The 259,231-nt window shown below is 45.0% G+C and overlaps 4 protein-coding genes across 5 annotated transcripts; 2 read left to right on the top strand and 2 right to left on the bottom strand.

Annotated features, from left to right (window-relative positions):
- Positions 1-35,297: 35,297 nt before the first annotated feature.
- Cphxl (cytoplasmic polyadenylated homeobox like) lies at positions 35,298-43,733 on the bottom strand. The gene is given in 7 exon segments (XM_032888142.1): positions 35,298-35,434; positions 35,437-35,527; positions 35,624-35,719; positions 35,721-35,765; positions 35,767-35,904; positions 35,906-35,956; positions 43,719-43,733. Coding segments are annotated over 7 exon segments (573 nt in total).
- A 30,573-nt stretch (positions 43,734-74,306) lies between these two features.
- LOC116886529 (60S ribosomal protein L35-like) lies at positions 74,307-74,690 on the bottom strand. The gene has a single exon (XM_032888048.1). The coding sequence runs from the start codon at positions 74,688-74,690 to the stop codon at positions 74,319-74,321; it is 372 nt and encodes a 123-aa protein (XP_032743939.1). The 3' UTR covers positions 74,307-74,318.
- Positions 74,691-82,905: 8,215 nt separating this feature from the next.
- Gab1 (GRB2 associated binding protein 1) lies at positions 82,906-191,761 on the top strand. Of its 2 annotated transcripts, XM_032887426.1 has the most exons (11): positions 82,906-83,942; positions 159,402-159,696; positions 167,936-168,161; positions 170,530-171,131; positions 173,495-173,580; positions 173,749-174,052; positions 181,724-181,813; positions 183,061-183,154; positions 183,399-183,522; positions 186,429-186,551; positions 189,849-191,761. In XM_032887426.1, the coding sequence occupies exons 1-11, from the start codon at positions 83,871-83,873 to the stop codon at positions 190,005-190,007; spliced, it is 2,175 nt and encodes a 724-aa protein (XP_032743317.1). In that variant the 5' UTR covers positions 82,906-83,870; the 3' UTR covers positions 190,008-191,761. The 2 variants fall into 2 exon arrangements, with proteins under 2 accessions (XP_032743317.1, XP_032743318.1); XM_032887427.1 differs by lacking the exon at positions 181,724-181,813 and having other exon boundaries at positions 82,910-83,942.
- Positions 191,762-223,137: 31,376 nt separating this feature from the next.
- On the top strand, positions 223,138-256,379 carry Smarca5 (SWI/SNF related, matrix associated, actin dependent regulator of chromatin, subfamily a, member 5). Its single transcript, XM_032887431.1, has 24 exons — positions 223,138-223,979; positions 226,325-226,399; positions 228,951-229,117; positions 229,930-230,030; positions 231,391-231,491; positions 232,149-232,328; positions 233,453-233,608; positions 233,689-233,820; positions 235,551-235,619; positions 238,256-238,365; positions 239,089-239,315; positions 241,565-241,686; positions 242,584-242,736; positions 244,695-244,827; positions 246,322-246,470; positions 247,434-247,553; positions 248,443-248,553; positions 248,806-248,919; positions 249,233-249,355; positions 250,914-251,046; positions 251,160-251,278; positions 251,678-251,890; positions 254,069-254,176; positions 255,192-256,379. The coding sequence occupies exons 1-24, from the start codon at positions 223,806-223,808 to the stop codon at positions 255,255-255,257; spliced, it is 3,156 nt and encodes a 1,051-aa protein (XP_032743322.1). The 5' UTR covers positions 223,138-223,805; the 3' UTR covers positions 255,258-256,379.
- The last annotated feature ends 2,852 nt before the right edge of the window (positions 256,380-259,231 follow it).

The raw sequence follows: 259,231 nt of genomic DNA on the forward strand, positions 1-259,231 counted from the left end.
TGAGCAGAGACCATGAAAGAGAGCAGGATGGGAAAGAGCGAGGAGACACCATGGGGTGGGAGCCATCGGTTAGGTGACTCGTGAGAACACGGCCATGAGGGCTGGTCAGCTGGAGAAAGAGCAGCCCAGGCGGAACATGGCGAGTTATAACTTGGTGTTATTGACAGGGAAGTAGGGTTGATACCTGCCCAGATCTAGTGCTATTAAGGCTTATTATAAATATAAGTGTTTTGTGTCTTTTGTCTGGGAACTAAATGATCCAAGATGGGGTAGAAACCCCTGATTAATTTTGACTACAACATTTCATTACATAAAATATTTTTTAAATGGAAACAGCTGACATATTCATCGGTCAAGAAAGAATAAGGAAAATGTGGTTCACGTATATATACAATGGAATACTATTCATCTGTAAAAAATATTAATAACAAACATAACTAGAAATAATAAAACCCTGTCATTTAAGACAACATAGAATTGGAGCTCACTATTTAAATGTGATAAGTCCGTACCGAAAGCTACGTACTGCTGATTTCAAGTACAGGTAGAATTTTAAAAGCTGATTTGGTCCCAACTCCTATATTTGCAACACAATCCCTGCATGTAAGGCTCAGGGCCCATTCAGGACAAGGATGCAGAAACACTGGAGGAGCCGGAGGACCGGAAGTCTGCGATGAGATTGTGTTTCCTGGATGTGCTAGATGCTCTTCCCATGAAATCGCACGCAAACATGGCTGCCTAAATGTGACCTGACCAAGGACAACACCCACAGATATGCTAATGTGGGATCGAGAACACTAAGGAGGCGTCACCCCTAGACAAAGACACACACACAGCTAAGGCGTGTAGAGTGGGAAAACAGTCTTCCCCAGGAGACGGCACACTCATAGGCTATCCAGTGCCAAATGGCCAGCCCTGATAACGTGTACACGGGAGTAGCATGACACAGGCTGAGCAGGTTTTATTTATGTGTTTAGGAATGCACACACACACACACACACACACACACACACACACACACACACACACCAGTATTGCTGCTGCCACCGCCACCACCACCACCAAAAACAATAAAGAAAAAGAGGCTGAACCAGTGATGTACGTCTTACTCCTAGCACCCAAGAGACAGGGGCTGACAGAGCTCTGTGAACACTGAGTACAAAGCCAGCCTGGCCTACAGAGCAAGTTTCAGAAAGGGGGGAGGAAGGAAGGAAGGAAGGAAGGAAGGAAGGAAGGAAGGAAGGAAGGAGAGAGAGAGAGAGAGAGAAGAGAGAGAAGAAAGGAAGGAAGGAAGGAAGGAAGGAAGGAAGGAAGGAAGGAAGGAAGGAAGGAAGAAGCAATGAATTTGAAAGGGCAAATTGGGGCATATGGAAGGGACTGGAGGGACGGAAGGGAAGGAAATGACGTGATTATAATCTCAGAAATTCACTATATAAAGAGGATTTAATCCATATAGAAATAGGATGCACACAGTATGTATTACTGGAGGCGGGGGAGAACAGGAATGAGATCCCGGGAGAGGTGCTCAGCATAGAGGATGTGACCTTAGACACTCTAGATGAGGCTGTGCTGTAGAGCGAGCACAGATAGAAAGCCAGGCGAGAGGCACTAAACGTTTACACCACAAAGAAAAGACTTCCGATGACTGAAAGACCTACCACAAGCCTTACACAAAATGCAAATGGGTAAAAATATTACATGGTGCCTTAATTAATATGTATAATTCTCACATCTTTATTTTCACTAAGAACTCACTTTCTTTTAAAAAGTTGTATAGAATTACACATCCACATGGTCTTAAAGTTGAAACCTGAAAAGCAGAGTGTCCTCTCTCCTCATGCTGTCCCCTCCCTGTTCACGTCCATTCTTTACCTCTGAAGTTTCACGTGTGCAAGCTTTGGGGAGGACACAGTGCATGTGTGGCCAGCATCAGGAGGAGCGCTGAAGTCTGAGGCTTGCTTTGCTAGGTAAAGACTTTGTGCAGATCTATTAAACGCTGCACTGAGGGGGCTGAGTATGTAGCTCTGGGTGCAGACTGTCTGCCTGGCATGACTGAAGCCCAAGATTCCATCCCAATGCCTGCTTAAACTGAGCACAGTGGTGTGCACGGAAACTAAAGGGAGAGGGATCTGGTGTTCAGGGCTATCCTCAGCTACAAAGTGGATCTGAGTCTTTGTCTTGATGAAATTTAAAAAAAAAAAAAGGTGTTGATGGGCACATTGTCTTGGTCTTCCATCTACATTTTGAATAAGTGCTCGATGATTTTGATAAGCTAAAGGGCTTTTATGCAGTGTCTTGAGTTTGGTTTCGTAGAAGCAGAGCCTGAGATAAAGGGTTCTTTCCACTTGAAAATTATTTGGGAAGTCATTCCCAGAAGAGGGGAAGAGAGGGAGAAGACTAGGATGGGAAGAAAAGGGAAGAGAGAAGAGGGGAGGGAAGGAGAGAAGAAGGAAAGGGAGGAGAGGGGAGGAGAGGGGTGGGAAGGAGAGGGGAGGGGAGAGGGGAGGGGGGGGGGAGGGGAGGGGAAGGAGGGGGGGGGGGGGGAGGGGGAGGAGGGAGGGAGTAGGAGGCAAGGGAGACAGTGTTGGGGAAGCTAAACAGGGAAATGACCCTGAGACCACCAGTCTCTAGAGCTCGACATCCCTAGGAACTGACTGTACCAGAGTGAAGCTCGTTTGAGGCGAAGGGTCCGGCCAGTGTCCCTCGCTGCAGTCGCTGCAGAAAGTCTGTGCAGGTGGGAACAGAAAGCATGGCCAGCATCTGGATTTGTAGAAGTGCCAGAGCAGAGCCCAGCAAACTGTCGGGGCCTGTCACAATGACCCAGGAAGGCAGTGAGAGCACCCACTAAATTAGATGAGCACTGACAGTAAAAAGGTGACTGAGGGTGGCTCTCCCCTGAGGAAGAGCCTATGCCTAGATTTGGATCCATTTCACTTTCTGTGATGCCCCTGAGAAGCCTCAACATTCTCTCTGAGCTGGGACACAGAAATCTGTGGACTTAAAGAAGTGGAAAATAGCCAGAACCAAGCCAAAGCACGCCTCTGCCCTTCGGAGAGATGTTTTAAAACGTGTTAAAGCTAATTTAACTCTGCAATGTATTTCAAAAGGCTGCATGTTGACTGTGGAAGGGAACTAGGACACAAGTCCTGTGAAATTGCAATAACTGCTCATTAACTTAAAACATATTTCCTTGCCCCGCCCCTCACCTGCCCTTGCTTTCCCAATAGAACCGGAATCTACAGACGGGGGCTGTTCTCTGCCCTCCTGCCTATTACCCTCCTGTAGCCAGAAACGTCTATAACTAAGGTATGCACAGTCTTCCTCTGTAAATACAGCATTGGTAGATCGTCTGGGTGGGGGTGGACACTGACTAGAGAATGATGGTGGTTCTTAAGCTTCCCAGGGCTGCAACCCTTTAACATGGTTCCTCAGGTCGTGGTGACCAACCCCCGACCATAAAACCAATTCACTGTTACATCGTAGCTGCCATTTTGCTACTGTTATGAATCGTAATGTAAAGATCTGATATGCAGGATACCTGGTGTGTGACCCCCGTGCAGGTCACGTCCCCTATGTAGGGTATCCCACAGGGATAGGGGTTGGGGGTGCCAACAATTGAACATTATTTTTCCGTGATTCTCAGCTTGCATAAGGATAGGGAATGAATGGTGGTCTCCACTACCCTTCCCGAGTTTCTGGCTGAGCCACAAATTAAATTCACGTAAAACTAAATTTACAAGAGAAAAGTAAACAAAGCAAATGGCTCCATAAGAGTCTGATTAAAGCTTTCACGGTGCCCTGCACTGAAGGACTGAATCCTGAGACTGCTGGGAAGGCACAGTAGGGACCATTTCTCTGAGGCTGGGCTTGCGATGTAGAAAAGGCCTTCGAGCAGGGAAGTTGTCTACAGCAGCCCCCAGAAGAGGAGGTGACGGTCCATCTGAGCATGGGTCTGCTTCCAGTTTCCCCTCCCAGTACCCCAGCTGATGAGGGTCTGGAGGGGGCTCAAGATGGCGCTTAGAGGGTCAGTCTTGAGGCAGATGGGAAGCACTCAGACCTGGCCAATGTTCTCAGTTCAAAGGAATCCATTGCCTCAACTCCTCCAACACTCAATTAATTACGATTATGATTGTTATCGTTCTTATTAGGGTGGTGGTTTGAATAAGAATGGCCCCTACAGGCTCATGTATTTGAATGTTTTGTCACTGGGGAACAGTGCTGCTTACAAGAGAGACTAGGAGGTGTGGCCTTGCAGGAGGAGGTGCGTCCCTGCCTAGGCATCCCCTGCTAAGCTTTCAGGCTTCAAAAGCTCAAGGCAGGCCCAGTGGCTCTCTCTTCCTGCTGCCTGTGAATCTGGATGTAACGTTCTCAACTTCTCCAGCACTATGTTGGCCTGCGTGCCACTGCGCTCCCTGCCGCGAAGATAACAGATTAAACCTCTGAAACCATAAGCAAGCCGCGATTAAAGGCTTCTCTGTGTAAGAGTTTCTGTGGTCATGGCACCTTTGCACAACAATAGAACACTAAGACTAAGAGAGCAGCAGATCCCATTACAGATGGTTGTGAGCCACCATGTGGTTGCTGGGATTTGAACTCAAGAACTCTCTGGAAGAGCAGTCAGCGCTCTTAATAATGAGCCTTAAAACAACTCATTATCATCATCATCATCATCATCATCATCATCATCATCATCATCATCATATTTAGTTTTCAAGATAGCATTGCATTATATATGACTGTTCTGGAACTCTCTATGTAGATGAGGTTGGTCTGGAACTCACAGAGATCCACCTGCCTCTGCCTCCCAAGTGCTGGGATCAAAGGCATGAGCCACTACACACAATGTCCTCCCACTCTTTAAATTGCGTGACATAGCTCTTGACATCCTCCTTTTCCTGTTGCTTTAAGATAACTCATTATTGGGCTGGAGAGATGGCTCAGTGGTTAAAAGCACTAACTGCTCTTCCAGAGGTCCTAAGTTCAAATCCCAGCAACCACATGATGGCTCACAACCATCTGTAATGGGATCTGATGCCCTCTTCTAGTGTGTCTGAAGACAGCTACAGTGTACTTATATATAATAAGTAAATAAATCTTTAAAAAATTGAAAAAGACAACTCATTATTTTAGTAAACTACTGGTAACTTGTTTTCTTGTATTTTTAAAAACATGTTCTCCCTTTACGACAGAGTTTCTGGTAGCCCAGGCTGACTTCAAACTAGCTATGTAGCTGAGGATGACCTTGGACTCCTGACCCTCCCAACTCTACCTCCACAGTGCCAGGACTGCAGATCTCTGCCACAACTGGCCTTTACAAACTTTATCTATCTATCTATCTATCTATCTATCTATCTATCTATCTATCTATCTATCTTCTATCTATCATCTATTTATCTATCATCTATGTATCTACCTACCTATCATCTATCATCTATCTATCTACCATCTATCATCTATCTATCATCTATCATCTATGTATCTATCTATCTATCATCTATCTATTATCTATCATCTATCATCTATGTATCTATTACTATTACCTGTGTGTGATATGCATAGTGTGCACATGCCATGATACCTGTATAGGATTCGAAGAACAGTGTCCTGCAGTTTCTCCTTCTACTTTCATGGGATCTGGGGATCAAACTCAGATCATGAGGCTTTCGCAGCAAGCTCCCTTACTACTGAGCCATCTTACCAGTTCTGCATCCGGGTTCTTTTATAACTAATTTAGAAGTTTTTCCCACGACAGTATGGTGACCCCTTAAGAAACTAGAAACAGCTGTAACTATATGCTTCCGCTGACCGAGTTTGTGGGAGTCTAGCCAAAGGGAGTAAATCATCTTATCACAGAGATGCTTAGTGCCCAGGTCTAGCGTCCTCCTACTCATAATAACGAAAGCATGCAGTCAGTCTAGGCGTCCTCAGGTGCATGCAGAAAACATGCCTCACACACAGTGGGATGTCGTTCCGCAACACAAAGCGTCCCATGTGTTGACAGAGCACACTATACTCCAGAAAATGCACAACTATTACATGCTACATTTTTGAACTACAAGTATCCAGGAGTAGCAACATGAGCTTTTAATCCTAGCACTTGGGAGGGGAAGGCAAGACCTTGGGAGGAGGAGTTCAAGGCCAACCTTGGCTATATAGCTAGTCTGAGGTCATCTCGGGCTATGTGAGACTTCACCTCAAAAAAAAGTTTAAGGTAATAGTAACATTAGCCAACCTGACTGACTGGGTCTTCAGACATATGCATGGAGGTATCAGACAGTGCTCTATAAAGTTAGATGCTTTAAATACTGGAAAGGCAGCAAGATAGCTCTTTGAGCAAAAGCACTGGCCACCAAGTCTGATGAAATGACTTTGATCCCCAGAGCCCACATGACAGAGAGACCCAACTCCCACAAATTGTTCTCTGATCTCCATATGGGTATTCCCTCTCTCCTCTTCTCTCTCTCTCTCTCTCTCTCTCTCTCTCTCTCTCTCTCTCTCTCACACACACACACACACACACACACACACACACACACACATGTACACACATGTAAAAGAAAGACCAAAAATTTTTTAAAAAATATATATTTTATGAGCTAGAGAGTTCCAAGGATACTCCCTGTATAAGCAGGAAGTTATGAGTTCAAATCCCCAGCACCAAAGTAAGAAGCCTATTACTACCTCACACATGCCTATACCTACCACACTTAAAAGAATGACTCTTTTGTCCTATGAGCATCTATGGATGCATGCATCCAAACATGCATGTGCACATACATCATATGTTATATATAAATCTCGGCCCGTGCCCAGATAGAACACACCAAGCCTACATGATTCCATTTTGAGAGGTTTAATGAGAGAAGAAGAGGAGAGGAGAGGAAAGGAGGCCGGCCATGAGCATGTGGAAGGAAGGGGGTCGGGGGATGGAGAGAGAAGGGACAGGGCCAGAGGGAAAGAGAGCATAGAAGAACAAAGAGAACAAGAGGAAGAGGATGGGGCAAGCCGCCCCCTTTATAGTCAGGCACAGCTGGCTGTTGCCAGGCAACTGTGGGGGTGGAGCTTAGACAGAATACCAACATTCCCCCATTTTTGTTTAAATAAAAAGAAAAATTAGAGGCAATGATGGAACAGGAATAGGGTTGTCATGATCTCTGACTACTTCCTCCTTGCTTTGGGGCGATGTTTCTCTAGTGAATCTAGAAAAATGGGTAGGAGGATGTTTGTCCAGTCTTAGAGTTGTCTGTTTCCTTGTTGTCCAAGGTCTGTGGAACCATCTGAGGATAGGTCAGAAGGAATAGGTCCAATAGAAGCATCTGTGTCTGCGAGAGGAGATTGGAACATCTGAAGGTCACTTTTGTTTTTGAAGGTCACTTTTCTGGACCTGCCCTGGGTGTAGTAAGTGCCTGGACCTGACAAGATTCTGGAACACACACACACACACACACACACACACACACACACACACATATGTATGTGGGGGGGTGGTTCACACTGCCCATAATTCTAGTTCAAAGGATCCAATATCTCCTTCTGGATTCTACAATATATATATTATAGGTAGAGAATAAGATTAAGCATGTTTGGGAGAAAAGAATTTTTTTTTCTTAGATGTACATTTGGAAAGGAACTTTAGGCAGATGTACTTATCTAGGTGGAGTCTATTTAATCCATGAGAGGTAGATCTGAGTGGGTTTCCTGTAGCTTATAAGTGAACATCCTTTAAGATCTGCAGAGCAAGGGAAAGGCATGAGCGCTTGCGCACCTGGCGAGCACAGCTGAGGCACTGTGTGTGGGTGGTGGTTCTAGCACACAGGAGCAAAGTCCCGAAGAAAAAGAGAGAACTCACTTGTACAAGAGTCTTCGGGGCCACGTGCGCGTAAAAGCAGGCCTCACAGACCGGGTTCCTGAGGCCATACCTGCTTTTCTTTTTTTTTTTTTTTTTTTTTTTTTTAAGATTTATTTATTTATTATATATAAGTACACTGTAGCTGTCTTCAGATACACCAGAAGAGGGCATCAGATCTCTTTACAGATGGTTGTGAGCCACCATGTGGTTGCTGGGAATTGAACTCATGACCTCTGGAAGAGCAGTCGGGTGCTCTTAACCGCTGAGCCATCTCTCCAGCCCCATACCTGCTTTTCATAGGCACGAACCAGGAGCTACAGCAATGAGGAAGGGAGGAGGGGGAGGCCTGGGGATGGGGCCAGACAGAGATATCGTTTTTCTGGTTAGTGTAAATTAGACCAAAACATCCCAGGAAATGGGGACAGGCGGCGAAGACCAATAGACCCGTGGGTGAGAATAGGGGTTAATTGCCTCAACCAGTACTGGGGCTAGATTTAGAGCGGGTGCTCCTGAGCCAGTGAGCAGTTTAATCCAGGCCTAGCCTGGCATTTTAAAATGTCTCAAAAAGAGAGGGAGGAAAAGTCTCACCCAAGGGAAAAGGTCCTAGAATGAGGGTCAGTGAAAGGATCCATCCCCAGGGGCAGAACAAGCAGCTCCAAGTTCAAGAACGCTCCTGAGACCATAGTACATCATGGGAAGTCAAGCTCTGAGGTAAAGAAAGCGCACAGAGGTTGAGTAGGTACCGCTCACCAGCATGTGCATGAAGAGGGTGCTCTCCTTGGTGGGCAGCTGTAAGCAGGGCATCATGGCGATGGGAGGCCTGCTGGAGCAGTGAGTCCCACAGCAGCCAGTAGGTGGTGATGGCGGTGGGCCAATGGCGTAGATGGTGTGGAGGACGCAGCAGCTGCGAATTCGTGTGATGCTCGCAGAAGCACTGGCGGCGGGTATGACGGCAGGGCCCAACAGCCGGACGCACAGCAGCGATCTTGGATCGCGTGTGCAGAAGCAGCGTGCATCTCCAGTCCTCCTTGCCACAGCCAATGCGAGCGCGCAGCCCATGGCGAGCGACCGCGACGGTGCCCCGGGCCCAGGGTGGGCTGGAGGCCCGCAGCGAGTGGCAGAGGCACACTGTGGGAAGGGCTTATCCTCCACCCCACAGGCACCAGGCCATGTGGGTACAGGGACATCAAAATCCTCACACGGGGCACCAATGTAAGGGTATAAGTGTCGGTCTGCGCCTGGATAGAACACACCAAGCCAACATGATTCCACGTGGAGAGGTTTAATGAGAGAAGAAGAGGAGAGGAAAGGAAAGGAGGCGGGCCATGGGCATGTGGAGGGAAGGGGGTCGGGGGATGGAGAGAGAAGGGACAGGGACAGAGGGAAAGAGAGCAGGGAAGAAGAACAAAGAGAACAAGAGGGAGAGGATGGGGCAAGCAGCCCCCTTTATAGACAGGCACAGCTGGCTGTTGCCAGGCAACTGTAGGGGGTGGGACTTAGACAGAATACTAGCACCATGCACATAAAAGTATTCTTAAAGAAATGTTTCTAATGGTGTATCAGGAATATAGATGTATATCTTTTATGTTAAAACTAAGAGGCTGGAGAGAGAGCTCAACAGTTAAGAAATACTAACTGGGGGTTGGATATTTAGCTCAGGGGTAGAGCACTTGCCTAGCAAGCACAAGGCCCTGGGTTCGGTCCCCAGCTCCGATAAAAAGAAAAAGAAAAGAAAAAAAAAAGAAATACTAACCGCTTTTCTAGAGGCCCAGTGTTCAGTTCCCAGCAGTCATGTGGGGTGGCTCGCTCCCATGATTCTAGTTCAACGGATCCACTATCTCCTTCTGGATTCCACAAGCACCTACAGATGCAGACACACACACACACACACACACACACACACACACACACACACACACACACACACACCAAAAACTAAAATAGACCATGTTTTTAAAACAATTTAACTTAAAACAAAAATGTAATAAGTTCTTCACTTTACCTGATAAAAATTATTTCAAAGGCCTCCCACAACTGCTTACTGTGTCTCTATGTTCACACAGAGTGAGACTCCAAGGCATACATTTCCCATCTTTGCGGGGAAGAGCTCTGCTGTGTTAATGAAGCCAGGTACCCTTTGATACTTTTTAACAGTAGCTTCTTTTGAATAGAGCCAAATGCCAGCTGTCTCCATGTCCCTCGGGTTGGGCCTGTCCAGTGCTGTCCCTGACATTCTCGTTCCCCTTCTCACTGGATCAGCAGCCGTCCCCACCATGACCCCTGCTCCCAGCCCTGCCAAGCTCAGCACTGCTCAACCAGGAAATAGAGACCAAGGGGCTATCTCAGGAGCCTCAGACCCTCCTCAGCCAGGGACAGCCATGGTTCCTGTTTTTTTTCTGGTCATTCTTGGGGCCAAGTAGGTATACAGTGACTGGTTCAACCTCCTTCATTCATGACTAAAGAGATATTTTTTATGCAGCTTCTAAGTGAACATTTCCCCCTGTCAATTACAAAGACATTCAAAAGGCATACTTGGCACGAAGTTTCTGTCAGTTACTCATAACTCTGTTGCTCATTATTGTGGAATATTTGTCTTTGTTTCGAGTAACTATAACATTACTCCTTGGGAAGGAAATGTACCAAAATTAGTCACAAGCGATGAGTCAGCCGAGTCCAGAAATCACCCGGAGGTGCCGCACAGGCAAAGACAAGGAGGAATGCACCTGAGTGATGTAGGGTAAGAAACCACATCACTCCTTTATGTCCCAAGGCGTAAGGGCAGTAGTATAAACAACAGGCAAGAAGGAACTTGACAAATGCCCTTAGAGGCAGCCCTGCAGAGCCTAGGAGAGAGGCTGTGCTAAACTGTCACTAACAGAGAAAGTTGGGCTTTCCAGACAGGAAGAAGCTGTCCACATCCTTCTGTGACATCCGATAGTGAAGAAAACAAAGAGGTCAACACTATATTAACCATCCCAGGAAGGTAAGGTTCAAAGACCTGGCCCTGTATTCTCTGCTTCTTCCTGATGTGGAAAAACAACTTCCTTTTTCCACTTCCCGTTCCATTCTTTCTCCCTTTCCTTCCCTCCCACCCCCTCTCTTCATTTCTTTCTCTCTCCCCCTCTCCATGCCTCTGACACCTCTTTAATCTCTAATTTCATCCTAAACACGTCTATAGCGCCCAGGCTGGCCTCAAACTTGAGACCTGGGATTCTCACTCTGCACCACCACACTCAGTTTAGAAAGTCAGCGCCATTTCTTCTGGAAGTGAAATCAAACCCTTACTTTAAGAGTAATGGCCTTCAGGTTAGTTGACTCTGTTGGTCTTCCTGTGGAGTTCCTATCCCCTCAGGGGCCTGCAATCCTTCCTCCTATTCTTCCATAAGAGCCTCCAAGCTCCATCCATTGTTGGATGTGGGTGTCTGCAGCTGCCTGAGTCAGTCGTGGGGGGTGACTGGGAGGGAGGCAGTGAGGGGGATGTAAAGTGAATAAGTAAAAAAAAATAATAATACTTAAAAAAAAGAGTAACTGCCTCCGTGAAGGAGGAACACCACGCAGAGACGGACTATTTGATTGATGAGGTGGGGGTGACTCAGCAGAAATTCTGAGGAACCTCTCTACAGATTTCCACAGTGGCCGGAATAGCCCACAGTCCCATCAGCAGTGTATGAAGGTTTTGTTTTTCTTTTGTTTCTTTTAATTCAACAAGTAAGCAGTTTAGACCTACTGTGCGCAGGCCCGTGTAACAGCTAAGACTCAGAGAGCTCTGGTATGAAAAGCAGGTCATGGGTGGGAGGAAGTCTGCGGAAGGAGTCAAATAAGACGTAGATGTGAATGGTTTTAGGCACTGAGGGGCCCGGCCACAACCCTTTTGAAGACTGTTGCTCTCTTCCTGAAATTCTGTTCGAGAGTCTCTCAGAAACACAGGCCCTGCAGGGCGCTGGTCACTTGTCTCATTGCTGTGGTTAAACATCTGACAAAGCAGCAGAAGGAAGAAGGGCACGTTGGCCTTACGCTTAACGATACAGACGTCTGTCTCCAAGGAGAAGGCACAGGAGTAGGGGAGGAGGCAGCTGGTCACCCTGGGTCTGCTGTCAGGGGACACTGGGAGGCCATGTTGGTGCCCAGCTTTCTCCCTCCTTTGTATTTAAACTGGGACCCCATCCCATAGGATGGTACCCCCTATGCTCGTGGTGTACTTCACAATTAAGTACTTCTTAGGGGGACACAGCCAGAGATGTATACCCAGGGTGATTTAAGGCTTGTCAAGGTGACCATGAGTTTTAACCATGGCAAGTTGGATACACTGTCCCCATTGTCACATTGTTGCCTCAGAATGGACAGAATAGGTGAGCAGTTTGCCCGTGGACTTCTTAGTTAAATAATTTTTTATACGTTTTGTCTTTGTGTGTGTGTTGGGATGTATGTGTTCATGTGTGCAGATGTGGGTGTGTGCATATCACAGTATGCATGTTAAGGTAGGACAACCTCAGGTGTCCATCTCACCTGGCACCTTGTCTGGTATAGAATCCTGTTTGCTGGCTGGCTGTGTACACTAAGCTAGCTGGCCCACCAGCTCCCACAGCTCTACCGTCTTCCCATCCATCTCACTGGAGGAGCGCTGGGATTAATCATGAGCCCTCCGTGTCCAGCTCTACATGGGCTCTGGGATCCAAACAGGACTTACGCTCCTTTGTTTTACACTGAGCCATCTCCCCGGCTCATCAACCAGTTTTAATAAAGGCTCTGTTCCTCAAAGAGTGGCTTGCCTGACGAGCAGGTAAAACGTGGCAGTCTGGGTGGGGTGACTGTTGTCAGGGACAGCTTTGCAGAGAAGGAATGGACATTGAATAGGTCCTAAGAGCGACAAGACGGTTGTGAGCACTGGAGTTGGAAGCAGATGTGATAAACCTTTCTTAGATTTGGCAGAACAGGACAATGTGTCACTCACTGCCAGGACATTGCGGTGGAGTTGCCAGGGTTTCCTGGGTCCACTCCACACTTCTCAATACTGCTATCTGCTGGGAAGGACTGGCGAGATCTTCCTACAGAGAACAGAACAATGTTGCGCCCACTTAAAATAACAGAAAACAAGAAAATGGCTTCCGTCAGGCCTCCCACCTTGAGGCCCCAGCTCTCTAGCTCACCTGGTCCCGACCTCACATCTTCCAGGGAGGGCGTCTCTGACCACCCAGGCTGCGAGCTCTGTTCTGCTTGGGAGGGAATGCCTCTGGGGACCAATCTGTGGCCGCCTACGTGGAGAAAAGCGCCTGCCCTCTCTCCTCTAACCGGTTGCCTTGGGTTCAGGGACTGCTACGACACCACAGGGAGAACAGAGCTCTTGTTTTGATTTTTAATCTAAGAAAACTATTCTTTTATCTTCTCCTGCACTCTTACAGGGCTTCTCCTCGCTAAGGGTGATGGAAATCCAGGCTCCAGAAACAACCAGGCCCCAAAGTCCAGAGCCCTGTCTCTCCTGGCATAACTGTATCAAGGGACGGAGCCAAAGGCAACACGGCAAAGGCTGTCAAGAAGGGAAGTAGACACGAGACAGTTCCTTAGCATGTGGTAGACATGAGACGGTTCCTTAGCATGTGGTAGACATGAGACAGTTCCTTAGCATGTGATAGACATGAGACAGTTCCTTAGCATGTGGTAGATATGAGACGCTTCCTTAGCATGCAATAGGTAGTTCCTCACTGGGTCCCCACTGCAGGCGAAAGTGGGGATCTAGAAGACAAAAATACATTGAGAACTAAACAGAGCCCAGGGTCCTTTCAAAGTGACAGGAAGGAAAGGAGGGAGATTACTGAATTATTTTAAACAAACCTAAAGTATTTGATATGAGGACGCCTGTGTTTAGAATTGCTGACAAGTCCAAATACATTTTCAATGTAGAGACGAGATAGGAGGTAAATGGATAATATTTCTCTTCCCAACACATTCACTTTCCCTCAGTCCAAGGAATGATGTGCTTGCATTTAGGTTCCTCCTCCTTGTATAGATGACGATTAAGGATGGATGGACTCGCTCTTCTTTGTTAGTCCTCTGAACTCACGTGATAAATGACCCACAGGTGACGGAGGGTCGAAAGCAAAAGGCTGAGGCCTGCAGGCTGCACAGGGTCCTGTGACCGGAAGAACGCTTTGCACAAAACTGATGATTCCCAAGAACTAAGAATGTCTCTCTGCCCGTCCGTCCATCTCTCGACGCTTTTAATTAAAAGTCTGTCGTGCCATGTGTATAAACACATCAGCACAAACCAACTCTCACCAACATGTAAAGGAACGCGTACATGAGACTTGAAGATGGCCAGACTGTGTTAAAGTAAGAACTGGAATAAAAACGAGCTCCCTCCTCCAGCTGAGCAAGATGCCCAAGGGGAAGAAGGTGGCCCCGGCCCTGCTGTCACCAAGAAACAGGAGGCCACCAAAGATGGTCAATCCTTTGTTTGAGAAAAGGCCCAAGAGAGATCTCACATGTTTCGTCAAAATGGCCCAGCTACATCAGGCTGCAGCAGCAAAGAGCCATCCTCTATAAGGGGCTCAAAGTACCTCCTGCCATCAACCAGTTCACCCGGCCCTGGACAGGCAAACAGCGACTCAGCTGCTTAAGCTCGCCCACAAGTACAGGCCAGAGACAAAGCAGGAGAAGCAAAGGCTGCTGGCCCGTGCTAAGAAGAAAGCTGTGGACAAAGGGGACGTCCCAACTAAGAGACCGCCTGTCCTCCGAGCAGGGGTCAATACAGGCACCACCTTGGAGAACAAGAAGGCTCAGCTGGTGGTGATTGCCCATGATGTAGACCCCATTGAGCTGGTGGTTTTCCTGCCTGCCCTGTGTCCAAAGATGGGGGTGCCCTGCTGCATCATCAAGGGAAAGGCCAGGCTGGGGCGCCTGGTCCACAGGAGGACATGCACCACTGTTGCCTTCACACAGGTTAACTCGGAAGACAAGGGTGCTCTGGCTAAGCTGGTGGACGCTATTAGGACCAATTATAATGACAGATATGACGAGATCTACCGCCACTGGGGCCTAAGTGTGTGGTTCACATTGCCAAGCTGGAAAAGGCGAAGGCTAAAGAACTCACCACTAAACTGGGTTAAATGTACTCTTAAGTTTTCTGTACATAAATATAATTACAAAATTTAAAAGAAACGAAATATGGGAATGAAAAGTTTCTCTCTCTCTCTCATACACACACACACACACACACACACACACACACACACACACACACCATTAATTGTACATCCCAGAAACCTGGAAATTATGGCACCTAAAGAAAGTCACAAAATCCAATTTCTGCAGAGAGAATATTTTTGAAACCAGATTTTTTTTTTCTTGTTTTCTTGCTTTTTTTTAACTCTCACTATAGCCCAGGCTGACCCTAACCTCATGACCCCAGTCTCAAGTTCTGGGTGAAGCGTTCCGAGCGTGAGCCTTCACAGCCTCAAAGTCTGGTTTTCTCACAGTGGCACCGTTTTCAGACTGGGCAGCCTGCTAATCGCCCAGGTTCGCAGAACTGTAAGGGTCTCCTACAGTCTCTCCTCATACGCCAGAGCCTTTCTGGAGCTGAAGAGACAGCCCAGAGGCTAGCGGCTATCGCTGCCGTTGTAGAGGACCTGAGTTCAATTCCCAGCATCCATGTCGAGTGCTTTGCCCCCCATCCAGTTCCAGGGATTGAATATTCTCTTCTGGCCTCTGTGAGCAACGACACAAATGTGCACATAGTCGGACACAGACCACAATTTAAAATAAAATAAAATAAAAATGTTTAAAAAGCGTTATTTGTTTTATGTAAGTACACTGTACACTGTCATTGTCTTAAGACAACCAGAAGAGGGCACCAGATCTCACTACAGATGGTTGTGAGCCACCATGTGGTTTCTAGGAATTGAACTCAGGACCTCTGGAAGATCAGTCAGTGCTCTTAACCACTGAGCCATTTCTCCAGCCCAATAAAATAAAACTTGAAGTATTTCTACCTGAGAACCTGAGTTGAAACTTCAGATCCCACATCAAAGGTACGTTAGGCCTAGCAGTAATTCACACAGGCTTGTAATCCCTACACCGTGGATGTGATTACCTAGCCAGCAGCCAAACCTACTTCACCAGCTTCCAGACAGCAAGTAACCCTGGATCAACATATACTGGGAGCTGGGACGGTGGTTCTGTAGGTAAAAGGGCTTCTCTGAGCCTGAGCTCAAATTTCAAGAACCCACCTACAAAGCAGCCATGCTAGTGTGTGGTAGCCGCAGCACTGGGGGGGTCACAGGGATGGGGGCAGCGCTAAAGACAGATGGATCCTGGGAGCCTGAGGGCTAGCCAGCCAATCTAATGACTTTCCTGTTCAGTGAACACTCTGACCCAAGCCAATAAGACAAAAAGAGAATGGTACAGGATGACCGCTGACACCCTCTAGCATCATAGTGTGGACATGCATATCCAAACTCAAGTGTTCATAACACACACATACACACATGTGACACATCACACCATACACACACACACATGTCACACACATACACACATGTGACACATCACACCACACACACACACACATGTCACACACATACATACATGTGACACACCACACCACACACATGTGACACATCACACCACACACATACATACATGTCATACACACATGTCACACACATACACACATGTCACACACACAGCTCAAATAAAAAAGGAAGAAACTGCCCTCAATTCTACTTAATTGCACAAAATCTTTCTGTATTGTTTCCACAGATCTTCCAGATCTCATCTACAAATCATGATACATTGTATATATTTTACTTTAAAAAACCTTTGATATTTCTATCTTATTTACATAACTAGAATTAATGGATGTATATTGTTAACCCTCTTTTTGATACTCTAGAATTTACTAAATTCTCTTATTTTTTCCTGTTTTAGCTTCCTTTAACACTATAGATAGAAACATTTACTCTGTATTCGTCAATCTGTCATCTTTATTCACCAATCAGAATTAACTTGGGGGCAGAGTCCCAGAGGCTATGGGCGGAATCCAGATCTTGGAGGCCAGCACTAAGCATTACAATAAACAGTAAAAGGCAAAACCTCAACAGTAAAATATTCCAAATGTCTAAAAGAATCAATCTTTTCGGCCTTGTGCTAAGGACCAGCCTCTGCTTGGAGAAGGGGGTTCCTGAGAGAAGGGGTGTTTGAGAACACTGAAACAAATGACTTAAAGTCAAATCATGGGTTACAAACTGATGGCCTATGTTCTGCTCGAGATGGCTTTCCAGATTGCTCTCTGTGTTCTGCTCTCGGGGCAGCTTTCTCCTGCTATTCTCAAACTCTCTAGATAGCCCATCTCTCGCAGATCAGAACCCAATATTTTATCTTACATATCAATTCAGTATCCCGGGTTCCCTTTTGATTATCCCATGAATACACATCCCATGAACCCCCCCCCTTGATTCACTGGAAAGAGACAACAAGCACAGACAATAAGATAGCTGGGTGGGACCCCACCCTGAAATTACCATTCTGACCATGCCTAGGCTGACCTTGAACTCAGGAATCTACCTACCTTTGTGAGCATAAACAAAAAAACTTAGTTGGATAGGATCACAATTCATGTTGCATCCTTATATCTTGCATAGTTGAGAAGTTAATATATTTTGAACTCACGTTTCCAGCGTTCTTTCCCAAGACCTTAAGGGCTGTCCTGAAGGCCATAGCATTCTACCATTTTTGTTGAGACATAAACATCCCAGACTCATGCTGTCCCTGATCATCATGGAGTCACTAACCTCGGCAGAGAGGATGTTCCTCGAAGGGGGAATGTAAAGATATATACACTGTTATACTAACAAGCCCTACACCCGTGGAGACCCAAGCTTTGCTGCCTCTGTTCCAGGGGCAGGAACCATGTTGTGCCATCCCTTACACATGGCCAAGCAGGACTTGGCAGTCTTGCTCCTGAGGGGAATTTGCAAATAGAGTCCTAGCTTCAGCGGGCTTGTAGTGATCCCCCAAAGCAGACAGGAGCTGATCCGACGCAATCGCAGTAGGGCCTTTTCTATTGAGCTAGCTCAGGCCCCCTCAGTGCATCGCCTTCACGCAGGACAGTTCTGGTGATGAGGAGCACCAAACACCTATGAGCAAGGCTTTATCTTAAGTGGTAAGTGGGAGAGGGGGTGGTGAGTGTGTGAGCATCTAATCGGGAAGTTATTACGGCCTTTAACATGATTGGTTAGTGCTGGGAGTCATATCATACACTTAATTCGTGCTTGCTTCTGCACTAGGGTGTGCGGAACTGTTGGGGTAAGAACCTGGAGATGCAGGTCTTGCTGGGGTTGAGCCTAGACACTGGAGATGGGTTCAGGTTTTGTTGGGGGGTAACCTGGAAGCTAATGTTAGATACCGGCCTGTTAGTTGACCTGAGTTCTAACTTAGATCAGGTTCTCTAAAATGGAGTCGGAACTTAATAAATATGGTCTCTTGGGCCGTCTCTGCTTATCCATAGGTCATCCCAGTTGGGAAAAGGGATGTTGAGGTAAAAAATAAAAAAGGTCAGAACAGTTCCTGTGCATACAGTGGCGGTCGCTCTCAGTGGCTCCAAGCTGCCCCCAAGTATTCTCTGACTCAGGCGGTCCTCAAGCTATTCCATCACCATACCCTGCCAAGCCTCCCCGTCCTCACTCGTAGCTCTCTTGGGGGGTCGTTGCCTCGCTAGTTTCACACAGAGACCATCTATCTTGCCGCTCTCTTATTGTGGACTCAGTTAAGTCGCCCAATGAAAGAACACACCACAGGATAACCTCTGATCCAATTGATAAGATATAATTTGCCCTAGACAGCACAAAATCCTGTGCACACCCATCCCTTAAAAATACTCATAACAAACTGTAGCTACTCGAAGAGAAGAATCTTAACATCTGCCGCCATGTTCTTCCAGCTCCTTCCTCTCCTTCCGGCTCCTTCTCTCCTTTCTAAAACTTTAATCCCGCCCATCCTTCCTTCTCATCCAATGTCAGGCCTCGTTCTATCCTGCACCTGCCTTCCTGCAAAATGACATCAACCTGCAAAGGGACTATCGATTCTCAGTGGGGACTGAGGGAGTAAGAGAGCACAGCCGCTAAAGACAGACCCTTGTCACAGAAACCTGGTGACCAGAATTTTACAGAATCCATGTAAAGGTGAATGGAAAGACTTGAATCCACAAAGTCTTCCTCTGATCTCCACAGGTACACCCTGACATGTATGTTCCAACCCTCGTGAATATGTACATGCACACATCCATGTAATCACACCCCGATAATAATAAATAAAGCTTTGAAAGCATTATTGGGGTTGTCCTGAGGCAGAGGTTAGCTATCGCATGTGTAAGCTAACGGGGAACAGGGAAGGAAGGATCGGCGCGTGCTGTCCACACATCTCCTTGAGATAAACTCATGGGCTCCGCCCTTCTCATAAACAGACACGGAGTTAGGGGCGCTGAGGTACAAGCTGGCCTCTAACAAGCTTTCGAGATGATAATTCAGATGGAACAAAGGGTCTGGAAAAGGTCAATTCACTCAGCCAACAGCCATCTAGTCAGTTACACCAGACCTCTCCCTTGCACCCCAAATGCCAGGGCCACAGCCTCTTCTGACACAGGACAACTTGGTGGCGTGGACCACGGCATCAGCCAAGAGGCTGCCTGGAAAAAGTCTGCTTCTGTCCTCCCTCCTCTTGGTTTCCTTTGTCTCTTTCTTTCTGCCTCCTTCTCTTCTTTTTTCTTTCTTCTCTTTCTTTCTGAAAACATGTGTTTTCCTTACTTTTATCCTTAGCGTTTATAGTTTTACTATTGTAGTTTGCTGTCTATTCGTGTGAGATAGGGTCTACTACCTTGCTCTGGCTACTCCAGAACTCATTCTGTAGACCAGGCTAGCCTCGAACTCACAAAGATCCATCTGCCTTGGCAACTGAAATGTATGCCACCACCACACCCTGCTATAATTTTACATTTTAGATTCTGTGTGTGTGTGTGTGTGTGTGTGTGTGTGTGTGTGTGTGTGTGTGTAGGTCAGAGGACAAGATGTAAGGGTTATTCTCTCCTTCACTTCAAGTACAAAGGGAAGCTCAAACACAGGCTGACAGGGCTGGTAGCAAATACCTCTACTCACCCAACCATCCTGTCTTCTCTGCCTTTTTTGTGGGATTTAATTTTACTTCATTGCTTTCACCAAGGTGCCTTTATTTTCAGTGGTTAGTGAAAAATTCCATTTTTCAATTCTTTGTGTTTCTGTGTATCTACACACGTGTGTCTGTGTGTGCATGTGTGTGCATGCATGCATGCCTGTGTGTGTGTGTTTATGTCTGTGTGCATGCGTGCGTGCCTGTGTGTGTGTGTGTCTGTGTGTCTGTGTGTGCATGCGTGCATGCCTGTGTGTGTGTGTCTGTGTGTCTGTGTGCATGCATGAGCACGTGTGTGTGTGTGTGTGTGTGTGTGTGTGTGTGTGTGTGTAAGTCACAGTAGACATCAGGTATCTTCACCCATCATTTTCCACCTTCTATTTTGAGACAGGGTCTCTCACTGAACCCGGAGCTCATGAATTCAGCTAGAGTGGCTGGTTAGTGAACACCAGGAATGTCCTGTCTCTGCCTTCTCACTCTGGGACTACAAACACACCTATCTACATCTGGCTTTTTACACTGACGCTGGGGATTCAAACAGTTTACTAAACAAACCACATCCTCACCACCCTCCTTCACTGCCCCTCAACAAGCAGACCATACACATCACTAATGAGACGACCACTGGTCTGCTATTGGCAAATAGCAAATGACATAAACTTTTGTGTGGAAGAAATTACCTGAAGAAAAAAAATAACAAAACGGGGTTGGGGATTTAGCTCAGGGGTAGAGCGCTTGCCTAGGAAGCGCAAGGCCCTGGGTTCGGTCCCCAGCTACAAAAAAAAAAAAAAAAAAAAAAAAAAAAGAAAAAATAACAAAACTAATGTTTCTATGTTCTGCAGTCAGGTTTACATTGAACATTACTGAGAAATTCCCCAGAAGGACCTGGTTGGATTTTGATGAAATATTTTATAGAAACATGATAAGACAGTAACAGAGTCCGAACAGATTTGTTGTATAATTCTCTCTCCTCAAGAGTTAATAGCTCCCTTGGTGGAAAATGCAATCACTGTAGTCTGCATCATTTTTCTTGGTCATCAGAGAATTCAGTAACAGCAAATATCATTAAGGGAGGGGGTGTTCACACCCTTAAATGAATTACAGTGGCTGTGCTCTGATCCAATTAGCAAAGCCGTTACCATCTGAGGTTGCTCAGAAGCCAAAACAAATTGCTAAAACCAAAAACAGGGATTCCCAAAGGCCCCCGGATGGTCTCTGAGTTGAAAATGCAGTTTTGGTTTTTTTTTCCTTCCTGACTTAAGCACCGGGATCCTAACCCCTGATTATTACACACGGCTTTTTTGTTTTCCAATCACCAAACGCTATTCAGGACTTTCCGCAGGAAGCAGCCCCTTAGTAACAGGAAGATTTTGTTAAATAAATAAATAAATAAATACTAAAAAGAAGAAGAACCTCTCCTTTCAGGAAAAAGGAAGATGGTGTAGGGCAGGAAGCTCTCTCACACTGCACTGCCTGTCTGCAGGCCACGAAAGCAATTTCCCCTAAATCAGCTCCCTTGTTCCCATAAATTAGCAATTAACCCCTTTGGGTGACCACCAGCCCGGCCATTTTCATCTCCTCCTAGTCTTTATCTTCATGACCTATACTGCTGCTAGTTATTTGGTCGTTAATCTTTCACACCACAGCACTGCATGTTCTTGTGGGAATCAGCAGCTCTTCCAGGGCTCACCCTCAGCCCCTGCCACAGCTGGGGTACATCCGAGTCTTGCTTTGTGTTTTGGGTTGGTACTGAGGATCCCACCCAGGGCCTTGATTCTGCTAGGCAAGCTCTCCTTGGCTGAGCTACCTCCCCAGCACTAGAATTCATCGTTGAATAGTATCTTCTCTAGCCTGTCAGGTTTTGTGTTAGGGGCAGGGGAGACTGGGATGGGGGAGGGGCGGTGTTCTTCTCCTGTCCTAGAGTTGCCTAGGCTGGGTAGGCAGTGTCACTGCATAAGCACCACTCCTGGGGTCTCTGCTCCCCTGCTGTGAGGGCGTCAGATGTACTACAGCTAAGTGAACATGTGATGTCTTTGTTAGGGGCATCGTGTCCGAGGTTGAACCTGAGTAGTGTCCATTAACCTGTCTTCACAAGACCAGCACTCTACATACGTACTGAACTAAAAGGGACCTCCCTGAAGGTCTCCACGATGTGCAGCCTGAACCGGAGGGACCTCCTTCCTCCGACTTCCAAAAGTCAATGACCTGGACTTAGGAACCTGTCTTTCTGGCATGTTCCTAGGGCTAAATGTTTGTTTATTCTAACATCTTCGCCATCCAGGACAGGTTCAGTGTACTGGACTAGAAAATTAAAATACACAGCCAGTGCATGGGGGGCCTTGTTCTAGCACGCACGCCACTGAGTAGCAAATTTAAAGATCACCTAAATGTGGAGAGGAAATGGGGTTTAGGTATGCTACCAAAGTAAAACCCCAAATATCAGCGGATGACCCACAAGCCAGTGACAGCCGTGAACTTAGCGTTGCTTCCAAGAGGCTCGGCCTACAGTCCAGGTAACTTACAGGCGATGACAGTCAGACAAGGGGGGAAAGATCGGGCTGACTTTTCTTTGTGGTTGTTTTGGGACTACTGTTAAGCCAAAGAACACTGTTTCAGTTGTGCAAAGCTGTTCAAAGGCAAAAAGACTTGTTGGAAGTGCTTGGAGCACTCCTCGGGCAGGAGGTCGGACTTAGTTGGTAGAAAGTCTGGCTGTCTGGCCGTCTGAATGAAGCAGTCAGCATGGACAAAGCCCTAGGTTCAGTTCCCCACACCACATCTACTGGGCCTCAGTACACACACAGCAAGCTCCACAAGGCACTAGGCCAGGTATTAACCATGGTTCTCTGGAGAAAGAGAACCCATAGGGTGAAAATATGCTAAATCAGCATATATTCTGAGAGTAACAACAGGTGTCTCACCCAAGAGGCTAAGTGCCCCATAGCTGTTTTGTCCCTAGCAGCTAGAAGTAGTCCCACAGTGGCTTCCTCGTCCCGGAGAGGCCAATGACCCAGTAGCCTCTCAGTTTACAAGGCCGGAGCCTTGACAGTTCCAATCTGATGCCCTCTGATGCCAAAACTCTGGAAGTTTCCGAGAGCCGTTGGTCTGAGTTCACAGTGGAAGCCTGGACGTGCTGCTGCTGATTACCAGGAAGAATCAGGAAGGAACCAGCCAAAGAAACAACAGGGTAAATTAACTCGCTGGAAAGAGGGACACCCAAGCACACAAAAGGTGATTAATTTTCCTTCTGCCGAGCCTTCCTTTAATCTGCTCCACACAGGCCTGGAGTGAGTCTTCCACATCAGTGAAGGCGATCAGGGCAACTCCTCAGGTAATGCTCCCTTCTTGATGATTGTAATGTGTGGCCAAGTTAGTATTAAACCAACCATCACACTGGACTACATTAAAAACGAAAGGGGGAGGGGGAGGGAGGGAGGGAGGGAGGGAGGGAGGGAGGGAAGGAGACCCTGACTTTATTGGGCATGGTGCCTTCTTGGGATCCTAGAATTTGGAAGGACAAGCCAGAAGGATACGCAGTGAAACTATGTCTTAAAAGAAGAGAAGAGAGGGAAGAAGGCAGTTAATTGGCTAAAGCCAAGAAAAATCAGAGGTGGAGAATGAATAATTGTTTGAGAAGGATTTTAAAGCAGGTATCATAAGAATATCTCTGCTATCAAGAATAAATTATCCTGAAACAAAAAGTTGAAAATCTCAGTCAAGAAACAGAAGACATTAGGAAACGGAAAATACCGTGACAGAAAGGGAGTCAAAAGTGAAACTCAGCAGGGTTGGGGTGGACAGAGACGAGAGGAGAAAGCATAGAAGCTTGAGCCTCTGGCCTTCCTTAGCACTCAGTTCGTGTCACTGCACTGGAAGGGTTCGCTGCAGAAGTATTTGAAGAGATAATATGTGAAAATCCTGTAAGCTAGGTAAATGACTCGAGAGACAAGAGGAGGAGACAAACTCAGGATGCAGTTAGCCCTAAAAGTCCTGACAAACAGCACCAACAGCATCATCCATCGAAAGCTGGCAAAGGGAGATACAGACAGTACAAAAAATAACGTCATCACTAAAAGACACCTGAGGAGTGTAAAAGGCAGGCAGGGAGCTGCCGAGATGGCTGGGCCTGGGGCGTAAGAGAACTTGTTCTTATAGAGAGAAGTCTTGGATAAGAGTGGCCCCCGTAGGCTCACTTGTTTGAATGCTTGATTCCCAGTTCGTAGGTCTGTTTAGGCCCTAGCTTTACTCGTTAGTATAACCCCAGCCCCAAAATAAAAATTAAAAATAAAAAGTGTCAACACCAAATTCTAGCAAGAACGAAGAGAAACTAGATCATTTACATATTTTGTAAACTTCGAAAATACCATCAACTGCTGTCTTGATTAAAAACTCCAGCTAGCTGCAACAGGAAACCACAATTAGTTTTCTGCTGATCCTGTCAGCCAGACCAGGAGAAATTAAATGAAGGCACCCACCCCCACCCCTTTCCTCAGCCAAGCTGCCGGCAAGTAGACAAGGCTGCTGAAGTATCCAGGAAATACCTCAAAAGAGGAAGACACCCGCTTTTAAAATGTGCAGAGTTCATCTAGGTCATAGGTCATGGGGGAGTGGCCAGCAAAAAAATGGCCACTTCTCCAATTTGATTTGGACAAGTCTCTGGGGGTGGGGTTGAGGGTCGGTGAGGACAGCCTTGGGGAACTGCAGCAAATCATCCAAAGGCAGATCCAAGGGAGGATGACCTAAAAGTCCAGCAGGTGGTAGATGCACTGAAAATCAGTCTCCATCAGTCAATTTCCATGAACCAACTGCTACTCTGTAATTTCCCAGGTCTTACAGTAAAAATGTGTGCACACTCTTTGACTCACGACTGTCCTGTGTACGTCAGCTCAGCACGTGCACTCCTTCCTGTTTGCAGCAAACAAGAAAATTAACTGTGATCCTCAACCTTTTTACCAGTGGCAGCCAGAACGTGCTGGGCTTTGCCTCAGAACACCCCCGTCCCTGCCCCCATAGGTCCATCTTCTGCTCCTTCCTTGCCCCGATGACGTCTATGACCCACAGGATCCCAGCAAAACTGGAAGAAACAGAAAGGCAGAGGGGAGGGCTAGGGGTGTAGGTCAGTGAAAGAATTGCTTGCCCAGCATCCAAGAAGCTGTGGGCTGTGAGTTCCACCCCCAGCACTTACTTCAGGCATGATGGCTCAGAGCCTCAAAATCAGTCAGGACTCACGAGTTAGATATAGGAGGACCCTGAGCTACACAGTAAGTTAGAGACCAGACTGGGAAAGACCTATGAGATCTTGACAAAAAAAAAAAAATGAAAGAAAGAAAGAAAGAAAGAAAGAAAGAGAGCGAGAGAGAGAGAGAGAGAGAGAGAGAGAGAGAGAGAGAGAGAGAGGCGCAGGGCAGTGCTGGCGCATGCCTTTAATCCCAGCACTTTGGAGGCAGAGCCAGGTGGATCTCTGGATCTGAGACAAGCCTGGTCTACAGAGAGAGTTCCGGGATAGCCAGGGCTACACAGAGAAACAAAGTCTCAAAAAACCAAAACAACATAACAAAAAGAAGAAGAAAGGAAAAGTGGAGGGTGGGGAAGAGGCAAGAAAGCTGTGCTTCTTTTTACTGCTGTGCTCAGAATAGAAGTAGGGTGTGGATATGGTTTGGTCAAATTCATCCTGAACTGTGATTATATATAGTGACTTCTCGGTGCCGTCTTCCTAAGGCAGAGCCCTGAGGTTCATCACTCTATCCACTGATGCTTCTGACACCATCCCACCACCAAAGAGAGCTTTTTGTTTATAAAGAAGAAACTCACCCCATGCGATGATTAGCCAAGGCAAGTGCAAGTAAAATGTCAGCCTAATGTACAGAAATACCGTAAGGACGCAGACGCAGCTGAGCTCTTGCCTCGGTTTCTCTGCCCTACCAATAGTACCTGCAGGTTGGCCATCTTGTAAGCTTATCGGGTTCACTTTCTTCTCCCAAACTCACCTGAGTCCATGATGTCAAGCCCTGCTGGGCTTTGCCCTCCAGGTTGTGCTTTGCTCCCTTCACACCTGCTTCCCGTGACCCTCCAAGCTGAGATGTCTCTCCAGATATCCCCTTTCAAGTAACTTCTCTGTCCCTGTCTCAGGGGGGCCTGGGGCTAGACAGACAGAGAAGGAGCCTCTTGGTCCACAGTAATAAACGTTCCAGGCATTTTCTCCTGCTTTTGCCTGCTGGCCCTATCCTGTGCCAGCGCCTACCGCCCAGAACCTTTCCTGTTTTGCTCTTTTCTGGTTGAGGGATGATCCTCTGGGGTCCCTTCCCTGATTTCTGACTTTTGAAAACCGAAGCAAAGATGTTCTTACCGCACAGTGGGTAACAAGCACGCTCCACCTTTTTTTATTTTTCAAAAACTAACTATTGACTTAATTTACTTTTGGGATAATTCCTAGGCTGGGGACAGAACTGAGTCCATACAGTGTCTGCCTCATATGTGAGAAACAGTGTGTCATCCTCAGCACTGCCCAAAAGCAGGAGAGGCGACATGTCTATAATCCCAGGCCAGATGCGGGAGGGGAAGCAGGAAGATCAGGAGTTCAAGACCAGCCTCACCTACCTATCACCTCACCTAGTATCAAGGCCAGCCTGAATGAACTACAGGGATGAATTTTTAGATGCATTTGACTTACCAAAATTAAACGAAGATGCATAATTTAAATATTTAAGTAGATCTTTAGCAATCAATGAGATTGAAGTAGTAGTAGTTATAGTAGTAGTAGTAATAAAAATATAGTAATAGTAATAATAATAATAATAATAATAATAATAATAAATCCTCCCAACTAAAACCAGTCCTGGCCCAGAGAACGTCACAGGAATCACTCCTGAATTCCACCAGACTGTAAAAGAAAACTAATATTATTCCTTCTCAAACCATTCCAAAAAATGGAGTAGAAAGGCAAGGTGTCAGGCACTACTGAATATTACCAAACTATTAAACACAAATGCAAAAATTCTCCGTGAGAGGCTGGAGGTGATTCAGCCGCTAAGAGCACTGGCTGCTCTTCTAGAGGACCAGGGTTGCATTCTCAGCACCCAGATGGCCGAGGTCCATAACCACCGTAACTCCAATTCCCAAGGGCATCTTAGACTGCATGCACTGCAAAGACGTGTGTGCAGCCACAACACCCACATATGAGAAATAAAACATGATTTTTTAAATCCTCAAAATATACTTGCAAACAGAATTCAAGGAAACAGTATAAAGATCACCACCATCAAGCTGTCTTTTTACCAGAGATGCAGGCTTGATTCAACATACGTAAGTCAATAAATGCATTTTATCACATAGATGGGTTAAGGAACAGAAATCACATGGTCATCTCAATAGATGAAGGAAGGCTTTGGACAAAAATCTTCTCCATGAGAAAATACCTGAAGAGATTCGGGATACGGAACCCATATATATCCACATAATGAAGGTTATGCAGAAACCCACAGGCAACATTGTACTAAATGTGGAAAAACTCAAACCATTTTCGCTAAAATTGGGAACAAAAGAAGGGAGTCTACTCTCATCCCTTGCGTTCAACAAAATGCTTGAAATCTTAGCAAGATCAGTAAGTCCAGAGAAGGAAATAAAAATTATACAAACAGAAAGAAATATGCTATTTGTACATGCTATGCTTCTGTTCATAAAAGACTCCCAGAACCCTGTCTGGAGCATGAAAAGGTACAAAGGAACCAACAGGAGAGGAGAGAAAGGGGGAGCTGAGGAGTAAGAGGTTATACTCCACATTTAATAAGTAGTTGTATAAAAATGTTTTTAGGTAACTCAAAGTCGTGCACAATAAATACACAAAACCAAATCATTTAAAATTCAAAGAAGAATTAACAATTACACTTTCAAACAAGCCAACTGACATGGCACACACCTTTAGTCCCAGCGCTTGGCAGGCAGCAGCAGACAGATGTCTGCTAGTTTAAGGCAAACCCTATCTATTACTTTGGCCAGCAGGGAAACATAATGAGACTTTGTTTCAAAGTAAGAGAAACAAAAACAAAATCTGATTTTTACTTCTAGACATCTTGTAGTAACAGCGCAACAGAGATAAAATTTATTCAAGTAACTGTGGGAATGAAGTTGCCCGATCCCAAGGGTCAGTCAGTCAAGGTGAATGATTCCCAAGAAGAATAAATCAACAGAAGCTCTAGGGGCTTGGGGGTGGGGAGACTGTTGATCCAACATGCACAGGGCCCTGGGTTGGATCCCTAATGTTATCAGAAAGAAAAACAGAAACTATCAGGTCCAGGTTATCAAGGTAACCTGAGTTCATAGGAGAGAGAGAGAGAGAGAGAGAGAGAGAGAGAGAGAGAGAGAGCACTGCACAGCCTCCTCCAACGTCATCAGAGTTCTGATGAGCTGATGTAAGTGGAAACCAGTCACATCCACAGAAGAACCCCTACAGAGATCTTACGTACTGAGCCACAAGATGGAACTCACTGAGTGGCTCCTTCACCAGGCAAGTCAGAGCATACACGGCGTCTCCATAGTTACCTGTGACAAAGATAATATCTTCACCTTTCAGAAAAGAAACTGGGGCTCTCAATGGGAGCATGTTTTTCTGTAGACATCAGTGTCAGGATTGAAGATTCACTCTCCTGACCCAGAAAACACATGTCTTTTGCACTGTTCTCTGTCCTTATAATTGGCAAATTAAAGACCAAAAGAAATAAAATAAATAAATGAATTAAAAAAAAACAGCCATAGACACGAGTTGGAAGATTTAGTGTGCAGATATCTATGTTGGAGTTGGTCTGGTGCTGCTAGGTATTCAAATGCTAAATTCTGTACTCCAAGATCTGGTTGCCCAAGACAAGCAAATTCTCATGTATACCAGCTTTCGTTGGACAAACCTTACTCCCCACGCTAATTGGTCAATAAAAGTTTAAAGCCTGTAACTGGGCAGCAGAGAGAAGAAGGCAAGACTCCCTGGAAGGGAGAAAGGAACTCTGGGAAGAAGAAAGAGAAAGGCCCTTTCGCCAAGAGACAGGAGGGGAGATGAAGGTTACTGAGGGCCATGTGGCTGGATGGGACTAGGTGGTCGAGTTAACTTAGATGAGTCTGCCCAGATAACAACTAAGATTTGAAATATTAAAAGGTCTCTGTGTGATTATTTGGGGGAACTAATTGGTCAAGGAATAACTGTTGTAGTATTAATTTCCAGCATTAGTTAATATTTACAGAATATCAATATTAGTCATTTTTTACATATCTATATGACTCAAAGCAATACCCACAGTCAGCGGAGCCCCTATGAAACTCTATGGGCATACAGTACCATACTCAAGGTATCAGACACCTTTCTGCTGCTATGATAAAACATGGCGACCAAAACAACTTTAAAAAGAAAGGGTTGATTCGGCAGATGATTTCTGTGCTAGTTTGAATATGCTTGGCCCAGGGGATGGCACTATTAGGAGGTGCGGCCTTGTTGGAGGAAGTGTGTCACTGTGAGGGTGGGCTTTGAGAGTTTCCTCCTAGCTGCCTGAGAATGCCAGTCTTTTCCTGTCTTCGGAATAAGATGTAGAACTCTCGGCTTTCTCCTGCACCATGCCTGCCTGGATGTCACCAGGCTCCAGTCTTGATGATAGTGAACTGAACCTCTGAACCTATAAGCCAGCCCTAATGAACTATTATCCTTTGTAAGAGCTGCCCTGGTCATGGTGTCTGTTCACAGCAGTAAAACCCTAAGACAGTTCCAGAGAGATAAGAGTTCACCACAGAGGGAGAACAAGCAACAGGCATGGCGGCTAGAGCAGAAGCTGTAGGCTCGCATCTTGACCTGCAAACAGAAAGCAGAGAGAGCACGCTGGAAATAGCATGTGGCTTTGAAACCTCAAAGCCAGTTTCCAGTGGCATCTTCCTCCAGCCAGGCCACACCTCCTAAACCTCCCCAGACACTGCCACCAGCTGGGGTCCAAGCACTCAAACTTCTGAGCCTCTGAGGACATTCCCATCCAACTGCCACACCCAACAATACCTGGTTCATGATTCTGTTTTTCCTGGGACACTAGGGATGGAACCCACAGCCTTCTACCAAGGAGCTGCAGCTTAGCCCATCTCAAAACCATCCTGACAGAGAATGAACCTGGAGACCTGATGTTCTCTGCTTTTAAAAGCCATTACATACAAAGCTACAGTAATTAAAACAGTGTGGAATGGACATGGAGACAGGCACACTGAGAGCGCATTGGAACACAGAAGTCACACATATGCAATCAACTGATCTTTGTCCAACAGCTCTGAGTGAAGAAAAAGATAGTTTCTAACAAATGGTGTTAGAAATGTTGAATAACCACATGCAAAGGAATAAAACTGGACCTTCTTCTCATACAATATTGAAAAACCACTTCAAAATGGGTAAAACCCTCAGAAGAAAACAGGGAGAAATTTGACACCCCAGGCCTGGGCAATGGTCTCTTGGATGTTCCCCCCAAAATACCAGAAACAAAAGCAAAACAAAACAAAAAAGCCAAACAAATTTACATTGTGTTAAAATTTTTCTGTAGAAGGAACAATATGTGGAGATGTTTCAAATTATACTTCTGATAGGAACTTAATATGCAGAATAAATACATATGGAAATCCTACAACTCCATGGCAAGTTTTTTAATTACCTTATTTTACATGGGCAAGGACTAGGACAAGTGTTTGTTTAACGCAGACGTATCAATAGTAAGCAGGCACGTAAAAAGACAGCGCTTCACCAGGAAAGTGCGTTTTAAAGCCATCAGGAAATATTACCTCAACCTCATAAACTGGCAACTAACAAAGCCAAGAGAAAAGAGTTGGGGAGAAGATGGGAGATCTGAAACCCCTGGGCACTGTTAGTGGAAGTCGCTCCCTTATCAAGGTGCCTGGGTTGGGGATACAGCCTAGCATCTGAAGCATTTTCAAGGTTGTGTGTTCAATGCGCAAGGCTGTGGGGAAGGAAACTATGTAAGCCCCACTTTGACTAAGGAGTAGGGACAGATCTGTTTTTTGTTGCTGGAGGTAGTAGTTTGGTTTCATTTGCATGCATGTGTGCAGGGGTGTGTGTGTGTGTGTGTGTGTGTGTGTGTGTGTGTGTGTGTGTGTGTGTGTTTGCCACAGTGCTCCCATAGAGCTCTGAGGACAACCTGCAGGAGGCAGTTCTCTTCCGCCATGCGAATCCTGAAGATAAACTCAGGTTAGCAAGACTGGCAGTGCCTTTATCCTCTGTGTCACGGCATTGTCCCTCTTGCATTCTGAGATAGGGTCTCGTAAGCCCCAGTCTGGTCTTGGACTTCTGATTCTTCTGCTTCTAGCTCCCATGTGCTGGCATGGCAAATGAAAACAACCATTTTGAATTTATATAGCACTGGGTCTCAGGCTCAGGGCTCGATGCGTGCCAAGCATACAGTCTACCAGCTGAGCCACTTCTCAGCTTGCCGTGTGTTTCCCTGAGCCCTAGAGATGATTCCAACAGCCCCTCTATCCTGTCTTTAACTGTGGTTTGTCCCAGAACATGAGCAGTCTTTATCTGTCTGAAAGGGAAAGCAAAAAGCCTTCCTGTATTTCCTTAGAGAAACGTCTTTTTGTGCCTTGTTGAAATTCATCTCTACTCCCTGCAGGAAGTTTTCCAAGCCTGGGAGAACTGGCCTTGGTCTCTCCCATCATCTGAAAAGATCCACGACTCCCAACTCTCACCCTATTATCTCAGTCCAGGATAGTCACATTGTTAAAGGAAAAATAAACAAGCCCAGAAAACCCCAAACTTCAAACCAACCACAGAAACACTTGGTGTGTGTTTGGACAGCATGCGGGTAAACATCTGACATGTTTGCTTTACTGTCGTAGAGCTCAGATTCTGCGCTCGAGGAGCTGGGATCATATGCAGTTTGCCAACAAATCCACGAAATGTAGCTTTAAGCACTGGGAAACAGTAGACATTCTCACCCGCTGTAGAATTACAGGGTTGGGTTTAATCAGGGTGAGTGTCACTGCTTTTTAAAAGTTGACATTAGACTTCATGTCCCCACTGGTTCTTTAGACTCGGGATGGAATGGTTGAAAGCTGTGACCCACATTCCCATGGCCACTTCCCAGTGGTGTTCTACGCTTCTGGGTTAGCTTTTTCTGGGAAGAAAAACGGCAAACTTTCTTGGTCCTGAGCCATACTAGCATCTGGGATAAAGATTAAGAAAGAGGAAGGGAGCTTTTGTTCTGATTATAAATGCCAGATGCCGCCACAGGCAGGACAGGCCTCTGGAAGCCCGGTGCTTACTTCAAACGTCTGCTTTTAAAACATCCTCTGTGAAGAATGCTCTGGCATCCATCAGGAGTCCAAGGAGTGGCCCACTGCACTTGCCAGCACTTATTAAAAGATTGCCACCAATAGATTAGAGGGAATCCCTTGGCCTTGGGGTGCTCTATCAACTTTCACAGACAGCAGTTTCCCACATTGAAGACTTCCACTGACAAGATAGCCATGGGAATTACGAAAGGTCATCGTGTGGTCTTCAGGCCAGCAGAGGATAAACCACCACCAACGGAAGACATCTCAGAGCTGGTATTGATTTCCAGAAAGCCACTATGCTGTAAGGCAAATAACTCTTTGATCATTTTTATTACAGGTCTAAAATAGAGCGAGCAGCTCAAAGCTAGAAAAATGAGCGAGAGGCAAGGGATGTAGTGCAGCTGGTGAGATACCCCAAGTCCTGGGTTTAGTCCTTGGCGCCTCACATTGGGTGTGCTGGTACACGCCTATAATCCTAACCCTGGCGCTGTACAGGTAGGAGAAGCATAAGCTACTCAGTAAGTCTGAAGTCAGCCTGGGCTATGTGAGATCCTATCTCAGGTCAGGCATGGAGGTGAATACCAACAGAGGAAAGGGGAGAACAGAGAAGCAGGGGTGAAGAGGGAGGGAGATGAGGAGGAGGAGGAGGAGGAAGAGGGTGGAAGGAGGAGGAGGGAGGAGAAGAGGGGGAGGAAGAGAAGGAAGAGGAGAGGAGGAGGGAAGGAGGAGGGGAGGAAGGAAGAGGAGGAGGAAGGGAGAGAAGGAGGAGGAAGGAGGAAGAGGGAGGAGGGGGAGGAGGGAGGAGGGGGGGGGGAGGAGGAGGGGAGGGGGGGGGGAGAGGAAAAGGAAAAGGTGAGAGAAAGAAAAAAAAGGAGGAAAAGAGGAGGAGGGAAGGAGGAAGAAGAGAAAGAAGAGGAAGAAGAGGAGGGGAGGAGGAAAAGAGGAAGAAGGAGAAGACCAGAGGAAGAGGAAGAGGGGAAGAAGAAGAGGAGAAGAGAGGAGGGGAGGAAGAAGAGAGGAAGATGAGGAGGGGAGGGGGGAGGAGGAAAGAAGGGTAAGGAAGAACATGGCCAGGGGCCAGCTCAGCTCCCCAGCCTCACTCCAATTGCTCTGGTAATGACTGGCAAGCCCCCGAGGGAGAAATACCAAGGAAGAGTCTGAGTCTGCTTAGGATCCACTGGGTCAGCACTGCTGATTCTTTCTCTGGCCTTAGGATGATGTAGAGCGAACCAGCCCTGATCCTGTATCCTTAGGATGATGTAGAGCGAAGCAGCCCTGATCCTGTGTCCTTAGGATGATGTAGAGCGAAGCAGCCCTGATCCTGTATCCTTAGGATGATGTAGAGCGAAGCAGCCCTGATCCTGCGTCCTTAGGATGATGTAGAGCGAACCAGCCCTGATCCTGTGTCCTTAGGATGACGCACAGTGAACCAGCACTGATCCTGTATCCTTAGGATGATGTAGAGCGAAGCAGCCCTGATCCTGCGTCCTTAGGATGATGTAGAGCGAACCAGCCCTGATCCTGCGTCCTTAGGATGATGTAGAGCGAACCAGCCCTGATCCTGCATCCTTAGGATGATGTAGAGCGAACCAGCCCTGATCCTGCGTCCTTAGGATGATGTAGAGCGAACAAGCCCTGATCCTGCGTCCTTAGGATGATGCACAGCGGACCAGCCCTGATCCTGTATCTATTACAACTTTGACAGTTTGTTCTTTTAAAATATTTTTTTAGAATATATTTTATCCATTCTTTGACAATTTAACACTCGTGTATAATGTGTATTCACAGCCTCTCATACTCTGAGTACATCCGCTCCACCTTTTCACGTCTTATAAAGTGTTACAGCATGACTATATTCTCTAGCAGCCAAACCTCTAATAATGTAAGCAGCATCCTAAGGTAAAAGAAAAACAACAAACAAACAAACAAAACCCTCAAGTGATTAAAGAGGAAAAACATAAGCAATAAGTTGTGTGACTTAAAAAATTACCAAAAAAATTAATAAAGTCCAGGTTAACTGGGCCAAACATCCCCTCCTTCTAAACCTCTTAGTTGCTTAAGTTTAGCCAACTGGGCATCGGCTCTCTGGATGACTCTCGCTCCCCTACATCTAAGATGTGATCAGGCCAAGAGTGACCATCGACACTTGTAGCTAGGCTCTGTCAGGCTGTTGTAGATTTAAGGGACCCAGCAGCTCAATGCTCTAGGGAATGTGTCAGTTCTCCCTCAGGTTCCTATTGTGGAGCCACTGAGAAGACCAAAGCCAAAAGTCCTAATTATAAGGTCACCTGGGCTGGTGCTGGCGCTGGCACTGGCCACCGAGGCCCTGGCACTCTGGCTGGGTTTGACAAGCTGGTCTGTGCTTTCTTTTTTCTACCTCGGGCAGCAGCATGCCTCCTGCCAGGGGTCCTAGAAGACTGACCAGTCTGGTTTCATGGAAGGTAGAAGCATTGAGATGCCTGCCAGATTTGGGGGAGAGAAAAAAGGCTTACAGCTAGGACAGGGTCACAGCTCACGCTTTAAAACCTTCCTCCGCTGGAACGGTTCATGGGACACCTGCACCTTTGCTTTTCAGAAGCTTTTAAACATCACACTCCTGGACTCCACCTTAGTCCCCGTGCTGCTTTCTAAATTCCTGCAGCTTGTGAGTTGTAGGCTGGTCCCAGCGCACTGGGTGTGTTCTGACAGGACTGCTCTCCTGAACAGTACCGCCGTCGGCAGTCCCTTGCTGCCCACGTAGCCGAAGCGGCATTCAGTGAAATTGCTAACTGCCACTTGCAGAAGACCATCTGAGTGCCTGCTGCAGCTCCATCACTCGGATACACCTGATCCTGATGCTTTGAGAGGAAGGAAGACACCTGCTGCCCTGAGTCTCTATGACTGGTGCACAACAAGCCAGTCTGCCAAGGAGACGCTCTCTTGGTAGCTCTGAGCATACTGCAGTTGTTACTGATATTCCCGGTTATTCTGCTGCTGTCCTGGGAACATTGGGGAACAGTTACCGTCCATCTGCCTTTGCCCCTGCACACGAGGAACATAGCCAGTTGGCAGGAGAAAATGTGGAATATTGGCTCTCCCGTGTCTCAGGTTGGTCACCCGTATAATACTGCTCAGATACAGGGGGAAGAATAAAGACCTTGGTCTGAAGTTCAAAGAAGATCCACTCCCAGTGGCCCCTTGATACTCCACAGTGCCACTGGGTCTTCTTCCAATGCTTTGGACCAGAGTCACGTGAGCTATCCTGTTCATGGTCTCCTAGGCCTCCACAAAATAGAGAGCAAGGCCACCTGGTACCACTTGGGTGTGAGAGAGTTGCCCAGGGTTGTCGCAATTGGAAACTTGTACCGGGGTATCCTGGTGATCTGTAAACATGTAGTCCTGGCACCTGTGCGTTCTTCTGACGGCAGAAAAATGTGTCTTTCACTTCTGGCGGTGGTCTAGCTCTTTCATTCTGAAACCAGCTATGCAATCACAGACATTTGGCATCAACAGTGTTGTACCAGCTCATCTCTCCTGGTCGTGAGATCTGGATGAGGAGTTCGTTCAAACACTCGTTTACGTCTCATTAGTTCATCTTCGATAAATTTATGTCTCGGTTTTGATTTTTCTTTTTCTATATCCCATTCTTGCTTTGCTGCAGTTGTCTTCTTCTCCTTTCTTTTTGAAGACATGTCGGAATCCTCCAGTCTCAGACCTTGCTCACTGCAGGTGAGAGAAATGACGTTTTGTTCCTTATGGATTTCCCAGCATTGCTTTGGGGGTTTTGTAATATGTAATACTACCTTATTAGATATACCTGTCTCAAAATTCATTCCTTCACAATTCCATACGTATAGTTGTCATGAGCATGCGATCCCAGAAACAGAGACGAATACAAAATTGTCAAAATGTATTGAATAAAGATAAATTTACAAGGTTCACCAGTTTCAATGACAGCATGTGTCATATAATCTGCATATCATGGTGGTCTAGCTGAGGTAAATGCTGAGTCTGTTATGCCAATCTTAATTACTAACATTCGTTTTGTCTTGTATGTAAGACAGGATCTGTCCATATAGCCCTCGGTGTTCTGGAACTTACTATGTAGACCAGACTGGTCTCCCCTGATTACTAATCTTAACCCTCACATCCCATCGCACACAGCAAATCTGTCTATTTATCCAGGTGCATATATGTGAATTACTGAATGAATGTAAGTTTAAAAGGCTACATAGAGTTCAAAAGGTTTCAGAGGTGGGCAGAAAGTCTAAATTGATAAGATAATAGAGCAGGCCAACCCCAGGAGGGAAGTGCTTTGGAAGCTGCTAGAGTCAGGGTTAGCAAGCGAAGCTGTGAGGCAAAAGGCCTAACCAAGACTGGAGAGCAGGAAATGGGCCCAGGGCAGGAAACAGTGGGTCAAGTCCAGACTGGCAAACAAGTGGATGGACAAGCGGTCAAGTAGGCCACATCGGGTTGGGGATTTAGCTCAGTGGTAGAGCGCTTGCCTAGGAAGCGCAAGGCCCTGGGTTCAATCCCCAGCTCTGAAAAAAAGAAAAAAAAAAAAGTAGGCCACATCAACAGCAGAGGACCGAACTAATCCAAGGACAGTCAGGGAGTCCATGCTTGTCAGTCAAGTGAAGAGAGGTTGTGTGATGCTCTACCATCCTGGTGTCAAGTGTCTGTCACTTGTGGGGATCCGGGGGAGGGAGTTACGAGCTAAGCTTAGCCTGGCATGTCTGATAAGTTCTTGGGCCTGCTTGATTGAATGAGTTCCAACTCACCAATGGCTCCCTTTCTGTTCCCAGGATTAATCCATTTATCAGTCTGTACTGGGAGGGAATGGGCGGTGCCATTTCTGGGGTCCCCAGGGGCTGATGTCATTTTTCTCCCTCAAAATAAAGTCAAAATCTGACTGTAAAACAGAGTCTTCTGTGCTAAGGCTCAGCCTGGAAAACCACTTAGCGTGGGGCCTAGCCTCATCACAGTGTAATGGACTGATAATGGCGTTCTCCCCCGTTTTCCTCCCTCGTGCCTGGTGTTACTTTGGGTTTCCTAAAAAGCACTCCACTCTACGGTATTTACCTTCAGTGTGAGGATGTATGGACATGAGTGCCTGCGTGTAGAGGTCAGATGTCAAACCTTGAGTACTTTTCCTCCGGTGATGGCAGGGTTTTTACTGAGATCTGGGGTTCCAGACCAAGTGGTGTTGAAACGGGGCTACTTCGTAAAGCAATGGGTCTCGCTTTCAACACTTCCTGTGGACTTTCCCACATTCTTGCTGTTATCCCCACAGCTCCAAGTGTCCCCAGATTTCTTTTTTTCTCTAATACTCCCCCTTCTGTCTTTATGCATCTCCTCCTACCACAGCCCATCTATGAGAGACAACATGTCCTCTTTATCATTTTGGACCAAGCTTAGTTTACTTGAGAAGATCCCTGGCCCCATCCATTTTCCTGTGAAAACATGATTTTGTTCTTCGTAATGACTGGATGATACATCATCACATTTAGACATCACACTTCCTTCCTCTCCAGACTGTTGATGGGCACGTAAGCTGAGACCCTTCTGCGGCTGCTGTGATCTCTACCTCGGTGAGCACGCGTGTGCGAGCATCTCGATTGCATGCTGACCTGGGTTCCTCTGGGCACGTCGTCCCACGGGAAGTCCGAGGTCTGGATGAACATAGGTTTTGAGGCTGAATCTCTCTACAGAAGCCATTGTCATTCTCAGAAATTTAGGGGCTGGAGAAAAGTTTGTGCCTAGAGGCTCTGAGGTGGGGGCTTACTCTGGAGTGTTCTCTGAGTGTTCACGTACACGATCTGATCAAAACCACTCGGTAACACACACCTTGCTCTGCCCCAGAACAAAACTTCCCTGTCCTATCAGCTCCAACCAGGAGGGCCACACAACACTCGGGTGTAAACTGCAACTTTAACCCGACACGCTTCTCCCTGGAGCAATGTAAGGGGGTTCGGGAAATACACGTTGAGTGTTAACTGATCTGTTCATGTGGGAAGGGGACGGAGACCTGAGCCCTGCAGGCAATTACAAAGACACGGTCAGATGAAAATGTTCAGGTAGAAAAACAGCTAGTGACCGAGCTGAAGAAAACCTGGCCTATGTCACCTTCAAAGTATCGGACAAAAGTGTGTCACCACTGCAAACGTGAGTGACACTGAAACAGGTCACGGACATAGTAATTTTATGTATGTGTGTGTATGCATAGAGGTATGCATACATGTGTGTGCATATATGTGTATATATGTATATATCACATACCTATGCACATACACCTTGCCATCACTTGTTAAAGGAGAGCAGAGTGCAAGCATTCACTCATGCTCTCTTCTCTGTGTATGTGAGGAACACAACCGTGCATGTGGAGGCCAGAGGCTGACTCCCTTACAGCTCTCCACCTCATCTTCTAAGACCAGGTCTCTACCTGAATCCAGAGACCACCCACTGGCTAGACTGCCTGGCCAGAGCTTTCTCTGATTCCGTGTGTCTGGACGTACAGTTACAGACAGATGCCCCTGTGAATGACTGGGATCTGAACTCAGGCCCTTAGGCTTGTGCCGCTGAACCATCTTCCCGTCTTCCCAGGCCCATGTCATCTTCCTAAACTCCGTAAGAACCCGTCAGGGTTATACAGTGCCATCCTCTGTTTCCATGTGAGGGACCCGAAGCTTCATGAACAAATCCGATTCCTCTTGAATAGAGCAACCTGCCGAGAGTAAATAAGACCAGATTTCTAGCCCTGGTTTGTCTGATTCGGTAGTCACTGTAGTTTTCTTGGTACCAGGGTCAGCAACCAACAGCCCATGGACAAACCTACTGTGCCACTTCCGGGAGTGGCTTTTGCAGTTTTAAGTTGTTGAAAAGTAAAAAAAGAAAAAAAAAATGAAGAATGCCATTTTGTGCCTTGAAATCACATGAAATCCAAATTTCAGTGACCATCATTGTGAGGTTTTTTAATTTGTTTTTTGTTTTGTGTGAGTCAGGGTCTGTGTAGTCTTAAACTCTCTATACAGATAAGGATGACTCTGAAGTCCTGATTTACCTGCACCCCTCGCCCTAAATGCTGGAATTAAAGGCATGTACCACCACACCTAGCTCCTGTCGTACGGGGATTGAATCCAGGACATCAGGCTGCTAGGCAAGCACCATACCAGCTGAGCTACACCCCTAGCCCCACAAATAAGGCTTGATTGGCACACGGCCCATTTGTACCGTCTACAGCTGCTTTCCCAATATGTGAGAGTTTAGCAGTTGCTATAGAGACCAAGTGGCCAGTAAGCCTAATGTACTTTCTACTTTGCCTTTTAGAACAAAGTCTGTCAAGCTCTGTCACACACTATTTGGCCTCGTAACCAGTTGGTGGCAATTTTTTTTAAAAAAAAAATTAACAGATATTTACCCCTCCTGACTGCGGCTCTGAGTAGCGCTCTTGAGCATCTCTTCAGTCTTCCCCGTAGAGGTTCGACTTGGAGATGACTCAGTGGGTAAAGGGTCTGCCCAGCAAGGTTCAGATGCCAAGCACCCACAGCACAAGACGTGGTGGTACCGTGGCATGGCGGACACTGTCAGATCACTGAAGCTCACTGGGCAGACAGCCTAGGCACATCAACGAGCTGCAGGTTCAGCAAGAGATTATGTCTCCAGAATAAAGTGCTCCACTGAGAAAAGACACCAGCCAGACGTGGTGGTGCACACCTTTGATCCCAGCACTCAGAAAGCAGAGGCCAGCAGATCTCTGTGAGTTTGAGGCCAGCCTGGTCTACAGAGCTCCAGGACAGTCAGAGCTACACAGAGAGAAACCCTATCTCAAAAAATAAAATAAAAAAAAAATAACATTGACCTCTGACCTCCACGTGCACACACGCATGTGTGCAAACACAGACACTAGCAAGTACACTCACAACATATAACATGAATTCCCAAGTTTGTACCTCAAGAGCTCATTCATACGTTATCATGTTAGCAACTAAGTCATGATGTATTTGTTTTTTTTTACTTCTGTCCTTTTTTTTATTATTATTAATTCTGTTTGAATAGCTCATTTCTGGTGTCTCCTTCCAGTGCTTTCTGCTGCCTGCTTTCGCTTGACAGTCACTCTGCTGACCTGGCAACCCAACATCATTATGTAAAGCGTTCTGGGAATCTAACAGCCAGTTCCCAGCATCCTGAGTCTAGCCCCCAAGCACTATTCATAATGTCAATGTCATCACTCTGAGCCAATTGCGTTCCCACAATGCCCTTCAAGCAGTGAAGGAAAAAAAGCCTAGAGGAACAGCTACCCCACAGAACTCAAAGCTACAGTGGCCAGGTGCTTCTTGACTCCTAGAGTGACTTCCTGGTTGGCCCCCTTTGAGGTTTCCAGTGGTACCCCCCAGCTCGTGATGCTGTTGGGACACTACAGAGATTCATTAAACTAACGTAGCATAAGCTAGCACGCAGGCAGCCCTGGATTCAATCCCAGCATGGTATGAACTGGGTGTGGCAGTGCACACCTATAATTCCAGCACGCAGGGGTGGATGCAGGTGAATCAGGAATTCAGAGTCATCCTAGGTTATGATCACAGTATGTATGCTGGCCTTGTTCACAGAGGCCTGGGCTCAATCCCCAGCATCAAAATCCAGGCATGGCGGCACATACCTGTAATCCCAGAACTCAAGCGAGAAAGGGAGGGAGGAGAATTGGGAATACACAGGGTCATCTTAGACTACATAGCACCTACAAGGCCAGCCTGGAAAAGGAAGGAAGGAAGAAAGGAAAAGAGGAATGGGGGAGCGGGAGGGGACAGGGGGAGGGAGGGGAGGGATGGAGGGGGAGGGAGGGGGAGAGAGGGGAGGACGGATACTATTAACACTGCGGGCAGAATGTTCTTCTATGGACGATGAAGGAGAGCTTTCTTAGCCTGAATCAGCTTTTGTAGTTCGAAATTCTGTCTTCACGAGGTCTTCAGTGGTTGGTTTTCTTTTCCAATCACCAGCCTTAATCAAATCACCTTTCCATCAGGAAACTATTCCCTACCCTAAATACATGACCCACCCCTGAAAATGAATTATATTTCCCCATTGTCCCAGTCTCCCAGGTTCCCAGCCCACGGAGTGTTTTCTAGTATCCGACAAAGTCAAAGGAACTGTTCAAGTGCGCCATGAGTGGACCTGCTTTTCGGCCGGAGGGGGGTGTGCTTACGTTTTGACAAGCTTAGCTGGAAGGAAATGAGTTAGATCAGAAGCGGGCTTGGATTGAAACCATCTTGTCTGTGTGGCTGGGAGTTTTAGTTTTTAGATGCTTCCAGAAACAATACATAGGATCCTTGAGAGTGTCTTCCGTGGACGTTGTTTTTCAGCTTTCTCTGTGTGATCCCAAAATGAGAACACTGACGGCTCAGGTATATCATTCTAACCCCACATCTGGCCGAGCTGTCAGAGCAGCTGGTCCTGGGGTCGCAGGATCAGTCTGGAACATTCTCTATGAGACGCTTTTTGTTTTGTTTTGCTGTTTGGTGTTTGGTGGGTTGGTTTTGTTTTTATTTTTCAGACAGGGTTTCTCTGTGTATCCCTGGATGGAACTGGCTTTTTAGAGCAGGCTGGCCTTGAACTCATAGAGATCTCCCTGCCTCTGCCTCCTGAGCGCTGGGATTAAAGCTGTGTGACACCACCACAGAATAACATGATATAGATGATCTGTAATGAGACGGGGCAGCGTCCAAGTTCAAAATTCAAACAACTTGGACTTGTATTGTTCTAAGTTCCCATCTGGGCTTCATGAGACAAACACACAAACAAACAAGCAAAACAACAACAACAACAACAACAACAACAACAGCAACAACAAGCATGAAGTCTTGAGCTCAGAGCCTCAGGACGCACATAGAGGCCGACGTGGTGGTGACTACACAGACAGTCAGTTTGGCTGGCCAGCCAGTCTTGCTAATCATGATGTCCCAAGTTCAGTGGAGAGACCCTGTGTCAAAAAAAATAAGTGGAGAGCAATCGAGGAAGACGCCTGAACTTGACCTGTTGCCTTCACAAGCAGCCACGCGTGTCTGTACTCACACGTGTGTTAACATATATGTGGGGGGCAGGGCATCCCCAAGGAAAAGAAAGGGAAAACATCTGTCTAGTTCGGGAAGGAGCTGAGTCAGTGCTTGCCAGCAAGCTTCACTGAAGCCTGAGAGCGTGTAGCAACCTGATTTTTTTCTTTTAAAAACGCACACAGCAAGTTTTATCCAAAGATCTCAACGTATTCTGCAAAAGAAAAATTGCCTAACATTCCCTTGGGCGGGGGGAGGGGGTGTCAAGCATCTGGATATTGCCCGTGCCTTCAAGCCAGGGCTCTAAGCTCTGTACTACTGACACCAGGCTCTGGGGAATTATTTCGTCATGCCGGTCATGGGGACTGTCCTGTGCCATGAGGGCTGTCTGGTAGCATTCCAGACGTCTCTCCACTAACTGCACATTTTGGTTTGTGATAAACAAAAGTGTCTCCAAACATGGCCAAAGATCCTCAGAGATCTGGCAGGGACAAAAGGAGCCAAGTTTGAGAGTTGGCGTTCTCTGTGAACACCGGGACACGCAAAGCCATTAATAATTCTATTTCACAGGCCCAGTTAAATATCAGTCTCGAGACTGCAAAAACAAAATTATGGCTCCCATGTCTGTGTATAACCACTGCTCCTCCCTGCCGCAGTGGGAGCTCCTCTCTGTGACCATGCCTAAGCTCTCATTCGCTCCCGAGGCTGGGTGATTCTGAGAAGACAGCCAGAAGTACTTGCCAGCACCCTCGTGCTGCTGGGGACTCAGGTGAGATGTATCTGTCTGATCATCCCTAGTCCCTCAGGAATGACTATGTGGACTCTGAGCCTCCATTCTCTCTGACACATGAGGTGAATAAAGAGTCACACTGTCTGATTCATGGTCCACCCTCTTCAGCTCAGAGCTTCTTCTTAAGTTGTACATTAGATTTGCAGGACAGGATGCCGCAGGATGAGAGAACCAGGGGTGGGGGAGACTTCACAGAGCCGAGAGATGCTTTTCGATTCTTCAGTCTGTCAACCATTATATTCGCTTGTCTGTTTATTTGCGGAACATTTTTGAAAATGCTTGCAGCCTGCTCACGTGCTAACTGATTAACCTAAAGATGAACTGATTAACAGAAGATTCCATTTGCAAAGAGTTCTTTTCTATTGGAAATGTCCATGCTTGTCTCTCGATGGCTGTCAGGCGCCTGTCCCTCCCTCTCCGTGATTCTCATCAGCTTGTGAACCTGATGAACCCTCCATGAGTCACTGAAAGCCGGCAGAGATTAGCTTGAGCAATAAACCACCTCTGGCATTTTGGGAATAGAGACAGGTGCAGACACACTCTCTCTGTCTCTCTGTTTCTCCCTCTCTGTCTCCCGCTTCCTCTCCCCCTCCCCCTCCCCACTCACCCTCTCTCCCGCCATCCCTCCGTCCCTCTCCACTGGCAGAAAAACTAATGTATATGCATTCTGAGGCACAAGGCAATCAGGGATTTAAAGGGAAGCAGGTGGTTTTGACATTCACATTTTTTGGTCCCATGATATTTCAAAGAATTAGGTTTTCATCTATACTGTCCCCAAGGTGTGTACGCCTGGGTTGGGGAAATGATATGTAGCAGAAGGTGCTCTAAATTTAGGACCAAAACATATGGCTGAAGGGTCTGGGAGATGGCTCCGTACCGACTAAGCATGAGGACCCCTGAGCTGGGGTCCCCTAGCGAAACAAAAAGCCTATCACGTGTCTGCTATCCCAGCACTAAGCAGATGGGGACAGGAGCATCTCTGACACACGCAAGCCAGCTAGGCTTACCAGATGAGTTCCAAATTCAATGATCTGTCAACAAAACGGTGTCTCAAAAACAAATGATGGACAAAGACATATGATCTCAACCTCTAGCCTTCAACATCCATGTGCATACACATGCACACACAGGCACACATACACTCATGCACACACATACACACATGCACACATGCACACAAACATATTCATAGGCACACATATAGTACATACACATGTACATACACACAGAGAAACACACATGCACACACATGCATACTCACAAGCACATCGACATGCATTTCTCTCTCTTTCACACACACACACACACACACACACACACACACACACACACACACACACACACACACTGGGGTTAAAACCTGGTTATTCCATTTTCTAGCCTTCTATCTTTGAGTGTGAAACAGAAAGGGTAGCACAAGGTGGTATGGTTGACCTGGAGCTGCACGTCCAACATCTGGCAGATTATTCACCTCGATTTGAGCTACTGAACTCAAAACCACAAACAATTTGCATATGACTGTACTATCATTGCACCAGGACAGCCTCTGTTTTACGCAAACGCAGAAGGGTAGGCTGAGTAAATAAGTCACACGGTTCCTTCTGAAATACAGCAGTAAGTAAGAATAGCCAAAGAAAATGCTGTCAACTTGCCTTTTTGTTTTAAAAAAGAGCACACGCCTCATATTAACAACAGGATTCTTTTTTTTTTTTTTTTTTTTTTTTTGGTTTTTTTTTTTAGATCTGGGGACCGAACCCAGGGCCTTGTGCTTCCTAGGCAAGCGCCGCTACCACTGAGCTAAATCCCAACCCCAACAACAGGATTCTTAACAAAGTTAGAGTTGATTTGGAATTTGAGACAAGGAGTAGGTGTTTGTGGGACCCTATTCTTTCTTTTTGACTGGTTAAGTTCCCACAGTCAAAGAGATTGAGGACTGGGCAATCAGAGGATCTGGTGGAAGCTCATGGTATGATAAAAGGAAAAGGAAAAGCCCAGATGATGGTTGTGCATGTAATCAACTCAATGTGGAAAGCAGAGGCAGGCAGGTGTCTGTGAGTTCGAAGCCAGGCTGGTTTCCACAGAGAGACCCTGTCTCAAAGAAATAAAAGAAATGGAGGTGTATTCTTTTGCGCAAGCAATAGCCCAGTGTATCAGGTGAAAATAATCCATTTTTCTATCTTATGGATTGAAAATGTTACTTTCCAAAAGAGAGCGTTGGCTACTCAGAGAGAAGTAGCTGAGGTCAGCTAAGACTTGCTTGACTGCATGTAAACCCCTTATAAAGCCCTGAGCTGGTCTGCCAGCACAGAACTGCTCTCTGATTGGTGGGATGATGACAGTCTACGATGCCACCCAGCTACTTTTAAGATAAGAACACTAAAGTACAGTGTTTAAAAAGGTTAAAGCCGGGGTTGGGGATTTAGCTCAGTGGTAGAGCGCTTGCCTAGCAAGCGCAAGGCCCTAGGTTCAGTCCCCAGCTCTGAAAAAAAAGAAAAAAAAAAGGTTAAAGCCTCTGCTGTTCCCAAGGACTGGGCATCTCTAGATGGGGAGGTTCCCTTCGGGTCCTCTACAGGTCATCCCACTAAGCATGTTCTACGTGTCTTTGCATGTGTGCCTCTTGTTGCCAGCTGCTCCCTAAACTAGTACTGATGTTTGAAATGACCTCTGTGTCACCATTTCTCAATGGCCTGAAAGGCTTACACTCTCTCTGACAAAAATGATGCCACCTACCAGTGTTCCCCCAACACATAGGCACCCTCCCAGGACGTAAGGGACTTTCAGTCCCAGCCTAAGAAATAGAATCAAGAAGAAAAGTTGGTAAGGCAAAAGGAATCATTATGGACTCCACACTGAAGAGAAGGTGCGTTGTGTTTTTTCTTTCCTTCTGGATTATCTCTTGCTCGCTTCCATGAAGCCAGATAATTGAGGTTAACCTGGATCTGCCAGCCTCACGGCATCTCTGAGAGCTAGGGATTAGTGTATTTTCATAGATGATGAAGATTTTAAGTCTCAGAGGTTAAGCAACGTGCCTCAGGACATACAGGTAGCTGCTGCCAGGGCTTGGCTCCTCGACCTCACTTACCCTGAGTAAGACACTCCCCTCCCAGGAAAGCAAACAGCAGCTGGAGGTGACGGGAAACCCTTCCTTTTCAAAGCACTAAGTAACCAGTGAGGTGTTTGGGCTCAGCTCTGCGGCCTGTGCTTGACCAGCTACCTTATAAAGACTGTACTTTATTCTTACCCGATGTCTAGCAGCTTCCGGGTCCCTGTAGATGTAAGGGCTCATTGCCCAAAGAATAATATTGACATCTGTTTCAACCTCTTGGCATTGCAAAAGCAGAATTAAAACAAGAAAACAAGATATGGGATGCATTCCACAGCCAACACAAAAGGTTTGCCATTTAAGATCCACATTTTAACCTTATCCATTACCAATACTAAAAGTTCCAGGGCTAGGTAGAGAGCTCAGTCTGTTTAAAGCATTTTCCGTGTAAGCACAGGGATCTGGGTCCCATCTGTAGAAACTATGTGCAATAAAATGGAGGGCAGTTGGTGAGAGAGGAGCCAGTAAGGGCTCTGCTGCAATGCCTGATGACCCGAGTTCAACCTCTAGGATCCACACAGTGGAAGGAGAGACCCAACTCCCACAAAAAGTCTTCTCACCTTTGCAGGGGTGCCATTGTGTGCACACTTGTGTGCATGTATTGTGTCCACTTGAAGCATGCACGTGCACACACACACACACACACACACACACACACACCAATGACAACAACAACAACTACTACTAAGCCCTGATTTCATTACTTTTGATTCAGAAAATAGAAACTTTTATTTCTATTCGTCCCCCATCACGTTGAGAGCTCCACGTAGGCAGATTGTTCAAGGTTACTGACCCGGGAAACTATAGCACCTGGATTCCACCCAGGCGTTCTCTCTAGCCTTCAGTCCTCCTTGTGTGTGAATATCGATAGTGGTTGTCATACATATGTTTCTTTACAAGTATTAGATGTCGACTGGAAAGACTTAGCTGGAGAAAGTTGCATGGATGCGATGATAGAAACTTTACCGCTATACCTTGTGCTCAAACTGTCCCACTTCATGCATTAGTCGACCACATGTGTTAGTCCCACCACTGGGACACAATACTTGAGGTACGCACCTTAAGGGAGGAGAGGTTCACTTGTCTCACAGTTTCCGAGGGTTCCATTCATGCTCAGCTCCATCTACTGCCTCAGAAGAAGGGAACAAGTTCCCAGACAGGACACACTTCTACCCAAGGCAAGAACAGCTGACAGAGCCCCTTTCCCAGAGCCCTGGTTGCATCCTCCTGTGGATTCTAAAACTCCAGGGTCTCTTTCAGTAGACAGACAACTTCAGGCTCTTCTCTCAGTCACACAGAAACAAAAACAAGTTTCATTTCTTTCCTGCAGATGTTCCAAGAAAAAGGGGGAGATATCATCCAGAACCCCCCCCCACACACACACACACACTAGTTTCTTTACTGGCAATATTTATTTTGTCTGTTTGTTTTGAAATAGGGCCTTATGTATCCCAGGCTGACTTTGAACTTAACCTTATGACTAGGGATGACCTTGAACTTCTGACCCTCCCTTCTCCACCTCCTAAGGCTTGGGTGCCAGGTATATACCATCCCATGCAGCGGATGTCATTCAGGGCATCAAAATCAGAGCTTTGTGCAAGCTTGGCCCATGCTTTACCGAAGCGACATCTCACCCTGTGCTCTCCGTTTCTATGACCTAATAACTGGCCTTTCAGTGGAGAAGTGCGGACAGTCCCACTGAGATGTGCCCCTCACAAAGTTTGCTATCTACATGGCAAAACTGTTTAGCAGAAAAATAAAAGAATTCACCCTAAAACAGTGTGGAGACTCTTCACCTCCCCAGAGATCCACGCACAGAAGTGATCAATGCATGGACAAGAGCCATTCTCATTCATCTTTTCCCGGAGACTCATGGGTTTTGAAAGGGCTTTCAGCCATGCAAGTAAAAGTTAATTCTATAGTATGTTTGGTGTTTGAACTTTTTTTTCTCTTTAGTGACGTCTAACTAAGGAATATACACATGACTGCTGCATGGCAAATACATAAAGTTTTAGAGGTTGGGACACAGAACATTTTCAGCTTGGAACCTTTGGGGGAAATATTGCCAGTGTGATGAATTCTTGCTGCAAGAGGTCCTGATTGATGAACAGAAACTGCCTGAGGAAAACAGGAGCCACATCACGTCTGGCAGGACCCGGGCAGGGTTCTTTGGAAAGACCAAAGAAATTTGCCAAGACCGAAGAAGCCAGACCTCATCCACTGATAGCTGGTCCAGTTCCCGGGAAATGCCTTGGGCTTGGGACAGCTCTGGAAAGGCTGCGCTCTAGTTGGCAGCAGACCAAAGACTATTTCTTCTCATGCAGCTCTAAGGTCCCCTGAGAGATGCAGTCAGCTCCAGAGCTGAGGGGTGGGGGAAGGTCCAGGGTGGAGAGGTTGGGGGAGGGGCTGAGGCTCAGTAGAGGATCCTATCATGAACGCCCCTCCCCCATTCTCCCCCTTCAATGTGAGCCTGTTATTCCAGAATTCAAAGATGGGGCCAAGAATTATATGAAAGAAGTAGAACGTTTGGTGAAAGTATTCTCAGCTTGTTGAAACAACAGTATAGCAAACACCAGGACAACAGTGGCTTGATATTGTCATCTGGGCAGGACAAGACTGTCACACCCGTGAACTCTAAACAATATGGCTGCCTTAGCAAGACCACTCTCGTCAAATGGATGAGGAGAAAGTTCACAAGGCCCCTCCCCTAGATGAATAGCTACAGATAGTTATTGGCTGTTAAAGGAGAGGGGATCTGTTTTCCCAGGGGCCCTTCCTTAGTGGTCACCCCGAAACACAAGCACATAAGGTAACACTAATTGGACTCAATTAGTTGGAAGGGGAAGGGGAGGATGGAAATGCAAATACAATATACTCCTGTGTAAAATTCTTAAATAAATTTCAAAACAAAACACAGAAACTACATTATTGGGTATATTGGGTGGGGCTTGTTTTGGGAACCGGATCTTATGTAGCCCAGTGTTCAGAGGGCAACACTGAACGTCTGATCCTCTGTAATCACTGGTTTTAGTGTTCCCATCGCGATCAGTCTCTGCAGTGCTGTGAGATCAGACCCCAGGCTGTAGTGCCTGTCAGCAAGCGCTCTACCTACCAACTGTGACACATCCCTGGTCCCCTACTGCTATATTTTGTTCTCACATTCTTCCTCTATAATGGGGGAGGGGGGTTGTTGCCTTAGGGAAGCTAAGCCATTTACCCAGCATCACAGAACACAGCACTGGGCCAGAGTCTGTCCCAAATAAGCAACCTCTCCAGATACACCACGTACAGAAAGGCAGGAAATTCAAATCAGCTCTGCCCTCTCCAGCTTATGGAAGCCCTCCAGATTCAGAGCAAGCAAGAAGCAGTCACGGGGTTTGTGTAAGACCAAAGAGACGCCCAGCATCAGGTGAGCAGCTTTGAAGAGCCAATGGTATTGGCTTTGCAACCTCTCCCCTCCCAACCTCATCGTCCAGCCAAGGTCTACACTTCTGTTAGAGCAGTTTGCCTGCACTTGAGTTTGCAAGGATGCTGGTGTTCCTTCCAAACAGTATGGTAAAGACCACATGGTCATAGCAATATCTTCTTTTCTGTACAAAAGGAAGCAAAGCCAGGTGTGGTAGCGCATACTTATAAATCCCAGCACTTAGGGGGCAGAGGCAGGAGAATCACTATGTTCAAGGGCAGCCAAATCGACATAATAAGTTCAGGGATGGCAGGTGCTAGTAACCGGACCCTGTCTCAAATGACAACAAAACAAACAAAAAAAGCCAGAGGGGGGAAAAACTCACGACTTTCAAAGACCCCTTCCCCCTGGACTCAACGTGTTGTGTGAGCAAATTTACCCTTACTTCTTAAGTGAAGGGGTCAGCCTGGTGTGGTGACCGTAACCCCAGCCCTTGGGAGGCAGAAGCAGGAGAAGAGAGAATTCAGTGCCAACCTCAACTCCATTGTGAGTTTAAGAGCATCTTGAAATACATGAGAATCCATCTCTCAGAAAGACAGGCAGACATGTAGCCAGACAGAAAGGGAGAGAGGGATAGAAGGAGGGAGAGAAGAATGAGGGAAAGAGAAAAAGAAAGGGGAAGCAAAAGAGAGAGAACTGGAAAGAGAGAGAATGAAGGAAAACCCCTTCAATGACATTCGCTGTTTTCGAAGAGATTATCTCTATTTTAAAGCATGAGTCTATAATGAATTCTGAGTCAGGGAGACTCTTCTAGATTTATTCCTCCAACTTTATCAATTTTTACTCTCATTTCCCAACCAGGCAAGGGGGAGCTGGTTAACACGAATAGGTCAAATGGAAATAATTTAATCTTTCCATTAGCAACTTTCCACATTGGAATAAATACTGTGAAGAAAACCAGGAGAGTCAAAGGCTTGCATGGCTCGCCCATATTCTATGTCTAAGGTATTTTTCTTATAAAAAATTTATTTAATAAGCTGGATACTAAGCACACATCTATGATTCCCAGGGATCAGCTATAGGAGGACTGTGAGATTGAAGCTAGCTATAAGTATGAATTGTTATATCTATATATATGTAAATATATATTACATATAATATATGTATATGTGTATATAATGTATACATAATATGTATGTCTAGTATATATTATATACATATAATATTACATTTTTATATATATTAGGAGGAAGAGAACAATTTTGTATAATTATACATGATGCATTATATATAACATATTGACCATATATATGGATATATCTGTGTATATTATATATTCATATATAATACATATATGAAAGAAGATAACAATTATATATAATTGTACAGAATGCATTGTATACATATATTATTAATATACATTATATATAATGCATATGTGCATGTACATATATCATTAATAGTATACGTCAGAAATCCATTTTAACTTTTTAAAATAGTCAGTTGTGTCCTTTGTCCAAACATAGTACTTACAGAGGACTGTTAAATAGCTTTTCAATTCTGTGGGGGGTTTTTTAAGCACTGAAATATACTGAGTTATTTTAGCTATGCTAATGAGAAACTGAAAGAAAAGTGTTAGGTGCTTTTCTGAATCTGGAAGGCTTTTAAGACAGGGCTTTACCCTATGGTACAGGCTGGAACTTCCTATGTGCCCCAGGCTGGCCTCAGACTCCCAAGTCTGATCTAGGATCACAGCCACGAGCCCTCGTGCTCACCTTCAGACACTTCGAAGCAGATGTCACATAAAGTACTCAGTACTTAGTACTAAGGGGAAATTGTTCATCTGTGTTTAAAATTACTATGCTTTTCAAAGCAGAACAGCCAGGCTCCCTTACCAGTAGAGAAAGCCAAGCTTGCTTCCCACAGCAATTGGAAGTAGAAGGAGGCAGAAATCCAAATAATGGGAGAAGGGAAATGGTCCGTGAGGAACTCAGCCGATCAACCACTCAAGCTGTTTCTCAGGCATGGCCCTGGACCTTCTGTCCCTGGGCCTCCGAGCTGTTTGGTCTTCCAGGCGTGGCATTCCCACCCCTCAGTCTTCTCCCCACTAATTGGGTGCCATTTGTTTCCCAATGCAAATTCCAAGTATGACTTTCTTCAGGCGTCCTTCTGGTCCTGTTGGACAAATCACATTCTCTTCCCCTGAAGCACCACCTTCTTCCTGACTCAGTGGGCTCTGGGTTACAGAACACGTGCTCTGCGCCTTCCTCCTCTCCCCGTTAGAACCCCCACCCCAAGGGAACCCCTGCCTTTCTGCATTCGTACTTTTCACAGTGTTGGGGCGTAGATGTTCAATAAACATGCCTCCCAAAGGAAGGGTGAAGAAAACTGCAGGCTAGAGGAGAGAAACGATCTCACTGCAAGAGTTCTAGTCTGCTCTCTCCCCGCTGGGAAATGGGGAAAGGGTAGTTTTTAAGCTTTCACCAGTTCTAAGAATCATCCCTACCTTGCATAGAATATGCAATTAAGTGTCTTGTTCTCAAGATTTCCCATCCACATACCATGGTCCTAGCCTGATAGAACAATACACACCAGGGGGCTCAGAGTGGGTCTGGCCATGTGGAGCCTTGAATGCAGCCCAGCAGTATTAGTATCTGGGTTTCTGGTGTTGTGAAGACCACCAAGGCAACTCTTATAGAGGACAACATTTAATTGGGGCTGGCTTACAGATTCAGAGGTTCAGTCCATTATCATCATAGCAGGAAGCATGGCAGCCTCCAGACAGACTTGGTTCTGGAGAAGAAGTTGAGAGCTCTACATCTGGATCTGCAGGTGGCAGCGAGGTAAGAGTGAACCACGGGGCCTAGGTTGAACTTCTGAAACTTCAAACCCCACGCCTGGTGACACACTTCCTCCAACAAGGTCACACATCCCAGTGGTGCCACTCCCCGCGAGCTTATGGGGGCCACCACAACTGTAAACTTTTTAAAAAACGTTTTGGTGGGAGTTGTTGGTCTATAACTGAGTTGTACAGTAAAGTTTTGAGAGTGGACTTTGCAGATGGCAGCGTTGTCTTGCAATGTTACACAGCTGCTCTCTGTGCAGAGAGCAGAGGCAGCAGGACACCCCAACTGGTGTTCAACAGAAACACAGACTGTGTCCTCCCATGCTTCGTGGACTTGAAGGATTCACCTCTGCATTAAGGCCTCTGTCTAATGTTAGCTTTTTTTTAAAATCTCTTACCAAATACCTGATATGGAGGAGATTCAATCCATCATGGTGGGCAAGGCATGGGAGCAGGAGACCACTGTTCACACAGCATCCACAGCCAGGAAGCAGGGAGGGAGGGGGAAAAGAGGGAGGGAGGGAGGGAGGGAAAAAAGGGGGGAGGGAGGGGAGGAGGGGAGGGAAAGGGGAGGGAGGGGGGAGGGAGGGGAGAGGGAGGGAGGGAGGAGGGAGGGGAGAGAGAGAGAGAGAGAGAGAGAGAGAGAGAGAGAGAGAGAGAGAGAGAGAGAGACTTTAGCCACAGTGTGGTTGCTTGGGGACTTCATAGTCCCTTCTGGGAAATAATGCACAATAACCGGTAACCTATGTTTTTAATCTTGCCCGAAATGTGTGTTTAAGTAGTAATCAGGAAAGATTCTTCATGCTCTTTTAAATGTTACCCAATCATCCTTGGGGCATTTTAATGTTATGAAGTGATTTAATGGTTTGCACTATAGTTGGGGAATTTTCATCCCTGTCCAGCCTCATCCAAGTACAGCAGCTGAGGGTCAGTGTCCGTCAGAGCTCGGAGCCCAGTTTCCTGTGCTTTCAAATAGTGGGAACTGTTGAGAAGTCTGTCTGGGCAGAGGCAGTGCAGTTTCCAGGAGATGCTGGCTCCTTCCAGGGGTGATGTGAGGTTGAGGAAAGCCTTTGCCCTTGGCTCCATGATTCTGTCTTGAACATTCCCAGACACTGTGTTCCAAGGCCACTGGCTCCTTCTTTTCCCCAGTGTCCTGTGTACCCAGCACACCAAGGCTCAGCCAGGTACCTACCTCTCTTTGTCAGGGCATAAAGTCCAGGGTCACACAGCCATCCTACAGTTCGTTTAGGTGCTGTGGTTTGAATGTAAATTGTCCTCCATAAGCTCGTTTGTTTATCACTCTCTCCCCAGCTGGTGACACTGCTTTGAAAGGTTGTGGAAACTTTAGAAGGTGTGGTCTCTCTAGCGGAAGTGGATCACAGAGAGTGGGCTCACTTCCTGTCTGCTCTCTGCTTCCTGTCTACAGATTCAGTGAGACCAAACAGGTCCTAGACCAGCTGATACAGTTTGCCTGCCATGTTGGACATATTCCCTCAAAGTGAAAGCCAAAGTTTTGGTTTTGTTTTGTTTTGTTTTGTTTTGTTTTTCTATACCGTTGTTTCTTGTCAGGTATCTGGTCACATCAACAAGAAAATCAACCAGACACACTAAGAATAAAGTTCGTGCTATAATGTATTTCTTCCTCAGCTTCTTTGCTGAACAGTCTGGATTTTCATTTTCCACAACTTCTTGATCTGTCCGAGAATGAACTGTGGGCAGCTCAAGGAGGGGGGTAGGGTTTGAACTGTGGCAGAGCACGCGCCTTACATGTGTGAGGTCCTGGGTTCAACCGCTAGTACTGAAAAGAACCAAATAAGGGTGATAGTTGGAGGACCTTGCTGACGCTTACTGCTTCCGGCCTAAGAGAGCTGACATTTCTCCAACCAGGAGGTTCCAGTCTGAGAAAACAGAAAGGAGGTTCCTGTATCTCACTGTGTAGCCCCGGTTGACCTCAAATTTGTAATCCTCCTGCCTCAGTCTTCTTTCTGAATGTCGAGATTACAGGCATGAACCACCATACCATCTTGGAACCTGCTTCCTAGCTGTCACTCCCCAGTGCACACAGACTCCACCCGGAGTCCAATGTCCATACACGCATGCGCCTGCAGCACGTCCCACACTTCCGAGCCTCCGTGCCTTTCCTTGGGTTTACCGCCTTAGTAACTTGGCACCGAAAGCCAGTACAGCAGGGGCTGCCGCTTTCTTACCGAAGAGTGAGAAAATGTCCAAAGTGCCCACCTCCGTGTTCTGTCACCATCGACAGAGTACTCATTGAGAAAGATGAAGGAGACTCTGGGAGGTGGACGTGGGAGCCGGTAGACATCCGTCTCCGATTCCCTTCCGCAGTACAAGCTGTGCCAGGAGGGAGGTGCTGTGCCCTGCACCTCAGAGGGAACAGCAGTTAATATTTGTGACGGTGTCAATTCCCAGAAGCCTTTCACTCAGGCTTCCCGATAGAGGAAAAAATAATTGACAAATGGATCTCTCTCCTGTTCTCCCCTCCTCTTTCTCCTCTATATTTCTCCTCCCTTTCCCTCCCCTCCCCTCCCCCCCCCTCCTCCTCCTCCTCCTCCTCCTCCTCCCCCCCCTCCTCCTCTCCCCATTTCTCCCCCACCCCCCCCCTTCTTTTCTGGTTTTTCTACACAGATTTTCTCTGTGCAACTCTGGTTACCCTGGAACCAGCGCTGTAGACCAAGCTGGCCTTGAACTCAGAACCCTCTGCCCCCACCTCCTGAGTGCCTCCTGGGATTAAAGTGTGTACTACTAAACCCAGTGCCCCAACCTCATTTATTGTTGTTGTTTTTGCTTTGTTTTGTTTTTTTGTTGTTGTTGGTTTTGGTTTGGTTTAGTTTGGTTGTTTGGTTGGTTTTTTTGTTTTTGGTTTTTTGGGGTTTTTTGTTTTTTGTTTTTTGTTTTTTGTTTTTTTTTTTTTTTTGAAACATAGGCTTTACCCTGCCCACCTTTCCCGTTTAATTCTCCAATGTTATTTTATTTGATGAAAAATCAATTCATCAAATTGTAATCCATATTTAAAATGGTAAATGTTACAGCTAAATGCAGGATTAAACCTGAAGAAAAGTCTCGGTCTCCGGGCGTAATTCAGTTGGTAGAGAGTCTACCTACTATGCACAGCCCTGGGTTTAATCCCCAGAATCGAGTACATTGGATACAGGTGTACAATGGTCATCCCAGCACTGAAAGTCAGAGTCATCCTCTGCTTCATGGCAAGTTCAAGGACAGCTAGGTACGTGACTGTGGCTAAGGAAAAGTTGTAGTATGATAATAAGACAACATTGTATTGGAGAAGTTGGGGTTCACACGATGAGCCACCGCTTACTGAGTATATGGCTGTGCCCATTCTGCTTTCTTGGCCTCCATGTCATCAGGTAAATATTGTAGACAGCATGTGGGTGAGGACTCAGATCTGCATGCATCTGTGTGTGATTGGTGCTCCCTGGAACTATTAAGTGCAACGCCTGCGTGGACCCTTGGTTCTATAGCACTGGTTAGCCTTAAGTAAATGTCCATGGAAGCAGAAATTAGCTGGTGTTCGGTGTTGTGGTTTGCCCTGGAGTTATCTGTATTTTGATGCTAATTCCACTGCCCCAAGGACAGCTGCCTAGTCAAGTACTCAGAACTCAGGGGACTTCACCAGAACCACCTCCCCATTGAATTTGTAAAGTACAGGTGCGGGGCAGGTACAGGATAGAAGGAGGCCTGTCATTGGAGGAGAAGGAAGGATGGGCGGGAGAAAGTTTGAAGGAGGAGGAGGAGACTGGAACAGAGAGGAGGAGACAGGAGGGAGAGGGAAAAGCCGTGGCGGGTGATGTTAAGATTCTGCTCTGTGTATTTACAGGTTGTTATTAATGTTCCTAAGGGATGGATGGTACCGGGCTATGTATGTTTAGGTGGGCAATTATATCTTATCAACTGGGCCAAAGGTTACTGTGTTGTGTGTTCTTTTATGTGACAGTTTGAGTGTAGGAAAATGTGTGGCAGCAGGAGACACTGGGCCACCGAGGAGTTGGGATGTGATTCCGCCAAGATATCCAGCAGATATCTTGGGGCACTGCGGTGCCGGACCTAGCGAGGTAAAAGACAACCATCCGTTTTTTATTTTTTACATTTTTACAACAACAGTTCGGTGCTCCCCAACTGGACATTTGGTGTGGGATGATTCTGAGCTACAGGGGAGCAACTTATTTTTCTTCCATCAAGGATGTATAAAGGCACGTGGCAGAGCCTACCTAAAACAAACACTGGCATTTGTGATCTTGGACTTTTAAAAGGAACTCGATGACGTAGTAAAGTGCTTCACACTGTATGTTCATGCCATCAACTAAAATGTCTGTGTGTGTGCACATGTGCATGTGTGTGTCTGTCTGTCTTTATGAGAAAGGAGTGAGTGAGAAAACATATCTGTCTGTCTGGAAAAGGGGTGAGTGGGAAAGTATTTGTGGGGTGTGTGTGTGTGGAGAGAGAGAGAGAGAGAGAGAGAGAGAGAGAGAGAGAGAGAAGAGAGTCTTTGAGCTCTAGCTTTAGTGACAGACCACCACCATGTCTCAAAAAACAAAGTGGAGAACAATTTAAAAAGATGCCTGAGGTCCTCTCTCTCTCTCTCTCTCTCTCTCTCTCTCTCTCTCTCTCTCTCTCTTTCTTTCTCTCTCTCTCTCTCTCTCCATGTCCCAGCACTGGGGCCACAGGAGCACACTCCCAGCACTTAGGAGTTATAGGCAGAAGCATGAGGACTCAAGAATGTAAGACCAGCCCCAGCTTTAAGAAGTAAGGCCAGCCTGAGCTACATGGGACCATGTTTGCAACAATTCTCTACAAAAGTAGATTATTCACAGCCAGCAAATTCTGGCTTCCTCACACTGGTTTGATAAAGGACAAGCTCACCTCGCTGAGTTTAAAGATAGGCTCTGTCTTTCATTCCTCAGTAAACATTTGAGTTTCTCACAAATTATTCACAAGACTCAAGCCAAGATTTGTGTTTCCCTGGGTATTATCCTTTGGCTGCTGAGCTGTAATTTACAACCATCGACTGCAGTGACCCCTCCTCCCTGTGTGACTAACAGGAAGGGAAGCTTGGCAGCAACTCTGCTCTAATGAATGAAAAATGCAAACCTTGCAAATCCCTCTGCATCTCAATCCCGAGAGACCTGATGTAGACACGTTTCCAAAAAGCCACATTTCCAAGATGCAGTTTCTGCCTTTAGGAGTTCCTTGTAGACCACCCAAAATATATGGGCCTCATGGAAACGGTTCTATCAACCAAGCCAACATACTGATTTTTTTTTTTATTACAGAATGGAAGCGACGAGATGCTGTAAGAAGCTTTGATGGGAAATGGCTGGTGCTATATTGTCAGTCCACAGGGCAGCCGTAGAGAAGGTCAGAGAACTGAACCTTCTGCCCCAACATTGCTCCTCCACAGGCACTGCAAGCTCTTGAAGAACTGAGACTTCATCCTTGCTGCTCCCTGACATAGTGAATTCCTGAGGAGAAAACTCAGATATTCCCCTAGGAAACACTACCTGTGAATTCTCTTCAGTGGTAACTGGCTGTGTGGTTTTTGTTATTGTGTTTCTGGTACACATAAATTCAATAAAGCAGAGGGTGTGGGAAGGTGCTGGATAGAGAAGGCGCTCTCTCTCTCTCTCTCTCTCTCTCTCTCTGTCTCTCTCTCTCTCTGTCTCTCTCTCTGTCTCTCTCTCTCTCTCTCTCTCTCTCTGTGTCTCTCTGTCTCTCTGTCTCTCTCTCTCTGTCTCTCTCTCTCTCTCTCTGTCTCTCTCTCTCTCTCTCTGTCCCTCTCTGTCCCTCTCTCTGTCTCTGTAAACATCCTTTCCTCTCTCTCGATAAATGATAAATATCCTTTCCTAGAGCCTAGGGGAACTATTTACCCAAGAATTGGTGTTATAAAATGGAAGCGTATTATCCAATGCAGGACACAAATTACAATACAAGTCCAGCATCCATAATTCAAAACCCTGTAGCGTATGTGCTTCAGAATGTGCAATCTTTCATGGTTTTTTGATGAGATTTGGTTCAGTTTTTTAGTTTGTGTGTGTGAGTGTGTGGGCTTTGGTTTTTGTAGTTGTTGTGGGGGTTTTGTTCTTTTGTTGTTGTTGTTGTTGTTATCTTGTTTTGTTTGTTTTCGTCTGCTTTGCCCCTTTCACAATGTAGCCCTGGCTGGCCTAGAACTCACTACACAGGCATGCTGGTCTTAAACTTGAAGGAATCCTCCTGCCTTTGTCCTTTAAATGCTAAGGTGACAGGTGTGCACTACCATGCTGAGCTTCATTCATATTTTTATTTTTGAGATAGGTTCTTGGTAAGTAGCCCAGGCTGGCCCTGAAACATTGCATGTAGCCTCAGCTGTCCTTGGACTCACTGTCCTTAGGACATCCTTCTGCGGTCTGGGACTGGGGCCTGCAGCATGATCTATGGCTTCTTTCGGGTTTTTAGACGGTTCCTACGGAGCATCTGTCCTTCATAACTAAGGGGACGTGGGTCAGCACCCTGAAATCAAATAGACTTCCGCTAATTATCTCTCTGCTACAATGAGCAGAAATGCCTGAGAAAATCAACCTAAAAGAGGAAAGATTTATTTGGGTTCTGAGTTTTGGAGGTTTTAGTGCCCAAACTCTGCTGGATCTCCTACCTACGAAGGGACAAAACATCATGGCGGGTTCATCTTGTGACATCCGGAATAAACAAAGAAAAGAAAGATGAAGAAGCCAGGCTTGAGAAGACCCACCCTCCTCCACTAAGCTTTACAGCCCTAATATTCCCAAACCTCCCAACAATGCCACAGGCTGAGGACCAAGCCTCGGACACCTAGAACATTAGCAATACAGCGGAAATCCAGTCTCCTTCACAGTCTCGAGGTGGGTGAGGCAGCGAACCCAAGAGCATTACCCTCCTACAATAATGCTCAGGTGCTGGGATTGCTCCTCCCTGTGCTCTTTCTTGGCACAGGTTATGATTCTTTTCTAGTAGCTCTAGGGAGGTTTCCTCCAGATTACATTGTCCAGAACCAGATGCCACACGTAGTCTAATCTGAGTCAAGATTAATTTCCCTCCTTTCACCAGGGAGTGGGAAGATAGATCTCTGTGTCTTCCAGCCAGGACTAACCAAAGACAGAGTTCTGCAGCCAGAACCGAGGTAGACGTTACACTGGATACAACAAGTGATTTTGAGAAACACACAGACTACATCAGAGAGCCATAGCGGGTCTCATACCTAGAAAAGAAATGGTGGACGCTACCTCAGAGGCCTGTGAGGAAGTAGTAACTCTCTAGGATTTTATCTGTCTAATCGTCTAAGAAGCTCTCGTGAACACTTCAGCTCGGCCTCATTACTCAGCACACAGATCGATTTTTATTACTTCATCCAGTACTTATCAGAACCCTTGGGAAATGAAGAGACGGCTCAGTGGGAAAGAACTTGTTCTGCAAACACAAGGACCCCGAGTTCAAAACCCATGCGAAAAGCTAAGCCTGCTCTTGAGCCTGGAGCCCTAGAGCTGTGGAAGGTCAAGGTAGGAAGATCCCTGGAGCTTGCTGGCCCCCAGCCTAGCTCCAGGTTCAATAAGAGGTCCTAGCTCAGGGAAATGAGATGAAAACACACACACACACACACACACACACACACACGCACGCACACATGCGTGTGCACACACACATGGACACACATACACACACAGAGATACATGCAAATGCACACACATGTGCACGCACACATGCATGTGCACACACACCTGCACATATACATACATACACACACATGCACACACACATTCACACACACACACATGCACACACACACACATGCATGCATGCACATGCACACACCTGCACACATACATACACACACACACGCACACATGCACACACACACTCACATAAACACACATGCACACACACATGCACATTCACATGCACACACACATGCACATACACGAGCATTTAAAGTCCTGTCTTGGGGGTTTATATTAAGGCGTGGTGATTTAGCCTCAGCCACGCACAGGAAACGGATGAACTGGAGGAAGTATAAGTCAGAAGTTCGCAAAGGAGGGCAGTGCAGGAGCTGGTTCCAGATTAGACCAGTGGGCACAGCAAATTATAGCCCTGGAGCCAAGCCTAGCCTGCTGTCTATTTCCACAAGTGGATGTGTATTCATCTCCAATGACACCCATTATTTTGCACCCTGCCTGCGGTTGCTTAGGCTACCGTGTTGAGCTGAGTAACTGCAATAGCACCTCAGGGCTGCAAAGCCTAAGTGCTTGTGCTGCAACTCTCGGAACAAAAGCCTTGCAGATACGAAGGTGACCCACACAACCAAGCTGATATCCAAATGGGCTGTAAGGCAGCAGTCGCCATCCCCAGATCTCAGTTGTTTGGGTGCCATGAAGAGTAAAGACTAGAGCGATTTCAGGCAGGAAGGACCCATCCTGGCTCAAAATTTGAAGGTCCATCCCAGCACTCCGAGGTGATGGTAGGTCTTGTCAAGTCGGTAGTATTCACCATCATACAAGTTAAAGAAAGGCCCTAGACGGATCAACACTGTATGTGTAAATGTGTGCATGGCATATGTATGTGTATGCACATGTGTATACACAAGTGTTTGTATATGTATATGTCCATACACAGATATGGTGTATGTGCGTGCAATATTTTTGGATATGTATGTACATGACTGTGTGTGTTTATGTGTTTATTTGTGTATACATGTATATATGTGTGTAGGTAGGCATTTATGTGTATGTGTGTATGCATAAATGTGTATGCATCATCTGAAGAGAGTAAAGGCACCATAGATGAGCAAACCACACGCCAGGAAATGTGTTCCTCACAGATCTGCAGCACAAAGACAGAGCTTGGAAGTTATATCTGGAATACACCTGTAAGGGTAACACCTTGCTGGTTTGCAGGGAGCCCAGAGCAATTGAAGTGACTTCGTCCTCCAGTCAGAACTGTGTTAGCAAGTAGCCAAAACGAAGTCATATCGGGGGAGGTCAGCACCTCACCTGCGGTCCTCAGTAGAAACAGTGCTGTGCCCCTACCTAGACAAGGCTGAACTGCTTCATCTGAGATTAGCACCCAGTGTCACCGCCCCCACAGAGGGAAGCTGGCGATGTTCCAGCTCGTCTCGTCCAGATTCTCTTCCATTTGTGCGAGGACGATCAACTACCCGCTCCTTCTCCACCCCATACTTTAATGATGCTGCAGCATGAAGTAAGGTTATATTTTAGGTTTATGTTTCCTGGTTCTGGCTGGAAGACCTCTTAATATCCATCTTTAAAGGACTTGGAAATAGCTTTGTGAGACAGGCTTCCTGTGGACCCAAATCCACCCCGCCGGGGTAGGATTCTTACAGTTCCATCAAAGAGGGTGTTCCCTTCCTGGAGGCAGTGTCCTTGCCTCTTCCTGTGCTTCTGTATCCCAGATCTCACAGAAATGTTTGCTTCTCCGTCCCTTGGAGACTTAGGTAAACTTGGTTTGAACTCCCAGAGAGTGTGTGTAACAAGGCTCCTTCACATGCTTCCAAGAATTCTTGGTCTTTTAACTCTGTGGTTCTTTCTAACTATTCTCTCGCATCTGTTTCTGCAATCTGATTTGTGTCCCATCAAGGGTTGAATTGTGTCCCCTCAAGGATATGTTGGTGTTCTAGTCCCCCGTGCCTCTAAACATGACCTTATTTGGAGGTAAAATTATAACGTGGTTAAATTAAGATGATGTAACTAAGATGAGCCTTAATCTAACTTGACGGAGGTCCTCATAAAAAGGGAACTTTGGGCACAGAGACAGACACACAGCGAGGAGATAAGCTGAAGAAGCACAGGGTTAAAGATGACCACGTATGAAGACAGAATGCCCGAGGCTGCCAAGGAGAAATTCTTCCCTGGAGTCTTCACTCAGAGAATGACCCCACTGCTACCTGGACACCTCAGACTTCTATCCTCCAGACAGTCCATTTCCATTGTTCTAAGCCATCTAGGTGCTGACAATTTGTGCCAGCCTAGGCTTAAAGCTATGCTCTTTCCTATGCACAATCATCAAATCTGTGCTTGCTGGGTCTGTTATCTTCCTATTACTGGTATAAAACCCCAGAGATAATTAACCTGAAAGAAGAAAGTTTTATGGGCCCATGGTTTCAGGTCTTTCATGGTGGCCTGGTCTTGTGAGTTTGGCCCTGTGTTGATGAGAAACATCAGGGCAGGGAGGACACAGTAAAACAAAGCTGCTCACCTCATGGCAGACAGGAGGCAAATAGGGAGACAGGTGGAGACGAGGGTCCCAGCATTCCTTTTAGGGGTCTATCTCCAATGGCCTGGCTTCTTTCTCAGCCTTCAATGGCTAATGTGAAGTGCTAACTTGACAGAGTCTAGAATCGCCTGAGAGATAGACCTCTAGACATACCAGGGTGGGCTAAGAGACCCAGCAAGAAGAGAATGTCTTGATAGGTTCCTAGACAGGAGAAGATCCGATAGGACTGTGGGTGGAGTCACTTCCTAGGTAGGCAGTTCGGGACTGCACAGAGGAAGAAAGGGAACTGAACACTGGCCCACATGCATCGCACTCTTCTGACTGCTGACACAATGTGACCAGATCTTTCAGGCTCCTGATACATGTGTGATGACCCACGAGAGACAGTTATTGACAACCCTGCTGATAAAGCCACTTAAAAATTTTAAGACCTAGTGATGGATGGCCAGACCCAAAGCAGGCCTGTGCCTCTAAAATGTTTCTTGGTGCCACAGTTCAGGGAGACGGAGTTTCTAAAGACAAAAACCACAGGATACATCAAAGTTAGATGAGGGTTGGAGTAGCCTTGAAACTGTTCACTCCTGGCAGAGCAAAGTGATTATTTTAGACAAAGCATGCCAATTGTTTTGGTTAATACATCTGGGTCATGGTCAAGGCTGTCAAAATCTCAAATGTCTTGCTAAGGCAGATATGACCATGTGTGGAAGAGGTGGAGGGCAGAGAACTGTCTAAGCAAAAACAAAATGGAGTCAGAATACGATAGCATTACCTAGTCATTTCCCTTGCCTTCCTCCCCATGACAGAACTGGGAAATAAAATAGACCTTTTCTCCCTTAAGTTGCCTTTGCCAGAGCATTTTATCACAGCCACAGGGAAAGAAACTAAGACAAAGCTCCACCTGCTAAAAATTCTACCACAGCCCAAAGTGCCACAGGTTTGGGGGCTGGAGTCAGTTCCCAGCACCCACATCAGGCAGCATGCAACCAGCTGTGGGGGAGCACACCACGTGCACACACATGCGCACACACACACACACACACACACACACACACACGCGCACGCTGAATCAATTAATATGATAATATTTTTAAATTCTATTGTCACTGAAGCTGCTCATGAGACAGACAGACACAACTAAAATAAATTTGTAAGTGGTACAGGCTTGTGCCCAAATCTTTAGCACCAGCATCTTTGGGGGGACATTTTAGATCTGAACCAAGTGCTATCTCCATGTTTACTACTTAGGGCCACCAGGAATAACAAGTGCACAGGCCCCGTGGTGCAGCCCTGCCCTCTCCACCATCGGGTTTGAGTTGCTGCTTATATTCGTGCAGACTGAAAGCACAGAGGTGCAGCACGAGGACTTAAGGATTCCAATAGAAACGGAGAGAAGAGGACAGCAGGGTTTTCTGTATCCTAGGCTGGCTTCAGAGGCCCTGTGCAGCCGAGGATAATTTTGAATTCCTTATCCTCCTGCCTCCTTCTTTGGATGAAGGATGATGTTGGGATTACAGACATAGACCTGATGATCAATTCGATGGAGTGCTTGGCACTGAACCCAGAGTCAAGCACGTACAAACTCCGGCCAGGAAAGTGAGTTTGGAGAAGCTGCTCTAAATCCTGGAATAAACCTTCGTCCTTCCCCAACACACCCCTGCAGCTATAAAGGATCTGGGGTCTCCCAGACCCAGGGAAAACAAGGGGCACTGAAAAAAGACCAAGACAACGGATCCTGGAAAGCAAGCTGAGTTCAGGGAACCATGGGAAGGTGGACGGAGAGAACTGAGTCCACCCTCCATGTGTATGCCATGGTTCCCATACATCACACATACACACAGTGACAGTAAATAAAATGAAATGAATTTCTGGAGCCATTACTATGGTTTATAGGGCCCATTGTCTACTGAAGTGAAAGAGGATGACAGAGGTGCAGCAGATAAAAGATCTAATCTTTTATATCTAATGTCATGCAATCTTTGCCCCACTGTGTTAACCAATAGCTGGGCTTCTGATGGGATGTGGTTGTGGTGTTTCCTGGTGAAGCCATAGGCACTGTTGACAATAGGTCAGAGGTCCCAGGGCACATCTTCCCAGCTCCTCTCACACTTTTGGGGTGACAGCTCCTCGTTTTCACACCTGTAAGGACTGCAGTCCTGGGGGCATGGCCGTCTCTATCACCCCATAAACGAGCATGGGACTCACTTGTAATCTCAGGATTCGGGAGGTAGGGGCAGGAGCACTGAAGGTTCGAGATCATTACTTAGTGAGTTTGAGGCCATCCTGAGCTACTGGGGATCCTGTCTGAATACAAATAATTACTGCTCCTGCTGCTCCTGCTGCTCCTGCTGCTCCTGCTGCTCCTGCTGCTGCTAATAAAAAGACCCAGAATTGGAGTCCTTTCCTTTTTTCTTTTTTCTTTTTCTTTTTTTTTTTTTTTTTGATTGATACCTGTAATCCCAGCTGCCTCCAGAGGATTGTCCTCCTTTTTTCTTTCTTAAAAAAATGCACATTTATTTAGTATGTGTATGTGTACTTACAGGAGCTGGTCTGCCTATTGTGTGACTGCTAAGCTTCAAACTTAGGTCGTCAATCATGATGGTAAATATTTTTCTCATGAAGTCACCACTGACCCTCTAATCCTTTTCTGCTTTCTTGGATGTATTTGTGTATTTATTTATTTCATTTCATTTATTTATTTCATTGTGTATTTTATTTCATATGTGTGAGGGTGTGCACATTTTATGGCATTTGTGTGGCAGTCAGAAGACGAGTCTTCTCCCACTGTTTTGGTTCTGGAGATGGAGTTGAGGTTGTCAGGAGGAGCACAAAATCCCCTTACCCACTGAACCATCTGGCCAGGCCTTACAAGTGATTGCTTTATTTTAAAATTTGAGGTTTTTGAGAAAAGTTTTCTCTGTAAATCTGAGAAATTGGCTGTTCTGGAACCCTCTCTCTGTAGATTAGACTGCCTTCAAACTCATAGAGATCCAGTGCCTCTGCCTCCTGAGTGCCAAGATTACTGTTACTGTGTGTATGTGTGATGTGTGGGGTAGGGGCTGAGGGCATGGGAAGGCACACGCATGGAGGGCAGAGGCCAGAGCGGTGGACTTGGTTCTCTCTGTCCACCTTCCCGTGGTTCCCTGAACTCAGGTTGCCAGGGTTACACAAATACCTTCACCTCCTGAGCTGTCTCAGTGACAATAGAATTAAAAATATATTTTCACATTAATTGGTTAATTTATTCAGTGTGTGTGTGTGTGTGTGTATGTGTGCACGTGTGCTCATGAGTGTGCCCCGACTTATGAGAGTCCGATCTCTCCTTCCACCATGTGGCCCCAGGCATGGAACTCAGGGGACAAACACTTTCACACACTGAGCTATATCATCAGCTTGAAATTTTACAAAGTATTCTTTAATGGAGGGGGGCATTCTCCTGACCTGGGTGTAGGGAACAGGAAGAAAGGTGAGGGGCTGAGAGAGCTCATTGCCTCCTCTAAGGCTCTGTCCGCCATTTCCAGGAAAGAGCTGTTGGGAAGGCCCAACCTTCTGAGACGGGGAGATGGAAGGCAATGGTGTCTGCTCACTTGAGAGATCTCCACGGAGACACTCAGATCCAGGAGAAACGAGAAGATGTGTCTGAGCGGGTAGGGACATGAATAACACTAACATTCTCCATCTCGGTAAGAAGCTGAGAGGCCCATGTAGTGGCTCAAAGCTGTAATCCAGACCTGAGCTCCAGGCCAGCCTAGACTACAGAGTAAGACCCCACCTCAAAGGAACAGGCAGGGTTATGGGGAGGGGGTGGCTCTGAGGGTAAAGGGCTGGCTGCACACTCGTGAGGAGCTGCGTTTGACTCCTCGGAATCAGTGTAAAGCCAGACATAGTAGAACAGACATGCATAATCCCAGTGTTCCTATGGTAGCAGATTTCCAGAAGCTGTGGTCCAGCAAGCCTGGTTACCAATCAGAAAAACCACCAAGAGACTCAAACAAGGGAGATGGTAAGGACTCGCACTCAAGGCCTCTGACCTCCACATAATATTGTAGCATACACGTGCCTACATTTACATACAAATTCACACACACACACACACACACACACACACACACACACACACACACACTAAAATAAATAAAGACACATGCCAAAAGTAGCAGTATACATCTTTAATCCCAGAGCTCAGGAGGAAGACACAGGCAAATCCCCATGAGTTCAAGGCCAGCCTCAGATACACATGGTAAGATCTCGTCTGAAACAAATAAACAAATGAATGAGTGAATGAATGAGTGAGTGAGTGAGTGAGTGAGTGAGTGAGTGAGTGAATGTAAAAATAGTGGCAAGAGGGCCACTCCACAGGAAAGCGGTCCATGAAGCCAATGGAATAGCTGAGTTCACCTCTCAAGCAGGCAAGAGCAGTTCTGGGCTGTCTTCTGAAACTACATTGCCGTTACTACTTCCTGGTTCCTAAAGGGACCCAGAATCCCCTCTCACAATGGGCTTTTCACTTGCCCTGCAGGCAAACCGTGCTCCTATCTTCAGGATCACTTCGCCTCCTAAGACCCATCCCCAGGCCTCTCAGAAGAACACCGCCAGCAGCTCAGCCGCCTGACTGGAATCCAGATGCTGGCCAAGATCTGATATCCACCAGGGCTCCCGGTCTAAGTCATTAAGTGTGAGTCCAGACGTTCAAACAAGCCTCAGAGCGGGTGACAGAGCAAAATATCCAACTCCAGCACAACGCGGTGGAGATTTTTAAAGCTCTCAAGAGCAAAAGCTAATGCCAAAAAGCAGGATGAATCCTCACAAGTAGACGAGGAGAGTTGATTTGGACTCCATCCTGCTAATTGAGGCATACCATAAAAGAATCACTCTTAAAGTAAGGAAGTCACATTACTCTGAGCTGTGTGTGTGTGTGTGTGTGTGTGTGTGTGTTTTCCAGGCTCGTCTTTTTATATAAAACAGCTAAGCCATTCTAAGGCACTCAACTTCATCCGGAAGAGCAACAGCCAACCACTCAGAGTTTCCCTACCCCTGTCACCCACTTCTTCCAGTGGCCAGGAAGCAAGTGTCCAACACACGAGGATGAGGGAGATACTTGAGATTCAACCGTAACATTCACGTCCTGGTTACGTTTCAGTTACTCTGATACAATCCTGACAGAAGCAAGCACAGGTTCACCCTGACTCCGGATCAAGGGTACGCACAGCCCATTCTGGTGGGGAAGTCAAGGCAGCAAGCGCCGGAGGCAGCCAAACACATCACATCTCTAACCAGGAGGCAAAGGGCGGCGGATGCCACGGCAGCGTCTCAGCTCCTTTCCTCACAGAGTCCACCAGGGAAGGCCGCCACCTACAATGGGCAGGTCTTGCCACTTGAATTAACACACAATAAGCTTCTCACAGGCACTTGCAGAGGTCCAGCTTCCAGAAGATTCTAGATTCTGTGAACTTGATCGTTAATGTTAACCATCACAGCGAATAATGCAATCATTGATAGTCACAGGAACCACACAACTGCCCAGTCAGAGCAGTGGCTGCCGATTAACCCTCTCCTGTCTGTAAAGATAGTAAGGATGGCTTAGGCAAGGGTGGGCGAGCGGCACTTCAGTGAGGTGAGAGGCACAGGTTACGGTAAGTGAGCTGTCGATTTTTGGCACCTACTTTGACCCTTTGGTTCCCACAGAGTGCTGACTTTAATATTCTGACTATCGGCCCTGGAAACAGGAGTGCCGCTTAGGATCCAAGTTAGAAATTCCATGGAGTGAGCTTCGTCAGGGCTAGCGCCGGGAGTTTGGACCAGCAGCAGGAAAACCAGCAGTGATGTTCCTTCATCCGTGTGACACTGCTTCCTCCAGACCCAGACCGTAGTCTGCTTTCCAGAAGTGGGCGGTCCTTCAGCTCCGGCTTTATACGCCAACAAACTGGATTCTGCCTCATGCAGGTGGGAGCCAAGTGCCCGGAGTATCCCAGAGGAGCGCGGCAGCGTGAAATCTTCCTCTGCAGTTGGGCGAGGAGGTCAATGAGACCACAGCACGGCAAGTACAGTCCCCAGACCGCAACCGTTTGGCCATCAAGGCCCTTTTGAAAAGTTAGAGAAACACACACACACTAATGATAATAATAACAACAATAATAAATCCTCTGCTTTGATGGAGGAATTGTTTTTTATTGGATTTTTTTATTTACATTTCAAATGTTATCCCCTTTTCCGGTTTCCCATCCACAACCCCCCCATCCCATCCTCCCTCCCCCTTCCTCTATGAGGGTGCTCCCCCTCCCCAACCACTCACCCCTTCCTGTCTCCCCGCCCAGACATTCCCTTACACTGGGGGGGGGGGTCTAGCCTTGGCAGGACCAAGGGCTTCTCCGATGGAGGAATTTTTATTTTCCAATAAGAGGGCTCATAATAAGCAAGGATATTAGAGAATAGGAAAGCTCCCCTCGGTAGAGCTGGCTTTCACCTTCCACATTTACATTCCAGGAAGGAGGTCCCCTGGCTTGTGCTGTTGAGTCGCAAGCCCCTTTATCTGAGGAGTCACCTCACTGGTCCAATTTGCGTTTCATTCTTAGGAACTGAAAAGTGAGTCCAGTTAATAAAATGCTTGCCTAGCATGCGTTAAGTCCCAGGTTCAATCCCCGGCACTGCAGAAACTGGGCAAGATGTGATGCCGTCACTTGCGAAACACCGGTCCTTATAGAGTAAGGACTCAGAGGCAGGAGTATCAGAAGTTTGACGTCATCCTCAGGTAAGAATGAGTTCAAGGACAGCATGGGCTACATGAGGCCCTGTGTCAAAAAATAATTCACAAATAAATATATATTTTTCTCTGATTTGCTTTATGCCAAACCCTGAGAATAATGCCTGGCTCATAGAAAACACTCAATGGGTGTTTATTGGAGGCCAGATGGGAGGAAGAGCAAGAATTCGAAGCTGAAGAAAGGAAAGGGGTGGAGAAGGGGGGGGGAACAATAACAAAGGAATTTCTAAAATGAAGGCGGAGCTCGGTTTTGAAAGCCTGACGTTTTACAGCAAATCTCAGAGCGATACCTTTTACCAAAAGCCAGATTTTGGCTTATTTTGAACTATTTTATTCATTTATCATTTCTGAGGCGGGGCCTAACTATATTGCCCAAACTGACCTTGAACCCCTGAGCTAAGGCTCTTCTGCCTCATCCTGCTGGGTAGCTGGGGCTGGACGTGTGTACCACTGTGGGCTTCACGTCGATCGCACCCACCAAGGATCTTAGGAAGCTTCTGGGCACATGGAAGAAAGACCACCCCGTATTCATTACCCCAAAAAGTGCGGTTCAGCATGCCCCCTCTCAGGGACTACAAAGCCTCTACTGGGGTCCCTGAGGAGGCTGAAAGCACGAGTTCAGTCTTCATGACACCTTAGTCCCTCACCAAACACCTCATTGCTCCTTTCTGGAGAGTTACAGGATCTTCCAGCTCTGAGGCCATCAGCATCTAACTGGGGCCTAAGATTTCCCAGCTCCGAGACCCATCGGGACCTAATTAAAACCTCTGCTCCAATTCCAAACTCTTCCAGAACAAATCTGATTTTCCCAGCCCAGATTATCAATTGTCCCCCGCAGCGCACAGCAGCGTGAGGGAGGAAAGTCATGACCAAAGAGTCCACCCCGTGGGCTTGGGAAGGGAGACAGTTCCCAGGGAAAGAGGACCAAGGAGGTCTGAGCTGGCGAGCGCCAAAGCACCGCCCACTGGAATCTAACTGCATTAGCGTCCTGAACAATCTAATTGCATCTCCCGAGCAATTTCCTGTCTGGAAGAGGTTGCTGATTTCTTTGAAGCTAAAATAGGCACAGCCCTCACTTATAAAAAATAATAAACAGCTTTCTGAGAAACTTCTGAGGAAAAGATTTCTACCACCTGGAAAAGCACGGGGAGAGGCTTCATCTCCCAGAACAGGCGAGACCTACCCTGAAACCGAGCTAAGGCCACCCTTGCAAAATTCCACACCAGGAGGGCAGATGTAAGAGCGTCGATTTCTGTTGAAATAAGCTTTTCGGTAGAAAACGCAGCACAAAACCAGAGAGGTGCACAAATAAGAAGCTGCCTGTGTTTCCCAAAGGAAACAAACCTCAGAATCAGCCTTGAGCTTCAGAGTCCTGCTCCCTCGCTCCCTCCCCAAGCTCAGAGCTTTGGGGGTCTTTTGTTTTGATTTTATATTTGTTTGTTTAAAGAATTTTGTTGAGGTGCACTTGATATGGAAAAAGATACATAATTTGACATATTTTGGCACATGTATACACAACATGAAACCATTACTACAGTCAAGATAGGGAACATAGCAGGTGTGATAACACATGAGTAACCCCAGCAACGGAAAAATGGAGACAGGAGAATGGAGTGTTCAAGGCTACCCTGGCTCACATTGTGAGCCCCTGTCTCAGACAAAGGTAGATACGTATCTATCACCCCCAACCCAAGCAGCCACTGATGTCCCTCCAGCAGAAGTGAGTTAAGATTTTTTAGAATCACATAATGGGACTGTGTGGCCTTTATTTGTCTGGCTTCTTCGTTAAGTGTAAAGGATGGCAGAGTCGCTAATGCCATTCTGTATATCAACTGGTTATTCTGTTCCATTATTGAGCAGGTTCTGTTCTGTAAATGCACTAAAGAAACAACGTACCTACCCTCTCTCTTTCCTCTTACTTTCCATCCTCCTCATTCTTCCTGAGACAGGGTCTTGTGCAGCCCAGTCTGGCTTCATGCTTTATACCTGAGGAGGATCTTGAACTTTGGCTTTTCCTTTCTGAGTGGGTTCCTACCACATGCCCACTTCTGTGTGTATTCTGTATGTATGTAAGCTAGGACTTAATATGTGTGAGACAAACACTCTATTAATTGAGATAATTCCCCGAAACCCTCAAACCTTCTTTTTTTTTTTTTTTTTTGGAGCTGGGGACCGAACCCAGGGCCTTGTGCTTGCTAGGCAAGCGCTCTACCACTGAGCTAAATCCCCAATCCCCCAAACCTTACTTCTTAACCTGTTGGCAGATAGATGCTTTCTTCTTGAAGCTTCTTAGGGTCAAAGCCACAAGGCTGGTAAGATTTCTCAGCACTTGCCACCAAGCCTGATGACTTGAGTTTGATTCCTGTGACCCACAAGAAGACAGAGATAATCAACACCTGCAAGTTATCCTTCAACCTGTACATGACACAGCACGTGTGCACATGCTCACACACACACACACACACACACACACATTCATGGCATAGCATGTGTGTACATGCTTGTGTACATACACTAAATGAATTAACACATATATGTAATATATTACATATATAAACATTATGTTACATTTTTTATATAGCAGTATATATTATACATGCAATGTATTTTAGATTTTAAAAAACTTTTATAGATTTTTAAAGATGAAGACAACAGAGTTCTATGCACAAGTCTTTTTGTAAGCTTAGTTTGGGTAGATTGTTGGGAGTGGAATGACCAGGGCATATGTTTGTAACTTTAAAGGACACTGACAAAGCACCTCCCGCTTCACATTTCCACAAGTAGTGCACAAAAGTTTTCATCCTTCAGTTTTCTCATGAACACTTACCGTGGTCAGTCTTTCTAGACATTCTCATATGTGCACAACAGTGTCTCATTATGACTTTAGTTCGAATCTCCCTGGTGACTAGAGGTTTTGGTTATATCTTTTAATGCGCTTGTAGTCTAGATTTGGTAGTCTATACAAATCTTACCCATTTGGGATTGGTTTGTGTTTCTGTTATTGAGTTCTTATAGATCTTTATATATTCTGGGCATTATCTTTTTATTAGAGAATTTGTAGATTTAATTTTAGCTGTGGTCTAAGTTTTCCATTCTCTCAACAGTTTGATGAAAGACAAAGATTCTTAATCTCTCTCTCTCTCTCTCTCTCTCTCTCTCTCTCTCGTGTGTGTGTGTGTGTGTGTGTAACTTATTATCCCTCTAATATGGGATATCTTTGCCTCATTCCACATGGTGGAGATTTAAATTTGCATCTTCCTCTCAAAGGTTGGTTTCTGAACTGAGTTTTATACTTAGATCTGTGATTGACTGGGAGCCCACTCGTACGTGTGCTTCGAGGCATGGATCGAAGTTTGCACTTTATGGCTAATTGTGTCAGGATCAATCCATGAAAACATCCTTCATTCTTCCCTTCCAATTGACTATACACTTTTGCCAAAATCAATGGATCCTATTTGTGTGCTTCTGTCCCTTAGCTCTATTCTGTTTCAGCAGTCTGTCTGTCTGTCTGTCCTCGTGTCAGCAGGGCATGCCCTCAGTGCTATGGCATTCTACTCATCAATGTCAGGGGAGGCATGGCACACACAGTTTCCTGCAACAGCCTTGAGATTTCTTTCTAGAGACTCAGGTAAAGCTGAACTAGACCGGAGGTGAGGAATGAGCCAGTCGAAACAGGACCGTGCTCTCATCAAAGGGGATTTTGAACAGAGGAGATGAAAGAAAGGGAGGCCTTCAGGGAGGGAATAAGATACTTAACAGAGTGAGTGTGGACTGCTCATGGAGAGTCACACACGCTTTGTCTTTTCATTACCATGGATAGGATTTTAAAGTTATTAGCTAGTTTTTAAATGTGTTATTTAGTTAGTTCTGTGTATGTGTGTATGATGTGTGTATCGTGTGTGTGTGTGTGTGTGTGTGTGTGTGTGTGTATCGTGTGTGTGTGCACCACAATGGTTAAAGAACAACCTCAGGCATCAGTTCTTGCCTTCCACATAATTTGAGGCAAGCTCTCTTGTGTCTGTTACAGGTACTACAGGGTAGGTAGTATGCAGGCTCCAAACTTCCAGAGCATTCCCTTGCCAGTACCTGCCATCTTGTAGAAATTTCTAACGCATGCCAGCTAATTTTTTCCTCTTCTGGCTTTTAGGAGAGTTCTAGGGTTCTGAATTCAAGGCATTAGGCTTGAGTAGTGAGCCCCTTCACCCACTTAGCCCTTTCCCAGCCCTGAAATTATTATCTTAACAGATTGTTAAGAAATTTAAATAAGACCACCCCGTGGCTCCTGAGGAGCACCAGACAGGATTGCAAACTTGGTTCCTGGGATGCACCAGATAGAATTACAGCTGATAAGGTCACACCCCAGATCCTAGGAGCTCCAGGGAAGAGATATTTTCACTGTAAACAAAACCTGATAGTCTTGTTCTTGAGGTTTCAGAAAGTATCTGGGAAGGAGTAAGGCCACACTCAGGGTTTTCCGGACTCCAGTCTCCAGAACCATTTCGTTCATTGCTGTTGTTACATTTTTATTTGAAAATACCTCTGCTAAAAGGCATACTATTTGCCTATAGGCAATTTCATGGTAAACAATGTTAACTGTGCTGGTGAATTCTTGATTGCATGCTGGAAGCTTCCTTTGGACTCTGAGGTAAGTGTCTCCTTTTCTTTTTCACACCACAATTTCCCTGTATTCTCCCTCTTGTCTCAGTTAACATGGCTGGCATAAAGAGTGGGGATGTCTTAAACTTATGGATTGATCTGGCAAGAAATTAGTAATTTGGAATGCATCTTTTTTTTCCAGTTTTGGACTTTGTCATTGTCGTCGTCTCAGGCCTTGACTGCGCACTTGCGCAGTGGGTACAGCCGCTCCTTCCGCTGCTGTTTCTTGGTCTTCGGCTTCTCTTCATGCTTGGTGAGCCGGCGGCGCATGGCTCTCGTCTTCTTGGGTCGCAGGTCCAGGGGCTTGTACTTCTTTCCCTTGTAGAATTTCCCGAGGTTTTCCTTTTGAGTCTGATTAATGACAGTGAGGACACGGGCGATGGATTTGCGTCCGACTCGTATCTTGGAGAGCTTGGATGCGGCACCGCCTGTCACGTTGGCCACGCGACACTGGGACAGTTCCACTTTCAGATCATCCAGTTGCTTCAGCAGCTCCTCCTCCTTCTTGCCGCGCAGGTCCTGAGCCTTAATCTCGGCCATTGCTGTGTTGTTCATGGATGAGGGGCCCGGTTCGAGAGCGGGAATGCATTTTGATTCAGAAACTCTATATTCTTACTAGATTCTTCTTTAAATGTCTCTAAGCAATGACTCTCTTGAATATGTGAATTTATAGCTGTGTACTGGCTATTTGTGTGTGTGTGTGTGTGTGTGTGTGTGTGTGTGTGTGTGTGTGTGTGTGTCAACTTGACACAAGCTAGAGTCATCAGAGAGGAAAGACCCTCGGTTGAGGAAATGCTTCCATGAGATCCAGACATAGGGCATTTTCTCAGTTTGCGATCAATGGGGGAGGGCCCAGCCCACGATGGTGGTGCCGTCCCTGGGCTGGTCATTCTGCGTCCTATAAGGAAGCAGGCTGAGCAAGCCACTGAGAGCAAGTCAGTAAGCAGCATCCCTCCATGACCTCTTTATCAGCTCCTGCCTCCAGGTGGCAGGCCTGCTTGAGTTCCTGTTCTGACTTCCTCCAGTGATGGACTGTGATCTGGAAGTGTAAGCTGAATAAACCTTTTCCTTGCCTTTTTGCCATGGTGTTCCTTTGCAGTAATGGAAACCCTAACTGAGACAGCCTGTCAGTGAATTGGGAGAGATCTTGCGCATTATCTTCTCAAATATATATTTGATGTATACCTCCCTTGCCTTAGGAGCCCCCAGTTACACATGTACTAGCTGCTGGGGTGGTCTCGTTTCCATTAACACAGTCCATGGCGTCAGGAAAGGCACTTCAGCAGGAGCAGACAACAGCTGGCCACACTGTGTGCACAATCAGGAAGGGGAGAGACAACAGCTGGCCACACTGTGTGCAGTCAGGAAGGGGAGAGACACTTGCTCAGGCAGTGTTCCCTTCAGGCACTCCAGGACCTCAGTACAACGACATGCTTCCACCTACATTTGGGGGGTCCTTTCAACCTCAATAATTGACCTATTTTAGATAATCTCTCACAGCAGTATAAGAGATCTGTCTTTTCCATGACTCTGTATTTGGTCAACTCAACATTATCAAGCTTCACCGTATCAGACACTATCCATTTTATATTGTCGGATCTTTCAGGGTTGTCTCCTGTAAACGTGTAGACTTTTGCATTCACACATCTCCACTTAGAAATAAGTTAAACCCTTGGGCTGCCATCACTAAATCCTCTCAGGTAAGACCCCCGCTTACAGACATCACTTCAGAGAACCTGGAATGCTCTGTAAATTCTGAAGAACTATTCACATTTGCAACATGCACGGTCTCTTGTAATCTCGAGTCCTCTCTTCTTGTCTGGTGTTCTGCCCCTAGCACAGTGAGTCTCTCTCAGCCCCCTACAGCCCATGTCTTCTGCTGACCACTATTCAGTTGATGAAGAGAGAGGCCACTGAAGGGAACTCCAGAGCCCCCTCTCTGGCTATTTTCTGTCAGGCAATCTTTCCTGCAGCCTTGAAGGGCATTAACCTCCCTGTCCATTTCCTCAGTCCTCTAAGCTTCTTGTGTTGTGGCCTAGAATGTCACCGGAAGCAGGAAGCTGAGGTCTTCACTGGGTTATCCCTGGTTAATGGGACTGACCTTGGTGGCCTCATATCCATTGCCATCAAAAGTATTTGTTCATGTATGTGGGCCTTCAAAAGCTGTTTCAGTCAGGCATTTAGTTCTTTTCCCCTCCATCTTTGTTGGAACCAGAAGTTTTGGGTGGTCTACGTTTCTTTATTTATTCCAGAAGAACTTTGCATAATCCAGATGCAGTGGACCAAGTGTGGTGGCACACACCTGTGACCTCGCCACTTGGGAAGCGGGGACAGAAGGATCATGAGTTCAAGGTCATTTTGATTGCGTTTAAGTCTACATAAGACCTGCACCACATAAGACTCAGTCTTCAAAGAAAGAAGAGCGAGAGGGGGTGGGGGGAGAGAGAGGGAAGAAAAAGAAAAACAAAAGACCTAAACAAATAGGTCTGAAGATGTAGTTCGGTGGTTGGAAGCACACATTGATCTTCCTGAGAAGCTGGACTCAGTTCCAGAACCTGCATCCAGAGATTCACAGCTGACTCTACATCCATGGGAGCTCACGTCCTCTTTTGGCCTCCTCCAGCACCTGTGTATGAGCATGTGTGCACACTCATGTACCCACACACATACATATGATTAAAAATAAAATAAATCTTTAAAAAATTGCAAGCCTTTGACAAATACATTTATTAAAATATCTAATATTCTGTGATGTTTGCACTGTCTCTTAAAAAATTGGTGTGTATGTGTGTATATACGGGTATGTGAATATGTGTGTGCATGTGTGTATGTACATGTATGTGTATGTGTATATGTTTGTGTATGTATTTATGTGTGTATGTATGTATACATGTGGTGTGTGTGTATATGTGTTATATGTATGTACGTGTTCATGTGTCTGTGTGTGTGTATGTGTGTGCATGTGTGTGTGAATATGTCCATTTGTATGTGTATATGTGAATGTAAGTGTATATGTGTATATGTCAATATGTGTGTATGTCGATATGTGTGTATGTATAAATATGCATGTGTTGTTTGCGTGTGGGGGTGTGTGTATGTGCATGCGAGCACACATGCACATCATAGTGTGCTCATATATGTACCATGGTAGGAGTGCCGGGAGCACAGATCTGCCCAGGGTCTGGCTTTTCACTTCAGTTCAGGAGGATGAGCTCCAGTCGTCAGGCTTACATACCAATTGCTTTCACATGCATCTACGTTTCCAACCTAGTTTTTCACTCTCCTGTTTTCTCCTCTCTCTTTAAATTACATTATTATCTGTGTTTATAGTGTGTATAGTGTGTAGTGTGCAGAGTGTGTAGAGTGTGTAGAGTGTGTACAGCATGTATAGCATGTATAGTGTATATAGTGTGTATAGTGTGTACAGCATGTACAGTGTGTAGAGTGTGCACAGCATGTATAGCATGTACAGTTTGTATAGTATGTATAGTGTGTACAGCATGGACAGAGTATAGAGTGTGTAGAATGTGTATAGTGTGTACAGCATGTACAGTGTGTATAGTGTATAGTGTGTGTATAGTATGCAGAGTGTGTATAGTGCATGCATGCTCATGGCAGCAAGCATCCTTAACCCCTGAGCCCTCTCCCCAGCCCTGATTCTGCACCCTCTTAAGGATGGATGAACACTATCATTGAGCTCCACGGCCCTGAACTCAATGTTAGTTCTCAAACCTACAATCTACCATTGTGGTTTTGTATTTTGGCACTGATGTTTGTCTGTATCATAAGGTGAGGTCATGAACCGCGTCTTTCCCGTATGAGTGTTCCGTTGGTCCAACATCATTTGCTGGAAAGCTATTGCCTGGTGCCCCCTCACTGTCCCTGGTGATGTGCTTTGTTACAGTGTTTACTGTGTTGACGAATCCCACTGATCTGAAAAGGTCATTTCATAACACTGAGGTGAAATAAAATTAGGGCCCAATAAACAGTTTTGTCTGTATAGAGTACTATTTGCCTATCTAAAACAGGAGAAAGGTAGTGTGGCTCAATGTGCAGTTATCATCATGGTGAGTGGCTATAGTCTAGTCACATCTGATTTCTTTCATGTCACAGCCACAAAAAATTTTATTTATGTTTCCAAAGAAGACCCCATTTGTCCCAGTGAGGGACCTAAAGTCTGAAATATTCGGTTAGAAATTAAAGTAGACAAGTAGGTAATGGTGCAGTATATGTTTACGTCTATCATACTTCATAATGCTTGCACTTGAAATATTCCAAGAGTAAGTAATGTTTTATTTCCTTCTTCAAAAGATCACCTTCTTACCAGGTACAAACTTTATTTCAAGAATGCATTTTTTTTTTTTTTTTTTTTTGGGCTGGGTATAGTGGTATACTTTAGCTCCAGCGTTAAGGAGGCAGAGGCAGGCAGATCTCTGAGAGTCTGTGGCTAGCCTGGTTTACATAATGTTTCCTGTTGCCCTAACCAAGACAACCTATAGAAGGAAGGGTTTGTTCTGATTTATGATTTCTGAGAGATTACATTCATGATAGTAGAGCAGAGGGACAGGCAAGAGGCAAGCAAGACAGCAGGAACCAGAGCTGAGAGAGCAAACCAGAGATGGCCAGAGGAGTTCATCTCCAAGTCTGCCTCCAGTGACCGACTTCCTGAAGCACGGCCGTAACTCCTAACTCCTCAAACACTGACACTGACTGCAGACCAAGTCATCAACATAGTCTCCAAGACTATGGGGACATTTCTCATTCAAACCAACACACACACACACACACACACACACACACACACACACACACACACACACACACACACACACTTTTATATAAAGAAACAAAAGAGAAAATTTGGAACCTGGAATTAGCTCAGTGATCACTTGCCTACCCCACACTAAACTCTGGAGTCAACCTTAGCAGTGCAGAGAGGGGACAATGGCAGAGAACAGGTGACATGGAGCAAGAGGAAGGGGCTTTCAGGGAGCTGAGGTTACCTGTGTCTCCTTAAAATCCGCAGGCTGAATGCACTGTCCCTCGGGATAATGGGCTCAGACTTCTGGAGGCCACCAATTAGTGCTTTATAAAAGGGACCTAAGGAGCTTAGCCACCTTTGGTGCCTCATGAAGTCACTGAACGCACATTCTATGAAGAATCGGCCCTCACTAGGACCCAAACCTGCTGGATCCATGCTTTTGGATTTCCTGGTGTCTGAAGTGTGAAGTTCTAGGGCTTGCAAGTTGTCCGGTTTGATGTATTTCTTTCTGGCAGCCTCAGTGGACTGGTAATTATATTCCGATACCTTTCTTCCTTTATTTTTGAGGCAGGTTTCATGTATTCCAGGCCGGCATTGAATCCCCCATCCCATGACCTTGAACTTCTGATCTTTCTGCATCTGCCTCTCAACGTCAGATATCAGGTGTGTACTACTACTATGCCTGGTTTTATGCGATGCTGGGAACCATGCCCGAGGTCTCATGCATGCCAGCCAGTCTGCCAACCGAGCTGTGTCCCTAGCTACACCTTTTCTTTCAAAGGATGCTCTGTGCTGTCTAAACTTTAGATCCCATCATGGAAAGATCTAAGAGCTAGGGGAGGATTTAAAATCACTCACAGAACATTCTAGAGTGCTGTCTGTCACTCATCTGGCTAGGACCTGCTTGCTTGGGTGCAGAAAACGGTACTGCGAGGTTCTGCTAGAATTGAATTCTTGTGAGGCAGGAGCATGCTATCAAAGCCGTGGACCACAGCTTAGAGAAGTGAGTATAATGAATAAAGAGGGTGTCTGATGTTTTACAAAAAACGTCAGACATGTCCACTGACCAGAGAAAACATCTAGAAACAAGAATGGGGTCATAGGGTGAAGGAGAAAGTCAGGCGGGAGATGTGCAGCTAAAGTTGGGGGCTGGAGTTAACACTACCTCCACAGAGTTCATTGAGGTGGGGCGAGGGTCATATGCTTTAACGTGCAAGGGCCATGTGCTTTAGGGAAGAGGCATAAACTCAGAAAGATTCTCAAATTGGGCTTGGTGGTGCTAGTAATCCCAGCTGGGATGAGGTGGAAGCAGGGGGATCAAGAGTGCAAGGCCATCCATCCATGATGAGGCTAGCAGAGGATTCAAGAGAACACGGCTCAAGACAAGACAAGACAAAACACCCTCCAAGCAAGCGCCTGTGTTCCCTCCCTGGCTGTCTCTGTAAGCTCAGCGTTAAGGCTGCACTCCCTCACTCTGCTGTTGAATGTATCCACTTCTTTCAAAGCTCCCGGCAGGCCCAGCTCCTGAGGATCTACAGTGTCCATGTCTCCTCAGGCTGCAGGCTGCTCCTGCAGGTCCTGAGAGTTCTGGGTTAGCTCAAAGGAGTCATTCTCAGCCTACCTACCCTCCCCTCCTGAAGAATGAATTCTCCAGTATGTGCCCGAATATTTATATATTTTTCTTCTATAACATTTATCAACTAAATTATAGGCATTTGGAGGTTAACTACCTGTAATTTTTTTCTTTGCAAAGTAGACAAGGAGAGACCATGTCTGCCCTTCTGCTCTGTGGTTCCAGTGTCACACAGTGTGTAAACATTTGCTATGTGAATAAAACCCGGCCTATTCATATGCAATACCATTGCCAATTGTTTACTTATTTATTCATTCATTTTTTTTTGAGACAGATTCTCACACTACCTCAGCCTCCTCAATGCTGATTAGAAGCATGAGCTTCTAATTACACTACATTACATTACACTAGTGGATTTTATAATGCACATACACAAAATATGATTCAATGATGTGAAAGTGGGATATAGGTAAGAATATAGGTTTTTTTTCTATAACAATGTGTGGTAGTTTGAATATGCACGGCCCCCATAGACTCATGTGTTTGAATGCTTAGCCCACAGGGAGTGGCACTATTAGGAGGTGTGGCCTTGTTGGAGGAGGTGTGGCCTTGTTGGAGGAAGTATTCGTGTGTTTGGAGGCGGAGCTTTGAGGTTTCTTGTGTTCAAACTATGCCTTATGATCTCTCTCTGCCTGTGTACTATGTGTAGGCATATCTCATGGGCTCAAACATAAATCTAAGGCAATACTTTTAAAAATATTTATTTTATGTGTGTATGTGTTTTGCTTACATGTATGTCTGTGAACCATGTGCATGTTGGTAACTATGGTGACTGGAAAAGGATGTCTGATCCTCTGGGACTGTATAGGTATTAAGAGTCAAATCCAGAACCTCTGGAAGAGCAGCCCGTGTTTTTAATCCCAGAGCCATTTTCCAGGGCTCAGTGAAACATTTTAAATTTATCTTCTTTTTTTTGAGATTAGTTTTTATACTCTATCTAGCCTAGGCTGACCTAGAACTCACAGTAATCCTCCTGTCTCAGTTTCCCAAGTACTGGGACTACCGGAGTAAGCTGCCAAACGCAGGTATAGATTTCTGTGTATAAAAATGGAAGATCTGAAACCCATTTGGATTAAAGCTCTATTTGAAATTCCAAACGCTGAGTAAGACCAGAGAGATTATACCTTTCCATCTGAAAAGCACCTGTGGCAAAGATAAAGGGCATTGTCTCTTCTCATATGCCAAGGCTTTTGTCTTATTACCTAATTTTCTTTTCTTTCTTTCATTTCTTCACTCCGGTCTTCATTTTTCCCTCTGTTCTTTCTCTCTCTCTCTCTTTCTCTCTCTCTCTCTCTCTCTCTCTCTCTCTCTCTCTCTTTCTTTCTTTCTTTCGCCCTGCTCTGTCTCCTCAGGTCTGGGATTGCAGGGGCTCCACCAGGCCAGGCTTCCAGCACTTTCCCCTCTCTACAACCTACAACGTTTCCGACTCAGAACACGCATTTAATAGGAAAGCCCCAAACTCTTACTTCTCAGAAATGCATGTTTATCTATTTGTATGTTCACACAAGCCCTCCTTTTGAGACAGGGTCTCTCTACGTAGTCATGGCCGTCCTAAAACTCACTTTGTAGACAAAACTGGCCTTAAACTCAGAGATCTGCCTGCCTCTGCCTCCCAACGCTAGAATTAAATGTACACATCACCACGCCCAACTCTTCAGAGTATTTATCTGATTATGTCGCCTTCTAAAGTTTGTTCCAAAGCTTTGTTTCAAGCACACCAGGAGGAAGAGCTCGATTACAAGACTTTCTTAAACTCGGCCCAGGTGTAATAACTGTAAACCATACACGAAGGCAAATAGAATTAGGTATCCAGTACGATTTTGTTTCCTGTCCAACATCCCAGGGCAGGTTTTAAGCAAACACAAAGCCTACTGGAAGAAACAGCCCATGAGTGGAGGTAGTGTGAGACTTTTTCCTGCCTCAGAGAAACATGCAACTGATTGCTTTGAGGAGGCTAAGAGACCACACCACTCCTGGGTCAGGCCCTAGTATCCAGGAGGTCCCCCTTGGTCTCTGGGTGCACAGTGAAGGTTCTGGCGCGTTCCTGGTCCGGGGGTCGCAGGCCTTCAGTCTCGAGCAACTAGGACCCGCTCAAGTGGGTTCTTCTTCCTGGCTGGGCTCTCTTTTCAGGCTGTCTAGTAAGGAAAACCCTCCGAAACTCTAGATCGCTAGGGAACAGCCGAGTACAAACTTCTGACACGGGGGTTGTCAAGATGGCAAACTCAGACGGAGCTGGCGAGTGTGCCCGGCACTCCCGCGCTCACACTGGGGTGGCGCTGCGTTCCCGGAGACCGCCGTCTTCCCCAGCGCTCGGGCCCGGGGCGGCAGGGACCCCAGCGCGCCGGCTGACTACAGATCCCAGGGTGCCTCTGCCATCTCGCTCCCTCCCAGCGCCGGCCCCGCCTCCCCAGCCCTTGTTGTTTTGGCTGGAAGCGCTCCGGAGGAGTTTCAGAGAAAGTCTGGGCAGAAGCTAGAGGCGACCGATCGTGGGAAGGGGAGGCAGAAAGGCCAGAAGGAGGAGGGCTGGAGCCCGGGCCGCGCCTCCCCGAACCCGCCGCGCGCCCCCGGGGTGGGGGAGGAGCGCAGGGGACGGGACAGAGGGGTCCCTCCCCAGAGCAGAGCCGCCCTGAGCTTCGTCCCTGCGCTGATCCCCGCCCTCATCCGAGGCTGGTGCGCAGACCCACCCTCCTGCCGCGGACCCGCGACCTCCCCGACGCCCGGCGACGCCCCGGTCCTCGCCGCTGGTCCCCGAACTCTGTAGGCGGCTCGGGACCTGCCCCTGAGCCGGCTGCCACCCGGACGCCGCACGCCTTTCCAGGCGCCCTTTTCCGAGCAGAGGGAAGAAGATCGAGCCCCTCTCAGTGTGAAAGCGCCAGCGGGCGGAGCGGAGCGGAGCGGACACCGCGCGCGGGCATTGTGTGTGCGCGTGCAGCGTGGGGTCCGCAGCGGGGAGAGACCGCGGGAGGTCCGGTCCTCAAGGGGCGGAGCGCAGGGTTTCCAGCTCCCGGCTCCCTGTCCGGGCAGAGTCCCAGCCGAGCCCGACCGCTGCCTAGGCGGCGGGACGGTGCGCCTGGCGGCCAGGAGGGTGCACTGAAAGAAGGCCGGAGAGACCTGGTCCCCGCGGTTCCCGATCGGGTTCCTCTTCGGTCCGCGGATCTGCGGGAGAGAGGTTCGATCGCCAGCACAGGGCGCGGGGAGCCGGGCCGCCCCGTCGGGGGAATCTGCGACGTCCTCTGGGCTGCGTGTGCTCGCTGTGCCCGGAGCGCGTCCGCTGTGTCCACCAACCCCTCCGGTGCCTGGTCCTCCAGCCCTCACGGCGTGCACCATGAGCGGCGGCGAAGTGGTTTGCTCGGGATGGCTCCGCAAGTCCCCCCCGGAGAAGAAGTTGAAGCGTTATGTAAGTACAGGTCAGGGCACCGTCGGCCGCGGTGCAGCAGCCTGCGCGCCGGGCTGGCGCTTCCACGAATCCCGCCCTCCTCTTCCTCGATCCCTCTCTCGGCCGGCGGGCTCCGGACCCGGTGCAGTTCAGTCCCACCCTGACGTCCACTCGGCGGCCAAACTTTCTCTCTCCATATTGCAGCCCGCCTTCCTTGCAGGCCTCGTCTGTTAGAGGAGCCCAGTTTTCCAGCTCAAAGCTGGCTGCATAGTTTGGTTGTTGTTGATTCCATTTAGCAAGGGCGGGGTGAAGCGGGGAGAAAGAACCTTCTTTTATTATGTATATTAGATTCTCACGATGCTGTTAAATCTCCCTTCACTGAGAAACGGCCCGGCTCTCCGTGAGTAGTAGTACTCACAGGTTCTCGATTGGGTCCGCGTCCGCTCTCCTTTGCGTCTCCAGGAGGTGGAGGGAAGTGAACCGTGGACACAAGAAGTGGATAATAAAGGCAAACTTCTCAAAATATTCGCTCAAGGGAAAGGAAAAAAAAAGTTCTTACGAGCCCTACCGTCTGCTTAGCAGGGTTCACATTTTCGTGGTTTTGCTTTGAGGGACACTGGATTTTGGCCTGAGAACCCTGGCGGTTTGTTGCGACAGGAGGGCGCTGGGGGGAGCCTGGTGGCTGGTGTTTGGGCGTCTTAGACGCGCTGTCAAGCCCCGCAGGAGGGGACAGCTGAAGCCAACAGGGATTTCTTGGTGTTGGGGATTCTTTTCCCGGGCTCCAGAATGGCTTAACTGGTATTTGCGTAATTGATTCAAGTTGCTGATTGTGAGTTGACTGTGTTCACTGGTAGGAAAACTGTATCTTGAAGGAACCTATAATAGTTGAGTGAAAATCTGTATCCTCATCAGGAGTCAGGGATCTTAAGCCCTGCTTCAGATCAGCTAATTTTACCATGTCCCCTGCCAGGAAAGAAATGACACTTTGTCCTGGTATTTGCAGCAAATATTTTTAGGGTAAAAATGTGTTTTTCAAAAGCAAACCGTGTACCCGCTTAGATAGAGCTTACTACCTGTTTTGATGAAACCTGTTTCTGGTGGGAGGGGAGCCTACACTGAGTACCATCTGATTACTCGCTTGCATGAGACAGGACAATATTTATTTTCACGAAGCTCACCAGCGAGTTTCTGGCTTACCTTCTCGTAGAATTTATTACAGTCAAGTAATTTCATTGAAAGATGTGATTTGACAAATTGTCAGAGGTTCCCCAAAGATGTCTCTCCATCTGTTACGCTTTGCCTGGATTTCTCGGCAAAGATGGCCACTTGATTCCAAAAATTGGAGAGTGGCAGTGGTGTCTTCGGGATTAGCTCTGAAGAGACGATTGTGTGTGAAGAGAGAGGGGTGAGGAAATAAAGATACGGCACTATTTAGGAAAGACGTTTTTAGGAATCTTGAGGAAACTAAAGTACAATATATTTGCTGGAGTGCAGTTCAGGGCACTCTTTCACCTTAATTTATGGCACAGCAGACGTGCTGAGTTCTGTACGAGTCACCAGCCACGAGGTAAGGAGAAAAGCCTTGCAGGAAGAAAAATCGACAGCTAATAAAGGACAAATAAAATAAAAACTGGGCAGGCGGTATATGCCCATACCACCCAGCACTCCAGAGACAGAAATAGGAGGCTCCATGGCCAGACTCGTCTCTGTAGCAAATTCCAGACTACCTATGTCTCAAAAACAAAGCACACAAACACAAAAACAAAGTACAGTTGATTATAAAAATATTAATAATAAATACACATGAAGAAATCAACTGTGTGGGAATATATGATTCTATGTATTTACATGTCTCATTGTATGACCACAGCAATTTTCTCCCATTCAAGTCCCAATCATTCCAAACCCTGGTAGCTTCTGAATCAGGGAAGAGTGGGTGAATTCAGGGGTGGGGGTGGGGTCTGCGAAATGTGAAGCTCAGTTGAGTCATCAAGTCTTTCCAGTCTATACTTTCTGTGAATTAGGCGAGAACTCAAGGAAGAAGAACCAATCAGATACACAGTGCCCCAGCCTTTGCTCCTAAGTAGCTTTTAAAGTTTTGGGGAACAACAGAGTCTTAAAGCAAGTGCAGAGAGAGTCAGCCAGAATGCACAGTGGTTTCTATCTGGTGTCTGAGTTGAGTGGTGTTGATTTTTATAGATGCCTTCAGGAGAAAACCCAGTCCCTAAATTGTGTTTCAGTAAGCAGGGTGTGGGGGAAGCCAAGGAATTTCTTGCTTGGTGGAGAACTAGTGGTTTCTTTGCGCGCGCGCGTGTGTGTGTGTGTGTGTGTGTGTGTGTGTGTGTGTGTGTGTGTGTGTGTGTGTGTGTGTGTGTGTAGGCATACATGCAAATGTGCGTTTGTGTTGGCCAGAGGTCAACCTCAGGTGCGCCATTCCAGTGGAGCTCGCTGTTCCACCTCGATTCTCTCAAAGGGTCTCACTGGGATCTGAGGCTTAGGGTCAGGGGGCTGGTTAGTGAGATCAGGCATCCTCCTGCCGCCACCTCACCAGCGTTGGGATTATAGAGTGCAGCAGCTTGGTTTGTTTCATGGAGCTGGGGTGGGGCTGAGTTTCTTGTGCTTCTGTGGGAAGCATTTTGTCATGTGAGCCGTGTCTCCAGCTGACTAGTGCTTCTTCACACCTTAGTGGGGTAGGTGAGTATGGCCCTGATGGTAGTAGACAGGCGGCTGCCAAGAAGATGACGGCGGCCTGTAACTGATGTTTGTCGGTCAGGTTTAGTCCCTAGATTTGACATCCTCAGAGTATTGAATCTTTGACCTGGGTATCCATCTGGTTTTGTTTTTTTAAAGGCATGAATACATGCATTTTTTTTTCTATTCTATTTTTCCTTTTTGGTGAAAATCCTGCAAAGTAGGCCAAAGAATGATTGATAATGGTTTTTATTTTTCAATTTTTTATATTTTTATCTATGAGGGTAGAGCCCAAGGCCTTGAGCCCAAGGCCTCAAACATAGTTCCCAATGTTCTACAACTGAGCTCTTTCTTTCCCACTCTTAACAGCTTTCCCCTCTGATAGGATCTCACTGTGTAGTCATGGCTGGCCTGGAACTCAGAGATCTGTCTGTTTCTGCCTGCCAAGTGCTGAGATAAAGGACATGTGCCACCATGCCTGGCAATATTTTCAATGTTTTCCTTCCTTCCTTCCTTCCTTCCTTCCTTCCTTCCTTCCTTCCTTCCTTCCGTCTGTGTGTGTGTTTTATGCATGTGCACACGAGAGAGAGAGAGAGAGAGAGAGAGAGAGAGAGAGATGGGAGGGAGGGCGAGCTCACGTGGGGCGTGCGCCCCTGTGCATGCTCACTTCCATGCCATGGAGGTCAGTGGACAACTTGTACTCTGGAGTGTGTTCTTCCCTTCCCCCATGTGAGTCCTGAGTGAGTATCAGACTGTGGTTGCCAGGCATAGGGGCAAGAGCCTTAACCCTCTGGGCCATCTTTCTGGCCTGATAATGGTTTTTAATGAGCATATTCAGCGTGAAAAGCTTATCTTGGATGCTTGCACTGTAATTATTAAATGAGACTTAAGGGAGTTTGAGTGTCATGGTTCTGCTGGGAAATGTTGCCCGTGGGACTTTTGTCTCGCTAATTGCTTGCAGTATTTATAGAGGGGTCCAAATGATTGTTAAGGCTTGTAAGTGACAAAAACAAACAAACAAACAACAAAACAAAACAAAACCAGGTTTTCGGGTCAGGGAGATGGCTTAATGGATAAACCATTTTGGCTTATGTATGAGAATGTGAGAACTGGAGATCTGACCCCCAGAACTCGTGTGAAAACCAGGGCAGGCGTGGTGGCAGCCTGTAATGCCAGCTATAGGGAGCTATGCATACTTGGGGCCAGCTGGACAGTGAGGTTAGCTGGGATTAGCAAACTCCTACATTGAAGAGTTCCTCCAATACAAGAAATAGCCATTGAGAAATACATCTGATGTCATCAGTGTGCCTGTGCACATAATGCACATATGTGCTCCTGCACATGTGTGTCCAAGCACACACAAACATGCACACCACATGCACGTGCAAAAAAAAGGATCGATTTCATCTTTAAAACCATCTCAAATTGTGGCCCCTGATGAGCTCTGTACAGCTCCAACTTCGTGTCCACAATGTCGCTCTGTCCCGTCACTGTCACAGCGTTGGTTTCTTGTCCTCGTGAAGAACTTTCTCGCAGAGAGGGGACAGGAGGAGACTCCCAAGTCTTGAGTCTTTCCCATGCTGAAGGCTAAGAACTTTGTTCCACGCACCCTGCTCTGGCAGCTTGCTGAGGTTTCTCCACAGCGGGGATGAACATCTCCATGTTTTCTTTCAGTTTTGCTGAGTGACCTCCCCGGCTTAGTCACCGTGGTCTCAGTCGAGGGAACTCCTGCTATTCTGGGCTCAGCTCAGTTCTGATTTCTTATTAAAATTAAAATTTGCAGGGCTGGGGATGTAGCTCAGCCTTGCCCAGTGTACAGGAAGTCCTGTGTTTGCGATCCAGCACTTCTGAACCAATCACACTGTCTCACCGAGCCTGTCATCCCGGCACTTGGGAGGTGGAGGGGGGAAGATCCAAAGTTCAGGCTCAGTCCTGGCTGAGGGAGATGGGCGCCGATGGGCGCCGCAGTAAGGGCACACCTGATGGCCTCAGTTTGACCCCTGTGAGGAGAGGACTGCCTCTTGAAAGGTGTCCTCTGACCTTAGCCCAAGATCCATAGCACACGCACACAACACACACACACACACACACACACACACACACACAGAGAGAGAGAGAGAGAGAGAGAGAGAGAGAGAGAGAGAGAGAGAGAGAGAGAGAAACAAGATCATTCTTACTAGTAGACTTGAGGCTTGCCAAGGCAACACCCAAAAGAATGTCTTCATTGCTGTCTAAGCATTTGGGGCTACGGTGGTGATTCGGTATGTGTGTGCGAAGTGTAATGGTCAGGTCAGGGTAGTTAGACTTCTCATCTCCTTAAATAGCTTATCTTTGGGTTGGCAGCCATTGAACAGCTCTCCTGATAGTTTATAAAATACACATTTTGGCATATTTTCCTAAGGTCTTGTTTTAAAAAGTAACGGCGGGGGTTATAATATCCAGAATGCACACGGCACATACATGCAAACAGCAAAGAACAAATCCAATGAAAAGGTTGTTTTGTTTGTTTTTTTAAAGCAATGGTGCACTTTCCCATCAGGACTTGAAATTTTCACAGAAGTAGATGTAAGTGGATTAATAAAGGCTTGCTTCAACCCAGCTGCCCTCGCTATTGCTCTGCAGGGGGAGCGTTCCTGTGGCTTGCCTATAGCCTGACACGCAGTGAGGCTCTGACACCGCGCAGGCTGTCAGCTCTGGGCAGGTGTCAGTGAGGAGCAGGTGCTCCATCTCAGCAGGAGAACCTGCCTGGGAAGCCAGAGCAAGGTGGCCTGATAGCAGACAGCCCTGGAGCAAGGCCTCCCTCAGCCAGTTCCTCGCCTGATAATCTGTCACCCAGCTTGAGCTCTGTCTGCTGCAGCTGTCAATTACAGGGCAGTTTTCGCCTGGACTTTGGGAGCAGGCCTCTAGTTCAGGAGAGGAGTCTTTCTCACTGGGTGGGCACCTGACATCTGACATGGTAGAGGGGAGCCTGGGCGGCATCCCTTTGGCTCAAGGATAACCGAGGGTGTGTGCTAATCCTGAAGCCTATGATCTAGCTCTCCTGGCCTTTCTCACATTGAAATCCTCCAGCTGTCCCGTTGAAGAACATTTTCCCTTGTCCCTGTGGAAGGACATTTTCCCTTGTGGTCTTCACATTAGTGAACATTCACTTCAGGTTCCTGCCAACTCCATTCCACCTTTTGAAGTGCGGCAGGACCATTGTCTGTTGACACAGGTCTTTAACTAGCAATTACATTAAGTCTTCCTACTTAGTTAATGAGAGTTAATTCTTTTGTTGTGCCTGGGCGAATGGTAAGTTGTATAATGCTCTCCCGTTAAGCTTGCTGAATCCCTAAATACAATCGTTACCTTTCGGGGATTCGGAATTCCTATTTGGGAGTTATTTCATTTTGGATGGTACTTTTGTTATCACGTTTTTAAGCCCCCAAACTTCATCCTTCTTTTCTTTCTAAACTTGTAAAACCCAAAACAGGTACTCACTCAGCTTTGCCAAAGAAGGAAGTGGTGTTTTATATATATATATATATATATATATATATATATATATATATATATATATATATATATATATATATTTTTTTTTTTTTAAGTGAGAGGAGGGATTGGCCAGTGAAGAGAAGGGACGTTCATGCCTTCTCTGGGAGCACGAGATTGCTTGGAGAATTCAGGTGCCGCTTCTCTTTGTTCGTTTTATGAGTCTTTCCAGTGTCAACGTGGCAACTATAAATGGCACTGACATGGGGAGGCTGTGTCATTTGTGCATAGATGGCATCATAGGAAATAAAGCTGGAGGCCATCTGGTGGTCTCTCTCAGCCAACTTTCATCCAACCAGTTTCCAGCTTGGCCAGCCCACCTGGAGAGGAGCTGCTGGCAGTTAGATGCCCTGCTCTTGAGGGTGAACAACGTTAGAGGGAGAAGTTCTGTTCGCCTGCCTCAGCCTCCATCAGGACTGCGGGGTAGAGTGCTGCTGGGTTTAAAGCAATGACCACTGGGGATGAGGGTTAGCTGAGTGAGTGCCTACCGTGACAGATGAAGTTCAAGGGTCAGTCCTTAGCACTGTGTACAGCTGGGCATGGTGGAGTGCACCATAACCCCTGCCTTTGGGAGATAGAGGCAGGAGGTCAGAAGTTCAAGGTCACCATGACTACATACTTTGAGGCTAGCATCTTAAGAAATATGTATATATATTACTTATGAGCAGGGATTGTGGCTCTGACTTGCAGTCTTAGCAGTTGGGAGGTAGAGGCAGGAGGACTAGGTTTGAGACTACATAGCAAGCAAGACCCTGTCTCAGACTACTGAAGGGTTTCAGCGTGCATTTTGCCAGCTGTGGGAGGAAACTTAGGCTGAGAGTCGGGCTGTGCCTCTGGCCATGCCTCTGGCCTCCCACCTGATCCTTGACCAGTCTGATCCTGTTTCTTTTTCTGGAGGGGAGGGGACGGGAGGGCTGTAGAGCTGTCGGGGCAGGGGGGTGGTGTTGGTGGTGGGGTGGAGGTGAGAGGTGGAGGTTTGAGGGGAGCATCGGAAGGCAGATGGAGAGCTGCTTACTTGCTAGGCCTTACTGCTCATCTCTGGTAGTCTCAGGAATGTGGCAGGAATTCTGTGGGCTCCCCAGTATTTCTCTCAGTGCAGGCGAGCAGAGTTGGTGCCGGGTGCACCCACAAGCAGTACCTGGCTCAGGATGGCAGTTCTACAGCTTATCTGCTGGCTGAGTAAATAAACAGGTATTTCGGGAGCTTTGGTTCCGGGCCTGTGTGGAATGCAGTGGAGGCACCTGTCCACTCCCTGCCTGTGAGGAGTTTCTGCTCCGTGAAAACCAGCTATAGCTGCACGAACATTTCCATAGTTCTACTAAGAGATCAGCTGGGTAGCTCTCTGGGATTAGTTGCCAAATGAGGGCTACGGGATGTAGTTGCCTAAGAGTTCAGACTGAGAGCAGAGAGGAAGAGGATGATCCCAGAAAACTTCCCACCGGAATCTCAGGCTGTTCCAGGAAGAACTGAGGTGCAGCCGTCAGCAGTAGCCAATCCTGAGGGAAGGCAGGCAGGCTTCAGAAGAACGAAGGGGACACAGAAGCGACCAGAAGAGCCTCGGAAGGCTGGCCTTCATGCCTGGAGTTTGGATGTCAGCTGTAACTTTTCACTGGAGAAGTTTTTGTTTCTGCTATGACTTAATAAGATTCTTTCTCATGGGCACCTAGCCACGGCGTGTTTTCTGCAACCAAGAAGACAGAAACACAGCAACCTGTGCGGTCACCTGAGCTTATTAAAATTCCGAGGGACCTGCATTAGTTAAGATTTCTTTATGTCTCCTTTGAGCGAAGTAATTCATTCTGGCAAGCCTTCGGTTTACAACAGAGAAGGAGCATGTTCGTGTGGGAAGGAGAATAAAGGAGCCTTTGATTCATTTGCTTCTGAGCTGCTAGCGCCTGAACTTGGACTTTGGAGGCCATCTTAGCCCAGCTGTGTGAGGGCCAGCCAGTGTTGGAGGGCGAGAATCACGCCATTGGCTCGCTTGAAAGCTCTTCTGACTGACAACGGGGTGTTGGGGGGTCCTCTCATTCCCATTCCTGGCATTAACTTGGTGGCCTGTTTCCATCTATCCTGAGCTCCCTCTGAATCTGCCATTTGAACTTGAAGTCACATTTCTGTGACTCTCTTTATCTCGGCCCGTGTGTCCACTAAGTACAGAAAGCTTAGACTATCAAGGCTCTTTCTCCTCTCCCCTGGGATTAGAGCTCAGATAAAATTAGTATTCTTCAGATTACTGAGCGGAAAGCAGCCCATCGTGATGTGGATTTCCACGTTTGTTCGTTTGTTACACTGGTAGACTCTTCCCCTCTAACCCGGGGTGGGGATGGTTTAGGAACTTTCAGGGATTGTAGGCAAGGATTAAGCCTATAGGATTGCTGGGAAAAGCCATTTCAGGAGCCAAGGTTTTAGATAGATCATTGCAGACTCGTTCACATGGCACTGTAATTAATACAAAGGTTCATGAACTGGAAGAATCTTTATATTTAGACAATTCTTTTATCCATCTAGAGAGGGGTTAAAAAAAAAAACAAACTCCCTATTTGAAAAGTTCTTTCCAAAATCATAGCAACATGGTAACCTTGGCTTTGGCTGTCCTACCTCCCGAGAGGCAGGGCCTTGTAATGCATATTTGGGCCTTATCTCTGTTACTATAGCTCTTGAGGCTTGCTGATTACAACTTGTAGCCGCCAAGTCCCGTCCTGCACCATTATCTGGAACAAAAACTTTCCATGTGGTTCGCCTCGGCTCTGCCACCGTAGGGCCAGCACACGGTGGTGGAGGTGGAGTAGGTAAAGGAGAAAGCTGCTGGAAGGGCTCATGTGAGTAATTTAATGTTCTCCTACTGCTGTCCTTTCCTTGCCTTGGCATGCTTTCCAGAAATGTTTCTCATTCTTCTAAACCGAGTTATCGTTCATTCTTCTGCTCTGGAAAGAATGCCGCATTTACTAACGGGTTTTTTCTCACCTTCTCTCCCTCTTTTCTCTCCCTCTATCTAGGCTTCTTGCTTTGAATTCCTCCTTGTCTATTCTTAAAACGAAAACAAAACAAAAACCCCCCAACATCCTAAAAGGGAGGTGAGGACCAAACTGCCACATTGTTTTTAGAATTTTAAACAATCTACTAAAGTCTAAGCATTTCTTTTCAATTTAAAAATCCTCCATTTTTTTAAAGGAAGAAAAATACTAAACTTTGCTTTAACTATACCATTAAGTGGGTTTCCTTCCTCCCTTTTTATTTATTTTCTTTTGCTTTGACTCAAATAGCTTAAGTCCAGTGCGATTCGGTCTTCTGGTCTTCTCAAGAGTAGAGAGCACATGGGACCTAACAGTGGCAGCTCCATTGTCTGTTAGGAGAGAGGCCTGACCTCTGAAGGGAGACAGTGCCAAAAAAGCAAATAAGGCTCTAATTACTCTCATGACACAAGATTAAATTGAATTTATCTTAGCTTTTGGTCACTACATGAAATAGGCAGATAAATGGAATTTTATTTCCTTACAAATTCTTTAGATTTAGTTTTACATGGATGGGTGTTTGCTAGAACCGCTTACCTGTGCCACCAGTGCATGTGTGCCTCGGGTACAGCGGTGGAGTCGGCCAGCAGCAGCAGTCACATCCCCTGGTGTCCTGGAGAGCTGTGACTCACCTGCCATGTAGGTGCTGGGAACGGAACCGGGGCCCCCTGAAGAGCAGCGAGTGGTCTTAGTGTTGAGTCGCCTCTCCAGGTAACTGATTTTAGTTAGGAGGCCGTTTTCTCTGATGTACACTGTGGCACTGGGCAGTTTTGTTTGGCTTATTTTTGTTGTGGTTCCTGCTGTATTTAATGCTTTGGCTTGCCTGTTGCTGTAAAATTGTTTTTTATCAGAGAAAACAGTAAGTGCATCCCTGTTCCTGGAGTCCTCAGCGCTCTGCTCTTGTGTTACTGCTGTAGGGTAGCCAAGACTGCAGTCGTGGTGCTGATTTTACTCAGTAGGCAGCTTGCTCCATCCTTCCTGCTCCACAGCATTTAGTTACTAGTGCATTAGGAAATGTGGCTGCCCTACTTCTGACTAGCAGGACTCCGCCCAGAGGTGACTACCAGAGTAAAGTATTAGCAACTCTAGTCCACAGCTCAGCCTTCCCATTGGTGCTCTAGCGAGAGTCTAGTAGCCACGATTTAACTTCTGCTGGTTGGCAAAATGCCACTTGATTCACAGTGGACAAGCACTGTGGCATTTCAGTTTGGGATGAGAAAGAGTTGGGAAGACACCACCTTCCATAATCTAATGGTGATGTAGGGTTTAATGAGGAATGATGTCCGTGTTCTGTTAGGGAGGTATTATTTGAACCTCCCTGCTCTGTAAGATATAATGGGCCTGACAAGTTTTCCCTGAGAATTTCCGGTTTAAATGGTTTGACGCATCGAGAGAAAGTGACAGGAATATTGGGTATTGGTGAATGCTGTTATCTACCGCTGCTGTTACCTAAAAGCCTCCTCATGGAGTATGTAGGCCATTTACCCCCAGAAAAGGGCCTGAATCAAACAGATTTTAGGGGTAGTATCCTTGTTTCTTCTTGTGTAAGCCATCAGCTTGTCAAGGGTCAAACTTACCAGCATACAGTGCTCCAAACAAGAGCAGCGGGCTGCCCAGTGTAGCTTTCCAGATGATTCTCAGTGACCCACAGAACTCCCAGTAAAGAGATCGTATTTATTTTACTCACTGCTTCATTTATTCTTCTTTTGTGTTTGTGGCAGGATATGACGTCCCAGAAGGTGTTTAAACCATATTGTGGGACCTTGTGCGGTCTCTCAAGCAGTATATCCAATAGCTGTAGACTTTTGAGCCCAGGATTCTAAACCACCTTGGCCAGTTCCTCCTTAGCTCTCAGATTCCTGCCTCTGGTTGTTCAGTGCCCTCTGGCTTTTCATCTACTCTGCCTTTGATTTGCACAGCAACATTTACGATTGAATATTCGTTTTTTCAGTTGTCACATCTCCTTCCCCACTGGTGGAGAAAAGTCCAACCCCCTCATTTACAGGGGATGAAAGTGAGCCTCAGGGAGACTAATCGATTTGTCCAAGGTCATACAACATAACCAGCTGTCCCACCGGGGTCAGATGTGTCATGGCTCAGGGCAGATCCTTTACTCACCCAGCGAGAGCTGAGTGTAAGCAAGGCACAGTGGAAAACTCAAAAGAAGAGGCCAAGGGGACACTGCCGTCACCTTCTGGAGGCTGTATGTTAGGAGAGGACATGGGGTGTACTCGCACTCACAATCCCATGGTGACTCATCCTGAGATGAGTATGAGAAACACTCTTACAGAACTCAGCCAAAGGCAGTGATTCAGGAATTCAGGAAGGCTTCGTAAGGAAACAATGTTTTTAGAGCTTAATTAGGGACACTTTCAGAAGTGGGGGCAGGACTCCAGTACTGGGGTACATCTCTCCCTTTCCCTTGAGTTGGTTATGTGGACGTGGCTGCTGGCTCACCAGTCAGAACCGTTTCCAGCAACCTCTACCATGGAGCCCCTTGTTGTGACATTTGGGGATGACTTTAGTTCTTCCTTGGGTATACTGGGCATAGGCTGTAGTCTTCTTAAGTCTCGGAATCCCTAAGTGCTCCAGTCTGGCTTTTCATCCATTGTGAGACTGTATACTCCTGAACGTCCTGTGCTTAGGGGGTCTGCCGGATCAGCTTTAAAGAAAGACTTGTACCACCAAGCGCTATGATCCACGTTTGATCCCCAGAACCCACAGAGCTGAAGAAGAGAACAGACTCTGGCCTTCCTCTCACAGAGTGGCATGAGACTAATGTTAAAACAAAAGGCCCTGAGCTCTCAGTTTCATAAGAACGTTTAGACACTTACAAGTGGTCTAACTTGCATTTCTGACCTGTAAAACCTGTCTGTAAGACTCGAGGCATAGTCAAATGCCTTCCAGTTTTATGCAGATAATCTGAGGCTTCTCTCCACCCCGTCTTATGGGTCTAGCTGCTTAGATGCTCTACACAAGTGCCAAGGTCCTGTGCCAACATTTCACCTTTCAGACTTGGTCTCCCTGTTGCGCCCTCAAGTGGACAGCACTGAACTTCCCACCTCCAGTGGCTTGAGAATACAGGCTTCCTTATTGTGCACATGCAGTAACCAAAATAAACCCTGTCAGCTTACCACCTCAGTAGCTCTCGACCCTTGGCCCTCTGCTGCCCTTGTCTGGAATGCTGTAGTTAACTGGTCTCTCAATCTTTTTGTGAAGGGAGTCAGGCAACTTTTCTGAACCAGAAATCTAATGGCGCCACCCCACCACCCCGTTGGTTCTGCTGTGTCCCTTTGCTCTTGGCAATGCCTAGGCCTCTCCCTTGGCTCCGCAGGCCTAGTTGTCATGGTCATGTGGCATTCGCATATCTGTTCAGGGGTCCTTTTGTGTTACCCCATTCCTCAGTCAGCCTCTGCCTCAGCCTTGCAGAACTTTCCCGTTCCCAGTTGTCCCCAAGACCTATCATTCTGGGTTAGCCCCTTCCAGGAATTGCTGGCCTTCATTTTCTGTCTCTGCAGGGAGACGACGCCTGCTTAGTCTCCTCACTGCCATCCTTCCCCGGTCTCTCCCCATCACCAGCACAGACACTGCTGTATAACTGTAAAACTGGACACTCGTGGTTGTACTTACTTACATAGAGCTGTTCACAGGGTATGAGTGGGTAGCATGCATTGTGACTTCTGTGAGCTCCAGCCACTCTTCCTCCCATGGGATTCCCTTGTAATAAAAATGTAAGAACAACTATGGTAGAACATGTCCCTAATCTCAACACTTGGGAAGCTGAGGCGGGATGAGTTCACGTTTGAGAGCAGTGGGGGACTACAGAACAATTTCCAGACTGGCCAGGGATGCATAGAGAAAGCCTTTGCCAAGAAACCCAAAACAAACAGAACATGAAAATTAGGTCAAGGTACTTGCCTAAAGCCTGAAGACCTCAGTGTGACAGGTAGGGAGAAGATTGTATGAGTGTATACATTTACAGATGTGGGGGGGGGAGCAAAAATCATATTTTGCATATCAGTGTAATCTGAGCTCAGTTTGTTAAGAGTATCATGGCCACCAAGCACTGTTTGCTTTGTGTGGTGGGGACCTTGACGTTAAATGAACAGAGTACTTTGCAGACAAAGTGACAGCTTACGCCAGCCGGTGGTCAGGACTCCGCTCTCCAGTTGCTGACACTTTTGTAATCACCCAGGGGGCTCACAGAATAATCCTAAAATGTCAATGTGTAGACCCTGGGAATAGAACAAGTCTCAGAAAATTAGACAGATATGCTTAAAACACATATACTCACTACCTTACACATGTTTAAGAGCAAGAATCATGGAGAGAAGTTTATGGTTTCAGAATGACTCCCTGAGCTGCCTTGCTAACAGGCACATTTCTTCGACATAGGTTCCCGTGGGGTTGGGATGCCTGTTTTGCCCACTGCAGGGGACGTTTGGCTGTGTTTGAAGACAGATTTCTCTTGCAGCATTTAGAATCAAGACCGAAGTTCCTGGGTAAACCATTGCTTACCTCCTCCCCCTCAATCCCTCCCTTCCCACCCCCTTCCTGCCGTGGTGAGCTGTCCTCTGTAGAGAAGCCCTAATTAGGCCTTGTTCTTTCACTCTCACTCTCTGTGCTTCAATTGGAGGCTACAGTTCAGATGCAGAGTCCTGCTGTAGCCTGGAGTCAAAGCATTTCTTTACTCTAGCCAAGTTTAGCGAAGAGTCCCTGAAGAGGCTGCTTTGAACACTACAGGCTGTGAAAGGTTTCATTCGGTGGGCAGAACCTCTCCCCAAAGCTGTTGTCCTTTAAATCATAACCCGAATACTTGTTTTTGCCTCACTCTCCCAGCTACAGCACAGCCCATTGTTTGGGGGATGGGGGGGTGCTGAGTCATGCTTTGGGGGATGGGGGCGGGGGTGTTGAGTCATGCTTTTATTCATGAGTTTATCCATGGTTTTTATTACCTCTTGGCTGGCAGATCACCATTCATTGTTCGTAAGCCGCCCAGCCTGTTTACTTTTTATAAATTACACGTCATCAAGCTCTCTCGCAGGTCTGCTACTGTAATTGGCGGTCCCCACCGAGCCGGGCTGACCAGTCTGCATTTGTGCTGACTCCCATGTGGGGTGCAGGCTCTGCTCGCCAAGCTCACTTGTTTCCTCCTCCTGTATTGCAAGTGGAAGGAGAAGAGAGGTGCTCTCAGATGTAATGGCCACCTCCCTAGAACTTGGTAGAGAGCTGTTGTCCTTTAGTTTAGGATAAATGGAGGGTTTGAGGGAGTGGTCCCAGGCATCTGTGTTTATGACGTCACTTGGGTCACTTCTAAAGCAAAGGCTTGCTATTTTCATCCCTGTTCCTATCTGATGACCTTAGCAAGTATAGGTAAAAGTCCAGAAACTTTTAAAACAAAAGGTAAGCACTATGCTAGCAAGATGGCTGGGCAGGAAGGAGTACACACTGCTCTTCCAGAAGACAGATGAGTTTTGTTCCCAGCATCCACATCTGTGGTTCATGGCCACCTGTGGCTCAGCTCCAGGGGATCTGCCCTTCACTCACGTGGCATATATATACACACAGGAGAAAAACACATGCACATAGATAGAAAAATAATTTTTAAAAAGCAAGTATTTATATATTTTGTGAATGTCTGAGGGGTTTGTGGATATTCATATTTATGTATCTGCACATGTGTGCACCACGGAGGAAAGTGGTCTATGCCTTCAGTGGCTCTCCACCTTATTCATTCATTCATTCATTCATTCATTCATTCATTTGAGGCAGGAGCTTTCACTAACCTGGAACATGATGACTGTCTAGACTGGCTGGTCTGTAGGTCCCAGGAGTCCCCCTGCCTCTGATTGACTTGCATTGAAGTTACTGATGGACACCACCATATCTGGCTTTTTTTTAATGTGGCTACTGGGGGTCTGGACTCAGGCACCCCATAGCAAGCATCTTACAACTGAGTCCCCTCCCCAGCCCTAGAATACCACATTAAAAACCCGGACAACCCTGATGGTTTGATGTAGGTGAGCCTCAAATAATAGTTGGAGAAATACCGATCCTGGTGCAAAGGGAAAAAGGAGAAAGAAAAACCTAGTAAAAGCAAATATTAGGGATGGGAAGGCTGAATCAATGCCCAGAATTATCTATCCTCTTTGTTTTCTTTTCTTTTTTTCTTTGTTTGAGATGAGGGGGGATAGAGGACCCTTGGCAATACAGGTGATTAGTTTTTCCTCTTTCATTTCATTTTGTTTTGCTGTTTTCTCATTGTGATTGACATCAGCTTACCCCTCCAAAAGGATGTGCTTAGGTGACAAAAATAAGAGAGAATATTCAGAATGGTAGAATTAAAAAGTACCTAAGCACTGCTAAGACCTCAAAAGATGTGAGTCAAAGAAGGAATTAAGTTGACACCCATTAGACAAGAATGTGAATCCTTTCCAAAGAGCATCCAGATGGCTTAGAGATGAGGAGGAGAGGTGAAGGAGGATTAGTTCTTCTTCATGAGTTCTGGTTTTTCTGGTTATAGGATCTGAACGCATATTATTAAAGCCAGATTTCCTGGAATAGTTCAAAATTCAAATACCTTTCCCCCTGCCTGTTGAAGATAGGCCAACTGGCTTGTACTACTTCTTCGTTTTCAGATTGGTTCAGTTAGGAGCACCAAACTGGTTGTACCTAACAACAGAAGTCAAACCTCCGATTTTTCAACATATCTCCCCAAGTCCACACTCAGGAGTGAGAGCAGAGAGACCCGGTCTATTATGAGAAATCATTCAAGAAGTGGACCAGACAAGAATGGCTGCTAACCCTAGCAGAGGAATGAAGGCTGTGTCCTAACGAACTCCCTCTTCATGTGGAAAGCTGGCTTTTGTTGTTGCTGATATAGGATTTCCTTCAGAGAGTTCTAATGTTCTGTTCAGATACCTCACGAGAGACACTGATCACAAATATTAAAATACTGGTTGGGAGATATGTATAATGTGATGTGTTGTTACCCACTTTTATTAAACTGTCCATCCTAATAACTCTGTCCATCTTGGCACCGACACCTTTGCTTTTCTACTTACAATGTTCCTTAGAACTCTTAAGCCTTAAGAGTCGTGCTGACAATACCCATCTGTGTTCCTTCTCTTTCTACCTTCCCAGCACCCCCACCCGCTCCCCTTTCTCCATGGCTTATTTACTCAGGAGCACTCCATCCTCTAAGGACCCTGCCCATCTGCCCACAAGATCTCTGAGCATCTTCACACCTGCTTTGTAAGTGTTGAGGGTCATTATTGTCATTATGGGAAGTGGAGGCCACACCCGTGTACTGCTCAGAGCCCAAGTGAGTTGGGTCAGTAGATTCTTAGCTGCTGAAGCAAGCAGGAGGGTTATCGCTGCGTGCTGGTGGTGACATCGAGCCAGCTTCTCCCACTGATGCTGGCAACCCAGGAAGGCGCTCTTCATGGCTGCCACTCTGCTCTAGGCCCTGAAGACCAAGCACGGGAGTGTCTCTTTTTCCAGGTGACTTCATACCCTTGCCCTTTGTTGCTGCTGTACTCATACGCTTGTTAGATGCGTCTTACTGGCCTTAATATTCCCAGTTTAATTTTTGGAGCCTACTCTATTCCATATATATTTAACCAAGAGCTGGCGGTTCCCAGCCATCTCCCTGTGTTTACAGGAAACGAGTCTTAGTATTTCTGTCTGGGGGGAGGGGTTGGGGAGTGCTAATCAGGAAGTCATCCAAGTGCAACTTAAAAATGCCATAAACTGTCAATGAAAGCGCTGCCTCTCACAGTATTCTCTTGGGGGGTATAGCGCATTTTAAAAAAAAGGTTATAAGGCAGTAAGTTAGTGGACTTATTGACAATGACGTTATAAGCTACTAAAGAGAAAAACCTCCAACCCCCAGGCCTACCCTTTTCCTCAAAGCCCCTTCCCCCCGCCCCAATCCCCTCCTTCCTCCCTTCAGAGAGGGTCTTATGTAGCCCATGGGGAAATGTTTTTTAGACTCATTGTTTATTCTGTGATTATTATGTTTTTATAACTACCTATTTAAATAGACTATGTACATAGACTGATATACTATGTTGGTACTTGATTTTAGGTAATACTATTAGTAATTTTGAGACAGAGCCATGCTCTCACTCTGCAGCCTTGGCTGGTCTAGGACTCTGTATAGCCCAGGTTGCCCTTCAATTCAACAAAGATCTGTTTCTGTCTCTCTAGTTCTGGGATTAAAGGTGTGTTCCACTGTGCCTGGTTTAGGTCATAAATCTTAATATCCCCAGTATATTTAAACCTTTAAAAGTCTATAACTGGGGACCTTTTTATTTCGCTTCAAGATTACGCTATTTGGTTGTTTATCCGCCTGCCCGTTTGCCTCAGAGTTTAGCTGAAATCAGGGTTTGTCTTGTTGCTGGTCCATTCATGAAGCCTGAATTCAGTTTATGCGAACTGAGTGAAACAGGCCAACAGCAGGGATATCAAAGAAACTGTTAAGCAACTTGAAGATACTCTGAATCCTTTTTTTTAAGCAACTGTGTTTTGTTCCAATTTGGAAAGTTGTTCCGTGAGAGGCCTGAGCTAGTATCAAAGGCAGCGGGAGCTGGCTCTTGAAAGACATCACATCTTTGAAGTAGGTTCTTGTCTTGAACACAGTCCCGTTTTTACACACGAGTTCTTGGTTGTTTTTTTTTAAACCACGTCTAATAACTCTGAGGGGTTTATTGAAGCACTTAAGTAAAGAAAGAGATCGGAGCTCTTGCTCTTGCTCTAGCTCTCTTGCCCTTCCTCTTTTCCTCCTTTCTCCGGCTCTCCATTCCCCTCCCCCTTCCCTCCATGTGCTCATGGCCGCCCTTACTCTCCTCTTCTCTCTCTCGTCCCTCTCCCTTGTCTTGTCCTTACATTAAACCTTTCCACGTGGACAAAAACGAAAAGAAAGAAAGAGATCTGAGAGAGATAAGAAGTGCACGGACCGGGTGAACATGCAGTCGGCAAAAGACCTTACTTACAAGATGACCTCTTCAGGATCCGCGTATCTTCCGCCCGCCATCTACGGTGGGGCATCTTGTAATCCCAACATGGAGGCAGCACAGACTGATGGCTCCCCAGGGCTTGCAGGCCATAGAGAACCGCTGTTTGGAAAACAAAATGGAGGATGACTGCGAAATGCCGCCTGTGCGCATGCGCGCGCACGCACTAATAAAGGCCGTTTTTCTTATTTTAATGAATAGAGGAAAAAAATTATATTGTTCTTACTTCTCCTTTTTTTGTTTTCTTTGAGACAGGGTCTTATCAAGTAGCCCTGGCTGTAATTCTCTATGTAGATCAAGTAGACCTAGGGTGTCGAGAGAATGTCTTGTGTCTGTATGGTTGTGACAGCTGTCAGTAATACGTCTGATGGCCTATAGCTTAGGCAGGAAATAGGAGGTGGGACATCTGGCAGGCAGAAGGGATTCTGGGATAAGGACACGCGAGGGAGTGTCGCCAAGAAGATACGAGGAGGCAGACGCGTGATACCTGGGCTCAGGTAATCAGACACTTGGCATGATATAGGTTAGAATAAATGGGTTATGGGTTAGTTAGAGAAGAGCCTAGCTATATGTCCAAGGTATTTGCAATTTGTAATATTGTAAATATATTTTGAGTCTGAGTCTTATTCCTGGGAATATGGCGCTGGGAGGAAGAACCACCAAACAAATAGACTCAAACTCGTGGGCGTCCTTCTATAGATGCTTCTTGGCATATTGATAGGCATGTATCACTATGTCCGGCAACCTTCTTCTGAGACAAACATTTAAAGTTGTGAGATTGGCCTCCAACTCCCTTCGGAGTCTCATTGACTCCAGGTAGACCCTCCAAAATACTGGGACTGTAATTGTAGACCAGCATGGCCCGCCCTTCCTCCCCACACTTTTCCCTTGGGCCTTGCATTTCAGGGTAAGTATCTTCCCACTGAGCTGAGCCCTCTCCCTAACCCCCAACCCTCTCCCTATTCTTAACGAGAAAAATGAGGCTTAGCGCAAATGGAAGCCTAAGAAATATTCTGAAGACAAGACCACTTGTTCAAGCAGTCAGAGTTAGACTAGAATTCGAACTCGGCTTTCAGACAGACTGCTTCTTAGACACCCTGAGAGGCTCCTCCCAGTCTGCAAATTCTTTTATCCTAAGAAACTGGTCACACCAAAAGAGCCAGCCTTTTAGGCGTCCCCAAAGCAGCGGCAATATACATTCATCCAGGTTGCCTCTTTAATTTGGTTAAGAACCATTTTATGTTTTATTTTGGTACAGGGCCTTCTGTAGCTCAGGCCTAGAGTCTCAGCACTTGAGAACCTTGGTCTACTGCTCTTGTACTTTCCCCCCACCCCCCAGCCCCCACCCCAGGCTGGGCTTGCAGACATGAGTCATCATTGCTCTCTGGCGGCCATTAGGTAGTGTCCCGAGGTTCATCCCTGGCCTCTCCAGCCAGCCTCCGGAGGCAGTGCAAATCTGAGGGGCTCGGTACGGACACTTCTCACGAAGGCGGGTACCTCTATGGTACACCTCTATGGCATTCTCACAGCTGGGGGAAGGTAATTCTATGTGTGATTTGCACAGCTGACCTACGCAGATGATCTTACTGCAGTACACTTCTGGGAATCCCACACACCTTTCCTGCCCCTGAGGAAAAATGTCTTCCCAATGCTGGATTCAAAGCTGTGTTTAATCCTGAGCATATGAGAATGAGTCACCTTGGAGTGATGAGCATTCCTGCTCATAGCTTCCTTCTTCACGTCAGCTACTGAAACCGAAGACCTCGGCGCATGAATAAAGTCTGACACGAAGACTGCTTTCAAGCCTGAGACAGTAGTGAAACTTCCTTTTTTCTCTCCCTCCTTTTCTCCTTTTCTTTCTTTCTCCCTCTCTCTTCTTTCTTTCTTTCTTTCTTTCTTTCTTTCTTTCTTTCTTTCTTTCTTTCTTTCTTTCTTCCTTTCTTTCTTTCTCAGTGTTTTTTAGTTCAGCGGCAAACGAAACTGCCCAACTTCAGCTCTGAAATGTGGGCTATGACTGGAATGTCTGTTCAGACAAGAAAGCAAATGTTTTTCTGAGGAGGCAGGGAAAGGGAGGATTGACAATTTTAGGGCAGTCTGAGTTTTCAAATTCAGACTAGTTGAGCTGAGTGACTAGTTGTTTTGCCATGTCACTGTGTCCCCAGAAGACAGATTTGTGGAGTTCAGGAGATGGTGTTGGATGTGCGTTATCACTGTTAGAGTGAAATTACCTGCACAGTGGCTAACCTCTGCTTCTACGTCTTTATTTGTACAATGCAACCCACATCAGTGGAAGTCATTTTAAAAGCTAACAGTCCTTGCCTTGAAATCTCTAGGATAATTTCAAAGAGTGTAAACCATTAATGATCCCTTTTATAACAATAGAGCAAAGTAAGAAGGCCAATGACTGATTCCCAAAACCCCTGTGCTATCCCCTCCTCAGAGGGGCATAAACTGGCAATTCTCCAGTCAGCCTTAAGCCTTCTCACTTAGTGCTGGGCGCGCCTGTTTGAACCTGCACAGGTTCACTTCCCACAGAGCGAAGGAGGGGCCGTGTGTGATGTGGGACCTGCGCTAGCCTTATTAACATATTTTGAATAACTGTACTGGAATGTGTGCCAGCTTTGCCAGGCATTTGGAGCCCTGCCAGGCAGCAGTGGGAGTTTCTGAGAGGAGTGTAGAGATGTGAGTCTTTTGCCTTTTGTTCTTGGAAGAGAAAGATTTTAGAACAGGCCATCAGTCTGTTGTCCTCACTTTCCCAACAACCTCTTTCTGGTTTGGTTTTGTCTCAATTTTGTGTAAATTTGGATCTTCAATTTCTATCCCTTTTTTTTTTAAAGATGGGGTGTCGCTCTGTAGCTGGGGTGGCTTAGAATTCATTATGTAGACCAGGCTAGACTTGAACTTTTGAGTGATCCACCTGCTGTGCCTCTCCCAAGTGCTGGATGACAGGTGTGAACTGCTTACTGCACTCGGATTTTTTATTTAATTTAGTTTTAAAAATATCATAGAAGATATTTGGTAAGCTGACCCTTTGTCTAGTGGGTTTGAAGCTTTATCTGGGAGAAAGACCTCCTGGGAGTCTCAGTGTCTCTCCCCTCCCTTTCCCTCCCTCCCTTCCTCTCCTCCTCCCCTCCCCTCCCCCCCTCCTCTCCCCTTCCCCTCCCCTCTCCCTCTGCCCCCCCGTGTGTGTGTGTGTGTGTGTGTGTGTGTGTGTGTGTGTGTGTGTGTGTGTGTGTGTGTGTGTGTGTGTGTGTGGATTGTGTGCATGTGAACCCATAAATGCTTGTACCAGGACAGTATAAACTGCGGTCCCTGTAGAGTGCTGCTCACACTATGCAGATGCCGTATCCATGGCCTGGGCTCTGTGTCTGTCCAGATACTTGACGCTTCCTTGACACAAGATCAAGACGAAAATTTTGGGTTCTAATTTAGAATTGGAAGATGTTTTCCTTTACACTGTTTTTTCGGTTGGATTTTGGGTGTGTGTGTGTGTGTGTGGAGGGCGATGAGGTCCAGGTGATGAGTTCTCGTTTTGGGAGGCAGGTCCTAGCTCCTCAGAGAGCCTCTCAGAGAGAAGGGTGTGTGGTGTGGATGACTCTGAGGTACCTATAGTCTGTACCCAGCGTGGTGCTTTCTTCTTACTAACCACTCCTACTCCGTTCTTTTTTGTCTTTTTTTCTGTCCAGTGCTAGGGATTGAACCCAGGCTTTCACACATGTGAGACACACATTGTGACTGCATTCCTAGCTCATGCCTGCTCTTCGGGATGGAGTATTCCTGATCTATCAAAGACTGTGAAATAAAGCTGGGTGCCTGGAAACCTAGCCCTTAGGCAGGTGAGGCAGGAGGAGTGGCTGGGAGTTTAGGATAGCCTAGACTATCGAGACAGGCCTCGTCAAAAAAAAAAAATTAATAATTTAGCAATGAAGGTAATTTACTAGGCTCTCCAACGGGCTATAGAGGTGGCCCAGCAGTTAAGAGCACTGGTTTCAATTCTTAGCACCCACATGGCGGTTCAGAACCATATGATCAAGGAGATCCAATGCCCTTTTCTAAGCTCTGTAACACTATGGATTCCACATACATGCAGGTAGAAACATTCACATAAAATAAAACAAATCTAAAACATAATTTAAAAAATAGACTCACTGGAAATGGGGTTCTCCTACCCACTTGGGGGCTATGCTTTTTCTTTTATCTCTTCAAAACCTGTTTTTAACACTTGTTTTTCAGTATAGGTCTCATGGTGCCCAGGACGGCCTTGAACTCCTGATTCTCCTGCTTTACCTTGGGTATTACCAACCCAAGACTTAAGTTTTTAAAAACCATGTAATATGGGGTATCGGAAATAGGAAAGAACACATTTATTATTGTTATTTAAAAAGACTTTAGAAGTTGGACTTTAGTTTATTCGACTATCCCACAGAAGACCCTGAGTTTAAACCCTAACCGGCCCTGTGGATTGAACATGCTGGTACATACATGTAATCCTAGCACTCAGGATGTTCAGGTGCAAAGACCTGAAATGTTGGGATTATCCTCAGCTATATATGGAATTTAAAGTTAGCCTTGGCTACATGAAACACCATCATCTGCTCCCCCAGAAATTGTTTTTAGAATTGATTATCTAGAGAAGAATCCTGACCCGTAAATGAAACTGTTTATTTACTTAACTTTGAAACAGGGAATTTGAAGTTGGAAAACCATGTGTCCAAGGCTGACATAGCACACCTTGTAGCCCAGGCTATCCTCAAACTCTGGCAGTCCTACTCCCACTTCACTTCCCCAAATGCTGGGGTTACAGGTATCAGCCCCTGTGTCTGGAAGCTCAGCCCTTTTAATAGATGTTTTAACGAGCCCCATGTACTCACATCGCGACCCTCCTTCTATCCAGAATGCTTTCAAGTTTCTAGATGACAGTCACTGTGTTGAAGCTCAGCGCCTGACCTGTAGTTTTGCTAACACTGCCTGTGATGCCAGTGTTTATATGGTCACCATTTACAACCGAGAAGGGAAACAGAACTTTGGTTTTTCCTTTTCCCCAGTTGAGATATAACAGACTATTAAGAAAAAACAACAACAAAAACCACTGTGAGTCTCCTGAAGCAGTGTGCGTTGCTGGTGAGCACTTCGGAATATCCCTTCAGAAAGTCTCCTCTCGGTGTAGAATGCCGCTTTACCTCGTGCAGGAATATTTACGAAGCGTTATGAGTCTCGCTGCTTCCCCGTTCTCTCCGACACCCCTGAAGGTGGTGGATGTGGAATCTCCTCCTCTACAAGTACACGCACGAAACTGAAACAGTTTATTCAGGTCATAAAACAGCGCTGGCTCCCTGCCCGAGTTCAAGCTGATAGCCTGCTTTGGGGGGCGGGGAGGGGCGGGAAGACGGGCGATGACTATTACTGAAAATCTCTTCAGAATGCGCTACCTTTATCAGACCCAGTAAGACTGATTTAGGGGTACGTCAGATCACAGGCAAAGCTTAAGGGCTTTTTGTCGTTGTCCCTTTCTTAGGTGGGTGTTGTGGACTGGACTCGCAGCGGCTTGGTTGACATTGGTAGGGATATGTATGTATGGCTTTTGTGCTGGTGTTTGTGTCTCCCTGTTTGGGGGTAAAAGCACTTCCATGAGAGGAGTGAGCTGCAGAGGCTGCCTTCGGGTGTGCTGAGCTTTAATTCTTCCAGCCCTGTTCGGACTTGCCGCCCCACACGCAGCTGGCTCCTGGTATATTGTAATTCCGACTAGCTCGTCCTGTTCCGTGGGTTTGTTAGAAACTGCAGAGCTAAGTAAATATGCGATAACATTTTGAATGGTATTAGAAGTTAAGCAGTGTTTGAAGATTGACATACTCACTGAAGGGCACTGTGGCCAGGCACCCAGGGCCTGCCTCCTCTGGGGCAGTTTCCGTTTCTATCTCAGTTATGGGAACAAACCGTAGTAAGGAAGGCCTGGTCGGATGACAGCTCCTTCCACATGTGTCAGGTCTGATACTGCAAATCCCAAGGGCTGGCAGCAGGGAACTAACTGCCACCTCATGAGCCGCCAGTGCCCGCTGAGAACACCGGGAAGGCTGGATGGGACCTGCGTGGTGGGTGTGGCACTGTGTTCCCTCAGTTGTAAGGTTACTTCCGGGTTTCTCAGAACCACACTGTCTCCCTGTTAACTCCACAGAGGACGTGTCTTGAGTGACAGTTGAGCCTCTTAGCTCCCTGAAGGGCTTTGTGCCTTGCCAGTGTTTTCCTTGTCTCCTCCATAGGATTACCTCCGTAGGATGCTGAGTGGAAGTTGGGCGCTGACCCCCCTCTATTCCCGCTGGTTCACTTCCCCATCAGAGACAAGGGAACTCTTAGAAGATCTCAATTTAGCAACAACCTGTGTGTGTCCCCACCCCCGCCCCCAGTGAGTCACTCTTGGTTTGAAATACCCTAGAAGAGTCTCTCATTTCTGCAGGTCAGACAGGTTGTGACCTGCCTGACTGCTTAGCGCATTGGTGTTGGACAATTGGAGAGGAGAGGAAGAGGCCAAAACTGCGTGGCCTTTACTGATGAGCTAACTGTGGGTCTGGCTTGCAGACAGGACAGTTCTCTGTGCACAGGTTTCCCCACTCCGTCCTATTCTTAGTGCCGAGGACACGATAGCCCTGTGTGTGCTGTGTCTTTTTTAACAATTAGTTCTGCAACCGGGATGTTTTCAAACCATTTGTTTTGTTTTCTTTTTTCTTTTTTTTTCTTTTTTCTTTTTTTACTGCTCCAGTCGATGGAAGGGACTTTATTTGGTCCCGGGGTCACAGGGCAGGTATGGCCCAGCTCTATTTGACCTTCTTCTTGGCGTAGGTTGTTGGTGTGGCCGCCCTTCTTGCGGCAGCTGACTGCACGGGGTGCGGGCGTGCGTAGCACGTGCGGCAGATCATCTTGTCACAGTCGTACTTCTGGACAATGATGTCACCGCGAAGACGCAGCACCAGGTGCAAGGTGGACTCTCTGGATGTTGTAGTCGGACAGGGTGCGGCCATCCTCCAGCTGTTTGCCGGCAAAGATCAGTCTCTGCTGGTCAGGGGGACGCCTTCCTGGTCTTGGATCTTGGCCTTGACATTCTCGATGGTGTCACTGGGCTCGACCTCAAGAGTGATGGTCTTGCCCATCAGGGTCTTCACGGAGATCTGCATGTTGAAGAGAAAGAGCCCATTTGTTTTTCTGATTCTGTCTTTTTTTTTAAAATTTTATCTTTTCTTTTTCCTTCTTGAAAAAAAAAAAAGGTTGCTCTGTGTAGTCCTGGCTGTCCTGGAACTATCTCTATAGACCAGGCTGGCCTCAACTCCCAGAGATCTGCCTGGGAGTAAGCCATGAACCACCATGTGGCTACTTTGTATTACTCTTTCAAAGTTTCCTATGTGTGTAATTTTACACTGTGCGTGTGTGTGTGTCTGTGTGTCAGTGTGTCTGTGTGTCAGCTGGCATGCATGTGGAGGTCAAGACAATTTGTGGGAGTCGGTCTTTTCCTTCCACCATGTGGGTTCCAAAGGTTGAACTCAGGTGTTCAGGCCTTGTGGCAAACGCCTTTACCCACTGAGGCATCTTCCTGGCCCCACTGTGGTCTTTTCGTGTTCATGAACCGAGGATTGGAGAACCTCCGTTCATACAGTGGCCGATTGTTGGTGGGTACCCATCAGAGGACAAAGTGGAAGATAAGGGGAGGGTCAGTGGAAGGCGTTCTCCTTGGACATTTATAAAGTAGCTTCAGCATCAGAAGCGTGGGGGGGCAATTCAAACTCCTTTTCCCGTAAGTCCCTTCCCCAAACCCTCTCCCTCCCTTGTGCTAAAAAAAGTTTGCTCACAAGTGGCTGCTTCTCAGAATCCTGGTATGCTTGCTTTCAGAGGAAGTTTTTCATGTGCCAAAGTGTTGTTTTTCGTTTGTTTTCATGGGTCTTCCTGAAAAGGCTTTTAAAAGTGCATTGGTAAGAAACCCAACGGGAAATTTACTGTAACTTTTACACAGTTTAGTTGGTGTTACTCGGGAGACGAACACTACCCATAGAGAAAGCCTGCAGCTGTACTAAGGCAAAGCACACTTTCCAAGCCCGGGAAGCTTCTGGCTGTTCTTCCCGTTTTCTTCCAGGTCTCTGGAGCTTCTGCTCCTCGCCGACCCACTTCAGTGCAGTAGCTTCACGGTGTTAACCAGGAAAGAAGCTTCAGCCTTGGGGCTGAGCATGTAGCACTGTGGTAGGCTGACATGTGTAAACCCCTGGATTAAGTCTTTTTTTTTTTTTTTGAGAAGAGAGAGAGAGAGAGAGAGAGAGAGAGAGAGAGAGAGAGAGAGAGAGATAAACTGTCAAACACACAGAATGCCTTTTTTTAAAAACTCTGTGTGTGTGTGTGTGTGTGTGTGTGTGTGTATGTATCATCCACGTGACTATATGCCACGTGTGTGCTAAGGTCAGGAGAGGACATCAGTCTCTCAGTTGCAGGTAGATGTGGGTGCTGGGAATTGAACTCTGTAAGAATGGCAAGCGCCCAGCTCCTCCTGAGCCACCTCTCAGAAGAAGGATTTTTGAGGAAAGAGTGATATTGCATCTCTCTACCTGATTGGTAAAAACAAACTTTTTTTTCTTAAGTTTTTGGTTCTTTTGCTGCAGGATCTTGTAGCCCGGGCTAGCTATGAATTTGCAGTTTAGTCCAGTCTCTGCATGCATCCTCCTGTCTCAGCCTGAGCCATATCGTGGATTGTCACCATTAAGACATTGTGGTAAGGCTGGGCAGTGGTGGCACGCGCCTTTAATCCCAGTACTCGGGAGGCAGAGGCAGGTGAATCTCTGAGTTAAGGCCAGCCTGGTCTACAGAGCTGAGCTCCAGGACAGCCAGGGCTACATGTAGAAACACTGTCTCCAAAACCAAAGACCAACCCAAGATGACAGCAACAGAGCGCCATGGTAATATATTCATCCTTTCATTAATTTGAAGAAATGATCCAGGAATGCCAATAAGTGCTTGCTCAGCAACTTACAGACTCTGAGATGATTCATTGCATGTGTTTGCTCTGAAAGCTTAACAGTGGCTCTGACCAAAACAGTAAGCTGTCACCCGATGCGCCCGCGCCGTGTCAGCCAAGAGTTGCAGTTATAAGCAACAGAAATCTCTACTTTAACCAGAAGGGGAGGTGTGCTTGTGTTCTCGTTCTCTCTCTCTCTCTCTCTCTCTCTCTCTCTCTCTCTCTCTCTCTCTCTCCTTCCATCCATCCCTCCCTTTCTCCCCCTCCCCCTCAAGTCCTTCCTTTCTTGGGGGTGCCATAGGTAGCTCATAGACTTTCTGGGACTCAGCAACCCATGTCTGGGGCCTCACTCTTGCTCCTTGAGATGATTCAAAAGCTGGGGTGGATTTGCTGAGTGAAGCCAGTGTAGTGGATCTTGTGCCTATATTTTAGGTTAGAGCCGTGGTTCACAGCCTGTGGGGTGTGACCCCTTTGGCAAACCTCTATCTCCAAAAATATTTACCTTATGATTCATAACAGTAGCAAAATTACAGTTATGAAGGAGCAGTGAAAAGAATTTTCTGCGCGTGCGTGCGTGCGTGCGTGCGTGTGTGTGTGCGTGTGTGTGTGCGTGTGTGTGTGTGTGTGTGTGTGTGTGTAAGGAGGCCGCCACAGCGTGAGGACCTGTATTAAAGAGTCGCAGCACTAGGAAGGTGAGAGCCACTGGGTTAGAGGGTGCACAAGAAAACGATTGTCTGAGATTTTCAGTTTTGTGGGGTTAAGGATTTTCTGACACAGGAAGGGGCGTTCAGACATTGGGTAACACAAAAGAGTCAGTTATCCCGTGTGCCATGTTGGCGGCTCGTGTTGGAAAACACAAATAATCATGTCTCCTTACATGTGACACGTGGTGGCAAGTAGAAAAAATAAAGATGAACTCCATTCTTACACATCCCTTTACCACACAGTAATCTGGGGCAGGGGGATTGTCCAGGAAGAAAGAGGAACTCGTGATGCCAAGGATCTGAATCCGGTCCCTTGAATTCACACGGAAGCGGGGAGAACTACTTCCTGCAAGCTGCCCTCTGACCTTTACTTACCCCATACATAATCCCAAACAGAGAGTTAATGGGAAAATAAACAAAGTCTGTTAACAGTAATGAGAAAATGCAGTGACACCAATAGCTAATAGTCTCTCAAAAGCATCCACAAACACAAAAGTAGATATTCGATTTAGGGAAGCTATTGTGTGGCCGACAGCTGCAGGACTTGGGGATGGTGGGGTCTCAGACAAAGGTTTATTTCAAACCAGGGTGGAACACAGTGGGCCTCGTGGTCTTCTGTGGCGCTCCCTGTGCTTCTCAGCCGCTCCCACTTTCTCTTGGTGGAATGTTTGCCCTCACAGTCTTGTGCAACCCTTGAGCTCCAGTGGGCCCCTCTTTTAGGGTACCAAACCATATGGCTCCCAGACTGTACCTGCCAGAGCTCGGAAGGTTCAGTGATGCACCTGACCATAAATGTCCAGCACCTGCTGCACCTCCGCCTTTCCCAGTCACTGTGCATGCAGCCCTTCTGGAGACCTGTAGCTGTAGGGTGGGGCAGAACCATAGTGGCCCAGTGACTCCCCACTGGTAAGCCCTCCAGAGAGGCCAGGCTGTTTCGTTCGTCGTCGTCGTCGTCGTCGTCGTCGTTGTTTGGCCCCATTGCTTCCTTTTTACACAGAAGGATGCTTAGAATGGCTCCCCAGCCTATGGCGCTGGAATGTGGTGACATATTCAGAGACACGTGACTGCTCAAAACCCTTACCCTGGCCTTTGAGCCAGTTTTCTCCTCACAGAACTCTTTTAGAAGAGAACAGAGAACCTCGCTGACTTAGAGATCGTTTCCAGGGTGCTTCGCATGACGCCCCTTAATCCATGATTCCATGATTCATCTTTTTTCCTGACTTGAACGATGTCCCCAGAAAGTGACAGGGGCCAGCACCATAGGCTCTAGAGTCACAGGGTGAAAGAGTCCCTGTGCTTTGGGTCTAGCAGAGATTCCCCAGGAGGAACCCATGCATCCCGGGAGAGGGGAGGACCCAGCAGGCTCAGGGGCACCTCAGAGAAGGCGGGACTATGAAAAGACTGTTCCTAGCTTGGCAGGAGACAGAAAAGGGAGCCTCTGCCCCAGCCAGAACGCGCTTTTAAAAGGAAGATGGATCCTGGCCAGATGCTCGGGAGCAGGTGGGGTGAACTGGCCAAGCAGGAAGTTAGCTGATGTTGTGTAATTTGCAGTTGTATTCTCTGCCTACCTTCCCTGGCTAAGTCAGCCTAGAGGTGCAGTGATCTTAGAGAGAGAAAGAAAGAAGAAAAGCCTGCCCTGTTTGGGGACAGGCGCGACTTTGTGCTTGTTTTTTAGTTGTTCTCAGTGTGGCCACTCTCCATCCCCTTTGGCCTTGGGGCCGAGTCTCTTGAACACTCTTGGTGATTTCCCGTGCTGCATCTGCGTCTGTTGCCTTGGGCAGTCCTCCTGGAAGAGTAGCTAACTGGTCTACACTCCGAGGCTCTCTGCCACCTCCCTTGTGATTGACTGGGCCCCGAGATACCTTCCATCCAGTGAACTCTGCTTTGCCTCCTGATGTTACCTTGCAGCATCATTGCAGTTCACTTCCCAAAGGGTGAGACTTAAATGTGGCCTCCGGGCACTTCCAGAGGACCAGGTTTGGTTCCCAGCAGCTCACAGCCATCTGTAACTCCAGCCCTCCGCAGGCTTCCAGGGCCCCAGCATGTGCATGACTTGAAGGTGGAACACCCATGAACAGAAAACTAAAAAACAAACAAAATACAGATGTGGCTAACAAGATTATTCTGAAGATCCTTCCGGAGAGAACTATACAGTACACAGGCCTGGGATAAAGCATGTGTGCCCATGGCTTCTCTAGTTCCCGGATTCGAATAATCAAAGGAAAAAAAAAAAAAAAAAAAAAAAAAAAAACTTGGAAAACATTTTGTGCGTGCTACCTGTGCACAGGCTGTAGAACTTCATAGAGTGTCTACACGTATTAGTTACTAGGATGAACATGAAGGTGCTTTAGGCAGTCCGAGAGAATGTGGGTAGGTTTTATGCAAATACTCTGGCATTTGTAGAAGGGACTTGAACCTGGAACCAGCTCCCCACCCCCGCCCCCACACACACACCCAGGAAAATCCCAAGGTACGGTCCTAGTGCAGGATGAATGGCATATTCTCAACCACGGGTGCAGTCGGATCCATGACGGAGCGCCCTTGGCGACCACCAGGTTGGTTGTCTGGAGTGGCGTCTTCCCCTGCTGGCTGAGTGGGTACAGTCTCAACCTGTGGGGTGATCTCAGCTCCTGTCCATGTTCTAGGGTCACGAGGAGCCCTTCCTCAAATCCAGCAAGCAGCTTCAGTGTTTGCCTGCCCTCCACCCCGCCCCACCCCACATCTGTGCAGATGAGTACTTCCCCATGCTCCGTGTCACGAAGATCTGTTCAGAGGTGGAAGAAGGACGTCTGAAGTAAACCCGGTCTCCTTTTGGTGATCTGTTTCTGTTCTTCATCTCCATCCCAGTGGAGGGACAGACTCAGATGGACACTGGGTTTCCTGATTGCCTTTTTCCTTCTGCTCCTCATACCCTCTGGCCTCACCCCTCTTGTTTCTAACCTCTCAGGATTTGTTTGGTTTTTGTTTTTATTTTGTTTTGTTTTTTTGTGTCCCCACCCCACCCCCCGCCATGTTAGAACCATGTCTAGGGCTGGGAGATGGCTCAGTGGTTAAGAGCACAGATGCTCTTCTAGAGGTCCTGAGTTCAATTCCCAGCAGCCACATGGTAACTCACAACCATCTGTAATGGGATCTGATGCCCTCTTCTGGCCTGCAGGTGTACATGCAGATAGTACACTCACATTAAATAAATAAAGAAATCTTAAAAAGAGGAAAAAAAGAAAAGAAACCATGTCTAGCACGGGGTGTGACATGTAGGGGGCACTCAAAACGTGGGGCTAAGGAGCTAGCAATGTGATAGACCTGTGTAGACCATGAGAGTCCCTGGGCACCTTCCCCAGCACCACCATTAACAAACGAGTAAACAAGTAAATCTGCTTTTTTATTTGTCTGTCTGTCTGTCTGTCTGTCTATCTATCTATCTATCTATCTATCTATCTATATCAATCTGTCTGTCTACCTATCATCTACCTATCATCTATCCATCATCTATCATCCATCATCTATCATCTATCCATCATCTATCATCCATCATCTATCATCTATCCATCATCTATCATCCATCATCTATCATCTATGTATCTATCATCTATCCATCATCTATCATCTACGTATCTATCATCTATCCATCATCTATCATCTATGTATCTATCTTGAGTGAGCAAGGATCAAAAGGAGAGACGGAGCCAGCTGTTTCTCTCTGTCCTTGCCTATGCATTCCCTAGACTCTGACTTGAATTCTTCTGGAGAGCATTGAAGGTGGTTCCCACTCTGGGGCTTTGAGTAGTTTCTGCATGGGGCATTTTTGTGTGTGTGGTGTTTAGTGTCTCTTAGCTGCTGGTCGAAGCAGTAAACCATAGTGGACATTGTTCCTATGGGAACATGCCTTCTGAGTTCTGATGAAGCCATTGCATCCAAGCCCTGTGTGAGATCGTCTCAGTCCGTGGGGGCCTCTGTCACGTCTCCTGCTCAGCTTTCTAACCACTTTCCGTATAAACCAACAATGGGCCCTTTCTTTGCTGAAGGACCAGAGCGAAAGAAGTCTTGTTTCTGAGAATATAAATTATTATATTGAAATGAATCTCCTTCACATGCTGCATGATGGTGTATGAGGGGGTTCACACATGAATGAGAAAGACTGTACCCCGTAGAGGTCGGAATCAGCTTCACTTAAAGAAGACTTGAACTCAGCCTAGAAGGTCGTTTCCAGATGTGAGGCGGTGATTCTGTGGCTTTGGAGCTGCTCTATTCGTGTGTTGCCAAATTTATTTTTAGACACAGGGGACAAAAGCACAGTGACATCATCAAGTAACCAATCATAGTGTCACCCTTCCAAGATCTGAGAATGTCCCTGCTGTCATGACCCAACACCTCGTCTCAAACAGTATGATGCTGTTTTATTTTCTTTCACTGTATTTTGGGGCATAACCAATTACTAACTATGAAGTGGGTTAGCCTTCCTAATTTATTTTATTGTATTTTACTTTGTGTGTGTATATGTTGTGTGTATATGGGCATGAGTATGTGTGTGTACATGTATGATTGCAGACACACAGGTCAGAAGTCAATTTTGAGAGTCAGCTCCGTCCGTCCGTCCCATGGGTCCTGGGAGTGACACTTGGTTGTAAGGCTCGGGCTCTGTTACTCACTAAGCCATCTTGACCCACACAGTGGATTTTTATCTTAGCTCTTTTTTTTAATCAGAAAAAGAATAATGACACATCAAGAAAATAACATAAAAGTAGCATGATAAAGACTTAAAAGTCCAGATAGTTTCACTTTAAAAGTCCGTGTAATGCCAGGCAGTGGTGGTGCACACCTTTAATCCCAGCAAGGGGGAAGCAGAGGCCATCCTGGTCTACAGAGGGAGTTTCAGGACAGCCAGGGCTACACAGCGAAACTGTGTCTAAATAAATAAATAAATAAATAATAAATAAGGAAAGGAAGAAAAAGTCTACGTGATATTCTACAAGGATAATATATGTGTTTTATGAATATTTACTTTTGGCTGGTGTCTGGTTCTTTGAGACAGGGTTTCTCTGTGTAACAGCTCTACCTGTCCTGGAACTGTCTTTGTAGACCAGGCTGGCCTCTAACAAAGATTCTCCTGCTTCTGCCTCCCTAAGTGCTGGGATTGAAGGTGTCTGCCATCCCCACCACCAAATTTAAAAGACAAAAAGATATGTCTTTTTTTTAATGTTTCCTTTTAGTTGGTGTACTTTTTGCAACAGTTGTATTATTCTGTTGTGTCCACCATCACATGCATGCACTCGTGCACACAGCAGAGTATCTCTCTTCAGTTCCCCGTGAATCTTTCTTCCCTGGGCCTCTCTGGAGCTGGGATATGGGCATTGTGCTTTCATGAGGAATGCTCTGCTGGTGTTTGCAGAATATACTTAAGATTCCCTCTAGCAAATTCACCTTTTTTATTTTATTTTATTTAGTTTATGAACTGTAACTTACTTTATTCCTTTTCATCCCCCAGCTCTCCCCACGGCGTTCATTCCCCTCCTCCTAGTGTTCTCTGGACCACAGACCCCTTGTTGGTAGAGATCTTTAATGTCAAATAAGGCCTGTGAATGGCACGAGCGTTACGGGCAGGTAGATAAGGCCTGTGAACGGCATGAGCGTTACCGGCAGGTAGACTGCCTGCTTCTCCCAGAGCCTGCAGAGAACTCTGCAACCAATGTTCCAAGTTAGAAGGTTTCCCTCATTAGTGGTCGGCCTCTGTGAGTGTTGGGCCTGCAGACATGTTTGCTTCCTGTGTCTTCCCGTGCTTGCCTGCGTTGGCAGCAGTCGCACGTTCTTGTTTGTGCTGCCATGTTCTTATACTCACTGGGGCACGCAGCTCCGTGTTAGAGCCATCTTCCTTCTCTACGGCAGCTACTGACAAACTGCATGTGTGTTGCCGTGTGAATTTCTCATCCAGCATCAGAGTTTAATATGAAACTTGATCTTTGGACTCTGGTTCCCATAATTATGGGAGACTGAAACCTGACTCATGTGTTGGAGGGAGAGAACAATCCGTCAGTTGTATGCAGGAAGCCTGCTCTGGTGAGGCTGAGGGTACCTGAATCACCGGGGTTGAAGGCACATACATACACCACAGTAGGCTTGTCCTTCACACGGGTGCTGGGGAGGGGGCTCAGAGTAATGGTTAATTGATGGGAGAGAAAATCAACAACCGGATTGAGAAAACGGAGATTATTCCACAGACACCGATTACATCTCTGGTCTTCTTCCTATGGCAGCAGAGGCGTGTGCAGTGCAGTGCCCCCCATGCTGTTAGCCTGGGTCTTGGGGAGGGTGTTAGTTTGATGCACTGAGAACATGCATTCACATGTTAATCTTCCTGTTAACTGTTAATTTATTGTTTATTTTTTAATATCCAATTCCAACTTGATCTAGGGACTTAAAGGACAGCAAATTCATCTTTTTCCCTGTGTGCTTTTTCTAGGGCAGTCTTTTTTTTTTTTAATTTCTTACTGATTCTTTCTGAGTTTCTTATCATGCACCCCAGTTCCACTAATCTCCCCACACTCTTATATCTGCCCTTCACCTTTGCCACCTCTCCCCAAAACACACGCCCACGCGCACACACCCCAAACCAAAGCATGGGAAACGTCTCATGGTGGAAGCTGTAATGTGTCACAGTGTGTCCCACTGTGTGTCCCTCTGTCCACACATCTTCACCTGCGAATGTTCCTTGCAGTAAGTCTGGTTCAAGATCCCTGGTTCCGTGACACCATCAATACTGGATCCTGCTCAGGACTCCTGCTGGTTATCCTGTTGTTGCCCCGTGCCATGGAGATCGAGCCTGCAGCGTTGGACTGCCCTTTCATGTGTCCCATCCTTTCACAATGATAGAGATCTTAGGGTGGGCCAGTTCAGAGCCCTGGATCTGGGCCCGGGTGGTAGCCGAGCTGTGCAGCTCACCGGCTATCCATTACCCTCACCACCAAAGCAAGCTCCTACTAGGCTACCACTGACCTGCACTCACACCCCCTGAGCCAGCTCTACTATGCTGCCCAGCCTCAAGGTTCAGGGCCCACCCTCCCAACCTTGAGGGGCTGGGCCAGCTCTCCTGATCAGGGCTGGCTCACCGGAGCTCCCTCAACCAGGTCCAACTGTGCCACCCAGGCAAAGTGCAGGACCTGCTCTCATGGCCCTGGGCCAGCTCTCCTGATTGCCACAGGTGGTGAGGGGTAAAGTGGGGAGGGCATCATCCCTGACACCTCATGGAATAATAGTGGGCCAACTCTTCCTTACTCTGTCCTTGAGGTTGGCTCCTCTGCCCCCATCCTGACCCCCCACCCTCACACACATAACCAGGGTCAACACTACTATGCTGCACATAGTAGTGCCCACAATGGGCAGGGCCAGCTCTCCCTCATGACCCCAGGGCCACCTTTGCCAACTGCTGCAGGTAATCAGAGGCAAGGGGGGCAAGGCATCATCCCCACCATGCCACCTCGCAGCAGAGGAGTGGGAAGGCCAGCTCTCCCATGCTCTTGCTCCTGAGGCTGGCTTACCTGTGCCCACCACCCTCCGGGTCAGCTCCTCCGTGCTGTCCGGACAATGTGCAGGGCCTACTCTTGTGAGTATCGCAGCTGGAGATGGGCAGGAACTCCTCTCCCTAGCTCATGACCCTGTGGGCAGCTTTCTTGACTGCTGGAGGTGGTGAGGAGCAGGGGCATCACCCTTGTGATCCCAAGGCAGATGAGCGATAGGGTCAGCTCTCTCATACTCATGCTCTTAGGGCACACACACACACACACACACACACACACACACACACACACACACACACACACACACACACTGCCAGGACCAGCTCTACTGGGCTGTCTAGGCGAGGCACAGGTCCGGCTCTCCAGAGTAGTGCATCCAGTGAGGCAGGGCCACGTGGATCCTGGATGGCCACGTGACCCCTCAACCAGGTCCAGCCCTACCGGGCTGCCCAGGCAAAGTATAGAGCCTGCTTTGCTGAGCGCAGCAACAGGCGAGGGGCAGGTACACCGACTGCCTTGACCAGGGATATCTCCAGTGGCAATACGAACCTTGGACATTGACACTGACTCCTGCCACTGTATAACCATGGACCCAGACATGGCAGCTCAGGCTGGGACCTCGCCATGGCCCCTGATGGCAGAGCTGGCCGCTCACAGCGGACTACTCCTCTCCACCGTCCAGTTCCATCTCCTCACAGTGCTCAAGCTGCCCCCTTCTCTCTCCCATCCGACCACTACAGACTCACACACTGTGGTGGTTCCCGCTGCAGGCTGGCCACGTGGCTGGTGGGCCCCTGGGCAAGTCCTCCATCCGGGTTGCACTGCACAGCGGCGAGCACATGCTGCCTGTGCTATGCGCTGGAGGGCAAGTCTGTGGATGGCATGGCATTCTCAGGTCTCTGTCTTCCTCCTCCCGCGCTGCGCTGCCTGGTTTGGATTTGATTTGGTTTTTATGAGTCCTGGGCATAAGACAGCTTTGCTCACCGAGCCAGGCACCAAGCTAGGCCTCCGAAAGGACCACATCCACTCTGACTGAAATAAGAACAACACTAAGAAGGCGTCTCTTTGCCCCTTGGCTGGGTTGGGGTGGGCACAATCAGTGTTTAACCCTTAAAGGTTTCCCGGGTTTGCCTTCTACACTCTGTGCACATTGCAATCTTCACTCGTAGTTTTCTAGTGCCAGGGAAGAGAACCTGCTTCTATGCTAGCTAGGATTTTGTAAGTCATATCCACAGGCTTTTGTTTTGTTTTCTTTCTTTCTTTCCTTCCTTCCTTCTTTCTTTCTTCCTTCCTTTCTTTCTTTCTTTCTTTCTTCCTACCTCCTCCTCTTCCTCTTCTTCCTCCTCCTCCTCCTTCTTTTTAGGAAAATAGGATGATTTGCTCTAGTTTTGAAAAAACGATTTAAAATAGGGGCTCCTGTCAGCATGGCAAAGCATCTCTTGTGTTTTAGTGCTAAATTGCTTTCTGAGAAGAAAAATTGGTTCCCAGAAGAGGAACCCATGGGTGGCGCCACAGCTCATTTGGGAAGGGGGGGGGACAGGAAACTTGACTCTTGGGGTTCTCTTAGTTTTTGTTTTCCCTATAGCTGCTGTTCTTGGAGATGTTGGTTGTGATTGTTTAAAGCTTGGACATTGAGGTAGGTGGCTGTAGAAAGGGCAGCTTTGCAGGAGCTCTTGAAAGCCAAATCTTGAGACCGTACAAAGATGTCTGCCAGGAGCCAACCCCCTCACCTCAGCCTCCTTTCCTCACCTCCAGGCTCATCCCATCTAACGGGTGCCTTGTCAGAAAGCAGAGTAGGACTCGATGCAGTGTACGAAAGTGGGACGGTGGAAACTGTCTAGCACAGATGTCTTCCATGTTGACATCATGGAACTCTGTGAGGATTCATTGACTCAGAAATGTGTGAGGTTACCCTGTCACATATCCTAATATTGTAGTCACTCAGCATCCAGCTTAGAAGGGGAACAAGCTTCTGCTCCAAGGGGCACGTCTACCCGCATTGCTGAGTGGTCCCTATGGAAAGTTTTCTCTGCATTGACATCTGTCTCCTGTAGCTTCTTGTTTTCCTAAACATGTTGTTTGTTTGCTTGTTTTTGGTGCAGGGGAGGGTGGTGCGTGCTACAGTGTGCCGTCCACAGCACTCCTGTGGAGGTGAGAAAATGTCTTGTGGGGGTCAGTTCTTTCTTCCAGTTCAGGTTGTCCGCCTTGTCAGCAAGCACCTTCATTCATCCCCAGCCATCTCACCCGGCCACCTGTTTCTCTCCCTTTTTCGGATCTCTACCAGACAAAGCTACCCTCTTGCCTTTCTCTTTTCTATCCATATAGTTTCACTGTTATTTCTTTAACAGTCATTCATTGACTCAGCTCACACTTACTGAACAGCTAGTGTGGGCATGATTTGTTCTTGGTGCCCAGTGTCAGACAGCGGCGTCTTCGAGGGTAATGACTGGCATGGAGCCAATGAATATAAAACACGCGCTCTGTCAGCGCTAACAGTGGAGACAGAGCGGTTAACCCCAGTCACGAGAAAACTGGTTTAAATCAGGTTTCAATTCCTTATGGCCCAACCAGGTGATATAGTTGCCAAGAAGGCCAGCCTGAGCTGCGTCATCACCCTGCGGATGAGCGCCAAGAGGTACCGCTTGCTTTCTTCCTGTCAAGCAAGCCTTGGAGCACTGTACGTTTGGGACAGACAGCAGCAAACTAGGATGTTTGGAAGGTCTCTCCATTGCAGCCTTTAAATGGATGAGAAAGCCACTGTGTCCCTGGTTCTGGGCTCAGCCTTCCCATCTGGATCAAGTTACTCACACAGCAGATGGCAGCCCCTTACCTGCAGGTCCGTCTGTGGATAGTTAGTATCCCCTCCTAAACTGCTGCTCCCAGAATGCACCTGGTGTCTCCAGCGGGGTTTCTTCTTGGGTAATGCCTTCTGACTCTCTTTCCTTGAGCTAGGTTTTTGTTTTGTTTTGTTTAGTTTAGTAAGGCAGTCGAAGATTGAATACTATAAAAGAATAAAAGTGAAAGACTCTCGGTGTCGAAGTATCAAAGTATCGCTAGGCCACTTCCCTGGCATTCTCTGTCCATAGTTTATTCGTGTGTGCAGTGTACTTACCTATATTTCTCTCTCTTACAGTGTAAGTTCATTGCTATCCACGCTTTATTTTCTGTCAGGATCCTATTTTATTTTTTAATTTGTTTATTTCCATGTGTGTGTGTGTTTAGCGTTTATGCATGTATGTGCTTCTTGTGTGTGCTTGGTGCCGGTGGAGGACAGAAGGAGGTGTCGTATCTCTTGGAACTGGAGTTACATATGGTTATGGCGCTGGGAGTTGAACCAGGGTCCTTAGGAAGAGCAGTCAGTGTTCTTAACTAATGAGCCACTGTTCCAGCCTGAGAGCCTTTTGGATGTTGTCTCTTATCTAACTTTGTCATCAGCAGCTAATAAGCACATTCTCAAACTTCATTAATTCAGTTGTTTCATTGAGTGATGAAATAGTACCAAGTTGTTCCCAGTCTCTGAGTGGTTTTCTTTTAAGATGGCACTGCAGGGAGCTGGAGAGGTGGCTCTGTGGCTAACAGCATTTGCTGCCCTTGCTACATGGTGGCGCAGAGAAACAATTGTAACTCCTGCTCCAGGAGATCCAACACCCTCTTCTGGCCACTGTGGGCAGCAGGTATGCATGTGGTGCACAGATAGCATGTATGCCAGCAAACACATGCATAAAATAAAAATGAGTAAATGGGTTTTAAAAACCACAAACGACAACTGAAAAAATGTATTTTTGAGATGGCATGGCAGTTAACTGTGAACACTCTTGACTCTGTCATCCAGAGTCTCATTTTATCCAAGCATTGTCTGCAGTGGTACAGTGGCTTCTTGGTCCCTAGAGATGAGACATGGCCACAATTTAAAGTAGCCTCTTCTAATTCTTCACTAACTCAAGTCCTTGCCTTGATCATTATCTAGAATAGTTAGGTAAAAATGGAAGCTAAATTGCTTGTCTTGAGACTTTATGAAGGCTCGCCACCCTTTCTTCTGGCATTTTCCTCTTGCTTCTGGTAAACCGTAAAAGAAAGTGAGACTAGACTGCCCTGTGGACCCTGCTGCTGCCTCGACTGCTGTCGGGCTCTGTCCAGTTTGCCTGCCTCTGTTTGAGAGCCACATACCTTTCCGTGTTCAGTCTTAGCTGCCAGAGTACCAGGGACTGTGTTTGGTTTCTAACTTAGGAACTCTGCAGAAGGCTACATTGTTCTCAGGTCAGTTCAGTCCCTGGAACCTATGTGGTGGGAGGAGATAACTGATTCCCATGAGCTGTCCTTGGACCTCTACACAAGTGCCACAGAATCTGTGCTCACGCGCACACACACACACACACACACACACACACGCACATGCACACACACAAATACATAAATGTGATTTAAATGTTTTGTTTATGTTTTTCAAGACAGTGTTTCTCTCTGTAGCCCTAGCATTCCTGGAACTCGCCCTGTAGACCAGGCTGACCTTGAACTCACAGAGATCCGCCTGCCTCTGCCTCCTGGGTGCTGGGATTAAAGGCTGTGCCACCACTGCCCAGCTTATATCCCATATTAACTCTGCTTAGATGCCTGTGGCTCATTGTGACTTTCTTCCATTTGTTTGAGAGGGAGGCCCATGTAGCTCAGGCTAACCTTAAGTTCACTATGTAGCTGAGGTTGGCCTTGGACTGCCTCAGTTACAGATGTGCCTCACCATTCGAGGCTGACAGTGTGACTTTCAAAGTAGAGTTATTAAAGCCATCTCTTGCCTAACGCAAAAGTCCGCTGAGGGTGGTTCTTATGCTGAGCAGAGGGTTGGGGGTTTTTGTTTTTTGTTTTTTTGTTTTGTTTTGTTTTGTTTAGCTACACGTAAAGAAGCTACTTAATGTTTTGGGTGTGTCCTGAGGGAAAGGCAGAGGTTCCTGACAGTGGTGAAGTCTGTGGACTTAACACCAGGTGTCCTGTGTCTCTTAGTTGTAAGTGATCTTCAGCTGACAGGAAAGAAGATGGAGGTCATGCTCATAGTTATTCAGCATGGCTGACACAGAGTACATGTGGGCACCATTGTCCAGGTGGGATCATTAGAAATGCCACCATTCGTGGTGGCTTTGATGGACTCTAGTCTTGTTTCACCTGGCAGAGTCATCTTCAGTAGTGTCTGAGTTTGCAGGGACACGCCATACAATCCAGAATGTGCTAGGAAGGAGGCGATGTTCCTCCCTCTCCTCTCCCTTTATAGGAGACTCCTATCGGTTCAAGTGATTTCCTTGTACAGACTGAGTGGCCATTACAATACTGTTCTTGTTCTCCATGGGACCCTGGGACACCTTAGAAGGTGTCTTGGGAACAACTTGCATGGTTTTGTTAGATTGAAAACATCGGAATATGACCAAGCTTCTCAGGTGAATATCTACTAAAAATCACTGATGAGGGCGGGAAGATGGCTTAAAGGTTAAGATTACTGGCTGCTCTTCTGAAGGACCTAGGTTCAATTCCCAGCACCTACATGGCAGTACACGATTGTCTGTGACTTCTGGCCTCTGTGGGCACCAGACACACTTGGAACGCAGACATACATGCAGACAAAACTCGTGCATATAAAAGAAATTAATTAAAAAATAAAATTCATTGATGAAAGCACCTTAGTAATAGCTGAAGATTAAATTTCATTTAGATTCCTTTTAAAAAGCCTGTGGATTTCTGTAAGGCTCCTGCCTACTTCGTACCCTTGCTGTTCTGGTGGCCCGAAGGTGGCTTTGTTTCCTTTGTTAGTTCATGGCCTCTACAAGGCAAGAGTCACCACGTATTGTCTTGGCTCCCAGCACTGATCATGGGGATGCGGGGGATGTGGGGGATGTGGGTGAGAGGAGGCTCTGACGCTGAGCTCTCTTTCTTTCTGCTCCCCTTTGATTCTGGAAACACCTTCCCTTGCTTACCTCTCAGAAGAGGAGGTGCGGGAGTGGCCTTGACACTTGAGTATTTAGTTTCCCCTACTTTGCGGTGGTCTTGGCCTTGGCATGGCTGTCCTTTCGGCTTGTCAGACTGCGGTGGGGTGCCTGTTCTATACAGTGTGTAGTTAATTGGATATTTGGTCTCTAATCATTGAATGTTATACTCCCCACCCCTCAAAAAAATCAGTGACAACCAAAAAAAAAATGTCTCCAGCCATTGCCAAATGTCCCCTGGGGGCAAAAGAGCCATAAGCTCTCTGGTAAATGCTGAACAGGCCGCCAGCAACTGATAGAAGCGACTGAAAACAGTACAGCCCTCTGGGGCACTCCTCCCTACCCTGCTGAATTAGTGAATATTTGGAAAAAGTGTGTGTGTGTAAGTGTGTAAGTGTGTAAAACTGGGTTGGAATTGTATGATTATTTGATTCAAGTTTATTACAAAAGATGAACTTGTTTTAAATTTTAAACATTTTTACATTTATTTATTTATTGTGGCCTGACTGGATGCATGAGAATCGTGGCATTGCGTGTAGAAGTCAGGGGATAATTTGCAGAAGCTGGTCCTCATTTTCCACCATGTGGGTCACGAGGGTCACACTCAGGTCAGCAGGCTTGTTGGCACAGCACCCTTACCTGCTGAGCTGTCTCACCGGCTGTAAGAAAGTACAAGCTTACATGGACTTTTAACATCCCAGGAAAACTAGTGTCTAGACCCATGATTCTTTAAATGCAAGATACTCGGAAGTGTTTCTCAAGTTCAAATGAACCTGCAAACTAATGGACTCACTAGAACCTGACTTCTGGAGTAGCCCTGGAGAACTGTCCCCCAGCTTCTTGAGAGATATTTAAGTACTCATGTCAAGAAAGAGACAGTGGTTTGCCTCTCCTTCATCTCTGCCAAAAAACCAACTTGGTTTTTCTCTCTTGAGAGTTGTGATGAGGCTCACTGTAGAAGCCCATGTGTGTGACTCCTACGGTGGGTTGTTATGTTTTATGAGGGGCGTCCTGTGTCTCACTAGGTTTCCTCGCACGGAGGTAAGAACACCAAATTAAATATTAGCTGCTTGTGGTTATTTTAAGACTCATCTCACTAACCTAGAGAATCTGGTTCTCACACTTTGTACTTTCTGATTGCAAACAGCTTTTAAATGGGTTTATGTTGTTTTTCTGTCAGAACTTACAGGGTGGGCAGCGGGGGACGCTTTCGGGCCGACATGAGGCAATTTGTAGTTTCTCTTGCGTGTCAGCTCTTTCTGCTTTGATCTCTATCTATTGTTCATGCTCTGCCTTTTCAAAGATTCTGTTGGAGGACCTTTCTTTAGCGAGGTCCCAAGAGAAAATGGCGGGACGCTGTGCCCCGGAGTCATCCACCTATTTCTGAGGTAAAATCTCACTGACACGCGCTTTCAAGGCCTTTGGTGTCCTGTGCCCTATTTAGATGGTTCTTTCTTTTGTCCGGTTTCATGTAGATCCTAGACAGTCACACCTAAATGTAACAAAAATGTTTCCTCAAAGTTGTGGATACATGTTTCTCTGTAATTAAGAAGGTATCAGGAAACTTTGGTAGCTAAATTTCTCCTTGCTTCATAGGCACCATTAGACTTTGAGTTTTCCATGTTTTCTCTTTTTGTAACCTCTTTTAAATATTAAATTTGATATAATCTGTCTGAAAGACTTTGACTATGTATGTTGGTGACTTACTTGTTCAAAATTACTAACTGCAAAGCCACCCTGCCTCTCTGCCCTTTGTATTTGAAATCTCTTAGCAGGGAGACATTTTCTCAGAACAAATCTTTCTTGGCAAACATCAAGAAGTTAATTATTCCCGCAAGAAATGCTACTTGGAACTTTTTTGAAACATTACAGTATCTATGCCGATTTAACCAAACAAAAATAGGAGTGGGGGTGTCCTGGGTTGAATAACTGCAGAATCCTGGCAGACATAACCGTGTCAGATGCCTTGGCATGGCCTCAGGGCAGAGGGGACTTTCCCACTTCTTACTGTAATCTCCCATCTTACTATGTGGGAGTTCTGTGAAGGTTCCTGTGTTACACTGAAAGGCCCAGCTCTTCACGCTATGCGCCCTGCTTTCTGAGCACAGACTCTGTGGATGTCTGCATATGTGTAAAGGAAATGCCGAGGAATGGCGGAGAAAGGCGGCAGTGTGACGTCACTAGTCCCCTTCATAGAGCCAGGTGATCCTTAACTGTGTAGTGGGTCGTTCAGAACGTGGGGTGGAGCACTCCGTAGAAGCAGTCCGTCATGTGTGGTGGCGAAGCAGCGGCCTCCAGAGTTGAGTGAAGCCATCCTCTCGTAATATATGTTGTTGCAGGCAGGGATCTGTTCATCCAGACAGGGCTCAGTGTGACTCGCCATCAACTCTATGTTCGGGGGTCAAATTGAAAACAGTTAAATGAAGTGTGTTTCTTGGAAAAGGTGGCTTTTAAGGAGAAGAATCCCAGCCCTGACTGCTTTTCTCCATCACCTCCAGTTTCAGGCTCTGGCCACTCTCTGAGCTGGTGTCAAGGAGGTGAGAAGAGGGGTTATAGACAATTGAGCCACCATGTGGGTTCTGGGAACAGAACCTGGGTTTTCTGCGAGAGCAGACCACCGAGCTACCGAGAGAGAAGTCATTAGAGGATTGGTGCTTAAGGCTTTGCCACTCAAGGAGCAGACAATGGCCGTGCTTCGTGACTAGAAGATGTCCCCTTTTACTGTGGAGTAAAGGCTCTCCCACCTGCCAACCCTGAGTCACTTCAGAGGACATTAGGGTCTTGTCACACCTTCTAGCCACTGTCAGACTGTGGCCAACTTTACATACGTAGCTGTTGAGGTCCTAGACTAGATTGAAGCCAGAGGTGGTCTCTCACCCACTCTTCTCACCAGGACAATTAATATGAAGTAAGGCGTCAAGAAGGACAGGTTCCTTTCCTTCATAGTTTACATTACTGTCGTGTTGACATTTCAGGGCTTATGTTTGGGACCTGTGTGGAAGTAGACAGCATTACGATGGGTCTAGTGTTTTGTTCACTGACTCTAATTAAGACTTAGAAAACATCATTTACTTAACTCCCGGACTTCAATTCTCAACTCCTCATCTATCTTGGTCCCTATGTGTTGACATAGCATGCTCTATCACCTGCATGTGATCTATCCATCATCTGTCTGTCTGTCATGTCTGCCTATCATCTGTCTGTCTGTCATCTACCTATCTTGAACATACTTCCCCTCTTATCCCCCTTCACCTTATTTCTCACCCCTCATTCTTGCTATTAGTCCCCGACCTTCCTCTCCACAGTAGAAGATTAAATCTTGAAGCCCTCTTACCTGTGAGTCACAGTCTGGCTATGCTTTTATAATTATGTTCATCAGGCTCATGATGTGTACTCTTTTTAATTCAAGATAGTCTTAGCCAAGCTGTTAAATTCAGATTAATGCATATGCTGTCCCGATAGGCTATTTAGCCTTCCATAGAGGTGCAGACTGACACAGAGGGGACTGTAGAGTGGCCTTCTTGTTTAAGGCTAACCCACCTAGCAGGCTCACGTAAAATAATGGGTGATTATATATTATACCTAAGGAGATCTGTGTAAAATAGACTATCATGTTTCTGAGAATTCAAGGAGTAAAAAAGTTAGATTATTATAAAAGAAATGTAACCTTTACAAAGGAAATTAACCTCAGAATCCACCATAGTAGCAGGATCCATTAAACTGTAAAAATGAATCACTTCTTAGTGTTTTGCCAAAGGTCTAGAGTAAAATGCACCATGGCTTGAGAGGTTTGGCTGCCGTATGGCAGAATACAGTCTCTGAATAGCACTGCTCAGCACGAAGCCCTTTGGGTGCCTGCTATCAGGCTTGAGATGTTATTCGTGTTGTAATGGAGTTTGTTGGCATACACTTCCCCTCTCCTGTCCACAACCAAAGAAGTATCCATTAAAATATGGAAGATTGACCCCAGCTGTTGACTGAGGGAGCCACCCCTTTGCAGAGGTAACCTTTCTGTGGAGATAGGAATACAGTTCCAGTGCCAGCTCTGCCCTCAGTGATTTCTAAACAAGGCGCCCAACTCCCCGGAGTCTCACTTTTGACCCATTCTGTGATGGGCATCTTTGTCAGAGTGTTTCTGTTCTGTCACAGACATCAGCACGTATCATTTCTTCTGCTTCTACTGTTCGTGTGTGTGTGTGCGTGTGCGTGTGCGTGTGCGTGTGTGTGTGTGTGTGTGCGTGTGTGCGTGTGACGAGTGTACAAGTCCCTTAGGAAGCCGGAGTGCTAGATCCCATGAGCTGGAGTTCCCAGGTGGCAGTGCTTGGGTACCAGAGAGTGAACTTGTGTCCATTGGGAGAGCAGGAAGTACTCTTACCAGCTGAGCCATGTCTCCTCCACCCTGCCCCGGCCCTAAAGGCTGTGCTAGGGATTTTGTTTATTTATTTGTTTGTTTTTGTCAACTTGACACACGCTAGGTTTGTTTGGGAAGAGGGAATCTCAACTGAGAAAATGCCTCCATTGGACTCACCCATAGGCAAGTCTATGGGGTATTTTTCCTGATTAATAATCGATGTGGAAGAGGCCAGCCCACTGTGAGTTGGTCCACCCTGGGCAGGTGGTCGTGGGTTGTATAAATATGCAAGCCGAGTAGACCAGTAAGTAGAGTTCCTCTCTGAAGGAGCCTTGACTCCTCCTTAGGATGGACTGCCATTAGATATATAAGCCAATCAAATGCTTTCCTTCCCAAAATTGCTTTGGGTCATGGTCCTTATGACTGCAATAGAAAGGAGAATAGGACAAGATCTGATACAAAGTGGGCACTCAGCAAAAGTCAGGTTCTTGCCTACTTTCTGGGTGGGCAGCTCACCGGCCATGTCTGTAGCCCCATAAGGGCTGAGCTGCGGTCGGCAGGCACTTGCTCTGAGAGAGCCGGAGGATGGCTCTTCACTCGGCCTCTGGAGTCAGATCACCTACATTCCCATCAGCTAACTCTGCTCTTGAAGAGCGCCCTCCCCTTAGTACTTACTTCCTGACCTGCAAACAGGCTAATGGCAGCTTCTCGATTAGGCCGTTGGCAGTCCAGCAGCCTCTCAGTTGTGTAGCGTACAGGGTTGGGCAGTGAAGATCTTTGTGTTGTTAGAGCTCGGTGTGGACCAGGCTTTAAAATCTCATGGGCTGACAGCAGGCTTCTTAGCAGCTAATAGCTCATTGGAGGAAACTCTTGCTTCCGAACACCGGCCTTGGCTGCCTCTTTAACAAGAGGTAGCTCCTCTTAGGAGCCGCCCTGGCCTTTCTCTCTTCCCCGCTCCCTGCGTCCACTCTGGCTGGCTTTGTTATTAATGTGGAGCAGTTGAAGTCATTGACTTGGGTGAGGGCCAGGCAGCATTACTGAATCATATATTACTTTCCTGGACTGGTCATGAGCAGGATGCTGGAAGTCAGGGGCCGGGGAGCTGCCTCTCCAGGCGCCCACATGAAAGGTGTGTTTGTTTTCTTCATCGTATTTGTGTAAGTAGATCTGAGTCCCACTCACTGTCTCACTTTCCCACACTGAGCTGCTCTTCTCTGCTTAGGCTGATGGCGGCCATGCGTGTCCTGCCTCTCTTTGTCCTTTGTGACATCACTGCACAAACTCCTGTCTGCGTAACGCAGGTAGAGGTGTTCAGTGAGACTGGCTGTTTCTGTGGGCACTTTATCATATGCTAGGTCAGCTGGGGACTACGGGGTCGATGTTTCTGCTGTTGGCTTTTGTTTTTCCTGTGCTAACGAAATGATGCTGTGAGAGAATTCTTACAGGAGAGTCAGTTGAAATCCTCGTCTGGGGAGTGTGGTTGAAGACACATTTGTTTTTCTGTTCTGCTGTGGTATTTGGGGCTTGGGAAACTATGTTGGGAAAAGGCAGTGGAATCTTATTAGGCATTTTCCTGAACTCTCTACCTGCCCTTTCCTGGAATGCTCCTTGTTTGGCCCTGGAAAGGCTCCATGCTCTAAAGAGCACAGATGCTCAGGGAGGCTGTTTGGATGATCTGTTGGCATCATGAAAGGAGATGTTGTTTGCCAGGGAAGATACAGTCAGGAAAGAGTACTCGAGGATCATGTGACCGTCGGGAGTGGGACATGACAATGGTGTTTGCCTGTGCAGTTGCGCTTTTAAAAACTTGTTTGTAATTATTAATGACTCAATATAACTATGTAACCTCCGGTTCTGCTTTGGTTTGGTGGGAATGAGAGAGATAGCATTGTCCAGACGTAAACTTTCCTTTAACTTAGTGCTCCTAAATGATTGGGGCAGCTTTCCACTGTGAAGTAAAAACTGATTTCTACGTGACTTTAGCCACTACTAAATTGTAATATACATTCACTTTCATTATTATTTCAACAGCTTTGGTGGGACTTTTTTTCTATTTTCTCAATTCAAGATCAGTAATTGTGAATCATAATTCCTAGGAAAATTCTACATTATAATGACCACAGATACATGAGAGCTACACCCACCCTCTGTTCTTACTGTCAATTTAATAAAATTTGGACATCATGCAAGTGTGTTTTGAGTTTGACGTGTTGTGATACCTGCTGATTTATTCAGAGTCCCCCTGTCGCATCCCTCTGCCGTCACTTGATGTTTGTCAGCTTCCAAGATCCAATGATTCAGAGAGACGAACTTGTTCTATCCCTCAGACTACTTTTTTTTAAAAATCCTTTTCATACAATGAAAGGAGAAATCTATTCTTTTAGTGCTGTGGTGTTTTTTATACCTAATTCTCTTAAAAAATAAATATGGATGAATGAAGGACATCTTTAATTTCAGCAACTGGAAGGCTGAGGCAGGAGACTCTAGAGTTCAGGTAAAAATTAAATACACGGTGAGACTTTGTCTTAAACAAAAAAAAGAATTGTGGGGGGTATGGGCGTAGACATAAATGTACAAGGGTACCAGTGTGTGTGTGTGTGTGTGTGTGTGTGTGTGTGTGTGTGTGTGTGTAGGCTGGGTGTATAACTAGGTAGACACTTGTCTAGCATATGTGAGACCCTCAGTTGAACTCCAGACATACTAAATAAATAATAAACCATATTCTTACAATATTTTATAGAAAGAAATTCAAATTCTTAAGTTATAAAGAAGAAAACAATTAACAAACCAATCATAAAGAACCTGTTAAAATGTTGAGATAGTTACTTTCATATGCAGATTTTTTTCCTGACTTTTTAAGATAGGATTTCAGGCTAGTCTTGAACCCCTAATTCTCCTGTCTCTCTTTCTGTGTGCACCACCACACCTAACAGCCCTAGCCATTTGCTTTGGAAAAATACTTTAAACTGTTTGGAAATCTAGGTTTATAAAGCATAATATGTGAGCATAGTTGCCACATCCCAGATTATTCTTAGCAAATATTGTTTAAATAGACGAATAGTTTTGTATCTCGTATGTTCTTTCTTATAAAGAGTTGGAGGAAAGTGCGCACTAAAATTAAAACACAGGGTTTGAAGACGTAACCTTTCTACTCTTCCTTTTTAAAGACTTTTGTTCAAACGAGTGCTCACGTGCACGTCTACATGGCAGAGGCTGACGTGGGGAGGCTGACGTGGGTACCTTCCCCAGCTCCCTGCCTTTCTCTCTGAGAGACTCTCCCAATGAACCTGGGACTCCCAGATTTCTTAGTTAAACTGGCTGGACAAGGAGGAGCCCCAGGTCCTGTCTCTGCCTCCTCAGAGGTGCTGGGAATTAATTAATCTCAGATCCTCAAACTTGTACGGCAAACACTTTACTGACTGTACCATTTCCCAAACACCCCTGTGCCTTTTAAATAAAAATGTTAAGGCACTGTCTCATGGAATACAGGTTGCCCCTGAACTCCTGACCTCTCTGCCTGCATCTCCCTAATGACGGGTGGGTTTGCGACCTTGACACAAGCTATAGTCACTGTGGGGGAGGAAACCTCCATTAGTAAATGTCCTCCCCACACTGGCCAGTGTTTTGCTTTTTTGGACTGATAATTGATGTGTAGGGTCCAGCTCACCGTGGCTGGTGCCAGTCCTGGGCTGATGGTCCTGTGTGCTGTAAAAGGCAGCAGGCTGAGCAAGCCAGCGAGCAGCCTTCTTCCGTGGCCTCTGCATCCTTCCCCACCTCCAGATCCCTGCCCTGTTTGAGCTCCCATCCTGACGTCCTTCAACAATGAGCTATGGTGTGGAAGTGTTAGCACAGTAAATCCTCTCCTCCCCAGGTTGCTTTTGGTTGTGGTGTTTGAGCTCAGCCATAGAAACTCTAAGACACTGGGACTCCTCACCTGGAAAACCACACTCACCTGCTTGTTCTGTTCTAATTTTAAAAATAATTAGTTTCAAAGTTTAATTGAGACTATGCAAACTTCATGTTTATATACAAAAGACTTATCCTTTGCAAAAGTGACAAAATGACCATATATATTATGAACATATATAGTATATATAGTAGAATCTTTTGCCTAGCAACAATTAGAATAATTTTAATTGTCTATTGTTCCTAGCTATTAAATCAGTACAGTTTTCAAATAATCAACTCTTATCCCCACTTTAAAAAAAAAAAAAAAAAAAAAAAAAAGCTCTGAAAGCAGTCTTACCTTTTTATTTGAAGTGAGGTCAACTATTTTTGCAACTAACTCAAGTTATCTCCTTGTGATGTAGATTGAGGGTGTACTTGATTGTCCTTGGTCCTCCAGACTGCATAGGACAAGAAAAGCCGAGGCGGTGAAAGAACTGGAGCCAGATGGCCCCCATCGAGGGTGCCACACCTCCAGCAGGGATGCATGCCACACCAGACAGACAGGGCAGGGAATGACATCCACCAGTGCACTCGGCCACTGCTTAGCAGGCTCCGCCCCACCTGGTGCAGCGGTCGAGCTTCTAGGTTGTTAAGGTCCACTGGGCAGGCAAGGAGGTAAGGGACCGGCCAGGACTGGGGGCTGGCAGTCCTTGGGGCTCTCTGATGAAATCCACTTGGCATTGTCATAGTTTTTCAAAGGAACCTGGGTAAGGCACTTAACCTTGTGTTATTGGTTTGGTTGGCTCTTAAGGAGAGTCCTAATTAAACTACAGTCATCTGCCAGTGGGTCTTAGTGGTGCTTTTCAGTTTGGAAATTGAAACCCAGAGTCACAAAGCCATCTCTTAAGTATCACCCTACAATCGACTAAATGTCACTGTGGTTTGTTTCTCCCCCAAGGGAGCTGATTTGGGAGAAAGAATGTGGTTAAGAACTTTACGTCCCCAAGACATCTGTGCAACTACTCCTGAACTTCTTTTCCTTCCTTCCTTCCTTCCTTCCTCCCTCCCTCCCTCTCTCCCTCCCTCTCTTCCTAGATTTATTTTATGTATCTAAGTACACTGTAGCTGTCTTCAGACACACCAGAAGAGGGCATTGGATCCCATTACAGATGGTTGTGAGCCACCATGTGGTTGCTGGGAATTGAACTCAGAACCTTTAGAAGAGCAGTCAGTGCTCTTAACCACTGAGCCATCTCTCCAGCCTCCCCTCCTCCCACCCGAACTTCGTTTCTAAAAGTGGCAATGAAAACAGTTGTCTTAAAGGTAGGAGGGAGGTGCATATAAAAGCATGGCACTGACTTAGCCTCTGCACGGTATTAGATGTGATGAGTCACAAGATCCTACGGTGTGGAAGTGTGCTTGGATCATTGGGTTTTTGTAAAATAAAGTTACTTTTCCTTTCTGAATCAGTTACAGTCTTGTGCCCAGAGCTAAGCATGGACAGGCAAATCTTTATGAACGAGCTCCAAAGCCCACCGAACTAAACAACAAAACCCACTTTGGGTTGTTTTCTCTCCTCCCCCCTCCCCCCTCCCTCCCTCTCTCTGCCCCTCCCCCTCCTTCCTCCAGCCCAGGTGATTTCCTTCCAGCTTGCTTCTCTGTCATTCTGAAAGCCGCTCCAACCTTCTCGGTCAAATCTAGCTTCTCCTAATCAGCTCAAGAAAAGAGGGATGGTCTAGATTTCTGTGGCCATCTTCATGCACATCCATTTATACAGAACACTCATCTGGCCAGAGCTAGCTGCAAGGGAGGCTGTGAAATACACATTTAACATACATGTTCTGTTAACATAGAATACAGATGAGGAATCAGTGTGCAAATGGTGTTGAGACATAGCCATGCCTTGGCCTGCGGAGGGTCTGTGTCTCCTTTCACAGCACAGTGGATGAGCTGAGTTCCCTGAGATCATGTAGACTTCAAAGACAACGCATTTACTATCCTGCCCTTCTCAGAAGCTTGCTGAAATCTGCTAGGGAAATGGAAAAATGAAATTACAGGAGTCACCAATAGTTAGTGCCACAGTTTGCAGCCATTGCCTTGAACGGCATAGCTGGGATTGTACTTCTGAAGACTGGTAGCCAGCAGAAAGAACGGCTGCTGTGCTAGTGATTGCTGAAGAAGCAGCCTTCAGAGATAGAGTTTTGGAGCAAGGCAGGAAGTTATTTGGTGAGGGGGAAGGGAGTGTGAAAAGTTGTTTAGGGGAGCTCGAGAGATGAGCACTGCTCTTCCAGAGGTCCTGAGTTCAGTTCTCAGCACCACACGAGGCAGCTTTCAATTGATTGAACCTAATCTCCTAGGGGTCCAGTGCCTTACTCTAGCCACTGTGGGTAAACATGCCCATGCATGCACGCACTCGAGCACACGCACGCACACACAGGATTTATTTCAAAGTTCTCATGTGAATTTCTGCTTTCAAGGTGACGTGTCATATTTCAAGGCTATCCCTACCCCCTGTACCCCACAGATTGTTCTGTGTTTTTCCCTTTTTTTTTTTTTTCTTGACTGGGGCAGCAGAGGGTGCTGATGGCATGTGAGTGGACCCATAGAAGGATATAGACCCACTCTGCAGTTGGGTTCATTTCCCCAACTTCAGGGTGTGCCAGGGAAAGACATAAGGAGGGGCACAAAGGCAGAGTTGCCTGTGAGTGACAGAGTGACAGAGTGCTGCCCAGGCCATTGGGGCCTTACCATGGCTGGTGTCTTGTGTGTTCCTCCTGTTTCCACAGCCACTAGTCAAGGGTAAGGGGAGCTTTTATTTGGATGAAAATGACTGACCCTGTGGGCTGCCTCTCCTTCCCTAGTCTATCACCAAGCACACAATGAGGAGACTAACGGGTAATGAGCACTTGCTCTTGCTGGCAAAGAACTCTCGTCCTTCACTCATCTCTTATTAATTAAAACCGGGTGAGCTTGGCCACAGCGTTGGAAAGGCAGGATAGCCAGGAACTTAAAAGGATCAGAGGAAAGGTAGTCCCTGGAGTGGGTGGGGATATTCTGCTGAGTCCAGTGTGCTGTTTGAAGCAGAAATACAACAGGACTTCCAGGCCCCTGATGACAGAGGGACACCTACCTGTCTGTTAAAGAAGGAAAGCAGAGAGGTCTTCTGCGACTCAAGTTGTTGAAGAACAAAAGCAAATCAATATAGAATTTTTCTCCAGCTTAAGTTAGGATAACAACCCAGATGGACGGATGAAAGTTTCCGCTGTCTTCTCAGTCTACTTGCTAGAGCGCGCCCAGCGCCCAGCAGAGCACTCCTCACACAGTGCTCAGTGCATGTTTGTGGAGTGGATAAATTGGGTGGACTTTGGCACTTAATTACCAGAGCTTTCTAGAAGATGAAAGGACTCCCGAGCAGAATGATTTCTTTTAAAGAGGAAAAGACAAAGGGCTGTTATCCTCCAGGCAACGCTCCTCCACTCCCTCACCTTCCAGATGTTCATGTCTCTCTGGCACCTCTCCTGCTTTCAGAAGTTTGGGAGAGTAATGGCGTGCGGCCTCCTTTCCTCAGGAGAGCCCGTGTTGTGTAACCATGCTTCACTGCTCTTCTGTAGTCCACACAGACGGCTGATGAGTTCATTTTTAATAATCTAGTGTTTTATAGGAACGAACAATGGTGCAGAACTTGGCCTTTCAGGAGACACAGTAGAGTCTTTGTCTGTCTGTCTGTCTGTCTGTCTGCCTGCCTATCTATCTATTGGTTATTGGTTTTTTTTTTCAAGACAGGGTTTCTCTTTGTAGCCCTGGGTGTTCTGGAACTCACTCTGTATACCAGGCTGGCCTCGAACTCGGACCCACCTGCCTCTCTGCCTCCCAAGCACTGGCCTTAAAGCCGTGCGCTACCACAGCTCAGCTACCTCCATAGAATCTATAAACAGTAAGAAAGGTTCCTCCTGAAGCTGTTTCTGGTTGGGCTGCTTCCTTCAAAGTTTTAAGTTTTACATAAATCTGGACTTTACTAGATTAGGGAACTGGTAAATGACTTAGCAGGTAAAGGTGCTTGCCTCTGTGTGCAGCAAGGCACACATCCACGCGTGCACACACATGTATACGGGCAAGCACACACATTCTTATAATGTAATAAAAAGTAAACAGTACGTTAAGTGTATTTATGAACAAATTAAATATAAATCCCTTAATTCTGAGCTAATGTTTCTGGCCCAGACACATGAGAGCGTCCACAGAGGAAATATCTCAGAGAGAAACTGTGACAAGAAGCTTCCCCTGAGGACACCATCTGTAGTCATTAGCTGTTTGAACTCTGCACCACACAGGCCTGCAGTTGGTCATTGTACCACCCCACACTACTTTTGAGGGGACAATAAGACATCCAGTCTACCAGGTTTGTTTCTTTATTTCAAAGCAGAGAATAATAGCAGGGCTTGTGCCCAAAACTCATGCATGAGGTAGTCCACGGGACATACCTGGGACAGTCTGACATGGCTACCAGCCGTGATGGCCGATGCCTGTGCTGCTATACAGAGACCTCAGAGTCTGACCCTACGAAGCTAAGACTGCACTGCCCGCTGCCCTGATGGGAAGGACATTGCAGGCGTGCACTGCGGTATGCTGTGGCAGAACTGAATTCGAGGAGTCCGCTTCCCCCCACCTGTTGCTCTATCTTCCAGCTTCTGGTCGAGCCATCTTCCTGGTAGGCAGAGAGAGGCCTGGGAAGTCAGACTGCCGGGTGACAGTAGTCCTGGACCTAGAGAAGACACATTTTGCCAGGCTGTGTCTGTTGAGAGAGTCTGGTTACCTGTCCACAACTGCCAGAGAGGCTGGGACGTGTCCCTTCTACCTGAGTTTCTGTATATCCAGTTACTGCTCATTCACAGTGGAGGAAATATTCTTTAAAACAGTGTTTCAGATAAGGATCTAAATGTCAGGGCAGGGAATGGAAGAGCTGGCCACAGGCCCTTTGCCTCCCATGAGATAATCCTTCAAATACTGAATTTAAACTGAGGGAAAATCTTGGATTAAAAAAAAAAAAATACATGCAAAGAACTCGGTAGAAGGATGGTAGCTTCAGTGAGTTCACATTCCTATAACCCTGGGAGATGGAGGTGAGACCCGAAATTGAGGGCAGCCTCAACAGTGTAGGGAATACAAGGCTCGCCTGGGCTACATGAGACCCTCCTTCTGAAAGGATGAGACCCAGAAGGACTGAGGATGGCTGTGTGAGCTCACTGACGAGCATCGATTAGCCAGACCCCTCTTCCCTCTCTCCCAGCTACATTGACAGAAAGGCCTGCTTCTCACGTTATGCCGAGGCCAGATCATTTCTAAAGTCATTTCTAAAGTATTTCTTAGCTGTTATAGCCCATCTCTCCTCCACTGTGCTGTAGAGTTCTAGGACGTTCTGTTCTCTCTGACTGTGGTTGGCTACTAGTTGTTCACCAGCACCCTTAGCCTCTTATGATCACTGCTATACATGTCATGGACTCTTTGGCGTCCCTGAGTAAGAGAGGACATGTGACCGTCCCATGCCTACTAGCTAGATTGAACACAGTGTTTTCCAGCTCCACCAATTTCAGTGCCTATCATAGGATATCATTTTTTTTTTTTTTTTTGGTTCTTTTTTTCGGAGCTGGGGACCGAACCCAGGGCCTTGCGCTTCCTAGGCAAGCGCTCTACCACTGAGCTAAATCCCCAACCCCATAGGATATCATTTTAATGACGGAATAACATTCCATTGCATACATCCATGAAATTGATATGTCATTTTTTCTTATCTGTCACAACAGTGGTCATCTAGATCATTTTACCTCTCGTGAATTGTGCTGCCACACACAAAGTAGCAACAAGGATGGAAACATGGATGGCCCTGATTATGTCATTATACATTGTATGCTTGTGTTGAAACGTTGAACTGTGCCCTATGAACGCATATGGTGATTACACTAATTGGAAGAAGGTCATGCTTAAGGAGTACATACGCTTGCTACTGTGGTTTGACATCATGTGCTGTCTCAGCTGTCAAACTGTAGCTCACAAGTATGGACAATTAACGTAGTAATGAGGAGAATGAAAACACTTAGGAAGGCCTGCTCCGGAGTAAGCCCAACCCAGTATCTGACCTGGCAAGGGCAAAGTACATTGGCGTCTAAAAGAAACTTAATAGAAGTGGTGTAGTTGCTTCAAAGTACTGGAGGGACGTCGGGGGCCCAGCAAGGCACAGGGCTGCGGGCCTTGGCTTTTCTTGTTCAGATCACAGCTGTTGTATGAGAAGGAGACATTCCACATGTATTTACTGTGATTTTTCTTTCCCGCGTCACTATCCCCAGGAGACAAGGGGTTGAAGACACAGGTTTCTGCATCTAGAAAGAAGGAATTCGGGTTAGACATTAAATAGGAAGTATACAGCTAGCCTCATCAGAGACACACAGATTCTTAAAAACAGACAGGTTGTGCCGTGAGCGCTGTCAGCAGATGCTGTCACATGCCAGTAAAGCCCTCAGGTTCGTTCCTCTTCCATGCTTAGAAACTGCTGAAAACAGTCGGAAGGATCAGGAAAAAAATGATTTTTGACCTGCTGCGTGGGGGTTTTAGAACCATCTGTAATTGTGTGTGTGGCAGTAACACCCTGGGAGCTTTGTGTGAACGTGAAGCCCTGTGCTGGATAAGGGGGTGATGTTAAGGAAGAAAAGAGGTGACTGTGGTTTTTTAAGTACCCCTTTGTCTAACTGCTAAAAATAATTGTTGTTACTTTAAACAGATGGCCCCAATTTAATAGGAAAGAAAGTAAAAGTGAGACAGTTTCTTAGCATCTAAGATCCCCCCTCCCGCCGCCACTGGCTAAAATTAGCCAGATTTTATATAATTACTTACGGGGAGCAACTTCTGAGGGTGGGATCTGTAAATGGAGCTGTGCGTCTTGGTAGAATGAAAACCAGTGTAAATGCCTTAATTTGAAACAGATCTTTGGGTCCTTGGGTTTAAAGCAATTTTGTCATTTGGAGGTGGGTGCACACATGTGGAGATCAGAGGATACTTTCACATGGGTCCCTGTGATGAAGATGAGGCAAGTGTGTGTCTTTACCCACTGAGTCCTCCCCACAGTCTAGGACTTTTGAGTTTTAAAAGACATTTAAGTTGTTGTAAAATATATGCAACCCATGGAAATTAATGTCAGAAATCGTAATGCACTGAGAGGGTGAGGTAGCATTGCCAAGGTTGTTGTTTTATGTAAGTTGGTCCCCTCCGGTGGCAAAAGGCGTTCAAATCCAGGAGCTCAGAGATACTAGTTAATGCAGTCCTTTACGTCATCTCTGGCATTGTAGGTAATATTTTGATAAGGAAACGATGAGCCAGTGCTTATAAGAGACTTCAACTAAAGATTAATTTTTAAGTGTGCAGACATTGGACTATGTCAGCGAGTGACGCCAGCACAGTGTTAAGTCCAGCAGGGAGAGAAGCTAAGTTTCCCAGGTCGTCGGTTTTTAGTTACCGCTCCTGCTGTTCACTTGTGATCATTACCCCGGTTCTCCTGGCGGAGGGGCGCCGTCTGTCCTGTGTGCGTCCGTGGACCCTGCGTGGTGCGTGCATTTGGATGTGTGCCTGTCCTCACCTGGTCTGAACCTGCGCCGTTGTTTGCTGTTGGGTCCCGGGTTGTGGAGTGGAACACAGCTCGGGATCTCACTGCTGAGCCTGTTTCCGCCCAAGCTTGTCTCTGTGAAAGGAGTAGACCGGTCACAGGAAATAATGGAGCTGGAGCTGGGGAGATGACTCCATCTGTAAGGTGGCAGCGGCACAAGTGTGAGGATCTCAATTTGGATCTGCAGAATGCTTGTCAAAAAAATGAGGGAGCCAGCGACCCTGGGGGGCCGGGGGGTGGGGGTAGAATATGGAATTAGGTTGGATCCCTGTACCTAGTTGGCCAGCTCTTACCTTTCCAAGTGCATGAGGCTCAGTTTTAGTGAGTGACTGATACACCCTGACTGGAAAATGAAGGAGGGCCCTGGAGGAAAGCCCCCGACCTCAGGTCTCTGTGCACTGGCATGTGTGTGCACACATTCACTTTAACAAGTGCTTACCCTAGAATGCACACACACACCACCATCACACATGTACATGTGTGTGTACACACACACACACACACACACACACACACACACACACAAATTGTAGAGATCAGCAAAATGGACTGCTGGCCTGGTTTTGTCTAAGAGAGTTCTTTGTTTTAAAGGGGCTGTCTAAAAAGGAACAGGAGGCAGATAGTCACAATAGTTAGCCTTTCCAAAATGTGTGCTACCCATCAAAGACAAGACTCTTGGGCTGACGTTGGTTCAGATCTTGGTTTTGCCATTTCCAGTTTGACTTGGGCAAATTACTTAATCCTCCGTGCTTCGTTTTCGCCTCTGTAATTGGGGATAATGACAGCCTCCTGCCTCACCGGGCTATGGTGAGGATTAACTTAATGTATAAGGTGCTCAGAACAGTGTCTGGGATTAATGTGTGCTCGCTGAAGGTTAGTCAGTGTCCCTGGGCTGCAGAGAGCCTGAGAGAGCTTCTGAACCGTTCTTGGTTTCAGTAATTTTGTACCCAAATTACTAACCCATTTTGTGGTTTCTGCATGGAGAAAGGAAGGCTATTTTGTTTTTGTTTTTAAATAGTGAATGCTTTCCTGAAAAACAAAATCAAGTTGAATCTGTACTCAAATGTGAAAAATGTGCTTAAGAAAAGAGACAGCAGACAGTAGAGATGCTGTCTAAGTTAAGGTCAAAGGTTGCTTGGCTGGGCCTGCTGACACACGCATGGCTTATCATTTGGAGGTCGAGGCGGAGAGTAACGCATTCCAGCCTGCCTTGCCTGTGTAGTAAAGACCCTGCCTCAGAAAAAGCAAACACAAAAGTCCTTTGATGGACTTTGGTAAAACAAAAGAAGAACACGTGTGATTGCCAGAGATGGAGAGGAGACGTGGGGGAGAGAGGGAGTACCTCAGGGGAAGCTGGAGGTGTCCAGTGTCAGCTTCCACAAGGCCCCGTGTAATCACCCTGCCTCTTTCCTATGGAAGAGACATCTTCAGCATCAAGTCAAGTAACCATGGGGTGCAGAGTCCCCTCAAGCCCCCTCTGCATACATAATCATTGTGTTTTGTGTCTTTGGTTTTTAAGACACTGGCTAGTCACTCACAGTTGCTGTCATCAAGCATTTGGTAATGTCTGAATGCCTTCGTCATCTCTGACACGTTTCCTCATGTGGGCTTTCCAGTAGGGAAAGGACGAGCAGTTATTAAGGTTTTTTTAATTTAATAAAGTAATATTCTCGCCCTCCCTCCTCTTCACTCCAGCTGAACAGTGTTGATGGACATTGGAGTGGAGTGAGGGTGGCCAGTGATTGGCGTTTGATGTTGGGACTGACGTGGCCTGTGTGAGGGCTCCACAGGGAAGCTGCACACTGATCACGTCATCTTCTTAGCTGGTGGAGGCGGTCGAGAGGACGAGGTTGCAGAGCTTTTAAGCCGATGCAGCTCTGAGGACCTGAGCCTAAGAGCGCGCTAATTGTCATCTCCCACAGGGACCATGTCGAGGGTGGGGTCTGCTGAAATACAGTCAGGGACCCTGTTAGGCCTTTCTCCCTGTCCTTAGGATGATTTAGGGAAGGTTGGGACTTACAGACCAGCTTGAGTTTTCTTTTGTGGCAATTTACAATTTTTTTGTTAGCTTGTGTCCTCCTCTGCTGGAGTTTGGGTTTGCTGACGCAGATACACACTGCTTCATTAAAGTGTCTGCCTCCCTTCCAGCCATGACAACAGTGGCACTCGTCAGTACTCAGTGCATATTTCTGGAATGAGTGAGCAGATGAATGGAGTAAATACATATAACCCATTATTCCCAATAAATACCTCCCACGTGGAAGCAAGTTGCCAGTTGGCATTATTTTAGATCCATTTTTGCTAAAAAGAATGTTGTAAATTTTGAATGACCTCCATTGAACAAATAAGCAGTTGAACAGCTAAGCCAGAGAGAAGCTCAACTCTGGCTTTCATGTTTTCCCAGGGCAAATGGTGACTTGAGGAGATGGTTAGAATTCAACAGCCTAGGCAGCGAAGGTTTCAGTCAGAACTCAACCTCTAAGACCATTTGAGGGCACTTTGAAACCGTGCTGTTCTCTTTGTTCTAAGACAATAATGCAGCAAGAGCTAAAACAGCTTTTCTTTCAGACAGAGGGAATTATAAAACACAATTAACCATTACGTCATATGTCCTTTAAGGCTTGACGTCCACACCCTTCCTAGACCTGGATAGAACAACGTGAACATATAAGGTGGAAGGCATGCTGTAAGCATCTGCTAGCTCGTGGGTCAGGCTTGAGCTCCCCTTCCTGAGGGGAGAAGGGGACAAAGGGTAGATCCCAGCAGAGCCTGCCTGCATAGAATCACTAAGTGTGCGTGTGCATTGGAGTGGGTGCATGTTCGTTTTCTGTTGCTGTTATAAAATACCCTGACCAACGAATCAGCTTACAGGAAAAAAGTTTGTTTCGGTTTATAGTTCTAAAGGGACAGAGTCCATCGAGGTGTAGAAGAGGCGGTTCCTGGGGTCAACAACAACGGGGTAATCACACAGCATCTCCACTCAGGAAGCTCACAGAGAGAGAACAGGAAGTGAGGTCAGATTATACATTGTGAAGCTCGGCTCCTGTAACCCACTTCCTCCAGCAAGGCCTTGCCTCCTAAAGGTTCCATAACCTCACCAACCAGTGACACCAGCTGGGGACCAAGTGTTCAACCACACAACCTGTGGGGACCCTTCATATTCAAACCCAAGCAGCCTGACTCTGGGAGCATCCACCCTTGATTGACATGGGGACCAGGCTAGCGAGAAGCAAATATAAGCCTAGACCTTTTCAGGACGTAGGGAACGTGCACCCTGTGACTGGACTGTTGATTTAAAATTTATGTGAACTTCAGTATTAAAAGGGAAAAATGTCCAGCTGGTGGTACACCAGTTTTGATGGTTAAAAGTCTAGGCACAGCCAATGGGCGTAGGGACAGTCCAAGGGCATGAGGAACGTGTGTGTGTGTGTGTGTGTGTGTGTGTGTGTGTGTGTGTGTGTGTGTGTGTGTGTGTGTGTAGATAGGCGTTCTAAGACTGAGAATGTAAAGATTGCCTCAGTTTGTTTGCAGATTATGATCGATGAAAGAAGTTTAATTCAGAACCAATAAAAACACTTAACACTATGTAAAAATATTAATTCTTGGGGGTCAGAGAAATGATAACCTGGGTTTGATTCCTGGAACTTATATACAAAGCTAGATGTTGTTAGTGGATATTTATAATTCTAGCTCTCCTAGTGTGATATAGGAGAGACAGCCAGCCTGGAGTACAGCAGTTTGGCAGAAGCAAGAGAGACCCTGTCTCAAAACAAAGAGGAAGGTGAGAAGAGACTCCCAAAGTTGTCCTCTGACCTCCACACATGTACACAAACACATTTATAAAAGTTAATTCTTGAATAAATGATCTGCATGATTTTTACAATATAACGACCTAGGAGTAACAAGGCTTTCCTGCGTAGGCCAGTTTGCTATTCAACTATAAATACACCACTTGCTGCAAATCAGACGTCCAAATGCAACAGCTGCCACTTCTGTGTTTTGTTCTTTGTTACTCATTTTAATGAGTGATTTGAACTGACTCCAGAACGTGAAGTTAGACATAGAAGCATGCTTTAAGACTTATCTCATGTGTTTCAAACTGTGTGGTGACATCATTCTCTAAAGATAGAGGATTTTAAGAAAGCGAATTATTTAAGCTGTTTCCCCCCACCATAAATAATTTGGCAGGAAGACAGAGAGAGACTAGGGATAAAAATCAACTAAAGGAGCTATATCTAAGTATAGAGAGCTGGGAAATTCTCCCTCCTTCCTCCTGACACATGAACCTCTTTTACTGAAACAAATCTTTTTTGGGGGGGGTCTCAGCTGAGATTTGCTCTTCTGATAGAGACCCCAAGTGATGACAGGGGTATCCGTCTGTCTATCATGTGTCCCGCTGCTGTAGGATTTAGGTTTAAATGGAAGAGAGGAAGATGGATTCAGAACTTCTCGACTCCCGTCTATCTCTCATGGCCTTCACAGCAGTTGGAAAGCAAGCCAGTCCGGCCTTTATCTTCCTATATCCTGGGCATTTGCCTGACATACATAAGCCTCGTGCAGTCCATCTGTACTGATGCCAGCTCTTCCTTCAGAGGAACTGGCAGGGGTCTTCCAAGCTAATCCTGCATCTGTGCAAGGAGTAGTCGCAGGTCAGTGAGCTGGTCAGCTTTGGAACCTGCTGGTGATGGGATTGGTCCAGCATACTTCAGTAGAAGGTGATACAATGGTTACGTAAGCAAGCACTGTTTTGTGCTTTGATTAGAATATTGTTTGCCTTTTCTCACTTGACTGCTGTACAGTTCTGAGAAGTGAATTCCTACTAATGCAGAAGGAGTTTTATGTGCTCTTAAATATGGGAAGAAATTTAGAATTGCCTCTGGAGACTGGTTGCTTAGGAACGAAGAAATTGAACCACCCATCATTTAAGGCCAGAAACTATATCCTGTTCTTGTGTCTTACCTGAGGCGTCATTTTTCTGTGCTTTATTCTCTACTTGCCTCCATGTAGCTGTGCATTTTGTTCTGTGCATGCCTCTCACATAGCTGTGGCTGGCTGTCTTGGAAACCCATGTCACACGTCCCCAGGGGAGGAGCCTCCAGATGGGCTCTGTACGCCGGCCAGCAGCCCTGTCATCCTGTCCGTCAGGAACTGCGTGTGTATCAGTGAGGAGCTATAACACAAAAGAAGCTGCTGCTTTCGAAAGGCAGCTGTGGTTGAGGATGAGGTCATAGGCAAACTACGCACCCCCTTCTCCACAGAAAGATCCCCACAGAGACGAATGTGCTTCTGGAGGAGCCCCCACACCTCGCCTACTGCCATCCCCAGCTCGATTCATTTTGCCTGCACCTGTGGAAAGCAAGCCCGAGCCCTGCAGAGCCCTCCATGCAAACGATTTTATTTTAATTATTCAAAAATAGAGGGTCAGCCTCTCAGCCTAGATGCTAGCAGCCAGTGACTTGTTATCTTATCTGTGAAGAAATCCACATCGTAACCAGATACAATCTAGAGATGAGGGGTTTTCCTTACAGGAACGATCATTGTCCAAAGGTGCTCGAGGAAGTGGCTTGCCAAGGTGGAAACATGCTAAGTCTCTGGGTCAAAGGTGCTCACCACAGTCGCCTTCCCTTTCTCGAGTGTAGAACATGGAAGCTCCCTCTGGCTTTATGTCTCATTTTCTGCCACTGTCCTGTAGGATTTTCAGATTCGTCCGTTTTGATATTTTTGCAGTGCAAGCCTGTTGTAAGTGTCCCTGCCCCCTCCACCAGGGGGCAGACATGTCCTCATTCGCTGTGCCCGCACACTTGGGGCAAGTCTTCCTACATAGTTATGCTTCATCTCATGGCTTTTAGTTTCCTTTTCCTGTATCTAAGGTATATTCCTAGCTGTGCAATTCAGTGGGAATCTTCAGATCGTTGACACAGTAGTGTCTCTTGCTTTTCTGGTATATGCATCATCCTATGATCATTTATCGATGACTATCTTGGTGCTTCTGTGCATGGGGTTATTAATTCTCTCACTCACACTCCATTTTGTTGGGTTAAAAATAATCTGAGAGGAAAATAGCTGTGAGTGAGGGCAAGAGCCTAAGCGTACGCACATGGTAGGTATGGTGGCCCTGGAGGCCAAATGCTGAGAGGACCAAGCTGTGAGGGGGCAAAAAGGGGAGTTCCAGATAAGGACAGGGCTATGAACTTTGTAGTTCTGATCATTCTTTACAAACTGCTCAGAAGAACAGGCCTTGCCAGTGACCTTCAGTCCCAGCAAGCTAGGATGGGAGAGTTGGGGGTTCAACACCAGCCTACACTGCTTAGTGGAACCCCATTTCCAAAGACTGAGGGCTGGGGGTGTAGTTCAGTGTAGAGTACCCACCTAGCATCAGCAAAGCTCCACCTGCTGCAGAAAACTCTAGCAGTTAGGTACTTGAAAGCGTGCGTGTGTGTTTGAATAAAGACCAGATCGGAATATGGAAAATATTATTTATTGTGATAGTATTTATATTCACCCTGTAACTTGCCAGTTTTACTATTAATTTCTTCTAAGAAAACAATACTACCTGCATAACGGTGACTCAGAATGTTTTCCCGAAACACTGGGCAACTTTCAGAAATGAAAATTCCACCACAGTCATTTAAGAGATGCAGACATTTGCAGCTTATCGTTTGGAAGAATAGGGCAGAGCTATGACAAAGGATTCTCTCTCTCTCTCTCTCTCTCTCTCTCTCTCTCTCTCTCTCTCTCTCTCTTTCTCTCCCTCTCTCTCTCTCACACACACACACACACACACACACACACACACACACACACTGCTAAATTTGTAAGGTTTCTTAAAATTACGGAGGGATACACTTTAAGTCACAGTATCTGAACCTGTATCTCGCAGTAACTCACCAATGAAAAGCCACGTTAGGTCTGCCAGGGCCCTAGAGAGACTCCCTTGAGATCCCACTGAGAACAGTGTTAGGGCTTTTATTGGAAATACTTTTCCTGATTCAGTTGAGAACTAGAAGCTTGATATGGTGGTGCACGCCTTTAATCCCAGCACTCAGGAGGCAGAGGCAGGCAGATCTCTGAGTTTGAGGCCTGCTTGATCTAAATATGGAATTCCAGGCCAAACAGGACTACAAAATGAGACCCTGTGTAGAAAACAAAAGCAAACAAACAAAATTACAGGATTAGAGTCCAATCGCTGTCTTTCGCATGCCTACACACACTGTGTCTGTGGTGTGAGAGAACTTGGGTGTGTCTCTTCTCTGCTGCTTGTCTGTGTCTCTCTGAGTCTTCTATGCGAGGAATGAAGACAGGGAAGGAAGGGTCAGGGAGCACTGGGATGGAGAGTGGATGTGCTGCGTGGAAAAATACAAGCAGGACACCCCACAGAGGTCAGGCTCCTCCATCAAGTACTGGGACTGAGGTTTCGTAATGCTCTAGTTAAAGGCAGGCAAAGTGGCATTCTTCCTCTTTGCTGCTCCCTTCCCTTATCCCCAACACACTCCTCCTTCATTCTAGTTAAACATCAAATAATCGAATATTTAAAGTAAAACAACAAAGTGTGAGTATCTTGGTGTTCTGTGGGACGTCTGGGAGACATGTCCACAGGCCCAAAGCCAGCCTCTGCAGTCTGAACCCGGGGCTATATTTAGGTGACTGTGTGGATCCTGTAGTTTCTAAATGCTGTAAACATGTTGATGTGGTTATTTTTAGCTTTCGCAGACCTTGGTGACCTGCTACGTTAGCTGGCCGGTAGACGGAGGTAGCTGTGGCTGTGGCCTGCACCTCAAATACTCCACTGTGTCAATGGCTCTGACTGTCTCCCAGGGCTTCCGGTGCATTCAGAGCGTGTGAGTGTGTAGGCTGTCAGCATTACCTACCCAGTGAGGTCGCACGTGGTGACTATACTGCTGTCTGCCGGGGTTCATTTTGTTTCTATGAACCGTGTGACTTTGGCCATAGTTTTGATTCCAGTTGAAGATATATCATATGCTGCCACTTGGCAGAGGACCCTAAACCCTGCACCCGTTTTCTCATTGCCCCGACCGTGCCCTGACCCTCCGACATTGTCATGTACACAGATCCTTGCTGCTGTCCTTACCTTCAGTCCGTTGTACTCAGTTCCTGCAGGGCAGAGGTTAGGAGGTGTCAGTGTGGTAAGGGGCGATGGGAAGCTGACAGGAAACAGGAAGGCAGGGCTCAGCTAGGGCTCAGCATAGAATGGACCAACTAGTGCAGAAAGAGGTAGGTAAGACGTAGTCAACAGCTTTTCTTGACCACCAGATCCGTGCAGTCTCTGCTGCTTACATGAGTGGGACATTTTCCTCGAAGAGCCATGCCTGAATCCCTGGCATTGCCTATGAGCTGGGCCTTCCATGTTTGCATTACAGAATTCACTTCCTTCTCTGTGAAGGCGTTGCTGTCTTGAGCCAGGCTTTCTACCTGGTGCTTGTCCTTGGATAAGGTCAGTTACTTTGTAGGTTGCAGGAAGCAGTACCTGAAGGGGTGACCCTAGAGAACGAGACTTATCGCTGGAAGTATTTTACTGAGTTGTGCGTTCAGAAGAGTGGTATTGAGTGTCGGCAGACTCAGTTCATGTTAATACCATCATGGCGATCTATTTTGGATTTGTCTTGCTAATGCTTTCGGTGATTCATATGAAAGTGATCTTTTTGAACTCTGTCCCAGTCTTTAAAACTACTCATTTATGTATTTACTTGTTTTTATGGGTATGTTTGTGTGCCTACTGTACACATGCCCACCACATGTGCAGAACCCCTGAGAGTTTAGAAGATGACATTCCCGAGGCACTGCAGTTATGAGCTGCCAGGAGCTGACCCCAGGTCCTCTGCAGGAGCGGCATGAGCGCTGGACTGATGGCCCGCCTCGCTGGCCTGGTTCTTACTGTATGCTCTGCTTTAGTGAACATTGTGAACTCGCCTCACAAGCAAAACACCTTACAGTAAGCATGATAGTCAGCATGCTGTTTATACGCTGAAAACTCAGAAACAAACAAACGTACGTTTTAACCCAGCAATAAAGATTTTGGATTGGGTAGGTGAACAAAAAATAGAACTGAGAAATAAGGGTTTGAACAAAAGACAGGTTTTTTTTTAATATTTTTATTATGTGTAGTTACGTGTGTGTGTGTGTGTGTGTGTGTGTGTGTGTGTGTGTGTGTAAGCTGCACACGTGTACCCAGGGACCTACGGAGGCTGGAAGAGGATGCTGAGGCCCCCGAAGCAGGACGTATACGTTGTTGTGAGTGTCTGACATGGGTGCTGAGAACTCTCGTCCTCTGCAAGATCAGTGCTCACTCCTGACTCCCCAGCGTCTCTCCAGCCAGAAGATGGAATGAACACAAAGCAAAAAGAATCAGGATTGTCGTTAATGTTTTGATGGACTTCGTTGTTGTTGTTGGCTTTGGTTTAGTTTTGAGACAGAGTCCTGTATAGCCCATGCTGGTCTTAGATTCACTCTGTAGCTTTGTGTGAACTTTTCTGGGGAGAAAGTCTATTCACCCCAGAAAGATACCAGCCATGGACTGAAGATGTGATGCGCCCACGTCGAGCAGGGTGAACTTAGAGGAGCACAGGCAGTTTGCGAGCAGCCAAGCCACTGTACCACTGAAGAAAAACCGTTTCTCTTCCTTCCAGCAATATTAGCTGTCAGTCAGTCTTTGAGGGTTGGGGCCTCATGGAACCTTTCCTTTCCCTGTGGCTCCGTGTTACAGGCCCAGGCCTGTGTAGAAGTCTATAGATAATCACAGCTGCCGAGGATTATAAAGGGTAACAGCCAGGCCATGGCTAGGAGACAGCATTCTACAGCGTAGAGTTTGACCTTGACTGGGAGATGCTTCTGTTTGCATATCCCAAATGCTAAAATCACAGGCGTGAGCCAACACGCCAGGTGCTGGGTTCATGCTTTCTAGGCAGCCACCGTACCGACTGAGTTATATCCCAGCCCAGGACAGACACGCATTGTGATTATAGCCCTACTGGTCTGCAACTCACTTTGTAGACCAGGCTGACCTTGAATGTGTGTGCCACCCCATCAGCACCATTTTCTTACATAGAGAATTTATATAGAGAAGGCCATTGTTTTCCAAAGAACAATGGAAGTAACCCAGGTAGCATGCATTCGTTGTGCAGAGTAGACACCCCAGCTTACAGCAGTGCAGAGTTTAAACCGTGATCATTGTGGGTCTCATCCTTTGGAGCCGAGCTTTGTAGCAAGATGCTGTCTCACACATGAGCTACGGAATTGTCATTTCAAGCTGAGGCATCTACAAGACAGCTGCAGGCCACAGCAGCCAGATCTAAGTGAAGAAAATCAGCTCTCTGTTTGCGACGGCCATTCGTGTTCTGCTTCTGCCACCCCCACGCCTGCCCTGGCATGTTTGGGGCTCATGACGATGTGTGTACCCTTCGGCTCTGTTCAGCTGATTGTCTGGGTCTCCACCTAGGCACTCAGCCCACCTCTGCCTTCCTCAGCGCTGTTTTGACTTTGTAGTTGTAGCTGGTGGTCTTTGGTGGTCCCTGTTAGAACCCCTCGCCCTCTCCATACCTGGCTAACCTGCTTCCGTCCGGGCCGAGCTTGTGAACTCAGGTCTCAGAAGTTCACTGGAGCCTGAGAGCCTGGAGCCAGGCACCGGCCTGCAGCTTTCCCAGCGTAGCCTTCTGTTTATATTACCAGGCTAAAGTTAGCACAGTGGGACAAGTCGAAAAAACGGTGACCATGGTTTGAAAACAGGAAATTTTAGGCTTCTGTGTGTGGGGAGCAGACGGCCGTAATGATAGAGCTGGCAGGGTGGAAATTCCCACGAAGTCTGCTTTTTCCTTACTTTGCTGGAGGGGAGAAGATAATGAAGCTTCCTGGAAAACAACCGAGCGTTTTCAAGCGCACGGCTTGCTTTTGTCCTTGTTCGTGGATAATTTGTTTTTCTCCATTTCATTTTGCACTTGGAGCGGTATTTTGGAAATTTTAGTAGTTTTAACGGAGAAAACAAATCCCGAGGCACGTACTTGATGTTTTCAGATATTTAGGCCTCTGAGTGTGTGCCCTGTAACTGGCAGGGCTCTGAGGACAGTGAGAGCATTGTGGATGTTCGCTGGGGGAGGGAAGCGGTGTGAGAGCATTGTGGATGTTCGCTGGGGGAGGGGAGTGATGGGCTTGTCTATTTTAAGTGTCCCCGGCTTTGCTGGCTTGTTTGTTTTTAACCCCTGTATCCAGTCTTCAAAACCAAGTCTCTGTCTAAGCCATTTCCTGACTACACTGCTTCCAGATGTATCCTGGAATTCTATATCTGAGAGAAATGTTAAATTCATCCACTAACTGCAGAGGAACATTTCCAGGCGACACAAACTTTTCACTTTATGTACACCATGCCTAGATTTTTTTTTAAAAGTATATTTTCTTTTTCAAAAACGCTTTTTAGGTGTAAACTGAAAATATATAACATTTCCCATTATAGAGGCAATAAACGGAAAAGCATTGATGAAAGGGCCCGTGTACTTGTCTGAAGCTCTATAGTCCCTGTTACAAACTCCTCACAGCTAGCGTTGAGGTGTACGTGCCTTCAGATCCTTTCTCTAAACGTGTTGACGTGTACGCAGACATGATTGCTTCAGACACATGGAGCCATGCCTTCCATACAACTCTGCAGCCTTGGTTTGATCGTGTTCGGTAGCTGAGAGTGGGTCTCAGGATGACCACTTGATAACAACCCAATCTGACTGAGTCTCTGCAGTCCTCCTGCCTCAGACACCTTTCTTTCTTTTTCATTTAACAGTGAGCATTTTTCAAACGTTTTCCATATTTTTAAATGGTTTGCACAGATTTATTGGACAGGTATTGTATAATTTAACCATTTTTCTGCCCCTTAGTCAATAAAAAACCCAGTGTTCTCATGGATTAATTGCAGCACTCAGAAGGCAGAGGCAGGATGACATAATGAAACAATCTTGAAAAACAAACGAACAAACAAACAAAACTAATTCAGTGTTCTCACTAGTCCTGGTAATCAATACTGCAATCCTGTCACTTGGAAGGCAGACACAGGAGTTATCCTCTACTACATAGCAAGTTAGAGGCCAGCCTGAGCTATGTGAAACTCTGCCTCAAAAGTCTAAAACCAAACAACAGAAGCTCTAGCATCTTCACGACAGTTTACAGATTTCTGAGGTGACATGTAAGGTCTGCATTGAGCCTGTCAGAGAACTCTCAGGCCATTGTTTTCCCCACAGAATATCAGGTGTGTGGTACCTTTCAGGAGACATCAAAACACGCCCCACTGTCCCCTGTCCCCAACACCACCTCAGGCAGAGGCTGATGAGAGATCTGAGGCCATTTGCATCCTGTCCCCAGAGGCTTAGTTAGACTTAGGCAACCACCGAGGGTTCCGGAGAATTCTCCCTCGCGTCTCCCTCGCGTCTGTTAGCAAGCGGGACTGTGGGTGGGTTCTGTAGATACTGTCTACCAAGGGCACAGAGGAGCAGGGAGTAGCAAGTACCTCTATGAGGAAGGGAGCTGAGGGCTTGTTTTGTTTTCAGACAGGGTTTCTCTATGTACCCTTGGCTGTCCTGGAACTTCTTCTGTAGACCAGGATAGCCCTGAATTCACAGAGCTCTACCTGTCTCTTCCCCCCATCACTACAATTAAGGGTGTGGGTGCCATCTCGGCTGAGCTGGGGCTTAAGTGAATGTCTTGCTGTGGGGTTTGAAGGAACTTGATGGGTGGGTGAGGAGTGAAGTATGAGGGTGTGGAGGGAAGAGCTCAGGAGACACCTGGTTTAGAAGACGCAGGCTTGTGCCCATCCTGTAACGGATGCTCAGGCTGCGCTGTCTTCCCACTTCTGGCCTCGTTCCTGGAGGTCTCTCACCGAGTTCCCTGGCTCTCTGTGGGGATTTGGTAGGCAGAAAGCACTGGATTGTTTATATCACGCTCTCAAGACCGTAACAATCTGTTACCTGTTGGTGCTGATCCGTGGTCCCGCATGGTGCTGGGATATGGCTCAGAGGCATTGGGACACTGTGCAGTTTGGAGGTCAGCTACTCCACGGGCACCGAGCCCAGCACATGTCACACCATGGTGGGGTAGCTGTCCTGAAGGCATCACCCCCCCTCCTGTAAAGCAGAGTCCTCCGGTCATTTGTAACCATGGAAGGCTCCCAGAACGAGTGTACGGCAACGCTGAACGTGAGCGTCACTTAGGCATGTTCTGGAAACTTGCTAACAGCATAGCACGGAATGGTGAGGAGCTAGTCTGGGTGGGAATTCTAGTGACAGGACGCCATCTGTCCTTTGTGCCACTGTGTTCCGGACTGTTACCCGGTAGCTGAGAAGCCTCTTTTAAGATCTCGCCAAAGCATGACAGATCCGCCTTGAGCTTAACGTAGCCTTTGTTTGTTTGTTTGTTTGTTTGTTTGTTTGTTTTTAAATTTGCTTAAGTGTAGACGTGCTTATACGGAATTCTTTTCAACTGAAGTTCATAGACACTTCCTGTGTGCATAGTGATTGAAAGGAAATTAGTAAAAATGTATGGACCGCCGTCCTCTCCTGACATCCAGGCAGGTCGTGCTCAGACCAGCGTCCCTGTGATGTGCAGGTCATATGAGAATGTCTGTTTTTTCTAACCTCCAAGGGTTTACCTGCATCTCGAGCAGTGACTGATACAAGCTCCCCTTGGAGCAGGGGGTGGGGAAGGAGGAAGGTACAGAAGAGACAAGACTTCCCCAAACCCCAAGTAATTGGGGTGTAAGAGTGTGTGACTGGGAAGGACTGGAGGATGGAGGGCCCCAAGCCAGCCCGGGGTGGTCCTGAGAGGACTCGGCTGAGTCCAAGGTGGCTCGTGTGCCAGAACAGCATGTGCTGTGGGGCCAGAGGCAGAAAGACCCAAGAGGATGGCAAGCCTCTGAGGAGAGGCTCAGGTCATTGTGCCCTCTCATAGAATTTGAGCTCTCTCCTGTGTAGAGAGCGGACAGACAACCAGGGAGCAGAGGGAGCAACTAGTTCAGCGTTTGGGACGTCCAAAGCTTCATAGATATGCAGACTCACTGGACGGCCATAGCTTCATAGATATGCAGACTCACTGGACGGCCATAGCTTCATAGATATGCAGACTCACTGGACGGCCATAGCTTCATAGATATGCAGATTCACTGGACAGCCATAGCTTCATGGATACGCAGACTCACTGGACGTCCATAGCTTCATGGATACGCAGACTCACTGGACGTCCATAGCTTCATAGATATGCAGACTCACTGGACGGCCATAGCTTCATAGATTTGCAGACTCACTGGACATCCATGGCTTCATGGATACGCAGACTCACTGGACATCCATGGCATCATGGATACGCAGACTCACTAGACATCCATGGCTTCATGGTTACGCAGACTCACTAGACGGCCATAGCTTCATGGATACGCAGACTCACTAGAGTTGGTGTTGCATTGATCATTCATCTTGAATAAGTATGGAAGACATGATGACCACACCATAAGTTGTGTGGTTTTTCTCAACCTTATGGCCACTGTTTCACTATCGGTATATACATCATGGACGTCTAATAGAATGGTTTCTCATGAGATTTTTATTTAAAATTGATCTGAGCATTTGCTTTTGAAGATTTCAAGAAAACTCATCTGCTTGGTCTGTTACTCAAGCAAGACTGGAAGGCAGTGTCCAGCTGTCTCTGGGGCTCCCGAGACAGCAGGGTAAAAATAGGACAAACTTTAAGAATCCCAGATATTCTCAGATAACAAAGACTGGTTTATTCGGGCCTGTTTTGTGCTCAGACAAAACAGAGAAGCCTTTGTGCTGTGATTAGCCAGGGTGCTGATGACGGATCTCCTGTCAAGCATCGGGCTTTATTCTGTGACTAAATTGTGCTTTGTCCCACCATCCAGAGAACCTTTGTATCTGCCTTGTTAAAGTGTGAGTTTATGTAATTGCTTTTGTTTTTCGCCGTTTCGTTGGTGCCAGATTCAATGAGAGTGACTCATTTTGTGACCCAGACAAACACTCACATTTGGCCCATGTTAAAAATAAATAAACAAGTGGCAGGTGTTGCCTGCCTCGCTTCTGTGTCTTGATGCTGCCGCTTCCTGTCTGAGAGCTGAGGTCTCAGGTAGTGGCTACTCAGCTCCCGTGGTCCACTGTGCCCAGGCACTTTCTGAAGGCCTCTTGGATGCTGGCGACAGGAAGGTCCAAGTGAGGAGATCAGGTTCAGTGAGAAGTAGAAAGTGACACTTAAGGTGTCTCGAAGGCACACGGAAGAGCACACCCCGTCGCTCCCGGCTCTGTACTTCTCACCACACAGCAGTGACTTTACCCGTGTCTTTCACATGTGTGCCCGTTCAGGGGCTCTTTTCCTCAGGGAGATGTTTGGAAAGCACTGATCAAATTTTAACGAGACCGTGGTTTCATTAACTATTCCCCCATTTTATGTCCCCAAACTGTACAGCCTTATTTCCTTTGGGAAACTCGGAAAGTGGCCCAGGAAGGAAAGGCCCAGAAGGTTGGGAAAGAAAACATAATGGGCGTTTGGAAAGAGAACACAGGGAGAGTTTGGCCTCCCAAAGACAGGAGGCAGAAGTGATGGTTGGTGAAGGTGTAAGGGAGGGTGGGTAGAAGGTCCTTTTGAAGGATTGTGCTCAGAGTAGGGATGTTCAGTTGAGAAAGTACTGACCAGGCAAGCACTGGGACCTGCATCAGACTCCCCAGAATCCATACAAACACAAACACAAACCTGGGAATAGAGGGGGTGCGTATAGACCCAGCCCTGGAAAAGTTAGCAGAGGCAGATCACTGGGGCTCAGGCCAACCAGCTACCCTCCTGAGAAAGCTCCAGACCAGTGAGAGACCAAACTAGAAACAAGATCAAGATTGAGCTCCACCTCCTACATGCATGCACAGACACACATGTGCACACACACATACACCCATACCTAAAATGGTTAGGTGAACTGGGCAGACCCAGCAGTGGGTGGGTTCAGGGTGGGGCTGCTGACCCCCCACAGCCCCCAGCCTCGGAGGCCCTCACTGATGTGCAGCCTAGAAATCGGCACCTGTACCACTGAGGCTGAGCCACAGGGGGATGGATGAATTATGTTCAATGAATTATGTAGTAAGGCATTTCAGAAAGATTTCCTTGCGAGCCATTAAAGTTTCAAAAGTCATTTCTGTATTTAAAGACAGAACCTCGCCAATCTGGGGGAAAAGCACTAACCAGAGAGAGGCTCCTCTAATGGCCTTGCATAAAGAATACTGTTTTCTGACTTTCTACTGCTCCATTGCTGTGTCAGCCTTAACATTTGTGGATTCCCTTAAAGGTCTGAGGGCAGAGTCTGAGGTGTGCTATTACACCTTGCGAGAGGCGATCGTTTCTCTATGACGGCTGTTGGTTATTAGAATGAAATGAATGGTTTTATAACTCAGTGCTACATTCCTGTGCATCTATAACCTGTGACTTCCTAGTCCTCGGAACGTCCACAGAACTCCATGTTACCTTCTTCTGGCCACCTTGATTCTGTCCTTGAGAAGCTAATCTAAACATTGATGTTAGTGGCAGGGACGTGAAGTTTGGTTGATAAGAGTGCTTGTCGCTTCCCCAGACCCTGTGATGCTTTCCTAGTACCTCCATCCAAATCTAAATATAAAGTTTGATTAGTGTGGAGGCTAAACCCAAAATAAGTGCTCGAGAAATGGATATTGTGTTAGTGATTAAACCTTCTTTCTTTCCCGTATTTTCTGAATAAAATGAAGCTGGTTTTGAGTTACTACTATAATGCCTTTTAGTTTAATGTGGCACATTTGTGATACACAGAAGTTCTGGAGCACTTGTCATGTTGCTTCTGCTGGCTAGAACAAGTATCAGTAGATACTTTCTGATGAGCACACATCTCTAAGTGTCAATGGAGACACCGAGTTCTTGAGTTGGGGGCAGTCTTAGGTTTGCAGCACAAGCATAAAGCTCACTCTTGGTCTGATGAGACCTGGGGCTGGAGAGATGGCTCAGTGGTTAAGAGCCCCGACTGCTCTTCCAGAGGTCCTGAGTTCAAATCCCAGCAACCACATGGTGGCTCACAACCATCTGTAATGAGATCTGATGCCCTCTTCTGGTGTCTCTGAAGACAGCTACAGTGTACTTATATATAATAAATAAATCTTTAAAAAAAAAAACAAACCAAACCCCTATTGGATGATAGATGGACTCTGAAAACACTGCGAGCCCAAGCTGACTTTACCCTACTTGTTACTAAAGGGACGTGCACTTCGTATAGGTACAGTTCTCTGAAACTAAAACACTGACACTGCTTTAGTGAGGTGCTGGGCAGCCATAAGCAGTGGCCACACGTGATGCCCTAGAGCTGCAGAAACGTGTGAGGGTGACCTCATCTCCCAAGGGCACCTGTGTGTGTCCGCAGAGCAGAGACAAGAAGGGTGGCTGGGGCCTTCTGGCCACCTGCCTGCCTCTTTGTTCAGTGAGAGACCTTGTATTAAAGGGATATGGCAGAGATAAGAGAGAACAGGTCACCTGACATCCTCTTTGAGCCTCCATGAGACCTGCTAGATGTTTTCCTGGTTGCTTCCCTGAGATGCTAGCAATGAGCTGTCATTTCAATTGCCAGTCTGTTGTTCTAAAACTACAGAGATCTGTAGTCCTGAATTGTTATGCTTCTTTTCCTAGCATGTACATAAACACGCACACGCATGCGTGCAATTTAGATCTATACTCAGTCTTTCCTTTTATCCTTACCGTCCCTAAAGAAGGCCAGGAGCTGAGTTATTCTAAAGATGACACAGTAGTTAAGGACACTGGCTGCTCCTACAGAGGACCCAGGTTCAGTTCCCAGCACCACATGACAGCTCACAACTAGGCCGCAATCTGTTTCTGGATTTAACTAATGATTCCGATAACAAGATCGCAGTATCTGCCTCTCGTGAATGCTTTCCTTTGCTCAGCATGATATCTGTCCTTGTCCTTTGGCTAATGCCATTTCCCCAACATTATTCGTTGAAACAATTTTATATTTGGCTTCATTTGCTGTGTCATATGAGAACTGAGACAAGATACAACTTTTTTCCAGACAATGCATTCATAAAATTAGCATAATAAACGTGTTCCACCACAAAATGTTTCGACCTGACGGCAAGCGGTGTTTTGCTTGTTTCTAGGCGTGGAAGAGAAGGTGGTTTGTGTTGCGCAGTGGCCGTTTGACCGGAGACCCCGATGTCCTGGAGTATTACAAAAACGATCATGCCAAGAAGCCTATCCGGATTATTGATTTAAATTTATGTCAGCAAGTTGATGCTGGGTTGACATTCAACAAAAAGGAGTTTGAGAACAGCTACATCTTTGATATCAACACCATCGATCGGATTTTTTACTTGGTGGCAGACAGTGAAGAAGACATGAACAAGTGGGTCCGTTGTATCTGTGACATCTGTGGGTTCAATCCCACAGAAGAAGGTGGGTCCAAGGTTTCGTTCTGTTTACGTAGTTTAGTTTATTATATGTGTTTGGGTATTTCGCCTGTGTGTATGTCTGTGCATCACGTGCACGCAGTGCCTGTGGAGATTAGAAGAGGGCGTGGACCCCCTGGACTGGAGTTACAGATGGTTTTGAGTGGTCCTGTGGGAGCTGGGAATTGAACCATCGTCCTAGAAGAATGGACAGTGCTTTTCAGCACTGCTCCATCTCTCCAGATCCAGAGTTTAAGGCTTTCTTATTCAGTTAGCGCAATCCCCCTTTTTGGGGGGGAGGGTTTGGAAATGTTACAAAATTGTTGTTTCAGTTATATGCAGGGCACTGATATTTTGTCTTTACAATAGGAGTTTGACACTTAGAGCAGGCATTGAATGCTCCAGGCAGTTTAGAAGGCAGTCGTGCAGGTTTTGAGAGACTCAAGTGTTATGGACCAATCTAAATAACTGTCTGCTTGAAGAATTTGGGGAGGGGAGTGCCATGTGCATGCCACCGTGTGAGTGGGGGTAGGGTGGGGTCAAAGGACAATTTATAGACGTCTGCTTTCTCCTTGCACCCTGTGGGTGAGTCCTGGAGACTGAGTTCAGGGGTGGTCAGTCTCGGTGGCAAATGCTTTAACCTGCAGAGCCACTGTATGTCATAGGTGTGACATAGGCTTTATTCTCACTGCTCCCCCCTCACCATCCCCTCCACGGCTGTCCCTTGAGCTTTCCTGTCAAGCGCCTCCAACAGTCATCTGCTCCCCTCCCTTTTGACTACTTCCCCACACCACCGCCACCATGTCCCTTCCTACTTTCACGAAAAGGTCACGTTTTAAATGGCTGCATGGGAGATAAACTTACTGAGTGCTTTTATTTCTCTCATTTAATTAAATGTTTTCCTTGATTTTTAGGTGTTAGGACCCCTTGGTCATGGTGTCAGTTTTAGCTTAACAGGGCTAGTTTTCAAGATAAAACTCGAAGCAGCGGGAACATTTTAGTGGCAGAACTCCAGAGTCCTTAGAAATGGGTGACCAATATACCTGGGTACTTTGTTCTTCATAATCGTGTAGGAAGAGTAGAAGATGGTAAGCTAATTCATAAATCGTTATTCAAATATGAAATTGTGGTTTGTGAGCCGGATTCCAGGACAGCTTTGCTAAGCCTTTGTATTTGGCCCCTAACCAACCAATCCCTCGTGATTTCAATCTCCCCATACTTCCTGCAGTTTATGAACTATATCTAAAGAACTATATCTAAGTAATGGCTTTAAAATCAGCCCTTTCTCCTGCGTTTGTGGTGCCCAGCTTCACTGTAGCTCGAGGCGGATGTGGGCTCTCAGCAGTAGAGCAGAGTCTGGAGCGGTCATCCTCACGGGTTCCTGTGTTAGTGGAAAGCGTGATGATTGTGTACTGTGTGGGTGCAGTACCAGCAGAGGCCAGAAGAGGGTATCATCCCATGGAACTGGAATCCCAGACAGGGTTTTTGTTTTTAATGTGTCTGGGTATTTTGTGGTAATGTGTGTCACATGCACACCTGGTACCGGAGGAGGTCAGAAGAGGATGCAGGGATCCCTAGGACTAGAGTTGCAGACAGTTGTGAGCTAGGGTCTCTTGACCACTGGGCCACCTCTCCAGCCCCTCTATCCCCAATTTTATATGTCTGGTGTCCAACCATCCCTCATAGCTAATCCCTAAAGAGCAGTAGGTACTTTGGCCTTTCTTAGGTCTGTCCCTAAGGCCTGTGCTCTCCATTTCAAAGGCTGAATATGCACTGTTCTTGTCTCAAAAGTTGGCCGATACCTTGAGACGCTTTTAAACTTGTTTGAGTTTCAAGCCAGATGTGGGAAGAAATCGACTATGCTTGGACAGCACTGTCTGAGAAAATAAGTCCCCTGATCCCTCTGAGAATAGCGAATTTTCCCCTCAAAACAAAAGGAAAGGGGAAAAATCTGACCTGTGTTTTGATTCCGGGAACCTCTCAAAATATCATTACCATGTTGTTTCCGCTGCCCCAGGTGACCACCGCTGTTGTTGAACACTGGGAATGCTGGCAGACGGTCCTGTTTTTACATTCTAGCTCACGGAACTCTGCGTGGCTCCCACTAAGGTTTTTCTTTAGTGGATTTGGGGATAGAAGCGGGGCCCTTTTGTTTTTCTTGGAGATGTGCAGATTGACTATTTTTTGGTTTGGGTTCACCAAAGCGGAAGCTGTTAAATTTGCTAAACAAGCACGAGGAAGCCCAGCCAAGGCTGCAGGAAGCTCCCTGACATCTAGCAAAACCTCCAGGCTAATTTTAGGGCATGAGCTTATTAGCAAACTGCCCGAATTGCTTTTCTCAAAGTGTCCGGATCATAGTATAATTTTTAAATGCAACTTTCCATCTGATATTCTTGCCTTTAGTAAGATAGACTGATACTTAAGAAAAAACATAGGCTGAGGACATTCCTCAGTGGTGTGTTTGCCCAGCAGATACCAAGCTTGGGGTTCGATCCTCAGAACAGCATGAACGCAACATAATGGTACATGCCTGTAAATGTCAGCACTTGAGAGGTGGATGCAGGAGGATCAGGAGTTCAAGGTCATACATAGAAAACCATTGCTCAGAGGTGGATGTCATCTTTTCTACAAAGCAGTATTAACCAAGGACATCCGAATTTCCTTTTACTGGGCTGGAGAGATGGCTCAGAGGTTACGATCCCTGGCTGCTCTTCCAGAAGACTCTGGTTTCAATTCCCAGCAACCACATAGCAACTTAAAACTGTCCTTAACTCCAGCTCTGGGGACCCAATACCCCCTTCTGACTTCGGCAGGCACCAGGCAACCTGGTTTGTGTGTGGTGCACAGACATACAGACAAACAAGGAAAAAAACACACCCTTCATGTAAACTAGTAGGTAAAAGTTACTTTAATTTTTTTTTCTTTTTACATTTGTTTTTTAATGAGAGGTTTCAAACAGAGATCCTCTGCCTCCTGGGTGCTGACGTTACGCCGTGCATCACCAGGCCCGGCTCTTGGCACTTTTTTTTTTAAGATTTATTCATTTATTATATATAAGTACACTGTAGCTGTCTTCAGACACACCAGAAGAGGGCATCAGATCCTTTTACAGATGGTTGTGAGCCACCATGTGGTTGCTGGGAATTGAACTCAGGACCTCTGGAAGAGCAGTCGGGTGCTCTTAACCGCTGAGCCATCTCTCCAGCCCCACTGTTTTTATTTAATACTCGTTATTACTGCCGCGTGGGCGTGGGTTGTCAGTGCAGTGCTTAGAGGCTTTTGTGTCCACGTTTGTACACGGATACACATACCTGTGCGTTAAAGTACTAGCTCAGATTAACATTCCAGGATCCATATCCCAGCAAAGAATCCTCTTTCCTAGAGAAATCCCACCTCAAAGTAGATTTGGGATATTTTTTTAAAGATTTATTTATTTATTATATATAAGTACACTGTAGCTGTCTTCAGGCACACCAGAAGAGGGCATCGGGTCTCTTTACAGATGGTTGTGAGCCACCATGTGGTTGCTGGGAATTGAACTCAGGACCTCTGGAAGAACAGTCAGTGCTCTTAACCGCTGAGCCATCCCTTCAGCCCAAGATTTTTTATTTTTTTTTTAAGAGAGAGAGAGAGAGAGAGAGAGAGAGAGAGTGTGTGTGTGTGTGTGCGCACACACACACACAGGTGCTAGGGAGGCCTTGGATCTAGGATTCCTGCTAGGTAGATGGGAGCTGCCTAGTGTGGATATCAGGACTCGAACTCAGCTCCTCACGAGAGCTATCTCTCCAGTCTTATGTGGTCTATGTTTCTAGATGGAATTAGCTCTTAGATCTTTTGGATTTATACCTGTGAGTAGAACTGCCACATCATAGGATATCTGAAGTTTAGCATTTGTAAAATGTAAATGTCTTCAGAGCCATTGTACCAGCTGGTGTCCTAACAACAGTGTGACAAATGCAGTTAGCCCATACTGTTAGTGACATTTGGTATTAGTCAGTGGTTCATCTTGGCCTTCCCAGTGGCTGTGTGGTGGCAAGTTCATGATTGATTTCTTTTGTTCTTTTTTTTTTTTTGAAATGCAGTTCAATCAGAAAGAGTATCTCTTCTGTTTGTCTTTCTTGCAGAATTTTAGTTGTGATCCAGTGGCCCCCATGGTGGGCCCAAGCTCATAGAGTTCTAAACAACCCTGTAATTTTCATGCCAGCTGAGCCCTGCATGAGAGCAGTGAGTGGCCTTGGTCAGCATCCCCAAAGGGTTAAAGAGCTCACGAAGATTTTGAAATGTGTGAGGGTAGAAGCTTGGAAAGTTGAGATGTTTTGTTCTTGAACACAGCAAACAAGTTGGGAAGGGAGCGCAGTCAGGCCTTGCCTGGCTGATTAACCGTGGAGGCAGCAGTGTGCTTCACTGGTGGTGGCTACTACTGCAGCCTCTCTTGTATCTGTTCACTAGATAGATTGACCTTTGAAAATTTATATATATAAAGGTTTATTATCATGTTACTTACAATAGGTTTGCCATGACATTTCCATTCACCCACATACTGTATTTTGATCATATTCACAGCCACATCAGACACCTCTTTCCTCCTGCCCCCTATTCTTGGGGATCCCTTATATTTACCTTTCAACAGGAAGCATGAGATACCTAAGTAGGATCAACCAATACCTAGGGTGAGGGGTCCTGTGAGCCAGTTCATTTGTGCATCTGCTCATAATCTCCGCCTGCACCGAAGGCTTGCCTGATGGAAGGCTTCGCATTAGCTTATTAGCTTCCTAAGTAAGTTTCAATTAGGAGTTTGCTCCAGTGGCTTATTAGGCCTTTAGTAAATGCCAATTATACTCTTGGTGCAGTCTGAGTTAAGAATTGGGAAATAATTTTACATGTGTAAGCAAACCTTGGACCAGTGCTTGCTTCTTAGAAGATACTTAGAGCAATAAGTCAGAATTCAAAACAAGGCAGAGAACAGAATGATCTCTATACACCATTGGGCTTGTCACCCAGAGTAGGCTGTGGTCCCATGCCTGTAAGGCCAAACACAGGTCTATTTTGGACCAGTGTTGACTCTAGCAGAAATCTTAAATTAGAGACTATTTAGGCACAATTAAAAAAAAATCTTTACATTTACATCGTGCGTGTTCGTTCATGTATGCCACAGTGCAGGTCAGAGAGCAGTGTGAACTTCTCTCCAGAGAGTGAGCTCAGGTCGTCAGGTGCTGTGACATCACCGGCTCTGTACAATACAGTGCTTATGTCCACGTGCTCAGTACCAGGTGGACGGCTGGCCCAGTCAGGTGAAGTGTCCCAGAGGACAGAGTGTTGAAGACGGTACATTTTGTGGACTAGCATAGAGGCGTGATCTCTACCCTTGTATGCCACTGTCTTTGGGATCTTCGGGGTACTGCTTATCTCTCCCCCTTCATGAACTTGCTTGGGGTTGTAGTGGAATTTTTACTTCAGCTCTTGCCTCTGAAAGACACAGGTCAGTCCTGACTCGCTGTTAAGCACAGTACTTTTCTTTTTTAGACAGACCCTTCTGAGTCCCAGGCCTGTGGAGTTTTCACTGTCTTTCTCACTCATGGGCAGGAAAAGTGAAAGCTCAGAGATGAAGCTGGTCCATCTGTGACAATAAAACAAGATCAGGGGAGTGCGATTCTCTTCCAGGCTAATTTTCTTTTTTCCGTGAGAGTTCCTCAATTTATTTATTTTATGGCTGTCAAATTTAACAAAATAAACAAATTTAAAAAAAAAAAACACCACACAACGAAACCCAGCAGGAAAGGGCGGGCTACACTTCAGACCTTCACTGAGTGAACTGTTCGGTTACAGCGTTTGGTTTTCTTTCTGTCAGAAGTGAACGCTGAGCTCCACTGGCTGTGCCGTGCCTGTAGCTGGAGAGGTGGCAAGTGTCACACACTGGGGGGGAGCTTGAAGATATAACTGCGTCCCCGTCCCCACTAGTGTTGGGTGCCCTTCTCTTGAGCACCTTCGAATAGTAGATATTTTTTCATAGTTCTCATAAGTCCTGGAGGATGCAGTTTGAATCATTATTTAATCGGAAGCGTTTGAAATCCTCTGAGCTAAATCTCTGGATTAGCGGTTGAAGGAGAGTTGTGGGGGCAGCGTACCTCACTTTATCTCAACCTCTCCTAGACGAAGCGGAAGAACTGAAGAGTAACCACTGAAGTTTGGACAGTATGTCGTAGAAATGGCCCCCAATGTATTCTCTGCTTCCATAAATAAGAATTAACTCCTGGCAAAGGGTGCTAGATCATATTAGATGAGTCAATTTTTAATAACCATTTCATGGAAATTCAAAAATTAAAGGTTTTAGAACTCCTATCCATTTAATCAAGCCGAATTCTCTAAATCAAAGTCATTCTCAAACCTCATTAGCAGAGAGCAGGACTCCAGGCAATCGCAAGGAACCAATCCAAGGCTGCACAGATAGGCAAGGTGCCTCCTGCTCTTTAGAAAAACTCTCTTCCAGTCTGACAGAAAGCGAGTCTGGATGTGCTGCCCTGTGGTTGTCTCCCTCCCCAGCCCACCCCCACACACACCCCAGCCACGTGTAGGAGAGACAGCAATGAACACAATGATTCTGATCACATAGAGACAGACCCTCGGGTAGCAAGACACTGTCATCCTCAGGGTTCAGGATTAAGATGTGCTATGAACATTGCTGTCTAAGAAGAAGCTTTGCAAACTTGGCTGTGGTGCACCTGCTAATGAAGTAAATACACAAAACCATCAAAAGCGTGTGGGTTGCTCTAAGAATCCAGAGAAGGATAAGTTAGCAGGCCAAATGACTGCCGTTCAATCAGAGCTGATGGACCACCCACCCCTTCATTCCTTTTAGCGTGTTTTACATATTTTATTGTTTAAAATCTGCGTTTCACCTGCCCTGTCTGTCCTGCTCTTTCACATCCGAATATTGACTTTTTCCTCGGTTATTTATGGCCTTATATATCTGACCAGAGTAAAAGATCGTAGTTTTTCAGGGCCATTGAATTATACTTTGTCATGTCGGAAACTACAAAGGGTTTTATTTCTGGGTGTACAACTTACCTTCTAGTTATAACCTTCCACATGGGTATCTACTTTCCTTTGTCTTTTTGGAACACGCGTAAGGGATTTGTGAAGTGCTTTCTCACCCAATGGCCATCTCTTCCTGAAGAAGTTGCAAACAGCCAGGTGTAGGTGTAAGGTCAGGGAAGGGAATCTGATGCCAGAGATGACTTCACCGTCACTCTGAATTAGAGATATTTTTCCCAACAACCAGGCAGACCCGAAGAGCAGACCCACGAACTCTCGGCAACGTTGTGGCCATCAAGGCTGTCAGTGTGAATGTCAGTGTCTCCTTGCCAGGTTGGCACAACCTAGGAATGACAGAGTGGTTAAGAGTATTGGCTGTTCTTGGAGAAGACCCAGGTTCCATCCCAGCCCCTACGTAGTAGCCTGTGACCATCTGGAACTCCAGTTCCTGGAGGGTCTAATGTCCTCTTCTGGTCTGCAAGGGTACCAAGCACACGTGCAGTAAACAGACTTTCAGGCAGGTGAATACCTATGCACATGAAATTACACTAACATTAAAATGTTTTCATAGAACATTTTTATTTTAATTTAAGTAGTCTCAAAACTAAGTGTTTTTCAGGGTTACATTAGTGTGGCCTCATGGGTGTTTGTGTGCACATGCATGTGGAGGCCAGGGGTTGGTATCAGGTGTCTTTCTTTATCTCTGTCCATTTGAGTCAAAGTCACTCAGTGTGTCTGGAGTTTATCAAGAGGATTAGATTAGGTGGCCAGTGAGCTTAAGGGGTCTCCCTGGCTTTTCGTGTGAGTTTGGGGGACCTCAGCTCGAGTCTTCATGCTTATATGACAGGCGCTTTACCAACCGAGTATCTCCTCAGGCCTGTCCTTCAGATGTCCCTGACAAGAGTTGATTGACGGAACTGTTGCTGCTTAGGTAGTGTTTCTTGCTTACTTCGGGGATATCACCCCGTGCTTTTGCCCAGATTGGCCTAGAACTGCTAAGGTGAGCGATTTTCCACCTCAGCCTTCAGAACAGCTGGCATAGTAGGCGTGCGTACACCACTTCCTCCGGTTGTGTGTTTTTAACTAACATTGCCATCACTGGTTCTGGTTATGTGCATTAAAACAGTCTGTCCTCACACTGTCAAAGTGACTCAGTCTAGGAACAGCAATAGAATTTTCAGCTGTGACAGACTAAAACTTACACTTGATTACAGATCCCGTGAGGCCGCTGGCCAGCTCCTCACAAGCACCTGCTGATTCACCGTTCGCCATAAATACAGCACCAGCCTCCACCCACATGGAAGCATCTTCAGTCGCGCTACCTCCCTCTTACCAACTCATCAGCCTCCCACCACACCCAGACACTCTCGGCCTCCAGGAGGATCCACAAGACTACCTCTTGCTGATCAACTGTCAGAGCAAGAAGCCTGAACCCACCAGGTACGCGGTACACGGTATCGTGTGCGTGTGTGTGTGCGTGTGTGTGTGCGCGTGTGTGTGTGCGTGTGTGCGTGTGCGTGTGTGTGTGTGTGTGTGTGTGTGTGTGCGTGTGTGTGTGTCCATGTGCGGGTGCATTTTTTAAGCCTTGAAGCTTACATGGTGCGGTCTCTGTAGGCTTACACGTGAGATCTGCATGGCAGGTTTGTAATCCTTTGGTAATGATTTCTCTTATATGGGACACTTTCTCCCATCATTGCAAATCACAGTGGTGCCTACAAGGCTGACCCGAAAAGAGCCTCAGTCTTTGTTAGGGACTCACGGTGTTACTAGCTTGACAGATGTCACTGATTTGTAAATGGTGACCTTGCTCCATTTCTTGTGTGATTGTAAACCAGCCAAGGGTCATCTCTTGTTTCTGAAGAAGGAGAGGAGTACCTACTACTGGAAGATTTTGAAAGCAAAGCGATTCCACTGCAGTGAGTGTGCAGTGAGTGTGCAGTGAGTGTGCTGTAGTTTGGATTTGTGTGAGAAACTAATCATACAGGTAAAATCCTATTATGGCAAATCCTGGACGCTAAGCGGACCGGGAGGCAATGACATTTCATGAAATCAAATATACGGCTAAAAGCTGTGAGCCTTTCAAACCTTCCTCCAGCCATGGAGCAGTGCTGACTCCAGGTCATGACTTACAAGTTTTAAAATAGAGCTACCATGGAGTATACGCCTGACCCAGAGGGACCCAGAGGGTCCAAAACCCCCACCCCCGACACACACACACACACACACACACACACACACACATACACACGCACGCGCACACACACACGCACACATGCACACACCCCTACCTTTCCTATGCTAAGCCTGAAGATCTTTTAACTTGACCATCTTTGGCATTTGATATTAAAAAGTTAAAAGGTATAAAGTGGCAGAGGAGATCAAAGGACATTTACTTTATTATTTGAAGAAGTAAGAAGAAAGTTAAGATCAATAAACAAGCTAGTGTCTGCTGCTTATGACCCATGACCATTGGTGACAGCGCCACCAACCTGAATATTTTTCGCAGTGCAAGACGTCAATCACCTGCGTGCCACACACAAGGGAGGTTTATAAAATATGATGTTAAGAAATTAAGCTTTATTGTTTTTATAGCAAAAATGTTTCTTTTCTTGGGTTAAAAAATGATTATTAATAAGGTTACAGAGTAGTTGTTTAAAAAATTATGTAGAACTTAAAACTCCCAGAAATGGTTTCTGTGAAGCTTTCCCAGGGGAATGGAAGGAGCTGGGGAGGACTCCACGGATGGCCTTGTCTGTTGTTATAATGGTATTTTACCTGTGAGAGCAGAAGGAGCTGGGGAGGACTCCATGGATGGCCTTGTCTGTGTGTTATAATGGTATTTTACCTGTGAGAGCAGAAGGAGCTGGGGAGGACTCCATGGATGGCCTTGTCTGTTGTTATAATTTATATAATTTATATAATATATAATTTATAATATTTTACCTGTGAGAGCAAGAAAACTGTGTAGGTCAACACGAGGTAGTACTACAGAGTCTAACTCCACTTGCCTGTTTGCTGTGAGTGTGGAAGCATCACACTTGTGAGCTCGTGCCTTGGGCAACTAACAGATGCTTTCCTTTAAGGAGACTCACTGTTACCTGCTGGCGTGGTTTGGTTTTGTTTGTTTTTTTAAGAATCTAACTGATTAGTGACAGTGTTTATGACAGTGCCTTTCGTTGATTTCACTGATTAACACTATTACTGCCACAGAAGAGATTGTTCTCCAAGTTACTGCGTAACTCAGCCGAAATGACAGTTAAATAACGAGTATTTATGAAGCCCCCACCAAATGCCCACTAGTATGCTAGGTGCTGTGAAGATACAAACAGATTACACAGGACACAGTCCCCTGAGATTCAGTCACCCTGGGAGCTCTCCAAGTAATCCTTCTCTAGAAGCCAGATCAAATAACATAAAATATTTATATCCACCAGGACTCAGCTCATACACATGCCCCTCCAGGGAGCCTGTTTGCGGGCCTGTGTGTGTGTGTGTGTGTGTGTGTGTGTGTGTGTGTGTGTGTGTCCGTGTGTCTGTGTGTTTCCTTGGTGGATCTGGGGTCATGGGCAAATACAGGAGAGGAATTACTAAGGATGCTCGGCCATTTGGCGGTGGTAGTCCTGTTGGTTTATAATTATAAACAACTAAAGAACACGTGTGCTTTTTGAATCTTATGGACCACAAAGAAAAAAAAATCTAACAAAATGTGTTTTGATTGCTAAGCTGCAGTGTGTGTGTCAAAACTATATCTGTCTGACTTGACCATGGTTTTGTTTTGTTTTGTTTTGTCATTCACGATTTTATTCAGAGCCCATTTTGACTCTGCCAAGCCCACCTCTTCTGAGACAGACTGCAATGACAACGTCCCTTCCCACAAGCCTCCTGCTTCCTCCCAGGGCAAACACGGAATGAACGGCTTTTTTCAGCAGCAAATGGTGTATGACTGCCCACCACCACGGGTTACATCTGTCTCTGGAGAGTCCGGCCTCTATAACCTGCCCAGGAGCTACTCCCATGACGTGCTACCGAAGGAGTCCCCGTCAAGTACCGAGGCAGATGGAGAGCTTTACGTTTTTAATACGCCGTCTGGGACTGCAAGTGTAGAAGCTCAGATGAGACATGTGTCTATTAGTTACGACATTCCGCCAACACCTGGCAACACTTACCAGGTCCCACGGACATTTCCAGAAGGCACACTGGGACAGTCATCGAAGCTGGACACTATTCCTGACGTCCCCCCACCTCGGCCACCAAAGCCACATTCAACTCATGACCGGTCTCCTGTGGAGACGTGCGGAGTGCCACGCACGGCGTCAGACACTGACAGCAGTTACTGTATCCCTCCGGTAGGCATGCCGCCCTCCCGGAGTAACACCATTTCCACCGTGGATCTGAACAAGTTACGGAAAGGTAAAGCTCTGGCAGGTCTGCTCTGTTAGGGTCAGTGACTGAGAGGAAGCTGTTTCCACACAGCCTTTGCTGCACAAGCACAGGACTGCGCTTAGATCCTAGTGCCCTCTCACGTTTGTGATCCTAGTGATGTTCGTAACCAGAGGCCGGAGGATTACTGGCACTTGGGGGCTGCCAGCCGACCTCCAGATTCAGAGAAAGATCCTGTCTCAGGAGCATAAGATAAAGTGTAATACAGGAGGACACCCAACATCCTCCTCTGGCCTCACTCACAATGAAGGCACACAAGCAGCTGAACCCACATGCACGTGTGTGCACATACATCACATTCATTCACACACATGCACATGAATGCAAGAAATTCCGTTTTCTCAGTAATTGTTCTCTTCTGCATAGTATGGTGGTAAAGTGCATCTGTCCCTTTCTTTCTGCACCTCTGTAGCTCCCACACGTGTGGCCGTGATACCAGAGTCAATACATCCCTGTAGAGTGTATGTGTGTTCAGGGTTGTCTGTCTGTCTGTCTATGTCTGTCTGTGTCTTTGTGTGAATGTCTATCTGCGTGTTTGTGTCTGAGTCTGTGTGTGTGTGGGTGTGTGTCTTTGTGTGGATGCCTGTGTGTTTGTGTCTGTGTGTGTGGGGTGTCTGTGTATCTGTGTGTTTGTGTGGGTGTCTGGGTCTGTACCTCACTTTCTTCACACAGTCTTCTGCTGTTGGACACTCCTTAGCTGCTGTGTAGCTAAGCCATTGTGAGTAGTGCTGCGGTAAAGACTGCAGCGCAAGTCTCTGATCTGTCGCTCCGACGTACTCAGGATGGCACATGGATGGGTTGTATGGTAGATGCGGTTTAATTATTTACTTTTTTAGGAAACTTCCACACCGATTTTCATAATAGTTGGTCTAGTTGGTGTTCCCACCAGCAATGTCTCAAGGTCCTCTTGTGTCCTCATCCCTGCCAGCACTTGTTAGGTGTTCATTACTGTTTGTGTGTGAGAGTGAGTGAGTAAGTGAGTGAGTGAGTGAGTGAGTGAGCGAGCGAATGTGAGTGACAGTGAGTGAGTGTGTGTATGAGTGAGTTAGTATGAGTGAGAGTGAGTGAGTGAGTGTGTGTGTGCACGCACGTGCTTGTGCTGCTGTGTTAATGACCATTTATTTATATTCCATCTTTTGGGGGCTGTATGTGCCTTTAGTGAACCCATTGACTAGTTAGGCAGTTTTCCTGTTTAGTTTTTAGTTCCTTCTTGCTATCAGCGCCATGTTGGGCGTGCAGCTGGCAAAGGTTCTCTCCCCCTCTGTAGACTGTCTTTACTTGGTCCCTCCTCCATCTTCAGACATGTTTTAATTTCATGAGGTCTTATTTGTCAGTTGTTGGTTCCACGTGCCAGGTGGCTGAAGTCCTATTTGAGAGCGTCCTCTGCCTGGGCACATACAGGGCTGTTTTCCCTTCTTCTCCAGCCACTTCTAAGTTTCACGTCAGATTCCTCCCTAAGGTCTTGGAGCCACTTGGAGTTGGTTTTTGCAGGATGAGCTCCTGGGATCTGGTTTAATTGTTATGCAGATGGATATCCAGTTTCTTACTACTACCTGTTGAAGAGGCCATGTTTTCTCTAGTGTGTATTTTTGGCATCTTGGTTTAAAAATAAAAAAAATGAGGTGTTAAGTTCATATGCCCTAAAATCTTTGTGTTAGCGTTTTTGTGTCTTTTTTTTTTTCCGGAGCTGGGGACCGAACCCAGGGCCTTGTGCTTGCTAGGCAAGCGCTCTACCACTGAGCCAAATCCCCAACCCCCACATTTTTGTGTCTTGTGGTAGAGTTTTCTAACTGTTCCAAAAAAGGCCAAGAGTTAATGTACAATAAAAATATTTTATTGATATATATTCAGCCTTCCAATATCTATTTGAAATTGTCTGCTCCTTCCTTCTTTCCTCCCTGTCTTTCTCCCTCCTCCCTGTTCCCTTCTACCTTACCCCCCCACCCACTCCCCTCCCTCTTCCTTCCGCCTACCGCAGGATCTCACATAATCCTATCTCACTATCCACCCGAGCTTGACCTTGAACTCCCCCTGCACCAGTCTCCTCCATTGCTGGGTTTTCAAAGAGGCTGAGTAACCTAGGTATAAGTTTCGTGACTCAGAATGGATGTCATTCCTTTTCTCCATCCTTATGCTCGTGCGTTGGACGGCTGTCACAGTCAGGTCACGACATTGTAAACATAGGTGTGTGCTTTACCTGCCGGTCAGAGATCCTGCTTGGTGGGTGTCCTTTCACGGTTGACGAAGCGTGTGCTTGGGCAAGTGTGGAGAGAGAGAGCTCCTGCAAACTGGCAGCGAGGGAGCAAACGCTGACAGTTTTTTCTTAATTGCAGATGCTGGTTCTCAAGATTGCTATGATATTCCACGGACCTTCCCGAGCGATAGATCCAGTTCCTTGGAAGGCTTCCATAACCAGTTGGTAAGTAAAACTGACCACTGGCCTTGGCGTTTTCTGACTCTAGCTTTAGAACCCTGTGCTCCAAAGGCGACCATGAAATGGAAGTAACTACAGGTCCCGTAGGAACAGGCACCACACTTGTGTGAGACAGTAGCTTTGCTTACTGAGAGAAATGTATGTGTGTTTTAGAAAATCAAGAATGTGCTGGCTGCGGGAAATGTCTCGGGCGAAGAGCTGGACGAGAACTACGTTCCCATGAACCCCAACTCTCCACCGCGCCACCATCCCAGCAGCTTCGCTGAGCCGATTCAGGAACCAAACTACGTGCCAATGACCCCTGGGACCTTTGATTTTTCTGCGTTTGGGATGCAAGTCCCTCCTCCTGCTCATCTGGGCTTCAGGTCCAGCCCAAAGACCCCTCCCAGGAGGCCAGTTCCTGTTGCTGACTGTGAACCACCCCCGGTGGATAGGAACCTCAAGCCAGACAGAAAAGGTAAGGGCATGGGGCCAGTAAAGGGTAAGTGGGGGCTGCAGTTAACTGTACCTAAACACGGAACTGGCGTGGGCCTATACTGGCGCACGCCCTATAGCCCGAGTCCTTACCTTAGGCCCAGAAATCCTGCTGTTCGTAATGAATGTTAGTGTCCAGGTGGGATTTCAGGTCTCCTCAGACCTACAGTGGAGCTTACAAACTAAGAACGTCCAAAGCAATGGCGGCAGCTGGCAAACACTAGGAGAATCCGGAATGTTCTTCCCAGGGGGTATATTGTTGGAGCTCTTGACCCCTGCCTGACTATCCCCTCCGCTAATGTATGACACTCACACATGTCAGGTTGTACGTATGTCAGTGTCTGGATTCTTTTTTTGTTGTTAATTCCTGCCAGCTATCTCGCTTTCGGAAAGTATGGCAAACCCAGCCTCACACTAGCTCTGACCTTCTCTGCTAGTTTGTATCAAGTTAGGCTCCAGACCACAGTGCACTTTATGGCTTATTTAAGGAGATGAAGATGTCTACATAACCGTTCTCTTTCCCCGCGTCATGACTTTTAAAAAGTCTGCCTTGGCTCTGGGCTCAGTGCAAGTTTCTATGGCTCTTATTCTGGACGCTGTAAGGAAGGTTGGCGTCCGGAAGTGGGGAGCTTGTAAGGCCGGGTCCTCTTTGTCAGAGGAAGCCTTCAGCCACTTTGGGTAATGTCTCCTCAAGTTTTAAAAACTTAGGTTCAAGCCAGCCCTGGGAGCCCGAGCTTTTCATTCTGGCGTATGGGATGCAGAGGCCGGTCAGTTCCTGTGATGCAAAGCCAGGCTGGTCTACATGGTTCCTGGTCAGCCAGAGCTGCACCCGTCTCAAAAACAAAACCAAACCAAGCAAATTTGGGCTTCAACACAACCCACTGTGCTCAGCACACCATCAGTGTGTGGCTTAATCTTGATAATCAAGTAAAGTTAGAGTAGTGTGATAGAGTGATGGGTGTCTGGCTTTTTGCAGAGGAATTAAGGTCATTTAAAAACCACGTGTCGTTTATAGCCTTTTCAGGACATATAACGTTTATGCAAACTTCTTATTAACCTGGGCTTAAATCATTAACGCTAATGTTGTAGTTGTGAGAGACTCAGACTTCTTCGAACTACAGGGTTTGGTTTTATTCTTACATAAAAGGATGTATTTCTCCTGTACTCCATGGTAGCCATGGTAACATGTGACCTTTGCCCTGTGCACTTGTCCTGTGGGGCATCTCTGCATCTGCTCTGTCTGCTCCCTGGCAGTTCTCCTCTCCTCCGTTTTCTCCCCTTGACTGGGTTCTGCCTTCCGCACCCTTTGGCCTGCAGCACTTCTCTGTTGCCTCAGTTCTCCTGCCTGGATCCCCCTCAGCCCTTCCCCGGTCAGCGTCTGCCTCTCGTGGCTCCTCCATCATTTGCAGGCTTCAGAGTCTCCGAGCTCACTTGAGAGGTCCAGGTGGTCTTTCCACACAGTAGCCTGGCTGCCGTTGGGGCAGATGCCCACCTTTGGTCTCACTCATTTGAGGATGGTCCTGTGTGGTAGCCTTCCAGACACCCATGCTTCATGGCCACCATCTGGAGCTGTCTTAGAAAGGGTGTGAGGGCCACAGGCTTTTTGTCCCTTTTGTTTGTCTCTGTCTCTAAGTCAATGAGAAATCTCACTGTTTTCTTCTTGGCACAAGTATAAGTGAACACGAAGAGATCTGTAATTGGCCCACGGGTCCCTGACAGATCAATACACACCTTGTAGACCCAAAGTATTTACATTCTTTAATTTTTTTAATTTTATTGGTCTCTCTGTGTAGCTCTGGCTGTTCTGGAATTTGTCTGGCAGACCAGACTGGCCTCGATCTCAGAGATCGCCTGCCTCTGCCTCCCAGTGCTGGGACTAAAGCTGTGCACCACCACTGCCTGGCTTTGAGAGCCCTTTCTAAAAGCTAAGTCCGCACATCATCTTCATAATCATAACAAAGTAAGCCTTCATCACTTCTGGAGACAGTTACTCTTCTAAAAACAAACCAAACTGGAAGAGAGCAGGAGCCAGGTGTGCAGCTAGTGTGTGCAAAGCTCCGAGCCCCATCCCAGCACCACACGGCGACTTCCGGGGCCAGACAGTTTATTATTATTATTATTATTATTATTATTATTATTATTATTATTATCATTATCATTATCATTATCATTATTATTTGGCATGTCTGCTTAGATACATGATGAGCCGACAAGGGGACACCCAGGGGACTACATCCAGAGAGTTTGGGCCAAAGATTAAAGAGATTGAAATTTAGTATTTTTAAAAGGGGTTTTACTTTTCTTCCGTACCTTTAATTTCAACCAATAGGATTCCTGGGAGGAGGCCTATGAGGGTGTTTGCTGCATCCAGAATACTTTGCCAGGTCACCCTGAGAAAATATAACTGTTAGGAAAACACAGCTTAAAGCCCGGGTTCCAGCTGGCTGGGGCTAGCACTGCAGAGGCAGTCAGGCAGATCTCTGCGAGTTCCAAGCCAGCTAGGGCTGTGCAGTGAGACCCCATCTCAGAACATGAAAAGACAAAGACTGAAACAGTAATCTCACAGCTAAACTGAGCCTTGAATATGTGACTGGGAGTGTGTGTCCCATTTGGGTCACGGAATTCTTTTCACTCTGCATAGCAAGAGTTGAGTATCTTAGCAAATTCAGTCACTCCAGATAAATTACTTGACTGTCATTTCAGTGTCTCATTAACTAATTCAAAAGAAAATACGACTGTGTCAGGTGTGCCTGACACCTCTCCCTCAGAGTCCCGGCGGCCCGGGTGTTTGTTTGCATTGCTTTCTTTGGAAGAGTCTGTGGCAGACAGTCGACGGCGTAGTCTTGTTTTGCCCCAGTTTTATTCACCCTGCCACAGTGCACGGCGAAGTGCTGGCCAGCTTTCCATATGCTTCCTACAGGCTGAGCTGCGGAAGTACAGAGGTGCAGACGCCTGGTGTGCGCCCCCGGCCATCGGCTGTCACAGCCTGATCCGCTGGCTCAGAGTTCACGATTCTGTCCCTGTAGTGTTTGTTTCGAACCAGATTGTGCGTGCATTTAGTAAGGAGAGCTTTAGTTTAAGCGTATTGTAAGAGACGCCAGGAGAGTAGAGAAGTCACTTTCTAGTGACAGAGTGGAACAGTTTGAGTAGCTATGACACCTTTGTATTTCTAATGGAAAACGAATTTTGTGAAGTTTGTGGAGATTTTTCATAAAATATCCATTGGGTTTCAGAAAAAGTAAGCCGTGATACAGCGGGCCCTGCTTAACCACCGGGCTCATCTGGAGGCTGCTGCTTCCACCTTCCAGGTCATTCTAGAGGCAGGAGCCACTCTGCTGGGTCTATTTGTATAGAGATTTTACCATTCTTACCTTTTAAAAAAGCAAGCCCTTGAAGCTCTTGAATATCATTAAAAATGACCATGCTGTCTTTAAAATTATGCTCTTAGTAAATTAAAGACCAGGTGAGTGATACTAGTACCTAATTAATTCTTTTAATTTTTTTTTAATTTTTATATTCACCAAGTGTGTGCCTAGCCACCGAGGAAACCCAAAGAGGGTATCAGATCCAGTGCGACTGGAGTTACAGACAGTTGTGAGTCACCATGTCAGTGCAGGGAATGACTCCCGATCCTCCACAAGAGCAGCCCGTGCACTGACTCCCTGACCCCCTGACCCGGTGACCCGCTGACCTAAATCTCTACCTCCATTCACTAGGTTTTCATAAACAGGGGTTAATGTTTGATTCCTAAGCCGGACTGTGGATAACACTTGTTAGAACTTAAAGGACGGCAGTATGGAACACGTTCCTACAGTATAGCCTTACCAGCCAGGACAGTTTCCCCTGTGTAATCCTTATGCTTATTATAGTATTAGATTCCTCCTCATACAGTTAAAACAAGTACAAATGATTTTTTTTCCCACAAACCTGCCTCAAGTCACCTGCTGAAATTAGCAAGGTGGTCAGTAACCTTGTGAGTTACTTGGTTTGGGGTACCCACTGGAAATAGCCCCGTGACTTCAGAAGAGTGTGTCTGCATTATTAGAAGCCAACTCAGAAAGTCCTAGCGTAGCTTCGAGTTCACGTGGGCATTACTTATTAGGAGACCGTTCGTACGCAGGGCTTTCCAAAGAGGCTTGTACCTGTGTATTTGAAATGAGACTCTTATGTGGTGACCTGGACTGGATTCAAGCTGAATGCTTCTGGAATGACTTCAGTAAGTGAGGGTTGTTTATCAGAGCACTAAGGCTACCCTCAGTAAATCCCCTCTGCTAGACATGGAGGCTACAAACCCAAGGAAAGACGGGGTTGCTCCCCTGGGAGGTGCACCGTCTAGGTTTGGCAGAGGAGGTGGACACATGTGTGAATGCCTTGGCACTCTAAGGGCAACTCTACTAAGCAGCCTGATAAAGGGGTGACAGTGAGGGACTGGTGCACGGGAGGTGGGCAGAGCTGGGTGCTGGAGTAAGTACAGTGAGCGGCAGGAAGAGCTTCCCCAACAGGAAGATTGCTCAGGGGCACAGCCTAGACAGTAGGAGGGCTCAGGAGAGGAAGAGAATCTCACATCCTACAGGGACCCTGATCCAGGCTTTATTCTGAACACTCTGTTGAAGAACTTTATGCAGACATTGACAGTCAGTTGGCACTAGATGTCTCGTTCAGATTTAAAATAAAATAATTATACTTTACAGTAACATGGTACAAAAATCACATTTGTTTACCATCTCCCCTAGTGGGACCCTTTCCCAGTTTCCCAAACCCAGGTCTTCTTCATCCTTGGTGGGGACAGCAGAGCTGTACTGAGGTTCTTTCTGCCTGGAGATCATTGTTGAGACGGTTGTTTTCTGCAGAACACATGAGGAATTGGAATAAAACAAATAAGAATTATCCTAATTGTTTTGTGAGGGCGATATCTACCGTACACTTTACAGCACTTGGGAAGATTCTGTGTGGGTGGCATGACCTTGACAGGGGTTCCAGGCAGATAAGAAAGTGAGGCCTCCATCTGGACTCAGAGAATTCCACTTCTCTGAGTGACTGTCCTTGGGCTCTCCACAGCCTCATGTCTCAGTGACCACTTGAATATTTGTCCTGGTCAGACTTTGATTCAAGAGCTTGGAGAGCATTGGATGAGTTCAGGCAATGCCTGACCATCTTAAGTCTATCAAACCAATCTTACAAAATGTAACTTAGGGAGTTTTGTGTAGAGAGGATGGACATGGATTCAGGAAGCCATGGTGTTTGGATAATGCTGACAGAGTGGAGAGAAGGACTAAGGAGTTGGTGTCTGAGAAAGGGCAGGGAGCAGTCTGACCAGTGAGAGCACGTGTAGTTCCTGAGAAGATAAGGAGAAGGGGCATCTGCAGCACCTCTCATGGCACCAGCGCTCCACCAGGGTCCCCCACTAACTCCATGTCATCTGCCAAAGCCAGCTCATGTGTAATTCATTCACAGTCACTGGATGATGTGCTGTCTTACACAGCAGGGCCGCTGATGCCTTTGGGTTCTTCTGTCTTTCAGTTTGAAATGTCTTCTCCTAGTTAGAGAAGACTAAAACAAGATTGACCTTTGAGTTCCCACCAGTCCCTGCCAAGATTACTTACTCAGACAAGGACTGACAACCAAACGTTGTCCTCTGAACTCCACATTTAAACATGCTTTCCCTTCACACACACACACACACACACACACACACACACACACACACACATCACACTCCACACACATCATCATCACACACACACATCATACTAACACACATACACACACATCACACACATCATCACACACATCACACTCACACACATACACACACACACACATACACATACACACACATACACACATCACACACTCAATTCACACACATACACACACTCACATATCACACACACACCTCACACTCACAGAGAGAGAGAGAGAGAGAGAGAGAGAGAGAGAGAGAGAGAGAGAGAGAGAGCGCTTCCTTCACAAATAGTAAATTTGTTCTTACTTTTCTTCCTCTAAGCATAGGTTTTATTGTTTTGTTTTTACCACAATAAGATTTTAATAGAAGAAATTTAAGGAAACATAGATAGGAACTTTCTGCTTTACCGATTTGAAATTGCCCCCTCCCCCAAAAAAATACAGCAAAACAAAATCATTTCCTAGATAGTTAAGCATTTAACAAGCCCAGTACAATGAGACCCCAGTTAGGACTGTGGGTTCTATCATCAGATCCTCGATGATTCGGATTTTAAAAGAACTTGCTGTTTTTAAGAACCTCCCTGTTTTTGTTTGCTTTTTGAGACGGGGTTCCTCGATGTAACCCTGACTGCCCTGGAACTCCATCTGTAGGCCAGACTGACTTCAAACTCAGAGATCCACCTGCCTCTGCTTCCCAAGTGCTAGGATCATAGGCTGTGCCTGCTGCCCAGCAAGCCAAGCTGTTTTCCCCAGATGAGGTCGCTCTGCGCAGGAGCTCCTAGACGACCTAACCTTCTGTTTCAATGCCTCTCAGTTAAAATTCTGTTTTCACTGACATGCTCAGGGTGCAGCCACGCTGAGGAGGAGCCAGGCTCTTCCCAAGCCACCATGAGGACTGAGCCTCAGCCTCCTGTGCTGGTTTAGACATGGGATACAATAAGCACTGGACAGCAACTACAGGCAGTTGGAGTATGAAACTAAAGAAATGTGAGAAAGCACAGCAAGACAGCACCTAGTACTTCACCCCATACAGGGGACGACAGCCTGGCATGGGCTCATGGCTTTAACTAATGCCGGCATGGAGGAGGCAAAGGCAGGTGGATCTTTGAGTTCCAGGGCAGCCAGGCCTATGTAGGGAGACCCTGTCTCAACAAACAGAAGATTTGGAGAATACTGAGGAGGAAAAGTCAGGAGGGACGTAAAGCCATCATGGGCCCTTCTGAAAAAGTGTGTAGGACAGCCAGTCAGTAAACAACAAACTGAAGATGGTTACATACTAGACACTCCATGTGCCGGTGGTGTGTGCTACACACACACACACACACACACACACACACACACACACACACCCGGGTCATGTCCAAGCCACACCATGTCCTCGCAGCAGCAGCTCCACGTCTAAGAACAGGTGGGCTAAAAAGTATCTTTCTGTGCCACCTGAGTTGACCGACTCACTGTGTGACCACTGAGGTCGAAGGTCGAAGGCTGACCTGGAGATCTCGGAGCTGAACTCCAGAGGACAAGCCACCTGGTTTCCCTGCGGAAGAATCACATAAAGGCTGCAGCCTGCGTGAGCGGGAAGCCAGAGACAGCCTCACTTGCCCCGCCCATTCTGCCTTTCCCACGTCTCATCTAAGACATGTTAGAAGAAATGCTAACATGGCCCACGTTCTTCCTTCCTTTCCTCAAGTAAGGAAAGCCAAGCATCTGGCTGCCCCCTCAGCCGACCCTCTCATGCCTGTGCCTGTCCCGCCATAGCATGCCACCTCCTCCATTCTGTTGCACTGAGCATGAGTCGTGTCTAGTGAGACTGGATTTTTTCCCCCCCGCTAACAAGTTTTTGTTTATGCTTTTAATGTCACTTTTCTGCACATGGCTGTTTCTTTTATTGTTTGTTTGTGTAACCGAATCCATTTTTTAATTTAAAAAATTACAATTTTAATAAGAGAGTCTTCTTTTTACCAATTAGGTCAAAGTCCTAAAATTTTAAGACCTAAACCCCATGGCTTAGAGCGAACTGATTCACAAACCGTAGGTGGCTTTGCTACAAGGAGAAAGGGTATGTACCTGAATGGGCGCTGGGATGTTATTTATCTTTGTAGTTTTTTTATTCAAATGAAAAGAAAAAGAAGGAGCGCTTGAGTGGGGCTGCTATTGCGAACTGCTTGAAGGTAGTTCTGAGAGAATATATCTCGAGATGTGCAGGGGGCCTGTGCTCTGCAGTCAGGCTCGTCTCCCTCCGAGTCTCTTCCCAGCCTTTCTAGGCAGCAGCACGTGGATTTACTTCTGCTTGTGGGCTGCCATGAGCCCAGGTTGTCTCCTGTCTTTGTATATGTATGTGGTTTCTGTTGTGAAATAGACTAAGAAGTAATTTCAATGTTTTTACTATAGCATGGCTCAGAAAATGACAGCTAAACTCCTAGTCACCTTTTTAAGTAAAAAAAAAAAGGTGGGGGGACATGAGGAAAAATCACCTTTGTTCAGTCCGGCATGCTGTCTGTGTCTGTTTTACTGAGCTCAGACTCAGTAACTCTCTTCATTGTGCTTGAGCTGTGAGCCTGTGTGGCCGGTAGCTTTGAAGCAAGTCCTTTGTGCTCTTGTGCCATCGATAAGATGGTTGATTAAGATTACATAGTTCTGAACCCAAAGTAAGAAAACCTGGGAGGCGTTTATTTATTTTGTTTATGATTCTTTTGGTTTGGGGTATAGCGAAGTTTCCAGTGCTTTCTACACATCATTTTACATGTGTAAAACTTTATTGAGGCTTCAATAGTGGGGAACGTGTTTTACACAGATGATTTAAATCTCCCCCGAAGATGAAATTCATAAAATTGGTCATTAATGAGAACAGTGCCTAGAGAAACTTTAAGGCAACGCACACCTTTACTTCTTGTTTAATTTATATTTACAAGTAGAGGTTAGACCTTGAGCTGAGTCAGGCAGCATCACTGTGTTGAAGCCATGTCTGGTAGGAGCAGTAGTAGAGGTTAGACCTTGAGCTGAGTCAGGCAGCATCACTGTGTTGAAGCTATGTCTGGTAGGAGCAGTAGTAGAGGCTAGACCTTGAGCTGAGTCAGGCAGCAGCGTCACTGTTGAAGCCATGTCTGGTAGGAGCAGTAGTAGAGGCTAGACCTTGAGCTGAGTCAGGCAGCACCATTATCTTACCTTTGGTCACTGAGCATTAGACTTTTGCAGTAGACCTTGTTGTCTGTGTGAGGCCTACCAATTGTGAACTGCAGCATTGAGAGGGCCTTGTTTGGTTTGCGAAGACTTGTGCACTCACGCCTTCCTTCCCTTTCTTTTCAGTTAAGCCGGCACCTTTAGAAATCAAGCCTCTGTCAGAGTGGGAGGAGCTGCAGGCCCCAGTCAGATCCCCCATCACCAGGAGCTTCGCTCGGGAGTAAGTGTCTGACTGAGCACACAGCTCAGTAGCAAGACCACGGAAATTGTCCGTCTCAAGGGAAACAGGTTGACAAAGAGTCCAGAGAAGCCCCAAAGCCAAGAGTATCTTCACTTGTCATAATAAAAATGTCCAATATGTTTCTGTAAACCAGTGAATGTTCCAGAAAGAGTCTGTTCTCGCTTGCTTTTATGTGGGTGCTTCGGCACCTGTTCCTAGTGGTTCATGACGGTCACTTCTCTAGCTCCTCTAGGTTTCCCATGTCCCCTCGGCCTGATTCTGTGCACAGCACGACATCGAGCAGTGACTCCCATGACAGTGAAGAGAACTATGTCCCCATGAACCCAAATCTGTCCAACGAAGATCAGGTATGTGCGGGCCTCGCGGTCATTTCTCTCTCTGAGCTGCCCTTGGAAACCAGTTCAGCGTACAGTGTTCTTACTGATTGTACCCGTTTACCCTCACATCTTTCTTCCTATATTTGGAAAAAACAATGAAAGACCATTTTTTAAAGTGATGCTTTAAGTACAGTCAAATATATTACCAGCCGTGGTCAAATTGTTCTGTCTGTCTTTCCATAGCTGTAACAAATTCCTGAGACAGTCAACTTACAAAGAGAGTGGTTTATTTGGCTTGGAGTGTTAGGAGTGTCCGTGGTTGCCTGGTTTGGTCACTTTGGGCCTGTGATGACTATGGCACAGCAAAGCTGCTGGCCTTACGACCTGTAGGTGAGAAAAGGAGCCTAAGCCCCATGCCCTCTTCAGGACGCAACTCCAGTGACACAGATTAAGACCCCACCTCGAAGAACTCACTGTGTCTCAGTAGTGCCATTGTGAACATCAAGTCCTCCAGCACAACCCTCTGAAAGGCGCTTCACATCCGTACTCACGGTTTACAGTCAGTTCCCAGCTATACGTCATTATTGTCTCTGTGTTTTAATATCTGTCAAGAAAATCTACTGACAGTGTGTTAGAGTGCACTCCCCAGGCTTCTGGAGAAGTTGTCACGTGCAGGACTCTGACAGTCGTCCAGTTAAACAAAAGAAAGACTAGGAAGGCATTGCATTCGAGGGCCTTGCTGAGGAAATGAGATTGTTTTCCCCACCTTCTGACATTAAAGCGGGAACATACTTTGGCTTGCTTGATGTGTCAAAGAAATATGAGGTGATGCATTTTCAAACTTCCAAATAAGCAAAAGTGGCCCACCCTGAGGCTGGAGAGGTGAGCAGAGCCGAGAGCACTTGCCGCTCTTACAGAGCAGTGGAGTCGGTTATCCAGCACCCACACACGTGCACATCCACATACAAACACACACATATATACTTACTTTTTTTAATGACCCAAATGGAAATAACTGAAAAGTCAGCTGTCCCCTCCCCAGCTCCCATGCTGCCAGCTGCCGAGAGTCTGACCCTCCCAGCCCTTCCTGAGATGACAATGCCAAAGTTAATCATGGCCATCAGAACTCTCTATCTCGGATGGAATGGCATGGAAATTCACAGGGCCTGACGTACTCTTAGATTTATTAAATCAGTATAAACAAAATTAATAGTCTCAGAAAACTTAGGACAGATTCATACCACGTGTGATTTCTGTATAGAGGTCAAGTCACACGTCCATCAGGTGAACTCTTACTGGGTGGCCTTGTCTTGACTCATGGTCCAACACTACGACCATAACTGTTCCTAGGCGGAAACAGAAGCATCACTCAATTTCGTATATTTCTTAAGAATTTGAGAAAACCTAGCACTACTGTTTTATTTTGTTACTTGGTATACAGAATATATAGACAGAGTCCCTGAATCTTAGAGCTTCTCTAGAAACTGTGTGGGGAAAGCCCTGGGCGAAAGGCTACAGTAGAGACAAGCTGTTCCGCACTGGACCTGGAGCAAGAACCAGTAGACTTCCTTCTAGAGGCTGAGTGTCCCCCACTTTAACATGAAAGAAGTCCATTTCTGCTGGCCATTAGAGTTCAGTGGGAGCGCTGACAAGGTCTCCCGAGGAACAGAAGCTGGAATTAACTGTGCAGGTCCTAGGGAGTTATGCTAACTTTTATGGCTTTATAGTACTCTAAAAACCGTCCCAGCCATGGCACGGTGGGCGTGGGTGTGCTGGCATTGGTCACCTTTAGACAGAGTGTTACCCTCACCCCAAGCTGAGAGTGAAAGATGGCGTCCTTCAGAAGACAAGAAGAGTGTGATTGCACATTTCAGGGTTCCTTTCTTGTAACCTAGGAAGAGGGGAGCCAGCCATTTTAATTGGCATCCAGGTGTTCCTGAATTCCTGTGAGCTGTGCCATTGGTCTGAAAGTTCTTGCCAGAGTCTGTTTCTGTCTTCTCCACATGAAGCCTGTGTGTTCTTACGTGTTAGCGCCACCGCCCTCTATCTTCCTGGTTTTGTTGCATGATTTTAGAGAGTTTTATCATAGGCTTCTTCGAGGAAAAACGGGATCAGACTAAGAGAAAGCAGAGAAGGTACTGGAAAGACCGGCGTCCTGGGCCACGCCCTTTAGTTAATGTAACTGAAATCATTCCTCTCTCCATACCTGAAAGTGGGTCTTCATTCTTTATTACATTTTTACATTATATTACATTTTTACATTACATTATATTTTGGTCCTATTCTTTCCCTCCCCTTTCCCTTTGAAAGCAAGAACTATGAGGACCTCTCACTATAAAGACGCCACTGAGTACATACACATATGGTTTTCTTCTGTTTGCTTTGTTTGAAGATAGGATGTTACAGTTGTAGCCCAGGATAGTCTTGAACTTGTAATTCTCTTTCATCAGCTTCAGAATTTATGTGAGCCTTCACACCCAGATGCGTGTGTGTCTTGGTTAGGGTTTCTATTGATGGGAAGAGACCATGACCATGGCAATTCCGTAAAGAAAAACGTTCAGTTGGGACTGGCTTATACTTCAGTGGTTTAGTCCATTATCATCATGGTGGGAAGCATGGCAGCATCCAGGCAGGCCTGGTGCCTGTGGAGGAACTGATCATTCTGCTTCTGAATGGGCAGCAGCAGAAGTAAATGTCTGAGCCAGAGGCAGACTTGAGCTTCTGAGATTTCAGCATGGGAGCTGGGGAGCCTGCCAGGCTCTTCTCAGGCTGAGTGTTAGTTTAACTAAACTAACTTCAGAGCCCAGCAGTTCAAGACCATTTTTGGACAACGTAGTGACCTTCCCCATCCCCCAGGGGAGAGAAGGGGATTGGGAGAGGAGGAGGGTGTCTCCTGAATGAACGTCTGCTCACTGTTTGCCATTCTGTGCTTTCAGAATCTCTTTTGCAACAACGGCCTCGAGGGGGCGAGCAGCCCTCTGACCAAACCCAAGGGAGATAAACAAGTCGAGTACCTGGATTTAGACCTAGAATCTGGGAAGTCCACACCGCCACGGAAGGTAAGTGAGCCCGCGCTCCCCAGGTGGCCCAGCACACTCTGAGGGACTGTGTTCTTGGGGCAAGTTTGGGGAGGGGGATGATTACTTAAATTTAATGGCTTGTTTCCTAAGTCACAAGCAACAGAATTATGAAGAGCGATGGTTTTGTTTCTCTTTCCAGAGGTGGGTCAGTTGTAGAGTTTCTACTCGTTGTGGTCAGTGCTTTTGCTGTCTTTAGAATGAAGAAAATATGTCTGGCTGAGTGGGGTAGCCACACCGCTAATGCCAGCACTGGGAGGCAGAGACAGGCAGATCTCTGAGTTTGAGGACAGCCTAGTGAATTCCAGAATAGCCAGGACCGCAGAGAAATTCTCTGTAAAAAGAAAGAAAAAGGAAATATGGTTCATAGCAAAAGTCATTCGCTGTTTTGTCTGAAATTTTAATTTCTATTAAACCTACCAAATACATAGTTTTAGCATAATTCTTTGTTTTGGGTGGGTTTTTTTAATGTTTAACCTATATGTGGGTATATGCACATGAGTACAGGGTCTCTCAGAGACCGGTAGAGGGAATTAGCCCCCAGAGCTGGCATGACAGGTGGTTGTGAGCCATGTGGGTGTTAGAGACCAATTCATTTCCTCTGCCAGAGCAGTGTCCAGCCTTACCCGCCAAGCCCTCCTTCCAGCCGTGCATCACCAGACTTACTACAGTATTTAAGTCCTATTTTCTTACCTTTCCCTTTGTGTTATCCCTTTAGTTGTCACTCCCTCTTGTAGTTGAGTTTTCTGCAGCATGTCCTGTAATGGAGAGCTTTTGGTAGTGAAGTCTTTTCAGGATGTGTGTAACTGAAGTCTCCTTATTTTGGAAATAGGTTTTGTTGAGATCACAGTTCATTTTTTGTTGTTGTTATTCCCTGTGACATAATTAGATAATTTTTCAATATAATTTGAATTTTGAAAATTAAGTTTTAAAAAAATAGAAAGGTTTGCTTACAGAAGTCATTCCTTGTATGGAGAAAAGCTCACTGCAGTCATGGTAGTGTGAGGTGGTCTTCCAGAATAAGATAGGCTGCTTACCCTGTTGGAAAAGGCCACTGGCCACTGTCATGGTAGTTGAACTACCGAGATCAGTCCTTTTTTTTTTTAAGATTTATTTATTTCATGTATGTGGGTACACTGCAGCTGTCTTCAGACACACCAGAAGATGGCATCGGATCCCATTACAGATGGTTGTGAGCCACCATGTGGTTGCTGGGAATTGAACTCAGGACCTCTGGAAGAACAGTCAGTGCTCTTAACCACTGAGCCATCTCTCCAGCCCCTGAGATCAGTTCTTGGCCGAGCCTCTTTACCACGTGGGGACCGTCCGTCCCTTCAAGTCTCCTGTTCTGTCGAATGCTCCCTCTGTACACTCTCTGTCTGTTTTCTGGCTGCTTTTCCACTGTCTCCTGCTGAATTTAGTTTCAGGAGAGTCTGTGTAGATGTAGCTGTCTCTTCACTAATCTGAATGGAAGTTGTGCTATTCACATACACACGCAAAACACGTTCACACACAGACACACACACGTGAATAAATACATACACATATGCACAGTTCACATACCACACAGATACACACACACACATACATTCACACAAATACACATATTTATACACACAGACACATACACACATACTTACACATACATGTGCATATATACACACCCAGGCATACACAAATGCACACATACTCAGACACACCACACACACACATCCACACACATGCTTTCGCACACATATACACATACTTACACATACACGCACATGTGCACACACCAGCACACATGCATATTGCTTCTCTGCTTCTTCTTATTACCGTATTTATTACCTGCCAGGTACACATACAGTACATTTTCTATTTCCACACCTTTGTATTTTTCTGTTCTGATTTCTCTGTTTAATTTTGGATAGTTTTTAGCTCTATCACCAAATTTCCTAATTCTCCTCTTTTCATTGGAGATTTTTGTTATTTTTGTTGGAGTTATTTTATGGTTATTTCTGGGATGAAGTGCTGTTTGATTCACTTTACCTGGCATTAACCTGTTTGCGTTGCTCACATGTTACAGCCTTTCCTAGCTTGACACTGCTCACACACTTCATAATGCCGATATGGTGCTTTCCGTGTTTGACGTCCTCGGGGGCCGGAGTTCGCATGAACTGTTTCTGTTAGCCCACACTCTGTATGGCCCGTCTCCTTGTGTGTTTATACATTTTTATTACAGATTCATGGTTGAATTGGAGGACCTGAATTTCCTCCAGGAAGCAGCTCTAATTCCCTCCTGGGAGGCCCTTTGAGATTGCTACTCTAGGCTCACCTCAGCTTCCTTCAAGCTCATCAGGAGCCTTGTTGTCAGCATCCCACATTCCCTGCCTCCTCCCCCACCCCACTGCACTGCGTCCCTCCACATTCACGGTGACCTTTGCCATATAGAGGGTGGCCCCTCCCCACCCTTCCCTGCACGTCTTAGACATGACCTTGCTGCTAGGAGCCATGCAGAGCATTGCCCAGCCCGCTGGTTTGGTTATGTGCATCTGTTGCAGGTTAATAGGGGTGGGGGGCAGCTTTGTAGTTAGTTTCCCCGCAAATGTAACTTTGCCAAAATAAGTGGTTTTTTTTTTTAAGAATTTATTTATTTTATGTACGTGTATGCACACAAACACTGCCGCTCTCTTCAGACGCACCAGAAGAGGGCATCACATCCCATTATGGTTGTGAGCCAATATGGTTGCTGGGAATTGAACTCAGGATGTCTGGAAGAGTATTTAGTGCTCTTAGCCTCTGAGCTATCTCCAGCCCCCAAAAGTATTTTTCTTGCATAAAGAGTAAAAAGCTGTTTGGTCTGGGCCTCTGTGTGTTAGATGGACTAGATTTTCTGTGGATGTCATCTGTGATGGTAGTATTAGTTTGAATGGTTCTATATAATTTTAAAATTAAGAGAAATCAGTGTCAAGTCAGGGAGTGGACAGACAATACCATTAGTCTGAGGACATGCCATTGTGTGTGTATTCCAGGATTTTGTATGTCTATCCAGGATTTTGTATGTCTATCCATCTACTGTTGTTTGTTTTTGAGGCAACCGTGGCTGGTTCGGAACTCTACATAGAGCAGGCTGGCCTTGAACTCTAATATTTATTAGAGAGGTCCACCTATCTGCCTCTGCCTCCAGGCGCTGGCGTGAAAGATGGGCACCACCACGCCGTGCATATGTATCTCTTTCCTCAGAGTTTCGCTCAGAACCGCCCTTACGAATGGCCCCTTGGGGTACCCTTGTGCTTTCAGCAAAAGAACAGTGGTTCGGGCAGCAGCATGTCTGACGAGCGGGTGGATTACGTCGTGGTGGACCAACAGAAGACTCTGGCCCTGAAGAGTACCAGGGAAGCTTGGACGGACGGCAGGCAGTCCACGGAGTCCGAGACACCCACCAAGAATGTGAAGTGAAGCCGCACGGTCGCCGCTGCTGACAGAAGGAGCTGGGGAGGAGAGGTGCCATCGAAGAAGCTTCCACTCTGTAGCAGCGGCAGAGGAAAGGACCTCACACATGTTCACGTGAATTAGGTTGTGAATGGTGCTGCGTGGTATTGAGTCTGTAACCTGTAAATAACCTGGGGAAATAGTGTTTTAGCTCACCCAGAAGCATCTGTCCCTAGTTAACCTGTAGTATAGGACACTGACGCACTTTCCATGTAAAACCTGGGTTTGGATCTTCCCGAGGGACCTTGGAAGAATCTCCTCAGGAGGTCTCCCCTCCTCACACTACTCCATGTAACAGTTCTAAGTAAACTGAGCAGCTTTAGTTCTGGAAATTCCAGTTGAAGCTACAGGGCTAACACCATTAACACAAGAAGTGGGTTCACAAATTTGCTTTTCCTTTAAAGGTGGTACCCATGAGCCTAAGCTATAGAATATAGTTGGACTTGCTCTTCATTGTTTTCAAAAATTCCGGGGATAATGTATATATTGGTGTCAAGACCTAGTTCCCTGACTCATGTACACGTAGGTTTTAATAATAGGACTTTGTTATGTTATTTTTTTGTTGTTGTTAATTACAGTGTCTTGGGTTCATCGTGTGAAGGTTCTGCTGGGTAGGATCTCGCACCTTTAAAAAACTGCCTCTTAGTTACCCTAGTAAGCCCACAAATGTCCACAGCATGGATCGGTGAGCTCTTCTTATTCCTGTTCACGTGCATTAAACATTGTTTGCAAAAGGCAGATTGTATGACTGACTAATCAGGTACGTCCAGGGCGCTGATGTGCTAATACAGTGACCAGGTTAGACCAAGCGCTTCAGTTAGGTGTTCGTTAATCCTCATCTTGGCTTAGAGTTAAGGAAACAGTTGGCACTCTGTCAGTTGCAGCAACATACTGTGATTTTGAATGAGTTAGACAGTAATTCAAGATTACCACTCTTAGGAATGAGACTCTCCCGACACCATAGAGCCCTTCCTATGGTTTTCTTTCTTTTACTTAATATTCTTCTTGGCCTTATATTTAAATCCCTATGCAATTAATGTTTTATATCTGCATTTTTAGAAAAAGAAATGTCATTTTAAGTGATTCTTGTATGTAGCAAACACCTATTGCTTTTGTGAGCAAATTAAGAATTTTGTACTGTGATTTGTACTGCCCCAATTCTCCAACTGTTGGAGCCTTGCTGTGCTGTGAAAGGCTGTAGTTGTGACCACCACCCAGCCAGATCTCCTGAGACCACAAAGCAATGGTGCGAGTCTCTCACCTGTAACGTGACATCGTCAGGTGTAGACGTTGACTCAGTTAGTGTCATGTGTTACATACACCTGTCTGTCTAGGTTTGTGAGAAGCAGCTAGCGTTTTCTATTTTCACCCAAGTAAGTACAATGTCTCTGCACTGATCTGAGACTCACTGGTGGCTTGGGGAGGGGACACAGAGAACAGAATGTCTATAGCAGAGGCTGGTCTCTCTCCGTTCAGACCTCTTAACTGTTGCCTGAGTACACAATGTGCCCTGCTTTCTGGCCCACTGGCCACCGTACTGTGCCTAATCTGTGTTCTCTGCTTGCTTTTCCAGTCAGTCCACAAGCTGTGTTCATAACTAGATGGAATGTAGAATAGTTAACATTAGATGCTTTTAAATGTTTGCTTCTTTTTAAACAAAAACTAAAACCCAGAACTGAATTTTGAGGTGGATTTTTAAATAATAAAAAAAGGTTGTTTGAGTTTGGTGTGTGAGCTGTTTTGCTTTTGTTTTGTTTTTTTTTTGTTTTGTTTTGTTTTGTTTGTTTGTTTTCCTTTTAATGTACTTTCTTTTCTGTGAACAAGGAACAAGTGTCAAGAAAATACATACTGGGGCTGGTGGTAAAGCGCTGGCTGCCCGTAACAAAAACTGGGTTTCAATTTGAGCATCAACGTCGCAGCTCACAACCGTGCATAATTCTAGTTCCAGCAGTCTCACTCCTAGTTTCCTGGCACTGCACACACGTGCACAGGCATACATGCAGGTAAAACACCCATACACATCTTAAACAGTAAATTTTTAAAATGTCATTACGTATGTATATTCCCTTTGAAACATGACAGACAGAGGGAGGAGAGAGAGACGGCTGAGTGGTTAGAACACTTGTGCTTGCAGAGGACTGGGGTTTAATGCCAAGAACGTGCATGGTAGATTACAGCCATCCATCTCTCCAGGTCTAGGGGACCCACATGCCCTCTTCTGACTTCCTATGGCACGAGGTATGCACGGAGATGCAAGAGAAGGAGACACGTGGTTCGTTCTATTCCTGGGTATCTGAATATAATTAATGCACATTACTGGCAGCCCAGAGAGGCTCACAACCTTGAGTGCTCTGTAACAAAACTACCAAAGAAAGCCACAATCCTTGAGATGCACCTGAACTCTCAAATCGTGTGACACAGGTATAAAAGATAGGAGAGGGTATTGTGTGAAAAATGAATGCAGTTTTAGATTTCAAACACAATGGTATACGGTTAATCCAGAAGCCAAAACTATCTTTCTTTAAAGCTGCCTCTTAGGGTGCCTTTATAATTAAATTTATGAGGCAAAGTTTCATTGCTGCAAAGAAATACCATGGCCATAACAGCTCTTATAAGGGGCAACGTTTAAGGGGGCTGGCTTACAGTTTCAGCGGTTCAGTCCATTATCATCGTGGCAGGAAGCATGGCAGCTCCAGGCAGACATGGTGCTGGAGGAGCTGAGAGTTCTGCCTTGGTCAGAAGGCAGCCAGCAGCAGACTCTTCTGCTCTAGGTGGAGAGTCCTTAAGCATAGCCAACTCTCACAGTTCCTCCAACAAGGCCACACCTCCCAATGGGGGCCACTTCCCATGGACCAAGCATACGCAAACCACCGTACCTGGCAGAGTACTTGCCAAGCATGTGCAACCCTTGGGTCTGCTCACCAGCTCTGCACAAATGGGACAACGGTCATAGTGGCACAAGTGTTATTTCTGCACTTAAGAGGTGGAGGCAGACGCATCAGACATTCAAGGCCACCCACACTACATTGAAACTCTGTATCAAGATCATTCTTCCTGGGGCTCCCTAGTTAAGAACACTGGTTCTTTTTCCAGAAGATTGGGGTTCAAGCCCCACAGCCATCTGTAACTCCAGTCCTGGGGAATCCAAGAGCCTCTTCTGATGCTCTGAAGGCACTGCATGGTGGCACAGACAGACACACAAGCAAAACACCCACACATATAAAAAGAGAGTTTTCAATCTTCCTCGCAGGCTTCAAAGCCATTATGAATATTGTTGTGTGCTTTTTCCATACCCTTTCACAAGTGCCTACCTTTATAGAACGACGGTGCTCTAATTTGCAGGAATATTATTATGCTGGATTATCTAAGACTTGAAGGGCTGGGGTTGTAGTTTAGTGGCAGACCATGATCTTAGCAAGGTGGGTCCGGTCTGCAGCTTTAAAATATGAAAAGAATCGTATTAGGAAGGCCACTTGCTGTACACCGATTAGACATATTAAACATTGTATTAATAATTCAACTTATGGGCTGGGGATTTAGCTCAGCGGTAGAGCGCTTACCTAGGAAGCGCAAGGCCCTGGGTTCGGTCCCCAGCTCCGAAAAAAAGAACCAAAAAAAAAAAAAATAATTCAACTTATGAGACAGCTGCCTGTAGGGCAGACTTTTCCAAGCCTTTTCAGCACCAGACTCTAAAATATTTATGTTACTCAAATACTCAGAGCCAGAAAAATTCATCTTTTTTCACTATAGTGTCATATGATTATTTCTGGAGAACAAGAATGTTTATTTAAATTGTTGATAAAACTCAGGAACTAGTTTATTTCAATCTTAGGGTTTTTTAATGCCATTAAGAAAATTTTTGTGGGGTTGGGGATTTAGCTCAGTGGTAGAGCGCTTGCCTAGCAAGCGCAAGGCCCTGGGTTCGGTCCCCAGCTCCGAAAAAAAAGAACCAAAAAAAAAAAAAAAAATAATTCAACTTATGAGACAGCTGCCTGTAGGGCAGACTTTTCCAAGCCTTTTCAGCACCAGACTCTAAAATATTTATGTTACTCAAATACTCAGAGCCAGAAAAATTCATCTTTTTTCACTATAGTGTCATATGATTATTTCTGGAGAACAAGAATGTTTATTTAAATTGTTGATAAAAACTCAGGAACTAGTTTATTTCCAATCTTAGGGTTTTTTTAATGCCATTAAGAAAATTTTTGTGGGGTTGGGGATTTAGCTCAGTGGTAAAGCGCTTGCCTAGCAAGCGCAAGGCCCTGGGTTCGGACCCCAGCTCCGAAAAAAAAAAAAAAAGAAAATTTTTGTCTCTACAAATATAATTGCGAATATAAGTTAAGCATGAATATCTCGAAATAGACAAGGTGGCACTCGTCAGCAGCCTCAGCACTAGAAGGTTGAAGCAGGAGACTTGGTAGTTCATGGCTCTTTAAAATAAAATAACAAACCATGCTAGTGGCCCTTGCCTTTAATAGTAGCACTTGGTAGAGAGAGGGAAGGAGAGTTCTATAAGTTCAAGGCCAGCCTGGTCTACACAGTGAGGTCCTGTCTCAAAAACAAAACAAAATAAAGTAACAAACAAGCGTGGGCTAGCGGTCAGCTCAGTGGTTAAGCACTTGATCTTGCAGAGGCCCTGGGCTGGGATCCCAGCACCCACATGGCGTCTCACAACCATCCACCACTCTGGTTCCAGGGAACCTGAGGGCTGATCTCTTTAGACACCAAGCATACAGGTGCATGCACCCACATAGACAAAACAAATACATAAATAAACCTTTTAAAAAATATCCAACAGCAAAAAAAAAAAAAAAAATCCTCCTAAGACTCTTTAGAGGCGGCTAAGATTGCGTAGCAAAGTCTACTCAAAGAAGAGCGAGACTAAGAGAATTGCTTTTCTGTTATGCAATGCAGTCTTACTTTTGACCTTTATTTTACAAAGCTGTAAGGCCTTATAAAGGTTTGAATGTCAAAGCGTCATTCCGCTCTCAAAAACCGAACAAACAGAAATGAAGGCATCGTTCAGTTAGCTGCAGAAACTACTTTTCATCTGCATTCTATACATTTCTGCAAGTATATGTATATACATGTATACATGTCTATATTCACAAATTGTGTGTGGGTGTGGGTGTTGGGAGTGTGTGGCATTATATTCAACCACAGAGTAATTTGACACAGAAATACTGCCATAATTGTACATTGAAATCTGTTTTGTTTTGTTTTTGAGGCCCTGGCTGGCCAGGAACTCACTATGTAGGCCAGATTGGCCTCAGACTCACAGAGATCTCCCTGCCTCTGCCTCTCTGGTACTGGGATGAAAGGTGTGTGCCACCGTGCCCAGCTCTCCATGGTGTTTAAAGCAAGCGTTTGCTTTTCTTTTTTGTTTGAGGGACTTCTTGAAGCCAGCTGCACCATCACTCAGGCTAGCTGCTAACACATGCTCCACTTGCTGCAGCCTCCTGAGGGCTGGAATGTCTAATGGGCATCATTGTCCTCAGATTGTTTTCATTTTCTGCTAGTGGGATGTTGTCTCCTTTCCATTTTATTTAGCATTTAGTTATTTTTAGTTTTCAGTTTTTTCAGATATTTTGCAGAAATTTGCCAGATGGTGGTGGTTCACTCCTTTAATCCCAGCACTCGAGAGGCAAAGGCAGGAGGCTCTTTGAGTTTGAAGCCAGCCTGGTCTACAGAGAAAGTTATAGCCAGAAGTACACAGGGAAAACCTGTCTCAAAAAATTAAATACATCATACATGTATACATACATGAAAATATATTGATAATTTGCAGAAATACTAACTATGCATGTACACTATATTATAGGCAGTGATCATTAGTCTGTTTTTTTTTAATCCATTCTAATCAAACACATTAAGCTGGCTTAATGAAACATTGAGCCCATGTTAGAAGAACATTGAGCTGCTGTTCCTTTCTGTTCTCGTAGAGCCACCCTCTGGTTGGTCTTGTCCTCCACTCACTAGCATGATAATCTGGTCCCTGACAGGAGCAGTACATTGGCCAAGTCAACAGGGTACACAGATCAAGAGACATATCCTAGGGTAACATCTGGTTTTTTATGTTACTTTAAAGGCTAGACATAACTCAGGGGTAGAATTTGTTATTTAATGTGGTAGTTCATATGTGGAGGTTCATATGTTTGATTCTTGGTTATTAGGGAGTGGAAATGTTTGGGAAGGATTAGGAGGTGTGACCTTTTTGGAGAAAGTGTATCACTCATGGTTGGGCTTTGAGGTTTCAAAAGCCCCCACTATGTCCAGTGTCTCTCCTTTCTGCCTATTCCCTATGGAATGCTCAAGATGTAAACATTCTGGGTTCTGCTCCCGTGACAAGGCCGTCTGCTTCTTGCCACGATGATGGACTAGCCCTGCGAGCCATTATAAGCAAGCCACTAGTTAAATGCTTTCTGTTATAAGAGTTGTCTTGGGGGTTGGGGATTTAGCTCAGTGGTAGAGCGCTTGCCTAGTAAGCACAAGGCCCTGGGTTCGGTCCCCAGCTCCGGAAAAAAAAAGAAAAAAAAAAAAAAGAGTTGTCTTGGTTGTGGTGTCTCTTCAGAGCAATAGAACAGTGAGACATGTAAGATGTGCATGGTCCTCAGTCCAAGCCCCACTCCTACAGCAGACACCACCTAACCAACCAAGCTAAGCGCCAGGTGATAAACAATGTTGTAGATGGGCGTAGCGGATGCCATGACTGGACATGATGAAAACCTATCGTTAGCTGACCACCACCATTGTTTATGGTCTACTGCACTTGCTTATGTCTTACTAAACTGCTCACTGACAGTGAACTGTGTTTCCACTTCTTCAGGCCATCAGTTCCGTCTTCCAAGAACCACTGGATTGAAGGGTCCAGTGGGCTAAAACAGTATTCCAAGAATACAGATGATTGGCTCGTTACTGAGCAGGGCACAGCTTCCTAATAAGAAGGGAATTTCATTGTTACATTTTTAATTATGTCTATGTGTATGTAGTCTATGTGTATGTGCACAGCACTCCTGAGGGGGTCAGAGGGCAACCTCAGGAGTAGTTTCTCCTACCACCTTGTAGGATCCAGAGATTAAAGTCTGAGTCCTCAGGCCTCCCTGCCTTCTAAAGTCTCCATGAACTTTCAAAACAGCACCACCGCTGGACACCAGTACTCAAATACATAAGCCCGTGGGGACATTCCACATTTAATGCCCAACAAATCTATCCCTAAGTGCAGTCAGACCCTGAGACTCCAGCCATTTGTATGTCAATGTGAATGGAATCAGGGATGCAGGACACAGGTGTAGTCCCTAAGGGTAGATGGCTGTCTCCACGGAAAAAGGCACTTTAGAATTAGGACTGTCTCCTCTGTCTCATTCCTGGCACACTTGGGTCAGTAATAAAGAGTTAAGTCACCTCCTGACTGCATAGGTAGATTAAGGGAACCAGCCTGGGGTGGTTAACAACCTTCTACAACAGTAATGGACTCTCAGTGGTAAGAAACCATTATCACGCTTTAAACTAAGGAGAAGTCAGAAGAGTTGACATTGAAACCCAGCCAGGGAAGGAGTCAGGCTACCAACAGGTCCTTTGGTCTTGGGTCAGAGAGCATAACTACATACACTCGGGCCTGAATGGGTTTCCATGGACTATAATCTACCTGAGTTAGAGCCAGAGGTCTGAGTGGATACAGTTATGCTCTCTACCCAGGACCAAAGTGCCTGTTGGTGGCCCTTCAACCTTTGCTGGGTTTCAATGCCAGCTCTTCTGACTGGCCCCTTAGCTTAAAAAGTGATCATGGTGTCTTATCCCTTACCAAATCAGGTTTGCCGTGCTGATTTGGGGGCACCGTATTAAGCAATGTGCTGTAAAAAATTTCTCCTCGACAATCCCTGATTGGTTAATAAAAGGCTGGACCCTATGACAGGGCAGAAGATAGGAAGGAGGGACTTATGATCAAGTGAGGGGTCTCAGGTAAAGACCACAAGGAGAAGGAGAGAGGAGAGAGAAGGAGGTCGCCATGAGACCGAATGAACCATGAGGATGTGGCCAAAAGAAGCCCACATTGAGGACACACAACAGAGCCAGACTCGGTTGGCAAGTCATGGGGCTTTTATCTGGTTATTAATAGCTCGTCTGGGTTATAGTAGTCTCAGAACCTGCGCAGTCTAGGTGTGTAGCTTGTTAATAAAGTCTGATGTTTCTGGGGTTTACTCAGGAGCTAAATGGGAAAGAGTGGGGCAGAAAACCACCAATAAAAGTATTTCTATAGTCCCCTCTGGGAAATTTGAAGAGGCAGAGAAGGAGTTTAGGCCAGATGGGGAGAACAAAGGCCTCAGCCTCAACAGACAACGTATTCATCACTGACAAACCTATAATTAACAAACATTGTCGGCCATCATGAAGAAACTAAGGAGCCTTGGCAGCTCCTTGCTTAACTGCTAATCTAGCCTCTTTCTTGACGGTTTTCTTGTAGACTTCAGAAACTGCATAGAATAAAAAACAAAAACAAGGGGGCTGGAGAGATGGCTCAGTGGTGAAGAGCGCTGACTGCTCTTCCAGAGGTCCCGAGTTCAATTCCCAGCAACACGTGGTAGCTCATAACCATCTGTAATGGGATCTGACGCCCTCCTCTGGGATGTCTTAAGACAACGACTATGAACTTACATAAAACAAATAAATCTTTAAAAAACAAAACAACAACAACAAAAACAAACCAAAACTGGCCAAGTGGATAAAGGCGAGCTGACTGCCTGAGTTTGATCCCCAGGACCTAAACCCTCCCCCATCCCAAGTTGTCCTCTGACCACCACATGTGTGCTGTGGCACTAATGCAGTAAACACGCACACACACACACCTACACACACACACCTACACACACACACCCCAAATATGAATAGACAAAGCACATTTCTAGCCTCCTTTATTTGCAACAATGTTACTGTCTTTCCCCAAGTTAGATTTGTTTCCAACAATCTATTCCGTTGACGGAAGATGGTGCACAGACAGCTTCCTGCATCTTAGTGAGAGGCCAACCAATGGTACAATGGTTCCTCAACCCAGACACCTAATTGTCCCCGTGCCTGGCATTCAGGTTATGACTGCTCTGTCAACTACAGGGCTCACAAACATGCCTTGTAGTGTGTTTCCCTCAGATCCTTTTAATGGTTTGTATTGAGGATCTTAATTTTTAAGAGACTCCAGTTGATTGAGGTTTCATTTTGGGGTAGTCATTTTTGTCCTCTTACTCCAAATCCCTGAGTTATCTTATATGATCGTTGTTGCTGGGTTTTGTTGTTGATGGTGGTGATGGTGGGTTGTGTTGTTGTAGTTTTGAAGTGTGGTTTCACTGTGTAGCCCCTATTATCCTACAACTTATTACATGACCAGACCATTCATGAACTCATGGAGATCTGCTTGCCTCTGCCCCCTGAGCGCTGGGATTTAAAGTGTACCTTTCCACACCTGGTAACACATTATGGTCTCGCCCTTCACAAGTGCCTATGGCCTACTGAACACTGGTACATACAGCACTTATTGACAGAAGCCACACTGCTTGACTTAAGTATCCACCCAGCTGGGGTTCTGTTCTGACGCTTACGGGGTGTGCTTTTCCTTGGAGGACACCTCAATATCTCCGTCACGGTGTCTCCCTACAAATTAGAAATCTTGTAAAGACTTCTTCCACACTGTTCTCGATAATGTTTTGCCTTTGGGTGCTTATATGGATGTGCATGATCAGGAACTCAATTGAAGCTGGTCGGGATGGTGCACAACTTTAATTCCATCACCAGGAGGCAGAGGAAGGTGGATCTCTGAGACTGAGGCCAACCCGGTCTACATAGTGAGTTCCAAGACAGCCAGGACTATGCAGAGAGCTTCTTTCTTAGAAAACAAAAACCAAAAGAGGAGGAAACAGCTGACAGAGGAGGTGAAGGAAATCAGTTATGCAAATCAATATGAAAGTGTCTCGAAATCTAGACAACAATCTAGCTACTGTGTGACCTGCAGATACCCCAAGACTCAACCTGGACCCTCAGAGATACCCGCATATCCGTGCTTATTGCTGCTCTAGTACAGTTAGCAAGGGAATGGAAGCTACTGAGGTGCCCTCAGCAGACAAATGGATAATAAAAATGTGGTCCGTACACACAATGGAACTTTTATTCAGCTATAAGGAAAAATGAAATTCACAAGAAAATAGATCTGGAAAGTATCGTATAAGAGAAGGAGCTCAAACTCAGGTGTACATGCATGCATATGTATGTATGTACATATTGCATATATGTGCACTTATGTGTGTACATATTTATGTGTGAACATATGTATACACTTATGTATATACACATGTGTGCATGAACTATGTGTGTGTACATATGTATGCATGTACACATGTATGTACATATGCATGTATATATGTATATATGTGGGTGTGAGCCTGGGTATAGGGTCTGAAACTATAAAGGAGATCATGAAGTGGGGACAGATATTAAGAAATGGAGGGAGGACAAAGGGACACATGCTGTGAAGGCCAAAAGGAGGACGCTGGGCCTGGGACACAGAAGAGAAGGAGTTAAAACGGAGGGAGAGGGGAAAACGACGGGAATAACATTTGTTTGAAAATGTTATAATAAAACCTAACACTGCATGCAAATGATACAAAAACAAGCCAAACAAACAAAGAAAATTCTGCCAATCCAAAACACAACAAATGTAAAAGAGAAGAATAAAAAGTTACGATATGAAGTGACAGGCTTCCTCAGAACATTGTGAGGATTTCTTTATATTGTGTTCCTCGCAGCCCTTTCTTAAAATTCATACGTAAGTCTAAAGACGTTCACAAAATGTTCTCTGTAAGAAGTTCACGAAATATGGTCCCCTCGAAGGCATTTTTTACATGATATTTTGAATAAATATTACAGTCACATGTTCAAAACATGAACACAGTTTCTTCTTCCCAATATCCAAGTTATGTAGCCTTCCGAGAGAGTCTGTGCTATCGCAGACAAATTCACACGCGCCGATGCCACTAAGGTGGACCTGAAGCAGCTCGCTCCTCTCCCACGGGATGACAGGGCAGATGCTCGGACGCTGTGATTATTATTTGGTTGACAGCGCCCTCTTGTGGATAAAACCGAATCTTCAGGACCTTCTGACAATACACTCCTATTACTACGTCGTCACTGAGGTACAATTTTAAGAGGTTCTAGCTCAGCGTGTTCTTTATTAATTAAATTTTCTCTTTGACTAATTCTCTTGTGCACGTAATGCATACTGACCATTCTCTCCTCACCCTCCCCCATTTCTCTTCTGCTCCTCTCTACCACCCCCAACCCCAGTTTCTTTAGTTTACCCAGGGATATCTGTCCTTGCGAGGGTATGGATCTGTCCTTCCGAAGTGAGGACAAAGGTTGTGTTGAGCATGTGGATGGCACTGTACAGCCCTTCACTCACTCCATCTTCCGGCTCCTACTTCCTTCCTACTCCCTCTTCCCCAGTGCTCCGTGAGCTTAGAGGAATTGTGTGGATGTCTTGTTTATGGATGAGCCCTCAACCGTTGCTTATTCTCGGCTTCTTGGGCATCAAGTCTCAGCATCCAGAGCATCCACTAAAGGGAGGCCTGTTTGACTAAAGCTAAAAGTAGCTTTCTTTATGGTATAAATGTACATCTCCCTAAAAGGCAGCTTGATGCTATGTAGATTTAAAGGACAATATTAGTCTCCATGCCCCTTCCTGGACCTCCCCTCAGCATGTGCTGTTAACCAGGATTACAGGTCCCCACCTATGGAATGTGCCCCGGTCCAATCAGGAAGAGGTTGGTTAACCACTCCACCATCTTTCCTAAAGGGGTGCTTTTATGATTCCTGGGCTCTCAGATTGCTAATCACCCTGATGCCTTCCTCCCAACCCTGATTGTGCATCATGGTAAATTCTAGCACTTTGAAAGCTCTCCAGCCTAGGGGAATGGTCCAGCTCAGTTCCGGCTTGATGCCCCTATTGTTGCAACAGAGACGTGCAGCAACAGAGTCTCAGGTTATGGTCATGGTAAGCAACCAAGAGGACTGATAAAACCTGCATTGTTTGTGAGCAGGAGTGTGCTCCGGGACCTCCCGACCAACTCTTACAGAGCTGTTCCACACCGGGGAGTGACCCAAAGGCTGAGAGACCAGATCTTGTGGGTTCAGACTCCATCTTAGAGAACCTGACCTAAGGTTGAACTCGAGTTAACTAACAAGCCAGTACCTAGCACCAGTTTCCAGGTTAGCCCCCAACAAGACTGAGTCTAGCACCAGTTATTCCCCAAGGAATCTACATTTCAGGTGACAAGCCCGCCCCTGACACGTCACTTCCTAGCAACCACCAATCAGGAGGAAGCAGAAGTTAAGTTTATGGTTTGGCTCCCAGCACCAGCCAATTATGTTAAAGGCCACAATGGCTCTCCAGGCCGATGTGTGTCAGGCTAGATATCCCCTTCTTGCCTCTATAAATGTTTGCCTGAAACTGGTCTTGGGGCCCCCTCCTGTTGCGGCTCAAGCTTGAGCTTGAATAAAAAGACCTGAATGCGATTGCATCAGAATTGGCTCCTTGTGGTCTTCTGGGTTTCCTGACACAAGGCCTTTCGGCAACAGCATCACCTAGCTAAAAAGTCAGGGCTTCAGTTACTCCCGTGTTTTGATTTGTTTCTACAGAGGCCTTACACACACCCTTCATTTGGTGCCCTGCCCCATCTCCTTAAATCTCCCCACCCTTCTCCGTGCTCAAACCTTTCCATTCCAGTGTCACTCTCATCCCCCACTGCCAGGTGTGTCCTCACCACTTTCCTTAAAGCAACCCTGGCACCGACGGGAGATAGACAAGTCTGCAGATAGAATATGTGACCTTTGCCCTTGTTGGCTCTGGTACTTTACTCTTCTCGTTTTGTTTTGCTTGTTTTTTGTTTGTTTGTTTGTTTTTGTTTTTTGGTTTTTTTTGTTTTTTGGTTTTTTGGTTTTTTTGTTTTTTTTTTCCTTTCCGAGACACGGTCTCTCTGTGAGGACAAGATGACTATAAACTCAAAAGAGATTCACCTGCCTCTGCCTCCTGATGGCTGGGGTTCACATAGTGAGTTGGTCAGAGGTATTTCGAGAGACTCTATCTCAAAACAGTCCCCTCCTCCTCCCACAGCCAGTATTAAGATCCATCCTTTCTGGATGGGAACTCCTCTCTGGAGGCTTCTGGCCACACCTGCATCCCCACTCTGGCCACTCACTCACTCTCTGCCCCAATGACAGTGACACATTCCCAGTACAGTCCTCAGGCTACGCCTGGGACTGCCAAGAACCTCCTTCCTCACCTACTGTTGGTGCCACTTAATGTATCATCTGATAGTGTCATATCTAATAAACAATCCTGATCAAATCTCCCTCGGCTGGCTTCAGGACTCCCCCCAGTTTCCACGGGAGGTGCCCGTCCCACCCTTCCTGCTGCCTAGGGTACTGGGACAGGTTAATTTTCTCTGCCAATTAAAGAAAAGGTGTGTGTGGGGAGTGGGGTGGTGGGGTGTTACTAAAAATATTGGGGAGTCCCGGGAGAGCCATCAGATGACGCCAGAGAACTCAGGCCTCCTTGAAGAGTTTTCATTAAGAAAGGAATCAAGGAGGGACTGAAATGGACGGTCAAGGGCGACACATTTGTTTTAAAATGAAAAGTAAATCCAAGGGCAAGGAAGCTGCAAAATCTTGAGGAGGACAATGGCTAAGATAAGATAAGCCCCGGAGGTCCGCCACTAACCTGTAAGCCACAGGGCAGGGAGGGGGGGAGCTTCTGGAAGAGCAAGGGAGCCCAGACTGTGATTCTAGCAGTTTAACAACATAATGGAGGAAGGGGAAACAGTTCTGCCCTTCTGAAACGTTGTGCACGCAGACCCAGGCGTATCTCAAGGAAGCTCGGCTCTTTGCGACTGTACCAGGGCACAGGAATTCTGGGAAGGAGAAACGTGTTATCTTAAGGTGAACCCTCCTGCCTAAGCGTGGCCCCTTAGCTACATCAGCAGGCTTAACCCTTGGACCCCTTTCCACCTAGAGGTAGATTCCATTTTCTCCCGCCACTGTTTAAAAACAGCCCTCTCAGAGTTATTAGAACTGCTTCCTTGAGCATGTGGCCACACCTCTGGAGAAAATTAACACCGCCTGCCCTGCTGGACCTCCGTAACTAGGGGCGGAGCCTCAGGAGCCCTCCCCTCCCCCCATTGGATTTACTACTGACTAGCTTAAGTCTTGTGCAATGTGAGCAACGAAGTGATAAAATTGAAAAGGTCTGAATAGAAAACGAACAGGTCATATTGTGCTATTTAGGAAAGGATGGCCTCATCTGAACCAAAATGCTTGGAGAACCTAGTGAGCTAGGTCCCAGGGTTATGTATGGTTACATACGGCTATGGATGGCTACGGATGACTACAAATGGTTACATATGGTCAACACATTGCTATACGAACTGGGCATTGGACAAAACTATAAAATTAAATTTAGGTTGTAATAGTTGGACCAGTGTTATTTGTTTTAGTGATCTGTATTATTTTTAATTGTCTGGAAGGGGTTGGGTGGGTGTATGCTCAACTGCAGGTCCTGAGGAGGCTACAGTTACAAGGGGTTGTTGTTAATCCCACAGCTGAGAGGAGAAAGACCACCAACCCAAATTATGGCCAAATAAAAGCAAGCTTTATTCCTGAACATGAGAGCTGGCCAGTGGCTGTCTCCCGCTAAGGCGAGGTTCAGGAGATCAACACCAAGTCAATTTTCCATACCCTTTTTATAGGACAAAACCACAGGGTGGGGATGGAAGGCACGTAAGCAGGTGTGGTTACAGAGAGACCAGACATTACGAAGTGGCCAAGGAAATCTCCCCTAGAACAGCAGGCACAGAACAACTTGAGGTTACGGGGTGGGGTGTGACCCAATTTAGAGAAATAGCGAAGTGGTTCCTGGTCTTAAAATGGAGTGGGTTAGTTTCCCATTTGTGAGCCTGCCCCCTATGCCTGCCACCACATGGGTACTGAGAACTGAACTCTGTGTGGGTGGCTCACAACAATATACCTTCAGAAGAGCAGCAAAACATGTTTTGTTTTGTTTTTATCTCTGTGGACACCAGACATGCAGATGGTGCACAGACATATGTGAGAGCCAAATATTCATACACATAAAATAAAATAAATCTTTTAAAAGAAGTGTGTGCTCTTACCTCCTGAGCCATCTCTGTAGCCATTTTTTAAAGATTTATTTTTATTTATGTGTATGCGTGTATATATCTGTGTGAATGTATGGCACATGTGTGCAAGTGTCTTCGGAGTCAGAAGAGAGAGTCAGATCTCTTGGGGTTATGAGTTGGTAATGGAATATGAATGGGATGTGTAAGAAGTCTTAGTTATCCTGTTTATTCACGGTGTAATGATTCTTCCCAGGCTGTGGTAGCGCACACCTTTAATCCCGCACTTGGGAGACAGAGGCAAATAGATCTCTGAGTCTGAGGCCAGCCTGGTCTACAGAGCAAGTTCCAGGACAGCCAGGGCTACACAGAGAAACCCTGTCTCAAACACACGCACAAGAGCACACACACACAGACACACACACTCACACACACACATCACACAGACACACACACACACACACACACACACACACACTCACACGAGTGTAACGATTCTCTTTAGCTGAGCTATCCTATATTGAAAAATAAGCAACATCATGAGTTCGGAAAGGGATAAAGAAAAGGTGTGATTATTGGTATTATTTTATTTTATTTTGGCGGGGGAAGAGTTCTCCCTGTGTATGTCTGTTTGACCTCGAACCCAGAGAGACCTGCTTGCCTCTGCTCCAAGAGAGCAGGGGAGGTAAGGGGTGTGCCACCCCCCTACCCCCGCCCCACTCCCTTTCTTTTTTACTTTTTATTGATTCTCTGAATTTCACATCATGCACCCCAGTCTCGCTCATCTCCCTGTCCCTTCATACCTGCCCTCTGTCCTTGCAACCTTCCCCAAAGGAAACGAAGGACAACAAATAAAACAAACAAAGCATAGAATATGTAAATTATATTTAAATTGAAATATAATATAAATATTACATATTTTTTCAGTCACTGCTTTCTTATAGTTGTAGCTGCTTGTATTCTAATGCTAATTTGTATCCCCCAAATTAGTTTGCAGGAGAGGGTCTGCACGTTGCTTCTGGGAACCTGCCCCCACTTAATTCTGATTGGTAAATAAAGATGCCAGCAGCCAATAGCTGGGGAGGAGAGAAAAAGAGGCGGGATCTAGGGTTCCCAGACTTTGGATATTGAGGAAGCAGGAAGGGAAGATTCACCAGGCTTTAGGAGAGTGTGCACATAGGACAGACACAGAAGCCACCACGGGGTAGAGAGGCAAGGAGGGTGCCACGGACTCTGGGCCAAGAAAGGGCGGCCCAGCAGCCAGCGCAAATAGGTCCAGAGCAGCCAAGACGAGCATAGAAATCAGTAAGTAGTAACTCAGAATTATCCGTGGGAGGTAGGTTCTAGCAACATGGAGGCTAGGCAGTCGCCCAGCTATTGTGCTGCTTAAAGCATATTAAACTATTAAAGCATATTAAACACTCTGTGTGTGTCTTTCATTCGGGAACATAAACCATTGAGGCAGGCAGCAACGCTGCGCTGAGATTTATTAATAAATAATAACTCTACATACAGTGACAGCTCTGTTTTAAATTTTCACAAAATAAAATTAAGTTTGCAGGAGAGAGAGCCATGGTCCCACTTTTCTCCTTGATAAAGCTTTCTTTATCAAGTATCTCCTTTGAGTTACCATTCAAGACCACCAATGCTGACGATCCTTGGTTCTTATGGGATCGTTTATGGGGATCGTTTATGCTCTGGCAAAGCCGGTACAAAACCCCACTGCAGGTCAGGAAGCTCGCATATATTAACATGGCCCCAGGAGGCAGCCTGAACGGGGCCTTTGGTATGTGTGGCCTTTGGGGATAGCACAGGCCAGGCACTACTCACGTCAGCTGGTCTGCGTCTCCGGCTCTACCTCTCTTCGCTGCGTGCACCTCCCGCTTCTCTTTCTCTTCATCTCTCCCACTTACTTGTTCATCTAGTGCCACCTGGGCCCTGGTGTCTCCCACCCTGCCTGCGCCTCATAACCAAGAAAAAAAATTTTTCTAAGATTAAAAATTTCTGCCAGGTGGTTAGTAGAACGGGACTTTAATCTCAGCACTTGGCACTGGGGAGGCAGACCTCTGACACTCTGTAGACCAGGCTGGCCTCGAACACAGAAATCCGCCTGCCCTCTGCCTCCTGCGTGCTGGGAGTGAAGGCGTGTACCACTAAGACGCCATTTAATTTTTTTCTTAAAACGGAGAGGTGCTGGTTAAAGGGTATGCAGTGGTTTGAATAGGAATGGGCCTCATAGGCTCCAGTATTTGAATGCTTGGCTGTGAAGGAGTGGCGCTGCTGCGGATAGGGTTTAGGACCTGTGGTGTCGCTGGAGGAGGCGTGGCCTTTTGGGAGGAAGTGTATCACTAGGGGTGGGCCTTGTGCTTTCAAAAGCCCAAGTCAGGTCCAGTGGTTCCTCCCTACCCCCCCCCCCCCACCCCCCCCCCCCCGCTGCCTGTGGATCTGGATGTAGAACTCTCACCATGCTCCCTGCTGAGGCAACAGTGAGCCACACTTCTGGAATTGTAAGCTAACCCCAACTGAATGTTTTCCTTTATAAAAATTTGCCATGGTCATGATGTCTCTTCACAACCATAGAACACTGACTAAGACAGGTCCAAAGGTTCAGTTATTTAAGAAGAATAAATTTTAGACCTCTAATGCACACCATTGTTACTGTAGTTAATAGTCCTCAGTCACATACATGAGATTTGCTGATAATTTTATTTATTTATATTTGATTATTTAAGAAAGCTCTCTCTATTATACAGCCCTAGCTGTCCTGGAACTTACTATGTAGACCAAGCTGGCCTAGAATTCACAGAGAACCACCTATTGGTTTCCCCAAGTGCTGGGACTCAAGATGTTCTGCTCACTTTTTAACAATTAACAATTAATTGTTTACTTTCAATGTAAACAGACTTATAATTCCTAGTGAAATAGATGCAGTATTTAAAATTCTTTCAACAACAATAACAACAAAACCTTTCAGGGCCAGATTGCTTTAGTACAGAATTCTACCAGACTTTCAAAGAAGAATTAGCACCAATATCCCTCAAATTATTTCACAGAATAGAAACAGAAGGAACACTGCCCGATTCTTTTTATGAGGTTTCAGTTTTGATACATAAATTACATGAAGACCCAACAAAGAAAGAGTTACAGACCAATTTCCCTTACAGAACATAGATATAAACATACTTGATAAAATACATGTAAACCTAATCCAAGAACACATCGAGAAGGCCATCCACCGTGATTGAATAGACTTCATCCCAGAGATATAGGGATAGTTCAGTAAACGAAAATCAATAAACGTAATCCACCATATAAACAGACTAAAAGACGGTAAAACCACATTGTGGTGGGTTTGGTCTAATGCTGCTTGTGTTATGTTAATTTGGGTCCCCAAAATTGCAGAGAACTTGCACATCTGCACATAAGACACTGAGGGAACTCTGCCCCCAGTTGGTTTTGATTAGTAAATAAAGCTGCTGGCAGCCAATAGCTGGGCAGGGAGATGGAGGCAGAACTTTTAGGATTCCCAGGCTAGGAAAAAAGAGAGGAAGGAAGAGGGAGATCTGCTCAGTGGGAGAAGGAGAACTAAGACGCTTGAGAAATGTGGGACAGAGAACATAGCCACCATGCAGGAGCCATGGGAACACAGCTCAAGAGGGCCGCATGACTGAGTCTAGGGCAGCAGAGATAGAATACAGATTTTAGTAAGTAAAAACTCATGGATGTCAGAGCGGGTAGGATTAACCACACGGAAGTGAGGAAGTGGCCCAGCTATTGAGCTGTTTCAGGCATATCAGAATATAAAGTGAGAGTGTGTATGTGTCTTTCAGGAAGCCAGGACACCGAGGTAGGCAGCGAGGAGTGCGGCCACTGCCGGGAGTAATTGAGTAGCCTCAGTTGGGTTTTATTAGATGCAGAAAGGGCATTGGACAAAATCCAACCTTTATGGTAAAATACTGGCGAGATTAGGGATACAAGGGGTGTACTCAACATAATAAAGCTGGTTTACAGCAGGCCCATAGCCAACATCAACTTAGAGAGAAGCTGAAGGGAATTCCCCTAAAATTAGCAACAATACAAGGTTGTCCACTCTCTCCACACCGATTCAATATAGCACTTGAAGTCTTAGCGAAAGCAGTGAGACAGCTGAAGGAGATCAAGGGGAAAGAAATTGTAAGGGAGGAAGTCAAAATACCTTTATTAGCAGGTGATAGGATATTATAGAGGTGGCCTAAAAACTCTACCGGGAACTCCTTCAGCTGATAAACACTCAGCAAAGTACCTGAATACAAAACTAACTCATAAAAGTCAGTAGCCTGCCTGTATATGACAAGTGACAAGTAGACCGAGAAAGGAATAAGGGCAACAACACCTTTCATAACAGCCTCAAGTAATATAAAATTCCTTGGGGCCACGCTATGCAAGCAGGTTAAAGGCTTCTATGATAGAAAAAAAATGGAAAATTTTAAGAGATTGAAGAAAGAAACTGGAGAAGCTATCAAGACAGGAAGACCTCCCATGTTCATAGATCAGTAGGATTAGTATAGAAGCAATGACCATCCCACCAAAAGCGGCCTACAGAATCAATGCAATCCCCATCGAACGTTCACAACAATTCTTCACAGATCTTGAAAGGACAATTTTTAGCTTCACGCAAAAACAAAAACAAAAAAAAAATTCAGGATAGCTAAACCAATCTTGGACAATAAAAGAACTTTGGGAGGTGTCATTGTTCCTTATTTCAAGTTGTGCTACAGAATTATTAGTGATAAAAGCAGTATGGTGCCGGCACAGAAACAGACACATTGATCAATTGAATTAAAAGGACAGACATAAATCCACACACCTATGAACACCCAGTTTTTGATAAAGAAGCCAGAAATCCACACTGGGAAAAATCCAGCGTCTTTAACAAATGGTGCTGGTCAAACTAGATGTCTGCATGAAGAAGACAAATAGAGCCATACCTCTCACCCTGCACAAAACTCAACTCCAGATGGATCAAACACCTTGATATAAGGCCAGGTACAGTGCATATGATAGAAAGAGCAATGGAGAGTAGTGTCCAACTGATTGGCACAGCACAGGAAGAGACTTTCTGAACAGAACACCATCCATGCAGGCCCTAAGGTCAAAATTAATAAATGGGAATCATGAAACTGAGCAGACTCTTCACAGCAAAGGGCACAGTCATTCAGACTCAGCAGTAGTCTATAGAATGGGGAAAGACTTTTATCACCTATACATCAGATACATGTATTCAACATATATACAGAAATCAGAAACCTGGACAGCATGAAAAATTACCTAATTAAAAAGTGGGGAACGGATCTAAACAGAGAGTTCTCAAAAGAGGAATCTCAAATGGCTGAGATTAAAGAAATGTTCAACATCTTTAGCCATTCGTAAACCAAAACCACTTCGAGAGCCCATCTTACAACAGTCAGAGTGGCAAGGTCAATAAAACAAGACAGCTCGTGCTGGTAAGGGTGCGGGGTAAGGGCAGCACACCTCCACTGCTAGTGGGAGAGTGAACTGTACAGCCACTGTGGAGATCAGCGTGGTGGTTCCTCAGGAAGCTGGGGGCAGATCTACCGCAAGATCCAGTTCTACTACTTTTCGGTCTATACCCAAAGGACACTTCGTTCTACTACAGAGGTACATCCTCAAGCATCTCCATACGTACTCCAGTTATGATAACCAGCAATTGGGAACAACCTAGAGGCGAGTCAGTGGACGGATGGATGGATGGACAGATGGATAGATGGATGGTTGGATGGACAGACAGACAAACGGACGGACAGATGGATGGATGGACGGGTGGATGGATGGATGGATGGATGGATGGATGGACGGACGGATGGATGGACAGATGGATAAAGAAATATAGTATAATTACATTGTGGAATATTGCTCCACTGTTAAAAAGTGAAATAATGAAACTTGCAAGTAAATGGGTGGAACTGGGAAAAAATGAATTCCATGCACTTGTCCTTGCCCCCTCTTTTCATCCACTCTCCACTTGATCCTCATATTCCAGTTCCTCCACACCCACCCCATCCATTCATAAATATGTATTCTAGTTTCCCTTCTGGCTTAGGGTTTCACTGCCGTGAGGCAACATCATGAGCAAGCCAACTTTTTTTTTTTTTTTAAGATTTATGTTATTTATATAAGTACACTGTCGCTGTCTTCAGTCAGGCCAGAAGAGGTCATCGGATCCCATCACAGATGGTTGTGAGCCACCATGTGGGTGCTGGGAATTGAACTCGGGACCTCTGGAAGAGCAGTCAGTGCTCTTAACCACTGAGCCATTTCTCCAGCCCGCAAGCCAACTTTTATAAGAGAAAACATTTAGTTGGTGCTGGCTTACATTTCCTGGATGTGGGAACTCAGAACAAGAAAGATAAACATGGTTTGTCTTCACTTATATGGAAATGTTAGATGTCACCTCATTGGTAAGGAAGCTTTGATGTGTAGAACCACAGAAGTTTTGTGTGTGTGCATGAGCATGCATGTGCATGTGTATGTAAGGGACTGGGGGACTAGGGATGGATTTCCTTAGGGACTCATGTCTTTGAATGCTTGGTTCACAAGGAATGGCACTATTAATAGGTGTGACCTTGTTGAAGAAAGTGTATCATTATGGGGGTGGGCTTGAGGTGTCCCATGCCTAAGCTCCATCCAGTCTGGAATCAGACCCTCCTCCTGGCTAGCTGCTATGGAAGACAGTCTCCCTTTGGCTGCCTTTGGATCAAGCTCAGCTCCTTACCTCAACTCCTTCTCCAGCACCATGTATACCAGCAGTCTGCCTTGTTTCCCATCATGATTATAATGGACTGAACCTCTGAAACTATAAGCCAGCACCAATGAAATGTTTTCTCTTATAAGAGTTGACTTGGTCATGATGTGTCTTCACAGCAGTGAAGACAGAAGGGGAAATAGACATATTATGAATGGGTGGGTGTGGGTGTGGAGGAACTACACAATATGAGGATCAAAAGGAAAGTGGGTGGAAAGAGTGGGGCAAGGGAAGGAATATGGGAGGGACAGATAAAACTAGGGACCATTGGAGGGGTCGTTTGGAAATCTAATATATATATATATATATATATATATCTTATAACATATACATATATGTAGTCAATTCAAATGAAGTGGCGATGTAACAAGGGAGACAGAGCCCCAGCTGAACATCTTTCATCATCAAATAAAGTTTCCAGTACTGGGAATTGGTTACATTTAATTGCGTCGTTGGACAAAAGAGTGACATAGGAACCCCAAACAAACCAGTCTATTGCCAAGGCCATTGGCTTTCTAAACCGGTGGTCCTTAACCACTGTGTGTGTGTGTGTGTGTGTGTGTGTGTGTGTGTGTGTGTGTATGGGGGGTGTTGAATGACTCTTTTTATAGGGGTAGCCTGAACGTTGGAAAACACAAATATTTACATTATGATTCATCTTCCCTACCACTAGCCCCCAAGAGCTGAGGACTAAACACTCTGGCAAGCACTCACCACTGAGTTAAATCCCCAACCCCTGCATTATCATTCATAACAGTAGTAAAATTACAGTTGTGAAGTAGCAATGGAAACAGTTTTATGGTTGGGGGTCACTATAGCATGAGGAACTGAAGAGTCAGCATTAGTCGAGAACCTTTGTATCTCAACCTAGATGGTTGAGAACCTTTGTTATCATAGGCTGTGGCAGCATGCAGGGGGCATATACTGGTCTGCATCAGATGGGGTCTCAGAGCTGAGAGAAGCTGACAACCCCCCTTCACAGGACCAAGGCCTTTTCCTCCCATTGATGGCAGACAATGCCATTCTCTGCTACAGATGCAGCTGGAGCCATGGGTCTGTCCGTGTGTACTCATTGGTTGGTGGTTTAGTGCCTGGGAGCTCTGGTGGGGTCTGGTTGGTTGATATTGTGGTTCTTCCTATGGGGTTGCAAACCCCTTCAGCTCCTTCAGTCTTTTCTCTAACTCCTCTATTGGGGTTCACTTGTTCAGTCCAGTGGTTAGCTGCAAGCATCCTCGTTTGTATGGTTAGGATTCTGGCAGAGTCTCTCAGGAGACGCACATATCTGGCTCCTGTCAGCAAGTACTTCTTGGCATCAGCAATAGTGACTAGGTTTGATGGCTGCATATGGGATGGATCCCCAGGTGGGGCAGTCTCTGGATGACCTTTCCTTCAGTCCCTGCTCCACTCTTTGTCCCTGTATTTCCTCCTGTGAGTATTTTGTTCTCCCTTCTAAGAAGGGCTGAAACATCCACATTTGGTCTTCCTTCTTCTTGAGCTTCATATGATCTGCTAATTTTTTCTTAGTTATTCCAAGCTTTTGGGCTAATATCCATTTATCAGTGAGTGCATACATGTGTCTTGGTTTCACTCAGGATGATATTTTCTAGTTCCATCCATTTGCCTAAGAATTTCATGTAACCATTGTTTTTTTTTTTTTTTTTTTTTTCTATTTTTTCGGAACTGGGGACCGAACCCAGGGCCTTGCGTTTGCTAGGCAAGCGCTCTACCACTGAGCTAAATCCCCAGCCCCGTAGCCATTGTTTTTAAGAGCAGAATAGTACACCATTGTATAAATGTACCACATTTTCTATATCTATTCCTCTGTTGAACGACATCTGGGTTCTTTCCAGCTTCTTACTATTGTAAATAAGGCTGCTATGAACATAGTGGAACATTTGTCCTTGTTATAGGTTGGAGCATCTTTTTGGTGTATGCCTAGAAGTGGTATAGCTGGGTCCTCAGGTAGTACTATGTCCAACTTTCTGAGGAACTGCCAGACTGATTTCCAGAGTGGTTGTACCAGTTTGCAGTCCCACCAACAATGGAGGAGTGTTCCTCTTTCTCCACATCCTCTCCTGCATCTGCTGTCACCTGAGTTTTTGATCTTAGCCATTCTGACTGGTGTGAGGTGGAATCTCACGGTTGTTTTGATTTGCATTTCCCTGATGACTAAGGATGGTGAACATATCTTTAGGTGCTTCTCAGACATTAGGTTCTTCAGTTGAGAGCTCTTTGTTTAGCTCTGTACCCCACTTTTAAGAGAATTATTTGATTCTCTGAAGTCTAACTTCTTGAGTTCTTTGTATATAGTAGATATTAGCCCTCCAGTTGAACCAGCACCATTTGTTGAAAATGCTGTCTTTTTTCCGTTAGATAGTTTTTAGCTCCTTTGTCAAAGATCAAGTGAACAAAGGTGTATGGGTTCATTTCTGGGTCTTCAATTCTATTCCATTGATCTACCTGCCTGTCTCTGTACCAATTCCATGCAGTATTTTTAATCATAATTGCTCTGTAACACAGCTTGAGGTCAGGGATGATAATTCCCCCACAAGTTCTTTTATTGTTGAGAATTGTTTTGGCTATCCTGTGTTTTATGTTATTTCAAATGAATTTGAAAATTGCTCTTTTTTTTTTTTTTTTTTTTTTTTTTTTTTTTTTTTTCGAGCTGGGGACCTAACCCAGGGCCTTAAGCGCTCCTAGGTAAGCGCTCTACCACTGAGCTAAATCCCCAGCCCCGCTCTTTCTAACTCTATGAAGAATTCAGTTGGAATTTTGATGGGGATTGCATTGAATCTGTAGATTGCTTTCAGCAAGATGGCCACTTTAGCTATATTAATCATACCAATACATGAGCATGGGAGATCTTTCCATCTTCTGAGATCATCTTCGATTTCTTTCTTCAGAGATTTGAAGTTCTTATCATACAGATCTTTCACTTGCTTGGTTAGAGTCATACCAAGGTATTCTATATTATCTGTGGCTATTGTGAAGGGTGTCATTTCCCTAATTTCTTTCTCAGTCTGTTTATCCTTTGAGTAGAGGAAGGCTATTGATTTGTTTGAGTTAATTTTATATCCAGCCACTTTGCTGAAGTTTTTTTTTTTTAATCAGCTATAGGAGTTCTTTGGTGGAACTTTTTGGGGTCACTTAGGTACACGATCATATCATCTTCAATAGTAATATTTTTACTTCTTCCTTTCCAATTTGTATCCCTTTGACCTCTTTTTGTTGTGTAATTGCTCTGGCTAGGACTTCATTTACTCTAATAAATAAGTAGGGAGAGAGTGGGCAGCCTTATCTAGTCCCTGATTTTGGTGGGATTGCTTCCAGTTTCTCTCCTTTCAGCTTGACGTTGGCTACTGGTTTGCTGTTTATTGCTTTTACTATGTTTAGGTATGGGCCTTGAATTCCTGATCTTTCCAAGACTTTTATCATGAAGGGGTGTTGAATTTTGTCAAAGCTTAGTATCTCCTGCAAGATCATGTGTTTTTTGACTTTGAGTTTGTTTATATAGTGGATTATGTTAATGGATTTCTGTATATTTAACTGTCCTTGCATCCCTGGGATGAAACCTTCTTGATGGTGGTGAATGATCATTTCGATGTATTCTTGGATTTGGTTTTTAGAGTTTTATTGAGTATTTTTACGCTGATATTTATGAGGGACATTGATCTGAAGTTCTCTTTCTTTGTAGGGTCTTTTTGTAGTTTAGGTATAAATGTAATTGTGGCTTCAAAGAACAAATTGGGTAGTGTTCCTTCTGTATTTTGTGGAATAGTTTGAAGAGTATTGGTGGTGTTGGAGAGATGGCTCAGGGGTTAAGAGCACTGACTGCTCTTCCAGAGGTCCTGAGTTCAAATCCCAGCAACCACATGGTGGCTCACAACCATCTATAATGAGATCCGATGCCCTCTTCTGGTGTGTCTGAAGACAGCTACAGTGTACTAATATATAATAAATAAATCTTTAAAAAAAAAAGAGTATTGGCATTAGGTCTTCTTTGAAGGTCTGATAGTATTCTGCACTAAACCCATCTGGTCCTGGGCTGTTTTTGGTTCAGAGACATTTAATGACTGCTTCTATTTCTTTAGGGGTTAAGGGACTGTTTAGATGGTTTATCTGATCCTGATTTAACTTTGGTACCTGATATCTGTCTAGAAAATTGTCCATTTCATCCAGATGTTCCAGTTTTGTTGAGTATAGGCTTTTGTAGTAGGATCTGATAACTTTTTGAGTTCCCTCAGTTTCTGTTGTTATGTCTCTTTTTTCATTTCTGATGTTGTTAATTTGGATACTCTGTGCCCTGTAGTTAGTCTGGCTAAAGGTTTATCTATCATGTTGATTTTCTCAAAGAACCAGCTCCTGGTTTTGTTGATTCTTTGTATAGTTCTTTTTGTTTCTACTTGGTTGATTTCAGCTTGGAGTTTGATTATTTCCTGTCACCTACTCCTCTTGGGTGTATTTGCTTCTTTTTGTTCTAGAGCTTTCAGGTGTGCTTTGAGGCTGTTAGTGTATGCTCTCTCAGGTTTCTTTTTGGAGGCACTCAGAGCTATGAGTTTTCATCTTAGCACTGCTTTCATTGGATACATATGTTGTTTGTATCTTCACTTTCATTAAATTCTAAAAATCCTTTATTTCTTTATTTCTTCCTTGGCCAAGTTATCATTGAGTAGAGCGTTGTTCAGCTTCCATGTATTTGTTGGCTTTCTGTCGTTTTTGTTGTTATGAAGACCAGCCTTAGTCCATGGAGATCTGATAGGATGCATGGGATTATTTCAATCTTCTTGTATCTATTGAGGCCTGTTTTGCGACCAATTATAAGGTCAATTTTGGGAAAGGTACTATGAGTTGCTGAGAAGAAGGTATACCCTTTTGTTTTAGGATGAAATGTTCATAGATATCTGTTAAATCCATTTGGTTCATAACTTCTGTTAGTTTCTCTATGTCTCTGTTTAGTGTCTCTTTCCATGTTCTGCCCATTGATGAGAGTGAGGTATTGAAATCTCCCACTATTATTGTGTGAGGTGCTATGTGTGCTTTGAGCTTAAGTAAAGTTTCTTTTATGAATGTGGGTGCCCTTGCATTTGGAGCGTAGAGGTTCAGAATTGAGAGTTCATCTTGGTAGATTTTTCCTTTGATGAAGATCAAGCATCCTTCCTTATCTTTTTTAATAACTTTTGGTTGAAAGTTGATTTTATTCAATGTTAGAATGGCCACTCTAGCTTGTTTTTGGGACCATTTGCTTGGAAATTTTTTTCCCAGCCTTTGACTCTTAGGTAGTGTCTGTCTTTGTCACTGAGGTGAGTTTCCTGTATGTAGTAAAATGTTGGGTTCTATTTCTGTATCTAGTCTGTTAGTCTGTATCTAATTTGTATTGGGGAATTGAGTTCATTGATATTAAGGGATATTAAGGAATAGTGGTTGTTGTATCATGTTATTTTTGTTGTTAGAGGTGGAATTATGTTTGTGTGACTATCTTCTTTTGGGTTTGTTTCAAGAAGATTACTTTCTTGCTTTTTCTACTGTATAGTTTCCCTCCTTGTGTTAGAGTTTTCTATCTATCATCATTTGTAGGGCTGGATTTGTGGAAAGATATTGTGTAAATTTGGTTTTGTCATGGAATATCTTGGTTTCTCAATCTATGGTAATTGAGAGTTTCGCTGAATATAGTAGCCTGTGCTGGCATTTGTGTTCGCTTAGTGTCTGTATGACATCTGTCCAGGATCTTCTAGCTTTCATAGTCTCTGTTGAGAAGTCTGGTGTAATTCTGCAGTCAAATAAATGCTCTACCACTGAGCTATACCCCCTCTGTCTGGTGTAATTCTGATAGGTCTGCCTTTGTATGTTACTTGACCTTTTCCCCTTGCTGCTTTTAATATTCTTTGGTTTTTGTATTTGGTGTTTTGACCTTATGTGATGGGAGGGATTTCTTTTCTGGTCCAATCTGTTTTGAGTTTGTATGCTTCTTGTATTTTCATGAGCATCTCTTTCTTTAGGTTAGGGAAGTTTTCTTCTATAATTTTGTTGAAGATATTTACTGGCCCTTTAAGTTGGGAATCTTCACTCTCTTCTATACCTTTTATCCTTACGTTTAGTCTTCTCATTGTGTCCTAGATTTCCTGGATGTTTTGGGTTAGGAGCTTTTTGCATTTTCTTTGGCTATTTTGTCAATGTTTTCTATGGTATCTTCTGCTCTTGAGATTCTCCTCAATCCCTTATATTCTGTTGGTGACTTGCATCTATGACTCCTGATCTCTTTCCTAGGTTTTCTCTCTCCAGAGTTGTCTTCCTTTGTGATTACTTTATTGTTTCCATTTCCATTTTTAGACACTGGATTGTTTTGTTCAATCTGTTCACCTGTTTGGTTGTGTTTTCCTGTAATTCTTTAAGGGATTTTTGTGTTTCCTCTTAAAGAGCTTCTACTTATTTACCTCTATTGTTCTGTATTTCTTTAAGGGAGTTATTTATGTCCTTCTTAAAGTCATCTATTATCATCATGAGATGGGATTTTAAATCCAAATCTTGCTTTTTTGGTGTGTTAGGATATTTAGTATTTGCTGTGGTGGGAGAACTGGGTTCTGATGCTGTCAAGTAGTCTTGGTTTCTGTTGCTTAGGCTCTTGCACTTGTCTCTTGCCATCTGGTTATCTCTGACATTAGTTGGTCTTCTGCCTTTGACTGGAGCTTGTCCCTCCTGTGGGCCTGTGAGCCTTTGAACTTGTGGTCTTAGGAGTGAGAGTGCTCCTGGGAGACCATATCTCTCAGCCATGTTTTGGTTCTGGAGGGTTGTGAGACAGCCTTAGCTCTGGGTGCAGATGGAGATGGAAGGGTCCTGTTTAGGTAGCCCCGAGGCATCCAAGGCCTATGTGTTCCTGGTGGGTCTCTCTTTGGATTGTCAATGGAGAGAAAGTGGGGTCCCACCTGTGGGCTGTGGGCTTAGGAGGAACAGTGCTCCTGGCAGACCAGCTCTCTGAGGGCAGGTTTTGTGTTTAAGGGCTGTGAGACAGCTCCAGCTCTGGGCGCGGATGGAGACCGGAAGGGTCCTGTCCCAGGCCGCCCTCTACAGAAGGAACTTAATGTTACCTTTGGAGGATTTTGCCTCACAATGTTATGTTAGAGCATATTTATTTATTTATTTATTTATTTATTTATTTATTTATTTATTGTTGGTGCAGCAACCTTTATTGATGGTATTCAAGAGAGTAGGGAGGGCTCCCTAAACCCCTTCTATTATTTATTATGGGGATCTGGTTTGGAAATTGAGGGAGATGCTCAGTGTTGGGTGCTGAGTGAGACAGGGACTCCTCAGCAACCAAGGGCCTCTCTCTTGTTCCCAGTGTCCTCGTTGGGGTGAGTGGTCCAGGGTTTCGTATTCCTTGTAGGCCATGAGGTCCACCACTCTTACTGTCACTGTATTCACTGTCATATCAGGAAATGAGCTTTACAAAGTTGTCATTGAGAGCAATGCCAGCCCTAGCATCGAAGGTGGAAGAGTGGGAGTTGCTGTTGAAGTGTTGAAGTCGCAGGAGACAACCTGGTCCTCAGTGTAGCCCAGGATGCCCTTTAGTGGGCCCTCAGACACCTGCTTCACGACCTTCTTGATGTTGTCATACTTGGCAAGTTTCTCCAGGCAGCATGTTGGACCCACAACAGATACATTAGGGGTAGGCCATGCCAGTGAGCTGGCCAGAGGGTCAGCTCTGGATGACCTTGCCCACAGCTTTGGCAGCACCAGTGGATGCAGGGATGTTCTGGGCAGTCCCATGGCTATCATGTCACATCTTCCAGAGAGGCCATCCACAGTCTTGTGAGTGACTGTGATGGCATGGACCATGGTCATGAGCCCTTCCACAATGCCAAAGTTGTCATGAATGACCTTGGCCAGGGGAGTTAAGCAGATGGTGGTTCAGGATGTACTGCTGACAATCTTAAGTTGTCATATTTCTCGTGGTTCATACCCATCACAAACATGGGGGCATTGACTGAAGGGGCGGAGATGATAACCTTTTTGGCCCCACCCTTTAAGTGGGCCCCGGCCTTCTCCACGGTGGTAAAGACACCAGTAGACTCCACCAGTAGTGGTACTCAGCACCACCGCTGTTAGCGGTGTTAGCTGTTGCTCCTGGAAGATGGTGATGGGCTTCCCGTTGATGACAAGCTTCCGGTCCTCAACCTTGACTGTGCCATTGAATTTGCCATGGGTGGAGTCACACTGGAACATGTAGATCATGTAGTTGAGGTCAATGAAAGGGTCGTTGATGGCAACAATCTCCACTTTGCTAATTGCAGAGCAGGAGGCCGCCCTGGTAAATCTGTTCACACCGACTTTCACCATCTTGTCTACTGGACGAGGCTGACACTGCATGAGAAAATGCGGCTGTCTCTGGAACAGGGAGGAGCAGAAAGCCCATTTTTCTTTACCTTATAGATCCCTTATTCGTATATTATGGCTTCTGCCCTTGTGTTTTGTGAATTGTGTCTCTGTATCTATCCGTGTTTACTGTGCTTTCTCTTTGGCTTTCTTTTCTTCAGTTTGTCCTATTCTGATGTTTGTTTTTATTATTATTCTGTAGATGCCTGCTTTGTTTTCTGGTGGGAGACAGAGAGGGTGTAGATCCAGATGGGAGGGGAGAGAGGAAGAACTCAGAGTAGGGGGAGAGGAACCAGTAATTAGGATATGTTGTATGAAAAGTCTATTTTCAGTAAAAGAAAATGTTGCTTACCTTTTATTACTATTGTTTGTTTTTGAGGCATGGTCTTCTGCAGCCTAGGCTGCTCTTGAACTTGGTGTGTAAGAACAACCTTGAATTTCTGATCCTGTCACTCATACCTCCCAGGTATTGACAGTACGGTGTGTGCAGTCATGCCCTGTAGCATGTGTCCTTGGAACTGAACACAGGACCTCTTTCATGCCAGAAAGACTCTACCACACCGAGGCAATCTAAGCCCCTTTATTTATTTTAGCACTGCTGGGTTATCTCACCCAGGACTCTCTGCATACCAGGCAAGCTCTGGACCATCTTCACCAGACCTTAAATATCACACACACATATACCATGCTCACATGGTAATTATAAGAGATGATGGTGAGTGGGTTAATCAGTTTGAACTAATCATTTCACAATATATCTGTATTTCTATATATCACATTCTAAATATCATTCTTGTTGCTAGAGGTTGAAGATGCTAGACGAGAACGCTCTAGCACTGAGCTAATGTCTCATTTATACAAGCTTTCTGTCAATTATACCTCTATAAAAGTACAAACAAATTAGTTTCACTACTATAACATTTGTTTAAAAAAATTGAAATGCAGGTTTGTGGGACAGCTCAGTGCAGAAAGTGGCTGCCAAGGAGATGGACCACAGTTCAGCCCAGGACCCAAATGACAGGAGAGAACCAACTCCCCAAGTTTATCCTCTGATCTCTACACATGCAGTGATGTATGCATACCTACCTCCCTACCGCATATACACACAAATGTCATAAAAGAAAATGCTGACTAGGCTTAGAATACAGATACAGTCCACAGTCAATTTTTAATAATTCTACAAATACACGTTTGTTTGAACACATTTTTGAAGTGCAAAAAAATTTCAGATAGTGTTTCATAATCAACATACTTTTTTTTTTTTGGTTCTTTTTTTTCGGGGCTGGGGACGGAACCCAGGGCCTTGCACTTCCTAGGCAAGCACTCTACCACTGAGCCAAATCCCCAACCCCTAATCAACATACTTTTATGTTAATGTTGCTGACTGTTACTATTTCATTTTATAGGTGTACAATATGCTCAATTTTAGCCCTTTACTAGCTTTTTGCCACTATGAAGACTATGATGAATTATTGTATTTAACCACACATATATGTAAGCATTAGATCTTTGAAATGTTTTTCTTTACTAATTTTTAAAAAAAGATTTTGCTGGGCGGTGGTGGCACAGGGTAAGCCTTTAATCCTAGCACTTGAGAGGCAGGTGGATATCTTTGATCCAGGCCAGCCTGGATGAGTGAGATCCAGGATGGTCAGGGTTTCTCTGTCCCACCTTCCCAAATTTTTAATTATGCATATGTGTGTGAGGGTGTTGAATCCCCTGGAATTAGACTTATAGTTGTGAGTTGACATATGGGTGCTGGGAATTGAGCCAGTGCTCTTAACCTCTCAGCAATCTGCTCCAGCTCCTTATTAGTTTTTGGAGAAAAGATCATTTAGTCTAGGCTGGCCTAGTAGCCAAGGATGACCTTGAACGCTGGATCCTCCTGCCTACACTTCCCTAAATGCTGGGATTTTGGGCATGAATCACCGCATCAAGATTAAATGGTGCCAGGATTTCACGCACGCTCCCCCAAGCAGTCTACCTAAAGAGCTACAACCCCAGTATGTTAAACGAGATCGTTTTTCAGATCTCAATTCTGGTTAAAGATTATTCGACTGGTTCGAACATTTAAACTTATATATGAATATTATCTATTCCAAGAAGTTTGAAATTAGGTCTGAAAAAGAGTTTTATTCAATATAGGTGGGGACGAAATAAGGAGCGGGATTAAGATGACAAAGATCTTTTGTGCATGGGAGTAGGTGGGTGACGAACAGAGCAGTGTTTAGATTCTGTAGGATGGGACGCAAGACCTCAGTAGCTTCCATGACAGCCTGAGGCAGGATAAAGAAGCAACAAGAACAACGAACACTTTTCTCTTTGTAGCCATGGCTGTCCTGGAATTCGCTCTGTAGACCAGGCTGGCCTTGAACTCAGAGATCTGCCTGCCTTGGCCTCCCCAGTGCTGGGATTAAAGGCGTGCATCACCACGCCTAGTAAACACTTCTGGAGACAAACGTGCATTTTTGTTTGATGTAAAAAACACGCTCTCATTTGTCTTCATGTGTTGTCATTCGTGTTCTCACAGGGCAGCGCGTCTTCTGGCCTAACCTGAAGTTCACAAACGCCGAGAAAGACCGAACTCTCTAAGGGGAGCTGACCGATGCAGCGAACACAGAGTTTAATTCTGAGGAGATTTTTCTTCTCAGGCGCCCAACGTCACTTAACGTCACGCCAGTGAGCGAAGGCGGTAGGACGACGAAGGCCAGCCCAGGCCTCTGCTCCACGCCTAACAGTCGCCAGGCAGTCGCGCCGTTCCCAAGCGGGCCTCTCTAGCGGGCGGGAGACAGCGAGCGGAGCCGTTACGGGAGCGCCGAAGAGCCAGCTCGCGTCACACGAAGGAGCGAACGCGCAAACCTCCGCCGACGCGCCTCCTCGAGGCCCCGCCCACTCGCCCTCCACAACCCGCTGGCGGCCCGGAGGAGGCGGAGCCTAGGAGGAGCAGGCGCATGCGCCCTCGCAACCCGGCCTTCGAAGGGGGAACTAGCGATCTCGCGAGGGTTGAGAGCGGGTGGCGTAGGTCGCTGTCTGGTTGGTTGGAGAAGATAATCTACTCCGGTAGAGGAGAAGGCGCCGGGAGACCTCTGAGTACCTTTCGCTTTCCTTTCCCTTTCCCTCGGCCCTCCGCCTCCTCAGAGTCAGCCCGCCCTCCCTGACCTCCTTGACCCCGCTGGCCCCGCCCACCCTCGTCGACGTGATTCCCGCCGTGAGGTAAACGCCAGTGGAGCGGAGTCCCGCGGAAGAGGAGTACTAGGCGAGCGGCGCGGCTGGGCCGGCTCGGGTCGGTGGCGGAGCCCCTGCGCGTGAGAGCTTCCGGGCGGGTCTCGCTCCTCCGGCGGCCCGGACGCTAGAGCCGCGCAGGCCCAGGCCGCTTCCCTCGGCGCCGCGCCTGCCCGTGGCCGCGGCGGGTGACGCAGCCGGAACATGTCGTCCACGGCTGAGCCTCCGCCGCCCCCGCCTCCCGAGAGCGCGCCTTCCAAGCCCTCGGCGGCGGGCGCCGGCGGGAGCAGCAGCGGCAACAAAGGCGGCCCGGAGGGCGGTGCGGCGCCGGCGGCTCCGAGCGCCACGGGCGCGGGTCCCGCGGACACCGAGATGGAGGTGAGCGCGGCCGCGGCGTGGGGTAGGGAGATGGATGCTCTGCTGGCGCGTCTCCCGCACTTCACCTTTACGTTTTCCCCCTCGGTGTAGCTAGCCTAGCTAGATCGCGGATCGCTCTTACGAAACACATGTTCCTGATTACTGTGGCCGAAGGGACCCGTTTCCTCTATCGCTAGGCTCCCCCAGAACTCGCTCGGGTTCCTCCGATTTAGGTTTTAGTTTGCACTAAACTTTGAGGAGGGCGAGGGAAATGCCCCTCCGGAGTGGGATTCCCGGGGCGAGGGCGACGTTTCCCAGCGTCGCAGCTGAGGACTTGCGCCTCCAGTGCCTCATCCCGTGCTGGCGGGGGCGGCATCAGTCTGTTCTGGGCAGAAACAATGGCGAGAACTGGAGGGCCGAATGCGCTGTGGGGATAAGCGGGGCGCAGCTGCTTCTGTGCAGCGAGGGGAGGCCCCTCCCGGGCCCTGCTCCACCGGGAGGAGAGCGAGCGTGACAGCCGCAGCACCTGTCTTGGGTCCCCATCCAATTAGGGGTGTATGCGTGGAAAACTGAATGAATGGGAGCATCGGGGGAGGGTGATGGGCTCCTAGCCCAGTGCCTTGCTTCCTTTTGAAGCCGTTTGGAGGAATCGCTGTTGAACCACCTTCACAGGGCTCTAGTGGGCCAGATGATGGTGACAATACTGGAGGAAGGGGGGAAAGGGTGGGAAATGGGGGAGCTGCCAGGCAGGTCTCTTGGATATGCTCCCAGGCTTTGAGTTGCCTGGGAACCAAGTTATTGCTCCCAATTTTTATTCTTGGCCTTGGTCTTGTTTTGAGGTATTATTATTATTTGAGGCTCCAGTCTGAAGATTCCTGGGAATTTAATCCTCAGATTGGAAGTAATACAATAAAAATGAATCTTAGCATAGACTTTACACTCTAAGGAGACGATGGTGCAGTGTGCTTACTTTTATTGGGCAGCTTGGGTGAGATATTGTTAATCTTCGAAACAACTTTTTCTGGGGAAGGTAGGTGCTGGTGTAGTGCACCGATTTGAAGTGAATGCAGTTTCAGTTTAAAAATGTATTTGATGCTCCCCCTATGGTTTTAAATGGTTTTTAGAGTTTCTAGGGTTGTTTAACTTGGATTCTTATATTTCTGTTCCATGAAATAAAGGAATCTGGTGGCTCAGGCCTTTTAATCCCAGAACTTGAGGCAGAGGCAGAGGTATCTCGTGAGTTTGAGGCCAGCCTTGTCTACAGAGCTAATTCCAGGACAGCCAGGGCTACACAGAGAAATCCTGTCTCAAAAAACCAAAACAATAAGAATAAACAAGTAGGAACTATGACATAAACAGAAAAGGAGTGAAGAATAAGATTGAGAAAAAATAGAAACTATTGATATTTCTATACTGAGAAGACCCAGTTTACTCGTCTGGTTAATGGAAATACCACTTATTTGGGGCTTTTCACATTTATGTTCATATTTACATTTTAATTGAAAAACAGCAACTCAAGAATTAAAGAATTTCATTGGGGTTTAAATTCTCCTGGCTATTTTATTGCCTTTTAAGACAGTTATCTTCAGACTGCTTTTCATCGTCTTAACTGAATTTAGAATCAGAACTAGGTTTGAGTTGAGTATGTCTAATGTATTTGAGGACCTTAGGTATGTTTTACAGTTGGAAAAAAAGACTGAATTATAGACGTAACATCTGCAGTTGGAAAACACACATTATTATTGTAAGGTGTACTTTTCCTTGAATGTGTGCTGCAAGGATTTTTCTGTAAGTTAGAGCTGGAGGTTTTGTCATTTTGCTTGTGGCATTTGAATGTCAAGATGCTTTTTAAGAATAGAATATTATTAACTGGGAGTCAGACTAAGGGTATTCTATGTAAGCTCCTTTTTTGGGTAATGTCCTAGATAGTGGAAATTAGGATCTAATGCTTCCTTCTATGTATACATTTGTATAAAATAACACAGTAGATAGATGGAGTTTTATGATATAAAGAGAACTTTGTTCACATTCATGTTACCTAATTTGTATTTATAATTTTATTTGAAAAGATACAGATTTGCCTGTATGGCTTGTATAAAAAGTAATTTTGTTTTAGGGTGTTATTGATAATAATTTTATCATGGCAGATCTTAATACAGTTTATAATTGGGAAAAGTGATTATCCCCATAGTATTTTATTTTCATCCATATTAAGTTTCATTCCAGGTTATCTGATAGCCAGTAAATATCTAGGGAGTTTGGAACAAGAGTATATTATTTAGAATGATTTTTTTTTTGAAAGAAATGAGTGTATGATAGTAAGTGGACAATCCTTAAACAATTTGATGAATTTCCTTTCCTACCAGGAAGTATTTGATGATGGATCACCTGGAAAGCAAAAAGAAATCCAAGAACCTGATCCTACATATGAAGAAAAAATGGTATGTTCTAGACATGTGAATGGTTTTAATGAACTTTTTTCTCAGGATAATTAAATCTACTAAACATCTGTATTTACTTAGATGCTTTCAGAATGTCAACAGAACAGCTTTTTTTTTTTGTAATTATAGAGTGGTATTCAGTTGACAGAACAATTATCCTTGTATAAGCTGCAACAGAGACAAAACTGAAAACCCAAAAAACTGCCAGTCCACATATATAACTAATTTGTGCTATGTATCAACAAGAGCCTGTTTTAAATTTCCATGCCACTTTATAATCCCCAGGCTGTTCCAGGCAAGGTTAGTGGCTATTGAAAACACTACAGGACAAGGCTGTCTAAAGACACCTTTGGTAGTGTGGTAACTGTACAGGGCACTGTGCTGTTTAAAAACAAATCTGACACAGCCCTACATTGCAGTTTTTTTTTTTTTTTAAAGGAGTGAGTTGTATATGGGGGCGTTAAATGTTTTATAGACAAGGAAAAAAAACCTTGGAGAACCAACTTCCTCTTCACCCTTTTATCCTCTTCCTCAGCTTCCTCCTTTTTCTTGCTTTTTCAGTCTTTACTACCCCCCCCCCTTTGGCCTTTAGTTCTGTAGGCAGCACTGTCCTTTTCGTACTTTTCCTTCAGCTTTGCAGCCTTTTGTCACAGGGCTGCTTGTCACCTGCTGCAATGTTGTTCCACATCTCTCCTAGTTTCTTTGCAGCAGAGGACAAGCCAGGATGCTCTCATTTGGTTTTTGGGCAATACTCAAAACAGAATGACAGGAGGAGGCCTCGGGAACTTTGTGTTCCTTGAACTTCATTTTGGTCTCCCCTTTGCATGTGGGTGATGTCAGACTTAGGAGAGTCTTCAAATTTCCCCTCTTTTCTTTAGCAGCAGACATTGTCATCTGCACTCTCTGAGAACCTGAGGAGCTGACAGAAGCATCCAGGTGCTGCTTCTTGTGCTCTTCCCAAAAGTTTGCACAAAGAATGCATATAGAAGACATTTTGCTTTTTGGCTTCTTACAGTCTCCTTTGCTTGCCCATGTTTAGTTGGTTTTCTTCTGTAAGGCACAGTCGCACAGTATCTGGCTTTTGCTTGCTCTGTGGAGCTCAATGTACTGTAATCTTATATTAATTTTTATAAGTAGAGCAGAGGTATCTAACTGAAATATGTGTAACATGGGGTATTGTTTGCCTACATAAACCTAACAGGTATTTTAGGAAGGCTACATAGTATGATGTAATTACCCACTTGCATTAAAAATACCTTTAAAGATTTTAGCGTTGAAAATGATTTAAAAAAATTGAGCAAACTGTTGTATGTGTGTCTAGTGTTGTTCCTTACTATGTTGAAGGACTGATACATGCAGTTTGGTCTCCGCATTCTTACAGTGTGAGTGGTCTGTGATTTTCTTGTGCTGAGGAGCAGACCTTGTGCACATGTTCTACTGCTGAGCCGCAGTTCCAGCCTCTCGAATAGATCCTTACTTTATCAAAGGAAGCTTGATACTCTACTGTTACAGAGCCAGTTTACATCGTGTACTTCCCTCAACCTAGGACCTAAAAAGAGCTTTATGTCTAAATTCAGTTAAATGATAATGGCCAACAGTGAATGCTTATTATGGCCCTGTTCTGAGTGCCTTGTACATATCTAAACTCAAGAACATTAAACTCTTAAGAAGTAAAACTGTACAAATTAGTAATATAACTCATAATGTATTCCTTACAGATATGAACATTGTTTCCGTCTTTTGTTCACCACCTAGTTGTTTGGTACAGGATAAGCTTTTTGTTGTTGTTGTTATTTGTTTTGCTCTTTTTTTTGGAAACAGGGTCTTACTATGTAGACTAGGCTGACTTTGAACTCAGTTCTACCAAGTGCTGGGAGTAAAGGAATGTGCCATAGAACTTTTAAAATATTTTTTCAAAATTTGCTTTTTCTTCACCTTCAAATATTAGAGAATACTTAAAAATATATTAAAAAGCTTCAAGCTACTAATGTTATGGTATATGTACAGAATTAGCAATAATATGCAAGCAAAATATGAATTATAAAGATTTTAGTAGGCACTGGAGAAATGGCTGAGTGGTTAAGAGCACTTGTTGATCTTCCAGAGGACCCAGGTTTAATTCCCAGCACCCACATGGCAGCTTCCACTGTCTGTAACGCTAGTCACAGGGGAAATGAAAACTTCTTCTGACCTCTCCAGGCATGCACGTGGCATACAGACTGTCGTCAACTTATTAAATGATAATGCCCATATACTTTTAGTTTTGGAAATATATGAATTCCTTTAAGCATTATCGTACGCATGGTGTAGGATATTTTTTGTCATATCCCTTTGCAATAAATTCTTCCTGCCTATTACCTCTCTCATCTTTAAATCACTAACTAGCACTTCATGTATTCATCTCTGTTCAAACCTGTGCTTGTCTTGGTTATGCTTTGGAAAGTCTCCCATGTTGCATGTTTCAGGAGTTCACTTTGATTCTTGAGTTTGTTGTGTAGGCATGTTGAAACTGATTCTTAAAGTTTGATAAAATGTGTCTTAAATTTTGCAGCAAACTGACCGAGCAAATAGATTTGAGTATTTATTAAAGCAGACAGAGCTGTTCGCACATTTCATTCAGCCTGCTGCTCAGAAGACTCCAACCTCTCCCTTGAAGATGAAACCAGGGCGCCCACGGGTAAAAAAGGATGAAAAACAGAATTTGCTTTCGGTTGGAGAGTGAGTAATAGTTTATATTTGATACGTTAAACCAAATGTGCTTTTTAAATTCTATTTTTTTAAGGTTTTAAATCTATTTTCTGTGTTACAGATGAGGCCATCAATGTTTATATATCTAAAAATAGATACAATGACTTAGTTTTATACCATTTGAACTTTGTTGACTGAACTATTTATCTAGTTCCTAAAATAATTTTTGGGAGTTAATCTAATGAATTCCTTAGTCACTACACCTGAACCTCTTTTAAGTGCTTACTTCTTAGTTTTTAGTCATAACAATTTGTTTTTCTTCTCGATTTCAAGGCAGGGTTTCTCTGTGTAGCTCTGGCTATCCTGGGACTCGTATTGTAGACCAGGTTGGACCAAACTCAGAGATCTGCCTGCCTTTTCATTTATTTTTATTCATAATTTAGTTAATCACATAAACATATCAGGTTTATATTTACTAGTAATTTCTACTCTTCACTTTTTTTTTTTCCTTTTTCTTTTTTTCGGAGCTGGGGACCGAACCCAGAGCCTTGTGCTTGCTAGGCAAGTGCTCTACCACTGAGCTAAATCCCCAACCCCAACTCTTCACTTTTTTAGACTTACTCTGCTTCTTGGTTGTTTTTTTTTTTTTTTTTTTTTTTTTTTTAATTTAATTTAATTTTATTGGTGCATGGGATCTAATTCAGGACTTATGCTCTACCACTGAGATACTCTGTATCCTTGGCTTAACTTAGATGCCTGTTAAGATTATTGTGATATCATCATTTGGCTACTGTGTTCAAATAAAACTCATTATAAATTGATTTTTGTTTTCATTTTGACAGCTACCGACATCGTAGAACAGAGCAAGAGGAGGATGAAGAGCTATTAACAGAAAGTTCCAAAGCAACCAATGTTTGTACTCGATTTGAAGATTCTCCATCATGTAAGTTAAATTCTTTGAATCATTTGATTTTTTTTCCAAAGGAGCCTCCTTTGAGAATCCCTTAGTTATTGTTTAAATTTACTTTTCCTATAATTTATATAGGAATTTTTTTAGTAATCGTGGATAGTTACTGGCTTTGAATAAATATTAAGTGTAATTTTTTAATCTGAGATGTTAATATATTGGTTGGAGTTATATAGCTATAGAGTGCTGATAGCATGTGAATAGCCCTGACTTTGATCCCTAGAGAGTTGAGAGACAATAGTATGGTACATTTCAGAAGTATATGAAGATGCCATTCAGCTTATTAGGGTTCTAAAATCCATGTAAAATGGAATGACTTTTGCCATACACTTTTCCCAAATTAGGAAATGTTATAAAAGGGGAAAAATCATGAAAAATAATTGCTTTTATTGATGATGGATATTTTTGTGAAATGTATTAGTGCTTTTCTATAAGAAAACAGCTTAGTTTTACTTACACATAATCTTGATTTGTGATAGGGTTATTAGAAGCTTCTGTAATCTTCACGGAAGCCTAGTTTTACTGCAACTCCTGTTATTCGATGAGTAGTTACTGTGGACAACTAATGGTTTTAGTTGGAGTCCTGCTTAGCTAGACTGTTGAACAGTTTACTCACCCACTGGACCACTTTTAACACACACTTTCTTTTCCCCCTGCCTTTTCTTTTCAAATCAAGCTAGAGGCCAGAGCTACATGTATAACAAGCTGGAAAGGAAATTCAGGTTATTTCTGTCTCCAGTTGTAACTCGTGTGCCCAGTCCTGATGAGCTTTTCATTCTTAGGCAGCGATTTATCCCGGGAAGTACAAGTAATGTCTGTGTACTGAAGGACATGGGTCCTTATGTGCCATCTATCAGAGAACGGACTTAAGGAATAGAAAGGGTGGACTTGGAAAGAATTTCTTGTCTTTATTTCCACTCTCAATGGGGAGAAAGGAAAATCTTCAGATACTATCTGATCTTTATGAAGATGAAACCACTCGGTTAAAAGTGTGCTAACAAAAAAGAGGGAAAGAGGCCAGAGATACTCTGAAGACCAATGTGGTTTAACATTGGATTGAGTGATTTCGATGAGGACTCTGATGCTAATAGTTAGAGTTCCTCATCTGATAGCTTCACTATCAGTTACTTGTATCAATTACCCCTTCTTCAGTCCAGATTTCATTAGCTATTTTTAATGACTTTAACCTTGCAGAAACCCCATAATATATGTATCCTCTAGAAAAGAGAAGTAGACACCTATAGGTTCCAGTTAAACCTCTGAATATCAGATAAAAGACAGCCCTGTCTTATATTTCTTGTCCTTAAAATGAGCATTGTGTGTTGTTACTTTTTAGATGTAAAATGGGGTAAACTGAGAGATTATCAGGTCCGAGGATTGAATTGGCTCATCTCTCTGTATGAGAATGGCATCAATGGTATCCTTGCAGATGAGATGGTATGTATTTGCTAATCTCAAAGCTTGAAGATGTTTGTGTTCTTGTTGTAACTTAAGATAGTTTGACTAAATCTGTAGCAGAAGAGAGATGACTAGTTTAGCTTGATTATAACTATTTTTTCCTTAAAGCACTATAATCTACTGTTTTAGTTGCGTAAGTGACGTCTTCACGTGTGAAGAGTTAACCATCTCTGCACTAGAGTACATTTTAAAATAATGCATTTTGATAACTTTGTTGTTTTTGCAGTATTTGACCGTTTCTTTCCACTTATTAAAAGTCAGCTCACAGGGTTTAGTTTCACAAAACACCGTATCTTCTGTTCATGACTTACTAGTTATTTAGTGAAGACTTTAATCCTTCCAAAAGTAGTGCTTAAACAATTTGTTGGGGTAAGTATGCAGTCAGATATATCTCACTCCTGCCTCTGATTGGTTACTTGGGGATGTCGTGTTTTCTGAGTCTTGAGGTGATGTTGATACCTTCCTTATAGACTTATGTGACCTAACTGTACACTTACACAGTAGTCAATCTCGTCATAGTTCTAAATGTTCCTAAATATGATGGGTCTATAAGTATGGAAGGGTGTTTTTAATTGTTTAATTTTTAATTTAACTAGTGCAATTAAATTCTTTAATGTTGAATTATGAATTTTTTAGGGTTTGGGAAAGACTCTGCAAACAATTTCTCTTCTTGGGTACATGAAACACTATAGAAATATTCCTGGTCCTCATATGGTTTTGGTTCCCAAGTCTACATTGCACAACTGGATGAGTGAATTCAAGAGATGGGTACCAACACTTAGGTCTGTTTGCTTGATAGGAGATAAAGAGCAAAGAGTAAGTATTTATACTATTAATATTTAATGGAATTTAAATTTAGGCTTAAGACGAAATAACTGGAGAAGGGATTAAAAAGGATTGTTAAAAAAAAGTCCAAGATAATTTATTTGGAAATATTAACTTGTTTTTTTGAATATGTTAAATCATTAGAAATTTGAGGGGCCAGATTTCTAGATTAGGGTACAGTGGTAATAGTCATAGAATAGTAATTGTTAACTATGAGTTGAGTCAATTTAGTAATTTGGTGAGCTGTTATATACAAATATGAGTTAAATTATTGACTTCCGGGCCACATCTTTTTAGGGCAAAGTCATGGCAATAACAACACTATTAAGAATAAAGAACTTAGATTTGGAAGTTGGATATAATCAAGTGTGTTCATTGATTAAATGATTATATTAAATGATTTTACAATTAATTAGTTGAGGTTAGTTTTTTTAAATATTATTTTATATTTATGGGTACTTTGCATGCATGTTGGTTTCCACTGAAGCCAGAAAAGGGAGTCACATCCCTGGAACTAGAGTTAGGGATGGTTTTGAGCCACTGTGTGGGTGCTGAAAACTGAACCTTAGTCTTCTCTAAGAACAAGTGTTCTTAACCCCTGAGTCGTCCTCCAGGAGCTGTCTAGAGTTCTTTGCCCCTCAGTAGGTAGATTATGTGGGTTATTTTAAGTTACCAAGTTGCTTTTTTGTTTGGAGAAGTCAGCTACTTCTGCGTTTTAACTTCATATCCTGATCTATAAAATAAGAACAATAACAGTAATGTGTTAATACATCTACAAATCAAAAGAATGAGACCATCTATTGCCAACTGTCAGTCTTCCTTTATCTTACAAACCCTGCTTCCTAAGGATGGCAAGACCTGGTGAACTGTAGAAATATAGTTTAAAGTTAGGCCATGGAATTTTGTGATTCCCTTCAACCTTTCGAAACTAAGTTAAACTGACTCTACAGTGATAAGGAAGTAGTTTCAGTGGTGAGGTGGTGGTGAGATGGTGGCTTTGATGCTCATTTAATGCCTGCTATTTATTAGACTCCTTCCTTCCTTGGTTTTGATTACTTAAGTGAATTTAATGTATAATTGACTTGAGTGGTGTAATTTTTTTTTTTTCTTTATAGGCTGCATTTGTCAGGGATGTTCTATTACCAGGAGAGTGGGATGTATGTGTCACATCTTATGAAATGCTTATTAAAGAGAAGTCTGTGTTCAAAAAATTTAACTGGAGATACTTAGTTATAGATGAAGCTCACAGGATAAAAAATGAAAAATCTAAGGTAATTTGATACTTAATATGAACATTTTTTTGTGTCTGAGTGATTCAAAATGTTCTAATAATGGGCTCTGGTTCTTTCAGTTGTCAGAAATAGTGAGAGAATTTAAGACTACAAACCGACTGTTGCTGACAGGGACGCCTCTTCAGAACAACCTGCACGAGCTCTGGTCCCTGCTAAACTTTTTGTTACCAGATGTGTTTAATTCAGCTGATGTAAGCTCTTTTTGTGGTTAATAATATTTTGGTTAATGCCTATATTTTAATAATAGTGCTGTTTGATATGGCTATTAACTTTTTTATACATACGTAGCTAGCCTGTTACTAACCCAGCATAGTATTCTGAAAATTTATTCACTTTTGAGTCTTGGCTTAGCCTTGGCTTTAAAGTCATTTCCAATCAGTTTCTTCATCTGAGTTAGCATATTCTCCTTTTTGGCAATCAAGACTATTTAATTTTAACCTTAGGGTTTCTAGGTTAAAGTCTTGTTTTTAAGCATTTTCAAGTATCTTTGTATATTTTATACATTGTGTTTTAACATTCAGAGATGGCCTTCAAGTGTGGAGGGATTTGTTTAACTTTTTGTTTTATTTTCTTTTTGTGTTACTGTGGCAAAATACTTTGACAAAAGCAGCTTAAGGAAGAAGGGTACTAGGGTCAGGTGCTGGCAATAGCTGATCTGGGTACTTGGTCGAGGGTACTAGGGTCAGGAATAGCTGATCCTACTTTACTCACAGTCAGAAAGCAGACAGTGCGATAAGTGTATCCCACTGCTCAGTTCCCTTCTTTATTCTGAACAATCCACGATTCCCAACCCAGGGAACAGTCACACAACTTAAGACGGGTCTTACAGCACATACTGCAGTCAACACAGTCGCCTACTGCTGTTTTGGGGGGCCCAGCTCTGGGCTAATAGAATACTAGGATATGACGTTGACAATGAACAGTGAATATCACACCCATCTTTTATTATTGTGTAATAACCCAGTCTTTACCTCTAACAATTATTTACATAGTAGAAATGGTGACATAGTTACCTGTTTGCTGTATGACAGAAAATAGTTTATGTATTCATAGTCTACAATTAGTAATTATAGTTGCCAAACTGGAGTTCAGATTTGAATGTCTGTTCCTACATCTAGAGTGGGTGAGAGACCTTTGTAGAGATCCATGTTAGTACATTTATATAAACAAATTCTCTAAAGGTATTAATTTGGTTTGTTACATTAAGGGTTCTTTTCTTTTTCTTTTTCTATTTTTTTGAGACAGAGTTTCTGTGTGTAGCCTTGGCTATCCTGCTCATTCTGCAGACAGGGTTGGCCTCAAACTCAGAGATCTGCCTGCCTCTGCCTTACGTGTGCTGGGATGAAAGGCCAGCCAAGGATTATTTTACAAAGAACAGAAATGTGTGTGGAAAAAGCACATTCAGTTTGAAAGTTTTATTAATTCTTTTAAATACTTTGATGTTTTACAGATAGTTTCAAGATTATTTGTTTTTCTTGCTGGGCTAACATTTAATGATATCTGTTAAAACCTTCAGTTATAACAGTGATTGTAAGATGTTTATTTAACATAGCAAAATTCATAATAGATATTTTCAGGGTACTTGATAAGGAAATTGGCTTTATGCAGTTCTCTAAATAGTAACAAAATGCTTTTTATCTCAAGTTTCACTTAGATTCATGATATGAACATTTCTCTGGAAACCTTGAGTTGTATCTTCTAATTACTTCTGTAACCTAGCTTCCAGACTCTTCACTGTGAGTTTGTGTACTTGTGGAAAATGCTTAGGGAGCCATATGATTCAGCGACTTGTTCTGGAGCGAATAGTAAACCTGAGAGTGGTACTATATTAATTTTAGAAACAATTACACACTTGAAGTTATAGGGCATTTGTGGTTAATCTTATCCATGACCTTGAGATTTTGTTTGTTTGTTGATCTAGGACTTTGATTCCTGGTTTGATACAAATAATTGCCTTGGGGATCAAAAACTAGTTGAGAGGCTTCATATGGTAAGTATGGGTAGAACATAGTTTTCATAGGAAAGTATTTTCATTACTGTTAACAGAAGTATGGTGTAGTATATATATTTGTTTAATGTAATGAAGAAAGTAATCTCTTAGTTTAAAAGGTATAGTGAAAAGGAAAAATAAAACAGTAATTGATGGCAGACTAGAAAACTTCTTAAAGCTTAGTTTCACTTAAATTAGCAGGATCTGACAAGTTGATATCTGAAGGGACCAGTTGATACATCTGTCTCTAAATATAGTGAGTGTACATAAAGCCACTAATGCATAGCTTAGTTCTTTCTTAGAAAAGTTCATAGATAAAAGTTGGTGGGTAGATATAAAGACACTCTTGGTTGTCAAGTTCAAGCAAGACACTAACCATGCACTAATACTAGGGCTTTTAAACATTTGTTCACAGTTTGACCTGGCTAATATATAGGGGATAGGAGGAAATAGATATTCCCTAACACCTTCTCCTAGATGCCATTTGTGACAGTAAAAATACCTGTAAACATGTTAACTCCAGTTTTAATTTTACTTTTACATAAATATGCTGGAACCATTTGACTAATTTCACTTCTTTGTTCATTATTTTTACTATAGCTAATAGAATCTCTTCCCAGTTTTCTTTTACATAGCCTAAGACTCAGTTCTATCACCTTTTTTGTTGACCATCTAGGCTGAGGTTAGCCGAGGTATTTTGTGTATTTATTCCATCTTTAGTATAGTCGCTTGAGCATTCCCCCTTTTTCTTAGTGGATCATAAGCACAAAGACCGAGAACATTTATATACTTAATGCAGTGCCTGGCTCTAGTGGATGTCTCTCTTGCTTTCTCCTTTTTTCTCTCTTCTGTTGATTTTGCTTTACAGCCCTGACTGGCCTTGTCCTAGGTAATCCTGCCGTAGCCTCCCAACTGCTGGGATTGCAGTGTGAGCCTTTATGCCAGCTTGGTCTTTCTTTTTTAGTTCTTGTGGATTGAGACTTTTTGTTACGTACGTCTGAGGATAGTATTAGTCTCCTAGGAATTCAGATAAAAGTCAAGCATTTAAATATGGTTTAGGTTTTTCTTAATCAGAGGACTGAAATCTTGAAAGGTTAGAGTGTTGCTAAAATCTTAGTGATGAAAAATGAGGCACAGGAAATGATTCCTTTCTCACTTTCCCCTCATGTCCTTCACTTCATGGCTTTCCTTTAGATGTCTAGGTAAATGTAGGTAAAGCACGGTAAAGTGCCTGTGCAGCAGCGTCGAGAGTTTTGGTATCTTTGTTAATTTTTCTCAGAGTAGTGTGAAATGCTCAGCAACTTAGGGGAGAAGAGAAATGGTATTCTCTACTTTGTCCTCCTGCCCTTGCATTCTGAAATTCCCACTATGGTCCTGTGGTGAAAGGGACATAGAGCAGTCGGCCTGGGAGGCGGGTGGCATGTGTCAGCATTATAGAAAGGTGCTTGCCTTGGAGGCTGGTGGCCCAGTTCAGTCCCTCACTAAGGTAAGAGAATCGGTGGAGCATGGTTGGCTTCTGACTTCCAGCGTATGTCGTAGCAGGTGCTTCAAGCGCGGAGCACAGGGTCACAGTAGTGGTAGACACATTATTTAAACAGTACTATCTGCTATTCTTAGGAGTGGTTTACTAACTACATAGTGCTGCAGAACCACTCCCCTACGTGCTACACAATTTTCTTAATCACTTACACTTTCATAGTTTCAGAGTTTGTGGGCAGTCTGTGAGGTCTTGGCTGACTTTCCCTGGGTTTATCCCGCTGTATGTTAACTGGACAGTTTTAGACGAGAGCCAAGTGGGACTGAAGGTCTTGTCTTTGCAGTGGCTGCTGTTTGGCCTAGGCTAGCTCTGTTCTGTGCTGTAATCAGACAAGAGTTATGATGGTTTTTCTCACCCATTTTAAATTTGTTTTGTGATACAGTCAGTATTTTTATAAGCTAGTAAAACTAGTATAAAGAAGTTATAAAAATTATTGTTATATTAACATTTATATTTTATAAAAAGAACTAGTACTTTTTAAAACCTAGATATCAATCACAAACATTGAATAAAAAGGTTATGAGTGGTAATATATAGAAATAATGTGTTGTATAAAATTAAAAATGAGGTGAAACTGATCAGTGTTTAAAAAGGAAGAATATTTCTTACTGTTAGGAAAGAACTGGGAGGGACTCAAGGATTTGTAGGAGTTCTGACCGCATGGGTATGTTAACTTGCTAAAACTGAACTGAACTGGGTTTTTTATAATTGCCATATTGATGCTTTGTAACGGGTTTAGTATAAGCTCTTAATGTAGGCTAGCCATATCTTAACCAGTGTTGTACAGTATGTATTCAAGTAACTAATTTTTAAACTAGCATGAATTAGCAATGTTGAAAATAGTTTTAAAATGTTCCATTGTTTTCTAATATTTAATGAAAATATAGCAAATATTATATAAATATCACAGAATAAATGATGAGATTGTATTGTTACCCTTCAGTGATGCAATAACAATAAATGGTGTATTTTGAACAGGAAAATATTAAAAATCGCTATTCAAACAAATTGTTTCCGTGTATTTGGTATATAATTTTAAGATTTTGAAATAATATCACTATTGCAGATAAGGTTATCTTTTTTCTTTCCTCTTTTTAAGGTTTTGCGTCCATTCCTTCTTCGTCGAATTAAAGCTGATGTTGAAAAGAGTTTGCCTCCAAAGAAAGAAGTAAAAATCTATGTGGGTCTTAGCAAAATGCAAAGGGAATGGTATGTATTCTGAGACACTTGAAAATACTGTTGTTCCCAGATTTTCATTTTATAGTCTTTTATTTACCTAATTTGTGTCTTTAGAATTTCGGTGTACTTGATTAGGCTTAACCGTTGGTGCACTGCCCACTGAAAAGTAGGTGGCAGGAGGCCGTCAGCACACCAGACAGACCACACCAGACAGTGCGGTTTCTGCTGCCCAGGTGTATTCTGGTGGTCAATCTTCCTTCTGTTGATTTTGGACAAGTGATCGAAACTAGAGGTTTAGTTTAATTAACATAGAGCGATATGCTTCTATTTAATTTCACCCAAAGTTCACTCAAAACTGAGTCATAATTTCTATATTTAAAAAGTATAGCATTTTGGTGGCCAGTCATGAAGACATAATGGACATAATTAAGATCCATGAAACATACAAACAAAAAGTGATGGCTCAGGATATAGTTCATTTGTTAAATTTTTTTTTTTTTTTTTTTTTTTTTTAATCTAAGATGCACAAGTCCTGGGTTCATTCATCACCACATAAACTGAGAAATTTTTTTTTTAGGCTTTTGTACAGACATGAGAAACTTTAAAAATTGTGTTGTACCTCTTTATTCCTAGATTGTTGGAAGCAAATTTTAGGCAATGATTTTTCAAATTATTCTTAAGTATTTTGTGGTTGGGGTGGGTCAGCGGAAGTGTGCAGTGTGTCGGTCATTAAACAGTTTTTCTTTTTGGTAGGTATACTCGGATATTAATGAAAGACATAGACATACTGAACTCAGCAGGGAAGATGGACAAGATGAGACTGTTGAACATCTTGATGCAGCTGAGGAAGTGCTGTAACCACCCTTATCTCTTTGACGGGGCTGAGCCTGGGCCTCCCTACACCACAGATATGCATCTGGTTACCAACAGCGGCAAGATGGTGGTGTTGGACAAACTGCTCCCTAAATTAAAAGAACAAGGTATCTGCTACTGCCATTAGATTGAAAAGTAATGAAAACTTTAAAAATTCTAGTATAAGAGAGCGAAACATAACACATTGAAATGTCTATTCTAACAGTTTCTAAAGTTGAAGTGTTAAATGTTTAAAGAACTAAAAATCTCAGCCAAATCCTCTCCCCCTAAATTTAGGCCTTAATTCTCATAGAAGTTGGTAAACGTGCAGGGTACCTACTGTTCAGTTTCATGTGGCTTTCCTAGAAATTTCATCTTTCATAAGATAACCAGGAATGCCTTTCCTATATACACATTTCCCAGATACTTTGTTAACAGTAATGTGTTCCTAGAATTTTTCTTTTGTGGTGTTTAAAATATTTGCTTAAATATTATTTACATATACTGAAAGCATTTCTATTTAAAGTATTCTGAATTTTTTTGTATGAGAATGGCTATGTCTGGGTTGTATGTGTATAACTATATAGTTCTAGATGAATTGAAATGAAACATCTCATTATAGTAGTTTTGTATATTAAGTAGCTTTTAACAATAAATTTCAGTCCTAAAAAAACAGATTTCTATAGTATCAAAAATACAGTGAGCTTTCAAATTTCTTTAATTATGTTTCAAGACAGGGTATCTCTGTGTAGTTCTGGCTGTCCTAGAATTCCTTCTAGACAAGGCTGGCCTCAAACTCAGGGATCTACTTGCCTCTGCCTCCCTCTTACCAGAATTAAGGCATGTGGCACCATTGCAGGCTTAGGTATGAGTTTTGAAGGAAAGAAGGCACAGACATCATCACCAGGTTATAAGACAACATTCAATTGGGGCTGGCTTTCAGTTCAGAAGTTCAGTCCATTATCATCAGGGTAGGAGCATAGCAGCATCCAGGCAGACATTGTGCAGGAGGAGCTGAGAGTTCTACATCTTTATCTGAAGACTGCTAAAGAAGACTTGGCTTCCAGGCAGCTAGGATGAGGCTTATAGAGACACTCTTCCAACAAGGCCACCCTTTCTCAGAGTGCCACTCCCTGAGCCAAGCATATTCAAACCACCGTAGATAGTCAGACCAATAGGTGGACCTTGATGATGACAGCCCAAACATCATTATAGTAGTTAGTGAATTGACTTACTTTTATTTTACTTTTTTTGTAACTTTTTATGGAAATAGCTGAGAAATTAAAGAACTGATTTGGTAGGTAGAAGTGTCAGGACTGTGTGGGTTTTTATTTTACTTTTTTTGTAACTTTTTATGGAAATAGCTGAGTAATTAAAGAACTGATTTGGTAGGTAGAAGTGTCAGGACTGTGTGGGTTGTTAAATATTAGTTAAAGTTACATTGTACTCTAATGAAATGGAGACCAGAACATCCTTACACATGTAGGTTCAAGAATGTATGCATCAGGGGTTGGGGATTTAGCTTAGTGATAGAGCGTTTGCCTAGCAAGCACAAGGCCCTGGGTTCAGTCCCCAGCTCTGGGAAAAAAAAAAAAGAAAAAAAGAAAAGAAAAGAAAAAAGAATGGGGCTAGAGAGATGGCTCAGAGGTTAAGAGGACTGACCGCTCTTCCAAAGGTCCTGAGTTCAATTCCCAGCAACCACATGGTGGCTCACAACCATCTGTAATGGGATCTGATGTTCTCTTCTGGTGTGTCTCAAAACAGCTACAGTGTAGCGACATGAAATAAATAAATCTTTAAAAAAAAAAAAAAAAAGGAATGTATGCATCAGGTTATCAACTTCACTCTTGAGTTAGATGCGCACATAAATTAGTTATTCTCAAAACAACTTCTGTCATACATTTTACTGAGTGTTCTATAGCTGACTTGTGAGGAAAATGGTAGAATAATCTGGATTACAGCAGATAAGTGAAGGACTTCTGATAGAAATGAGGCACACATTCATGTTAAAGTGTGTTTCCATGATTAGAATATTAGGGATTTAGTGTCAGGGAGTTTAGGCAATCATTTTAAAGAAAATATCTGCAGTGGTGGAGTACAACTTAAATATAAATGAGGTGACAGGCTAATGACTCATTCTCCTGAAGGAGACAGTTTACCTTAGTGTACTAGATACATGACACTCTTTTGTTATAATGGAAGGTAGGTGAAGAATGGCTGGCCTGGGTATTGATGCCATTTTTTTTATCCTTTTAACCAAATAAATAATTTGGAACTCGATGGATAATTTGTTAGTCATACTTTTGTTCAGTCTTAAATTTTTAAATAAGAATTCTGTGTTAGAAATTTCTGATAATGAGCTATTTATGTCCCTCAGGTTCAAGAGTACTAATCTTTAGTCAGATGACAAGGGTATTAGACATTTTGGAAGATTATTGCATGTGGAGAAATTATGAGTACTGCAGGTTGGATGGACAGACACCCCATGATGAGAGACAAGTAAGTACAAAAGGATGGGCAGTTAAAAGTCAGATAAAGCAACTTTATTTTTTATATTCCACTAGTGTGTACCAATTTAATATATGTTTGCATTGTGTTGTATCAGAGTAATTTTTTTAAGAAAAAATTAATGTATTTTTCTTTTAAAATTAGTGTGATCTTTTGCCTGCATGTCTGTACCCTGTATGTGCCTGGTGCCCTAGGAGGCCAGAAGTAGTAATTGGAACCCTGGGGTCTGGAGTAACAGATGGATGGGTGCTGGAAGAGCAGCCAGTGCTCTTGCCTACTGATCCATCGCATTAGATAGGGATTCATATTTCCAGGCTGGTCCGAAAGTCAGTGTATAGTGGAATATGATCCTGAGTGCTGGGATTGATTATAGGTATGTGCTCCCGGGCTCTAGGTAAGGTAACTTCCTGAGCTAGTTAAGGTGGTATAAACCTGTAGCCATGGGGGCTGGAGAGACGGCTCAGCGGTTAGGAGCACTGACTGCTCTTCCAGAGGTCCTGAGTTCAATCCCCAGCAACCACATGGTGGCTGGTAATGGGATCTGATGCCCTCTTCTGGTGTGTCTGAAGACAGCAACAGTGTACTCATATACATAAAATAAATAAATCTTAAAAAAAAAAAAACCCTGTAGCCACAGCTGTTTGGAACTGCAGGAAGAGCAGGTGCTTGAGCTGGCGTGGGCAATGTGAAAAATAATCCTACCCGTGTTAGATATGGTGGAGATTACCTTTAAACCCAGTACTCAGGAGTCAGAAAGGAGGTCTACATAGTGAATTTCAGTTCAGCTACGGCTACGTAGTGAGATCATATCTTAAAAAAAGTAAAAGAAAAAATCCTATTCCACAGCAAATATAACAAGTTCCTAACCTTATTATTTTATTCCCATAGGACTCCATTAATGCATACAATGAACCAAATAGCACCAAGTTTGTATTTATGCTAAGCACACGTGCTGGTGGTCTGGGCATCAACCTTGCAACTGCTGATGTAGTAATTTTATATGATTCAGATTGGAATCCTCAAGTTGATCTTCAGGCTATGGTAAGAGGTAACAAGTAAATACTGTGTGTGCTTAATAGGTGTCTTAGGCAGGGCACGTTCATTTTATAATCCTGATTTTACCTACTAGAACTTTCTTTTAATTTTAAAAAATTTAGTTGTTTAGAAATTGTGTCAACACATTTCTACCTGGTGTGTAAGTAGAGGTCAGATGACAACTTAGGGGAGTGTGTTTTTTTTTCCATCATCTGGTTTTTAGGAATTGAACTCAGGTCACCAGGCTTGGACAGCAAGTTCTTTACCCACTTAATTATCTCCTCAGCCTACAATTTTCTTTGTTTTTACATACATACATATACATACATACATATATATATATATACATACATATATACATATATATATATGTATATATAGTATTTTAAACTATTTTTGATAATATCTTAACATCTATATCTTTTACTTTGGTGATGTATATCTCCCATTGTCCTGGTTAGATTTGTCCTAATATATCTCTCCCTTCTCAACACTCACTCACTCACTTTCTCTCTCTCTCTGAATCCAGTGATTCCAATTATTGCACCTATATATGGGGCCTTCTACTGAAGCAAGAGCAATTTTCCCAATTATATCCCAGTGGCTATACCCAAAGAAAAAAGATTCTCCCTGCCCCAGTAGCAGTTACCTGCCAGTAGCTCTTGGCTAGGGAAGTGGGTCTCAACAGCTGGAGTTTTGATGCTTGATTTTGTGCAGGGAGCCACAGCTGTGCTGTGGGTGATGCCTGCAATAGGCATGTTATATGCGGGCGATAGCATTCTTCTCCGGCCTCTGGCTCTTAGATTCCTTCTCCCACCTTTTCTCTCACCTTTTGATGGGTTAGAGAACCCTTGAGTGTGGTGGGAGGCTGGTGAAGATGTCCCATTTCAAGTTGAACAAGTGAGTTGAACACTCACTGTCACTTAATAGAATTTTATTTCTTTTCACCTAATAGGTCAGCCAAAAATACTTTCAATACTCTGGTGAATGTGAATGTCAGTAAATGAGTATAGTTGTGCTTTAGAGAAAAGGGAAATCAGTTTGTGGGCTGGTAGTTGATCTGCCCTTCGGATGCCTAAAATATATGTTTATTTTGTGAGTTGCCTGGCCATCTGAGGAAGTTAATTTTAAGGCTGAGAAAATTCAGGATCTATAAACTAATGTGGATTGTACAAATTCTGACTGTTGTCTTAGAATATTGAGTTTGTAAGTGCAATTTTGAATTATCTGCACGAGTAACTTTTTCTTAAACTCTTTGTGAGGATGGTTAATAGAAATAATAGAAATTGATAAATTATTAGAAATAGGGTGGTTTTTTTTTTTCAAATTAATGTATGAGTTTCTGCATGTATACCCACCTGCCAGAAGAGGGAATCTAATCTTCTAATAGATGGTCATGAACCACCATGTGGTTGCTGGGAACTGAACGCAGGACCTTTGGAAGAGCAGTCGGTGCTCTTTAACCACGAACCAATCTGATCAGCTCCAAAAATAAGGTGTTTTGTTGGAGGAACATGGTTTACCAAAAAATAAATAGAACTAACATTCAAATTAATTTGATTGAGTGTATTTAGCTAATTGAGTAATATTTAAATATGATTTTTATATCATTTGTGAAGAACACTTTTCACGTTTTTAATTTTCCTAATAAGTGACATTTCATTAATTTGATGGAAAAAAAGATTTTGAAACTAAATTCAAGTGAAAGAAATGATTATCAAACTGATATATTACAATTTTGCCTGTTAGATGGTATCATTATTTTTTTACTCATGTGGTTGGCTTCGTTGAACAACTATAATTTTCTTTAGGAAGCTTTCCCTTGTATTTAATTTGATTAAATCTGGGAACTTAAGAAGTATTTATGTAATATGAATCCATATTATAGGTGTTATATTTAATGAGTATTTTAATTTTGCTTCTCAGTGTACCTGTAAAATGACATGGTAATTTAATTCTGCTAGGACCGAGCACATAGAATTGGACAAACGAAGACTGTTCGAGTGTTCCGCTTTATAACTGATAACACTGTGGAAGAAAGAATAGTAGAACGTGCCGAGATGAAGCTCAGACTGGATTCCATCGTGATTCAACAAGGTGAGACCGAGACCTTGAGAGAACCTCTAAGTTGAATTGACAGCAGCATGTTTCAGTCTGATGCTCTCGGGGAGATTTTAAGCACCTGGAGTCCAGCTAACAGTCCAGAAAGAAGATATATATTCCAGATATTTTAAACTTTCTAATTTTGTCATTAATGTAATGAGTTTTGAACTTGGATAAGTTGATTTTAGTATTTACTAGCTAGCAGGTTTTCTTCTAACCTGAACTTCAAACTTCACTTAAGTAGAATAAAAAGTAATAGTTTTTAGGAATTAATGGGACACTATATAAAATATATGACATTCAGTATAGCATAGATTAAGTTGAGCTGTGGTGATTTATTAGCACCAGGGATACTGAACAAAAGCATGTGTTTCCTGTGTGGAACTATTCACTAGGTGACTGTCAGGCGCTGGCACTGTTCGTGCGGTAGAGACTAAAGCAACAAGTAGACCCCAGTGTTACTGTTTTCAAGGAACTTTAGGATTTAGGAGGAGGGGGACTGCACTGAAGCTGCAGGACTAGAGAGGAGTGGTATTTTATTTGGTTCAATTGAAGGGAACTTGTACCAGATCAGCTGTTAGGAAGACACACTTTGTTTATTGTAGTTGTGAAAAAAACTTAGATTGGCTAACTTCCTACCAGTTGAAGGTCTTAATTTATTATGTCAAGTTCCTTTCTGTGTTTAAACTAAATTTTCAAAAGCTTTTGAGTTTTTCATATTAATTTAATTTTGTTATTTTTAAAAAATTAATCAGTTAATTAATTGATTGATTAATTGAAATGGTTTCAGCTGATATAGAATTTGCTAAGTGGACTGGGCTGGCCCTGAACTCGGAGGTTTGCTGCCTCTGCTTTGCAGAATTGGGATTAAAGCACCTGCTCTTATTTAAGATCTAATATATGAAGACTTTTGTTTTAGTGTTCTCAGCAGAAGCTGATTGGTTAAGATAACAATAACATCCTTCTGATGGGAAATGCCTTTATTTATGTTTATATGGTTTACATATATATGTCAGAATTAGTGACATTTTCTCTCAGCTTTGATTTTCTTTTCTTTTTTGTTTTTGTTTGTTTTTGAGATGGTCTCATTGTATAGCTCTGGCTGTCCTGTAACTCACTATATACTTCGGTCTGGCCTTGAACTCACAGAGAAATACCTGCTTCTGTCTCCTGAGAACTGAGATTAAATGTGTATGCCACTGTACTCAGCAACTTGATTTTCAAATATCTCAAACAAAAAACATTTTATTGAGTCAATAAAGCTTATTACAGTAGGTAATATATAATATGTAAGCTTTAGAAATACTTAACAACTTACACAGTTGAAAAATACGGCATTAAATTTAACATAATAGTGAATTTGATCATTTGTAAATAGTAAACAAATGGATAAAATTTCTAATATTTAATTTTTTAAGTTTATAGTAAAATAAAGTCTTAATATAATACAACATACTCTCTTTCTCTCTCTCTTTTTTTTTTCCCCAGGGAGGCTTGTAGATCAGAACCTGAACAAAATTGGGAAAGATGAAATGCTTCAAATGATTCGACATGGTGCCACACATGTGTTTGCTTCAAAAGAAAGTGAAATCACTGATGAGGATATTGATGGTATTTTGGAAAGAGGTGCAAAGAAGGTGAGACACTAGTATATGATAGTGTTTTGTAACCAATAGTTTATGAAGAAACCCATGACCTGACTTCTCCATAAACACGAATGCGTGTATGGTTTTTACTGCAGATAAGAGACTGAGAACAGCCAGCAGCATCAGGAGGAGTCCAGAGCAGAGCCAGTAGACTGATCACGATAGCAGCATGTGTGGCCAGCCTGGGGAAGCAGGAGAGGGTAGAGAAGGCATAGTGAAAACAGCAGGACAAAGGGAAGAATAGTGAAAATAGCCAGGCTGTAAGATAGGAAGGATGAGCAGGGGAAGCCCAAGAGCTACATGGAGTTAGGTATGGGAGGAGAGGAGAAGGGCGAAGATGTCATGGTAACAGGTCTTTATGATATAGGGGAGCTGGGAGGCCAGCATGGGCTTTGCTGTGCAGATAGGTGCCAATGCTAGAGAGGCTGCCAGCGGTTAGGGAAGTGACTCCCTTTGGTGGACTTCTGGCCTGACAAGTTTCTGAGGAATACTGGCTTTATCCAGCTGCAAGAATCCTATAGTCAGGTTAATGCAGTTTCTGGATATTTGCACTGCCTTTTGAATTTGAGGAATTTGGAGTTTCCTTCGGACCTAACAGTTTAGACAAAAACTATTTGAGAAAATATTTTCTCTGTGAATCACCAACTTCTTTTTTCTACAAAAACCAAGCTTTCATATACCATAAAGGAGTCTTTTTATTTTTTTTATTTTTGTGTATGGGTGCCTGTCTGTGCATCATGAGTGTGCCTGTTGCCCAGTGAGGCCAGAAGAAGGCACTGAATCCCCGGGAACTGGAGTTAGACACAGTTGTGAGCTGCCTTGCGAATTGAACCAGATTGTCTGGAAGAGCAACAAATGTTCTTAACTGTTGAGCCATCTTTCCAGTCCTGTTTTGACTACAGGTCTTAAGATTATTTTACTCTCAATTTAAGAATTTTTTTTTTTTCTATGTAGACTGCAGAAATGAATGAAAAACTCTCCAAGATGGGTGAAAGCTCACTTAGAAACTTTACGATGGATACAGAGTCCAGTGTTTATAACTTTGAAGGAGAAGACTATAGAGAAAAACAAAAGGTAATTATTTCAGAGTGAAGCTTTACTGAACACTTGAATCATGTGTTAGTTGTTTCTTCACATCTTAGGTTTTCATGGTTCAGTGTTGTGGCTTGTAATCCGAGTTATCTGTTCCCTTGCTTATTTACTTATGGGGGTGGTGGTCTTAACACAGCCCTGGGTGGCCTTCCTCAATTTCTATCTGAGACTGGCTTGAATTCTAATTCCCTGCCTCTAAGTCTGTCCTTAGTGCTGCCATTACAGATGTGTGCCTAAGTTAGTTTTGGAGTATTTTTAATTTATATGATAAGGCTCATTGTATACTATTTCTGAAAGCATTCTTTTTTTTTTTTTTTTTACACTCCGAAAGCATTCTTGTATAGTGTGAGTATCCTTTGGAATATTTCAGAGTAAACTAAATGGCAATAAAAAGGCCACGGGCTATTTTTCTTAGAACTTGAATTGATAATTAAAATGATTCAGTAGATGTATCTGCTACTACAGAGAGAAATTGTCATATGCTGTATAAAAAAATACTTGTCATTTTTTTTAACATTTAGACAAATACTGACCATAGGTTTTTTTTTTTTCGGAGCTGGGGACCGAACCCAGGGCCTTGTGCTTGCTACAAGCAAGCTCTCTACCACTGAGCTAAATCCCCAACCCCAGTTTTTTTTTAAAAGAAAATTATGTCTAATTTTTCTACTTACTTGGGTTGTAGCATATATTCTGTAGTATTTTATAAATTCTGCTTTGTGTGTTAATGACATAGTATTAAAAATGCCATAGTCCTTACCATTGTAGAGTTTGTAGTTTAGTATTTCATCAATATATTTTTATTTATACGTCACTGTAGATAATTTATTGCTTTGTATAATAAGATTACTGACTGGAACTTTCCCCATTCTAGATTGCATTCACAGAGTGGATTGAACCACCTAAGAGAGAGAGAAAAGCCAACTACGCTGTAGATGCGTACTTCAGGGAAGCTCTGCGTGTCAGTGAGCCTAAAGCACCCAAGGTACGGTGACGGCGCGGGCACACTTAGATGTGCTACGTTCTCTAACACTTTCACAGCAGAGGAAAATTGAGAATTATGTTTGCTGTTTTTGAATTGGGTTAAATGTTGATTAATGTCAGTTCATTTCTATTTAAAGGTGAGTTTTCTTTCTTGGAGAATTGGCTTTTATGGTTTAGGAAATGACTTAATGTGAGTGAGAGTTCTGTGTATTTTCGTTTTTTAATGGACAATACTGTTTTTACTTTTCTTTAGGCGCCTCGACCTCCAAAACAACCAAATGTTCAGGATTTCCAGTTCTTTCCTCCACGTTTATTTGAATTACTGGAAAAAGAAATTCTATATTACAGGAAAACTATCGGTTACAAGGTGATTGAAATTCTTCTCTTTGCATTTTCTTCTCAGAAGCACAACGGCAAAGCTACTTACTGACTTTTTTATTTAACTAACTTGAACCTAGTAGGAAATGCTGTTGCCTGCTGTGCTCTAGTATATGAACTTTCTGAGTTTTCACTAAAGAGAGAAAATTTCATGAGTAATACTTTTTAAAGATGTAATATACTAGAAATTAAGCAATGTGGTTAATTTTATGGGTATATTAAAATGTGTAATGTTAATTTGTCAAGAATGTATGAAGCCTCTTAAAATTAACCAATTGATGGCTTTGAAAAACATGTGTTAGGTACCGCGGAGTCCTGATCTACCCAATGCAGCCCAGGCACAGAAGGAAGAGCAGCTTAAAATCGACGAAGCAGGGCCCCTTAATGACGAGGAGTTAGAGGAAAAAGAGAAGCTTCTGACTCAGGTATAACCTTGATTAACACAAAATTAAGTTATTTTGTAAAGTACTAGAAACAGTAGTTTTAGGTTTGTTGAGTCAAACATAAATGCACATTTCTGTATTCAAAGAGAACAACTGGGCTGACAGTGTGACCTCGTACTGGAATGCTTCCTAGCATGTGTGGTATTCTAGGTCCAATCTGTAGCACTGCAGAGGAGGAAGGGAGCACAATTCAACATGGGGAAGCTTGGACAGATGCTGCTGGATTTGATTTGCATTACTAGTTGAGGTTGTCGGTATGTACTGGGTATTAGAACTTATTTTCAGTACTGCCAGCTTTCTGTGTCTCTTCCAGGTTATTCTAAATTACAAATTTCTATTTGGTACTTAATTTAAACCATTTAAAAAATTTTACGTGTTCATTGTACTTGGTACTGTGTTACATGAGAAATATTTTGACACCAACTATACATTGGATGTTGAGTACATTCATCCCCAGTCCCCATAATCCACCCTCCCACTCCTCCTCATTGGTTGCCTTTGTTCTTCTGTTCTCGGCATTGGGGTGTGTGTGTGTGTGTGTGTGTGTGTGTGTGTGTGTGTGTGTGTGTGTGTGTGTGTGTGTGTGTGTGTGTGTGTGTGTGTGTGTGTGTGTTTGTGTGTGTAAATGCCAGCTAGCAGGAAGGAAGCGTTCAGTTGAGTTTCAGCCTGAGTCCTCTATCTGCAACCAAATTGTACGCTGTCCCCAGCAGGAGGGTTTAACATCTATTTCTGATGGGCAGCCAGGAACACTGGCAATAGATTGTGTTGTTTTAGGGTTTCTGGGGCCTTCCTGATCAAGAACTTTTATGAGGGAGGTATCCTACATCTGACAATGGGAGTTTGTTTGATCCTCATTGCTTTCATAGTCAACCCATGCAGGATGCTGTTAAAAAAAATACACAGTTATATACTCTTGTGTTCCTATGTGTGGATACTTGTGGGAGTCAATACTTTTTAACCATGTAGATTCTGGGGATTGAACTCAAGTTAACAGTCGTGGCTACAGGTACATGCTGTACCATCTCGCTGGCTCTTTTAAAAGTCATTTTTATGGGCTGTAGGTAGTATATAGATAGTAGGTTTCAATATGACTTCTTACATCTTTAGTTTTGGTTAACCCTGTCACCTGTTTTCTCCTTTCTTCTGCTCCTTTTCCATTTGATCATTACCACCCTAGTATCTCCTCACTTACTTTATATGTGTTCTGTCCTTTAAGCTTGTTTTTCTTGCATTTTTCTACTTGTTCATTTTTCTGTTACTTTTATTTCCCAACTACTAATAGTGTATCAAAGCTACAAAGAGGGTCATTGAGCTTTTCAGTCAGCATTCCGATTGTCTTTCATTTAGAGTTCGTTGCTAAGGTTTCTAAGAAATTTATAATGTACTGGTAAAAGTGTATACATGAAAACGTAACCACTCCAAAACTCCAAGGTAAGATAAAGTAAGGATTTTTTTTTCTGTACATCAAATGTGTTTGAAAGTAGCATTGTTGTCTAAGTTCTGTGTGCTGTCATTAAATATTTTGCTTATTGCTGTTTAGGGGTTCACTAATTGGAATAAGAGAGATTTTAACCAGTTTATCAAGGCTAATGAAAAGTGGGGTCGTGATGATATTGAGAACATAGCCAGAGAAGTAGAAGGAAAAACTCCAGAAGAAGTCATTGAATACTCAGGTAATACTTTTACTATATTGTCACTCTTCGAGAGTTGAATAGAAGGGTTCTGGAAGCTTCCTGTTTTATTTATATATAACCCCCCCCCCTTTTACCCATTTATTCTTTTCCAGCTGTGTTCTGGGAAAGATGCAATGAGCTCCAGGACATAGAGAAGATTATGGCTCAGATTGAAAGGGGAGAGGCAAGGATTCAAAGAAGAATAAGTATCAAGAAAGCACTAGATACAAAGGTACTGTGTGCATTAAATACAGGGGCTGTGTAACTCCAGACTTTGATATGATAACTACATTATAAGAAAAGATTTCTAATTTAAAATTTCCTTAATAAAAAAAATTGTTAAGTTTTGTTAACATAGTTTCCCTGAGTACTAAATTGATAGCCTGGTTTAAAGAAGACTCCACTTCTTCCTAAGTGTCAGAAAGCTTAGACCTCATTTCTGTAGTCACAACAATGGTGAAAAACTATAAAAGTACTACAGGACAAAGAGCAGGTCAGAGTCTTGAGATAGAAAATTCTGATTTGAAATGGAACATTTATGGTTGGTTATGGGAAGGCTGAAGTAAGCTTGAAGTATGGATTACATAGGACTTGTATTTCATACACTGTGTATAAATTACGACTCTTCTAGATTGGACGGTACAAAGCACCCTTTCACCAACTAAGAATATCGTATGGTACTAACAAAGGGAAAAACTACACGGAAGAAGAGGACCGCTTTCTCATTTGTATGCTTCACAAGCTTGGCTTCGACAAGGAAAATGTTTATGATGAGTTACGACAATGCATCCGAAACTCCCCTCAGTTCAGATTTGATTGGTTTCTCAAGTCCAGAACTGCGATGGTGAGTGTCCAAGGTTTGTGTAGTGCATCAGTTTAGAATAATAAGTATATTCAGTTATTTGTTACCTTGTAAAAACATCCTTGAAGGAGACTTTAGTTTCAGAAATTAATTTCCTCTAGTGTTCACAGCCACAGCGTGAAAACGTTAGAGGCAATTTGAAGAGCTTGTCTCCTTTAATGTTGCGTGTTTTAACATGGCTTTATATAGTAGGGCTAATTAGGTTCTCAGTGAGGAGAAGTGTTCACCTGAACATGGTGACTTTTTTTGCAAGTAGTCAGTTGTGTAGATGACAGTGTTCTTCCCGCATCTGTCTGTCAGGCGGGATGCTGTAGCTGGGTTCTTTAAAGTGGCTGGTTGGCATAGAACAATATTTTCTATACTGATTTGAGACTGGGTTTTATTTGTAGTTTTAATGTCTGGCTGTTTCTAACAAGAGATGCCCATTTCTAACATCATCAAATTAGAATTCAAGAAAGCTTACCTTTGGATTGTGTCTTGCTTTCTGTATTTCAACACCTTTAACAACAATTGAAAAGTCTTGAGTTTGAAACATATAGTAGTAAGAAAATGTATGCATTTGAAGTATCTTGTTAATGTACAATGCCGTGGATAATGTGTGGCATTTTCACATTTGATCATTGAAAAATAGCTTTCCTTTCCAGTTGGTATTAGAACTATAGTTTTGTGACATCGTTAGAGAAATGTAACTAGGGTATGGAACCTGCCCTGAAGATACTTATATATAAGTATGTGGTTAGTTGAAAGATTGAGTTGCTATAAACTTTACTGTGTTTCTTTTATATAAGGTACTATTTTTGCAGAACATATAAGAAATTATTTCATAATAATGCTAGTGAGATAGTGTCACATACCACATAAGCCAGATCTGAAAACTGCTTTCTTAGCATGTTAATATTAAGGCATACAAAATAAACATATGTAGATCTTTATGGTAAATAAGAGGCATAGTTTTTGACCAGGAGTGCAAAGGATTCACTGTGCCAGCAGTGTGTGCTACAGTAAACGTGATAAGACATTGTGCACCACATCCTTCGTGTGTGTACTGTGCCATACTTTTGTTTCCTTTTGAGACAAGATTTCTCTGTGTAGCCTTGTCTGTCCTGGAACTTGCTCTATAGACAGGCTGGCTTCAAACTCATAGAGCTGTTTGCTTCTGTCTCCTCAGTGCTGGGATTAAAGGTGTGCTCTACCACCTGGCTTTGCACTATACTTTTTAGAAAGGAAACAAAACTTTGGTTTTTATTGAAAGCATTACTAAGCCATGCATGGATTTTTTTTTTTTTTTTTTTTTTTTTTTAATTTTTTTTTCGAGCTGGGGACCGAACCCAGGGCCTTGCGCTTCCTAGGCAAGCACTCTACCACTGAGCCAAATCCCCAACCCCCCATGCATGGATTTTAATATCAGGTGGTTTAGAATTATTTTACTATGGCTGCTTGTGTAGGAGTTTTACTTACATATAAGAAATTAAAAAAACAAAGACAGTTTTTTCCTGTAAATAAACAAAGCAGTGATGCAAATGGATCTTTACCTCATTGCATGTTACCTGCTGACTCTCCGTTACACTTCAGATCTCTTCTGGCGGCCACATAGATTTGTAGAGAATGGAGGCAGATAAAATACATCGTGGGTGTTAGCCTTCCTGCTTGGATGGGAGTGGGCTTTATAGCTATGTGCATAACGGCCATAAACTAAGATGATGATGCTTTTAAAGAAAATATTTTTTTAATCTCTTAAGTTCTGGTTAGTTTTGGTTTTGAATTATGTATGCTAATCTTTAAATATAAGTAGTCCAGAGTTCCTTGGCATAGTTATTAAATGTATGAGATGTTGTGTTAGTACCTACATGGTAAACGAAGGAACAGTTTGTGAAGAATATACACTATATTTTTGTTTGCTTATTGGCATATTACCAAAGAGCTACACCCCCAGCCGTGTTAGTGCAGCTTAAAAAGAATGAAGTAAAAACATTAAATCCTTGGAGTTTTTGAATCCTCATAGTGTGGTCTGTGAGAAAAAGTGAACTTCCTTTTGTTTTTTAATCTACTATGGATATTTAAGGGATTTTTGTATTTGTTAAAATACATATTTAGATAGAGAAGTCCTGTCAGCATGTACTTGGAAAAAACAAGTTTATCATATATATATTTGTAATGCAGGAGCTCCAGAGGAGGTGTAATACCTTAATTACTTTGATTGAAAGGGAAAACATGGAACTAGAAGAAAAGGAGAAGGCAGAGAAAAAGAAAAGAGGACCAAAGCCTTCCGTGAGTACAGATTATGTGAATCATACAGTTTTGGGTGTTTTATGCACAGTAGTGTGTGTGCATGTGTGTGTGTATTATCCATATATGTGTGGTAATACTCACTGTATGGGGCACAGAGGTTGACAATCAGATGCCCCTTTATTTTTTGATTAAAGAGTCACACTGAATTTGCAGCTTGCCATTTTGCTAGATAGGCTGTTGTAAGCACCTCTTCTTTTCCAGACCCATGCGCCATCATTGGGTTTTAGGATTTTACTGGATTTGGGGATCAGAGCTCAGGCCCTTAGACTTGCATGACAAGCAGTTTACCCATCAGCCATTTGTCCCGCAAACCCACCACAACCAACTTTTAAAGTATTTGAACATTGTTTTGTTTTTCCTTTGTAAATAATACCTTTGAGTTGCCTTAAAATATAAACTGGGTTTGATACACTAAATATAGAAAACCATGTTACTCTGAGGAGCTAAAAGAAAGTCTTCTGATTGCCAAAAGTACTCACTTGTTCTTGAGAATGCTTGAAATTTTAGGAGACTTTTAAGGAATATTAGAATATTGAACATGGTGGCTTGACAAGTTCTATGGCAGTCTTCTAAGTTTTTTTTTTTAAAGATTTATTTATTTTATATATATGAGTACACTGTAGCTGTCTTCAGACACACCAGAAGAGGGCATCAGATCCCATTACAGATGGTTGTGAACCATCATGTGGTTGCTGGGAATTGAACTCAGGACCTCTGGAAGAGCAGTCAGTGCTCTTAACCACTGAGCCATCGCTCCAGCCCCTGTCTTCTAAGCTTTGATTACTGTTTAGTACTGTGTTAGTTTGAATGTAAGTATTTCAGGAGGAAATAGGCATCCTGTTAGTCAGCAGCAGTAAATTATTTGGAGATTTGATAGTAGTTTTGAAAGATTTGTTATGAAGCCCTGCAGAAGAGTCTTAGGCTGTCAGTCATATGCTGTCACTGCTAGCATGCTGCATCATGTTTGAGAACTAATTGTTCTGTTTGTTTATAGACACAGAAACGTAAGATGGATGGTGCCCCTGATGGCCGAGGAAGAAAAAAGAAGCTGAAACTATGAATGCGTTTTTGTCTTATAATCACTAACTAGTAGTTCTTTAATTTACGGGTCTTCATAAGATGTTCTGTACAGTGCTCAACTGTTACTGTCATTCAGAGACATGAGGTCATCTGCTTACTGAGCTAGAAACATAGTATGTAGTTTCCCTTTTTTAAATGCAACAGCTGTGCTGAAATTTTTTTTATCATTAACAATTGAAGTAATAAAACAGGCTTCATTTATTAATAAATGTTTCATTTGATTTATTTTTCTAATAGTTTCATTTGTGAGGATTGTGGCTTTTTATCAGCTACTTTAACACTTGTATGGCTTAAAAACAAGCAAACAAGTAAAAAAAAATGCAAATAACATTTGATTGGTCCCTTCTACCTGGTTTGTAATTACTTCACATTCTTTGCTGATTTTTTTTTTTTTTTTTTGGTAGTACTATTGAGTCTCATCTGGAAAGATTGTGTAAATTGCATTCTTGCTTATTATAGAATGGGGGTAAGGCAAGACGTATTAATTTTCTGTGCATATTTCTGTTACACTTTCTGTTTCTATGGTTCTGATGTGAATGTGCCCTATTTTGTTGGATGAATGGCCTTTTTTAGTTGTATAGCCAAAGACATTTAGTATTTTCTGGTTCTTTAAGGTGATGTATTATTTTGTAAAAGGAATTTTTTTAAGTATTTGGAAAATATTTTGACAAATGGCCTGTAGCAGCCACAACTTAGAAAGATAATGTCAGAAGTGAGGTGATTTTTTTTTTTTAATTTGAATGACCAAGCCAAAATGAGGTGAGAATTTGTCATACTGTTATAATACTAATAGAATGTACCCTCTCAGTTTATAGTATTTTTGAGTTTTTAGAGTAAATGAAAATTTTATTTTATTATATTTTACAAATAACTTCTAAGTCTTAGTAGCAAGATGGAGTATAATTCCAGTTTTTATTTTCTATGGAATAGACTGGTGAACTGGAGACCCTGAAGCAGGAATACCCAGAGGCCTTTATGTGCTACACATCATTTGTATAAAGTTTTATATGTGCAAATTGGGTACATAAGCAGTTCTCCATTTTTCTAAGGGAATGCAATAAATGTAGCATCGTGAATAAATATAACTTTTATAATCCTTAAAGTGGTCTTTTCTTTCCATTTCTTTGAACTTTTCCCCAATTTTTTTTTTTTTTAAGATTTATTTATTTTATATATGTGAGTACACTGTCGCTGTCTTCAGACACACCAGAAGAGGGCATCAGATCTTATTACAGATGGTTGTGAGCCCCTATGTGGTTGCTGGGAATTGAACTCAGGACCTCTGGAAGAGCAGTCAGTGCTCTTAACCACGGAGCCATATCTTTATCCCCCCCTCCCCATTTATTCTTTAAAGGTTTATAACTTCAACCTTTCCCTATAAGGATAGTCAGCTTTTCTTAGATCTCTCTCTCTGAAACTTAATTTTTGTGTGTACACGAGTCACTAAAAAGACTGCTGTGTGTACTGTGACGCTCTGATGTTTTCTTAATGTAGGGTTGCTGGTGTCAGGGACATGCAAACAGTCCAGAAACTAGTAGAGCACTTTGAATTTTCATGCTTCAGAGTTAGTTAATATTGATCCTTAGATGTGCCCTCATTTTGGAAGAAATAATCAAAAGCATTTTAAGATTGAAGAAAACTATATAAACAAGGTCACAAAATTGAGTTTGGAAGATGGGAGGAAATTGGGAGGTGCTGTGCGTGAAGGAAGCTGAACTGAGCATGTGTCTGTTAAGACCTGGATATTTAAAAATAGAAGTATAAGGGAAATCTTAAGTGAAAAAAATTAGCATTATGATTTGGCCAGTGCTGGACATTTGTTCTAGAGTCCATTTGCATAGCACTCCATGCTCCTCTAGAAGGAAGGAAAGAGTGCTTTAACCTTGAGCTACCCCTATCTTGAGGAGAGGTTGCTGGTGAGGATGAACTGGGAGCCACACCACAGACGAGTACAGTGGTGGCATTGCACCGAGCTGTTGAGACGTGATACGTAGAGTAGACTTAGGAAAGCAGTGCTTCAAGGTATTTTGCTAAAGGAAAAGGAAATCTTAGTGGCTGTAGCAGCAGACTTCATTATCAGTAAAAGACTCCGCCTCTCTCCCCACATTGTGCTGAACCACTGAGCTGTAATGTTTCTAGGTAGCCAGCCAGTGCTTCCAGGCTGGTCTTGAACAAGTGAGCCTTCTGCTTCAGCGTCCTAGCTGTGATCCTAGGTGGAAGACAGTGCATATAATACCTAGACTGAGAAAAAGAAAAGTGGGGTTGGGGATTTGTCTCCGTGGTAGAGCGCTTGCCTACCTGGGTTCAGTCATCAGCTCCAGGGGGAAAAAAGGAGAAAAAAGTATATTTTTCAGGAAGAATGCTTCATTACTAATTTTTCCTATGTAATTCTCATGTACCTTCCAAGGGCTGAGATTACAGGCATGCTCTAATATACCCAGCCAGTTAGATTACTAAATGTTAGCATTTAACTCGAGTCTGACTACATTAGAACTGTGTTTCTTTAGGACGTGGCACCGGTGGTGTCGGCAGTGGCAGTCTATGAGGAGAATCACTAGTATGGCAGGTATGCACAGGCTCTGGCGGCAGTGTCCCACAGTCCTAAAAGTAAATCCCAGGTTGTGACCCAGAAGTTAACGGGCTACATACAGGCACGTTGAATTTGAGATTATGTCATTTAGAAGGCCTCAGAACATCCATGGGTTAGTGTTTCCCTTCCACTTAAATGGAATGACTGTAACAACTTGAAACAATTGACTTTTCCTGCTCTCACTTTTATCAGTCGAATGTCTCAGACAGTAAAGGAGATTGAACATTTGGGTAAGTCGGAATAATTAAACGAAGGCTGACGTGCCAGCTAGTTTTTAGCTATCAACTTTGCATAACCTAGACTAACCTGGGAAGAGTCTTAAATTACATTTATTTATTTAATTTGTGTGTGTTTGCACTTGTGTGTGTGTGCGTGCATGCATGCCTGTGTATGGACACACATGTGCCATAACATGTGTGGCAGTAATAGGGCGGCTTTTTGGATTCAGCACTGGCCTTTTGCCACATGGGTCTTGAGGATGGAACTCCGGTTGCCAGGCTTTGACCTGGGAATAGAGTCTCAGGAGTTTTCTAGACTCTGAAGCTGGCCTGTGGGGATGTTACTAAGGAGGTTGGGGGTTGTTTTATTGTTAATTGATGTGGGAAGATCAGCATCATTGTTAGTGGCAGCTGCTAAGTTGGGTCCAAAACTAAAGAAAGCGGGGTTGGGGATTTAGCTCAGTGGTAGGCGCTTGCCTAGGAAGCGCAAGGCCCTGGTTGGTCCCCAGCTCCGAAAAAAAAAAAAACCAAAAAAAAAAAAAAAGCTAGGAAGCAGACAGCGTGGATGCGTTCATATTTTCTGCTCCTGATTGTGGATGTGATATAGAAGCTGTTGGAAGGTCCTACCCTGCCTTACCCACAGTAACGAACGGACTGCAACCTGCAATTTGAAGCTAAAATAAATCCCTTTCTCCTCTAAGTTAATGTTGCCTGTGATGGAGAGGGTTCCTTTGTTAATGCTGGAGGAAATGTTCACAAAGCCGCCTGTGAAGGAAGTATGAGGAAAGAGTACAACAGACTAACATGGGGAGTATTATTTGAAGTATCTCCATGAGACAAATGTCTCAGCACCTCATTCACTTGAAAGTAATTCCTCAGTTTAAGAGTAAGAGACACAGGATTTTCCGAAAGTCACCGAGGATGGGATTTAATCTTCAGCTTTTTCCATTCTCCCTATTGAGGCATAGAGTCTCTGTGAAATCCATGCTGGACAGTCAGAGCCTGGCAAGGCCAACAGCTCACAGCTCACAGTGCTCTTCCTAATATTATGGGGTACCGATGCTAGTATTATGACCTATAGAAGATTAGATCAATATTTGCTAAGTGATTTTAAAAGATTTGGGGGACTGGAGAGATGGTTTAGCC

This window comes from Rattus rattus, chromosome 17, assembly GCF_011064425.1.
Source record: "Rattus rattus isolate New Zealand chromosome 17, Rrattus_CSIRO_v1, whole genome shotgun sequence".
In the NCBI taxonomy this organism is placed as follows: domain Eukaryota; kingdom Metazoa; phylum Chordata; class Mammalia; order Rodentia; family Muridae; genus Rattus; species Rattus rattus.

Excerpts from the sequence above, each read along its gene's own strand:
- LOC116886529 (XM_032888048.1), bottom strand. The coding sequence starts at position 74,690 with ATGGCCGAGATTAAGGCTCAGGACCTGCGCGGCAAGAAGGAGGAGGAG.
- Gab1 (XM_032887426.1), top strand. The coding sequence starts at position 83,871 with ATGAGCGGCGGCGAAGTGGTTTGCTCGGGATGGCTCCGCAAGTCCCCC. Across the intron at positions 173,581-173,748 it reads AAGGCTTCCATAACCAGTTG|AAAATCAAGAATGTGCTGGC; the intron begins GTAAGTAAAACT and ends TGTGTGTTTTAG. Across the intron at positions 186,552-189,848 it reads AGTCCACACCGCCACGGAAG|CAAAAGAACAGTGGTTCGGG; the intron begins GTAAGTGAGCCC and ends TTGTGCTTTCAG.
- Smarca5 (XM_032887431.1), top strand. The coding sequence starts at position 223,806 with ATGTCGTCCACGGCTGAGCCTCCGCCGCCCCCGCCTCCCGAGAGCGCG. Across the intron at positions 231,492-232,148 it reads GTATCCTTGCAGATGAGATG|GGTTTGGGAAAGACTCTGCA; the intron begins GTATGTATTTGC and ends TGAATTTTTTAG. Across the intron at positions 249,356-250,913 it reads AAGAGAAGCTTCTGACTCAG|GGGTTCACTAATTGGAATAA; the intron begins GTATAACCTTGA and ends ATTGCTGTTTAG.